Raw genomic sequence first — 288358 nt, 5'->3', positions numbered from 1 at the left:
GAAGATGGTAAGCTTCACTCACCAACTATAACAACAATAAACATGATTAGCACATGAACTTGAAAAATGCCCAACCTCAATCCCAAGAGCTCAAACACCATGAAAGGTGAGGAGAGATGACAGGGAGTGAGGAAGAAGAGATAAGTAGAAATAGCTCTACGAGAAAACAATAACCCCTTGCACATAATCACTCATAGATCTTGTAGCATATCTTAGCATAGTGTGGACATTAGAGAGATTGATAAGCTAAGCAATCATAAGCATTCTCTTGTGTGGATTTACATCCATAGCCAAGAGCTTGTCGTAGTAGGCACTCAACTTCTCAAGCTTGGAGAAGGAGATGGAATCCTTGCTTCACAAGAGTGTGTGAATGGAAAAATGAGAGTGAGAGAGCTCATGGGATGCTCAAATGAGAGAGAGAGAGAGAGAGAGAGAGAGAGAGAGAGAGAGAGAGAGAGAGAGAGAGAGAGAGAGAGAGCTAGCTAGGTCGAACCACTTCCCTAGGCTTTCCTTGAAGCTTATTGGGCCATGTAGCCCTCTAGCCAATGAGATCTTGGCTCCCTTTAAGGCAAGATGTGTAGTCTCTTGACAAATGTCCTTCTTTTCCTCTTGTGAGGTTAAGCTAGCATCCCCCTTGCTTAAGCAAGCTGCCCCCTTGCATGCTTGAGAAATGTGCCTCTCCACTTGACATGTGGCCCCTTTCCTTTCATAAGAGGATGGGTCCTTGGTGAGGTGCATACCTACTACACACAACCCTCCTTTGTAGGGCTCGCCCCCCTCTTTGTAGCAAGATATTTGATCTTGGTAAGCAGGCATGCCCCATGCTTAAGCACAGCCCTAGCTTAAGCAAGCTTCCCCCTTGCCTGCTTGGACCTTAGTGACTAAAGAGTCAAAACTAAAGACTATGTCTTAAGCTTTTAACACTTACCTTTGGAGGCTTTAATTAAGACAACCCTAAGATATTTTGATCCATTGGTTAGCCTTGCTCTTTGATAGAACTCTTCTCATTTGGGCCCCTTTACTATTGGCCCCGTGATGAAATAGATCTATAAGCCCGTCTATATCTTAACCCTTGTTCCCTTTTATTCTCCCACATTAAGTAATCAGTTAAATATGAGAAAACCATTTGGTTTGGTTAGATATTAGATTTTATGACATTACCTCTCTCTTAAAATCATAGTTGTCCTTGACTATGAGGTAGAAGAGATAAAGTTGTAGTCATTAGTCAATTTTGCTTAGCGGGTAGAGGATCCCTTTTTACCCTACGACATCTTTCCAAGATGGATGACTAATCCATTTGGTGCTTGGGAGACATAGATGCCGCAAGCATGTCTACTCTTTAGTCCATTTCATTCTCTCACAGTTGAGTGACAATTTCTACTTGGTGTTTGAGAGACGTCGTTGTCACAAACATGATTCTAAGTATGCATACTATTTAAATTTGTGCACAATAAAAAGAGAATTAGTCTTATACGATAAGAACATGAGTCATTTAAAATAAATTTTTACATTTGCTTACTCTAATGTAGCATTGTAAGCATTGAACTTAATAAGATACCGTCTGCTGATAATCTTACCATGTCTTAGTACCTTGTCTTCATGCAGAAGGATAGCTTCGGATTGTAGTACCTCTTCTTGATCTTCAACTTCGAGAGGGTCTTCCATAATTGGTTCACTTGGTGGCTCTCCTTTGTAGGGCTTAAGTAGGCTTACATGAAAGGCATTGTGTATGAGTCAATGGTTTGGCAACTTGAGTTGATAAGCCATCTCATTTATGGGATTCAAGATTTTGGAAAGGACCATAGTATCTTCTTACTAGTTTAGCATAATACTTTTGAGGGCGCGTAGGACTTTTGTCCATCGTTTGCCTTAATCAAGCCTTAGGAAACTTGAGTAAGACCCAATCATTTTCTTTGAACGTTAAGGCCCTTCTCTGCTTTTTATCAGAATCATCTTTTTGCCTTTGTTGAGAGATGGATATAGCCTCCTTAATCTTTTGAAAAGATTCTTGTAGGTCACGGCTATACTCATTGGCGGTGAAGATCTTCCCATGTACTTTGAGTAGCAAGGGAATTTTAGGTCTTCCCTCAATGATCTTAAAAGGTGCCTTTCCCATAGAAGTATGTACAGTATTATTGTAAGCATACTCTACAAGTGGTAAGTACTCTTCCCATTGTGAGCGTTGATCTACTTTTGTAACATAAGTATTTAGTAGATCGTTTATCGTAAGATTGGCTATCTAACTTGGGCCATCCATTTGTGGGTGATAGGCCGAAGAGAAGTTCAATCTTGTTCCTAGATTTTTAAAGAGACCTTTCCAGAAATTACTGGTCATTCTAGGATCTCTATCTGACACAATGGATGTGGGTAATCCATGCTGTTTGAAAAATCTACGATATAAAGAGAGTTGCCATTTGGTGTGCCTTAATAGTCTTTTTGACAAGAATAAAGTGTGCTTGTTTGCTAAACCTGTCAACTATTGTCCATATTCCCGTATTCCCATGGATAGACTTGGGTAATCCAAAGATGAAATCCATGGATATACTCTCCCATGATGAATTTGGGATAGGCAATGGCTGGGGTAATCCAGTGTTGGGGGATATGTGTTCGAAACGTGAGCCGGGCAGGCGCCGGGCCTCTGGCTATGAGAGGTGTGAAAGAGAGAGAATGAGAACAACAGATGCAACTGAATCTGGAAATCACCGTACCCTTCAATTAATCGATCAAAGCGTTGAGTACAACTTAATTCTTAGCCAAGGCAGCAGGCTGTTAACAGCACCGTCACTTGGATCATCTGCTAACTAGGAGTTTAGCTCCCGTTTACAAGATTAACCGGGCCGTTAACGGCACCGGACTTAACAAAATGCTTAATCAACCTTTGGACCGATGTTGATCATGAAAATTCTCTTCTGCTACTTCAACTGCTTCAATTGCCCCGTGGATTCTGCAAGCTTCGATTCACTCATTGCCTCGATCATCAAGCTTTGATTATTGCCAAATATTGTCCAACTTCTTACTCTATTTTCTTTACACTCACTTAATTGTCGTTCTCCTGCTCTTGACCTCTTGCGTCTTTAGCTTGAGTCACTTGCTTATGCATGAGAGAGAGAATACCTTCTCCTCCTTTCACTTCTCAAGATTATCTGAGAACAAGAGAAAGAACCCCCTTTACCACTTCTTTATGCCTCGGTTGGAGAGCGAGAGAGAGATCTTTCTTCAATGCTTGCCTCTTGTGCCAACTCTCCAAGCCCTTTGCTTTGCCTCCCCTTAGAGAGAGAGAGAGAGAGAGAGAGAGAGAGAGAGAGAGAGAGAAAGAGAGAGAGAGAGAGATAGAGAGAGAGAGAGAAGCTTTGCCTTGTCCAAGCTCCTCGCATGCTTTCCTTTGAATCCCTTTGCCAAGAGAGATATTTGACTCCTTTACCTTGCCGCGCATGAGAGCGAGAGAGAGGGAGCTTTGATCCTTGCTCCGACCTCTTCCTCGCCCTTCGCTTCCCTTCAACTCCCACGTTTCCTCCTTCCTCTTGTTTCCGTCTTCAACAACCCCTTAGCTCTCCTTGGTTTCTCTTCCTTCCCTCGTTTTCCTGCAATGCCTTGGTTTCTCTCCCCTTTTGCTCTCGTTTTCTTGCAATAGCCTCATGCAAAAGGCGTTCTCCCTATTAATAGGTTACCCCTCCCTTAGCAACGATGGCGCCGTCGTTGCTAGGGAGGCATAAAACCTCCTTTGTGACGTGGCAGTTCCGGCATCCGACAGCACCAAACTGCACCGCTCTTGGACCGAGCACGAGCACCTTGCCGAGCTGTGTGCTTCACATTTCTTCACCGCCCTAAACAGAGCGCTACCGCGTGCACTACGAGTCCATCTCCTCCTGCCTGCGGATCTCGTCGATGCTTGCTTTCTCTATGCCATGCTTCTCTTATTTTTCTTTTGTTCACACCTCATTAACACATAGGGTGGCCCCCTTTTAGGGTAAATTTGGGTGGCCAATGGCTTTTGGGCAGGCGGCCTTTGTAAGGCATCACATTTGGGCATATATTATCGACCAAGCAACACCAAGCAGGACAACTTCGTTTATTGGGCGGCCACCTTGCTCCCAAGCACTTTTAGATTAATTGACTTTGGGCGGCCAGCTCCCTTTTGTTGCCTTTGGACGGCCAATTTATTTGAGTTATGGGCTTTGGGCACCACAATTGGGCACCACTCATGTCATACATCTCGGCCAAAGCATCGCCAAGCACGACAATATTATCGAGAATTTTAATGCCCGGATTACTATTTCAACAGTGCCATATGCCTTCAATATGCAAGGATAAGTGATTGCATTCGGATAGTTTTCCTCTCTTTGCATCTGCTCCAAATAGCCAGTTTCCTGGTCCTACCTTGTTGAGTATATCCCGCGACCATTGCATTCCAAGATCTGGTCGAGAGCCAAAAAATCTGAGATAGCACTCCAACCGAGTGGACCGGATTGGTGCGGAACTGGCCCCCGATAAATCTTTAACAGCCAATAACTTGGCAACCGTAAATCCAATCACTGATCTAAAAAGACTGACACGCTCAAGAAATTGAGCACTTCAGCCCGATGCCTTCACTTTAGTTTTGTCTGTCTGCAGTTGCCCAATCCGGTACAGATCTGCAATCGACTTGAACTTCAAACTGCCATAACTTCTTCAACGTAGCTCCAATCGACAAGCCGTAAAGACAGGCCGGTAGAGCACTTCAACCACTTCAGTTCTAGGTCATAATATCCCATCCATGCCCACTTGAAGCATAGAACGTTTTAGCATCATTAAGGCATATTTTGGCCCTTTTAGCCGCATTTGACATACATTCAGCATTAAACTTGGCCTGTTGACAAGCCCTAATCACTACTTACTAAATGTGTAGGCTTCAAAGAAGCTTAACTTGCATTTCTCTACTCTTTTTCTCTTTATGGCAGCGGGGCTGCTTGACATCCACCTCCTCTGAACCTGCACATCCTCTGGTCCGTGCCAATAGCACTTCAATCTGCATCTCCTATAGTTACCTTAAGTTCTTTCCATCATCAGACTCACATAACTAGTAAATATATGAAAAATGAAATAAGGATTATACCCTATCATCAATTTTCTAGCTTAATCATTAGGTAACTGTCCATCAAAAATCTCTAAACCATATCTGTCATATCTTGAAAGCATTCAATTATGGATATCCTGTTTAGTGAACCCTGCCAGACTCAAGTGCTCCAGTTATGATGCACACGGCTTGACCATTAAGCTCTCTTAAGGGAACTCTGTCAAGCTCAAGTATGCCTTACTCTGTCTGCACACGGAATGGCCGTCAAGTCCTTTACTTCATGTTTTGGTAGCAGAACCAACTCAAAAGATAAAAAGATACTTCAGCAATTGTCCAAAGAAGTCAGATGGAAGCCAGCCATGTAAGCTTATTGACCGCATAACAAAAAAACTCTTATGACTTAGCATAAATCTAGGAAACAAAACCTTGTACCATGCAACCTACTACAACAGATAACTGGTACTTTTCAAATCTGGAACTTGCACTTCAGTAGCCCCCGGGATCAAACGGGAACCCAATCATTTGTCCCATTGTGAGCATTCCTTTAAAAATTTTGCACCATCCTCCAGGATCATAGGGGATATACAAGAATTTCCAATCATTACAGCATAAAATAAAATTAGCCCACAAATCTTCATGCAAACCGCTTGGATCATATGGCATATAAGTCAATTGCCCAAAATCATGCATGTATCTGTCACCTCCTGGGTCAAAAGCTAGCTCAAAATCCCCTACATCATAGGGTAACATCAGATTCCATATAGCATCAGGTAGCACTAGATACTGCCATATCCCCTGTGCAATTGGCTCATTCAACAGGTAAAAGCATTGGTAGTGCATCTTCACTCTCACTAGTATTGAAATTCCGATCATGCATATCTAAATACATCAAGTCTCTGGTAAAATCCTCTTCATTAGGCTCAAAAGATGCATCTGAAAACAATTCTCTATCTCGTAGAGGCTCAAAATCAAGTAGTGCATCATCTAACAGTTGCATAAGTTCATCATTTGTTGAATCTGAAAAAACTTGCTCATGCATGATTCTGAATTGATTGGTATCCTTAGCATCTGTGTTTGAGAACCCTTCCAAAGCCTCGTCCAGTAAGAACATAAGGTCTAGGTCCACCGCTTGAGAAGGTCCCTCCATCTTGCACATCTCAGGTTGCTGTAAACTAAGATTTCCACATGTGACATGCATACTAAATGCTTCTGCTGTAATTTGATCTTTAAGTCTTTCACCCTCATCCAGATATCTTTGCACTTCTGTAACACAAAGTTCAACATGCACATTAAAAATTTTATCTACTGCCCTATCTGTATCATCGACACAATGAAACCAATCATATTCAACATCAAGAGATTGCACTTCACTATGCACCCCCTCTGAATCAACATCATCAATTTCATTATCATTCTGCCATAGTGCTAGCCCTGTGTCACAAATTCTCGATAGAGAAGAAGTTTGCTCCCTCTCTAAATTACCATCATCAAATTCAGGATCAGTATGCCAGATCGATAGCTCTAGGTCACAGAAACTTTTCAAAGGAGTCTGCACCCCCTCTGATTCATTATCATCACATTCAAGACAAATTTTCCACTTTTGTAGCTGTACTTCACAAGAACTTGTCAATGAAGGAGTCTGCACCCCCTCTAAATCAACATTATGCGGATCTTCAAGCAGATACTCTTGCTTAGTCAAGTCCTCAAAATCTGGTACATCCAAATTGGATAAATTTGGTATACCAAAATCCATGGTCTTGCTGCTCTCAACAGCAGCCCTGCTTTCACCCATAACATCTGTATCATTAATCAACTCTTTGGCGAAACCTGTACCAGCATCTTCAAGCACCTCTATGGTAGAATCTGTACTAGAAAAATTTTGCTCTAATTCTGGTTCAGTAGCAAAAGTATCAGCTATAACTGAATCTTCCTGCATGTCTACTTGAATTTGGTTGCACTCATTTACCTGCAAAATTTATTCTTGAGCTTTAGCCACTTCACTGTTTTGATCCCGTGATTTCTTTTCTTCATGTACTGCATGCATAGGCTCTTTGAAAAATTCATTTTGTGTATCCTGAAGCTGTAAAGCCTCACCCTGAAAGACTTCTAATTCATGCAGAACATTTGCAAAGCCCAACTTTGCATACACAACTTCAACTATGTCTTCATCATTAGCCTGTAAGAAGGTAGCATCCTGCACAAGAAACTCATCAATCACAGCTTATAACTTTGATCGTACTTGTCCTCGGATATGTGCGTAGTCCGGTAGACTTGCAATCTGTTCTTGATAGCTTTCATATTGCTCATAACGTAGTTGCACAATAGCTTCTTTGAAATACTCCCAATCATCGTTGCAAGCTTTGGTAACTTCTTGTATCTGCTCCCTGCTCAAAATATTTGATCATCAATTCTTCTGGTATCCCTCTTACCTTGGTCTCCAGCTTGTAGCACTCTAGGTAGCCCTCTGGATCGTATCCATCAAAGAGTCGCCTCTCGTTGTATACTGCATCTAATGCTGCATCCAAAGCTTCATTCATTTGAGTTTTCTTCTTTGCGGTCTCTAATTCAAGTAGAGATCCTTGAACCAATTGAAGCATCTTCGAAAAATCTGGAACTGTAGATTTATCATCAAAACCGTTTGCACTTAATTTTGCAATCATCTTCATCATCTGCTCTAAATTCTCCATCTTTACCTCCCACCCCGGCTCGTTTCACATCGGGTTCACCAAAGATGTCGGGGGATATGTGTTCGAAACGTGAGCCGGGCAAGCACCGGGCCTCTGGTTGTGAGAGGTGTGAAAGAGAGAGAATGAGAACCACAGATGCAACTGAATCTGGAAATCACCGTACCCTTCAATTAATCGATCAAAGCGTTGAGTACAACTTAATTCTTAGCCAAGGCGGGCTGTTAACAGCACTGTCACTTGGATCATCTGCTAACTAGGAGTTTAGCTCCTATTTACAGGATTAATCGGGCCGTTAACGACACTAGACTTAACAAAATGCTTAATCAACCTTCAGATTGATGTTGATTATGAAAATTCTCTTCTGGTACTTCAACTGCTTCAATTGCCCTGTGGATTTTGCAAGCTTCGATTCACTCACTACCTTGATCATCAAGCTTTGAATATTGCCAAATATTGTGCAGCTTCTTACTCTATTTGCTTTACACTCACTTAATTGTCGTTCTCCTGCTCTTGACCTCTTGTTTCTTTAGCTTGAGTCACTTGCTTAGCAACGAGAGAGAGACTTCCTTCGACTTCTCAAGCTTATCTGAGCACGAGATAAAGAACTCCCCTTACCACTTATTTATGCCTCGGTTGAAGAGCGAGAGAGAGATCTTTCTTCAATGCTTGCCTCTTGTGCCGACTCTTCGAGCCCTTTGCTTTACCTCCCCTGAGAGAGAGAGAGAGAGAGAGAGAGAGAGAGAGAGAGAGAGAGAGAGAGAGAGAGAGAAGCTTTGCCTTGTCCAAGCTCCTCGCATGCTTTCCTTTGAATCCCTTTGCCAAGAGAGATCTTTGCCTCCTTTACCTTGCCGAGCATGAGAGCGAGAGAGAGGGAGCTTTGCTCCTTGCTCCGACCTCTTCCTCGCCCTTCCACTCCCTTCAACTCCCATGTTTCCTCCTTCCTCTCGTTTCCGTCTTCAACAACCCCTAAGCTCTCCTTCGTTTCTCTTCCTTCCCTCGTTTTCTTGCAATGCCTTGGTTGCTCTCCCCTTTTGCTCTCGTTTTCTTGCAATAGCCTCATGAAAAAGGCGTTCTCCCTATTAATAGGTTACCCCTCCCTTAGCAACGACGGCGCCGTCGTTGCTAGGGAGGCATAAAAACCTCCTTTGTGACATGGCAGTTTTGGCATCCGACAGCACGAAACTGCACCGCTCTTGGACCAAACATGAGCACCTCGCCGAGATGTGTGCTTCACGTTTCTTCACCGCCCTCAACAGAGAGCTACCGCGTGCACTACGAGTCCATCTCCTCCTGCCTGGGGATCTCATCGATGCCTGCTTTCTCTACGCCATGATTTTCTTATTTTTCTTTTGTTCACACCTCATTAACACATAGGGTGGCCCCCTTTTACGGTAAATTTTGGGCGGCCAATGGCTTTTGGGCAGGCGGCCTTTGTAAGGCATCACATTTGGGCACACATTATCGACCAAGCAACACCAAGCACGACAACTTCGTTTATTGGGCGGCCACCTTGCTCCCTAGCGCTTTTAGATTAATTGACTTTGGGCGGCCGGCTCCCTTTAGTTGCCTTTGGACGGCCAATTTATTTGAGTTATGGGCTTTGGGCACCACTCATGTCATACATCTCGGCCAAAGCATCGCCAAGCACGACAATATTATCGATAATTTTAATGCCCGGATTACTATTTCAACAATGCCATATGCCTTCAATATGCAAGTATAAGTGATTGTATTCGGAGAGTTTTCCTCTCTTTGCATCTGCTCCAAATAGCCAGTTTCCTGGTCCTACCTTGTTGCGTATATCGTGTGACCATTGCATTCCAAGATCTGGTCGAGAGCCAAAAACTCCGAGATAGCATTCCAACCGAGTGGACCGGATTGGTGCGGAACTGGCCCCCTATAAATCTTTAACAGCCAATAACTTGGCAACCGTAAATCCAATCACTGATCTAAAATGACCGACACACTCCAAAAATTGAGCACTTTAGTTTTTTCAAGTCGATCTGTACAAAACATACATCATGCACCCACATGGAGCCTCAACGACCAAAAATGCTGAATTTCATGATATTTTGAGTCCTAATACTGCCCATTTCAAGAAATATCTAAAGAACATTTGATTTGGGCTAATTCTTTAGCTTAATCAAGTCATTATGTAAAACATGGCTCCCTCACTTATAAAAAGGGCAACCTTCTCTTCAGTGGGGGAGATTTATGAGTGAGTGAGAATAACTCAATTCCATAGTGACACACTCATCTTAGTGCCATACTTTCCCTTGAAGAAAGGCTGAAGTCTTGCCTCATCTTCTCTCTCCATTAAGGTGGTGACGATTGCTCTCATGTAAGATATATGTTGCTAGTTTTTCTTTCATTTGCATATCTAGTCCAATACTTGTCTCTAACTCTATCTCTATCTCTTATTATCTATCTTTAATACCATCACCACACTTAGATCTATCTCTAATTCTATCTTTACTCCTCCTTTCACCTCTCTTGTTGTGTCCTAATTGTTTCATTGGAAGGTATTCAAGCAACAATCTTGTCAATGTAACGGGCACAACCTTCTTGCGGGAAACGAGTGCCCACTTGAAGCATAGCACTTTTTAGCATCATTAAGGCATATTTTGGCCCTTTCAGTCGCATTTGACATACATTCAGCATTAAACTTGGCCTGTTAACAAGCCCTGATCATCTTTGCTCACAATAATTGATGGAGCTTCGTGCAACTTGTACTGCGCAGTTATCAAAGGTGCGTGTGTGTGTGTGAGAGAGAGAGAGAGAGAGAGAGAGACACACACACACAGAGAGAAGCTTTATGACACATCGTTATTTTCGACCATTTGTACCTCCCAAAAAATCATTGTTATCTTTTGTCATTTCTACCTCTAGAAAAATCATTGTTCCAAAACATACATAATTCTTTTGGCAGAATTCTCCCTTTTTTTTTGGACGTCTCTACTTAGGGAAAAGTCATTGTTCCAAATATACAAAATTCCTTTCATTGAGTTTGCCAAGAGGAGATTTTAAAAAATTACGGTTGGCTATTGGTGCCCTTTGCATGTGTGTGTGTGTGTGTGTGTGTGAGAGAGAGAGAGACAAAAACCTGCTCGCTTCTAAGGACTCCGACTTAATGATGATGAGCGATTGTGTGCGAGACAAAGAGAGACAACACTTGAGTTACAACTATTGAAGTTAGAAGGTGTGTGTGTGTGTGTGCGCGCGTACGTGAGAGAGAGAGAGAGAGAGAGAGAGAGAGAGAGAGAGCAAGTCTTTGATATGGGGTTGCAGGTGTGTGTGTGTGTGTGTGTGTGTGTGTGTGTGTGTGTGAGAGAGAGAGAGAGAGAGAGAGAGACAGAGCTACAATTTGAAACTGTCTTGCATCTGACCGCTCACAGTAATCGAAGGGGTGTGTGTGTGTGTGTGTGTGTGTGTGTGAGAGAGAGAGAGAGAGAGAGAGAGAGAGAGAGGCTTTATGCGACATGTCCTCACTATCTCACACGGACATGAGTTGGAGGGGATCAATAGCCCACGCCCATTTCGGGGACCGGGTGCGATCTAAGCCGTCCAATGCGGTTTGTGTAGATTCGGGAAAATAGGTAAATGCGGGTGGAGCAAAATTTGTAAATTCGGGTGTCTCCCTCCCTCCCTTACTCTCCACCCCTGGAATCGAACCCAGAACATTGCCTTTGCAAGCCTATCACCTTAACCACCTCACCTATGCGTGTTTGTTGAAAGCATTGGGAGAAGGGGTTCCCTTATGATGAACCCGCCACTGTGTAGACTTGGGTCAATTTAGTAAATTCGGGCAAATTGGTACATTCAGGCAGGTTGCAACATCGGACGGCCCACGATGCACACGCTCCCAGAAATAGGCGTGGGCCATTGATCCTCTCCTACCCATGCCCGTGTGAGATAGTGCTGAGGTGGCACTTGGCCCTGCAACTTACTTCTCTCTCCGTGCAACTCGCACTGCGCAGTTATCAAAGGTGTGTGTGTGTGTATGTGTGTGTGTGTGAGAGAGAGAGAGACACACACACACACACACACAAGCTTTATGACACATCGTTATTTTTGGCCATTTCTACCTCCAAAAAAATCATCGTTATTTTTTGTCATTTCTGCCTCTAGAAAAATCATTGTTCCAAAACATACATAATTCTTTTCCTTCAAGTCACTATGTTTTCCTATTCTGGGCAGAATTCTCCCTTTTTTTTTTTGGATGTCTCTACTTAGGGAAAAGTCATTGTTCCGAACATACAAAATTCCTTTAATTGAGTCTGCCAAGAGGAGATTTTAAAAAATTACGGGTGTTTTACAGGTTTTTACACTACTTTTTTCTATTTTGGGACAAATTAATTTCTCCTTTTCCCCTTGCCCTCAACCTGCATTTTTGAAATTTGGGTTTTTGCACTACTTTTTTCTATTTTGGGGCGGAATTTCTCCTTTTCCCCTTGCCCTCAATTGGCCTTTTTGAAATTGGAAATGGCATGTGATTAAGCTAAGACACATTTTTTTGGAACACTGTTTACCTAATCATGTCGACAATTTTGAAATTGAAAACGCCCGCTATTAAGCCGAGGCACATTTCTCCGAAACAATGTTTACCTTTGAATCATGTGTAAATCAACCGTCGATGTGAGAGTATTTTTTCAATTTTTTATACTATTTTTTCTATTTTGGGGTGGAATTTCTCCTTTGCCCCTTGCTCTCAACCGGCATTTTTAACAGATGGGTTTTTGAACTATTTTTTTCTATTTTGGGGTGGAATTTCTCCTTTTCCCCTTGCCCTCAATTGGCATTTTTGAAATTGGAAACGACACGCTATTAAGCTAAGACACATTTTTTTCGAACGCTGTCTACCTTTGAATCATGTGTATATCAACCATGTGTGCCTGTGTGTGTGTGTGCGTGTACGTGCGTGTGCATGTGCATCGTGGGCCATCAAAGGCAAGTGTGTGTGTGTGTGTGCGTGTACGTGCGTGTGCATGTGCATCGTGGGCCATCAAAGGCAAGTGTGTGTGTGTGTGTGTGTGTGTGTGTGTGTGCGCGTGTGCATCGTGGGCCATCAAAGGCAAGTGAAACCAAGACGGATGACGAACGGCCCCAATGCGGTGTAGGCAGATCCGAAGTGGCACAAGCAAATCCGAGGTAGCGAAGGTGAGAGATGGACAAAAACCTTGACGATGTTTGAAGGTTCTTTTGCACTAAATTTCTCTATTATTTGTGCTAAACTTGGGTTTTTTTCTCACCTTAAGTTGCATTGAATAGCTAATTCTCAAAATTTAGCGGTGCGATTACACTAAAAGTAGGTTTAATTCCATCTCACGTTCAAGTTGCAATGAATAACTAAATCTCAAAATTTATTGGTAGGATTACACTAAACCTAAGCTTGCTTCCCGTTTAAAAGCGGACATATGAAAAAAAACCAATAATAGATTGTCAAGGTTCTTTCCCTAACATTTGTAGGTTTTTTCATCTTTGAATCAAAATCAAAATCGGGAAAGAAATTTAACCGTGAATTTTAAAATTGAGAATGTGGAAATACACAAAACCTACGTTTTTTCAAGCAATCAGATACCACTTAGATACATAATGCTTGCTTGCAGTGGAATGACCAAAATCCGAGGTGGCAAAGGCCAGAGATGGACAAAAAATCTTGACACTATTTGAAGGTCTTTACAATAAATTTCTCTAGGATTTGGTCGCCTTAAACTTACAATGAATAGTTGTCGATGAGATTACACTAAACCTAGGTTTACTTCTATCTCACCTTCAAGTAATCACAATGAATAGATAAATGTCAAAATTTATCACTAGGATTGCACTAACCCTAAGTTTACTTCCAGTTTAAAAATCGACATATGAAAAAATTTAAAATTTACGGCAACTTCATTGTGTTTCAATGTTTTTCCCCTAAACTTTGTAGGTTTCTCATCTTTAAATCGATTCGAAATTGAAATTGAACATAGAATTTAGAGGTAGATTTCAAAATTGAATATATGGGAATACACAAAACCTACATTTTTTTCAAGCAATTGGATACCCACTCAGATACACAATGCTTCTTCTTGGACACTTGAAAATGTGCATACGAGAAATTTTAGATGCAACCTACTTTTACTTTACAACAACAGAGACAACACCCAATCAGATCATGTGTGTGTGTGTGTGTGTGTGTGTGTGTGTGTGTGTGTGTGTGTGGTCATCCTCTCCTCAGGAACCTCCTCTCCCTTCACAAGGAGCGCAATAATTTCAAAAAAGAGAGAGAGAGAGAGAGAGAGAGAGACTCTTGGCAGTGGTGTTTGACTCATTATGGGGGAATTTTGAAATATTATCGCTTTCGTATCCATAAACGAGTAGATTTGTGCAGCTCTTTATGCATATTTGAGAGTGATCGAGAGCTAAGATATTGTTACAAATTTAAGAGTTGCAGTGGTATTGATATTGTGCTCTTTTGGTTTGCACCAACATATGGGTCACATACTATAGTTGTTATGTTGATTCAACTTTGATTTTCATGAAAAACTGATGTTATGATGTTTCTTGGATGAGGTTGAAATGTTCTATTTATAGATGCCACATCAAAGAAGGCATTGGACACTATCTACATTTAGCTGGACGCTTCATCATCCACCATTTCGTATCTATGGTAACATCTAAGTATTTCCTTTGTAAAATTTTCAGCTTGGTGTTCAAACTGACAATTTTCTCATGTAGATCCACCTGGTTGGAGAGGCCCACTCTCTACGCACGATGTAGTACACATTATTGAAAGCTTGGAAGTTGTTAGGTAAGGAACATCAATGAAGAACGATGATTTTTTATATTTTTTTTGGTTATTGAACTTATTGTACTTAACCCGTTGGCTTGCAGGAATCACTGTTATTAGTGATAACATTTTAATGGAGGTGCATGAGTTTTTGAAGGACTCCAATGATACTTTCACATCAGTGTGGCTATGAATCGTAATGCAGGTTTAGCTCGCATAAGGGTTCGCGAGCTCGAAGATCGCTTGCCGACCTATGCATAATGCTCTTATAGGGATAGGTATGAGAATTTGAGGATTGTATTGTACACCTTGCATGAGGGGCATCGTCATTTTGGTAGGAGCATTCGTTGTGTGGGTCCATGGGTTTGACGAGTACCAAATGCAACATCCCGAAGGTTATCATTTTGAAATTGCAACAATTTTGTTAGTTAAGATTTAGTGTCTTTCAAAAAACTTTTTCTTTAGAGACGAACATCAGGTTATTCTTACAAAGACTACTTACAATAATGGAAGTGGATTGTTGCTTTTCTTTTAGTCCCCCCCTCCCTGTGTGTGTGTGTGTGTGTTTCTCTCTCTCTCTCTCTCTCTCTCTCTCTCTCTCTCTCTCTCTCTCTCTCTCTCTCCCCAAAACGTGCAGTCTTTTAAATTTATGTTCTAAAGTTGTTATGTTCATTCAATTCTCTATGTACTTTTTGTTGTTGCACAAAGTCGATGTGATTTATGTTGATGTCATAAAGCATCTAAAACTTTATTGCACATAATAAAACATTTAAGATATGGTTGTCACTACCTTGAATTGGATGCATAAAGATTACTGACACATGTTATCCCTTTTAAGAAAGGGGGAGGGGGGGTTACCCAAAATTGAATGATACTTCTTCTTGACCGCAGCAACGCGCGGTTCACGTACTCGTAAAAATGAAACTCACCTCCCAAATAGCCACCCTACAAGACTAGAGGACACTAGACTTTAATGAAGACCCTCTAATGGGATCTATGTCTTGCAAACACATGCATGAATTTTGAGAACAATGAACATCAAACAAAAAAGTGTCAACCAGCATCCCCCATGGATTTGAACACACCACATGGGCTATGGCAACATGATGAGGTAACCATGTGGACATGTACATTTTATTGTCCTTAAAGCCCAAACAAAAACATATAAATTTATCCCATGCAAGGAAAAATAAACCAAGATATAAAAGGATAAACTCAAACATGCCTCTTTAAAAAACGGGGACAATCGAGTTTACTTCACATCCTGCACGTACATTTGTCGACCGTAGATCGTATCATGGGGTCTTCATTAAAGACCCAATGTTCTTTAGTCTTGAGGATAGCTCCTCCTCTACTCACACATGGGCAACCCCATAATTACCTTTGCAACAATGATATGTCTCTACTAATTTATTTAAAAGATCTCAAAGGTTTACTTTGGGAACTATCCTCGCATTTTCATTGATAGAGACTGGGATAGTTTGAACTCACTCTAACAATTTTTTATTTAATTTTGGCCAATTCTCACCACATGTCGGAGATATTATGTATAATAAAACTTGTTATAGAGGATCTTATGCACAACCAAGCCATGAGATGCATTGAGAACTCAACACTTAAGATCCATAAATCATGTCCAAAAGAGCTAGCATGGTTGGTTGAGTCTTCGTCCTCCGTGACCCGGGCCATGGGTTCACGATCTTGGTAGTTGCTCATGGACGTCCTTTGGATCAACACAAGGGAAATGTCCGAACTGTTATAAAAAAAAGATCCATGAAGCCTTTAGGTTATGGATCAACATAAAAGACTAGTGATGAGAATACAATAGAAAGCAACCACCAACCAGCAGAAAACGTAGCCTCTGGCATTCCCAAATCCATGACCTGAGATGGACAAGCAATCCATCATAAGAGTAAATGCAATTGAGGACGAGTATTAGTTGCAGGAAGGTTGTAATGGGAGCCAAGCCTGGACAAGCCCTTGATGTTGCCACTGGGCTCAACCCCCCTTCGAGTAGACTTTACAAAGATTTCTAGGTTGTGATTGGTGGTGGAAGGGGAGGAACAATTAGGAGGCCATCTAAAAATGATTTAACATTTCTCATACTTGTTTTTGAAAAATATCTAGAGATTCTTTAGAAGCATATGAAGCATTTTGTGGTATTGACCCAATGAGGATTGTGGAACACCATATAGAGATTTGTACAATGTCACTATCACCGAAAAGGAAAAAAGGTATCCCATCATTCAACAGCCTTTCTGTGCACCATGGATGATGGCAACAGGGCTCGACCAATGAGGAGAAGCCTTTGATGTGGCCAATCAGGATGAGGAAGCCTTTGCATTCTCACCAATGAATGGGAAGATAAGTAAACCAATGAGAAGGCGCCAGTAAAGCAATAGCCAATCAAGAGGAAAAGTTGGTGAGCAGCCGATGAATGACGAAAAGCGGCGCCAACAAGCTGGCCAATGAGAGCCTGAGCTTATTAGTAGGCGAGAGAAGGTGGACCAATCAAGCTGCGGATGTGTCTGCATACAATGATAGAGAGAGCGAAAGTGCAAAGAAGAAAGAAAGCCGATGATTTGTTGTGACATTTCCTTGCGTGCGTGCCTTTCTCCACACCATGAATGATGAAGCCTCCCTAGCCACACAGCCACGCAGCTATTGGAGAAAAAACAAAAAAGTTCTGCACTTTAGCCTACAGTATCCCCTTTCTTTTTCACAACCCCTGCCCCGCCCTTTCCCTCTCTCCAAACACATACACATCATACACTTTTCATTGAGAGCCCTCTCCTCTGAGTAGGCGCACTACTCCTATATATATCTTTATTGGCCCTGGTACCTTTTTGTAGCACATATGTACCAAAAACAAAGAATGACCCACAAACTATACCAAAAGATTTGAACATTCTCTTTTGTGGACTTGTTACCTGAGCAGTGCCCACATAGCATATAGCTTTAAGAGTTTATATCTACCGTAGGGCGAATAACTATAGAGATCTCGCGCATATAGCCTCAAGAGTTTAAATAGCTATCGAGATCTTGATGAGGTCAAGACAAAGAGCCCTCTCTCAAAGGCAAATGAGGAGAAACTATCCGTCTATGAATTCAAATCCCATTTTTTCTTGTCATCACCATCTTTGTAGATGACGACATGATATCTTTTTTTGGGAAAAGTTGATATTGAGAAACTATCACCCCGATACGGAGCAGTTTATCACGCTTATTCATTGTTTTCATTTCTAATGTTTCTGGCCATGTGTCTCTTATATATTATATGTTCGATGTTGAGTGGGTCCATCTTTTTCCTTGGCCATACTCTCTTACAGAGCCAAGGGACCATGATGGAGTTCTTGAAGTATTACTTGGTTGTCTCTCCTGTTCAAGTGCTTCTACTGTTTTGGCACATTCACGCACCGGCTCACCCATGTTCCCACCTATCTTCACATAAGCTTAGGATGCTGCCAATAGTTTGACATGAGCGCATATCACTTTCCATGGGTCCTCGTGGAAGAAGATGTTTACCTTGCCAAGGATATCCCATGTCAAAATGGCCTAGGCCCGATCTTGCTTCACAATTGACACCAAAAACTTGGCACACAAGGACATCTTAGATGGTTGCTTTCCCCTAGCTAAATTTAATTGATACACAGAAGTTAATCAACTTATTACAAATTTTATTTTTCTTATGTCTATAAGAATATCTTTCTCATGTCTTTGTTGGGCCATGGATATTCTTATGTTTAGGGCTCCACCCCATCTACGTCTTGTAATAGCGGAGACATGGTGCACCTACAAAAACGTCCAATATAGCAATATAGTCACATAGTGAGACAAGAAGAGAGAGGGGGAGACATGATTGGCATGTATGTGTGTGAGCATTTAGCTGAATGTATGAACATGAGAGAAGATGAGGCATGGTCTCACACATAGATGGTCCCAAGAATAAAATGTCAATCTAAGGGAGCTAGTGATTGTACTAGGCAATGGAGGCACGTTAAGAGGTTGACACTCTTGTTTGAACACAATACACTCTGTAGAAACAGTCTATGAACTCTCTAACAACAGAAAACGTGATCTCTCTAACAATAGAAAACCTGATTTCTATCTCTTTGATCCAACCACATCCACATGAAAAACTAGTAGAAAATCAACTCTAATCAACACCAAACTTCGCAAGCACATTCCTTAGTAAGTCTTTTGTACTAGCATACCTTAAATTTGAACACTTGGGAAAATTGCAATTTTTTCCAGTAGCAAAATTGTAGGTCATCGAATTTGATGTTGGAGACACCTATTATGTACTCCTAAGCATTGGGAATCCAATACAGATAACAGAATCTTAGAATGACACTCCGATAGTGAGACATGTCATCTGGAAGGTTGTGGGAGTTGGTCCTTGAATCTTGCGAGACATTTGCAATGTAGATTTCGACGTGAAGAGCTCCTCGTGGCTAGCGTGTTGATGCGGGAAAAACACTAGAAAACCTGTAACATCCAATTTTTTTCCAAAAAGTACTAATTTAACAGATTCATCCATTCATGAGAAGGAAATGGGTGACTACCATTGCTCTTATCAGAGGCAAGAAAGGTGTCCTTTGACGACAAACTTCCACCACTCTTGGGTTTGCTACTACTGGAATGGAAGCTGGTGCATGACACCTCAACCGGTAATTTGTTTGGTAAGATGCACTTTCGCAATATCGTCTTCATTTTTGGTCTCCCAATAAAAAAACCATCAAATCTCATCCAACAAGCACTAGGTACAATCTTTTCCCACGCAAGAGTGAGCATCCTCATGCATGTATTTAATTGACAGGTAAATGCATGAACTCAAAACAGCTACATACCATTTTGGGGTTAAAAGTAGGAATGAATCATGGATTATATTATTTGCAAAAAGAGTAAATGTTCTCAATAATAACCAAGGGGTAATAATCGGTGTCATCCATGTTCAACAATTATAAAAATCACCCATCATGCACTAATTATCCATTGAGTTCATAAATGCCAAACAAAACAAGAGAATCATAACTATATCATCAAAATTTCACTGGATAAATTAAACCCATTTCCAATATTTAGTGATTGTTGATGCCAAGTATCAATGATCTACTTTGATGTGAGTTGAACCACATTTGCAAAGTGCAAGATGTGGTCTTCCTACCTCATAGATTCTGTTGATGCCAAGTATCAATGATCTACTTTGATGTGAGTTGAACCACATTTGCAAAGTGCAAGATGTGGTCTTCCTACCTCATAGATTCTCTCCAGATATCTTTGGTCTCTTGTAAGATGTTTAACTTTAGATATTTCTTTGCTTCCACTATGAGGTTGTCAGGAGGCCTTGGTATGTCTTCTTCATGCTCAATGGGAGCAATCTCTAGGAGTGAGGTTGTCCCCACTATTGCTTCAACACAATGTATAAGTTGCAATGCTTCATTATCTTTTGATCCTTTTCAAAGATGTTCTCTTTTGTGACCATCTACTTTCATTTGACAATTCTTGTGCTTTTTGTAAATCTTTTGATGCTATACTACTTGCTTTTTGTAGTCCTACTCCTCGTGCATGAAGCTCAATAAAAACTCTCTTCTTTGCATCTCCTCGAGTCTAAAATTCATCTCGAGGTCCTTATTTATTTTTCTCTAGAGATTGGTAGGCTAAGTCGGTCGGACGGACCCTTGGAGTAAGATGATATGGTCGGTTTTATCTGTAGCTTATTTAGAACCTCATTTTGATCCTTAAGTGTGGACTCGACTTGTGCTATCTAGATGTTGGCTACATCTATTTGCATTTACAGCCATTGGGCGTGATCACTTGTGTGTAGCACAATGGTGTTTAGCTTTTTAATGTTCTTTTCTTGCTCTTTACTTGCAGGGGAAAGTTGCTCCATAATCATTGACATGTCTATCACTCCAACCGCTTGCCTCTTGTGAGCTTTGTATCTCCTTATGGGATTGGTCGTGCAAGACACTGTACTTTTCCAAAAAAAGCATTGGCCAATTCTAGATGGGTGGTTAGATAATAGTGTGCGCTCTTAATCTCATGAATCCATTGTTGGCGAGAGTATACTTCACTTCATTTTATCTATGATATGATGATCAAAATCAGTGTAGTCTTCTATATTCTTTATGAAAGGCCACCTGTGAGGTATTGGCCTCCTCTTGTTTGATCTAGTCTTCCTCTGTTTTCCCTTCTTGGTCATCTTTAGCCTCTTCTGGAGCTTTATCTTGTGCTTGTTCTTCTTTTCCCTACTTGTCTTTGCTTTGCTCTTCTTTTCTTTGTTCTTTGTTGTTGGTGTTTGTCAAAATTTCCATTTATGTAGCTTTGGGTTCCACAGATGTTGCTTCAAGGAGACTTTTTCCTCTTCAGAATCTTCAAGAATACGAGATAGTGCTTTAGGTAGGGTTATCGAATCTTTCATAACAAATGTTGTTCCCATTATTTCTCTATTGACTTGGGCGTTGTCACTAACAACATCAATTCCTTGGGCTTATCCCTCTCTTTAGGTCCATACAAGAAATCCAATCCCACTGGAGTGTTTTCATCTTGACTAAACTTCCTGTTCATTCTCCTAAGTTTTCTAGGGTTGGGTTTGCCAAAATTCCTCGAAATCACCATGCAGACCTTGTTCCATGTTGAATTCTTCTCTTTCTCTCTCTAGTCTAACGTCTCTTTGTGAGGATGCTTTGAATTTTGGTGGCAATACGGTGCATTTGTGCACTTGCCTACCTTTGATTCCCTTTGGTAGATCCTTTTCTTTCTTCCTCTTCATTAGAAGGTCCTTGTGTGTCTTCAGCTATTCCTTTGGGGCTTTATCCATGAGGTCTTGTACTTCATTTTCTTGTTCCTCATCACTTTCCTCATTTTCATCCTTGGAATGTTCCATGAGATTTCTTTTAGATTGCGTTGCAAGAAAATTAGTGGTCTCCACCTCTTCCTCTTCATTCTGGACACAAGCTATAAGCCATGCATTTTGGTTGGGTGCTGAGGGTATGTTCTCTACCATGCCCACAACATGGTATGTGATCCTTGTCAAAAGTTATGGGGCTTTGAGGTAGGAGTCTCCACTTCTTTTCTTGGTGCTATTTAGGGTATTGAGCACATACAAAGCATGATCAATTGACATATGCATTTTTTCCTTTAGTACATTTTAAAGGCTCATACCATGGCATGATTGGGGGTGGTGTGCCTTGGTGGATATCTAGTTGAAAAGTTAAAGTTCTAACGATAGAGGCGTGTGGGGTCTTCGTCCGGTGTCTGGATCAGGTCAACGAAAATGGAAATTTTAGTGATTTTGGTGAACACCTCTATTCTTTTCTTCTCTTTAGAACTCATTGAAACATGTGGATAGCTTCAAATCTTTTTCCACTATCTTTTTGGTGATATTACATCTCTAGACTGCCCTATAGAGTCTGTGATTTGGGCAATGTCGTCTTCTTGGATAGTACTCAAAAGTTCCTTTGATCTTAATAGATGCACTCCACATGGCTCCATATTGGAGAAATCCCAATCTTTAGTTTACTTTTCTAGTCTTTGGTGCCTTTGCCACATGATATATTTCCTTTGGTAGAAGTTGGAATTCCATTGCTTGATTATTAGCAGTTCTTAGGGATTTCATTAATGTGATCATCACAAATGCGCGAACATGTTAATAACATTGAGTGATCACTTTTTAAAACACGTGATCACGTTAAATATTCGTGTGATCTTCCTATTAACCTACAAAAATCACCCAAATTGATAGTCACACCAAGATTTTCCATATCCTCGTAGACCCGTTGGTGGATTTTTGCCATATCCAAGTGGGATTTCCACAAACAAAATAGCCCAATAGGCTTTTGGTGAGTTATCATGACACGATTCATCCTCTTAAATGTGATCATGTAAAGTGTAACTATGTGAGTATGATAATAACACATTGTAATGACAAAACATTTCACATGATTATAAAATCCTTGGAAATTCTAAATCTTCCATGGAAGATAACTCCACATGGTTCTCTTCTAGTTGTGCTTCCCCCTCATAGGCCTTCTTGTACACTGTAATAGATTCTTCCAGTAGTTGGTAGGGTGGAAGCTCGTGTAACTTCTGCTTCATTTTTCTCCTCTTTTGAGTAGTTTTTGGTGATTATTGCATTTAGCTTGTAGGCATCATTTAGGATTTTACAAGTTAGGACATTTCAAAGTTGATGTTCTTTCCAAGTCATCCTTTGAGCTTGGAATTGCCAAATATAATCTTTACGCTTATAGATTATCACTAACACAAAAGTCACTTTTGAACAAAAAATTTCAAAGCAAAATAATAATCGTAAATATTATATAAAGCTTGATTTTGGAATGAAATTTGGATTTTGGTTATGCACATGGGTTAAGGATAAATGTGGGAGGGAGTGCTTTGGGAGTCCAAATTCTTGTAAAGCTAGTATATGGGCTTCTTCATTAGGAAATTTCAGAGGTCATTTGGAGGGCCATATGAAGAGAGAGAATAATAGAGCGCGTCCAATGAGCACGAAGGCTACGTTACGTAGGAAAGTACGTGGAAAGACTCAAAAAATAAGAAAATAGCATAAAACTTTCACGAATCTAGGATTGTAGCATCGTAATTTCCTTCCTTTTACCGAGCTTTTAGGTGCTTGCATGTGGTCCCACTTCTGATATTCTCTTATGGTCATTAACGTACTGGAGGGTGACCATTAAGCCCGCACAAGATATTGGAATTCTAAAACACTTTCCCTCCATTAGAATGCTTTCAAAGTGAATCTCCCTCCACTAAAGCTTTTCTCTGAGAGCTATGGATTCCACGTCTTCTCGCCCAAGAGGCTCCAGGTGTTTACTGTCTCTCACACCAACAACCAACAACTGCACTTTGCCTAGAAGGCCAAGTAGTAGCATATCCTCAATTACAATATCAACTTCAATAAGTGCAGAGAACCAATGGGTTGGACAAAGGATAAACAAAGGTTCATGGGTCCTCATGCAACCAAGAAGACCCAAGAGGTCTAGTGGTATCAACATTTACCGCTCAGCATGGAAGGCCAGAGTGTTGGATTTCAAAGTTGAAATCGGCAAAAGATCTGTAAAGGAAGTTCTTGTTCAGCATGTGTTTACCCATCCATAGGTGATAGCAAACGGTGGAAATGTATCAGATATACATCAACCACATTGCAATTGTAAGTACTCTTGACATGTGAACTTACTGATACTCTCATTATAACTTTTCTTATATATTTTGCAATGTTTCTCCCGCTTGTTATGAGCAATGTCTCCATTCTTCACAGCTCAATTACATTAGATTTGTCATTTGTACTTATTGATACTCTTAGTTTAACTCTTCTTATATATATTGCAGATGTTTATCCCTCTTCTTATGAGCAATGGGAGCCTGTGGAGTGCATAATAGGCCTCTTCCATGCTGTTCATGCCCACATTGGTTCTCTACAGTATTCAGGAAGGAGCAGCAAAAGACTGGCTGATGAGGGAATATTTTTTTATGACCACTTCTACCAACTCAGCTCAGGGAATAAGAATGGCATGTTGGTGAAAGTGCCTCTACCAACCGATTGGAACACTGTGGACTGGCCAGTTCCCGAGGAAACAATGGTGGAGGCAATGCGAAGTAAGCTCTACAAGGATATACAAAGGTCTCTACGTAGCTCTATTCCCACCAAACTGGTTAGAATTGCAAACTTTTGTCCTGTTGCACTCTTCATAGAGTTGTTTCATAGCTAGCAAATCACTGTTACTCTCGTTTTGGTATATGCAATCACAAATGCGCAATGGTAAGTACATTCCTATGGACCAGGTTTCTGCAGGTTTGGAAGATAATCCTGCTGTGGATGTGGAAGTGATTGATAAAGATCATGGCCTACTGTTGGTGGTTACAATAAGGGAGCTATGCAGTCTTCAGCATTTGTGGCATGACATAATTGAAGAGTCAATGGACAAGGACCTATCATATTTTTCCTTTTTCCTAGCTGGCCGTAAGGTGATGCGGCGAAGGGAAAAAGATATTTTGTGCAAAGAGTTGGATGGTCGGGTTGAAGTAGTGTCAATGTAACAGATATTCTTGTGAACCCAAGTGTATACAAATGACTTTCAATACATGAAGTTTATTGAGCTCATTTTTCAATTGTGCCCTATGAAAAAGTGTGCTTGAAATACATTTCTTTACCATGTCAAATCTCTCTCTCTCTCTCTCTCTCTCTCTCTCTCTCTCTCTCTCTCTCTCTCTCTCTCTCTCTCAATGTTAGACAAGACAAAGACATGATAGAAGAGTCATCTTAATTCATTAGAAAGTACAAACTCGTCCGTGAACAATGGACTGAGATACAATTTCTGTAAGTATGGAATCAGAATGTCTTCAAGGTAAAAATCGAAGGAATGCCCCTCGAAAGAAGGTGGTGAGATAGTTGTTCCCGGCGGATTTAGTTCTCCCTTTTCGGGAGTATCATCAATCAGTAGTGTATTAGTTGCATCAAAGGGTACACCGATTTGGCTAAACGGTTTGTACAAAAGTGGTAAGTGTGGTTTTTTAGGGTGGTAGTGGCCCTCAATCCGTGTTACGAAAACTATGTTCATGTGCAAGTCATTTCAGCAGTCATCCTGTGACAAACTTCTTGACAGCTTTGCATTGAAGACCATATGGAAACTCTGAAGCACGGAAGAAGAAACTGAATAAATTCCTTGGTTCCTGGACGAACCACGACTCGACAAGTTCCCATCCGAAACGTTTGCAAATCCTCAAAGGGTTCTGTGTCACCGAGAGGCACCCGCATCAGCAGCAATCCATTGACGTCCAAGATAATCAACCTCTGTAAAAGTTGACAAGTACATATAAGTAGTTAGAAGCTGAACAGATTTTGCCATACTTGAATAGACATTACCGGAACAACCGTATCTACAGGTAGCAAGGGTCCATACTGGATCTCTTTGTTGCTCTCCTCTGCTTTATCTTCATTATTCACATCTTCATAGTCATCATTCACATCTTCATCAGGGGTCTCCCCCATGGCTCTTTCTGCCTCATTCAAGGTTTCCTCCAAGGTCTTTTCCTCTCCCTCGGTTGACCGGATTGCCTCATACATCCTTGCCTGATCCATATCGGTTTGCTCATCCCTAGGCCTGCTTTCCTCATCCATATCCTTTTGCTCATCTATAGGCCTGCTTTCCTCATCTTGGGTTTCAGCCATAGGCTCTTTTGGCTCCTCCACTGGCTGACTTGGCTCTTTCATTGTCTCCTCTAGTTGTACACTAGCACCTTCCATATGCTCATTTGACCTTTCCTCATCCTCGGCTCTTTCATCTTCTGCTGATATGACCCCCTCGGCCCGTTGTGATTCCACTGTATCGGATGCAGGGGTTTGTCGTGGTGGCACGTCATGTATTGTTAGATCAATAGTGCGGTCATCCAAGCCGCTATCTTCAAGCTCTCTGGGACTAGACATAGTAAGCAGGTGTTGTATTAAACTTACCCGGTATCTTTGCAAATAATCATATGTGTAGTTTTTTAAAGCACTCTGCAAAATTGAAAGACCACATGGTGATAATTCTTTTATAAACTAAACCAAAACTAACTGAATGCATTGCCAAATGGGTACCTTAGTCATGAAAGGTTTTAATGCAAAGTAGCTTTGCAGGACATATTCTGCATGGAGAAGACATCTCCAACCGCAAGAATTTCCATCGGTTTGATTTGGGACAGGTACATCTTTGATTGGGGCCTTGTATAGTTCATACCTTCCACAAAGCTTGCCATAGGCAAGCAACAACCTCTTTATACAACTGCACAAAGCAATGTCACGATGTTAGCATGAGGCTTCAAATTTACATGGATATCTATAAGAAACACTTTCTGATACAAAACACTTACAACCTAATTTCAGGGTGGGTTCCTTTTATTGAATTGAACACCCACACTGCTGGTTGGTCAACATCAAGGCATATGAGACTCCAGTGATGGTTGTTCTCATATGGAAAGATGATGACAGTAACTTCTAGCATAGCACAGTGGAGAAACCAACTCTCAAAGGTCCCAGATGGACTGTTCTTTTGTCTAATAATCACTGACATTTTTGGATCAAGAAGAAACACCTCTTTGTGGGTTTGCAGTGGGAGTTGACTTTTGATCAGGCTGCAGAGACTCTACCTGAGTTAGCAAACCTATTATCTGAGTTTTCAAAGCTAGAAAGATAGTAACACTTACTTAAGACAAGCATAGATAATTGTGTCTGAAATCTGAGCATCTGGATTCTGCAATAAATTAATGTCCACTTTTTCCAGAGCTAGCTTTCTGGCTCCATCTACAAATGGTATCTCTGCAAGCAAACCATCCTTCATTGAAAGTAGAGTTTCTTGATTGCTTGCCTCTATGGACAGGGTCAGAGTGCATTCTGTTTGCCTCTGGGACTCCACTGCTACCTTTGCTTTCTCCTTAAGCTCTGCTTCCCTCATGTCCTCTGTTTGGCAAGCAATAGTCTCTGCCCTTGCCCTTGTATTCACATCATGTGTGATATCTACAACTGTGAGTTGTGGCACTAGCTCCGGGGGGTATAACAAAATTTCCCTCATTTTCTTATCCCTGCAGACATTGGGGACCAGTAGTTTGTCATACCTCCACCTTATTCTTTTCAGTGTCTCACTATCTTTGTCCATTATAGTAACCCTGTGGGCATCGGCTGCAACAATGGTCATGTCACTGAAGTACTCTAGTAGGAAGTCCTCTGCTGCTTCTTGTAGAGCCATTAATGCCACCACCTTCCACCTTTTGGTGCCCCAGGTAGCTTCTTCACATATGGACCTCACCATCCTCTGAAAGGGCAGCTTTGGTATGCATAAATCTACACATTTCTGTGCCTTTCTGATTTCTCTGAAAAGTCCCATGCAGGTTTGTAACTTCTTCAGCCTTGGCCCTTTCAGAATTTTATTGGGTTTTTCAGGTCTTTTCTTTGGGGTTGCAGATCTGCTACTTGCTTTAGATGCTAATCCTGGTCCCTTGCCTGCCTTCCTTGCAGTGGCTTTTGTTCTAGACATTTCACTGTATACAAAAAGAAGAGTCTCTCTCTCTTTCTCTCTCTCTCTCTCTCTCTCTCTCTCTCTCTCTCTCTCTCTCTCTCCTTTCTATAGCTTAGCAAATTTAAATAGAGAGAGAGAGAGAGTGAGATAGCCCATTACTAAAGGCGCGCGTGGAGCACGTTTTGACCTCAACAAACACCTCCGCGCGCCGTTAGTACAAGGTAAAAGAAATACTCACTCTCTCTCTCTCTCTTCTCCCCGCCTTACATCCTCTCTCTATAACACTCAGACATACACTGGTCAATGCACAGTACTAACGGCGCGCATAGAGACATGCACACCGGTTATGCCTCTCTACGCGCGCCTTTGGTATAGAGAGAGAGAGAGAGAGAGAGAGAGAGAGAGAGAGAGAGAGAGAGAGAGAGAGAGAGAGAGAGAGAGAGAGAGAGAGAGAGAGAGAGAGAGGCTATGTGTGTGTGTGTCTGTATTTGTGTGTGTGTGTGTAAGTTATATTTGTGTGTGCGTGTGTGTTTGTGATTTGTGTGTGTGTGTCTCTCTATGTGTGTGTGTGTCTGTGTGTGTGTGTATGTTATATTTGTGTGTGTGTGTGTGTGTATGTTTTATATGTGTGTCTGTGTTTGTGAGTGAGTGTGTGTGTGTGTGTGTGTATGTGTTGTGTTTGTGACTGTTTGTGTGTGTTGTTTGTTAAGACTGAGCTTGGTACTGTGACAGAAACAGAGAGAGAGAGATAGAGGCAAAGGCAAAGGGAGAGAGAGAGAGAGGGCCAAACCTCCTGAGGTTGCAGACCTTCGTTATGTCGATGGGTCGGCTTGCTGTCAGAGACGCAGACGACGGCTCTTGCACTCTCTCGCTCTCTCTCTTTCACTCACTCTCTTTCACGAGGTGTGGTTTTTCTCTCTCTTGACCTCTATATATGACGTACAAAAGTATACGGTCTCAATAATGACCGCACGTGTGACAACATGCAATTATACTCTAATTTATAGTAACACGTGGGGCGCCGCCGTGTGTATCTGTTATAAGTGTGATTTTGAGAGAGAGAAAGAGAGAGAGAGAGTGAGAGAGCGAGCGAGAGAGAGAGAGCCATAGAAAGAGAGAGAGTGATAAAGAGAGAGAGAGAGTGATAGAGAGACAGAGAGAGAGAAAGAGAGAACAGATTGTGAGAGAGATAGAGAGAGGGAGAGACACAGATTGAGAGAGAGATAGAGAGAGGGACTCCTTACTCTTAGAGAGAGAGAGAGGGAGGGAGAGAGACAGAGTCAGTTTGACAGGCAAAAAGCAATGGAGGAGACACCTCCCTTGGAGTTTCTGCAAACCCCACCAACAAAAGGTGATCTCTCACTCTTTCTCTCTGTATTTCCAACAGTTGATACAAATTGTGTGTGTGTGTGTGTGTGTAAACAAAGAAAAACCCAGACTGTTGTTCAACACACACACACACACACACCTCAACACATACTTTCATAGACAGAGACACACACACATACACACATACACACAGACACACACACAAAGATATACACATTCTCTCTCTCCCTCCCCTCTCTGTCCCCGTTACTAACGGCACGCAGAGCCAACCAAACATTGGCTGCAGCTCTCTCCGCGCACCTATAGTATAGTTATGACTCTCTCAAAAAGCACGTTTTCGTCCTTGCGCACCTTTCCCTCAATTGTACTTAAGGCACGCGTAGAGAGTTGCAAAAAGCACGTTTTCGTCCTTGCGCGCCTTTAGTACAAAGAGACACATACAAAGAGAGAGAGACAGAGAGAGAGAGAGAGAGAGAGAGAGAGAGAGAGAGAGAGAGAGAGAGAGAGAGAGAGAGAGAGAGAGAGAGACTATGTGTGTTTTTGTTTGTGCTTTGGTGAGAGACAAAGATATATATATATATATATATATATATATGGAGAGAGAGAGAGAGAGAGAGTGAGACTTGTCATGTTTCCTGATGAATAGGATTAAGGTCCAGTAGGCAGAAGAGGCTGAAACCAGACCCAGAGCTTGTGCCAGGATTTCAACCTTTGCAGGCTCAGTTGCTTAATGTTTCTGCCAAAAGAACTGCTGACTTTTGTCAGGACATATCTGAAGAAAAGTCAATTGGTGAAGATCAATCAGAGAGGTCACCAGGGCAAGAGGATCCCTCACCCTACAAGGCTCCCTCACCCTGTACAGTACTTGTGAAGAAAAATACAAGAAAGAGGAATATAGACTTCTCAGATGATGCAGATGTGCTAGAAAGTAGTCCCTGTACAACTAAATGTAAAGACAAAGAGGATGTGTCTTCTCTGGAAGACCCAGCTGCAACTGATGAGAGGCTGTTTGATTTTGCAGCATCTTGTGGTGCTGGGGACAAGTTTGATCTAGTTCATTCTATGTTTAATCCAAAGTTTGACATTGAAGACCTGTTAGCTCAGCACAGTAATTTCTTGCAGTCCTACAGAGATAAGTTTGAAGTGATGGTGCAGGTAGGGAGGGTTGTTCTGCCTACTATGACTCTTGTGCATTTAAATGACTGTGGTAGAAAGGGACAAGGACTGAAGAAGTATAGGGAATTACCACCTTCTTGCCGACATTCAGCCTGCCCTTTGCATAAAAAAGAATGCAAACTCATTCAGGAAGCCTTTGGCTTTATGATTTACCTGAACAGCCTGTTTGGATTCCTCATGCAGAATCCTGATGAGGTGTTAGAGGAGCAAGATGCAGCACCAGATGAAGAATGCGAGGAGACAACTCATATACAAGAAGTCGAGGAGGTTGAAGACATAGTCGACCTTGAGGTTGAGGCAATTGAAGTACAAAGAAGTAAGATGCTCTCTGTGAAAACCACAAAAATCAAACTTCCATTGGATGTCAGTAACTTCACTGAGAAGCATGCTCAGATGATGTTGCCTGATGTGCCTGACTTCAGGATTGGAGATAGGACCTATATCTTCTTACATGATGTGCAAAGTGTCTTTTATTTAAGGGAGGATTTCTCCCTGGCTATTATTTCCAGAGTCCAAGAGGAGAGGAGTGGATTTGTTTCAGAGGATAGTAGTGATGATGAGGCAATGGAAACATCCAGCAATCCAATGGAATGCCTTCGAAGATGCTTTGAGAAAGCTGAAAAATACAAGGAGACACTACCTGATGAAGCCACCTTCCAAGCAATAAGACAAAGCCTAAGACCATCAACAAGTAACAAAGAAGTGGAGGATTGGTTTAACCATTCAGGTCAGGGGTCAACTACATCTGTAGACCTGTGGCAGGAAAACCTCTTTCTGCAGGATGAGAGCTTCATGGTAACTCTCTCTCTCTCTCTCTCTCTCTCTCTCTCTCTCTCTCTCTCTCTCTCTCTCTCTCTCTCTCTCTCTCTCTCTCTCTCTCTTTGTGTCACTTCTGACATGATATGTGCAGTCTTGGATTGCTGACAAGGATGACTTCCTTCGGTGGCGGACTCGAGAGTATCGAGGAAGGGATGCGGCCCTAGTGCAGTACCTTTCAAAGCTTTGCGAGTCGCCGATAGTAGTTTTTCACAATTCCATGTCACAAGACGGTTCAATAGCAACTTACACATTCAAGACACTATCAAGCTTCTTGGGTGGACCGATACTGTCCAAAAGTGCAGATAAAGTCACTCTTGTGGACAAAGTGTTTGCTAGATATTGTTTTGGTTACTGCCCGGGCTATACAGGTGGTCGGGCAGCGTATTACTACACCTACACAGCAATGGCACTAGCTCTTGGTAGACAAAACCCAGATGAACTTTTAGAGTATGGCAAACATCTCATGATTCGTTACAAGGGTGACGTGCCAAAAAACAAAATTGAACCTTCAAAATCTTGATACACTTCAAGTAGCAATTGTATAAGATCATGTATTACATAAATTTTGTACAATGTCATCCACTCAGAGTATCTTTCTCCACTTGTGATTCACATACACCATTGTCTCTCTCCACCTTCGTTGACTTTCATGAGCTCCGAAGTTGTTGTATGCCATTGATCTTTTAACTTTTTGTTGTTGTAAATGTCTGATGGCTTGTGCTGTTGCTGAATTTGCCAAGACTTCTTTTGCCTGCATTCGATGAATGATTCTACGATAGAACCATTCAAATAGTTCTCTCAAACTGTTGGCCTTGATTCGAGAGCCACCATGTCGTGTGTGCCTGAAATAAGCATTTCTCGCCATGTAATAAGACTTTTCCATCCCTTGGGTATTCCATATTGCCGGGTTTCCATACTTTTGTATAAAATATGGTAAATGATTGAAGATGATGTGGTGGATATGAAAACAGATTAGTTAGAATGTTTTACACTCACATATTTGCACATAAGAGAGAATGAAATACACGATAATACCATGTAGTGAGTAATCTGGGTGTCTGTCCATGCTATCTTGAATGATTTTTTCAGAAGGTTGAGATTTTCCTTGAACTTGTTCATATCACCTTGTGACCAGTCATCTTTGTTGCACATCAAAAATAGGATGTCTATTGATCACCAAACCTCAGCCTTCGCGTTACGAGTAGTTGGTTCTTGGTCTTTGACTGCAATATGTAGCTTTTTCCAGCTCTGATACTCTACCTTGCTAACATAAGATGTGTTATATATTTTTCCATGTTTTATTAGCTTCGGATCTCTTGTACCTTGGGGTTTAGATAAAAACCTCCGTGCCTTCACCCCACCGATGGATGGTTTGCATGGGACATCCTTCTCAACAGTTGATCTCTTTTCATCCCGCTAGATTTTCACATTGCCACCATGAAGCCCCATATCCGACAGTACCATTTCTAAGCACTGCAGGGTTACTTGTCGTTCTGCCGAGTTCTTAATATTCCAAGCAAACCCGATGTATAAGTAGACCAATTTATCCACAATTCTACAAAGGGCATGCATTGTACAAATGTGGACATTCACAAGTGGTATTTTCAAAACCGGTCGAAAAGCAGGATCCTCAATGTGACGTGTTGGAGATTTTCTCCACCACTTTGGGTCCATGACCTTTGCAGGCTCCATGCAGAACAAACACGATGACTTTGCCATTGCACCCATTCCACAATTATACATGCACTTTAATGTTTTGAGGTCACCTGCAAGATGCCACTGAACTTGAAAGTCTCCCCTTCCATCTAGATGTAGTACCTCTCCCTGGTTAGTCTGTCGATCAATCACCTCCGGAATATTAGTTCGATGGAACACCCAATATAGAATCTCATGATCTTCTTTCTTTACCTGCAACACAAAATAAATGAGACTTAAGTAGATGCGAACATTTGAGCTTACCTAAGAATCTCGCTTACCTCAAACGCACCAAGCCACCATATGTTAGATTCTGATTGAACACTAAAATATAAAGGATCATCACTGGGACACTTTGAGAGGGCTCTATTCATTAAAGTAATAGTAACACGCTCTAGCTTTTTCTCTTTAACAAGCTCACACTCATCCAGTTTTAACACAAAATGTAATACCCCTCGTGACTCTTCAAATGTGATGTTGTAAAACTCCACCATTCTCTTCTGTAATATCCGCAGGTCCATAAAAATATTATTGAACTCATCATATGCCATGTTTGCTCCATGGCCACTGTAAGTTTCTTTAATATGAAAGGGTTGTCCAAGATAGTCTCCCTGTGCCTCGTTAAGCTGAAGCCTCTCTTTCCAAACACTTGAGGCTGATGGTAGAAGTTTGGATTTTATACCCTTCTTAACAAAGATGGATGAGACAGACTTTTGGATAGCCGAATATCCTCTTTTTCTTACACCAAGTGAATCAAGTGTGCCTTGTATCTCTTTTGCAGGCACTGAGTTCTCTGAAATAAAGCGGTCCACTACATTTCGTTGTAGGACCTTAAACTTCTTGTCATGTACTATATCTGCTGCCAGGCTTCTACTTATAAGTGGCTTCAATCTCTTTCCTATATTGGCTTTGGGGTCAATGTTTTCCTTGTCAGGATAGATTGAATCTCTACTTGAAGACAATGCATAAGTAAATAGCAGAAAATTTGCTTCACTAACACTATTTAGGCACATGAAAACAATGCATAACAAGAAAAAACAAAAAGATTACTTAACTAAGACAATGTAGCCAACCAAGAAGCATCACCTTAATGCTCGGATTCTTTTCTTGAGACCTCCTGATGCAACCTGCAATGTTTCAAGATTGCGCAATTTCTTCTTTCCGATACGACCACCCAAGATGGTGTCCTTCATTTGACAACTTCGCACCTTTCCTTTCAGTTCTTGTACCTCTGTTTTATGTTGCAAAATGGTAACCTGATCTGTAGAATGTAAATGTGAAAGGCGAACAATCTCACATTGTTGAGCTTGGAGAATGCTCTTGTAAGTTTCAGCTTCTCTTGTAAGAGATTTACAATAACCCAGAAGGCCCTTTTCTCCATCACCAGCAAAGGTCAATAAGCTTGTAGGATTGACAAACGGTGGAGACGCATTAGTCATTGGATTCTTAGGGTAGAGAGAGCCTCTCGTCCAGATATCTATGTGTTTAGCTCCCTGAGCTCTGAGTGTGTCTATGGAAGCAGGAGGTATATGTGTGTTTGTTTTACTGCGTTTAATCAATGGTTGGTACTCATTGTCCAAATCAATGTGAAGGTGATATTTGGCTCGTTTTTGGGTAACATTTGTGCCATTTGAGGAGTGCGCCATTAGCCAAATGTGCAGGTTTAATGGAAAGTGAATAGCGGCTGCGCCTTCGTCCCTCCATGTTAGCCTCATTCCCTCCATATTGACGAGGTTCATTCAATGCAACTGAAAAGAGGATTATCCCTCAATCACTACGAACGAATGTTCTGAAGAGTAAGGAATCTACTTAAAGTACACTTTTTGAACTTTTACTATGAAAGACCCAGCTCTTTTATTTGCCATTTTTTCTAGAGAGAGAGTGCAAAAAATACATTTTCTTAGAAGGCCCTCCAAATGACCTCCGAAATTCCCTAATGTGGAATTAGGGTTGCACGAAAACACACACACCTCGGAGAAGATGAAGGAAGCTCAAGGCACACAATTGAGAGTGTATTACTTAGTGCTCAATGGAAAAGATAGATAGCCCTAGAATGATGGGTGTTTATACAATGCACAGGGGAAAAAACCTCCTAGTGAGGGGGAAAAAGCCCTGACGGTCCTACGTGTGTTCACACACATCACTACCACATGTATATGGTAATAAGGCTTGTGATAGCATGCTAAGGCTGTAGGTGATAAGAAATTTTGAAAACGAGTCCATTCAGGCATAGAAGATAATATGCGCAAATATTATCTCCTTACTCTTTTTGCAACTTTTTTGCAAGTTTGGATTTACATAAGGTTGGACATGGTGTAATTAAGCCTTGACTGTGGTTTTGATGAAATATAAAAATTCCAAATGCCCCTTAGGCCCAATTTTGGAATTTAGAAGATTTAATGCATTTTCTGATACAGAGATAAATTGACAATGGAGTTTTTTATTTTTCAACATATACAGTCTATTCAACATGAGTAAGTAGGTCGTGGTAAGGTTTTGACCAAATGGATCTTTTTGGGCAAAAAGATAATAAGCGTGATTCCTATCTAGGCTTAAAAATCTTTGCAAAAATTGACTTTTCAAGTTACAAACATGTTGACTAGGTATAGTGCCTAAACTTTAGCCCCTTTTGATTTTGGTTTTTTTGACTTGAGGTGGATCTCGCCACTTTGCTCTTTGATCTTGGTGGTCTTGTCATGGACTCTTGATGGTGATGACTTTTCCCACTTGGAGTGCATGGGCTTGTCCATAGGCTGTATGGACCTGCTCTATTCATTTGGATCACTTTAGAGTCAATTTATGGCTGTACATACATAATGACACTTTGCACAGCTCTGACATGTTTTTTAATGCCATATATTGTGATGTATTTTAAATTGAGAAATGATGCAATCCACCCCGAAGACTTTAAGAAGTTTCTTTTTGTGCATTGTGACCCTTGGATTTAAATAAAGCAATTGTGCGGGGTATACAGTTTTGTTGTTTTTGTCCATAGAAGTGTCAAGAATTCAAAGAGTGAATAAGTCCTTTAAATATAAGAAGAGAAACAAAATTTTTATTAAATTGGGTTCACAAGTGAAAGTAGAGTTTTTAGATGTGAAGAAGAAAGCTCGTGTTGTTGTAGTCTGTGGTGAAGGGTGGGGGTTTTGATGTAGGGGTGCCCCTCTTGCTTTGCAAGATCTTGGAGTGGTGAGTGGAGAGTGTGTCTCTTCTCAATGGGCTGATGGGTGATTAGCTCTACATATTGACCACTCTTCAACTTGGTTTGAGGCATGAAATCTATGGTGTGTGTAGCTCCTCGTGGCACGACTAGTCGAGGGTAGACTATGCACTACAATTCCTTCCTTGTACTTACATAAATGGGCAAGGTTTTTTGCAAGTTTTTCATCAATTTTTCAAATTGGGCTTGATTTGGATGGGTTTTGGTCAAGATATGTGTATATAGGAGAGCACCTATGGAGTCTCTACTAGCACATGGAAGGGCGCTTGAAAATAAGTGAAGCCATTGGTTTTATGTGTAAAAGTGCAAATAATTCCATTTTTTGTCCTCACCTTTTTTCTTTGTTTTTATTGATCCTTGTGCTTACTTTAGTGCATCCAAGTATAGTAGGAGTTGTAGTGGTGTAAACTAAAGCTAGTTGGGGCTAGTCAAGGTTGAGTGTGAGTGAGGTTGTCAAAATTTGTGAGCGAGGACCAACCCATATTATCTTGAGAGAGCTATTCTCTTCATCCTCTTTTCTTTGTGGTGGTTTGAGGTGATGTAGAGGCAAGCCCCCAATCCTTCACATAAACCGTTAGGAAGGGAATGGGGTCTAAGGGGACCTCTTTTATTCCTATGGGATTAAAAAGGATATTATGGAAAAGGCAAATGGGTCAATGCCATGTGGATTGAAATGGTGGGTATGGCAGGGCCTAAAAGTAAGTGGTCAAACTTGTACTCTTTTATAAGATATAAAGAGAAAATCTCTTATAAATTCAAAAACTAAACTTTTTTAAATAGTTGAGTAAAAACCAACCCTTTCTCTCTCTAGTGGCTGTTAGTTTCTCCCCCCCTCTCTCCTAAAAGGGGATCCCTCCAAAAACGTGATGATCATTCCTGCCTCTTTCTCTACTGTACTCTCACTTCTTTTCACTTCACCTTGCAAAAGTTGCTTCTCTTTCCTTCCTTTCAGTTTTCTCTCCCAAAAGCTCTACAATAGAAGTTTGAACCTCCTTTCCCTCCTCAAGCTTACTGCATTCTCCTCAAGCTTGTTGCATTCTACTCAAGCTTGTTGCATTCTCCTCAAGATGAAGTTCTCCATTTCTCCATGAGACTCACTAAACACCTCTACCTAAAGCTGAAGATCTGCAAAATATCCTTCTGCTAGATCATCTTTATTTCTTTCATCAATAGGTTTCCCGCTCCTTCTCCATTGTTCTCTCTATAGAGGATCTACTTTTTTCTCAAGCTTTGCAACGTTATCTTTTGCATTAAGTCAACAAGCAGGTGGATTAGTATAGTAGTAAGTGGCATATTCGTCTTTGTGTACCATCAAGAATCATGCTCTATACAGTTGAGAGCATGGATGTGCAATGTCTAATCATAAGTGTTTGTCTATAGGCTGTGCCACTAATCCCCATGGCATCATCAGGTATTCGATGATCTAGGAGTGTCATTGACTCCATTTCATGCAGAAATGTACAAGACAATAGTAAATGCTGGGTGATGATGGAGTTCAAACGATTGATGTGTGGGTGAGAATGTAATCCATCTCAAGAGGTGCACACAAGGTCTCAAGGAGACACATGGCTTCTTGAGCACACCATTGAAGGGGAAGGATCATATTGTTCAAGAAAACCCATGACGACAAGCTACTCACAAAAGTGCAACATGTGTATGTTGCTTCACAATTGAAGCTAGAGACAACAGTGGCTCCATCAAGGTTTCGTGCAAACTATAATTTCACTCCTCTGTCAAGTTTTTAGATTGTATGTTTTGTATTTCTACCGTACATATTTCTTTGATGTCTATAAGGTTTTCATTGATTGTTCATTTTTGCAGATGCATTCCCATCCAATTTTGTAGAGTGGGAGCCAAAAGAGTCCTTCACATGAATGTTTGAGGCCATCCATGTTGACCTTGGCAAGATGCTCTATGCTGGTTGTCCATCCACGGAGCTTGTCTCATGGGACAACTTTTTTACAACCATACTTATGTAACGCCTAGGAAAACTGGGTATGGTAATATTTCTCCTGTTCATCTACCAACCTTGCAGAGTATGGAATGGCCTAAGCTAGATAGTGCCTTGATCATAGCAACCAAAAGGAGAATCGATGCGGGTGTGCATTCATTAATGAAGTGCACCTATGGTTCCCAAAAAGCTTCCCTAACTTGGGTTTATGTCCCTTCATGTGTTTGTGTTGATCTTTTGACTGCAGAAGAGTGTTCACATGACACCAAAAATGTGGACTTGCAAAGGGGGAACTGCAATCAACGACTTCCTTGCAGTTGGATGTGAGACTAAGGTGGTCAACTACCAGGGAGATACAATTGAGTGCTATGTAGTTGCTGAGAATATAGTGTGCAGGTACCATATTGCAAAGCAAATCTTGTCAATGCTCTTTCCCTACAGAAGATGGAAGATGACAAACGGAGAATCGGAGGCACTAGACTCCGATGTTGCTGCTAGAGATCAATTGATCTGCAAATATGCCTCCATGACAATGCAGTGCATGACATCTTGGTGAATAACAATTGGAATCTTATTCACCTTTGTGAGTGTCTTAATTTTAGATATACCTTTCCCAATCACTATGTTTTTGGAATCAGTGAAAAGACTGTTCATTCCAAAAAAGAGAAGAGCTTTCTGTGTGAAAATATTGGTTTTCTACGATGTATTAATGTAAAAGCTTGTAATTGAAGTGATTTCGCTCCTATTAATACATATGGTGTTCATTTTTAAATGTTCAAGATTTTGATTGAAATGTGCAAGTTTTTTTAATTTGGAGCGTGAATACTTTCAATATTGGTGTCTTTCAATGGCTTATAGTGTGATTTTGTTTATAATTATAGTTTTAAGTTAATTTGATGTTAATTTTAATTGCTTTTAAAAAGTAACATTGATTATAAAATTGAGTTTCTAGGTCTTAAACTTCATTTCTCACATTCACAAAACACCAGCTTTCAAATCTCTTCCCATCTTCTTTGCGAATAGACCTATGGCAACATCTACTGATGCACTCCTCACACAACTACAGAAGATAGGACTTGCAGATCGTGCACATGAACTAGTCAGTGTGTTTGAGGGGACAATCGACATGCATGCCACTGCTAACCTTCATATAGAGGGATTCCAAAAGCTTTCTTGACTACATGATGGAGCACATGGAAGTATATGCAATAGTCTACGAGGGATCTAACATGGCGTGGTTGCCAGTGGATTTTCTCAAGCACCTATATGTGGCCGACAAAAACTTTTGTTATTGATTGTTGAGGTTTATAAAATGGATTATTGAGAGGGACTATAGGATAGAGGATAAGGATGACCTCATAGATTTGGGCATGGGGTGCATAGGCACCTAATTCATCTCTTAGTAGGACACGGTTCTAGTCTTGCTTGTGCTTGAGGCATGGAGAAGGAAAAATCATAGGAAAAGGCCAACCAATTACCTCTTGTGACCACTGTGAAGGAGTCAAATGAAGTTATTGAAGAGGTTGATGAGTAGGTTGAAGCATCTATGGCACTTGTCCTCCTGCAAGATCCTAGCTCCACTAAGGAGGAAGATCGGATGATAGAGGGAGACGAGGTGTTGGAGGAAGTTCTTGACCTCAAAATTCTCACTTTGCATGCAATGGTGGTGGATGGTAGTCACTTTTTTTTCCTTGATGACATTGCAAAGACACTAGGAGTCAGAGAAGACGAGTCTCTCTCAGTGCTCGCTATCTATACGGGCATGAAAGATCCCAGTGGAAAGCAAGAGAAGGTCAATTTTCAAATTGACTTTGAAGACCAAGGTCTTCCACCAAGCCTCTCTTTCCTCCCTAGTGAAAATGAATAGAATTTGGTACAAACTATGGCAAATATACTTATAGACTTTAAATAATGTGCCTCATTTAATGAAAGCATCCTAGAAAGCACTTTTCATCCACACAAACCATTGATCATTATGGGTGGACAAGATCTCTCTAGAATCGACCTTACAAGGAAAACTCTTAAAGACATGGATGAAGAAACTTAGGTAGCCACTTTTTAACCTTATCGATAGTCTATTGTGCCCTAAATCAAGTGTTGTTTAGAAAATTTCGCAAACCGTATACCATGTTGATAAGTTTGCAATGCGTACTGGAGGTTCATGCAGCTTTCCTATGGGTAGAAATAGCTCTCTGTGGCACTACCTTGGCTATCTCGGACCATCCATTCTTTGTGTTTCTCACAAAGAGTTTCTCAAGCATGATTCTGTGGAGTTGCTTAAGTGCAAAGCATGAAGTGCCATCCTTGCTGAAGATTCCCTTCCCCTTAATGCTCATAAGTGTATCTTGGTGGACCGGGAGGCACTACAAGAGGCTATTCATATTAGCGTCGCTCACACAACGACGCTCAAAAAAAAAAATCCCGGCGTCGCTATGAGCGTCGCAAATTTACAAGTAAATTTGCGATGCTCATAGCGACGTCGACTGGGCTAAAAAAACAACAGAGAGCGCCCAAAAACTCAGATCTTAGATCTGAGTTTTTCGGCGCCCTCAAGCAAGGAGCAGGTAACGCTCTTCCTCTCTCTCTCTCTCTCTCTCTCTCTCTCTCTCTCTTTCTTCTCCACACACACACACACACACACACACACGAGGAGAGGAAGGAGAGCCAGGTATGCTCCTTCCCTCTCCTCACTCTCATGTTCCCTTCCCCTCTTTCTCTCTCCCTCTCTCTCTCTCTCTCTCTCTCTCTCTCTCACACACACACACACACACACACACACACACACACATAGTGTTTTTGAGAGAGAGAGAGAGAGAGAGAGAGAGAGAGAGAGAGAGAGCACAAAAATAAACAAAAACGCACACACACATACATAAACAAAGAATGCACACACACATTGAGAGAGGAAAAGAGAGAGAGAGAGAGCATGCATAAACAAAAAACGCACACATTGAGAGAGGAAAAGAGAGAGAGAACATGCATAAACAAAAAACGCACACATTGAGAGAGGAAAAGAGAGAGAAAACATGCATAAACAAAAAAACGCACACACATTGAGAGAGAAAGAGAGAGAAACTAATTTAATGTCGTAGGAAACTAATTAAAATTAAAAGACCTAAAGATCTACCGACGAGGAGTTGAACTCAAGACCTATTATTCAAGAGGGAAATGGCATAACCAATCTATCATACTTGGCATGGGTGATAGAAAGGTTATACCATTTATCTCTTTTTATTGGCACACACATCCACACACGCGCACACACACAAGAAGAAGAGAGTTATAACGTCGTAGGAAACTATCCTAAAAGACGTTAAAGATTAGGTTAGATGTAGACTTACGTTAAATTAGATTTAGGTTTATTTAAGTTAAATTAGATTAGATTTAGGTTTATTTTTAATTAGATTTACGTTTATTTACGCTAGATTTAGATTTACGTTATATTAGATTAGATTTAGGTCTCCATACACTGCGATGCCTACATGAAGCGGGTGAAGAAAGCCCTCAATGGAATATAGGGTATTGCTGCCTTCACTCATGGTGGGCTCCGTCGATCCAAAAGTATTGGTGAAATGTCTTCAGAAGATAGGGAAGAAGGTGGATCTTCAGGGCGGCAAGAGTCACTACATCCCCGACACAATGACCATCTAGACAACCTCTAGTCATTCAACAGCAACTTCAAAGTTAGTAACAAGAGCAAGAACGGTCTAAAGGGCCAATTGCTGTCGTCAGATGTGGATGGAGATGAGGCAGCGTCACCGCCGGAAGTTAACTCTCACATCTTTAGTGATGAGAATGCCAAATCTTGCCGAGTTATGTGAAAAATTATGTGTTAAATCAGTTTTAAGGTTCTTATAATCCCTGTTAGTTTAGTTCTTTGTTTTTAATACAACATAATTTACGTTAGATTTAGATTTATGTTATATTAGATTAGACTTAGGTTTATTTAGGTTTATTTAGGTTTACCCACACACACACACAAGAAGAAGAGAGTTTTAACGTCGTAGGAAACTATCCCAAAAGACGTTAAAGATTAGGTTAGATGTAGACTTACGTTAAATTAGATTTAGGTTTATTTTTAGTTAGATTTACGTTTATTTAGATTTACGCTTATTTACGTTAGATCGAGTCCACGCAAGAATTACTTACAGTTTAGGGTTTAGAGTTAGACGAACAGTGAAAAGATCTACTGTGAAAAGATGTTAAGATGTTGTGAAGTGCTACAGCTAGAGAAGAGGCAAAGGGGTTTTGTCCACTACATGCAGTATCATGTAGACGTGGGTCTGTAGATTTCTTGTACCCACAAATATAGGTATTGACCAATAAAGACGAGATTATAACCTGGTGGTTCTGATCTCCGTGCACCTCTAGACCGAGGTGTGCGGGGATTGGACATGACTAGAGAATGCGAGGTAAAGAGAGAGAGAGAGAGAGAGAGAGAGAGAGAGAGAGAGAGAGAGAGAGATAAGACGAAGAATGCCAATAGAATATTAAATTTGTTGTCCAGGTTATAAGATTTTTATCCTCATTATGAGTAGTGACGAGGATGTGGGACCGTCCAACCGAAACACCTATCTCTCAACGAGGGTCTTATGTCCTTGTAATCAATGCAAGCATGCTGTGCGACGGACAAGACGTGTTTCTTTGTAGCACGTTCGCGAATTTGGCGAGTTCGATCCATCTATTATAGATCGAGTTGTTGCCAATTATAACTCGTCGGACTCTGACGTTGGCCAACAAGCAGCAATCTTGCAACCCAATAGACGTGTTCGCAGGCGCTTTGGTCAAGCAGCATATGTGAGGCCACAAGATGTAGCCTCTGACAACTCGGGGGATGATCATGCAGAGCATATTCCCAACGAGGCAATGTTTGAGCCCGAGATTGATGAAATGATCGAGACGATCATGGATTCAGAAAGGCTTATCTATGATGATATGAAAAGTGAAGCCGATACACCATTGTATAATGGAGCACGTATGTCTAGATTGAAAGCACTCCTGGTTCTTTTTAACATGCAGGCAAAGTTTGGATCGAGTGACACTAGCGTCACAGCGCTTTTCAGGTGATCTATTACAATTAGTTTACTTTAATAAAACTCTAAATGTATAATGATCTGATAGATTTTTACACGACTGTATCGTATTTTTATATTGTGTAGATTGCTTAAAGAGCACATACTACCAGCTGACAATGTGATGCCAATTTGCGGACCCCCACTGGCGTAATGCACTCGCTCCGAACGTGTTTTACTAAAGAAGGAAAGCTTACCGGTTTGAAGTCACACGATTGGCATAAAATGTGTCAGGTACGTTCATAGTGGACTTTAATATCATTGCATAAAATGTGGACTTTAATATCATTGCTGCACATACTTTACAGTTTATTTTACCGGTTGCCATTGAGGGATGTTTGTCTCTCGACATCCGTAACACAATCTACAAACTTGCAAAGCTGGTGCAATGGATCTCACAAAAGGAGATCAACGTAGACTCCATACCATTCGCCAAACTAAATGCTGCGGAGCTTGTGTGCATGTTTGAGAAACATTTTCCTACTACCATGGTAACCATTCAGGTGCATCTTCTTGTTCACATAGTTGATGAGGTGGAAATAGCTGGCACAGTTCATTCCAGATGGATGTTCTTCTTAGAACGTTTCATGAAAACGCTTAAGGGATATGTGCGTCAAAAGGCACGTCCGGAGGGTAGCATGGCAGAAGGTTGGTTGGTATCAGAGTCCCTAGTGTACACTGGAGAGTGGCTAGACGGATTTCATAAAGCTCGGGACTCGCTATGGCGAACCATAGATGATGAGCGCATATCTGGGATTGTCATGTGCAATCTCGGTGTTGAGAAGAAGATGACGGAAGATCTAGAGGCTAAAATCAACCTATTTTGCATGCTTCACAATCCAGTGATACAAAAGTGGATTTCACAATATGAGGATGCAAAGCAAGAGCGACAAAGGGCATGAATCGAGTGGAGACGGGGAAGACGACCACCGATGCACTATCCGACGGTTCTGGAGAGCCTACCAAACTTCATGAGCTTAAGATGGTTGCACAACCAATTGAAAAGCGCACAACAATGCGGTGACAAAGTGACTGAGGAAGAGTGGGAGTACTCTCGGGGTTGCGCGACCAAGGTAAGTTTGCAATGTACGACTAGCTAGTGACTTTATTTCTAAACGTTTGAACGGCCACTCATAATCTTTGTTCCTTGTAGTATAAGTCATACACAGCAGCATGGTGTAAAGGTCGACATTTTAGGGTGGAACGAATCGACAAAAAGCGTTTTACTCAAGATTGTGGAATCATGGCAAAATTTGAACAGTCTAGTCGACGACGTTCCTCTGATGCAGATCCTGTGGTGGCGGAACTCACTTACTTCGGCACGCTGCAAGAGATTTTGAGGATCGATTACAGAGGATTTTTTGTCGACTTGTTCGACGTGCAATGGTTCAAGATAATCATGGAGGGTCGTAACGCTACTGTGCGTAGAGGAGAGTCTGGTTTTCTTGAGGTGGATTCTACTAAGAAATGGACTGACCTAAGAGACACTTTCGTACTACCCGAGCATTGTGAACAAGTAAGTATGTAAATAGTTAACATCCCCCTTTTACAAGTTATGTGCTTGAAAGCTCTCATGTAAGTTATGTGGCTCTGGCAGGTAATATTTCATCCTACAAGTCTACACCAAACTGGTGGTACGTCATAGAGGTAGCCCCTCGTAGTGCAAGGACGTATGAAGGCTACCATGTGCCAATCACAACGGCATCAATGGAGGAGATAAGAGAAGATGCTCAATCAGAAGCCGCTGCGGTGGTGCCAGACAAGCATCAAGATGCTACCACTCTATATGGGGTGCATGCAGAGGAGCTACAAAATGAAACAGAGGATATGTGTTTAAATGGAGAGCTCTATATAGATATAGGAAGTTATGCTGAGTTATGCGAGGATGAGAGAGAGATCTCTTAAAGCCACAAATATTGTATTTGAACAATTTTGCTCCGTGTTGTAAAAGCTCTTGCTCTCTAAGTACCTTCCATGGTGTATAACGCTCTTTTCTACTCGCGCTCACATCTTTTGATTGAAAATTCTGAGTTTTCGACTTGCCTCTTCTATCACTCAATTCATTGCGTCATTGTATTTATATGCGTCATTACGTCATTGTATTTAATGGTCTTTGCGTCATTGTCTACTCTATTCATTCAATATTAAGTTTAAATATTCGTGTGTTTAATGCAGGTATGGATGATGAGGAGTTTCTTTCTTCTTTGTCACCGCAGCAGAGACAGTGGTACGTGGAGCGTCATCGCTCTGGCGCATCATCGCGCGTTCCTACTCCATCCGCATCTCCCTCTATTTCGGAGCATTCGGCGCGCTCCGAAGCTTCGGTGTCGACGAGACGAGCTTCACACTCGTCTAGACACCGGCGCTCTAGTGGTGGCGGTGGCGGTTGTTGTGGGGATTCCGCCACCGATGCCTCCACACCGCCTCGTGTTCGACGAAGCTCTTTACCCTCCCCTTCTTTGCCCGCCCCCACACCAGCCACATCATCGCCATCTACGCCAGGTTTTGCACGGCTGACTGTTCCTAGCAGCTACACACCTCTACCTACTCCGCCAGGGGCCACCCCACTCGACACTCCTCGCTTCGGGGCCCAGAGCCGGTGGAGACACCTGACATCTGTACCCCCATCGACACGCCGCTAGAGACCCTTGCCGGGACACCCAGGTTCACGCATCACCGGCCAGAGGGCTTGCCTTACTCCATCGACTACAGCGGCGGCATCATCATGGATGATGATGGCAAGAAGGTGATCTCGCGCATGCGTGGTCTTTGCTCTCAGCTGTTTAGACACTACATACTAAACAAATGGAGTGAAGTACCAAGTGATTTAAAAAACAGAGTCATCCGCATACTTCATGATGAGTTTCCCGTTCCAACACGGGATCAGCGCTTCAATGAAGACCTGATGAAGATTCGAATGCGCGAATACTGCAAACACAAGCGTTCCGAAGTGCAAAAAGCAATCAAGCATGGGTGGAACAGGCCAGATTGGCTGGCCAAAGAAGATTGGAAGAATGCGAAGAAATCAGCGCGCGAGAATCTCGACAAGTGGAAGCAACAAAAGGATGCAGCCAGAGCGCGAGTAGAGGCAGGGAGCTCGCACCACTTAGGGAGCGGTGGATGGACATCATTTGAGGCCGATTTTGTAAGTATTTTCGCATTGCTCTTTATGTTCGATAGTTTAGCGTTTATGAGTTTTTTAATTCTAACATAATGAAATCTTTGTATGTTTTGACAGTGGTCGATGACAGGACGTGATCCCACACCATACGAGCGCGAGTACGCAGGCAGGAAGGGCTTAAACGCCCTGATGGACATTCTCAGTTCTCGCGGCGGCATGGTTAGTATTAGGGTTTACTCTTTTCTATTTTTTGTATTGTTTTATAAATGTCGTTATATGTTTATACTTACTGAAAGCTGTCTTATTGTCTTTTTTGCAGAATCCGACAGATACGTCGCTTGGACGCGATGAGACGTCTGACTAGACGACGTCAGTTTAGCCGTAGCTAGATAGCATTAGTTTAGGGTTTCTCATAGCTTATGTATCATGAGACGGATTTTGTACGTCTTTTTGAACCATGTATATTATTACATTTGTCACCGCAGTTCATTTTGCCAATCAATTCTTTATGCCTATGATGTTGTACAATTGTCATTATTACATTTGCCAATCAATTCATTTTGCCTATGATGTGTACAATTGTCAATTTTGCAAGCAATGCATCTTGTGGGTGACTATTTTGGGTCTATTATCTACCCTTGCACTTTTTTTAAAAAGTGAATCAAGTACAATATGGTTGATGGGTGGCACGGCATTCAATGCCCTGTCACCAAAAAAAAAAATCTCTCGGGCGTCGCTATTTATGGCTCTGTAGCGTCGCTATGAGCGTCGCTATAGACTTCTGTGTAAACGTCGCTATAACCGTCGCTATATAGCGACGCTCATAGCGACTGTCATAGCGACGCCTATAGCGTCGCATATAGTGACGCTATTAGCGACGGTTGTAGCGACGTCGAGGGTTATAAAAACCCAGTGTATTTTCGTCGCTAACAGCGTCACAAGAGCACACAACCTCTTGTAGTGAGGCAGCATTGTATGCCTTTACATGAAAGCACCCTGGGTCAATCCTCTCCCATTGTGACTTAAGCCTAGGTCAAGGGGTGACAAACCCAGAGGATATTGTAAAAACCCTTGGTGTCAAAATGTGCCATTTGCCTTATCCCTACAGATATACTTTACAAGAAAACCAACCAGCCAAGATGTAATATCCAAAGAAATATACAATAATTTTATCCTTTGTAAAATTTTTTCACTTCCTGTACTTTCTTCTTTTTATTGCACATATTGGCCAATTTTAATTTTTTTGCAACGCATTCACACCTCCTCAACCATTTAAGCACCCGTCGGACACATGGGATGCCTACCGTTGAACATTTTGCAAAATGATGCCATTTTGAATGCGTACGGAAGCCGTGGGACAGCCAAAATGCACGACGACGCCCAACGATGCCGCACGAGCCCAAAAAAGGCCCTGTGCACCACGGCGTGCATAGACCAGTTTTGACCAGGTGACGACACCCGATGATGCCGCAGGGGCCAAAAAAGGCCTTGTGCGCCACGACCTGCATGGGCTTGTTTTGACCTAGTCAAAACTGGCCCATGCACGCTGTGGCGCACAGGGCCTTTTTTGGCTTCAGGTCAACATCGGCCAATGCCCGCCGTGGCGCACAGGGCCTTAGTTTGGCCCATGTGGCACCGCCGGCGGGCGTTATCATATATTTTGGCGGTCCCACGGCCTCCGCACGTACCCAAAATGTTCACCAATAGGCGTTCCAGGTCCGACGGATGCTTGGATGGTCGAGGAGGTAAAATTTAACAATTTGATGAATTCAAATATTTCAACAACAAAAAGTACACAAACTATTATAGCTATATCGTATGGTAGAAAGGTAACTCATTCATATTAGATGGAAAGATTACAAATCTCATAAGCAGAGGTTACATGGACAAACTAATTCTCATGGAGGCACCCTTCATTCTGCAGATTGGTCGCTAGAGCTAGAGCTATATTTTTTAGAGTAGCTCGTTAGCATGCACCATACAAGATATGCCATCTCGAAACAACTGCACCAAAATATGCTCGATGGTATTTTGTAAGGAAAATAGAGATGCATGCTGGATATGTGTAAGGGAATCTAAATATTCATCCATAATTTCTCTCACCATCCAAGGCCTTTGGTATTATTGGCTCAGTGCTCTTTTGATATTTATGGATCTCATGTAGAGCAACCATTCTTGGCTTTCATTGTTGTTTCTTTTGTGCTGTTGGTGGTGGAGGAGCCGCTTGTCTAGCCCATTGATGAGGGTCATTTTTGTACTTTTTCCTCCTCTGCTTTTGGGCTTGTTGCTCTTCAGGTATGAGCTTGTCCTTTTTTCTTTTTTGCACATTGTTTTTCTCTCTGAGGAATTTTTGAAGGTCTGGATCTCCTAGCCTTTGCTTGTTGGGTGGCCTGAGCTCTATCCTCTTCTGGTATCCTCTTTGCCTTTGCTCGTGCTTGTAAATTAGCGAAGTGGGCTCTCTCAGCCTCGGCTCTCTACCATTCTCATTTCTCTCTCTATCTTCTTTGTTCTTCATGCAATCTCTATGCTTCTCTATCAGCTGCCTCTTTCTATTCTACATTTCAAACTTCTTTGTTCTCTAGTATTCTTTCTCTTTCTCCCTGCTAAAACTTTGTAGAACCAATTGAACATCCCGTTAAGGGCATTGCTCTTTTTTCTTCCACTTCCATGTTGTATATTTTTAAAATACACTACTTATTTTTTATAGTGTGAGCGCTCCATTCCTTGGCTGCTCCAAATGCATAATGAACCATAAGTATGAAGAAAAAATGCATTATGTACATAAAGTACGTGTTGAAAAAAAAAAACTTTAGTTTCACATACGCATGTACTTCGACTACAAAAATCAAATGTTCAACACACCATGTAATGTGTTATGTGTGTCTCTCCCCAAGCGTCCACCATTTTTGCTGTAGACCTATTGATTACAAACTTTAAAATGGATATCTCATCATTGATTAGCTTTGCCTTTTTGACAAGATGAAAAATATCATCGGTAGAGTGCCAACACAAGCACACTAGTTCCTAGGGCTACTTCATTACCTTCATAGATGGTAATGTCACACATCTTTTTGCACAACTGAAACTCAATGGGACTTTTGGAGTCAAAATAGCTTAAAAGAAAATGCCTAGTTTTACCACCACCCATACATATTTTATTAGGGTGATATTGTGTACGTCCAGAAGCCTTCTTGTCCTTTGATAGTTCAATTGCACCCCCATGTAGAGCACTTGATAGAATAGATTTGAGTTCTTGGATACACTCTTCTCTTCTTTCTGCAGGCAGGCCATATTCCAAGCGTAATTAATATAGAGCATAGGCAACTTGTCAAGCATTCATAGACGGGCATGAAGGGTGCACACATGAACATTTATCTATTGTATTTAAAGAATAGGATTGCAAATTGAATCATCCATGTTTCGATTAGGAGGTACTTGTTGGTCACAATTGAGGATACCTTGAAACCATTGTTGTAGTGCTTTACCCATTTCTTGTGTAGTGGGTACACCTTTCGTAGAGTTGATTGCAACTTTTCCACCCTTACCCTTATCACATTTCAACTTGCTGGCCTTTGCACCCTTGCCCTCAGTTCCCATTGAGACTTTATTGTGGCAGCAATAAATGCATGGAAGAGGGTCATTGCACCTTGCTTGCACCCTAACATACACTTGAGTGTTTTCAAGTCTCCTACCAAATGCCACTCAACTTGGAATGTTCCAAGACCTAAAACATGGAATATGTGTCCTTCTTGTTATTTTTGAATGATCTCAATAATTGGAGTGTGATTGAAATACCATTTTAAAACCTTGTGTGTCTTTTGTGGGAGATGAAAAGTCGCCAGCCACCAAATATTTTTCTTTCACTAAACACCTAAACACATGTTTCCCTTCTCATTGGCATTTAGCTCAACTTCAACACCCACAAAGGCCCTGCTCATCAATGTAACACTTACCCTTTAAAGTCGTTGACCTTTAACAACTTGACACTCATCAAGCTTCATAAAAAGTATCACTTTCCATCACACTCTTTTTGTGTCGACCCATAAAATCTTATCATTGACTCTTGGAGCTTCAACAAGCACTACAAAAGGTTCTTCACACTTATGATGGCCTTAGCAACGAAATTACATGAGAATAAATGTTTCCCCAACGTCACTATATGTCTCGCAAAGAGAATGTTTCTATTTGCATCGCTATATGCGTCTCTATTTGTGTCGCTATATGCATCTCTATATGTGTTTCTATATAGAGACAAATGTAGAGATGCATATAGCGACACAAATAGAGACGCATATAGCGTCATTGCAGGTCCAAAAATAGCCACATATATAGTGATGCCCGAGAATAATTTCTTTGGTGGCAAGGCATACATTATCCTGCCATCCCATCAACCATTTTGAGCATGAAGTTTCCAAAATTAAGATCCAAAACTAAAAAAAAATATAATGACGAAAGTGAATTGACAAAATTAATATAGTGACAAAATTATACACACCGTAGGCAAAATCACTTGATTGTTAAGCCTTGATCAAAATCTACTAGCTACAACACAATTGTCATTATTGGAAAAATACATTGTTGGCCAATAGTTACAAAATTGACGTACACATGTCATCTCCTAATACATGCTGTGAAAAAATAAAACCAGTGTTATCTAGCTACGAATACTTTGACATCGACTAATTTCACATGTCATCACGTTGATAGACCGCTTTTGGCATGTACTAAGTAGCGTTTATATGCATGGTCATATGTAAAAAAATATGTAAATACATGCATTTGGGAGCTTTGCAAAGTGGTTTCAAGTTCAAAAAAAGATGCAACGTGTACACATTGTGAATAGTCAGGTTCGTGCGCTAGCAGTCGAACACATGTACATGCCCGTATAGGGTATCGGGGCCTTAGATATGGTTTTAGGTGGATTATTTTGGTTCTAGATAATGTTTTTGAGCTTTCTAGAATAAAAATAATGCAAGTGACAAGTGTGGGTACTCTCATCCCGCTCGAGAAGTTTGACACATGCGGTAACTGTCTATTTGCGGCGCCTGATCTGCGGTGATACGTGCATCGCCCTAGAAGTGGTCAAAAATGGAATGTGGGGATGTGTAAATGTGATTTGGGTATCGAGGATCAAGCGTGAGAAATTTGGTGAATTTTGGAGTCCGTTTGGGGGTTTTTCTACAAAAAATGCCCGTCGGGGGTCAAAACTGGCCAAAACTGGGCCAAAAAAGGTAAAAAAATGGTCAAAAAAGGTGTGAAATGGCTTCAAATTGCCACATCACTCACGGTGCTGTGATGGTTCCAGTGGAGGGAGTAATTTTGGAGAGCAATATGAACACTTTCAACCCTCTGTGTGTGGGAGGAAGCAGGATTCCTACAGGTGGTCTAGTGCAGTCCCGTTGCGTTCCCGTCCTGTTTTCGAGTGTGTGGAGGAGTGAATGAGAGCTTTCTCTCTTCAATTTTGCACTTGGGAGAGTCTATGGAAGTTCTAAGGTTTCCATGGATGTGTGTGTGCAAGGAATTGAGAGAAGAAGGTGCGGCTTTCTGCAAGACTATGTGACCCTGTATCGGTGCCATTAGGGTTGGCGCTACTCCAAAGAGTCCAAGAGAGTGGAGTTTGGTGAAACTTTTTCAATGGTTTGAGAGTGGCCTTTTGTGGCTGGAGTTTTTGGTTTTTTGATGGTTTTTCTTGTATATTTTGGTCACCATCAAGCGTGATTTCAAGTGTTGATCACCTCGACTCACCTTGTAGTGTCTGCGGGCAGGCAAGGGCTTGTAGGTCGAGGCGTTTGGAGTTTGAATTGAGCTTGTGGGTAGAGTTTTTAGGGAGCTTTTTGAGTGGTAGTGAGTGAGGTGAGGAATTCAAGTAAATTCCTTGTGTTGTGTTGAGTTGTCTGGGTGGGTGAGTGTGTGCACGACATCTTTTGCTCCATCAACGTCCTAGCGGGTGTCTGTCTGATTCTGTAAAACAAAACAATAAGACTTTCTGTAAGTATAAATATATAGTTACAAAACAATCTAATTTTTAGCTTATTATTAAAATATAACAAACATAAGAGTGTGAAGTTAAATACTAACCAAGCCAGAGCAAGAAATCAGAATGTCCATAAGGACATTTAAGACCTTTCTACTTGCATAATCGCACTTGTACGGTGTGGGGTCACGTCCATCCATCAACCACTAGTGGTTCAAAACATACAAAGAAAATGTTATGTTAGAATCTAAGATTATAAATACCCATAACTAACAAAGCTAAAGGGAGATGCAATAACACTTACAAAGTGGGCCTCAAATGACACCCATCCGTCGCTCCCCAAGTGGTGCAAGCTCCCTGCTTCTACTCACACTCTTGCTACCTCCTCCACTTTTTGTCAGGATTCTCACGTGCTGCTTGCTTTGCATTCTTCAAATATTCTTTGGCCAACCCATCTGGCCTGCTCCACCCATGCTTTATTGCTTTCTACACTTCAGAGCACTTGTGCTTGCAATACTCACACATCCGCACCTTCATCAAGTCTTGATTGAAGCACTCATCCCCATTTGACATTGAAACCCATCATGTAGCATGGTGATGATTCTCTCTTTTATTTCATTCGGAACTTCACTCCAGGTGTTCAATATGTAGTGTCGAAACACCTGAGGAGAAAAGGCCGCACATGGGCGAGATCACCTTCTTGCCTTTATCATTCAAGATGAGTGCTACCACTAATGTCGATCGAGTTTACAACAAGCCCTCTCGCCTAAGATGCGTGTGTTTGGGTAAAGGCGCTACACATTTTCCTATGGCTTGACGTCCGGTGTTCGATCGCCCGCCCACTATGTATTCACACTTCCCTTATTCTTTCTATACATAATAATAAGGAGCACCTCACTGAGTTGAATTACTTCCTAAGGTTGCTCCAACCGCACGGTCTCTTATGCTCCTGCCCTTTCCCGTATGCATCCATGCACACACGCACTCACAAGGGGTATTAGAACTACAATGGCGAACCGCATGCACGATGGCTTCTCGACGAGACAGAAGCGACGGAGCTCGGCTATGGCGGCTTGAGCTCGGTGGCCGTGGATACGGCTCGACAACGTCATATCTCAATTTAGGCAGGTATATTCAGCTTGTATAGAGCTTGTGTAGCAAGCCCTTGCTGAATTTTCCAGAGAAAGAGTAGGAACAAGAAGTGTTGCAGCTCGTTTTTGCTGTTTTTGGCTCTTGAAACAACATTATTTCAAATCTCCATCACACGGAGTCAGATCAATATGGCACGAGTCTAGGTCGGAAATTTGGTACATTATAGACGCAATGGTGATGTCCATTTTCTAAAATTCTGATCATAATTACAGCAGGTGAAACAACAGTAAATTTATGCTGCATTTTTTGACCAAAAACGTATGTTTTTGGCATATTTCTCACACTCGAACTCAGATATATGTGATTCAGAAGTCTACCTTGGGGTTTTGATATGTTTTTAATGCGTTGGTCATATTCTAATTTTGAAATTTTGAGCGCTGATTTTTTGCAGTAGCCTGTTAGCAATCTCAACATATCAAACTTTCATAGTTTGACTCCTACATTGTAGAGAGTGATGTGGTTTGCATCTTTGGCTATGTATGCCACAATGTGGTGCTATTTGAGAGAAAATTCATCTTCTTTTAAGTATGAAAGTGATGCTTTGGGATGTGACTATCGGATCTTTACACATCTGGATGCAGTTTTATGCACATTGTTTGATTGTGAGGGGCATTCTAAAGAGGTTTTTTCTAGCACAGTTTTGTGCAGTTTCATGCTATGTATGCATTTTGTGGATACTGCTTAAGCAAGGGGTGTCTCACAGATATCATATTTACAGGTTTGTAATTATTTTGGATAGGTACACGTCCATAGAGCCACTCAATTAGGAGAGCCGGTTTGCCAAGCTTTTTACATTGCATGTAGACCATTTGTGGATCTGTTGAGACACTGAGTGCCTGCTCTTTATGTGATTTGGTGAGACTTTTTTGAGTTTTTGGTCAATTTCCAAGTAAAAATCTATCAAATTTTCTCCAAGATTTCTCGCCATGGTTTATGCGCATCTGTAGTTTGCTCTCTAATGGTTTAGTGGTCAAGCTAGACTCCACTTTGACAGTGATCGAGTGTTTACTCTCACTTTGATAGGTTTTGACAGGTTTTGTCAGTTTGGACACGGTTTAGTGTTCTTGTACCCACTCTTACAGGAGTGAAGATTATGTATGCTTGTGTGGCTGCAACCCCGTGAGTACTCCCACTCCTCCTCACTCACTTGTTTGCCACACTGTTGCGCGCTTTTTAATTCATTGTGTAACCATCTTAAACTCATGAATGTTGGTAGGCTCTCAAGACCCGCAAGATAATGCATTGATGGTTGTCTTCCCCGTCTCCACTTGATTTGTGCAATCAAGAAACCATAGATCATATTGTAAGCTACCTCAAATTCTCTAGCCATGTTCGATCCCCGCATACCTCGGTCTAGAGGTGCACAGAGATCCAAATCATCGGGTTATAATCTTCTTCTTTTTTATCAGTGCCTATATTTGTGGGTACAAGAAATCTACACACCCATGTCTACATGACAATGCATGTAGTGGACAAAATCCCTTTGCCTCTTATTGAACTCTAGCCATTCCCTTGTGCGAACTACCTGAAGAGATATGGCTGTAAGTGAAGCCACTATTTTGTGGTGCGTAGTGCGAGAGTGCTCTTGCTTCTTTAGAGTTCTTTGAAGAAGAGCTTCTTTATTATGATTCTTGCTCGGCATCTCTTCATAGAAGCTCCTTGTTCAAGGATTACTGTGCACATTGACATGCATGCCTCCATTCTGAGATATTGTGCCGTTGAAAGCTTTCCAATCTCATGACACATCTGTGGAGAGAAAGACAAGGGGAGAGAGAGAGAGAGAGAGAGAGAGAGAGAGAGAGAGAGAGAGAGAGAGAAGAGAAGGTAGAGAGAAGAGAGTGGAAAGTCATTTCTCAACTCCATCTTTTTCTTATAAAAAAGTTCTTTTTCAAATCACTCTACAGAACCTGGAGCACTCTTGCATTGCACACCCCACAAAATGGTGGATTCACTTACAACCATTTCTCTTTACTTACTTGTAACCTCATATGCGCAAATGGCTTGTCTGTGTGCCGTTTGCGCACGTGAGCTTGCAAAAAAAAAACATACCTAAACTCGTGTGAGCTACTTGCATGCAAACTACTATGAACATTATTATAAACCTAACTCAAAATTTAAGCCATAATCCTGAAGCTAAACTTAAATATAGAAACTAATCCAAAACCTAATCTTAAATCTAAACCTAAGCTCTAATCACTAACTATCTTTGAATATTCCTAAATATGCTCCAAACCTTAAATACAGAGTTACATCCTAAACCTAAACTCAAAGCTCTTACACTAAATCTAAACCTAAACTCTAATTTACATATAAAAACTAAATCCTATACCTATGACTCTCTCTCTCTCTCTCTCTCTGTGTATATATATATATATATATGTTTCTCTATCTCTCATTCTCTCTCTCAATGTATATGTGTTTATGTCTACGTGTGTATCTCTCTCTCTCTCTCTCTCTCTCTCTCTCTCTCTCTCTCTCTCATACTAAAGATATATTAGTTGAAAGAGCCATTGAGCTTGGGAGAGCTAGACATCCACGTCATTGATCTAGGCTCCGTCAGAGGATCATGACTACTCTAGCGCGATATGGGAGATGCCCATTATGTCTATTTACAAAGGTGGACATTGAGGAAGCTCTTCACCGATCGATACACTACTTTCTTAGAAAATGCCCAATGTTGGAAATTGATGATGATAATGATGATTTTAGTCTTCACTTTACTTCACTTTTATGGTTGTACCCAAACATTAAATTAGATCCACAAGGAGATTATCGGATTGGTCTCATAAGTCATTTTGGCCTTTTGAAGACATCTAATATATCATTTCATTTCATTCCTCTCTCTCTCTCTCTCTCTCTCTCTCTCTCTCTCTTTATGTCTCTATTTCTCTCTCTTTATCTAGCTCTCTATCTCTCTCTCACTCTCTCTCTCTCTCTCTTTACTTTCTTTATCTCTCTTTAACCTCTCTCTCTCTCTCGCACACACACACACACACACACACACACACACAATGTGTGTTCTTTGTTTATGCATGTGTGTGTACATTCTCTCTCTCTCTCTCTCCCCCCCTCTCTCTCTCTCTCTCTCTCTCTCTTTCTCTCTCTCTCGCACGCACACACACACACACACATACACACGTGTGTGTGTGTGTGCGTGCGAGAGAGAGAGAGAGAGAGAGAGAGAGAGAGAGAGAGAGAGAGAGAGAGAGAGAGAGAGAGAGAGAGAGAGAGATAAAGGAAGAGGGGAAAGGAACATGAGAGAGAGGACAGGGAGGGAGCAATTCTGGCTCTCCATCCTCTCCTCGTGTGTGTGTGTGTGTGTGTGTGTGTGACAGAGAGAGGGGGGGGGGGGGGGGGGGGGGGGGGGGGGACATATATACCTATTTTGCAAGAGAGCGTCAAAACTCAGATCTACAGATCTTAGTTTTTGGTGCTCTCAAATTATTTTTATAGACTCGACGGCGATGTGAGCGTCGCTATAGGCATCTCTATGAGCGTCTCTACAGTCTTTGTTACATATCGACGCCGGAATTTTTTCCATATGAGCGCCACACTACGAGCGACGCTACACTAAGGACCTCTTGTAGTGGAGTCAACATATACATTGCTAAACTAGTTGTAGCAGAAGAATTTGCTGTCTTCTAATGGCATGTCATTCTCCACATACTGAAATCCACCCCAACAAGCTTGCAACATCATTATTGGTGCACTTTGCAACGCTGACACTATAAGACATTGGCAAAAAATTAAAACAAACCTTTTGTCCAATGATCGAGTGCGACGATTCTATACAAAGCTTCATCGGCCTTGAAAATTATTCATGCACTGTCACACACCTCCATTATCTCTTGAGGCAACACAATTCTCTTTAGCTCATTGAAATACTTCTCTCGCAAAACATCAGCAATGCCAGCACTGGATGGTTCATCCAATAGCTCAACCAACTCCTTTGGCTTGATGATATGCTGCAACAGAGCACGTCTGATTTTTTTAGCATCAAAATTGATTCCCATCATCATTCGAGCCAAACTTTTGAAAATTGAATTAGTGTTACATGCAGAACATGTAGGAAATCAGAATCTTGCATCTGTATTCTTACCAAGTTTGACGGACACGTTTCTTTCGAGCCCCACTATTTGAGGATAGCAAGGGCATTGCTTGTCTCTTGCTCTTACGAATGTGGCAGCCCAAGGGAACGTGTATGAGATGATCGATTTGCCAACGCATATTTTGTGAAGTGTGTTGTAGTTGAACATAATTGTCTAGTCGGACAATTCTACTCTTGTTTTGGTTTCTGTACTTTTTCATTGAGATTCACCATCTCATCATTCAATTGCTTTGTTTTCTTGTTGGCTTTCTCTCTAACTTACTGTAGATCTCTCACAGACTTCTCTTGCAATGATGAATAGTAAGCAAAGAGATGTCTACTTGCTTCCCTTTCATTGAAAAACGATGAATACAATCTCCAATAAAACACAGAAGCTTAGTGAAAGTACGAAAGGGTAGTGGTGCATTGGTCGTTGGATCACCATGGTAAATGTGGCCATCAACCTATAATTTGATTTCCTTGCACCCAATGCTTTGTATCTGATCTGTAACATTGAGATTCGATGTGCCAAGTCGCACAATAGCGTACCCCTACTCCAAATCAGTGTTTCGATATTGTTTTGGCCTATTAGTAATGTCTTGCAGTGAAGGGCAATTGAATGATATGTTTGTTAGCTAATCAATAAATTAAAGAGAGAACGTGTAATGGTAACTTCTGCAAGTAAGGAAAGCTGGCTATGGAGGGAAAAAGTGGAGAGTTCTCAAAGATAGTAGAAAAGGATTATGTTGTGGAGGGAAGAAAGAGAGGAAGTGTAGCTCAATCTTCTTTGAATTCAAAATGCTGATCATGAGAGCTTTAAAGAGAAAAATGTTCTTGCACACAGAGGTAATGGAGTTTTCTATTGCTCTCACCTAGAGCTAGAGTAGGAGAAGCATGAGAGAGAGAGAGAGAGAGAGAGAGAGAGAGAGAGAGAGAGAGAGAGAGAGAGAGACATTAAAGGAAGAGAGTGGGGGAGAGAGAGTAGATCTACAACCTTGGAGGATCTATACTTCTGTTAGATGTAGGCAGTATAGAATGTCCTCTTAATGATTGGTAGGTGGAAGTGACAAGAGAGAAAAGGGGGGGAAAGAGAAAGAGTTGGCTAATGTATTAAAGAAAGAATGTAGCTAGAGAATATGAAAAATCTACTTTTTTGGCAAAAGGAGAGTTGAAAAGTACTTCTTTTAATGAGAACTAAGTAAGAGAGTGTTTTATATGTTAGAGAGGAAGGAGAGAGATGGGAAAAAGACATTTTGAAATTCAGTTATCCACCTCTTTTTTGGGTTAAAATAGCATATTTTCAAATACAAAATATACAAATGGTATTTTTAAAAATCTCAGTATATGACTTTTTGCCCTCTCTTTTATGCTTGGTCAAACTTGACTTAAGCTTTAAGAATTTCCTTAAACTGCCAAATAAAGAGGTCCTCCTATACCCCATTCGCTTCCGAATGATGGTACCCCCACAGAGGAGAAGACAATCCTTTTGTTGATCTACAGATTGACATCCATTTGAAGATCAATACAAGGCCTATGATGCGAGATGGATATGAAGTATAAAGAAGAATATGTATAAAATTTCATCCAAAGGATTGAATTGATTGCTTTTAAAAGAAATAAGGATGACCGTGCATTCAAAGTACATCTTCTGGTGAGTTTGCTAGTTGAAGGTGAATTACATGAATGGAATAAAGATAGACTTGAAGATGATTTAAAGGGAAATTGGAATCTTCTTTCTCATACCTTGAGATACGAGTTTGAGAAGGATGATGATCCCGCTTATTTGTGGAGAGAACTAAGTAAGCTGCAACAAGGAGAACATGAAGACATCAATGTACACATAAAGGGATTTGAAGCATTTTGGAGAAGGATTATAAAGGGACTTGAAGAAATCAAATGACACCTAATTTCTTGAATAAAAATAGGTTTGTGGTTGTCTTACATCAAAGCATTAGAGACAAGGTGCAGCTCAAGGACCCAGGGACCTACAACAAGGCAGTAAAGGTTTCCAAAGAGCAATGGATAAAGAAAGTGAGAAGACATGATATGGAAAATATGGAAAGAGAATCAAATTTACATCAAAGGGATGGTTACATAAAAATGAATAATTTGGTTGAGCCTTTTCCTTTGGATATGCATGTTGAAAGGGAAATCCATGTGGAAACTCCAAGAGTGGACAATAGAGGTCAGGAATCCCTTCACCACAACATCCAAAAATTTATAGATCAAATAGGAAACCTCAACATAGCTATTCCACCAACAACAATCAAGGTGAACTCAAGGAGAGCGGTCTCAAAGGAATATAGGTGATAATGTAATGATGTGTCACAATTGTGGGGAGAGAGGGCATATATCACGTAATTGCAATACACCAAGGAGAAAGACAGGATGTATATATCCTATCATACGAAGACAATTATGTAATGAAAATAATGCTAATGGAAAGGTGCAAGCACTCTAAGGCCAAGGACGTGGCACAACAACAAGGAAAAACTCAAGCTCATGCACCTCCACAACTCAATGTAGGGACTTTGGAGGCATTTAATGAGCAAGATGAAGATGATGAGGTTGATGTCTTTTCAAATAAGGAAAAAAGGGCACAAAATCAAATAATTCAAGCCTTTTCAAATATAAAATATCAATGGAAAATCCAAGGAGGGAAGTAGTTTAAGGCAAATCACCTATGGAAGAGGTTGAAAGTAGTAAGCATACAAATGTAAGAGCAAGGAAAAGGCTAATAGGCATGGATGATTTGCAGCTTGGGAAGGGTCAATCAACCTAAAAATTGTTAGAACAATTTAAGAATAAGAGGGCAGGCCTACATATAATATGGTAGAAGACACATGCATAACCTAGCTAGTATTAGAAGGGTGAAGGTAAAGATACATGATGCACATGTAGTGCAGCTTCACAAAGTCATTGATGTTTTACCTATTGCTAATTCTTGGATACATGGAAGAAGCCCAAGTGTGTGTTAGGATAGAGGAAACAATGCAATAGTCAAGATTGTAGCTAAGCAAATCTTTGTTTGGTGTGAAGCAGGTAAATAGTAGTAGAGTGAAATTCTTGGGCATCATTCATGAGTTTGAGCTTAATTTTTTTGGGTCAAAGAGTTGTCATGGATACTCATGTGATACCTGCAAAGATTGTCACATATCCAGTTACATTGGGTTGATTGCTATGAGGTCACAACACTATTGGTATAGGGAATGTATTGACCTCTTTGTGGGTAGGCATAAAGAACAAGAGGATTAGATATGATATGGGAACATAGAAGGTGTTGGAAATCAATAATGAACCAGCTATGCATCAAGATTCATCACCATCCACCTATGCCAATGTGTGAAAGTTATTCTAGTGTGTCCTCTATAGGTACTAATGATGAGGTTTATAATCAAACTCTTCTTGACCTTGATGTATATCTTTGTGGTGTACATGTATATGATTAAAGTTGTGATGAAGGGAAGGCTTTAAAATAAAAAAATGACCACGTGGCTGATCGTGACCCGAATGTACCAAAAGCTAAATTAACTAATATGCTTACAGGAGCCTTGAATATTCAAGAGAGAGAAGCATATGATGCATTGTTTGATCAGTATCCCAAGTTGTTTGCCAAATATTGTGATCAAATGAGAGAAACAAAGAGTTTTCTTCATGAAATAAAGCTCAAAAGGTGGAAAGCTTCTTGCTCATGCACGACATGTATTGGAGATGGAGGCAAGTAAGCTTTTGCAAGCTGGTGTATTTACTTTGTTGGGGATGATGTGGAGTGGGTTTTCCCTGTGTTTATAGTTTCAAAAAAGGGTAATAAATGGAGAATATGTGTGGAATATACGCCAAACATTCGATGTGGCAACAAAGAGGTATCATTATCCACTTCCCTTTCAGAATGAGATTTTGGACAATGTTGTAGGTCATGAAGAGATATTTAGTATGTGATGGGGTGTGTTTTGCTATAGGATGATGCCCAAAGGCTTGATGAATGCATAGGTTACCTACCAGAGTTGGATGGAAAAACTTTTGGGGCCTTACCTTTGAAGCCTTTTGAAAGTTTTAATGGATGTTTTTTGTGTTTACAGCAATAAATGCTTCATGTGAAAATTCTTGATATGGAATTTAAAAGGATTGATGATGGCAAGGGTCAGCTCAATCCTTTGAAATGTGATACTTCTTGGCCATAAGGTAAGTGAGAATGGGATAGCTCTAGATCCTACAAAAAGTGGAACGTTTGTTTATGATTAAAAGTCCTAAAAGTATAAAGGATTTGATGAGTTTTGTACAAAATCAAAAGTACTTATCAAGCTCCTTTTGTATTCTTGTTGAGTATGTATACACTTTGTAGAAGGAAGCACAAAAAGACCCTTTTCTTTGGACTAAACATGAGCATAAAACTTTTGAGGATGTTAAGGAAAATCTATCTACATTACCTTTGATGATGTCTCCTTGTTGGGATGAAATGTTTTACTTAAGTTTTAGTATGGATGAGAACTCTATTGGTGCAAAAAGCAAAAAAATAGTTTTATATTACTACATAACTGAAGAATGATGTCCAAAACTCCTGGCATGAAATTGAGCAATTGGGTTGGACTTTGGTATATGCAACAAAAGGGGTAAAATCTTATCGTTTTTGTAATCCTTTTGTGGTGTTGACATCATGTAGCTTATTGCATCATGCGCTAAAGTATCTTGGGGATAGTCCTAAATTGCAAAAGTGGATACTTGGTTTGCAACAATTTGACACGAGCTTTACAAAAGAAGATAGTGTGAGAGAAAATATGGCAAATATGCTCACTTTTAAAGAGTTTCATATAAAAAACAATTTGAAGAAATATTTGGGAAAGAAGATAGTACCAAGCCCAACTATGCATGCAGAGCTTTAAGATGTACAAGACACCTTATATTTTGATGGGGCTATCAAAAGGAGCATTAACAAGGGCTCTATTGGCTATGTATTTGTAGATAAAAATGACATTGAACACTATGCTGATTGTATGACAAGCTCAAGGTACATGGAAGGCGAATCAAGAAGGCATAAAGGTATGGTTTCCAAAGTGAGGAATTTTTTAAAGTCATTTATTTCTTACTAAATATGGCATGCACCCCGAGACATGGCTGGAGCTCATGATTTGGAGAAAAAGTTTCTTACAAACAATGTGCGTGCAGTGAGAATTAAAGAGCCAATATATCTTGGAAGGAAATCCCTTCATTACGTTGATCATGTGTTACAAATGGGTTTTGCAAGAAAGGGATTGGCTTCCAACCAACGCATGCAACTACACAAAGGGCTATGAGAAATGTCTTGATAGGAGAGCACATGTATCACAAGGAGACCAATGGTGTTATGAGAAGAGTGCTCTACCATGACATTATTTGTTTATATCTTAAGAGCATTTCATGAGAGGGATGTGGAGGTCATTTTGTGGTGGAAATTACGAGGAAAGTATACAATGATTAGCTTATGTGGCCAAGTATGAATATAGAATATTTTTTATTGGTATAATAACTGTTATGAGTGCCAAATGTATCAAAAGAGAAAGGGGCCATGCACAAGACAAGTTGACCATAACATGTTGGATATATCAAGTGCAACCACATTATGATGGAGTACACTCTTGAAGCATGAACAATTTAGACCACACAATAAAATGGTATTTAGTTGCATGACACATGCCTACTCTTAAAGCATGCATGAGTTACACAACAGAGTAAAGTGATAGTTAGTTGCATGATGCATGCATATGAGCTTATGCTCTCTATGTAAAAAGAACCTTCTAAAACAGAGAGCTATATTTTGTTACTTTTGTTCCTCATATGTAGCCTCTATCTTTTGCTTGTGAGATGTCCCATACACAACATGGCATCATAGTCTAGCTTTGATTTCTAGCCTCCATAGTTGGTATCTTTGACTCAGGAAGCATGTGCAAGATTGGCTATTAGCAAGGAGAACAAAAGGAAATCCATACACAAAATTTTGCAAAAGTTGCACGAAAGGGGGCACCCAAACTTAGGAAGTATCTTTTGTCATTATCACCATGAATCAAACCAATAGAGCATCATCATTTCAAATGTTGTTTGAGTATGCTTATGCATGGACCAAACATGCGATCAAAATATATGCAGTCTTCAATGAAGAATGTTTCATAGGATTATGAAGATGTGAATCTTTTTTATTTTATAAATTTTAATTAAATTTCCCATTTTGGCTTCTTCAACAAGCTTGTGCAATGTCATTGATTATTTATAGTATAATGAGCACACTAGGTTTTCAACAACTTTACAGTACCAAAAAGCTTGTAAAAGTGATAGACACTAGCAGGAAGAGAGTAAAAACCACCTTCACATAAAATCACGTGCAAACATAGAAACCAACTCTAATTTGTAATCTCCAAATCCTACATAATCCTTCAAAACTAAGAAGGATAGTTAGAGCAAAGGGACATTACATCAAGGGGGGTAAAAGCCACCTAATTCTGATTGTAACTCAAAGAAGGAATCTAGCAATTTCCAAGTTATTACGTTGGATCCCATCACTTGCATTATTCCATAAAAAATATTTTCTTAAAGTCCATTGTGCATTTTGGAAGGTTATAAAATAAATAATCCCAATGACCAACTACTATATGAAGCATGGTCTAGATCAATAATTTCTTAAACCTACACGTTGCTGCAGTCAAAGTTGGTCGACCATAGAAGATGGCATAGACAAATATGTGCAGGCTAGCAGAAGCATGGCAAACGGCTAGAGCAATTTTAAAGATCATGAGTAGGGAGGTAGCAGTAGATATGTATGAGTTACATGGTTTATAGGCCAAGAAACTCTCTAGAAGGGCCTAATTTGGGGAGTAGATGAAGGAGGTTCAATGTGCAATCTTTGGGTCTAGATATGTAGAGCATGAGGTGCTGAAGGAGCAAGTCCAGACGGCTCATCAAACAGAGCTACGGAGCCCAAGATATTGAAGTTTGAAGGTGCAAATTCTTGTAGGATAGGGAAGCTGGGGAGAGGTGGCCCAAGTGGATGTCAATGTATAGACATGTAGTGCTTGATTTATGGGGCATACTCGTCTTTTCAGATTGCACATCAGACCTACGGATTGCAAGATATATCCAGTTGACGTTTTGCCGAGGACCGGGTTGGTGCCCACCTAACCGCATGGGGAGTCGTGCCATCTGGAGTTTTTTGGGCCGCGACAAAGTTTGAGGACCTCCACTTTATTTGGTCGGGAGGGAGGGTCAGACGTGTATTCAAGCTTGGTGTCAGGTACATGGTTTTTGGATGGTGATATGCTTGGTGTTGCTTGGTATGGAGTGGATGCTTGTTTGCCAAGGGATGCATGGAGAGTTGAAGTCAGGCTATGGGCAGCTTATTTACATGATTTTCTATGTGCTGATGAGGTATGGCACTATGGTGAACAATTACACATGGGTGGAAGGCACCAATGGTAGATGTTTGATCCAGGCAGAAGCTATGTGATGCAACGGGTGGGGCAATCCACTTGAAGGTTTGGCAGTAGGATGCAATAAGACTATGTAGATATGGTTTTGGTTTTCTCATAGTGTGCATCAGGTTTTGTAGTTTCTAGTGGAATAAAGCTCTTTTTTGGTTGAGCATAAATTCTCAACTAGGGGGTGGGCAATGATGGTGAGACCAAAGTTGGTCGACCATAGAAGATGGAATGGGCACAATATGTGCAGGCTAGCAGAAGCATGGCAAAGGGCTAGAGCAGCTATAAAGATCATGAGCAGACAAGTGGCAGCGGATATGTATGACTCATACGGTTTATAGGCCAAGAAAGACTCCAGAAGGAAGGGGCTAATTTGGGGAGCAGATGAATGAGGTTCAAGGTGCAATATTTGGGTCTACATTTTTAGAGACTGAGGTGCTAAAGGAGTAGGTCCAGACGGCTCACCAAACAGAGATACAGAGCCCAAGATATAGAAGATTCTTGTCGGACAGGGCAGCTGGGAATAGGTGGCCCAAGTGGATGTCAATGTATAGACATGTAGTGCTTGATTTATGGGGCATATTCATCTTTTCAGATTGCAGATCAATACTACAGATTGCAAGATATGGCCAGTTGAAGTTTTGTTGGGGGCCGAGTTGGTGCCCACCTGACCACATGTGGGGATTCGTGCCATCTGGTGTTTTTTGGGCCGTGATAGAGTTTGAGAAGGTGTTATACCGTGTATGGAGCCATCAAGAATTGACTGCTAGTCAAAAAAAGCCCAGAGCAGAAAGTTAAAGTAGTCAAAAAGATCGGGTGCCTTTGCTCGTGATTGACTGTAGATGAAAGTTCTCACTTTTTGTGGCCTCGGTTCGAGGTTTTCCCAAATTTTGGATGAGGCCGGAGTTATGCGGCTTGGAGCTAGAGATACGGGGTCTCAATTGGCTTTGAGTGCTTGGGAGTTGGAGCATGAGATGATAGTTGGCAGGCAATGCAAGATCGGAAGCAAAAATGGGCTTTTTTTAAGATTTTAAGGGGGTCTCGGAACCTTGGAAAGGTGGATTCACCTGGGACTGCCACGTGGTAGGCAATAATCCCGTATGTGCGGACTTGGGCTCGAATGAAAGAGTATATGTGTTGGGGCATGAAGCCCATTGAGATAATGTGAACGCGTGAGAGGAGCTCCCTTAGTGAGGCTATGGTGGCCCGCTCAGGGCACTGTCTCGGTGGCACAATGGGCAAATCTAGGAGGTTTTGACGGCAATGGAGCCAGGCAGCCAATGGGGCGTGGCACTGCAATGAGCACGCAGTGATGATGCGGTAGCAGTCTGTCGGCTGGGCTGGGTTCTTGCATTGCACCCCTAAGGGCCCTTTTAAGAGAGGAGTCACCCCCCCACTAGCGCTATCGCTAGTGCTGAGGGAGGGGTGTGTCCCATGGCATAGAGAGAGAGAGAGACAATTCAAGAGGGTCCAAGGTGGCCTAAATGGTCAATTCAAAGGGAAAGATTAAAGACAATCCGAGGGGTGTATCCCACCACAAAGGGCACTAAGAGAGAGAGAGAGAGAGAGAGAGAGAGAGAGAGAGAGAGAGAGTTCAAAGGTATGCCAAACGGCAAGTGCAAAAAAGCGAGTGGGCGGTCGAGTTGGGTGGACAAAGTAAAAATTCATGTGTGCACCATGTAGGAGTTTCCAAAATTGAAGTGAACCAAATGTTTGCAATGCAAGGAGGATTCTAAATGGAGCTCAAAGTGGACTGTACGAGCTTGAGAGCTCACAATTTTCCTTTTTTGGGTTTTTGGGCCATTATTCTCAAGCAGACAAATGATCAACAGTGATAAATGCTTCAATTTTGAAAATACCAAAATGGGGTAAAACATTTTATGTGCATATTAATGCAAATGCTTATGCCATACAAAATATTTTGAATCAACCATGACAAGAAAGCATGGATTTACTAATTGAATTGTGATCACCAAAATGGGTATTGTGCAAGCCGAGTTCCTTTGAAGTCACACATGTGGTGTGCACCTATCTCAAATTGAATGAAGATCAAGCACTGCACATAGGAATGATAACATCTATATTTTGTAATTCAAGATGGAAGAATGGAATACATCTCAATCTATCTACTTGACTATGTGGGTAATGACCAAACAAGTATTAGCAAATTTGAATCACCATGAGATTTGATGACTGGTATGAGGGGTCTACCTTGCAACACTTGGCACATTTGGTGGTTTCAAAAGGACTTTTGAAGACTAACACCCACTATCTCTTGGCTATGAAAATTTAGATGGATAAACTTAAAACTTTTACACTTCATCAACAACATTGTTGGGGTGTGTAGCAAACCATAGCACCAACTAATGAAACCCCCTCTATATTAAAAGCCTAAAGATTTGACATCATTGATTATGTCATTAAATCAAGCTAGAATCTCTCTTCTAACTCTATAAAAGAGTCCTAAGCTACACACTTTGTATCCTCTCATCCAACTCATACCCACTCATTATTGATTATGTCATTAAATCAAGCTAGAATCTCTCTTCTAACTCTATAAAAGAGTCCTAAGCTACACACTTTGTATTCTCTGATCCAACTCATACCCACTCATTACCATCGCTCTAGCCCACTTTGTATCCACCATTTTCATATTAGCATGTGATTGGTCTATTCATTAATTTCTACTTCCATTAGTCTCAATCCCTCTCTCTAATCTCTTTTTTATCATCAAAAAACTAATTATTCCATGAATGGATCATTTATATTTATGCCCTTTTATGTTGTATCAGAGCTGATGGTTCATGCCTAGGCCTATTGATCCTTGTTTGTAGTATCGTTCTAAGTTAATCATAATCCCACTATCGAATCACCACTTGGGCGTGAGCATGCTCAACTAGGAGACAATTTCACTTTGCACTTTACATTACAATTAGTGTGTTTGTTTCATTGCTTTGCATTTCTTGATTGCCTTTGCACAATTTTTCTCTCCTGATCACTTGCTACTTGAGACTCAAATCATTCCATTATTTGTGTGTGGGAGAAGGACTCATCCAGAACTTTCCAACAACTTTCTATTTTCTCTAATCGGGCTCAACTCGAGCAATTACTTGATCGATTAGATTGATACATCATCAGCCCTTTTTTTTTGGTTTCTCTGTAGCAACAGCATTTTGTGTGTGTGTAATGAAGAGCAACTAAGTGCTCAACATGTTTTGTGAGAGAAGGAAAAGTGATACCCCTTCCACAAGTCTATGCACAAAGCACACAATTTACATTTTTTTATCATTTTCAATATACATTAGAGTTGAGGAAGCGTTTTCATAGAGGAGGAGTTCTTAGCATGTGACCTAGCATGGATTGTAGGGCATGATCCAGATTGCATCGAGAGGCACTTAGTGACTAGTGCTACCTCTGAATGGGTGATATGAATAAAAGTGTACTCAAGAAAAATAACATTGTGGAGGGTGAATCTATGTGTACATTGCATGACTAAGAGAGAGAGAGAGAGAGAGGGAGAGAGAGAGAGAGAGAGGGAGAGAGAGAGAATATTGGAGGATGAAGTAGAGTGTGCAAAGACACAAAATAATGACAAACAAGAATCTTCAAATGCTTCATCTAAATGAAACAAGCAACCATGTATGAATGCAGTAACAATATCTGGGTATACCATAACATCAAAAATACATAATGAATAGCAGACCACTAGACCTTTGTAGGGATTGATTGGTCCACCCATCCAGTTCCATTATACTACGGACAAAGAGAATTTCACTTCATTGAGAGCGAGCCCAAACACCTCCAACCTACCTAAGCCAGACATAGGCTGAGGCCAATTTGCCTCCCTACAGGAACCTGAGCTTTGAAAGGAACCCAAATACCAGCAAGTGGTAGGGTATCAACACCAACCATACTAGTTTAGGTGCCAAACCTCTTTGATGCCCAACATCAGATATTTCGGCAAAGAAAAGGCAAGATCTCGGACGCATTAGATGTGTAGGTTATTCAAGCCCCGATGCACTAACCGTGTAGATGAGCCTAGCAAAACAAAAGGCCTAGGAAAGACCCTTGATCCAGCTAAGCCCTAGGTCATCGACTAAGGCTAAGCGATGTAGGTCATCCTAGTCTTGTACTGACGTTCCCATGAGAAACATAACACATGAGCCAATCACAATAGCATCTTCCATATGCATAAAAATTATTTTCCCAATAGTCAAAGTATAGAGGGTATCTACCCTTACACAACCACCATAAACCATCAAAACCACTTCATGATCCAATCTAAAACCATAATCCAATCACATCACATGGGTGAGCACTCTACCCAACTCAGGGTAATGCACATCCATCCCTGCAAAAACCACTTTAGCACATAACATGGCTACAAGAATTTGGGCAGCTGGAAGCTAGGTATGATCATACAAAATTTGTTGTCCTTGACACCACGTAAGCTTGGTAGGTTCCTGAGTAGAACAAAACTAAAGTAAAAGAGGGAAAAAGGAAATAAAGGAGAAAAATCAAATGCAAACTTCTCGAAGGTTTATTACTTTAGTATTGTTTTTTGAAATGTCCCATAATAGATTGACATGGGTGCAAGAAGTGGGTGGGATTCAGATTCTGCCTCTATCTCTCTCTCTCTCTCTCTCTCTCTCTCTCTCTCTCTCTCTCTCCATCCGTCCCCCCCCCACCCTCACACCCTCTGTTCTCTGTGGAACACCATATCCTCCCTGAGCATGATCCCTTCAGCAATCTTGAGTCATGAATACCTAAATTTACAGAGGATGTTGTAATGGGAACCATGAGTATTTATGAACCTGTTAGAAACCAAGAATTCATGCAAGGCTATTAGGTGCAAAAGAAGTGTGAGAAACGATGTAAGGAGCACAACCCTGCTAAGATAGGTGAACTTTCTACAACCAGGTCAAGGAACCATATATGCAAAGCCATGGCTAGATGTTGGCGTTGATAAACCCAAGGACTAATAATAGTACAATGATAGGAAATTCTAAACTAGCTCATGCATCATCAGCCATTTCCCAAGTTGAGGAGTTTGGATGTTAAATTGAGTCTGCTTTCTGGCATTCACAACACATTGAATCAACTGAAAGTACGTCAATCTGCAAGTGAGATTTTTGTGAATAGAACCTCTTTGATGATGATACTAAACAATGGTGATCAAAGGACAACATCAGTAAACCTGTCCAAAATTGATGCTATCTTGGGTCTTCAATGACAAAATATAGTGGCATCAGGCAACCAACAAGAAATGAAAGATGAGGATGAAGTGTTGCCACTTACTGCTTGTCACAGACAATTTCCTCTGCATACAAGTATCACAAGTGAAACTAGAGATTTGGTGACCGCTTTTTGGAAATCTGAGATGAGAGTCTCAACTAACAAAAATGATATTGGCAAGCAGAAGATCACGGAAAAATATTTCATCAAACATCCCATACATCTTCTAGATGACTCTCAGGTAATATGTTTTTCCTACAAAGCAATTCTAGTGGCCTTCGTTTTTGTTGGACTAGTGCTCACAAAATTTATAGTCTTTAGGAGACAATCAGGTTTGGCTGTACAGTACCAAATTGTTTTTTTTTTGCCAACAATCCTCCTAGGCCAAATAGTACCAGTTTGGTACTTTTGGGCAACTACGAGGGCTGTGGATATTGAGTGGCTACGACCCTTTTTTTTCAAATCCATGTCATCATGACAGTTGGCAACAAGGCTAAAAAAGGGGGGGTTAATGGGCCCTTAACCTTCTCTCTCCTTTTTTAAAAATTGACGAAATTGGGAGGCCTACCAGAGGGTTTACTTTGCTTTTAGGCCACTCCTTTTAGATAAGGAGGGTGTGAACACCATCAATAGAGTACATCTTGCAGAGGCAACGACAAGAGGGTGAAGGGGGGCTTGTGATGCCTTCTATGCTTCATCCCCTGTAGCAGGACAATATCCGGTTTTGATGCCAACCCTTGGGTGCTCCTTTTGATGCAATAACTGCAAGTATTGGTGGTGGTCGACTGAGACCCTTCTCCTTGGAAGATCCCGATTTCCACGGCTACTCGGACAGAGACCCTTCTCCTCGGTAGATCCCGGTTCCCACGGCTACTCCTTGTTGGCTTTGGTTACTTCTTATTGTTTCCCTTCTAGTTTTCGGAGTTCAATTTTTCCTCTAAACCAATATCCAATTGCATATTAAGTCTTGAGTTCAACTCTCCTTGTCACACGGATCTTTAATTCTCTTATTCTTCTACATCCCCTCTTCTCTTCCTTCTGTAACGATGTCGAATACGGCCCTTCTAAACCCTCTTTAAGACTCTCCGATGTCAAATCAAATTCACCCAATTCTCTCAAAGCTCTGTAGAATCACTTTGTTCTTGGTTGCTCGCATGCAAATGTCTTCACAAATTTGTCAACTTTAGCAATTTATCTCAAATGAATTATTGCACGTACGCGATTATGTTGCCAATAAGAAAAAATTATGGAATAAACTACCGATTAGTTTTCCAATTTGAGGCTTCCTTCAAAAATTTAATATCCATGCCGGTTAACTCAAATCAAAGCTCTGATACCACTGTTGGAATGGGGATGGGGAGAACGGTTGCTTCCAATTCCCAATCTCACTTGCACGCCTGCTTATCAACCTTTCACCATCTCCTCAGATTTTCCAAGTACACACACACACACACCTAGACTATGACAACACATACACGCACAAGAGAATAAATTGACAAGGGAAGAGTGTAAGAGAGTATAAGATGGATTGTAAGAGATGTAGACATAATCATGGAGTACAATGAGTAACACTGCATAGCATAAGAGAGAGGGAAAGGAAAATTAGAGCATCACACAAGAAAGGCCTAAAGATTGCAGCCCCAAACTCCACGACACCTCTTGTGGAGTTTGGTATTTGATATTTGATAATATTGTTGATGCCAAAAATTGGAGATCCCTCTTTTACACTTTAGTCCCACTTTAATTATGAGTGGAACACATTACTTATTGCATGACCCTCTTAGGGTGATTTCTCACTATCCTATTTTCAAAGCAGCCATAGTGGCTTATTGATAAAAGGTCTAAAATACTCTACAAGAATAAAATGATCACGAGGATTATTATTTGTCAGCGCCTCCTCGTCAACTCCCAAAAATCCAATCTACAAATCATCATACACTCATTGTTAGTAGAAATCAGATAGATAACACATAATTAATCATTAAGCCAGCTATCACAATTGCACTTAACCAGATGCAGCAGGAGGGTGCCCACTCTCATAACAAAATAAACATACAATTCATCTATGTATATCTCTAATAACATTTGTATTTTTGTTCCTTAAATGCATGAATCTTTAATCTTTGAAAGGCTGTTACAGCATTGATCAATCCAAAAGGCATGACGTTATAAGCAAAAATGCCCCATTCTATAACAAAGCGAAGTTACTTTTGGGCATATAGACGACATGGGTGATTTACTCATACTTTTGTGGGGATGTCACCTGCATGCAACATACAGAGAAATCCTCCTATATACGATTCCCATAGCACTAACGCATCCCCCTATCTAGAAATTCTAAAGAACCCATATACCCCTCGTCTATGGTGCTTATATATTCAACTTACCCCCTCCATAATATATATATATATATATATATATATATATATATATATATATATATATATATATATATATATATATATATATATATATATAGGAGTTGTAGACATTATTTTTTTAGAAATTTTGAAAGAGCTTACTTTGTACATTGACACTAATTTCATGCCTCACGTTCAATAGGGTTCGCACAAAAGATTTAACGCTTTGAAAAAATTGACTCGCATCCAAATCAATGCTAAAGTGTTGAAAACAAGGTGAAGGGTCACATTAACATTGTAAAACAATAAAAATACTCTTTAATAAAAGGAACCCTTTACAAATCGAAGCACCATAGGAGATTTCACATACCAATTTTGAAATTGACATACCGTACAAGATTTGAATCATTCACTGCTTCACATGAACAAGGTGAAAGATCATGTTGGCATTCTAAAGAAATAGAGTAAAAAGAATTCATGTGGGGCTTCTGAAATAAAGGGATTATAGTACAAATTAAAAGCAAAGAAGATTATATTCATATGCGGCCTTTAAATGAAGAGCATATCTAACAAAAAAACCAAGGTGAAAGTTCTTGTTGGCTTGTTAACAGATTTACATGGCTATTGAGACTTTTGTGTATGCAAGAATGTATTGAGTGCTAATTTAAATAATTTTGTGCTAAATAGCGATTAATGGTAAAGGGAGTGATAGATTATTGCAAAAGGGTCATCCAAAAGGTGAAACAAGTTATGAAGCTACTAGAGCAGAAATGATTTGTGTGAAAATTGTGATCCAAGGTGTTGATCATCATGAAACAAATCTACAAGGGACCCCATTAAATGAGAAGGTGATTAGAATTAAAATAGCATGAAAATGCACCCAAAACTTCATTAAGTTATCTTCCATGTCTCCACATTACATAAAGCACAAAAGCATATACAATGAGCTTTCCTACTCTAGTGGCCATTTGCACTAGAGGAGAAATGATTTGTTGGAAAAATGTGATCCAAGGTGCTGGTCACCATAGAACAGGAAAAGGTGGCTATAATTAAATTAGCATGAAAATGCACTCAAAACTTCATTCAATCATCTTCCATGTCTCCCCAAAACAATAAGCACACAAACAAATACAATAAGCTTTCCTACTCTAATGGCCATCTGCATGCCACTTCTTGAGGTGGAGGCCATGTAAGGCATGCGCAACAGTTGGGATACTGCTATATTCTAATATTCAAAACCCATGATACCTCTCTTTTTAGCCCTACTAATTGAAATACTACTCCAAACCAATTGAGTCAAAGTCATCGCGAAAAGTACTATGATAGATCCAATATCTTTTGTTTTGCTATCCTTCATGTGGTCAAGCTAGCCATATGTTAGGCTATTTAATCTTCAGCCCAACCTCATGTCATTCCCTCTTCCATCAAGCCATTGGATTGCAACCATAAAAGCACCCTTTTGATTGCAACTATTAAAGATCGCCAACAGTTGATGCCAAGATTGGCTCTACTCGGACTATGCTCCCAAGCCAGAGTTTTACAATGGCTAAATTATTGGAATGTAAGAGAGGGAACATTTTGCCGCTATTGGGAACATCTATAGGGGCTTGCAAACAAGTTTGCACATAACTATGGCTAAAACTCTAAGTCTAAAAAGGAGCCTATGACTTGTAGTATACATTCTCCAAAGGGGCTAGCTCATCAAGAAAGCAAATGAACATGTCCAAAAACAAATTTGATTGGATAAAAATCCTAGACTAAACACTCAAGAATAGTAATGCCCAAACGTGACCCATGAGCCCAAAAGTGGCATTAATCAAATTAGAAATTTGCATGGGGACAACACTAAAAAAATCATGTAGTATGACGGTGAGCAACAAAATGAGAGAAGGGAAGAGTGATGTTTTTTCCAAGGAAATTTTGAGTTTGTGAATTGGTCCCCTTGCGACCACATTTTTTTTCTTTTCAATCGGCCCGTGCCTATTTCTCCCAAGGCTTGTAGCAAATGTTCTATGCAGATAACATTGCAATAATGTTTAAGTTGTCATCATTGCAACCAAAATCCACGCTAGCAAGTAGCATTGTTGATAAAGAAGGCTCCAAAGAAAACTCTTATCTTCATTCCCAACTTTGTCAAAAGTCCTTCCTCATGAATGGCTCCTAAACTATAGAGCTATTCCATGTCCTAAGATTAGAGCCTATGGAGATGTTGGATCCATGAAAGCAAAGGGCAATAAATCATTAACGTCCATAGCCTCTATAGCGGTTCCAACCACCACTTTCCTTGTTCTTGGTGGTGCTAGGTCAAAAATTCTTGTTTGCATTTCACTAGCAAGGCCACTATAAACTAGATTAGAATTAGCTCTAGATATTACACAGCTCCTTCATTCATGTCACTTTCACTACGATTAATAAATTCATTGTTTCATCATACATTATATCGACATAATTAAGAGAAAATTAGTGTGAAAACCTTCAAATACAGTCTATTTACCTCTAACATTTACCTTATGTAAGTTTTCCAAGTTTTCAAACTTCTTTTCCCCTAGAATCCATTTTTTGTAGACACTAACTTGCAATAAGGTGATGATTAAAAAATATTTTAATATATGTTAACAATATACGTATATTAAAAAAATTTCAATAAATATTAACAATAAGCTAATTATTTAGTTCACCTCTTCCAAGCTTGAAGTCGAAGCATTGCTTCCTCTCTTCACTCACAAAGGCAGTATAAGTTGTGGCCATGGTAGCACAACCCCAATCTGTAGGTTAGTAGTGCGACCAGAATATGAAGGTCCCCAACACTAGAGACTCAACATCAAGACTAAATCCTAATTGCTGCAAGTTATAGGCAACACAATCAACATTGTAGGGAGTGGGAATAGGATTGCACACTGGTTGGCCCCTGGTCGAGACTTGATGCGCTACTTGCGGTGATGATTGTGTGTGTGTGTGTGTGTGTGAGAGTGAGAGAGTGAGAGAGAGAGAGAGAGAGAGAGAGAGAGAGAGAGAGAGAGAAGTGTAGATCAAACACAAGGAGTGTCAAGGACTTGATCAAAGAAGGAAACTTATCACTATGAAGAATAAACTTCCAAGGGTTGCATAGGGTTCACATTGCCATGGACAATCAATTGGTAAATAAAAATATCATCTAGTTGAGGATAGATCCAAGGCTATAGACTGTCACCAAAGACCTCCTTAACTTTAAACCTAGATTTTGAAGGGTAATTGGATGGTTAGCCGATGAAATCTAGAACTTTGGGACCCATCCTATTTATTATGCTATACAAGACTGGTACTTTGTATTGGTTTCTTCATATTTTATTAAAAAAGAGAAGGATACCAATTGTTGGATTAGTTAAATTCACATAACAATAATAAGTGCAGCATTTAGATAGTCACTCTCTGGTGGTTGCATTGCACACATAATCTTGAAAGGGAATGTTCTTAAATCAAAAGAGTACCCAAAAAACATCTTAGCACCCCGTGTAGCTGCAGTGACTATAATAACCAAATATTTTTTATGCCTTACTAGGTACTTCAATAGCCCACAAAGGACAATAGTGTGTATTTTTCTTTCATGTGCTTCATGAAGCATGATTACAAAATACACTAAGAGTTGGCTATCCAAAAACACTACAAGAGGTTGTGTGCTCTTGTGATGCTGTTAGCGACGAAAATACACTGGATTTTTATAACCCTCGATGTCTCTAAAACCGTCGCTAATAGCGTCGTTACTAGAGCGTCGCTATAACCGTCGCTATATAGCGACGTTCATAGCGACGGTTATAGCGACGTTTACACAGAAGTCTATAGCGACGCTCATAGCGACGCTACAGAGCCATAAATAGCGACGGTTATAGCGACGCCCGAGAGATTTTTTTTTTTGGTGACAGGGCATTGAATGCCCTGCCACCCATCAACCATATTGTATTCGATTCACTTTTTAAAAAAAGTGCAAGGGTAGATAATAGACCCAAAATAGTCACCCACAAGACGCATTGTTTGCAAAATTGACAAGCGTAAAATTGACAATTGTACACATCATAGGCAAAATGAATTGATTGGCAAATGTAATAATGACAATTGTACAACATCATAGGCATAAAGAATTGATTGGCAAAATGAACTGCGGTGACAAATGTAATAATATACATGGTTCAAAAAGACGTATAAAATCCGTCTCATGATACATAAGCTATGAGAAACCCTAAACTAATGCTATCTAGCTACGGCTAAACTGACGTCGTCTAGTCAGACGTCTCATCGCTTCCAAGCGGCGTATCTGTCGGATTCTGCAAAAAAAGACAATAAGATAGCTTTCAGTAAGTATAAACATATAACGACATTTATAAAACAATACAAAAAATAGAAAAGAGTAAACCCTAATACTAACCATGCCGCCGCGAGAACTGAGAATGTCCATCAGGGCGTTTAAGCCCTTCCTGCCTGCGTACTCGCGCTCATACGGTGTGGGATCACGTCCTGTCATCGACCACTGTCAAAACATACAAAGAATTCATTATGTTAGAATTAAAAAACTCATAAACCCTAAACTATCAAACATAAAGAGCAATGCGAAAACACTTACAAAATCGGCCTCAAATGATGCCCATCCACCGCTCCCCAAGTGGTGCGAGCTCCCTGCCTCTACTCGCGCTCTGGCTGCATCCTTTTGTTGCTTCCACTTGTCGAGATTCTCGCGTGCTGCTTTCTTTGCATTCTTCCAATCTTCTTTGGCCAGCCAATCTGGCCTGTTCCATCCATGCTTGATTGCTTTTTGCACTTTGGAACGCTTGTGTTTGCAGTATTCGCACATTCGAATCTTCATCAGGTCTTCATTGAAGCGCTGATCCCGTGTTGGAACGGGAAACTCATCATGAAGTATGCTGATGACTCTGTTTTTTGAATCACTTGGTACTTCACTCCATTTGTTTAGTATGTAGTGTCTAAACAGCTGAGAGCAAAGACCACGCATGCGCGAGATCACCTTCTTGCCATCATCATCCATGATGATGCCGCCGCTGAAGTCGACGGAGTAAGGCAAGCCCTCTGGCCGGTGACGCGTGAACCTGGGTGTCCCGGCAGGGGTCTCTAGCGACGTGTCGATGGGGGGTACAGACGTCAGGTGTCTCCACCGGCGTCTGGGCCCCGAAGCGAGGATTGTCGAGTGGGGTGGCCCCTGGCGGAGTAGGTAGAGGTGTGTAGCTGCTAGGAACAGTCAGCCGTGCAAAACCTGGCGTAGATGGCGATGCTGTGGCTGGTGTGGGGGCGGGCAAAGAAGGGGAGGGTAAAGAGCTTCGTCGAACACGAGGCGGTGTGGAGGCATCGGTGGCGGAATCCCCAGAACAACCGCCACCGCCACCACTAGAGCGCCGGTGTCTAGACGAGTGTGAAGCTCGTCTCGTCAACACCGAACCTTCGGAGCGCGCCGAATGCTCCGAAATAGAGGGCGATGCGGATGGAGTAGGAACGCGCGATGATGCGCCAGAGCGATGACGCTCCACGTACCACTGTCTTTGCTGCGGTGACAAAGAAGAAAGAAACTCCTCATCATCCATACCTGCATTAAACACACGAATATCTAAACTTAATATTGAATGAATAGAGTAGACAATGACGCAAAGACCATTAAATACAATGACGTAATGACGCATATAAATACAATGACGCAATGAATTGAGTGATAGAAGAGGCAAGTCGAAAACTCAGAATTTTCAATCAAAAGATGTGAGCGCGAGTAGAAAAGAGCGTTATACACCATGGAAGGTACTTAGAGAGCCAGAGCTTTTACAACACGGAGCAAAATTGTTCAAATACAATATTTGTGGCTTTAAGAGATCTCTCTCTCATCCTCGCATAACTCAGCATAACTTCCTATATCTATATAAAGCTCTCCGTTTAAACACATATCCTCTGTTTCATTTTGTAGCTCCTCTGCATGCACCCCATATAGAGTGGTAGCATCTTGATGCTTGTCTGGCACCACCGCAGCGGCTTCTGATTGAGCATCTTCTCTGATCTCCTCCATTGATGCCGTTGTGATTGGCACATGGTAGCCTTCATACGTCCTTGCACTACGAGGGGCTACCTCTATGACGTACCACCAGTTTGATGTAGACTTTGTAGGATGAAATATTACCTGCCACATAACTTACATGAGAGCTTTCAAGCACATAACTTGTAAAAGGGGGATGTTAACTATTTACATAATTACTTGTTCACAATGCTCTGGTAGTACGAAAGTGTCTCTTAGGTCAGTCCATTTCTTAGTAGAATCCACCTCAAGAAAACCAGACTCTCCTCTACACACAGTAGCGTTGCGACCCTCCATAATTATTTTGAACCATTGCACGTCGAACAAGTCGACAAAAAATCCTCTGTAATCAATCCTCAAAATCTCTTGCAACGTGCCGAAGTAAGTTAGTTCCGCCACCACAGGATCTGCATCAGAGGAACGTCGTCGACTATACTGTTCAAATTTTGCCATGATTCCACAATCTTGAGTAAAACGCTTTTTGTCGATTCGTTCCACCCTAAAATGTCGACCTTTACACCATGATACTGTGTATGACTTATACTACAAGGAACAAAGATTATGAGTGGCCGTTCAAACGTTTAGAAATAAAGTCACTAGCTAGTCGTACATTGCAAACTTACCTTGGTCGCGCAACCCCGAGAGTACTCCCACTCTTCCTCAGTCACTTCGTCACCGCATTGTTGTGCGCTTTTCAATTGGTTGTGCAACCATCTTAAGCTCATGAAGGTTGGTAGGCTCTCCAGAACCGTCGGATAGTGCATCGGTCCACATTAGAATGCCTCTGATCAAAGCATTCCGTCGTCCTGTGTGTCGGCTCATATCCACCACCTCTATGCCAATCCACAATTGTTGTAGCTCTTCCAATAGTGGACGAAGATACACATCCATATTCCCCACTTTATATCGCCCTGGCACAATCAAGCTTAGCCATAGGTGCCCCTTCTTCGTAGTCAACCACGGGGGAATGTTGTAGTTGACGATGACAACGGGCCATACACTGTAAGATGTTGATCTTTGACCAAATGGTTTTACGCCATCCATAGCCAGGCCTAAGCGCAAATTTCGAGCTTCCCTGGCAAAATCCGACCATGTTCCATCTATATGTTTCCAGGCTGCGCAATCTGCAGGAATTCGTAGCACACCATCCGAAGATTTTTTCTCCTCATGCCATGATGCTAGGGCGGCCATGGACTTACATTCGAAGAAATGCTTGATGCGAGGAAGCAGAGGAAAATGTTGCAAAACCTTTTGTGGAATTTTTGTCCCGTGGAGATCTACTCGATATCTTTCGGAATCACATTTCGGACACTTCTCCATGTCTATGTATTCCCCTCTGAAAAGAATGCAGTCATTAGGACAAGCGTGGATAGAATTGTAATCCATCCCCAAGTTTCGCAAAATCTTTCTTGCTTCATCTCGGGAATCTGGCATCACATTGTCAGCTGGTAGTATGTGCTCTTTAAGCAATCTACACAACATAAAAATACGATACAGTCGTGTAAAAATATATCAGATCATTATACATTTAGAGTTTTATTAAAGTAAACTAATTGTAATAGATCACCTGAAAAGCGCTGTGACGCTAGTGTCACTCGATCCAAACTTTGCCTGCATGTTGAGAAGAACCAGGAGTGCTTTCAATCTAGACATACGTGCTCCATTATACAATGGCGTATCGGCTTCACTTTTCATATCATCATAGATAAGCCTTTCTGAATCCATGATCGTCTCGATCATTTCATCAATCTCGGGCTCAAACATTGCCTCGTTGGGAATGTGCTCTGCATGATCATCCCCCGAGCTATCAGAGGCTACATCTTGTGGCCTCACATATGCTGCTTGACCAAAGCGCCTGCAAACACGTCTATTGGGTTGCAAGATTGCTGCTTGTTGGCCAGCGTCAGAGTCCGACGATTTATAATTGGCAACAACTCGATCTATAATAGATGGATCGAACTCGCCAAATTCGCAAACGTGCTGCAAAGAAACACGTCTTGTCCGTCGCACAACATGCTTGCATTGATTACAAGGACATAAGACCCTCGCTGAGAGATAGGTGTTTCGGTTGGACAGTCCCACATCCTCGTCACTACTCATAATGAGGATAAAAATCTTATAACCTGGACAAAAAATTTAATATTCTATTGGAATTCTTCGTCTTATCTCTCTCTCTCTCTCTCTCTCTCTCTCTCTCTCTCTCTCTCTCTCTCTCTCTCTCTCTCTCTCTCTCTACCTCACATTCTCTAGTCATGTCCAATCCTCGCACACCTCGGTCTAGAGGTGCACGGAGATCAGAACCACCGGGTTATAATCTCGTCTTTATTGGTGAATACCTATATTTGTGGGTACAAGAAATCTACAGACCCTGTACAAAACCCCTTTGCCTCTTCTCTAGCTGTAGCACTTCACAGCATCTTAACATCTTTTCACAGTAGATTTTTTCACTGTTCGTCTAACTCTAAACCCTAAACCGTAAGTAATTCTTGCGTGGACTCGATCTAACGTAAATAAGCGTAAATCTAAATAAACGTAAATCTAACTAAAAATAAACCTAAATCTAATTTAACGTAAGTCTACATCTAACCTAATCTTTAACGTCTTTTGGGATAGTTTCCTACGACGTTAAAACTCTCTTCTTCTGTGTGTGTGTGTGTGTGTGTGTGTGTGTGTGTGTGTGTGTGTGTGTGTGTGTGTGTGTGTGTGTGTGTGTGTGTGTGTGTGTAAACCTAAATAAACCTAAGTCTAATCTAATATAACATAAATCTAAATCTAACGTAAATTATGTTATATTAAAAACAAAGAACTAAACTAACAGGGATTATAAGAACCTTAAAACAGATTTAGCACATAATTTTTCACATAACTCGGCAAGAGTTGGCATTCTCATCACTAAAGATGTGAGAGTTAAATTCCGGCGGTGACGCTGCCTCATCTCCATCCACATCTGACGACAGCAATTGGCCCTTTAGACCGTTCTTGCTCTTGTTACTAACTTAGAAGTTGTTGTTGAATGACTAGAGGTTGTCTAGCTGATGGTCATTGTGTCAGGGATGTAGTGACTCTTGCCGCCCTGAAGATCCACCTTCTTCCCTATCTGCTGAAGACATTTCACCAGTACTTTTGGATCGACGGAGCCCACCATGAGTGAAGGCAGCAATACCCTATATTCCATTGAGGTCTTTCTTCACCCGCTTCATGCAGGCATCGCAGTCTATGGAGACCTAAATCTAATCTAATATAACGTAAATTTAAATCTAGCATAAATAAACGTAAATCTAATTAAAAATAAACCTAAATCTAATCTAATTTAACTTAAATAAACCTAAATCTAATTTAACGTAAGTCTACATCTAACCTAATCTTTAACGTCTTTTAGGATAGTTTCCTACGACGTTATAACTCTCTTCTTCTTGTGTGTGTGCGCGTGTGTGGATGTGTGTGCCAATAAAAAGAGATAAATGGTATAACCTTTCTATCACCCATGCCAAGTATGATAGATTGGTTATGCCATTTCCCTCTTGAATAATAGGTCTTGAGTTCAACTCCTCGTCGGCTAGATCTTTAGGTCTTTTAATTTTAATTAGTTTCCTACGATGTTAAATTAGTTTCTGTCTCTTTCTCTCTCAATGTGTGTGCGTTTTTTTGTTTATGCATGTTTTCTCTCTCTTTTCCTCTCTCAATGTGTGCGTTTTTTGTTTATGCATGTTCTCTCTCTCTTTTCCTCTCTCAATGTGTGCGTTTTTTATTTATGCATGCTCTCTCTCTCTTTTCCTCTCTCAATGTGTGTGTGCATTCTTTGTTTATGTATGTGTGTGTGCGTTTTTGTTTATGTTTGTACTCTCTCTCTCTCTCTCTCTCTCTCTCTCTCTCAAAAACAGTATGTGTGTGTGAGAGAGAGAGAGAGAGAGGGAGAGAGAAAGAGGGGAAGGGAACATGAGAGTGAGGAGAGGGAAGGAGCATACCTGGCTCTCCTTCCTCTCCTCGTGTGTGTGTGTGTGTGTGTGTGTGTGTGTGTGTGTGTGTGTGTGGAGAAGAAAGAGAGACAGAGAGAGAGAGAGAGAGGGAGGGAGAGAGGGAGAGAGCGTTACCTGCTCCTTGCTTGAGGACGCCGAAAAACTCAGATCTGAGATCTGAGTTTTTGGGCGCTCTCTGTTATTTTTTTAGCCCAGTCGGCGTCACTATGAGCGTCGCAAATTTCTTTGTAAATTTGCGACGCTCATAGCGACGCCGGGAATTTTTTTTTTGAGCGTCGCTGTGTGAGCGTCGCTAATATGAATAGCCTCTTGTAGTGAAATAGAACTCTTAGGCGTTGTACAATTATAACCTTATCGTGTAGACAACCTCTTCACTAAGCTCGCAACCAAATTTATTTTCAACTGGCTACATACATTGCAACACTCTTTGAGGTTATGTGCAACCAATATCTTGTTTTGTGTGTATTTTTGCTTCTATTAGATAGTGTAGCATGTGCGGTTTTCTCTTATCCAGCTTCTCCAATCTTCTAGACTACACTAACCAGCGCATTTTTCATCTCCTAAATAGGGAGGATTTGTCTTTACTTCTATATTGATAGCTTGATCGATGGACAAATATGGGTGCCTTACCAAATGCATCCTTCTTCCACTCCAACATGTCCTACACAGAGAGTCCTACACCATGATGTTCCTGAGCAATCAGTTCCACTCTCCTATATGTGGATCGAGATCTTCCTATGGACAATTAATATTTCAATCCCTCATTCTTCCATCTTTGTGTTTATCATCATTGTCATCACTACCAAGATATCCATTCTATCTATCCCTCCAATCATCATGCACTATGTGAGTTGTTCAAGCATCATCCCTGTGGCTATGGTCCCTCTTATATTCATCTTCTCTATCATGGTCTCTTCATCTTTCCTTACTTCTCTCATGTTGATCATGTCTACTGTGGTTTGCATCATTCTGTCGATCATGTCTACTACAATTCCATCATCATCTCTTTTACAATTTTTGCCTTTATTTCAACTATTGCGTTCAATTTTTCTATCACTTCTACCATCATCACTACTTTTGTGATGTTCCTCTTTTCAGCTTAGCGTCATGCTCAAGTTCCTTTTGAAGATCTTTGATTCTCCCTATGTCATCAAGGACAAAAAGCCTAGGGCAAGTTCAATCTAAATTCTTCCTTTTGTGTTTCTTGTTTTTTTTTTCCTAGTCTTGCTAGTAAGGGGAAGAGCGGCATGAAAGTGGTAGTGTGCAATTTGAAAAACATGGCACTACAAAAACATAGCGTGTGATTGTGATCATGCATGATACTTAAAAAGAATGGGAACATTGTCTTGAATGAAAGCAATCTTAATGAACATCAAATGCTCTTTTTTAATCCATGGATGCAATCATTCTATGTGGAGCATTCTATGGCTTACTTTCACAAAGAATGGTTTAGGCCAACGAAGTAGATATTTTTGCTAAAAAAAATGAAAGGCCACAATTGTAGGTTATAATTTAAATCATTTTCTACTATTTTACAATAAAGATGTGTAAGTTTACGAATGATCATTCAAAGAAAGCTCAAAATCTAGCCAAGAATTGCAATTTTGGCTAATGATGAATACTTCATCTTTACTTTGTTTAAGTATAACTTCTAAAAAGGGTGTTTGAGTATAGCAAAGCAGGTCACAAGTATTGCAGGGAATGGAAGAGTAGGGTAGTAGTGGACAAGGGATTTACATGGTTGGGAGAGAGATCAAGAGTGCTATAGACACAATAAGGACAACAACTATGTCAACTCGATAGTTTAAAGATAAACACTATATATAGAAGTGCGACCAAGCTAATATTAATGTTTGAAGGAGGTTAACACTAAAAAATGTTAGTTGTGGGAATCAAGCGGAAAAAGATATTGGTGGGTGTTGTTGAATAAAGGCTAAGTCTCACAAGGAGGCTACACTCTTTCGAGAAAGCCAATAAGGACTAGATTATTAAGAAAATCCATTGAAAAGAGAACTTGTTCTATCAAGGAAAAACCAATGATCCATTTGAAAATATAAAGTTGTAGATATGGTTGCAAGTTTGAATCTTTTAGAAAATTTGAAGGGCATTTTGGGAATTTTGGGGAAACTTTGTCAAATTTGAGAGGCATATGAGGAGTTTTTGATATTTTAGAAACCCCCCCCCCCCCCCCCCCCCCCCCCCCCCCCCCCCCAAAACCCCCGGGCGCCCCTTTCCCACCCACAAAACCCTTCCCTTGTATCCCTTGGCAATTGTGTTGCCAAGTTGAATACTATGGCCAAAACATCATTTCTTTTGATAAAGCATTCATATATCACCTTAGGAGCCATTGTTAACTACAAAACAAGCATTCAAAGATCCTTAATACACTTGTATGAATTTCTAATCAATTTGTTGTAATCCAATACCATGCAAATCTACTCAAGAAGAAAATTCAATTTCGGTCATAAATGCTCATGAATATAGTATTCTTTCTCAAACAACATACATGAATGCTTGCATAATGCTTTACTAACTTTACTAGTATCAGGATTTAGGTTATCCCCATAACCTTAGTTTATGATACTAGGTGAGAGATACCCTCCTCAGGATTATGCAAAAATTATACAATTTATACTTTTATACGATTTAAATATACATTAGAGTTGCATAAGCGTTTGGATAGGGAAGGAGTTCTTAGCACCTGACCTAGCATGAAGTTTAATCCATGAGCCAGACTACATCTAGAGGTACCTAGCGACTAGTGCTACCCTTGAATGTATGATATGGACTTGGGAGGGTCACTTAATAATTATGTGAGTATCATGTGAGAGTAGCAGAAGGAGTTATTAAATTTTTTTCTTACATTTTACATCCACAAAAGGGTTACCGTACTATAAAATGGAGTTGGCAAAAAAATTTACAGGGTGAATAAGAGAAGGATGTTTTTTTTTTTCAAAATTCACAGATAAGGAGTTTTGAAAATAGTCTTTGAACGCCCATGATATAGACAGTTTATACATAGTGACCCTCCCCCCCCCCCCCCCCCCCCCCCCCCCCCCCCCCCCTCTCCTTGCCTCAGGGTATAGATGAAATCATACTCAAGAAAAATAACCAGGTTGAGGGTGATTATATGTGTACACCGCATTGTGGAGAGAGAGAGAGAGAGAGAGAGAGAGAGAGAGAGAGAGAGAGAGAGAGAGAGAGAGTGAAGGGTGAAATAGAAGAGACACAAGAGAAAGACAAAAGAGAATCTTTAAATTCCATGGATCTAAATGAAACAGACAACCATGAATTAATGCAAATACAAAATCTGGGTATACCATAACTTCAAAATATAAATGACTAGTAGAAGCATCGGATGTTGTATAGGGATTGACTGGTCCACCCATCTACTCCCACTCCTACTTCAAACAAAGAGGATTTTACTTTGCATGGGGCGAGCCAAAACACCTCAAACTTACCTGACCCAGACATAAGCTGAGGCTACTTCACCTCCCTCCACGAACTTGAGCTTTGAGAGGATGTGAAATACTAGTAGGTGGTGGGAAATCAACACCAACCATACCAGATTAGGCACCATGCCTCTTTGATGCCTAGAATTGGGTGTTTAGGCAAGGCCAAGGTAAGATCCCCAACGTGTTATTCGTGTAGGTTTTTCAACCGCCAATGCACTAATCATATAGATGATCCTAGAAAAACAACAAGATCTAGGCAACAATCCCAATCCAGCAAAGCCCAAGGTCGTCGACCCCTTCATCTAAGGCTAAGCAATGTAGGTGATCCTAATCTTGTAGGGAATTTTCCATGAGAAACATAACACATGAGTCTTAATCAAATTAGTAACTTACAGATGTACAAACAATCCTTTTCAAGCAATCAAACTGTATAGGGACTCTACCCTTACATATCAACCATAAAACCATCTTAGCACATAAAATGGCCGAAAAACATTTGGCAGCATTTTGATAGCACAACCATAACCAAAAAATTATCCAAGAGTCGCATCATCTTTCACCATCAAAATCAAAACCATAATCCATGAGGATCTCAAGCCCCAAAACCATATTCCTTATTGAAATAACTCCCACACTTTGAGTTTTGACCATAGACACTGCAACCAACCAATCCATCATATATGGCCCCACTAAGAAATGAATTTATTTTTTATGCACAAAAGATGTCCGAATAATAACTAAAATTGACTAAAAAATACAATTTTGGTAATGTTAACCGTGCATAAGTGAACCACTATCACCACACCTCACCCTCCTAGCACATAGAGCTAGTTTTAAGGGGTCGATGGTTGTGCACCATGCCGATGGTGGTGATTTTGGCGGTGATAGTGGGTGGAAAATGGCGGCGCCAACAACGGGTATTGAGCAGCCGTTGACGTGGCAGGTCTTGTAGGAACTTGGTCACACGCTCATGAGGGCAAAAGATTTTGAAGGGAGTGGTGGGAGCACCAATGGTGTCATCGGTGCCATGATTAAGAGAGGACTCATGTGGTGGTGTTTGGATCAAGAAAAGGGCCGATTATAGCGGGCCTTCATGTGCAAGGAAAAATCCACGAATATATGAGTTTGACCAAGTACAGAAGGAGGGTGCACATGCCCTATAAGGGCCAATCTTTTTTCATTGGAGGTGCTCTTTGAGAAAAGACAAAGGAGAGCTCAACGAGGAGTTCTCGGGGCTATTTTGAAAAACTCAAGATAGGATTTTTCCCTTGACCGCTCTTAGCAAGGAGAGCCGCACGGAAATGGAGCCGCATGGAGGAAAAGTTATGATTGCTAAAGTTTTTTGTGCTTGTTGAATCAATGTAGTAGCAGGTTTCATGGTTGATTGTAGAAGGTGTTTTGATCATAATTGAAGCAAACCACAATAGATTTTGGTGTCATTTACTTCCCTTCTCCCCCTTCTTGTCTTTTCTTTGTTCCAACCATCTGGTGTTGGTGTATGAGATGTGTGTGCCTCCTCGGGTCTCTGTGTGTGTGAGAGAGGAAGAGAGATTGGGGAGTGCTGTATGGTTGATGCAAACGGGAAAAATCGATGTGGTGTGCTGTCAATTGATTGTGCAAAGAGTGCATGCATTGGTATGCATGTAAATGGTGATCTCTATGCGGATTGTTTGTGTGAGTTCTGAAGGTGAACTCTAGTTGATTGGGGTGCAATGATTATCCTGTGCTATAGAGAGGCATATGTGTTGTGTTCTAGGTGTGTTCCCCTTCACCCTATCCAACGTCGTGAATTGATCAAGCTATTTATATATGATTTATGGTTTTTTTTGGTGAGTTGATTTCAAGTGTTAGATATCCATACACTTATATGAGGGTATATGCTTATTCACTTTGAACTTTATAGGTGGATATGAATAAATTAGCCTTCTTTTCGTGTTACCGTTTGTTGCATGAGTATCATATGGGCAAAGTTATTTGATAAAGTGTTAGTATATATTATGGAGCTGAGATTGATGCATTGGTTTGAGGTCAAGCACTTCCATTTGCGTGTTATGCATACACCCAAGAATGGTAAAAAGTTTTCTTTTGCATATATGTGAAGTTATGGTTTATAGTTGATCAAAGTGTCATAGCTATTTTGCATCATGTTTATGTTGATGAAATGATGGCATACAATGTATGTAACCTTGTGGATGAAAGTGGATGCCTCATGTGCAATTGTGTATGTTGCTTTCCACCCTTCTAGGTCAAAAACTAGCTCTATGTGTTAGGGGGGGTGATATGTAGTCATAGTGCATCACTTATGCATAGTTGGATATTGTCAAAATTGGATTTTGATATCATGTTTAGTTTTTTGGTTGGACTTATTTTTATGCATAAAAACTCCATGTCTTAAGGACCATGTATGAGGGCTCAATTTGATTGTAGTGGATATGTCAAACTACAAGTGTTGGAGTCAGTTCTTGTCATGGATTATGGTTGTGATTTTCTATTGTGGAAGCTGGTGTGGCTCTTAGAACTTTTTTTTTTAATATGGTTATGTTGTGGACAAGGTGAAAGCAAGGTTTCGCGGTACTAAAAAAGGGCTAATTTTTATCCCACCTATTTGGTACTATGAAGGGAAAATTTGGCAGAAAATGTCATTCTTATTTCTAATTTTCTAGGCATAAAAATTCCATGTCTTAAGGCCCATGTGTGAGGGCTCAATTTGATTGTAGTGGATATGTCAAATTGCAGTGTTAGAGTTCGTTCTCGTCATAATTTATGGTTGTAATTTTTGATTGTGGAAGCTGGTGTGGCTCTTGCAACTTTTTTTGATATGGTTATGCTGCCAAAATGCTACCAAGGTGAAAGCAAAGTTTGGCGGTACAAAAAAAAGGCTAAGTTTTCCCCCACCTATTTGGTCTATGAAGGGAAATTTTGGCGGAAAATGACATTTTTGTTTCTAATTTTTTAGATATGATGGTATTTCTAAGAACTCTTTGTACAATTTCATATAAATGGGCCACCCCATGTGAGAGTAGTGGTGTCATGAGTAGATGTAGTGGCTCCAAATTTTTTGCCTTGCATTTGCACTCGAGCCCTATAACATGCTCTCTCACTCGTCACCTTGTGCTAACTCTCTCTCTCTCTCTCTCTCTCTCTCTCTCTCTCTCTCTCTCTCTCTCTCTCTCTCTCTCAGCATTGCCTGTGCTTGTAGCAACTCTACTCTCTTTTGCCAACTCTCCAATGATGAGAACCCTAATGGCCAAGGGAGCTTCTACCAACATAGTGTCACCTTCAACATGCAAACTAAAATCGAAGGCCAATGAGAGAATTTCCTCCCATAGGAGAAGCAAAAAAAAAGGTGTTTCCACCCATTCCCATAAGAAATAGAGCCGGAGCACAAAACCAATCTCAACATAAGGGCTAGTGCAAAACAGGGCAAGGTTTCTAATATCGATTCCAAACGGACCTTGCTTCTCTTAAATGAAGATAAATCAAAACATGCCAACAAGTCAAGATGTGGTACTCTATTCATTAGCATCAGGCTTGTGTTAATTAATGTTGCATGTTCACTACCCGTGCTTGATGTGACATTTGAAGTTAGATGTACAATATCATTTTTGGTACTGTAGGAAATCACAACACATTTAATCTTTATCTCAACAATATATCTGTTGTTTTCTATATTTTAGGTAAGAATAAAACGGAGGAGTACCTTCAACAACCCAAATTTGGTTACACAATACAAGGCCTGCATGAGGAGTATGACCTCAGTCTAGAAGGCAAACTCTCTAAGGACCCAACTAATGACGACTTGCCACCTGAGTAGTGATTACCTATTTTCAAGTACAAGTCCCAAAAGAACAACAAGATCTATTTAAACCATTTTCAACCACATCTGGTGGAAGACTGGCATAGAGTAGCATGGGTCTGGTTTGAGGAAGGAGTGTCGTAGATGATAACATCTAGGAATGGCGGGTTTGACCATAAAATTGATGCATGGAAAAGGTAAAATTGTTCCTTCCCCGGAAGTGTCCTACATTAGATTTGTAGAATATTTCATTTGCAACAGGATGTAGGCCCCAAGGTGTGCAAATCTCCCAAGACAAATATTTTGTGTGTGTGTTATGACCTGATGCGGATGACTTCATCATCAACTTGAGGAAGCAATGCTACATGATGATCTGGTCATGAGTCAAATGAAGAATTTTCATAATGAGTGCTTGATTCCCTAAATTGATAAAGATGAAAGACCTTCTTTAAGGTATTTATCCCTTAAATTTCAAACTAGCTTTAATAGTTTTGGTACTATTCCACACTTTGCTAGTGATTTGTACACATTCTAGTAATATATGGTACTTTGGTATTGTTTACTATTGTGTATAAAATTTGGTATTGTTTCTGTCTTTGGTACGAGTCTTGTTTGATGGTACTTTGGTACTATTGTGTACACAATTTCTTATTGTTTTGTACTTTGGTATTGTGTGTTTGTTTCTTTGACACTCTTATTTGTATAGATGTTCTAACTGCTTAGTTTCTCTATCACTTATATTTTTCACCAGTTTCAATGTGAGATATGGGCTCCCATACTTAGAGATGTGTCAGCAATTTTGGAGGATTCTGGTGACAAGCCTATTTTTCTAAAGCTCTTAAGAAGAGTGTGGTGCAAGCATCTGCAGTTCAATGAAGTGAGAACCCTCCTTGAGGAAGACACGAGATACAAGTCCTTGAAAAATGATACAACTCGTGCTCCTGCATTCGGTCATATGAGCCAAAATATTATGACTCGAAAAAGCCAAAGTATATTATGGAGGTTGTTTTTCCATGGATCTGTGGGTGGCTAGATGAGATGTTCTTGTTGGGTTCAAGCCCTCGTTCAGTTGTTGGTATACCCATGGGAAATGCCTCCTAAAGGCATGCAGATCACTTCTAGTTTTCATGGCTAAGTTTGCCTAAAAGGCCATATATGTAAAGCTTTTATCGATAAAACAATAGCATGTTTTTGGGCTTGCTGTGTCGACTATCTCTCTCTCCCTTTCTCGTTCTCTACAAGCTTGCTCGCCATGGTGCTTCTCCTTAGACGCCACCCTCCATAGCCTCCCCTACACCTAACAATTCTCCACTACTTAGAAATGCCACACACCCTTGTTTGATGTCGAGGATGACATTCCTTTGTATGTTTCCAACTACTTTGTATCTTTGGAGGGGTATTGTACCACTTTGATTCCCCTGATGTGTAAAGGATTTGGTAAGATTGAACATTGCCTCTGGAGTTTTCATGAAAATTATCATTGCGCGTGTATCTTGGTTTCGTGAAAAAGTTTACTAGTGAACTTTATATTTTTGTACACGTACTTCTTCTTGCTACTTCTTTGGTACTTTTTTGCTACTACTTGGGGACAAGTGTGACTTTGAAGTTAGTGACAAGTGGGATTTTACACGTTGGTTATTTCTCTTCAAGGCTGGATGAGAGGAGGAAATAGAAAAACATGATGCTAGGGGAGAGAGATGATGAGAGCAAGGGAGGGGAGGATGAGATAGAAAGAGACATGGAATGTTTTTGCAGAGTACCAGAAAGGGTTCTTATTAAATGTACACAACAATCAACTAAAACCATTTAGCATGGTACCAAGATTTGATACTATAATACCAAAATTGGTGGCATATTACCACCAAAGATTGGTACGTTATAACACAATAGTAACTAAATGATTGTAAAGGTAGTAGATAGTACCAAATGTGGGTAGTATAGAGTATCAAATTTGGTAGGGTAACATAGAGTATCAAATTTGGTACTACAACAATCAGTTGAACACAAAAAAACACAGTACCAAAATTTAGTACTACAGTAATACAACATTCAACTAAAAAATATAAAGCACAGCATCAAAGGTTTGTATTGTAGAGTACTAGCCTTGGTACTATTGAGTATCAAAGTTTTGTACTGTAGAGTTTCACCTTTGGTACTATTGAGTACCAAAGTTTGGTAATGTAGTGTACCAGATTGATAACATAGTAATGGCATTAGACAATTTTGATCTCAAGTAAAAATCTATTCAAGAGAATTAAAATTGTTGGTTGTCGTTAGAATTGTAGTTGGGGTAAACATTGTATGGCTCCCCTCCTGCCCACTTCCTTCTTTATATGGCATACTATTGCAGATATTTTCATATATGTTTGAGGATAGGTTGAAATGGTTATGCAACCGAGGGATATTCTCCATGGGGAATTGTATGGCTCTAACTAGATGGAAGTAGATCATCACCCGTGGTTTTTGAGTCAACAAGATATAGGTATCAACTTTGTTCTCAACCTGGGCATAGTACGAGCTCTCAACTAGAATTCCACCTTTTACAATCTTGTTATGCCAAAGGTCCTCTAGTACTCTTGGTGCCCGGTACATGGTTTTGGTGCACTTTAGAAGGTAGAAGTCCTCTTTATCCTCGGCTTCCTTCACTGGAAAGTTTTCTCCAATGGACAATAATTGGCTCAACACCTCAGGGTCTCCTTCATACATAGGCATGCTTAAATCCTGACTCATTTGTGAGGAAAATGGATAATGTATTTTTGATCATCATCCTCCTCCTCATCCTCATCACTATCTGCTTGTACCGACTCTATCAATGGCTTGATGTATACATATTTCCATTCTTTAATGTGCTTCTTATTACTACGTCTCCTCCACTGCACATTCACACATGGATCACAAAAGCATGATAGCATCCAAAAATGCACATCAAATGAATTATGTGTTAGAGTAACCATCAACACAATGGAATGAGAAGGATCTTGCCATTGGTTTACAACCCCATAGTGGAGAACGCATCACCTCATTCAATGAAACCAACCAAAACACCCTCTTTGTGCTAACACTCTTTGTGCTAACACTCCCACCCTCCCTTGTTGGCTGAAACCTCACGTTCAAAAAATTGACCACATCAGCTACACACTTCATTGAGTTTTCACTCTTGATACATAAGAATTCTCTTGATAACAATACCTCCACCATCATGCTCTCTTTTTCCATGCCCTAAAGTGGAGAAACTATGCATCATATGATGCCATAAAATCTAATGGCTAACCAACCCAAATGATTTTCTCATATTAAACTGATCACTTAATGTGGGAGAATAAAAGGGAACAAGGGTTAAGATATAGATGTGCTTGTAGATCTATTTCAGCATGGGGCCAATGGTAAAGGGGCCCAAATGAGAAAAGGTCTATCAAACAGCAAGGTTAACTAATGGAGAAAAAGACCTTAGGATTGTCTTCATTAAAGCCTCCAAAGGTGAGTGTTAAAAGCCTTAAGACATAGTCTTTAATTTTTACTCTTTAGTCACTAAGGTCCAAGCAGGCAAGGGGGCAGCTTGCTTAAGCTAGGGCCGTGCTTAAGTAGGGGGCCTGCCTGCTTACCAAGGGCGAGCCCTACTAAGGAGGATTTGTGTAATAAGTATGCACCTCACCAAGGACCCATTCTCTTATGAAAGGAAAGGGGCCACATGTCAAGTGGAGAGGCACATTGCTCAAGCAGGCAAGGGGGCAGCTTGCTTAAGCAAGGGGGGCGCAAGCTTAACCTCACAAGAGGGAAACTTAGGAGACTTGTCAAGAGACTACATATCTTGCCCCAAAGGGAGCCAAGTTCTCATTGGCTAGAGGGCTACATGGCCCAATAAGCTTCAAGGAAAGCCTAGGGAAGGGGGTCGACTCTCTCTCTCTCTCTCTCTCTCTCTCTCTCTCTCTCTCTCTCTCTCTCTCTCTCTCTCTCTCTCTCTCTCTCTCTCTCTCTCTCGCATCCCACGAGCTCTCTCACTCTCATTCTTCCCTTTGCACACTCTTGTGAATCAAGGATTCCATTTCCTTCTCCAAGATTGAGAAGTTGAGTGCCTACTACGACAAGCTCTTGGCTATGGATGCAAATCCACACAAGAGAATGCTTATGCTTGCCTTATCAATCTCTATTATCTCCATTAACACTATGCTAAGCTATGCTGCAATAGCTATGAGTGATTATGTGCAAGGGGTTATTGTTTTCTCGTAGAGCTATTTCTACTTCTCTCTTCTTCCTCACTCCCTGCCATCTCTCCTCACCTTTCATGGTGTTTAAGGTCTTGAAATTGAGGCTGGGCATTTTTCAAGTTCATGCTAATCATGTTTATTGTTGTTATACTTGGTGAGTCAAGCTTACCATCTTCATCTCATCAAGAAGGTCTCAAGGAACACAAACAGTTGTATTGTAAACAAGTCTTCGGTCATGGAAGAATCTGTAATACAAATGCCTATTGGAGGGGGGGACCAGCTCCAACTAATCTAGCCCTCTATTGGTGTCAATTTCTCTAAACTCTCACTCTCTTTTACAAGTATTGCTCATGCCATGTTAATGAAGTAATGTGTTAGTGTTGCTCTCTCCATCCAAGCACTTACTTTCTCAAACCACATCTACACACAAAGGAATGCTCAAGGAAATGCTCAATATGTTATTCACTTTCCACTCCAACTCAAGTTAAAAGGCTAATTCCATTACATTGGTATCAAAGAATTTGGTTTCTCATTTCTTTCTTAAGAAGAGAGGTCCTTAAGTAGCCTATAAATGGTTGATGTTGTTAATTATATTAGGGTAAGTGGAACTGGAATCTATTATCGATTTTATTGATCCCACTATGTGGGGTATGGTGCAGACCTTGGGAGATCTGGACTTAATAATGGACTCTTTTTAGAGTTGCCTACGGCTTTACCATTATTGAGCCATAAGAAGTCCAAAAGGAGCTAGCCCTCGGAAACTCTGCTATGTTAGACCTACTCCTCTACTTCTCTATAATTAACCACTTCGAGCCGTGGCTGCAGATACTTAAGAGCTGATTTTCAAAGGCTAAGAGGAGTGGCAACTAAGGTTTTGAATTTCCAAAGCATACACTAAGTACAGACATAAATTTTGTTAACATGGCTGACAATAATCAAGAGAGTAGAATGAACATTGATAGCTTTGATTTCGCACATGAAGGTGCTAGTGATGATGCTTCCATATTTGTGAATTATCTTGTCACTAGGTTGCAGCAAGCTATGGGCAACCCTTCTTTGCAAGGAAAAGTTACTCAACAACTTCGTGCTTATGTAATCTCCCTTCGTCTCCAAGAGGAGAGAGAGCTTAGGAGGCCTCTTGAAGAGACCCCTAAAAGAAGACTCTTTCCCATACAAGAGGAGGAATCCAAAGAACAAGAAAGCAATGAAAATTTAAGTTCCTTTGAAGATGTGGCTCCACAAAGATAGTGGTCTCGACGATCGCCTACTCCTCCCAAGAGGAAAAGATCAACACACAATCCTTCTCCTCGTCATTCCGAAAGAGAAGAGACGAAACAAAGGAAGAAAAGGGCTAGGAAGAGGTCACCCTCTTCTCCTTCATCTTCACCTTCCTCCTCTTCCAATGAAAGCTATGGATATTCTCCTAGAGAATACAAGAGGGGAGGACATTGCAAATCATTCCATGCATGGAGAAGGTCCCAAAAGTTAAAGAAGTTCAAGGGGGGAGGAAAGAGTATCTCTTTTCTCACTTATAATGGCATCTTTGGTGCTACCGACAAAGTGTTGGCCTTCATCCATCAATTTGATGTGGCCTTTGGAGACAAGGGGTTTACAGAGTCCTCCAAGCTATGCCATGTAGCTATGCACTTTCAAAAATCAGATTGTCAATGGTGGCCTAGCCTTCGTGGAAACGGCAAAGCCCCAAATACATGGAAAACTCTACGAGTTTCCATCATGAAGCAATTCCTTGCAAGTGATGCAAAGGACAAAGTGCTTATCGAATGGTGCAGCTTGAAGCTTCTCTCTCATGAGTCTTTCCACAAGTATGTAGACAAGTTTGGGGATTTACATCTCAAGGCTACTGTGTTTCAAAAGATAGACTTTGTCGAGCAAAGATAGCAGTTCTGTGTGGGATTACTTGAAGAGATGGGCCGAATACATCAATTGTCAATGGCCTAGTACTATTAGTGAAGTAATCCATCACACCATGGTTGCTTCACGTATCAATTTCTATAAAGAGGTTGGATGTAATGTCAAACCCATGGACAACAAAGGCAAAAATGATGCAAAGGGGAAGACCAATGCTCAAAATTATTCCCAAGGCACTTCCAACAGCAATAAAAACAATAATCAGTCCAAGGAGAAGGGAGTTTACAAAGGTAAAAACAAACTCTCTCTTGAAGAGCTTGAAGCTTTTCGTGGCTATCGGTCCTACCCCAAGAAGAATACTTGCAATGAGACTCCTAGGGCTTCCACCATCAAAGCTCTAAAAGAGGATGCTCATTGCAAAGGCTCATCACTCTCCTATGCTTGGGGAAAGGTAAGAGAGAATGATGCATTCATCTTGTTTCACCCTGGCTCTACTCACAACTTCACATCAATGGAGTTGGCCACCAAATTGGTCATTCAAGCTTTTGAGATGGGAGATATGGTAACGGTTGATGCAAATTTCAAGGGACAACAAGCCTCTGTTACTCCCTTGATTGGGAAGTTGAGGCTTCATGTCCAAAGCTATGTCGACAATGAAGACTTCTTTATCTCTCCTCTCCAACATGAGGATGTTATCCTAGGGGCACCCTGGTTTGATCGCATGGCTGCCAATATGAAGTTCCATGAAAGGATAATTTACTTCACTTACAAGGGAAAGAATATGTATATAGATGCTAGTGAGCGTGGTCGCACTATTCCACTTGTAAATTCTCCTGCTTTTGATAAATCAATGAAGAGCTCAGTTTCTGCGTATATGATTTTTGTCAAAGAGTCTCCAAAAGATCCTAATGTTTCATCAAATGTAAATGGTAGGAATCAAGAAGAGTTAGACTTGTCTAATTTTCTAAAAGGATTCCAAGATGTGTTCATCGATGATATTCCTATGGACTTACCTCCAAACAAGGGTATGATGACCATCGCATTGAGCTCTTTTCTGGAAGCTCACCACCTAACAAGCCTCCTTATCGAGTTTCATAAGCTCAACAAGAGGAGATCATGAGGCAAGTACAGGAACTAGTAGACAAAGGGATGGTGAGGCCTAGTTCCTCTCCCTTTTGTCTCCAGTCCTTTTAGTACAAAAAGAAGGATGGTACATACCGCATGTGTGTGGACTATGGAGCATTAAACCATATCAAATCAAAAACAGATTTCCTGTGCCTCAGGTAGAAGATCTGTTTGATAAGCTACAAGGATCTACCTACTTCAGTAGGATTGACCTTAAGAGTGTCTATCATCAAATAAGGATAGTGGATGAAGATATCTTGAAGACCACGTTTCGCATAACGTTTGGTCTTTATGAATATCTAGTTATGCCTTTTGGTTTGACTAATGCACCGGCTACATTCAATTTTCTAATGGAGAAAATTTTTAGACCATACCGCAAATTCATTGGAGTGTTCTTTGATGATATCATCATCTACTCCAAGTCTTTGGAGGAACATAAGAAACATCTCCAAGTGATTTTTCAAGCATTGAGGGAGGATAAACTTTTTCTCAACCAAAAGAAAAGTGAATTTTTCCTTCAAGAGATTCAATACTTAGGTCATATTATCTCTCAGGATGGTATCCGTACGGATTCATCAAAGTTAGAGGTAATAAAAGCATGGCCTAACCCAAGGAATCTACATGAGCTAAGAAGTTTTATTGGTATGTGTGCATACTATAGACGCTTCATAGCAAAATTCTCCCAAGTAGCAGGACCACTACATGACTTAACTAAAAAGAACGTTAAGTATGTATGGATTGCTAAGGAGAAAAATTATTTTGACAAAATCAAGGAGAAGCTTGCCTCTCAACCAATCCTCATGCTTCCCGATGTCTCAAAGCCATTTGGGGTCCAATGTGATGCTTGTGGTGATTGCCTTGGAGCAGTTTTTCTTCAAGAAGGGCATGCCAGAGCATATGAGAGCCGACGACTCAATACTGATGAACGAGTCTTGGGCATTTATGAGAAAGAGCTTTTAGCTGTTCTACATGCCCTAGACACATGGAAGCACTACGACTCCATTTACTTCTGCGAACCAACCACCAAAATCTCAAGTATTTCATGATGCAAACCAAGATCTCCGACAAACAAATGAGGTGGGCAAATTTTCTTTCGCAATTTAATTTTCATATTGTTCACATTGCTCACAAGCACAATCAAGTGGCTGATGCACTTTCGTGACAACCAAAAGTTAATGCAGTGTCTATAGCTACTCACAATGACCTATCTTGTATGATAGGTGAGTATGCTAATGACCCTGACTTTAGAGACATAATGTCAGCCCTTGATTTGGGGAAGAAAGAGGAACCATTCACCTTGCAGGATGGTTATCTTGTCCACAACAATAGGCTATGTGTTACCCATTCCCTTCGTGAGAAAGTTATGTATGAATCCCATGCTCGATCCTCCCTATATCCGGGACATAGAGGTATTCAACCTACTCTTTGAGGAGTAGAGACGTATTTCTATTTGTCTACCATGAAAGTGGACATACAAGAGTATGTTTCAAAATGCGTAGTATGCCAAAACACCAAATATGATAGAGAGAAGCAACCTGGTGTCGTGCAGCTCCGCTGCCATAAAGAGAAAAAGACAAGAGAAATGCAAGTTAAGCTTCTTTGAAGCCTACACATTTAGTATAAGTTGCAGGGCCAAGTGTCACCTCAGCACTATCTCACACGGATATGGGCAAGAGAGGATCAATGGCCCACACCTATTTCTGGGAGCGTGTGCATTGTGGGCCGTCCGATGTTGCAACGTGCCCGAGTGTACCAATTTGCCCGAATTTACTAAATTGACCGAAGTCTACACAGTGGCGGGTTCATCATAAGGGAACCCCTTCTCCCAATGCTTTCAACAAACACGCACAGGTGAGGTGGTTAAGGTGATAGGCTTGAAAGGCAATTTTTTGGGTTCGATTCCGGGGGCGGAGAGTAAGGGAGGGAGGGGGGCACCCGAATTTATAAATTTTGCTCCACCTGAATTTACCTATTTTCCCGAATCTACACAAACCGCATCGGACGGCTCAAATCGCACCCGGTCCCCGATCTCTCTCTCTCACACACACACACACACACACACACACACACACACACACACACAGACACACACACACACCTTCTAACTTCAATAGTTGCAACTCAAGTGTTGTCTCTCTTTGTCTCGCACACAATCGCTCATCATCATTGAGTCGGAGTCCTTAGAAGCGAGCAGGTTTTTGTCTCTCTCTATCTCTCTCACACACACATGCAAATGGCACTAGTAGCCAACCGTGCTATCGAGTCTCTCTCTCACTCGCATAGCCTCGCCAAATCCCATGCAATGCTATTCAATTTCCTCTAAGAATCCTCCCCAATGCAAGTCAGTGGGATTGACGAGGCCTTCCTTTTTTGTTATCCAAGATTCCAAGTCTAAGTTGAAGTGAAAGGAAAGCTCCAACAAGTGGTAGAGTGCATTGAAGAGGTTTTTCCTTTCTTAAAAAAGTGAAGTGAAGTGATGATTTTTTTATATACTCTAATGTAAGTCTCCCAATGAGAGACACATGGATACCTTCTCCTTGCTCAAGATTTTTAAGCTGCATCATATAAGTATAGATGCTATTCAATTTCCTCTAAGAATCCTCCCCAATGCAAGTCAGTGGGATTGAGGCCTTCCTTTTTTGTTATCCAAGATTCCAAGTCTAATTTGAAGTGGAAGGAAAGCTCCAATAAGTGGCAGAGTGCATTGAAGAGGTTTTTCCTTTCCTAAAAAAGTGAAGTGAAGTGATGATTTTTTTATATACTCTAATGCAAGTCTCCCAATGAGAGACACGTGGATACCTTCTCCTTGCTCAAAATTTTTAAGCTACATCATATAAGTACTAGTATATGACCCGTGCGTTGCTGCGGCCAAGAAGGAGTATCATTGAATTTTGTGTAACCCCCCCTCCCCCCTTCTTTAGAAGGATAACATATGTAAGTATTTTTTATGCATCCAATTGAAGGTAGTGACAACTATATCCTAAGTGCTTTATTATGTGCAATAGTGCATTATGGTATCAACATAAATCACACTAGATTTGTGCCAACAATAGAAAGTGCATAGAGAATTGAATGAACATAACAACTACATAACATAAACTTAAAAGACTACACATGAGGTTGGGGGGGGGGGGGGGGATGAAGAGAGAGAGAGAGAGAGAGAGAGAGAGAGAGAGAGAGAGTAGAATAAGTACATGGTTTTTTTTTTTTACTTTAGAGAGAGAGAGAGACGGGAAAAGGAAAACTAAAAGAAAAACAACAATCCACTTCCATTACTATAAGTAGTCTTTGTAAGCCCTAATATTCGTCTTTAAAGAAAGTTCTTTGCAAGCCACTAAATCTTAACTAACAAACAGCTGCAACTTCCAAACAATAGCTTCGGGATGTTGCATTTGGTACTCGTAGAACCCATGGACCCACACAATGAACGCTCCTACCAAAATGACGATGCCCCTCACACAGGGTGTATAATACAATCCTCCAATTCTCATATATATACCTATAAGAGTATTCTGCATTGGCCGGCAAGCGATCTCCGAGATCGCAAACCCGTATGCGAGCTGAACGTGCATTACGATTCGAAGCCAAACTGATATGAAAGTACCCTTGGAGTTCTCGGGAAAACTCATGCACTTCCATTAAAATGTTATCACGATAATAGTGATTCCTGCAAGCCAATTGGTTAATTACAATAAGTTCAATAACCAAAAAATATTTAAAAAAGCATTTTGCCTCATTGGTGTTCCTTACCTAACAACTTCAAAGCTTTCAATAATGTGTACTACATCATGCGTACTAAGTGGGCCTCTCCAACCAGGTGGATCTAAATGAGAAAATTGTTAGTTTGAACACCAAGCTGGAAAATTTTCAAAGGATATACTTAGATCCTACCATAGATAAGAAATGGTGGATGATGAAGCATCCAGCTAAACGTTGGTGTAGCCAAAGTGTGTCGACGCTAGAAGATGGCATGGACAGGTGTATGCAGGTAAGCAAAAGCATGGCAAAGGGATGGTGCAGCTAGGGAGTTCATGGGATGACAGGTAGCAGCGGAAGTGTATGCATGATGCGGCTTATAGGCCAAGAAAGGCTCCATAATGGGCTAATTGGGGTAGCAGGTGAAGGAGATGCAAAGTGCACCCTTGGGGTCCTGGGATGAAGAGCTTGAAGTGTTGGAGGAGCAGGTCCAGACGGCTCATCAAACCGAGCTACGGAGCCCAAGTTATTAAAGGTTAAAACTTTAGTGGTTTGCAGATTCTTGCCGGGCAGGGTGGCTGGGGACAGGTGGTCCAAGTGGAGCTTAAGGTACAGGTGTGTAGAGCTCGATTTATGGAGCCTACCCATCTTTTCGGATTGTGGATTGGAGCAACAGTTTGCAAGATATGGTCATTTGAAGTTTTTCCGGGGGCCGGGTCTGAGCTCATTTGGCCGCATTGGGGAATGTGTCATCTGGCATCTTCTGAGACTCGATGAAGTTCTAGAGCAGGGTGTACATCATGCGGAGATAATAGGAAGAGACTACATGCCAAACGGAGTCCGGAGCAAGATGTTATGGCAATCGGAAAACTGGGAGTCTTTGCCCAAAATTGTTTGCAGATGATTTTTTCCATTTTTGAAGGCCGTGATTCGAGAATGCTGAGAAGTCAAAGTGCAGATACAGAGAGGGTGGTTGTAGCCGGCAAGATGGAGTTTTGGTCGGTGTTTGCGGCTTGGCAGAAGGAGGTGAGAGCAGAGAATGGGAGCTGAGGAAAGAGGATCAATGAAAAAAAAAAAATCTTCTAAATATTTGTCAAGGGTTTTTTTTGTCTTGAGGTGCTAATCACTGAGGAATTGCCACGTGGCAGTGTGGATAGATCCACATGCGGGCGCGGGGCTGCTAAGCTTGAGGTATTTAGGCTGGGGCGTGGCCCTCCCATAGGCATCCAAGAGGAGTGAGGGGAGCTCCCCTCCCTAGTGGCTATGGCGCGTGAGGCGCGGCGCTCCAGGGGCGGAATGTTGGTGGTTTTGGCGGCGGCCGCCGGCGAAGCGGGGCGACGCAGGGCGCCCGCGGTGGTTGATTCGATGATGACATGGCAGACAGTAGGGGCGGTGCCCGCGCTCGCCAATGGCCAATTCTTTTGAGGGTAAAGGTAACCCCCCCCCCCCCCCCATAGCGACATCGCTATTGCCTTGGTAGGGGAGGGGTCCCGCTGCTACAGGAAGAGGAGCCCGCCAGTGGAGGTTAAAGGCTAAAGTTAAGGGCGCTCAAAGGCCAAGAGAAAGGAGATCCGGCCAGCCAAAAATGGAAGGACCAAGGACCAAAGGGTGGCATGCAAAGCTTTCCAAAGTGAGCTAGGCCAAGTGCTGGCAATGGAAGTTAATGCTAAAAGGAACTTCAAATGGAGTCCACGACATGGAATGACACCACATTTTTCTTTTTTGAGATTTCTAGACACACTCCTATAAAAGGAGGTTTTGTTTCATTTGTTAGGGTCTTTTGGCCAAAGGGGGGTCTTTTGACGAAGGAGGGTTTTTTGCCAGGGCTTTTGGAGCTCTTGTTTTGGTGGCCAAGGTTCATGCCGGTGGTGTGTTGGTTGTACATGATATTGCCTATGCTAGAAGACTATTCCCTACTATTTCAAGGCATCATTCCCCCTTCTCTTCTCTGCTTGTGTGCATGTGTTTCCGGGCGTGTGTAGGCGTGTGTGCCCCCCCGAGGTTTGTCGTGCAAAGAGGGATAGAGAGAGGTTGTGTGAGTGTGGAAGGCTGTGAATTGAGCGGAGCGGAGCGATTGAGTCTGTCTGATGCATTGCAAGGCGTATGTGCGTATGATTGTGTGAAAGCAATGGTTTGCTTGCGGATAGTTTTGAGTTTTGAAGGTGAACTCTAGTGGATTGGGGCGCTTTGTATACCCTGGGCTATAGTGAGGCATTGTGTTGTGTGCTGGGTGTGTTCCCCTTTCCCCCTCTCCAACGTAGATACTGTCCAATGCCTTCTTTGACATGGCATCTATAAATACAATATTTCAACCCCGTCCAAGAAACATCATAACATCAGCTTTTCATGACAATCAAAGTGTATAGAGAATTGAATCAACATAGCACCTATAGTATGCGATCCACAGGTTGGTGTAATCGAAAAGAGCACACTATTGATACCATTGAAACTTTGAAATTTGCAACAAAATCTTAGTTCTCGATGACTCATAGACATGCATAAAGAGCTACACAAATCTACTCGTTTATGTGTACATAAACCTTAAATTTTTTAACATTTTCACATAATGAGATGGAAAAACATGAAAATATCATGCATATGCAATACATAGTTTTGAGATTTTAAGAAAAGAAAATAACTTCAAATGCAATACCAATAAACCTTCAAACACCGACAGATCTTATTTACGATTTACATTTCCACTCCATGCAAAATGTCAAAACTCTTAGGAAAAAATCAACAAAATAGTTAGTGGCAAAGGATGCTTTGGTGGAGTTTCAATTGGTAATATATAATAACTATAATAACATTCAAATTTCCTACACTATCATACGTCGATGACCCTTTTGTAAAAATAATCGCACAAACTCTATCGTCTTGTTTGAACCTTCCACAATTAGGATACATCATATTATACATACTTTGTGGATACACATCATAACAGGGTCTCAATGGTCCCTAATTTCCAAAAAGAAAGGGTTTTATAGAATGAAGTTTGTTGTTTGCAAAGAGAAAACAAAATTTAGTCATGTGCATATGCATCAATACAATAAAATATCCCATTGAAGTGGTTTGATGTGCATGACCCCAATCTGAAGTTGTCTACAATGGTCATTACGAACTAATAATGGGGTCTGGAAAGTGCTACCCAATTATTTAAGAGTGCATAAAGTGAACCAAATCTAAAGGAGTAAGACAATTTCTACTTGTAAACCTAAAGATAACTTTCAGAATGAAATGTAGATAGTGGTAAAATATCATGGAATCTATCAAGCTTCCAAGTATTTCATTGCAACGTCCTTGAAGCTCATACAGCTAAGCATAGTTGTAATGATGGAAGCCTCTTTTCTAAAAACATGATACTTTATGTCCCCAAGCCACAAAGGTAGTACCTCATATTGTTTTGACCAAAAATATCATCTCAACCAAAGTCTCAAAACTTAATTTAAGTATACTCTATGGCTTTATGCCATGTAGATCAAACAACACAAGTATAAAACCAAAAAAAAAACAACATGTCCACTAATTTATCCTACCAACGCAGTTCAAAGCAAGGTATGCTTTAGTACATCAACATAGTGAATCAAATTAACACACAAAAGTACGTGCTTCAACTATTTCTAGTAGCCAAGGTTGAATGTTTCTATATGGCACGGCCATCAGAAGCTCGAGCCATCTTTGTCATCAATGCATTCAATCGATTCAAATGGACCTTGAGCTGGGTTACCTCTCCTTCTAAAGCAAGGACCTGGTCCTTAAGTGCATCAATTTGGACGTGGATTTCCCTATTGGGCATGTGTGAGCTTTGCATTGATTCAAATTTTTGCTCCATGCGCACCAGCATGTTGAATTGGTTCTCCTCAACTTGGGCCATTCCTCCATTAAAGCGTTGTGCACATAACCGCACCTCATTGCAGAGGTCTACAATTTGTTGGCCATTCGCTTGCTGAGCCATGTCCAAAAGTACTTCCAAGTGTCGTTCAAAGTCCAATTGCCTAGACTCACTACGGACAAAGAAGTCCCATAATGCAGCCATGAGTTCATGATTCCCATCATTTACCACAGGATTAATAGAAGAGGATCCCACGCATCAAGCACTTATCTTTGCCGCTCGAACATTGGCAAATTTTGGAGGAGTGGACTCAATACCATCTGACTCGGTCTCAACGATGGCATTGTTATTCATGTTTTCCATAGCTGTACCATTAAAAAGTACATCACAATGCATATAAAGTTGAACTATGTGTCAACTATCACAAAGGAAGCAATCCCTTGCACAATATTACGAACATAACATCTTATCATCCAAAAAAAACATAATCTACACAAAGCATAAGAGGTGCAAGCTCAAGAAAAGACACAGAGAGACTTTAATGTTTTCCTCAAGCAACATGCATGATTTTCTCTCTTCCTTATTGCACATCTCTCTCTCTCTCTCTCTCTCTCTCTCTCTCTCTCAACATAGCAACCTATCCTCTCACAAACGTGAGGATCAATGCATAGAACTTTTGTGCTTAAACAAAGATCTCTAAGATATGAACCTAATATCTTGGATCCCTCAAACTCAAATCGCAAGTGGAAAACTCTATTGCATAGAATTACAAAGTCATAATAAACACCAAGACATTTATAAATGTATCCATATTTTCAAAGAACATTGCCTAAAATGGATTACAAGCATGGAAAAGCTATTGATATGTTTTTCATAGAAGCAAACACAATCAAGGACATTATCGTGCCACAACTGATCTAAGAGGCAATATCAACGTAGCTCGCTTCATCATGCAATTGGCAATTGTCTTGGAGTTTCTCCATTCCTAAATTAAGGACCGTTTTTCCATCCCAAGGTTGATTATCTCCTAGATTAACAAACAATAGTAGTAAAAAAGGGAGACTTTTTTTAAAATAATACAATTGAAGCACCAAACACAAAAATTTACACATACCAGTTATTGCAGCTATGTATGGTACTGCCAAACATGCAAGTTGTTTAGGCAAGTAGATTTGGTAGATCAACTCAGTGAACCTAGAACTCTGGAGGTACTACCAATCATTGGGAACGGAGTATCCTTCATATCTAGCAAACCATTGAGCATCATCTTCATCTTCGGAAGACACACACTCCTTCCTTACCAAGTAGACACAGTACTCAACGTCGGAGGAGTATGCCAAAATACGCAATGTAAAGATATCGATAGATGGCAACTTCCTAAGGTCCGTAACACATAAGGAAACAAAAAAACCAAGAATCTTACTTTATGTCAAGTGAATTTCTGATTTCATTCACACTCACCAAAAACAATTTTCTTGCTTGCGGATGGTCCTAACAATTTTTTTGCGCGGCAAAGGTGCACACCAAAAAAGTGGCTCTGCTTAAAATAATGGAAAAAAAAATCAAGGTCCCAAAGATAACACAATAAGTCTCCATGTCATGTCTTAATGGTGGACAAAAACATACCAGGATGTGGATGATCTTCTATATTTAATAGAAAGGACACCTCGAAGATGTAAGTCATTTGATCCATGATCTATATACCCAAATAAAAACCACAAAAACGACAATGTAAGGAAGGAACAAAACCTTCACATGACATAGTTTAGTATATGTTATGGAGAGAGGCAAAAAAGTAATTCACAAAATATTTTATGATTTGAAACATATATAAAGAAGAACACAATGATGAGAAGGATTGGAGCTTTCATATGGCATTGATTGATATCTCATGGTACATAATGTTTATTGTTAGTGCAATTGTTTTGTAATTACATCAACGTCACGTAGGAGAATTTTCACTCCAGTAGTTGAGCGTGCGCATGACAATGCAACATACAGTTGTCCATGAGTGAAGACCGGTGTCACTAGGTATAGGCCCAACATGGTAATGCTTTGGCCATGTGACTTATTTATCGTCATACACAAAGAAGGATTGGAACCTTCATATGGCATTGTTTAATATCTCATGGTAAACAATGTTTGTTGCTAGTGCAGTTGTTTCGTTTACATCAATGTCACGTAGGAGAATCTTCACTCCAGTGGCTGAACGTGCATGTGACAATGCAACATACAGTTGTCCATGAGTGAAGACCGGTGTCACCAGGTATAGGCCCAACATGGCAATGCTTTGTCCTTGTGACTTATTTATCATCATACAAAAAGCCAATCTAACTGGGAACTGCCTCTGTCTAAGAACGAATGGCAACTTTGCACCAGAATGCACAAAACATATTGGAGGGATGAAAACCCGAGTGCCTACCCGTGTACCTGTAATAACTTCTGCCTCCAGAACTCTTGCATGAAATGCCTTGCACACCAAGCGTGTCCCATTACATAGACCTCGACTTGGATCAATGTTCCGTAGTAGAATTATTGGGGCATTCATTTTCAACTCCAAGCAATGTGTTGTAAATCCACCACCCAAGGTGAGACTATTTAAAAACTCCACAGAGTATAAGAAAGGATCTTGCATCGAGTTTTCCGCCACAAAGTCAGCACTAAAGTATTGCACAACATCACCTTTCATTGTGTATAGGGCCTTAGCATTGACAATATCAACTTCAGAGGTTTTTGGAGCAAGGATGGCCCGCTCTTTGAAGTATTCTGCATGGACCACATCTTTATCAATTTCTGAATAGATGCAACCTATCAATACATCCAATGAGGATGAAGAAAGCACCATGTGACGGGGGATTTCTATCATTTGTTCATCACCTATTGTCAAAGTCCCATTTCCTATATCCATAAGCCATTCTCTATAGGCAGAATTTGCAACATCACCACCTCCCACACGCATGTTATGTGCCAATCTAAGAATCTTCACACGATTCCATAAGCGCGATCGACAAAGTGTAGCATCAACAATGTCAGCACGCGCTCCCTGGAACACCACTGTAAGATCTGTCTGAAATCTCCCCCAAGAAGCAACACTTTTCCACCAAATGGATTTGTTGAGCACATGATATCTTGCAAAGACCTATCCAAAGCTTCGAAGGCATATCGATGCATCATAGGATCCTCATCCCACACAATCAACTTGCACATTCTAAGAAATTCAGCAAGTTGACCTTGAACAGGGATATTGCATGTGCTACAACTATCAAGGTTCAAGGGTATCTTGAATCTAGAATGTGCAGTGCATCCATTTCGCAATAGCAATGTTGAAATACCAGAAGATGCTGTGGCCAATGAAACTTCTCCTTCTCCACGCACACGTGACAACAAACAATTATACAAATAAGTTTTCCCAGTCCCTCCAAGACCATCTAGGAAAAAAATAGCCCCACCATCAATAGTCAATCCATGCAACACTGCCTCAAAAGCAATCCTTTGATCTTCATTTAGACTCTGCTCCATTTCACGTGACACGGACAGCTCTTGCATTGTGTAAGGCATTGCTCTTGGAAAAGCAAGCTATTTTCATCACGTGTCACAAAGCGTTCATCAGGCATTGGAATTCCAGGAAATTCAGTTAAACTTCGTCCAAAAGTACCAAGAATGTTATGCAAATCTCTCAACGCATACCCTTCAGCAACCTGTGTACAACCATCTAATGACTCATATCTCATCTCCAACATGTGTTGATAGTCCTCATACAAAAAGCGTCGAAATATTTCCCATAAGAGATGAGGGGAGGAGGGTTCACAAAACAATAGAATGGTCACAAACAAATGTCTCAATTGCAAGCCTGTATGTGTACTGCAAGCTTCCTCCATGCATCCGAACCATTCCCCATCATCTTCCAAGATACCCCTTGCAATGCATGGTGCCTTGAATGTTGGAAACAATACACCATTTGCGGAGCATAGATCCTCAAATGATTTACATCCTTTACAAATAGTCAAAAGCAAACGGACATAATATCGTTCACATGTAGAGGGCTGCACAAAATACATCCGCCCAATAGTGTCCCCACAACGTCTCTTTGTCCACTTCTTGGAACCCGAATTCCACACCCACTTTTGAGGAAAATCGATGTACAAACTATCATTTGCTTCAGGATTCTCCAAGTTGCATGTGAACCACTTTGTCAAAGTGGTCTTCTCTGAATCATCTCTTTGCAAGAAATCATTAAGTCTATCATTATCTCAAAAAGTCACCATTTGACCAGCCGGAACATGCACGCTCAATCTCTGAACAATTGGTGCGTCATTGTGCAAAGGATATTCAAAAATTCTCCAGCAAGACTCAGATGCAGATACATAGCTGCCATCTATGTACATGTATATCTCATCAACGTTCACCCTTTCTGCATCACGTACCGATGTATGGAATCTTACAGTTGCCCTATCATGCCCCTCGTAGATGTACTTATAGACATACTTGACGGCTGAAATTGTCGAGCATACCTCAACATTGATATACGCATTAAATAGTGTTGACAAAACAGGATTATATGGCACAACCCATCGGTTATCAATAGTAGAACCCCTAACGTTGGCGGTGAAGCCATTGTTTCGTCGCACATAAATGGGGTAGCCATTATTATCCATGCTTGTTTGCTCACAAAATGAACGTGGATATTTTCTAATACATCGGCCATCAACCATGCAAGGAGATGACCTATTGAACTCACCGCATGGACCATGAATGTTACAACTAACAATGATATCATGCAGCACTGGAAATCGATTTTTATCTCGCAGCTCTGCACAAACCATCTTGTCATAGTCAAATGTTGATTGAGGCTTACATCGAGGATCTAGAATCAATAATGTATGAGAATGTGGCAAGCCTCTGTTTTGGAAATCCACGACGGACATGTAAGCCACCACTTTCCCAAAAATATCTTTCTTTAAGATATACTTCATCATGCTCGAGTGTTTCAAGAAGAAAACCCTGGTGGTTATGTCTGGTCGATCAGAGGAAACTTGTCCTGAAAGTAATGCCTCATTTATTTCTTGCCATTTGGGGTTACATGTGAATGTGATAACTAGGTCTGGATTTCCCTTTGCACGCACAATTGCCATTGCATCTTGATACAATTGGTACATGTGCCGAGGGTCACCTATAAAAGATGAGGGTAAGACAATTCTTCGACTTGCAGACCGTCCAACTACAACATCACTCCCAGACAAATGCACCATGTCAACCAAGCCTACATACAATTCTTCCCTCAACATTTTCTGATTTGTACGGACCCATGCAACATGACATTCCTCAATGGCACAATATGCATCTCGCAGCTCTGCACAATATGCATCGATTTTTATCTCGTAGCTCTTGGGGGTCCATGCACATTATCATAAGGAAGCTTGATATGCCATCCATCTTCTCCCCGTGGAAAGAGAAGAACATACAATAGTGGCATGTATGACCTGTGTAGATTTGAAATCCTTTGCAGCCTTCCATTTTGACAATGTATCACAATGTCTCGATGGACAACTGTTTGTACATCCCCTTGGCCTGGCATAATCGCAGCAACCTCATTGCCAACAGGTATCAAGTACTGCCTGGAAGTATTTCTATTCTCACAAATTGTCATTTTGATCTCCACACCAGGACTGTCACGTAACATTCTACCAGCATTGTAGAAGGCATTCGCATACGGATTACATGATCGCATCATCATTGATAATGCTTCAAGAGTGGACAAATTCAAACCATCCAAGGCACTCATACAATTCCGAACCTCATGCTCAGTATCATATACATATATCTGTGCAAATTTTGGAGCCCCTACTTCATGTGGTAGCAAAGAACCAATTCAATGGTAAACACCACCATGTACACGAAAGCAATCTGCACCAGACCTACCCATCAATGTCTCATCAATGGTAGCTCCAAGAGATGCAAATGCCATAGCACTATTGTAACTCCTGATGTTTCTTCTGAAAGACTTACTCAAAACATCACTATTAGTGAGTAGCCTCTCCAATACATCTGGCGGTCTTGCAAGAGGAAAGAGGGATACTTTTCCACCTTTGCAACAATATTTTCCCATTGATGGTGTATCTTCCTTCTTCATTTCACACGGCCAAAGACGTGCACCACAAAACTCACAGAAGGAGGACATGGTTCTTCTATGATCTGTAGGCAATGAGACATGTATCAATGGTAGCATGGAAGGGTGGACACCTCGTAGACATGGATAGGCATGTAGATAGCAAGCAATTCCTCCAAGTGATGTGTCATGAACATACGGGACCTGTTCCTCATTTTGAGCATCTATGAGAGGGTAAAAGTGTCCGTCATATTGATGGCGCTGCTATCTTATTTTGGAGGTGCGTTGCCTTGCCCGTTGTCGACGATATCTTCTTGTCGCATCCAAACATGAAAGAGTGTGTTGTCTTCGTCCTTGTCCTTGCATGACAGTTTGCAAAGGAACTTGTGGAATAGTAACATCACCATGGAAAGAACCCTCCACCAATGTGGAGGGACTCCTACCATGACCATGGCCATTTGTTGAGCATGGCAAGGCATCCTCTAGCAAGTATATCGTACATTGTATAGCGAGTTGACGTCGATAATTTCGTGCAACCTTTCGGCGTGCACGCACATGAGAGGAATGACTTGTAGATTCAGGAAGACAAAGGCATGTGTCCCTTGTCCTCATAAATGCTTCTGTCAAGCAACAGAGAAAACACTAAATTCATAATGAGTGCATAAGTTTTATCATTTTAGTTACTCCCAAATGCAAGCATAAAATATCCTCAATACATCATAGTATTAATTAAAGTAGTGTACTTAAGGTAGGGAAGTTCCTTATCTATACTAACTTCCAAATGCAAGCATATAATATCCTCAACACATCATATTAATTGGAGTATTATACCCAAGGAAGGAATAAAGAGTGTGCATGAGTTCAAGGCTTGTTTGATAGATCCTTTCTATTGCTTTTCGTTTCATGCATCCTCCCACTTCTTCTATCAGTAAGATATATTAAATTTAATAGACATCCTAGGATAAATTGAATATTAAATGACACCATTGGAGTTGAAGACTCAGTTGTGAGACTTCTTGAAGGTTATTTAGCATCTCCTATCATTGTTTCTCTGTATGACATCAAGAACAAATTTTTCATGGGTTCTTGCATGAAGAAGGAGAGAAAGGTTGAACCACCCAAGTGTGGTAAGAGTGGTTTTGTTGGTTTTCTCACCCAATGTGGTAGACTGGCTTTTCCAATTCCTTCTCCAAATATTGTAGGTTGGTTCTCCCAATTCACATTGAAATAGTATGCTTAGGTATCAAGACTCATCGGCAAGTCTATTAGCATTGCCCGTATGACATCCAAAACCTGCCCCATAATGGGGTCTTCCTATTGTGCTACCAAACGTGCCTATCATGGCTACCTGCATGAAGAAGAAGAGGAATCTTAAAGTTTGGTAGATTGGTTATCAGAGTTTCTTGCCCCATTGCAATAGACTGGCTCTCCCAGCTCCCTCTCCATTGTTGACTGCTATGCTAAGAGCAAGAGTTTCAATAGGTCTTGCTTGTCTCATGCAATATTTCTCAGAATAACGTAAATGAGATAAGGAGCTCTACGTCTTCCACTGTAATATGAGGAATCACTTGGGTTTCCTTCGAAATAGAAAATTTTGGGGTTAGTTTTTGTCACAAATTTTCTTGACCACTCTACCTCTCTCTCTCTCTCTCTCTCTCTCTCTCTCTCTCTCTCTCTCTAGCTATCTATACCTCACAATGCTAGGAATTGCATGTGCCATGTGTGTTTTTTTTTTAAATGCAGAATGCCTTCTTTTATAGTAGGGAATGTTGAGATGAGGTTACATTTGGACTCTTTTATCTCTCTCTATGATGCTAGAAAATGTGTTTATCATGGATACATACATTCAGAAGGAGAGGAAGCTTGAAGTTTGGTAGATTGGTTATCAGAGTTTCCTGCCCCGTTGCAATAGATTGGCTCTCCCATTTCCTTCTCCATTTTGGACAGCTATGTTGCCCGTGATTAAGAGGAAAAGTCTAATTCATTGACACATGGATATGTCAAGGGGCCTTACTTATCTCATGCAATATTTCTTTCTTAGAATAACAAAAATGAGGTAATGAGCTCTACGTTTATGACTGTAGTATGAGGAGTTACTTGGGTTTTCTCTAAAATAGAAAATATTCGGGCTAGTTTTTGGCACAAACTTTCTTGATTTCTCTCTCTCTCTAACTATATATATATATATATATATATATATATATATATATATATATATATATATATATATATATATATATATATATATATATATATATATATATATATATATAGTTTTTTAGGAATTCCACGTGCCATGTAGTTTTTTAGAAATATAGAGTGTCTTTTGTCATGAGTGTGAATCATGCACTTGCCTAATGTTAAGATATGTTGAAATGATGTTGTATTCTCCTCTCTTTTGTGTGTGTGTGTGTGTGTGTGTGTGTGTGTGTGTGTGTGTGCACGCTTCACAAGGCTAGGAATTGCATGTTTCATGTGTAAAAAAATAGGAAATAGAGAGTCTTTTCTCATGAGCGTGAATCATACACTTTCCTGATGCTTGGAGATGTTGAGACGAGGTTCCATTGGGCCTCTTTTAGCAGTTCAATATGTATAATCAATTTAGACATCATGGCAGCGTAATAGAACATAGGTGTAGTAGTCCCAATGGTCCCGAAGGCTATGGTGCAAAGGTGTAGAGAGGTAGAGTGGTCAAAAGTGATTGAGAGAGAGAGAGAGAGAGAGAGAGAGAGAGAGAGAGAGAGAGATGTTTTAGCAGGGTGATAGACTAAATCACTCGAAAAGAAATCTTAAAGCTCTCAAGTATTGTAGCATTGATATTTTTTATCCAAGTGCTAAAAAAAGAGCTATGTTTAGTGTAATCCCACATAAATTTTACTTTTGAATTTACTTTTGAAATCATTATTTGAAGCTGAGAAAACCTACAAAGACTTAGAGGATAGCTCGTGGCCAAAAGTGGCTATGATAGAAAGAGGGAGGGGGGAGGGAGACAATTGTCTCAAAAGCTATAATTTTCCTTTAAACATTGTTCAAACCTAGGTTTAGTGTATTCTCACTTGCAAATTTGGAATTCACCTATAAATTCCAAATGGAAAGCAAAAACACCTAGAAAGCTCAAAGGAATTTAGGGTGTAAAAAAATTCAAATATAGGCAAGGGTTTCCCTTTGCCACCACCCATCTTCACCACTCACATTTTGGAAAAAATCATTGTGTATTGGAGTGCTCGAAGATTGATTTAGTGTACTTCCATCCATGGATATCTTATTTTAAAAAAGAGGGCCAAATAATCTCAATCATGACAAAGTCAACCACACAACATTGACTGTAGGTGAGACCATTTGAACCATCCCCAAATTAAAGGCTTTTGCTTCTCTTTCTGGTCCCAAGGGAAAACACACCACGTCAAAAGACCACCACTCATTGACACACATGAAAAATCCAAGTTTAGTGTAATCCCACCTATGAATTTTGAGATCCACCTCTAAACTTTCACCTCAAGGTGATAGCACCTACGAAAGGTGATAGCACCCATGAAACTAAAAGCACCCGTGTTTTGGAGAAAAGCATGCTTACTTAAGTGCAATCCCACCTACGAATTTTGAGATTTATCTCTAAATTTCAGCCCAAGGTGATAGCACGCATGAAACTTGGAGGAATTTAATTTAGAAATCTCCAAATATAGTGGAGGGCTAGCCTAATTCGTCGTGCCCTTCATCATCAGTGTTTTGAAAAAAAAACATTTGGCTATGAGAGTGCTCTAAAAGATCAGCTTAGTGTAGTCCCACCTAACAAATTTTAATATTTACCTTGAGATTTTCATTTTAACCTTGAGAACACCATAAGGTGATTGCACCCACGAAACGCAAAGAAAATGCAATGTCAAGAGGACCGGTTTAGTGTAATCCCACCTAACAAATTAGGATATTTACGCCTATAAATTGTAATTTTCAAATTTTCATTTAGACCTTGAAATCCCAAGTCAAAGGTGAGAATGGCATACAGCTTAGAGAAAACCTTCAAGTTTAATCAAGATTTTCCTCCGCCTTTGTCGCCTCGAATTCACTCGTGCTGCCTTGGATTTGCTCACTTTTTGCCTCGGATTTGCTTACCTTCAACCTTGGACTTGGCTTCTTGCTTTGGGCCTTGTCAATGCCAAAAACCAATATGTGGAACTAGCATCTTATTCTCTCTCTCTCTCTCTCTCTCTCTCTCTCTCTCTCTCTCACACACACACACACACACACACACAATGTGTTCGGAAAAATTGTGTCTCAGCTTAACATCGTACCATTTTCTACCATTATAATAATAGACTTAGTTGTGGTGCAACTATGTCCAACATCACACGAATTTTTAAGCTTATACACCAATTCCGCCCCAAGATGGAGGAAAACAATGCAAAAACACCCTAGTTTCCAAACTTTCTCCTTGTTAATAAAAAGTCCCAGTTGAGGGCAAGGCGAGAAGGCAAAATTCCACCCCAAAATAGAGAAAAATTAGCGCAAAACTCTGGAAAACAACCAATTTTTTTAAAAAAATTCGATCTAGCAATCGGAAAGCGCCAATTGGGGGCAAGGGGAAAAAGTGAAACTCCACCCCAAAAAATTGAGAAAATTAGTGCAAGATTCGCAATAACTTGAGGGAAAAAGCACGGGTGCGGGTGCAAGACAATCATCAAAGTACATGGGTTCGCCTCGCAACAATGTTTGGAAAAAATGTGTCCCAGCACAATATTGTGTGGTTCTCAATGTCAAAAATGCTAGTCGAGGGCATTTACAGTTAGTGATCTCTTTCTAGAGTGCCTGGCACACCAATAAGGCATCATATGTAATTTTATTAAAAAAATTCCCCTTGGTAAATTAAAGGAAAGGAATTTTGTTTGAATGAAAAATGGTTTTCTATACTCCAAAAGCAAGGTGAGGGCAAGGGGAAAAGGCCAAATTCTGCCCCAAAAGCATGGGTGCGAGATAGCCATCAAAGTACATGGGTCCACCTCGCATGGCCTACAATGTTCAGGAAAAATGAGTTTCAGCACAATATTGTGTCGTTCTCAATTTCAAAAATGCCGATTGAGGGCAAGGGGAAAAGGAGAATTTCTACCCCGAAATAGAGAAAAATAGTGTAAAAATAGAAAAAATAAACTTATTTTTTTAAAATTTTCCCTTGGTAAATTAAAGGAAAGGAATTTTGTATGTTTAAAAGGTTTTTACACCTTGATGTCCAAACTTTCAAAACAACTATTTCCCAAAGTTTCATTTTAGGGCAAGGAAGGAAAAGGCGAAATTCAGCCGCAAAACTCTGGATAACAACCTTTTTTTTAATAAACTTTCGGTCTAGCAATTGAAAAGAGCCAGTTGAAGGCAAGGGGAAAAGTGAAACTTTGCTCCAAAAAATCAAGAAAATGTGTGCAAAGCTTGGCAATAAGGTGAGGGGCAAGGGGAAAAAGGCCAAATTCTGCCCCAAAAGCATCAGTGCGAGATAACCATCAAAGGACATGAGTTCGTCTCGCATGGCCCACAATGTGATGGGAATGTGTTTCAACTTAATATTGTTCCGTTCTCAATTTCAAAACTGCCGGTTGAGGGGAAGGCAAAAAGGTGAAATTCCGCTCCGAAATAGACAAAAATAGTGTAAAAAGTTTAAAAAATAAAGTTATTTTTTCAAAATCTCCCCTTGGCAAATGAAAGGAAAGGAATTTTGTATGTCTGAAAAACATTTTTTACACCCTAAATATTTTTGGTGCTACTTCATGAAGAAGATGCTTGTCAAAGACATCATCTCTCCTGACTATGATATCCTCCTACACCAGACCATAAAAGCACTAACTTTTGGAAAAAGTGTTATAGCTAGCGTATATAATTTTATTGGACTTTCAAGACAAACTTCCCAAGTTCCCCCTCTACTTGTTTGGAAATGGATGGAGGCATCGAAAGTACTGCTTCATGAGCATCTATACCATGAATTTGAGTCATCAAAGAGCACCATGAATTAGTTATATTGTGCCTACTCTCTCCTCTACTATTTTATTCAATTTGCACTCAGATTCTTCTACCAGATTCTCTCCCAAGGATCTCCTACCTTTACTTTTGTAACCCGCACCCGTCAATTGCACTCAACCACTCCAGCAAGCCCGCCGCATCATGAGGAGAAATATGAACCTTGCATGGGCCTTATAAGGAATCCTAATTTTTAGGGATTAAGGCTAATGTTGTGTGGGGTTTAGGGGACAAGGGCATTGAAGAAGGTAGTTTTGAGTAGGCTTTTCTAGCCTTTTTTTTAGACAAATGTAGGATGTGGACCTAAAAGGTTGCTTTCTCTCTCTAGCTTTTTTTAAAGTGAAGGAAGCATAGGGGTGTATCCACATCAGCAATTCCGTGGGTCAAAAAGAGTCAAAATTTGACTTTTTTAAAAAAAAATTATTTTTATTTGTTTTTTACTTAAAACTCCCTCCCAACATATATACATATCCAAAAATCATTTTTTGACCCATTTTTTAACCCACAAGCTTAGAAAGTCCATTTTTTCAAAAATCTTTTCCCCCAAAAAGTAATAAATATTTAGTTCTCTCATCCTCCTCCCTCCTCCCTCCTCTCTCCCTCTCCCTCTCCTCTCCCTCTCTGCCCCTACCTTCCTCCTCCTCCCCAATCTCTCCCTCCCCTCCCTCCCTCCTTCTCTCCTCCCATCCTGCTCGGCCTCTCTACCCTTCCCCCTCTATCTTTTCATCATTTGCTTCCTCACGCAACAGCTTCCATGGTGCTCACGGACATCACAAATGGTTTGCTTCCACCACCACGTACTCCGCACACCAAAATCATACATATTCGCTTACCCACGGCATTTGCACCGAAGACCACTAGTGAAGGTGATCAAAGGTCATCACAGGAACGTCGCACCGCTTGTGAGACCAATGTTGACATTTGGGTGGATGGCCATTTGTACCCTTACAATCCTATAAGCCGCTTCCATCCACTGTTTAATAGCCTTTCCACATTTCTTCAATTTCTTGGGAGGGGAGAAGCAGGCTTGTTAGGCTATTGCAAGCGGCTGTGTATGGGTGCAGGTGCTTCTTTTCATATCTGGATGCACGAATGTCAAGCTCTTCACCTCAAGACGACGGCATTACAAGAGAGTGTTGCCTCTTCGGAGAGGGTAGTTAAAAGTCTTGAACAACAAATGCAAGAAAAGGAGTCCCACATCCAAAAGCTTACCAACACCATCACATACTTGAAAGAAACACCCCTTGGTGCAAGGGAACGCAAACGCCCATATTCATCCATTGAAACTCTTGCACATTCCGGAGGAGCACGCAAACGACGAGTTACAGCCACAAGGTGATTTGGTCTTTACTTGCATGCTGCATTCTTACTTCACACTATTTTCTAACATTTATGTTTATTTGTTGCTAGAAACTTCATCCAGGAGGCATGCGGTGGAACAAGCCAAGATAATCGAGTCAACCTTCTCACTAGTTGTCTCAATACCGAGGACGTTATTTCTATCTTACAATCACCCGGAGGTAAGCACATTAAGGATGCAGTCACCAAGGACCTTATGCGTAAATTAAGAAATGTGGTTAATGATGATGACGTTCAACAAGCTTGTGATGAGGCTCGAATCAGCACCAAAGCCTATCAGGCTATTTTTCAACTCCTAAAGGATGCCCTCAAAGAACATGGCATTGTGGAAAACCTATTTCCCATTCCTCACAAGGTCAAGCTCGCAAAGAAGGCCACAAACGAAGATGTGTTCTCCTACATTGGGACATACCTACACATTGAGGACACAATGCCAACTTCCCTTTATGCTTCGTGCGCAACAAAGACAAGGGGAAAAGGTAAGAAACAATCCATAAGACCTTCGAATAAGGGCTTTCCTTACACAATGTGGAACAATATTTTCGTGGATCTTAGAAGGCTTCAAGAAGCCATGCTTAGATTTTACGAGTTACCTGAAGAAGGTGACACACTTTACTTTTTTCTTTGGTATTATTCTTTTCATAGAAGCTGAAGTTTAAGGTCTTAGCACTATTTATTTTGTAGTGCTTGGCACAAAAGTCGCTTTTGTGCTGAAACTCGATGAGTGTCAAATAGTGAAAGGCCGAAGGTTAGAGAGGCTAAGTGTCACTCTAATGAACGAGGCCCTTCTGCAAACCAAGAGAAGGAATTCAGTCGAGCCATATCCCACCCTATCTTTTAGCGTGCAATCAGAGAAAGACATTTGGTGGTTGGGTGCTATTGAGGTGCCCAAAGAGACCAATGGAGTTCTTTCGTGGATTTTTGAGAGAACTCCATGGATCACAGAAGTAATACACTCCCAAATTGCAGGTCAGAAGTTGGAGATTGAGGGCTTTGGTAGTTATGATGTGGAGTGGCACTTAGGTGGGGATTTGAAGACCATAAAGTGTTTGCTTGGCTGCAAACAAGGGGCTTCTTCTCTCATGCCTTGTCCATTTTGCACTCGAGGGTACAAACCTAATGGACAAAAACCACATAAGAGCACTCCAAAGGCCAGTTACATGCTGCCATGGCAAGGGCATGGAGAACAAGGGTTAGATTGTCATGATGTCAGAGATGAAGGTAGAGAATGGGAAGCATCTATTCTGAGATATCCCATGCTCAATGCCCCAGACCATGATCAAAAGGACCATACTTGGAATCCAATCTTTCAATTTCCTTTATCGAATGTACATTTTTGTACATTACACGCATTCATGCGTATTTTTGATAGGCTATTGAAGCTCCACATTGACTATGCTTTCACAATGAAACCGTTGGAAAAGTCCCAGGAAGCGATCGAAAGAGTGGAGGTACTCTTGAATTCCATTGGCTGTCATGGTGGAAATGTATCTATAGTTGCTGCAAAGAACACAAGGGAGGCCCATGAAATTGCTCAACAAGTATCAATGAGTGGACAAAAAGCTAGACACTTTTTGAAGAAAGTTTCCCAAGGAAAGCCAAGTCGATATGATGCTCAAAGCAGCTCCAACTAGCAGGCAGGTAACCTTTGGGAGCTTTGGAAGGAGTTATGCAAAGCTACTACTGACAATGATTCAAATGGCGAGCTTGCAAACAAGCGCAAGCAAGTTTGGGCCCATTTTGATAAAATGGTCAAGCTTATGAGCCTTAATAGCACAACAGAAGAACAATGGCAATCATTTCAAGAAGCTTTGGCGGATTTTACCAAGGTCTTCACCCTTTCTTGGGGTGAAAATAACATCACACATTACATGGTAAGCCATTCATGGTGTATTCATTACAAGGGATTGTTTTTATTTACTAATGTGGATCGTTTGCTCATGTGAACAACATATCTTGTTTGCGCATGGTGCATTTTTTATGCACAAGTATGGATCGCTTGAAATTTATAGCACTCAAGGCATGGAGAAGTCCCATTATCGAGCAAGGGGAGTGTACTTCAAAAATACTCGACATGGTGGTGGAATGGTGCAATCCAATTATTTGGAGGAGATGTTCAACTGGTTTTTTCGCACAACATTTGCTCGTAAACTCACAATGGAGCGTGCGCGACAATCCAAGATTGCTATTGAAGTGCGCAAATGGAGTCGTCAAGAGCATAGCAACAAGTGGCAAATGTCGCAAGGTCCCACCAAGCATGCTGCATGGCGGCGATGCAGAGTGCGACAAGGATCAAAGTGGATACTGCGCGAGTCACTAAACGTGAATGTAGGGTCCAACTCTTAGCGACATGTTTATTTAAAAAATAATACTTCTTTTAAAAAAATTAGTGTGAACAGGGCCCTTTTTAAATGGGCCCTTATAAATATTGCATGCTCTCATAAATCACTCATTTCTTAAGAACAGGTGAGCTCTTACCAACGAAATGGCGCACACCAAACAAACCGCGAAAGAGCATCCGCCTGCCAACAAAAACACCCTCCAAGGATGTGAGAAGCCGTCATGGCTTAAAGGCACAAGAAAACGGCCACGAACACCTGGCCGTTCCAGGAACTCTTCTGGTAGTGGGCATGGTGGTAGGGCACGAGAGTCATCAAGGACTGTTGAATCTCCACCTCCTCAAGATATAATACCTAGAAAGAGAATGAAGCAACGTGCCCAGCACTGGAGAGAAGCAGAGGGCCAGCAAACATCAGAGTCCGATAGGGAGCAGCCGTCGCGCTCCCAATCACAAGCAGGACCATCCAAGACTCGGGTGGTCATTACAGACACCGAATCAGAGAGTGAGCCACCATGGCTGCGAGAAAACATACCGCGCACACACCGGGTGGCCGTTGGGGGGAAGACATTGCCTCAAGGCAAGGGAGCTCTCCCCACATGACAAGATCGGCAACCAAGGGAAGAGGAAGAATCAGAACAGGCTGCAGAACCAGCCCCTAAGCATGTAAACAGACGCAAGTCTAAGTTTTTCAAGAAGCCTTCACGCCGCCCGCCAGCAAATGTGCAAGTGCCCCCAAGACAACCGCAGCGGCGCCGAAAAATAGCAAGGGCATTTGCACAAATCCGCCACTACCAGAAGACGATGGAGCTCTTGATTCGACGCGCCCCCTTTGCTCGCACTGTGAAGGAAGTGCTTCAAAGATATGGAAATCAGTATAGAATGCAAGCAATAGCGCTAGAGGCTATTCAAGAAGCTGCAGAGGCCCACATCATTTCAGTGTTGGAAGATACCAACCTATGTGCCATTCATGCAAAGCGAGTGACAATACAGCCAAAAGATATGCAGCTTGCACGACGATTGCGACGAGACTTCGAGCATTAACCGAAGCTACCCCTCTTTTTGTATTGCACACCCTTATCTTTGTAATGATTTGACTTTCCAATGACAATATGATCAACAGTTGTGTCTACTTTGTCTATTATCTTTGTAATTTCAAGTTCTGTATGTAATTGTAGTCAATTTCAATAAATTTGTGCATTTTAAGTAACCTTAGGGGTAGATAAGCCTATAAGGGGCAGAAAAAGGCCTGGCCACAAGGGCGCGCAAATGGCCCATCCAAAACTGATGGATGGGCCATTTGCGCGCCCTTGTGGCCAGGCCTTTTTTTGCCCCTTGTAGGCTTATCTACCCCCAAGGGTACTTAAAATAACCAAATTTACTAAAACCTATTGGTTTTGCATCAATATTTTATATGGATCCTTATGGACACCTTTTCTTGGTCATTTCAAGCTTTGAATTCCTTATAGGATATCAAAACTAATAGCATATTGTGAAACCAAGTGTCCAATGCAATTTGACTTTCTGGTGCAAGGGTGTAGTAGGTAGAGCTAAAGCAAGTGATAGTTTGCTGGAAACTTCATTTCATAATTGATTTGAGATTTTCAAGTGTCCTTGAGTGTGAACATATACTGGAATTGCCATAAAAAGGTTGCATTTAAATGAATGATGCAAAACCAATCCATTGCAATAAATTTGTGCTTTTTAAGTACCCTAGGGGGTAGATTGGCCTATAAGGGGAAAAAAAATGCCTGGCCACAAGGGCGCGCAAATGGCCCATCCAAAACAGATGGATGGGCCATTTGCGCGCCCTTGTGGCCAGGCCTTTTTTTGCCCCTTATAGGCCAATTACCCCCTAGGGTACTTAAAAAGCACAAATTTATTGCAATGGATTGGTTTTGCATCAATATTTTATATGGATCCTTATGGACACCTTTTTTTTTGTCATTTCAAGCTTTGAATTCCTTATAGGATATCAAAACAAATAACATATTGGGAATCCAAGTGTCCAATGTAATTTGACTTTTTGGTGCAAGGGTGTAGTAGGTAGAACTAAAGCAAGTGATAGTTTGCTGGGAACTTCATTTCATAACTGATTTGAGCTTTTCTAGTGTCCTTGAGTGTGAACATATACTGGAATTGCCATAAAAAGGTTGCATTTAAATGAATGCTGCAAAACCAATCCATTGCAATAAATTTGTGCTTTTTAAGTACCCTAGGGGGTAGATTGGCCTATAAGGGGCAAAAACATGCCTGGCCACAAGGGTGCGCAAATGGCCCATCCAAAACTGATGGATGGGCCATTTGCGCGCCCTTGTGGCCAGGCATTTTTTGCAGCTTATAGGCTAATCTAACCCCCTAGGGTACTTAAAAATCACAATTATACTCAAATTGACTGCAATTACATACCTTGAAATAACAAAGTCAAAAAACAATTCATATCACCAATTGAAACAATTTTCAAGATTGACAAATCAGATTGAAAAGAATTTGCAATATAGAGAGACAATTTCAAATATTTTTTATTCCTTCTAGCACGGTGATTTTACATCATGTATCTGAGGAGCTCATAATTTTTTTGACCATTTCCTTGCGCCTATTTTGCGCGTAAGGCAACTCCCCAGTTAAGAGGGACTGCGCTATGGCATTTGGGTCAGTTGAGCCAGTGGAAGCATGCAGTATCCCTATCTGGGCAAGCACTTTACCATGAAAGCCAGTGCCAAACGCTGTGCATACAAGGGATCTACGCACTAGGAACACTTGATGCGCAGTTTGAGCAATGGTACTCAAACACAAAAACTTGCTCAAAGCTTTTAACGACCAAGTCATAAAATGGGCTTGGGGAGTAAATTCATTATGGATAATGGCCACATTGCCAGGGGGGAGTTGTCCGAGGTAATGCGCAAGGGAAGCTTGAGGTCCAAAGCCCGTCCGCTTGCCACCCGTCCTTGCAGCAAAATCATCAACCTCCACAACATCCTGTCATAAACCGATGAAGGTTGAGAAAAAAGACAACGAAGGATAAAATAGTAACATGAAAATTAGGATACAGTTTACCTCCTGCTCCTTGTCATCCTCCTCCCTGTTGCCCTTTGCATCCAAGTCAATGGTCCCATGCACCACAGATACAAGCTTTGGATCATCAGATGGGAGGTTGCATAATGACATAGGCATCCTAGCAGCCTCAACCTTGGCTTGCGTGGCTTGGAAATCTTCATCAGCCACGTGCAACTGCTCTGCTGCCAGGACCTTCGCACATACAACTGCAATAGTGTCAGCAACAGAGTCCCCATCTGGCAAGAGCTTGCTTTCTAGGGCATCTGGCGTATTGTCTAAGGGACATTTGCTGCTGTTGCATAGCATGCTCAAGCATTCATCCATGCGCAGGCCAAATGATTTTTCCAAATCATGCAGGAACACAAACTCCTCCCCATCCACTAACACTGAGGAGAAGCAGCTAATTTCTACCTCTGGGATAGCCACATCCATCAGTGGTAGTGGCACTGGAGTGTCACTAGGGCCAGCCGCAACTATGGATTTCTCAACCACTTCCTCAAGACCCCTAGGGTACTCCAGCTGGTGTGCTTTTCCTTTCGCTGCAGGGTTCATGGGGATAACCTGCTGCTCCTTGGTGTCCTTGATAAAGGACCCAACTTGAAGGTGTGGTAAGCGGAGCTCCTCCAAATCAGGTTCCTCGCTCACCAAGAAGATAAATGTTGTGAGCCGAGAAAGGTACTCCACCCCCAACTTGCGCTTCTTGAGCGCTGACACCCCAGGGGCTTGCTCGTCCAAGTAATGGCCTGCATTGGTTGCAATTTCTTGGAATCGTTGCAACCGCTTGGAGAATGGGCGATCACCTTTGTGTATATAGCCCAAAAGATCGCACGGCACCCAGATCCCTGCATGTGGGGGGATAGATATAGAATATTTTATGATGTGCTCCTCCATGAACGCAGAAATCTCCTCACATGCATCCATGTGAAGGGCAACTGTGGCGTCAAGGTCAGGGAGACGAGTAAAAAAGGTGTGGAGGTCCAACTTCCCTTTGTATTTGGTGTCCTCGAGGAAGAGGATGAAGCGTGACAAAGGGGTGGATGTGGCTACAGATGCAGAGGCTGTGGCAGCATCTATGTTTAGCCTGGGGTGTGGATAGAGAGTGGAGGAGCTCAGGAGTTGCAAAAGTGAAAATAGTGAATGAGTTAGGTGGCCCCCCTTTTATAATGTACCCTTTTTTTAAGACATAAAAAAAAAGGCACTTTCACCAAAAAATGATTTCTCATCCCAATGCAAAAAATTATATTCAAAGGCATGATTTGCCGAAGCAAATCATGTTGATTACAGCGGGGATCAATATGAAAATTGCAAGAGTTACAAAGCTATAAGATTGATAGCATAGTTCCATCTATCCCCCAGTCCTCCTCGACCTTCAATTTGTCTTCCATTCTCTTCCCAATCTACGGACATTCATTACAATAAGCATCTAATGATCGACAAACCATGATATATTGAAAATGTGGTGGAAGGATTCTCACCTTGTTACCTTGTAAACGAAATTGTGCTTGTTGAAGGGCCTCAAAACCCATAATAACCAAATGTTCTCGAACATTACTGAGAGTCCAATGCTTGTTCACTTGGACTGCCTCCAAAGCATCGTTGGGCATCTTCACTGCAATGTCAAAGCTTGCAATAGCGCCGTCTACACTCTGTAAGGGAGTCCACACTCCAAGCTTGCACATCCAACGATCATAGTGAAATGGTATGTACAAGGAGGTGCGAGATTTCAAATAGCGCATTCCAATACCTGAAGCGCCAACCTTACAACGGTACCGGTCCCCGTTGTGCATGCCCTCCACAAAACCCCAGTCCTCTTCTAAAAGCCTTCCTAATTCCTCGTAATGCGCATCTTTACATACAAGCATTGTGGTAGTCTCCACAAATCCAAACTCTTTAAAAATGTGCACAAAACAATGAATAGGCAAACACCAGCTCAAGCCCACAGACCTAGAAGCTTTAGAGTATTTCAAAGAGTTTTGGACATCCATTATCATCTTTTGCTTGAAAGATGCTACCGACCACAAATCTGGGACCGGCCACTCCATACTTAATAAGAAAGTTACTTTGATGGGTTCAAGCGTTCCAAATGCTTGTGTAGAAGTAGGGACAATATAGGAGTGAGAATAGAAGAAAATACTTCTTTGAACCAGTTTGGTTGGGCAAAGATGCGGGAACATTATTGCTCCAATATCCGCATGTATAGCATTGAATGTGCCGGAGAGACTATGTAGTGGCTGCTCCTCCACCAACGTGGATGGAAATATGACTATAAATGCATGACAAATGTTAAGTATGAATCCATAATAACATTACACTGTGATTTCACACCTAGCTTTGTATTCTCAAAACATGTACTTACAATGTGTTGGAAATCGAGGTGGTTGTTGCAAGTACATGGTTGACATTGAGAAAACATGTTGCACAATGGCTATGGTCCCCTTGTCTTTGCGGTTCTTGAAGCCAAGGAGCTTTCCTTTCCAATGAAGATCCAAGTTTGCACGATTCCGCACACGATGAGGGCCAACAGCAGATGGTTGCATGTATACCCAAGCACCTTTGGTGAACTCTTGTGGCACCCACTCATCATCTACACCTCTAGTGTTGTGGCATGCAAGTGTTGTGACCTCATCCTTTGGTCGCCTTTGCGAAGTAGAGTTGGCCATGGTTGAGCAAAGCAAACTAAGAGGAGGAGAATAACCTTGCTTGTTGCTACAATGTAGGTGTGATAAAGTGATATGAGAAAATGGTCAACCCTTGTGGCAATGGGAGGAGAAGGTGGACAACCCTTGCTTGGTGTGGCACTGGGAGGAGAAGGTGGATAAGCCTTGCTTGGTGTGGCAATGGAAGGTGGTAGGGGAGAAGAGAGGAGCTTCCTTGCTGCAGCAATGGAGATGGTGTAAAGAGCGAGAGTGTTGGAGTAGAGGATGAGTGTGATGGTTGCAACCAAGGAGGGGTTGGAAAAGGGGTTCTAGAGAGAGAAAATCCCTTTTTGCCTAATAACTAATTTTGGGGGAGCTCTGGATAGAAAAAAAAGATTTTTTAAAAGTTTTTTAAAAATTTTGAATTTTAGGGTTTTTGGATGCACGTTTTGACTTTTTGAGATCAAAAAATGCTGTTTTGACCATAAAATAGTTTTAGGGGGGTTTTCAGAAGATGAAATTTGAGTTTTGAAATTTTTGAAAAATTTCAAATTTTTGGGATTTTTTCAAAACCGGATCAAAAAGGAGGGAAGTTGGAGGTTCCATATGGCCCACCCCCCACCCCACCTTCTCATTAGGTAAGAGCCCATTTAAAAAGTGTAAGACTACTTTGTCCCCCTACATTTTTGAGGGCATAGAGTGTGTCCACCACCCTCTTCTCATTGGCTGGCCTCTAATTAACCTTAATCCCAAAGGGCCCCTAGAGGGTTCATATTTTTCCTAATGTGGTAATCTATGCAAAAAAAAGATATAATGATTTGCCTCCACCCCAAACTCCGAGTGTCCCCTGCCCCCGTCCCCATCCTTGCGCGCATCTAACCACTCCAGCAAGCCCGTCGCCTTGCTCACTCTCACCTTTTATGGCATATAATGATTTGCCTCCACCCCAAAGCCTTTTTATTGTCTCACGCACGACACAAATGATTCGCTTTGGAGGGTAGACTCAATCACAATAAGTTTTGGACAGATTCTCACAATAAATTCCCACATTATGACTTAACGCAACATCATGAGCTTCTGTGAGGGAGGCACGGCATACCTATCTAGGTACGATTGGGGGCAGGGGACAGCCGGCCCGAAGGGGGACCAGTGGTCTCGTGCCCTAACCATACCTAGCTATGTACGCGGTACCACCCGAGCATAAGCTCATGATGTTATGCATTGTATGAAAAACACTGAAAAAGTCTCCTTTTCCCTACATGAGAAAATTTCTAAATCTTCTTGTGAATGGACCCTTTTCAATAGCCATACAATAGATTGGCACCAGTGTTAGAAAAAAACCGGGGTCTAGTGTATTTTAAACGACTGAAATTATAAAATTCCGGTTAAGTTTTGAGGTTGCCTTTAAGAAAACTGGCAAATTTACACAAATTTTAGTGTAATTACCTTCAAAAGCTTCAAAATTTGACCTAAACATCGGGACCTTATTTTGATCGGTTAAGAAAAATGTATTTTTCTAGCCCTGGTTGGGACGCATGTTTTATTACATGGAATTTCTAAAGATGCTTTGGAGGTGGCCACTTGGAGGAGAGATGATATAAGTTGTATGCTCCCTACTACTATCACTTTATAATGACATTCAAATGCACCTCACTTCCATGACAAGATGCACGCACCTTCACCGTCCCTCAAATATTCTACAAAAGCTGTAGTAAACCGAGCTACGCATGAATGCGTAGCATCTTCAACTTCTATCTATTTGAAGAATTACAAACAGCTAGGGACCCTACTAAAAAAAAGTTCAATATTCTATCCTTCTTTCGAAGGGTAAAAAATGCCTCGAAAGGACGTCGGCCTGCAGACTCTGTCCCCCTGGCTCTCGCCATCTCCTCCAAGACTGCGCCGTCTCCGGCTCTCGCTCTAAGACTACGCCATCTCCTTTGTCCCCCTGGCTCTGCTGCGAGAGCCCTGCTTCTCTCCCGTCGCTCTCCTCGATGGCTTTACTCTCCTCGATGACAGCCTGCTGAGCAAAGGACCTTGGCTTCACCCCTACGCAGCAAGAAACTTTATCAGCCAATGGGTATGGATAATGGATGTAAGCAGGCCATGGTGATTTGCAGATCATGCGAGCCTGTGTCGAGGGGGACAGTCCTACAGGGGACGATGGAGTAGATTGCAGGTCGAGGGGGGCAGTCTTGCAGGAGACGATGGAGTAGACTGCAGGGCACGATGGAGGGGACAGAGACGACACACGAGGCAGCAGGATTTGGTTGAGAGAGAGAGAGAGAGAGACCTATTGACCTTGAGACGCACACAGCCGCAACCTTGACGTTATCTCCCTCTCTCCCTCTCCCTCTCTCCTCTCACGCACAACAGTCTCTTCTTCTTCGCTCTCTCTGTGTTACTCTCACACGCCGCAGCAGCAGTTCTCCCTCAACTTATGATTTTCACTCGCTTGCCTTGAGGGTAGCTCTCCAACATCGTAGCCTTGAGGGCAGCGCATGCACGGCGGGCACGATGAGCAGTCTTACCAAGACCTTGGACACAAGAGTGCTTTGCTTGGGACAGCGCCTTCAACCTCCGATCAGTTCGAGCCTCGAGGTTCAATTTGGCTTTGAAATCCGGAGTTTCCCGAGAGGCTGATGCTATCAGGTGTTGGCTGCTTTAAATCCGGAGTTTCCCGAGAAGCTGATGCCATCAGGTGCTGGCTACTTTAAATTCGGAGTTTTTCGAGAGGCTGATGCCTCGTAATAAATGTCCTTGGAGAGGAAGCAGAGGCTTCCAAGGAAGCTAGTTGGGAGAAATGGATTAGGCCGAGTAGTTGGAGCTAGGAGCAAAGCTAACTAAGCTTCTGCAACCTGCAAATCAAGACCTCGATTTTCATGAGGGGAGTATGTTCGACTCTGCAAGATCAAGGTCTTTACTTTTTTTTGAATTGACAGCCTTAATTAGGCTTGAAAGGCCTTGGAGAAGTAAGGAGGTTATTGGACTTTAAAGGCCTTTGGAGAAGTAAGGAGGAAGCGGCACGTGGAGGGGTTGAAAGAGCTATCTCAAGCTGCATAATAGAAGTATATAGATATAAATAGATTTTTTTACCTCCCTTGCTTTTCATTTGTATGCTAAAGAGAAGTCCCATCAATTGTGAAATCTGTCTTTTCTAACAAATTATCCCCTCCCCTATGGAGAGTACCTAAGAAGGACTTTTTCTTCCAAGCATCGTCGTCTACATAACTTGATTTTTCAGGAAAAAATCCAAATCCATGATAACCCTATATCACTTAAAGTCATGATTGCCTTATCTCCAAAGCTAAAAAGAAAAATTAAACATTGTGTTTTGTTTGTTTCTTTTTTTGAAGGGGGGTTTTTTTTTTGTGTTTTTTTTTTCACTACAATAAACAAAAATCTATCGTGTGGGTTAAATAGTAGGAATTATTGTATTCTATATTTTCTCAGATTTTCACATAAGAAGGATGTAGAGAAATGAATTTTGAAAAAAAAAACATGTTGAATAAAAAAAAGGTCTTTGTTTTAGGTGAAAATTTTATAATTAAAGAGTCTTATCACTACAACAGATCAATGCATACAGACGTGAGGTTACCAATGTCGACGGACGTCAAGATATGCATTGCTAAAACTAGAGGGAGTTTGAAATTGGGAAAAATTCAAAATTTAAAATATCAATGCTAATACCCACGTTCATACCAAAGCGCATATAGATGGATATATTGACGTCTATTCCGATGCCCTGTTGTAAAATAGAATCCGTGGATTTATTTTCATGTTTTCCATTCATTTTTTTTGTTCTCGTCCTCTATGCTTCTCCTCCATACTTACAAATCTGTTGTATTGGGTTTCACCCAATCTTATATTTTCACTCACACACCCTCTTGGAGAAAAATGACTTTTTTGGGTTTATATTAGACCAAGCGTATATTTGGGTGTGTGCTTAACAAAGCGTATGTTTATAGGTTTTGCTTCAATCATAAAGGCTCTTTTTTCTCACATTGTTCAAATGTTAGTGCCTTTTCTTTCTTTTTTTCTTGCACACGTGCCCGCGCACACACACATATACATAAACACACAAATAACTACATACACACACACACACACACACACACTGACACACAAACACACATACACATATTTGCACATAAATATACACACTACATGCACACACACATATTTTCAAATAAAATGTTATAATCAATAACAAAATTTTAAATTATCTCTTTGTTTTAAAATTTTGACATAAATATTACCCAAAACAACATAATTGAAATTTGTTTAACATGAATATTTAGTTATAAAAAAATAATTTGTTGATTTGTTTTTGTTTAGATTCATTTGTACTTTATTATTTTATATTTAGATAATTTTATTTTAAGTTTAAGTGGTACTTTTTTTTGTGCAAAACTCACAATTTGTGAGTGTATTCAAACGAATGTCTCAATGTAAGTGGTACTTTTAAGTTATGTTAGGTGTAGATTAAACTTTCATATTGAAGATTTATTGTCACCAAATACAAAGTGATTGTAAATGTTAGTGTTAAGATGCTTTAGGTTAGAGATATAATTTTACGTTATAGTGTTAGGGTTTGGCCATCTTAGTACGTTTCTAACTTGCCGCTTAGGTTAGAGTGTCAGGTTTTGGCCATCTTATTCCATTTAGAAATTATGGCTTAGGATTGGCCAATTGTTTAAGTCGTCTTAGAGATAGCCGCTTGGGGTTAGTGGCTTATAGTTTGAGTTCTTCTTGGTTTGGCTGTTTCAATCGGCTTAGTGTAGCTACTTAGGGTTCGTGGCTTATAGTTTGGCTATTAAGAGTTGTCCGTATAAATCCGGTTAAGGTTGGCCGCTCTAAATTCTCTTATGGCCGCATTGGTTTGGTTGTTTCAGTCCGTTAAGGGCTAGTGGCTTTTGGTTTAGCTGCTGATAGTTGACCATGTTCACCACTTCGGGTTTGCCGTGTAAAATTGATTAAGTTTGGCCACTCTAAATCATATTCGAGTGGTATTTCACGATCTCAAGCAGCTCAGAGTTAGCGGCTTTTGGTTTGGCCGTTAGGAGTTGGCCTTGTAAAGGCGTTTAGGGTTGGCCGTGTAAAGGCGCTTTGGGTTGGCCGCTCTAAATTGGCTTAGGATTGCATTAGTTTGGGCATTTCAGTCCGCTCAGGGCTAACCACTTGGAGTTAGCAGTTTATGGTTTGACCATTTCAATTTTCTTAGGGTTGTCCATGTAAAGGTGCGTAGGGTTGGCCGATCTAAACCGGCTTAGGGTTGTGTTGATTTGGCCATTTCAATCCGCTTATGGCTAGCCACTTAGGGTTAGTAGCTTATGGTTTGGTTGCTAGAGCTAGCTATGTAAAGCTGCTTACAGTTGTCCAACAAAGCCGCTTAAGATTTACTAGCTTAGGGCGATGTAGAGCCATCTAAGGTTGGCCATGTAAAGCCGCTTAAGGGTGGCCAATCTAAATTGGCTTATGGACACATGGATTTGGCCATTTTAGTCTGTTATTGGTCGGCCATTTCAATCTGCTTAGAGCTAGCTAGCCACTTAGTGGTGATGGCTTTTTGGCAGCTACAAGTTTTAGGTTAGAGTGTTAGAGCGTAGGAGTTTTCCCACTACATGCATTGTCATGTAGACATAGGGGTGTACGTATGTGGCACCCACAAATATAAGAATCGACAATAAATACAAGATTATAACTCGGTGGTCCTGATCTCCGTACACCTCTAGACCAAGGTGTGAGGGGATAAAGCATGGCTAGAGAATGTGAGGCAGTTTACAATGTGCCAATGTAGAAGCTGTAAAGGGATAGCGGCGTTTGGTTCGTCTTAGGGCTATCCAAAAAGGACTAGCTGCTTAGAGTTAACAACTTTTGGTTTGGTCACTTAGGGCTAGAAACTTTTGGTTTGGCCGCTAGGAGTTTTAGGCTAGAGTGATCCAAATTGTGTAATAATGTTCTCAAAGAGAAACATAGTTATTATCCTTGCATCAACCTTGCTTGTAGCTTTAGCGTTAGTCCACTTTGTCACATAATAAGTGGGAATGATGATATACCAAGATTGAGTGTTACATGCCACAAGACTAATTGGACCTACAAAATCTAAGCCCCAATTTTCAAATGGTTGGGTTACCTTAATAAAATATAAGGGCATTTTATTCTTTCGCTTTTATGTTTTATTACATTGGCATAGGTGGGCCACCAATAGTTGTATTGTAACACTTTCTAGTGGTCAGATATTGTGAAAAGTGAGCTCCATCTACACCCATATGTACTTCTTTCAAAATGTAAAAATAGTCAACTTCATGAGATGTGAGGTCCCCACCCGATTAAGATGAAGTATGGAGTACCTTTTATAAGTCTCCAACCATATTCCCATAAAGTGAGAGAGAACCAGAACCATTCAAAATTACCCTTGCTACAACTATAATTTTAGGCATGAGCCTCTAGTGAAGGGTTGGTCTCATCTCCAACGTGGAAGCTAAGGGAAAGCATAATCCAATAGTAGTGTTCTACTTCCTAATACCATTAATTTTCTACTTCTTAATACCATAGAGACACCATAGGTTTTTGAGTCGCAACATTGTAGATCCTCAAAAAAAGTCAGTAACTATCGAACTTCACTATAGCCTATAGTGTTACACATCTAAATAGAAGTCAACCTAGAAAGTGCATACTCCAGGGAAGCTAACCTTGATGCTCTTTACCACATAGATTTTAGAGGCACAATCGTAAAGTTTCACAAATCCCTGAGACACAGCATCGTCTAGGATAATAAAAGAAAAAACAATATTAAGAAAGCTACCCAACTAATTGAGTCCACCTATCCATAGAATGTTCTCGTCGTTGTCGTGCAGCTACGCTACCATGAAGAGAAAAAGAGCAGAGCGATGTAAGATAAGCTTCTTTAAAGCCTACACCTTAGTGAGCAGTGATCAGGGCTTGTTAATAGGCCAAGCTTAATGATTAATGTATGCCAGATGCGGCTTAAAAGGGCCAACAGATGCCTCAATGATGCCAAAAATGAGTCTGCTTATAGTGGGAACAGATGAGAGATTATGATCTAGAACTGTAGTGCTTGGAGTGATCAACCAGCCTGTCTTTACGGCTCGACGATTGGAGCTACGGTGAGGAAGTTATGACAGTTCGAAGTTTGAGTCGATTGTAGATCTATATCGGATCGAGACACTGCAGTTGAGGGGACATAAATGAAATGAATGCATGGGCCTGAAGCTCTCACTTTGTGGAACACATCGGTCTTTTCAGATCAGTGATTGGAGTTACGGTTGCCAAGTTATTGACCGTTAAAGATTCATCGGGGACCGATTCTGTGCCAGTCTAGTCGGCTCGACCGAAGTGCCATCTGGGAGTTTTTGAGCTTCGATCAGGGAATACCGCAAACCGATATGATTTGGAAATTAAATACGCTAAATGTGGTGCCGTTATGAAAGCACAAAAGGTTCATAATGAGCTGTTTGTCTGAATGTCGTCACCTACAGCATTTTGATTGCGGGATTTGCTCAAGTACTGCTGAGAAAATCTTGTGCTTGGAAATGCTTTGCCGACATGCATACCAAGTGTGGCCACCCAAGGGCTAAGGCTGCCCAAAGGCAACCAAAGGGAGGCAAGCCGCCCAAAGCCAATAAGTATGGCCACCCGGGGGGGGTAATTGAGTGTGAAATAAGAAGAAAAGCATGGAGAAAAGCGTGCAAGCAGCGTGGAAGGGCGCAAGGGGATAGAAACGCGTTGAGCACGCACACCAGAGACCTCTAATGGGCATCGTGCAGAAGAAAAAAGTTCCCAAAACGCCAAGGCGCACGTGTGTGGAGCTTGTCCCGACAGATTCCGTGATGGTCGCCCCTTTGCCTGCCACGTCATCAAGCTGCGTCCCGCGCCACGTCAATCACGGCGCCGTGACTGATGGGCCGAGGAAAAAATTGGGGGGGGGGGGGGGCGCTATTTTAGGGCAGCACGAGAGATATAGGAGGAGATTTTGGAGGGCATTTGGGGAGTTGAACGAAGTTGAAAACGAGGAGGAGGAGGAGGGGGAGCTTTTCTCACTCAAAGCAAGAAGGAATTTTTCTCTCCCTCTTGAGCTTGGTGGAAGCAACAAAGGCTCTCGAGGTGAGATTGGTCAAGCCAAGGCTCGGAGCTTGGTCAAGGAAATTGCATGCAAGGAAGAATCTCAACAACATCAAGCTATATGTTCATAGAATTTCTCAGTCGAGGGACAACTGGAGTTTAAGGCTGTGTTATATGTGCCGAAGAGGGCTCCTTTTGACCTCTTTGATACAAGGGAGAAGCTCGAAGGCAGGAAGAGGTGAGGGTAAGCAAGAGAGGGTTCTCTATCTCTCTCTCTCTCTCTCTCTCTCTCTCTCTCTCTCTCTCTCTCTCTCTCTCTCTCTCTCTCTCTCTCTCTCTCTCTCTCTCTCTCTCTCGACTGTGGAGAGAAAGCTCGAGGCTTGAAGCCGGTGAAGCAGATCTCAACAAGGGAAAGATAAGGCGAGAGAAGTTTGGCAAAAGCAGATAAGGAAAGGGAAAGATAAGGCGAGAGAAGTTTGGCAAGAGTAGATAAGCAGATTTCGTCAAGGGAAAGTTAAGGCGAAGGAAATTCGACAAGAGCAGATGTCGTAGCTCGGCAAGCATTCAGGGAGTCTAGGGTTAAGTAGCAAGATAAGGGAGTGGTAAGGCAAGAAGGAGAGAGGGTAACCTTGCTCTACCATAATTGGGAATTACAAGGGAATCAAGCAGGGAATTTCACCACATACGTACGTCCTAATCAGCTTCAAATGGCTCTAATGGCAGGCATAAGTGAGAAATTTACAGTTGCGATCTAATTTAAGAGCATTTAACTCTCCTAACACCATCAGTGCCTTTAACGAAAAACATTTGTAATCGAATTTCACTTCGGCTAATCATTAGCAGCTTAAAACATTCCGGTTGTCAAATTTTAAGCATTTAACGTGTTTTCAGAGTCTTTTGCTTTGTGTTTGGCATCTAGTCTCTCGCACCTCCCACAGCCAGAGGCCCGACGCCTGCCCGGCTCACATTTCGAACACATATCCCCCGACATCGTTACTTCATTCTCCCACTTTTCACACCGTACTCACACCACTTTGCTTTTTTGTTTTTCTAATTACTACCATGATGCAAAAAATATTCAAGTTCTTTATTAGTTTATCTCAAATGTTTGTTCCACAAGCCTTTCAAATAGTGTTGAAGATTTTTTTTTCAAAACTCACAATTGTGAGTGATTGTATTATAAAGGTGCTAATAGAAATACAAAACAACCTCAAGCTTAGACTGAGCCTTGAGGGACAAAGTGATACATCTGAGCCTAGTTGTTAGGGCCTGATCTATCAGTGTACTTATCTTTTTGGACTTTTAACTAAGGTCTTAGCTTTAAAAGCTTAGGGGCATGTTTACACAAGTATCTTTGTATAGGTAGTTTTGAAATACCTGAATTGTCTTATGGCATGTAGCAATTTTTTGATGTAACCAAACGAGCAGTTTGCAGATTTCCTATAGTCGTACTACTGTTTTTCTGTGTAGTTTGATGATGACGATGAATACACACTGAAGCAGTACTTTCTTTATCTCAATCATGGTGTTTCTTATTCATATACTTTTCAGTTTTGTGATTTAATGAGCAGTCTCCTGTAGTTGTTTTTCTTTATACTGCATGTTTCTTGTACTAAATACTTGTTAGGGATGTGAGCCCCTAACACTTTGGAGATCTTGAAACAGGTTCAAATTCAGCGTGAATCAGATGGCACTCAGGAATGCAACAAGGAACTAATATGTTGGTTGACATAGACCACCTACATGAATTTCCAAATTGGGTAACCCCGCAGGAAGAGTATGAAGAATATGAAACAAAGTTCTTGAAGGAGTTCTCCCGAATCTGACAGGGGAAATCAAAGTTGCAATTACTAAGAAGGTAGTTACATCATTTTTACCTTTCGGGGCATGCAATTTACCTTCATGTTACAGTCTGTATGAAAGGAAGGTGTTGGTACAACATTTAAGACAAAAGAGAAGAAGTAATGCATGAGTGGGTAAGGGAAAGGGTCCAATTTACCACAACAGTCATATGGCACAAGGTTTAGATTGAGGAGAGAGTTCTCTACAAGGGGAAGACAAGAAGAAGAGTTGAGTAGTGATGACCAAGAAGAACCTATAAAGGGACTTGCTGCAAAAGTAGAAACTGTTGGGACGGGGACTGAACTGCAAGAGCCTGAACATAGGCTATAGGAGACCCCACCTGCAAACCAAGGAGGACAACAAACAGTTCCTCCCACAGCAGATCCGCTTTTGGAAGAATTGGTTAATGTACTTCTAACTCAAACAATCTTAAGGGCAAGAAGACAATTGCAGTTTGTACCATCAGGGATAGGTACTTTATCTTTCAATCCACTCCCGACAAGAGTACTCAAAACACTTTTGATACCTTCAATGGTTGCACCAAAGGCCAAAGTGGGAGCGGCAAAGTTCAACAAGAAAAAGTCACAAGATGCTGAGAGCCACGTTGGTCAGTTTCAAACAAGGTGGTCTGCAAGTGGATATGAGGCGTTACATCCAGATGTAGTGAAGAAAGAGCATTTTTCAGCAACATTGCAAGGTAAGGCCATGGATTGCTTCTTGCTTTATGGCATGGCAGCTTTTGCTGATTATAATGATTTGAAGCAGAAATTTTTATTCAGATTCAGGGAGGATAAAACACCTAAAGACATTTTGAAGAAGTTAAGGAAATTGAAGCAAAAAGATTTGTTAGTTGAAGATTATGCACAAAAATTTAGGAATTTGAATAATAGATTGGAGATAGCACAACATCCTTCTATGGAGAAATTGGGAGACTACTTTTGTAAGGGACTCAAAAAGGAGTTTCAGAAGTGCAGTACCAGGAAGACCCCCATTAGAAAATGTACATGATTTTATTGATTTGGTGGAAGCAACTGCAAGAGCTGAAAGAAGATATGGAGGTAAGGCAGAACTAAAGGAAAAGAAGAAGAATAAGATTGAGGATTCATACATAGAGTCAGAGTCAGAAGATGAAGATTTAGATCAGGATATCGAGGAGAAAACTGATACTAATAGTGAAGATTGGTCTGAAAAGAAGAAGCAGGAAAAGAAAAAGCAAAAGAAAGATAAGGGTAAGAAAAACAATGAAAAGAAGCAAGAAAAGGAAGTAGTAACTACAGATTCAATTAATAAAATTATTCAAGAAAAATTGCAGACAATTGGAATGAGCCAGTTAGGAATATCAGGAGAACCTTATTGTCAGGTTTCTCAAAGATTTGGTCATGAATATGAAAATTGTTATTATAATTGAGATTTCAGGGGAAGAAGACATGAGTATATTACTCAGAAAATGAGGGAGGGAGCTGCAAATGTGGTAGCTCATCAAGGTGCTAATAGGAGATATCAGGGACTTGCACCTCAAAGAAGGTTTCATAACCAAAATAATTGGGGATACCAGAACAGAGGTCAAAATAATATGCAGCAGCTGCAATGTAATTACTGTGGAGCAGTAGGACATAGACAAGGTCCTGATTGTGAATTGTGGTGTAGACACAGAAATGATAGAGGAATTCCTATCATCGGGTACAATAATAACAATAACAACAATATTAACAGGCCTCAGGAACAGAATCAACAACCTCCACCCCAATAGCTAGAGACCTCCAAGTGAGTCTAATTTAGTGGTGCTAGAGGAATGGATTTAAGAAGAATGGATTGAGGAAGAATGGATTCAAGACAGGGTATAGTTCCATTAGGAGGAACATAAATGATTGTCAGTATACTTAGTGTTGACCGCTGGGTCAACAACACAACATAACTCAAGTTTCATACCAAAGTCTTATCTTTTGCGAGTTATGAAATGCTGCAGATTATGGCTATAAACGTCATTTGTAATGAGTAGTTATTCTAGTTTCAGAAGCCGGGGTGCAATGGCACTTCCAGATTGTAAATACAAAGCCATTTGACCCTTTCAACCCCATTTTTGGTTAAAACTAAGGTAGCCTTAGTATATAAGGTACTTAGGTCATTTTGTAAAAGGATTTTTAATCATAATCAAACTTGAGCGCTGCCATCTACTGTGTGTGAGAGACAAAGTGAGTGAGCGTGAGCTTCATCCTCTCGCTACTCCCGGCTTGCTCAACACATTGGAGATCCGACTGCACCATTTTTGTAGGCTCGAGGAGAGCTACGCGACAACATCAAGCATTCCACGTGAGACGAAGCGCACACGCCGACGCATCTACGAGCTATTTGTGGCCGTAAGTGTATCAAACGATGTCTGTTTCCTGCGTGCTAGTAGTCTATAGAATCGTGGCAACATAAGATACGCATAGGTACTCATAAATTTCAGTTTCAGGCACTTTCAAAATTCGGCTCTGTCATCCTACGCGTTTTCCGCAGATGGGTTTAAAGTGAGGGTTTTGAGTGTAAAAGCTTAGGGACAGGTGTATCCTAGTGAGGGGATGGTATTCCTTAAGTTTCCTACGAATCTGGCATGATTAGGTGAGTTACCTTCCGTATGTGTGTATGTGGCTAGGTGGTGTAGTTGAGAGTAGTGAGGTTCTTGATTGTGGTTTAGTTGGCCTTCCAGAGTGTTGTATGTGTAGGATGGTCTCAGCCTGACAAGCTTAAGAGATTTCCTCCGTGTGCCTATTGTGTCATCTGTGTCCTCGATTGAGATTATGTTGATCTAGGTAGTGTTTGCATGCACTTCATGGGTGTGTGAGTCGCTTCCCGTCCAACATTGGCACCGCTGCTGGGGACACAAGGACCTAAGTAGGTTTCCTTCTAACACTCGTGTGATGGTTGCTTGATTTAGTTTCGGCTAAAGAAAGCGTTTTTCTTAAGTGGATCCGGAAGAGGATATTCCGTGATCAAGTGGATAGCCAGGAAGCGTGTGTCTTGCCGAGGGTCTGCGACTAGATAGGTTTAGTTAGGATCTGTGGATTAGAGTAGTTGTTGGTGGTCGAGTGATTTGTGATGTGATAAAAGTGTTTACTAGTCCGTGTGTGGCAGTGAAGCGTTTTTCTACTCATAGATGCAAAATCCCATATGATTTGTAGGAGTAGCTGTAGGTAAGTGATCCGATTCTGATCTAGAGCTACTCATCACTAAATTATTTGCTAAAGTGCTTGATTGCATTTGAAATCAAGGAAAAGTGTGCTTTTTAGGATAAAAATGCATTAAACAAGCTTTTGTGGATATTTTTGTATGTCTGACTGATGTTGTGCATATAAAAGAGCATTTGCAAGGGTTCTGTGAAGAAAACCTACAATTCTGTAAACATAGACATCCTACACGTAGGATGTCTCAAGGGGGTTCTGGAGACCAAATTTGAAAATTCTGACTGCACCAGTGGGTTCAGAGGGTAGGTTTTACCCTAGTAACATATTGACTTGGGTGTTTTTCCCTATTTTTGTTGACCAAAAGTCAAAAGGCGGAGTCAGAGAACGTAAAATTTCAAAAAAGGCTTAAATTGAGTGATTTTTTGCATGTTTTTGCAATTGTGAAGTATACTTGCACTTGCTGAGAGCATAAGGAAGCATCAGGGACACTTCAGTCTCAAAAAAATCAGCAGTAGACATCCTATGCGTAGGATGTCTACAGGGTGACCTGGGCACTTTTTTGAAATTCTGAGGTTACTAGTGTGTTTAGAAGGTAAGTTTTACCCTATTTTTATTTGGAAAGTGGAAATTTGACCAAATTCTGACAAATCAAAGCCAAAAGACAAGAATTGCCAGACATCCTACCCAAATTGTGCCAAGGCATAATTTTTGAGACCAAACCATAGGATGACTCCATAGGCATGTTCTAAATGTTGTATTGAGTGCATGTGGGAGTTTTCAGCTCATTTGGGTGAGAAAATTGGGTTCAAAGCGGACTTTCGCACTTTTGACTGAAAAAGGCAAGAACAGCTAAAAATTGGGACTTTTGAAATCCAAACCAAAATCTAAGCATACCACTGGGTTATTGACATCAAGGGGAAGCTGTGGGACAAGTCTGGGGTCAAAAAGGCCAAAAAGACATCCTACGCGTAGGATGTCTTCCGTGTGATTTTGAACTCTAAACAAAATTTTGAGCATACCACTGTGATCAACACCTTAAGTAGAGTCTGTGGTTCAAATTTGGGACAATTCTGAGCAATCAGACATCCTACGTGTAGGATGTCTAAGGCATAATTCTGAAACCAAAATTCTACTGTGACCATACCATGCTGTCATATAGCCTTAAATAAGCCTCCTAGGCAAATTTGGTCCAATTTGGAGTCAATTTGACTTGGGAATTCATCAGAACAGACATCAGGCTTTTGGAACAGATTCTTGATCATTTGACCAACCTATAGGTGTCAGAATCAAAAAGTAAAAATAGCTGTGAGTTTAGATCATCAAGGGGAAGCTAGAGTGCAAGTTTGGACAAAATCTGAGCAGTTAGACATCCTACGCGTAGGATGTCTACAGCTTGATTTAGGACTCCAAACCAACTTATGAGCACACCACTGTGATCAGCACATCAAGGAGAAGCTGGGGTGAAAATTTCAAGTCATTATGAGCAAAAAGACATCCTACGCGTAGGATGTCTCAAGGCCATTTTTAGGTCCAAATGAAATTCTGATCATACCATTGGGTTGCTGGACTTAAGGGGAGGCTCTGGACCAAATTTTGTTAAATTCTGAGCATATAGACATCCTATGCGTAGGATGTCTCTAGGCCAGTTTTAGGGTCCAACTGTACTTTTGACCATACAAAAGTGTTCACAGTGTCATAGAGATCCCAAATCTTCTTTTAAAATTGAATTTGGACTCATTTTGACCAATCTAAACTGCATTTCACCATTTTGGCCATAACTTTCACAAACGGTATCGGATTGGAAAAGTTTTTATATCAAAACGTAGCTTGAGAGCGGCTCTACAGATCTTAGAGAAAAACTTGAACTAAATGTATTTTAACGGTAACCATTTAGTTCAACTTTGAAAAAAACATCGTTTGAGGCCTCAAAATTCATCTGGAAGTCAAGGGTGTCTAAAAGCGACAATTTGCAAGAATTGTGACGAAACGGTTGCGGTTTTGGACATAGTTTCGACTTTTCCCTAACCAAAGAACTTGAACGCAGTGGACTAAGTCTACTTGAACCAAGCAAAAGCTCTTAAGCCCAGGAATCATGTCTACCCTATATTCAAACGCAGCTTACAAAAGCTTGGAGATCCCGACGATAGAGGAATATCCTCCCACAATGGATCTTCCAAACTTGCAATTGATAAAGACCCATCTTGTTGAGAGAGTTTGGATGATTGGTCATGAGAGTGAAGGACTATATAGATACATTGACGACAATGAGGTCAATCTTTATAGGTGCTCAGATCCATACCTAGAAGAGATAACAGATTACAAGCTCTTATATGTCTACACATACGGAGTTGACTTTCAATGGAGATCTATAGTTGTCGACAAGTATGGACGAGAATACAGAGTTGTAGAAAGCACAAATCCACAGACTATACTAGAAAGAGGTGGATATTTGGTCAATGAAGGACCACAAATGCCTCCACCAAACACGAGAATTCCTATAGGAATTCCAAGAAGAGAGCCACCAGGATTCCCTTCAAGAGCGATAATGAGAGAAGGATTGGGAGAGTCTCTAGTTAGACTAGTAGACAATCGACGAGTTAGACCATCCCAAGTCCAGAAATGGGTAAACAGAAAATACTCCAAAGATAAAGATCCGAAAGATCACGTAACGGCTTTTAGAAGAGTGATTAGAGCAGAGGAAGTTTCAGATTTTGCGACACAGTTTGCGGGATTTGGATTGACTCTAGAAGATGATGCAGCTACATGGTTCGACTCGGTGGAAAGATGGGATTTTGAGACCCTAGATGAGCTGTTTGAAGAGTTTATTATCGCCAAAAGGCATTGCTCACAACACGGTCTCGCAAATCCATAGATTCAAACAGAAAGAGAATGAATCAATACGCAAAGCATCATTACGGCTCAAGAGATATGTTAAGCTCTGTCCGAGAGCGGAATTACCTACGCAAGCAGATGCTGATCTTTATACAGGGAATGAGAGATGAGGGCCTTCAGAAGGATCTGCATATGATAAGGAGGATGACGCTAAACGATTTGATCAAACAAGCTCTTTATCTAGTGGATAACTGTGAGGCATACAAAGAAAAGGACTTAAAGAGTCAAGGAGATGACACATCCTCTCAGCACAGTGTTTCACAGATAAGTGAGTCCATTGCCAAGCCAACGGCACCTATTGATCAATAAAAGCTTATCGATGACTTGGTCAAGAGGTTGATTCCTCTTGTAAGGTTTGATTCGGGAGAGCCGAAGTGGTGTGAAATTGAGAGAAAATGGACGAACCATACGGGGGAAGAGTGCTATTATAGCATGGAAAATGCTAGGGAGAGGTATGTACAACTTGTTCCAGAAGCACCTACTCCACCTAGATACATTACGGGGAATGCGCCACGACCAGTAGGAGTTTTAAGGCCACAACTTGTCTTAGGACAACAACCTCCGCTGCCAGGTGCTAGAATGCAGGTAGACATGAGATACATGCCAATGATGGAAGCATCAAATAAACCAATGCCAGTACCAACTACAATGTGGTATAGCCACCAAAGTGGGTACTACCCTTCGGAGCAACAAAATGTGAGAGAAACACATGGAGTGGTGAGGCTGGTACAACCTCCACCTCCTGGGTTTCAGTCAAAAGAAAGAAGGTATGAAATGGACGAAAGGACATTGCGATTCATTGCAAATAGCGGCTTATCTAGGTCAAAGCTTGCTTATAGCCAAGAGGAAATGCTAAAAGAATCTCCTCAACCAGAGACAGATTGTCACAAAAGTCGTGACAACTACTTGGTCAAACAATGTCCTCATACGGAGATCACTGAAGTAAATGCCTATTGTCTTAAGTGTGGCATCACTCACTTGATCCCCGATTGCCCGAAAAACCCAAACCAAATCAGGAAAATCACGACAAATGTATCAGGGATTGTTCAGCTACCTAGTAGCTCAGAAAATGAAAATGTCATACCAGTTCAAGTGGTTACGAGAGCACAAGGTCAAAAGAAGTTTGATGAGAATCTAGAGACAAAGAACACGGAAAGTGACATGAGTCCAAAGACAGATGATGGACCAAAGACAGAGGCACCTAGTCAAAAAACCAAGAGCAAACGAAATAGTTGGAAAGCTAGAAAGACTAGGATGAAAGCACGCAGGGAACGAGAGCAAAAATCCCTAGTTGAGAAGCTTACCGAAGCTGAGGAGAAGATAAAACAACAACGCAGATGGTTAAACCTCTAGAAGAACCATCCACGGATGAGAAACCGAGAAGTGCTAGTTCAGGAGGATCTGTGTTGGCAAAGAAGGTTAATGAGACATTAGATGCCCTCTTGAAAGCCTATGATGCGAAAACAACCAAACCCAAGAACACAGGTGGAGGACATATCCCTATACGGAACTAGAAAAGCAAAGGTTTGGAATGTGCAAGAAAATGATTCAAACAGCCCAAGCTTTACTAGAACCACTAGTTACAAAACCTGAGGATGTGATCCGTGTCATGCCTACACAAGTAATCCCACCAAACTAGGAACTAAAAGAGCCAAATTCTAATCATGAGCACATAACAAACCTCAAAGACCTAGCATTAGAACCAAGGATAGTACTGAATACCACGGATAACTCTTCCGAGGGATTTCACCAAGCTATACCTAAGGATTGTAAAGAGTTAGATGGTCTTGATGAATTGTGGAAACAAGTCAGAGAGGCCAATGAAGCCGATGACCTAAGAAGACGAGTAGACAAGACTGGTGATGAACGAGGAGTGTTTCTACCACCAATAGAGGAATTTGAGACTAGATCTCAAATGAATCTAGATGTGAAATCGTGTTGGGGCGACAAAGGATCTGTACAATCTATGGATAGTCAACCCCATTCACTAAGAACACTACCGTCCTACATGGGAGACTACGAGACTAAGTCAGATGTGGTTGCAGTCCCATCACAGAGACTGTCTCCCAACAAGTCCATCGATTTAAAGGGGCTAGTAGATATTCTATCTACCCCAGTCACCTGTACAATAATGTTAGCCGAGTTGCTCAGAATAAGACCAAACATGTGGGCTAATGTGGGTAAATGTCTAGAGAAATTTGGTGTAAAAACCCCAATGACTCAAATCGAGGAAGGAATCAAAGAGCTTGAAATGCCTCAACTAAATACTAAGCCAGTGCCATTAAACAAGGTAGGCGAGTATTACGAGGGAGAAGATGGAAACACCACCCTTCCTATGGAATTCAATAATGTAAAAACCATGGCAATCCTTGACAGTGGAGCTGGTGTGGCCATTGCAACCAAAGAGGTTTGGAAAAAGTGGGAAAAACCTGCGTTGAGATCCACACGAATGACCCTGCAGCTTGCAGACGGACACAAGGAAAAGCCCCTAGGACTGCTAGAAAAAGTACTTGTTACTTCTTGTGGCATTGAATATGAACACACTTTTGTTGTTGTTGACTTTGGCAAGAAGAACAACTATGACATCACTCTGGGAAGACCATTCATGCGACAATTGAAAATGGTCCAAGATTGGGGTTATGACCATATATACCTGAGACATATGGAAACCATAACAAAGGTAAACTTGAGGGACCATAGCTATAGGGATGTGACGAGAACACCGGTTGAGGAGTTTGATTCCGTCACAGTAGCAGGATCAGAACTTCCAGCTTGGTTATGTAAGCCTAAAGAACTGTGGATGTGTGGAGCTTCACAATGTGGTAGCTTGAAACATGAGGAATGTATCCTAGTGCGGGTTATAGAGGATATGGCCTATATCCCCGAACCATTTCCTGAAGAAGAGTTAGAGCCTTTTGGATGGGAAAACATCTAGGCTACTCTGGACGTGTGCGCCCTGGAGGATGCTCCCACAAAAAAGTTTTGTGATGAAAATGGCTATGATGTCGTTCCTTATTTTGCAGTGAGTGTAATCCAGGAAAACGAAGAGAACCAGACATCAACAAGCTCTCAAAATAAGGAGCACACAAAGAAATGTGGAGAATCAAAAGATGAAGAAGACGACGAGTTCTATGACTCTGTAGAACACTTCGAGCTTCAAGAAGATCAAAGACCCAGGAATCAATGTCATCGCTACACGAATAAAGTGCATCAAAAGTGGATTCCAAAGTCCTCGGTGAAGACACAGCCACCACAAGCATCCTCATACATGGCTCCTAATAAGGATGCAAAGACTCAGCTAGGAGGAATACGACCAGAGCAACGAGCTAACAATGCTCTAATCAATGGGCTAGAAAAGTCCTCCAAGAAACCACCACCCATGAGCAAAAAGACAGTAACTTTCCACTACCAGCCAAAAAGTCAAGGGAAAGTACAAGAAGTCAACCTTGCTGAGGATAGTAGCGATAGTGATGAATCTTATGACATCCCCTATCATCAACTCAACCCATCACTATCACCAACCCTTTCAGTGACAACCATGGCAGGTCAAAAGAACCGGACAACAAGTCAAAGCCAACAAGCTCGACAAATCTGGATACCAAAAAGTGAGATTGACCAAAAACAGATATGGATCAAGAAGAGAAAGATCTCTAATGACAAATCACAAGATCCAACGCCAAAACAAAACAAGGAAAGCGTGCACGAATGGGTAAGAATATCACAAAGTCGCAAGCTTTCACAACTCAAGTTTGGGCTCCAAAGAAGTTGATTCAAGCACAAAAAAGTAAGGAATTCATTTGGGTTCCAAAACAACCACAATATCAACTTTCAAAGCCTGAATCCCGTCCCCTACCAAGCGTACAAGGGCTGAAGCAAAGACCACTGTCGACTCACACAACAAAAAGGTGGATCCCAAAGAAGTCTCTTCAAACACAAACGAAGCACGGGCAAGTATGGGTTCCCAAACGAGCGTCAGCAACAAAACAGCCAATAATCACAAAGAAATGGGTCCCAAAGAAGAACAACAAAACTGCTGTCAGTGCATCGCCGCTTGAATTCTTACAATTCTTCCTATGATTACAGTACAGTTAGAAGAGGGCAAGTCGCTTCAATCAAGCAACGATACAGGAGCTTCAAAGACCATTACATTGCTTAGAATAGGAAGCCTCGCCAACAAATGCCAATAAGAAAATTGCTTATACCCACATCTTGCACAACATAAATCTTTTCCATGCATTGACTGTGTATGCATAATAGGGCTACATTAGAAGGCCTGCATAGGCACAACTTTTAATTGCCCAACCACAACACATACCCTTTGCGATACCTTGTCATAAAGGATGACTCCAAATAGGAAGGGGGGAGGCATTCTGAATGCGGACCTAACATTATGACTATTAGAGGGCAATGTTTTGTGAGATGCATTGAATTTTTTGCGTTTTATTGTGATAAATTTTTTTGACGAAATTTAGAGTATATGCCCTCATAGTAGTGTTACAGAGGAGTATGGAGACAAAATCCATAAATGAGCCCCTAGGGACATGTGTATAGTGTACATAGCATTTAGATTTCTATTTGAATGATTTTTCTTTTGTTAAGTTTTTTTAAAGATTTTCTTTGTTTATTATTAAGAAAAAATTAAAAAATCCATAATCCACATGAAGAAAAGACTGACGAGAGGCCTGAGCACTACAAAGAGAAGAAGGTACAGGGAAACGATGAAACTTCACGAAGTATGTCTCAGCAGCCACTACAACAGCCGAAGAACTTGTCACAAAGCAGTGTCAACATGCAACCGACAAGTCATACAAGTCATAGTCGAGTAGCTAAGCCACAAAATGAGTGAGGTATTAGTCCCAAAGCTTCAAGTAATATTCTCTGTGGTCTAAGCGTCTTAGCTATTCTAGGTACTACTCAAGCTGGAAGAGTTGAGCATATTTACGTTGTGTCGCTCATGCTGGTATAGGTGAGCAAAAGAGTCAAAGTCCAAGTACTTAAGTCTGGTGAAGTGAAGGAGAAGGTCCAAAAGACACTCACGTACTGAGCACAGTGAGATACGAGTGGAGAAACTTCTACATCGAAAACCCTTCTTGGAAAGGTGGAAGCTATTGAGACATCTTTTGATGTCACATGTGCTACATTTATTCCTCGAAACACCCATCATCTCCTTCTTTCACATTGCATGCTTTTGGTGACAAATTTCTAATATGCATATAGAGTGTCCCATAATTGGAACTTGCATCAGGCACTCTTTTCGTGTTTCACCCAAGCACTCACCTTTCATGAACATGTACTTCACGTTCAACTGCTCAACTCCAATAAGAGCGTATACCAAAGGCATTTTTTTTCCACCGTGTTTTTTCCCTTTGGTCATCCAGGTTTTAGACCCTAATCTAAAGACACCTATCACCATCCTCTTGTATGTATTCCTTCTACATCAACAATAAGGAAATGCTACTCAAATCAATTGACAAATGAATTGAAGCACCAATTTTAGATCATAGCATACTTCTCCTCAATGGTGAGTCGAAGAATGGCCTACAATGACAAAGCTGCAGACAACACTAACAACATGATTGCACAGGAACAAAGAAGTCTCCAATGACAAAGAGCAGACATAAGGGTAATTAGAGGATCTCAAAAAAAGCTTGTCCTTGATAATGCGCATCGAACGCTCGACAGGGTTTTGAACCTCAAATTAGAATAATTAAGTCCTGGATTCGGCCTGACAGACATACTTTGCATTGGAGTGCAACTTGGCCTAAAGAAGTTAAGGGTTTAGCCATACAATTTCTACAAAATCCTTACAAAGTTGTCATTGGCTCACAAGATCAGAAAGCCAATCACTCAATTCTACAGATTGTAGAAGTTGTTTCTGAGAACACAAATACTCCGAATTCATAGATTTGCTGGAGCAAATGATGGATGGAGCTTTCTCTATCCATGATGATAAGAGTCAAGTTAAACGACATTGGGTTCTTTTTGAATTTAGATCTGGCAGTAGACCTATAATGACAGAAACAGATGCTGCAGCTCAGAGAGTGGATGCGAAAGACATAAAGTTCATCATCAATTATGATTTTTCTGAATCATGTGAAGACTATGTACATCGGATTGGACGAACAAGACAAGCTACTGCAAAGGCTATAGTCTATACTTTCTTTCCAACAACAAAACGACAGCAAAGACCACCTCTCCATCAACAATCAGGTCATGTCGGGGACAACATGAACGCGGAAGGGGGGAATGTTGACCGCTGGGTCAACAACACAACATAACTCAAGTTTCATACCAAAGTCTTATCTTTTGCGAGTTATGAAATGCTGCAGATTATGGCTATAAACGTCATTTGAATGAGTAGTTATTCTAGTTTCAGAAGCCGGGGTGCAATGGCACTTCCAGATTGTAAATAAAAAGCCATTTTACCCTTTCAACCCCATTTTTGGTTAAACCTAAGGTAGCCTTAGTATATAGGGTACCTAGGTCATTTTGTAAAAGGATTTTTAATCATAATCAAACTTGAGCACTGTCGTCTATTGTGTGTGAGAGAGAAAGAGAGTGAGCGTGAGCTTCATCCTCTTGCTACACTCAGCTCTCTCAACACATCGGAGATCCGACTGCACCATTGTTGTAGGCTCGAGGAGAGCTACGCGACAACGCCAAGCATTCCACGCGAGACAAAGCGCACACGCCGACGCATCTACGAGCTATTTGTGGCCGTAAATGTATCAAACGATGTCTGTTTCCTGCGTGCTAGTAGTCTATAGAATCGTGGCGACATAAGCTACGCATTTGTACTCATAAATTTCAGTTTCTGACACTTTCAAAATTTGGCTCTGTCATCCTACGCGTTTTCCGCAGATGGGTTTAGAGTGAGGGTTTTGAGTGTCGAAGCTTAGGGACATGTGTATCCTAGTGAGGGGATGGTGTTCCTTAAGTTTCCTACGAATCTGGCATGATTAGGTGAGTTACCTTCCGTATGTGTGTATGTGGCTAGGTGGTGTAGTTGAGAGTAGTGAGGTTCTTGATTGTGGTTTAGTTGGCCTTCCAGAGTGTTGTATGTGTAGGATGGTCTCAGCCTGACAAGCTTAAGAGATTTCCTCCGTGTGCCTATTGTGTCATATGTGTCCTCGATTGACATGATGTTGATCTAGGTAGTGTTTGCATGCACTTCATGGGTGTGTGAGTTGCTTCCCGTCCAACACTCAGGGAATGGGTAAGCATTACAATTGTGATTGTGGAGCATGTATCAAAATTGAGGATATTTTTGTAAGCAGTGGGTGCACTAATGTCATGGTTGTAACAAGATCAAAATCAAAGTTAGGAAAGGAAATTGTGTAGGAAAAAGAGGATCAGGGCACTGTAAGTTGGACGGAGCAAAAAGAAGTGAGAATAGAAGCACTCAAGGAAGTATGAGAGTCCTAAGGAGGGAATATGTTATCTGAAGAATGGATGTTTGCTACAAGATCCTTGGTTGACCAGGGGAAAAGTACATTAGCCAAAAGCAAGACTATACTGAAAGAGCAGGGCAGTGGTGATGAATTTTATGAAGCTTTGTTATCATCTCCAATAGCATTTACTGTAAAGAAAATGTTGAGGTTGGTACCTGCCTTTTGCCAACAATTGTTGAAAAGATTAACTAATGAAGTGGAAGATAAAAATCAGACAATAGGCACGAAAATTGAAGAATTTTTTTGTGGAGAATCATGTGAAGTCCTACCAATGGGTGTGGATTACAAGGTACCAGTGGTGGGGATTGTGTGTGAACACACTAGGACCGTCGGGGCATTCTTCCCCTTTTCAGGAGGTTTTTTCTCCCATTCATTGTATATATGTCCATCACTCTAGGGCTATCTATCTTTCCATTGCACACTAAGTAACATACTCTCAGTTGTGTGCCTTGAGATTTCTTCATCTTCTCCAAGCCGTGTGCATTTCTCTGCAACCCTAATTCCAAGAATTGGTAACAGAGTAGGTTGCGTCCTCCCGATCTTAGTGGCCAGTAGCTCCAGCACACACCCGCTCACTTTCTCCGATTTTTGTGAGCTTTGGTGAGCGTTCGTAGGTCGACAAAAATTTTGGGAGAGCTTGTAGAGCTTAGTCTGCTCAGACTTCTGATTCGGGCTCATTTTGACCTCCGTTTCCACTACAACGAGGTCTGCACAGGCAATTTCATCATTTTGTGCAAAATTTCTGTCAGCGTCAATTACTGCATAACAAGTCCCATACAGTCTGTTGCGGATTGTTCTATATAGCATGTGCTGGTCTCACTCAGTTTCTCCTCATTTCGAACAGTTTTCACATCAAGTGCACGCATTTTCCATAGTTGACAACAACACAAATGTGTTCAAGATTTTTCTTGCTGAGGACAGATTGGATGGAGACAATTACCCTATGTGGGCTTACATGATGCAACATGTTCTTGTGTCAAAGGGTGTCTAGAATATTACGCAGGGTATTGATTTACATCCTAGTTCTGACGATGTAGACGATGTTGAGGATGTTGCAGGTCTTGCTACAAGGATTGCTGCTATTAGAGTTGTTTTGCCTACGGTAGAACAAGCTCGTTATTGGGATGTAAAGGATGTGCAAGCTCATGTGTTGATTGCGTTGTTTGTGAAGCGCACCATTACTCCTCACATTCGTTCAACAAAATCTACAAAACAGGATTGTGATATTCTAGTAGGTCTATATGCAAGCCGCAATGAGGCTAAAATTGCTTTGCTGCGTAAAGAGCTAGAATCGAAGATTATGCATGAGGAAGATGATATGGACACTTTCCTTTAGCTGGTGTCAAGGATATCAATGAGCAACTTATTTCTGCAGGTGAAGTCATTTCAAACAGTTTCCTTGTGCAGACTATTCTTGATGCCTTACCAGATTCTTACCAGACTTTTTCTACTCTTTGGAGACTTATGACCCAAGGAAATCCTAAAGTTGTCAAGTTTGATGCATTATGCACATTGCGTGCAATGATGGGGTCTGCAAGCGGCAAGTGGCAAGCAGCGGCGGTATAGCTTGCACTAACAATTGTGGTAGCCAGCTTACTTACGACACCTGTGACGTGAAGTTACAAACTAGCAATGGCAACCAGGAAGCCACGACATCCTACCATAGGTAGCAACAACCTTCTTTTTCTACAACAAAGCTTTGGACGTTGTCTATAGCTGCAACTTCTCACCTCTCCACAGTGGCCTCATACTGTTCGTAAAGCCATTATGGTGTTTCTACAACATTGCACACGAGAGGTCAGGGAGGTTCTTGAAGAAGGTAATGGCGCCCGTTAGGATTCACCATGTATTCTTCCGTTGCTTCATGGTCCCAGCTTTGGGTAGTCATGGGTAATTCATCCATGCCGGTCTCTTTTTTTTCAGTGCATCATACGCTGGCCATGTCCTAACTCTTGGTACAAGACAAAATGTAGGGTCTTTTTGTAGGGCTGCAGGTGCTCTTATGAACAAAATTAGATATCTCAAATTCTTGTTCAACCAGTTCTTTCTCCACTTTGGGGTGGATATCCTCTGAGCCTTTTGATTGCATATCCTTGTATAGTCTTTCCTTTACCTATAGTAGCTCCACTTTGATCAATGGGTATGGCAGTGATTGATGATGCCACTGAGCATTGATTTGTTTGGTGAGTTGAGTTACATTTACTGAGTGAAGAACTCTCAAATCCCAATCCATTGCTGCTTTCCATTCAACATCTATTTCTTGGACAATTTGCTCTTTTAGTGCATCTCCCTCAACTTTAGAAAGGTGGACCATGGGCACTTGCTCGGCTTTAGTGAGTGGTACTTGAAAATTCGACTCTCCTACTAGCCCTTTTGATGGCTGTGTTTTCATCTTAGTAAATGAGATTGAGGGTATGTCGATGGTTGGTTGTTTAGAGGGTCCTGCTTGATCCCGAGTTTCTGGTTGTCCCTCTCGCAACAGTTGATTGACTCTCTTTAATTCTGCTATCTCTTTGAGCAATTTCTCTTCTCTTTGGACCCGCATCAATGCAAGGTCTCGTCTTTGCAATTGTTCCAGCTTCAGCTCTAGCTCAAGGTCATTGTTCCTCTGTTGTAAGGCCTTGTAGACTTCATTTGTTTCCTTGATTGAGGGGATAGCAAGGTTTTCTCTTATCTGTCTCAAAAATGCTGCTTGATCATCCGTTGCTCGGAGTATTGCAAAGAAGCATTAGCTACATTGAGCTACACATGGATCTTTTGTACTGACAGAGTAGTAATTAGAAGTTCAATGGTTACTTCTATCAACTATTGATCTTTGCTTTTGCAGGCATCGGATTATTTAGTCACAAGCTCTCGCAGCTCTTCCATCTCTTTCTGCTTCTTCTCCTTTGCAATCTGGTGTTGTTCTGCCTCATTTTTCAACTCTTTGATCTATCTTTGAAGATCTGCAATGATGTTTATCCTGTCATCTAGCTCTCATTGTATAGCATCAATGACAAGTTCAAGCTCCTTAGCCTTAACACTACGGCTAAGTGATGCTATTCGTATCTTATCCGTCATCAGCTGCATTTGCTTGGGGTATTCATTCACTTTCATGATGACTTCATCATCTGTTTCCCATTCTTCACGCTCTACCTCGGGTTGGTGTTGTGGTTTTTGCTTGCGATTGTGGAGGGGGTTCTACTTCTCCTTTTTGAGGCGTTGCGGATGTCTCGGTTACTTCTGCTTCTTGAGCCTTCGTGGATGCCTCAGATGATTCTGGTTGGGTTGTTGTAGAAGGTCCTGCTGCAATTGTTTCTATTCCCTTTGGCTGTTCAAATCTGGCCTCTTCTTGTTGTTCAGGCTCTTTTCCATTTGCTTCCTCGCCTTCATTGGGTTTAGCAGTTGGTGAAGGGCTTGGGCTTGCCATTGGATGGTCTTCTTGCTGTGTAGTGGGTGAGGTGGGTTTTGGAGACATATCTTCGTGGTCACGATGTGACTCACTTTGTTCAACAACTTCCACTTGTCTCTGTTGCTCGGCCGCTTCTTCCTTTGCTTTCCCCTGAGCTTCTTGAGCTTCCTTCAGCTCTAAGGCTTTTGCTTCTGCATACATGTGCTCAAGAATATCCTTGGGAGCCTCTGTTCCTTTCCTTGCAGGGTTCTTGGTTTTTGGTCCCCTTATATCTCTTGGACTCCATCTTTTAGGGTCCTCACCTACAGCTTGGCGGCTCCTTTCATATGTCTGATTTTCTCTTTCAAATCTCGCCTTCTTTTATTGAGGTTCCTCTTGGTGTGCTGCTACTGCTTTCTTTTTCATTTTTTCAATTCTTGCTCGTCTTTCTTCGTTGTCTGAGCTTTCACTGCTATGAGCTTCATGGGAACGTTCTGCAGATTCCTCATCTGACTTATACACTCTCTTTGTTGATTGAGCGGTTCTTGGAGAAGGTTGAGAAGGTTTTGATCTGGGGTGGGCGGCAAATTATCGGCCATTCCAATAGCATGATATGCTATTCTTGTCAGCACTTCTGGAGTGCCCAGATATGTGATCTTGCTCTCTTTCTTTGTGCCTTTCAGTGTTGTAAGCATATATTGTGCATGGTCAATTGCCTACCGGGTTGTCGACATCAAAACTTGAGTGAAGGTGGTCACAACCACATGGTTTGGAGTTGTGTACCGTGGAGGTCTCTTTGATAAGAAGTGGAAGTGTTGATGGTAGAGGCGAGTTGGTTCTTCCACTTTCCTTTGGATGAGATTGGAAAACGTGGCAGCAATTGTATCTTTGGTAAAAGTGTCTGTTGTTTTTCTATCTCTGACCCGCATCATCATACCTTCTGTTGTGGCAGCTTCTGTCCCTCGACCACTATCTCTTTAGTGATTACTACTTCAACCTTTTGCCCTTGTTGATCAGTGATTTGGGCCAGCCCATCTTCTTTGATCGTGGATAGTATCTCATATGCCTTCTAGAAATCCACACCGCATGGTTCCTGGTCGTAGAAATCTCTTAGGATTAGCCTTATGTTGGCTTCTTTGGTGTCTGGCTTTGCAGCTACATCATAAATCTCTTTTGGTAGCATTTTCAATTCTACCTAGTGTCCTTCTTCGCTCTTGAGTTGCCAGTGAAAACAATTGTGTTGTATTCTTTGAGCTGTTCTTTTGACAAGTAGGCTGCCTTTTCTGTCTTCACTGAACTCGGATCTAATTGGTAGGGTGGTTTCTAGGACACCCTTTTCTTTGCCTTCTCCGTAGCTTGCATTGCTCTTGTTAAGTGAATACAGTGCCAAAGTTAGAAAATTCTGCGAATTCTGCTCTGAAATGCCCTGAGTTTGAATTGCTGACAAATGATGTCCTTTGCAACAAAAGTAAATAATCGTGATTATTTACAGCTGGGGATATTTTCCAACTTTTTGCATTTTTGACATCATAGGCTTGAAACATATGGCATTTAGGTACTCTGAGTGAAGTGTGGGCTCATTTGAGTGCACTGGGTGGAGATGGTTTCAGATTTAGCTCTGAAACAGTAGATATATGAAGAGATTTTGAGTTTTAGAGATCCAAACTTGCTCAAACTTGATGAGTTGACTTAAAACATTACGTTCTTTGGTCCCATTAGGTCAAAGTTGCAATTTGCACTCATTTTGGTAAAAAAGTAAATAATCGCGATTATTAACTTTCTCATCAAATTGTGCATTTTTTGTTGAAAATTGATTCAAGGCATGATGTAGACTCTATGTATGAGATATGGGGTGATTTGTATTAGAAAATGTGACAGTTAACTCAAAAATTGGATTGGAAAGACTTTGGTGCGTTTTTTGACAAATTCAGAGTTTTTCTTGATCATTTTGTCTCATACTTGAAATGTGGCATGTAATAGATGTGTACAAGTGATAGGTGAAGTGAAGAGATCAATTTCAAGCCAATCAAGCACAAAAGTAAATAATTGTGATTATTTACAGCAGTCTTTTTTTTTGCAAGACTTGACAATTTGATGACCTAAACATATTCAATGTATCTAAAACAAGTCCTAAAATGAATTTGGTAAAGTTCGGTCGTGTCGGCATCACTTCGTGCTCTTGTCGACTCTGAAATCACCAATTTTTGTGACTAGATGGCTTGTAGAGTTGGTTAGACACTTTTGAAGCTATGGACTTGTCCGCTACATAGTCCTGATGCTACCCATCTAGTTTTGGCCCATTTGGAGTCAGATTGACTTCATATGTCAAATTTGACGCTTTGTAGCCTTTGAACTGTTTTTTGTTGTTTGAGAGCTTGCCTTGACTGTTTTCATGAAACCATCCAGGTACATTGTGTATAGACCCAATCTATAAGCTGCCTATGGAGTCAGAATCCAATTCTGGCATATGGCAAAAACCTAAATTATCTACTTGGGACCCCCGACCCTTGCCAAATAGTCATTTGGTGATATAGTGAAATGCCATGGGAACTGCCATGTTTGAATCCTCCGCCCAACCTCCCTTTTATAGCCTCCTGGCCCTAGGATCCCTTCTCCATTGGGCAGTTGACCCTTGGCCAGGTCCTTGACCTCCAGGGTGGCCCTTGGCCTGACATTTCTCCCCCCTTGGAGAAGCACTTTTGTCCTCAAAAACACAAGTGGTAGTATCTTCGTAAGAACACATATGTTTTCCTTATTGGCATCCCATACGCGAGCCAATTGTCCATATGATACTTGGTGCAGTGAGGAGGTTCAATGAAACCAAGAGCAACATCTTGATTTTCAACATTGTTGTCCTTTTGCAACCACCTGTATCTAAATGGTAACTCAATTTATAACTCACTTGAGTAATTTAAAGGAGTAACCACAACTAAGAGGTGTCTAAAGACATAACTAGTTTTCATACTTACTGAAGATAGTGGAAAAATACAAGAAAACAGTGGCGCAACTTTCCATGAAGTTCTGAGCAGATTTCCAACTTGCATGAGTATCTTGAAAAGCTCATAGCTACTAAGGAATAGAAGAGGGAGTGTCCTCATGTCACACTTCTGAACATTTTTGGAACACACAGAACTACATGTTCACCCCTAATGAAGGTAACATGCCAACATACTTTGTCAGCACACCTACTAAGTCCTTGACTTATGAAACTATGGAATCGGTATCCAACCTTACCACAACAGGTGTTCAAAGTTGAAAATCTAACCTAAGAAAATTTGAGAATAGGGAGAGAATCGCCCATTCAGAATGCGTTGTTCTAACGTATGCTCTTAGCATATCCTTTAGCAAAAAATACTTGTATGCTGCCCATCCAACACGAGATGAATAGCAGCAGAAAGAGTGAGGTGCTTGCCCCCAACCACTTACAGACAGTCTTCCACGACTGATGAGAAACTAGGACTCAAGCATTGAGTATCAAGCCAAATATTTGATATGGAGTGGAACCAACGAGGTTGAAATTGGGGTGGACTGGAGTAAGCTCATAGAGTTTAGACCATCCAACCACAGACACCCATCCTGATCCAGTGCCTTGTATGGCAGGGTGTAAACTCATAATAAATCTGTAGTAGAGATTACACTTGCAGTTCAAAAAGGTGCAAAAAAAGTAAAGTCCATGAATTTGCACGTCGCTCCAAATAAATCATTGTTAAACACTAGGGCCCATAACACCTAGTGTGCATGCATTTAACACAAACTTATCCAAACCGCAATTCCATGACGAGACTTTCCACGGTACATACGGGAAAGCTTGGCAACAATAGTTGAACCGTAACAGAATGTGACACCCCCCCCAGTCACACCTAGGTACCAACCATGAGACATTCTCATGAACGTAGCATACTTGGCTATATGTAGAAACGACCCTCCGTTAAGGTGGTTTCACAACACTTGTAATCTAAACAAGTCTGTACTTAGTATCCGACAATTTCTGGCCATTGAAATTGTTCCTTATACGGTGTGCTCCAAATGGTCTAATAAACGGATGTGACCAGCACGTAGGGACGTTGTCGTGACACATCATTAGGAATTTGGCGGTAGTGTCAATCCAAGAGACTCATATTCTTCACATGTGGAATATGTCTCAAATAAGGATGGCCGAAAAAGCAACATCCACCCAACAAGTACAATATGTACTTGTGTGTGGAGGTAACTGCAAAATACTCCGCGACAAGAGTGAGAGGGACCCTCATTATCATTGCTCCACACTGGCTAAACCGAACTGCGTGAGTTCCTAGACCATGTTGTATCCCATGTGACAACATGTGCCAAAGTGAGCCCTACAAGTGGGATCATAATAGCATAATGCAGAAATGTATATTGGACACTACGACCCAAAATACTTTGTTCCGACATGCCCTTGGCATGTCATTGAAACATTAAATCATATTTATACGAGTTAAAAAAAAATCAAACAAAGCATACTAAAAAATGGAATAACACCAAATCAATAGATGTGTACCTCGGGATTGAACTATATGTTCACTTACCCACATTCAAATGCATAGGAACACGTCTCCCACCTGTGAAAAAAAACAAGCAACATTGCAATGGGTACCCTGAGTGTTGCCATCGCAATCCAAACCCTTTGGTTATAATCTATGTAGTCAAACCCCTTGGTAAGACCCATTATAGAATCTGCGCAACTAGCAGGTAACGGTAACCATTATAGTCGACCGTGTATAAAAATGATTGGAATCAACTTGAAAAGTGTAATTTGTCCACTACCCCCTAGTAGATTGTGGACTTCTTTCCTTGAAATTAAAACTGGGGTAGATTAAACTGTGATCCTCAATGCTTATGGGGTCATTTAGTAAACACCTGTTGGGTCTTATCCCAAAATTGTGATGCCATAGACACTCGTAGTGCAATAGAGAGAGCAAGAGATCCACACAAGTGAGATGCCGAGCTCGTCTGAACAGTCATGTTGTCTCAACTGTTTGCTACCTCTAGACTCCGTGGTATAGATCACATCCGTAATGACAAGACTCTTGCTTGTCCATTAATGTCGATGTGTTCGTGTAGTCCATTGGGCAGATCGGTTCGATCTTAAGAACAATCACCCAAGGAATGCCAACAGTTGGGTCTTACCCGAGATCTAACAATGACTCTTAGCCAGCGTGTGTGGCTTATAGCCCTTATGGCAATTAGTGTTCAATCAATGAATCAATGAAGACTAATTTAGATGACGTCTTGCCCTATTTCTAGCAGAGAGTGAGAGCACCTTGGCTCAGGCTGACTCCCAAACAAACATGTTCAAAAGATTCTTAGAAAGTTTTCATTATTCTTTGAGAGAAATAAGAAAGAGAGAGAGAGCATGCGGGGCTGAGGAACTTTCCTTAAGCATTTATGGTGTGTATAGTTGGTGCCATGCCTAGCGTGCAACTTATCCTATAAACATGCAACAATCTTCCTGTGTGATGCTCTGGTTGAGAGAGGTAACAGAAATCACATCGAGACTGACCTACCATGTAGGGGGCGTGGCTGTATAGCGAAAGCGTATTTCATGAGTCGGTGGAATTGGATCCACCTAGCTAGCATGCCGTGCATGAAAAATTGTAAGCCCTTTGCAAAAATGATGGCTTCAAACGTAAGAGTCAAAACCACAAGTGCCTTTCACAGTCTAGACTGGTAGGGGTTCTGTGATCTTATATTCCCTATTTTTCTAGTTTTCCAAACTTGTGTGCCGATGCCCTTGATGCCAGATCAATGGGCATTATCTTGGCACGAGTTAGAAACCATGCTTCATGTGAAAATGGCAAAGCACTTTGACTTGCACAACATACAATATTTTTCAAAGTAAATGTGAAAACATGGAAAAACAAGCAAAAATTAAAAGCGTCTAACCTAAACATTCTGCTGTAATTAGTTGGCCTGAACTTTTGATGGAAGAACTTGTTCCCATCCGGCTCATAGCCTAGTTTGTTGCGCAAGAGAGAGTTGTAGTGTGTATCATATACACCTTCTTGGCATGTAATGAATTAACATGCAATCAAATTGATAAATCCCTCCAAATTTTTATGCTCATACCATAATCAAAACGGGGATAATCTCAATGCAAGATGCCAAAATGGAAGCCTTGCTTCATATAAGTACGTTAGTTTTGGTCGCCTACAGATGCTGGTACCGACGTACAAAAAAGGTAATGGAAAATGAGAATTGACCTTGTCAAGCAATTTCAAATGAAATTGGCTAGTGTTGTGTGACAAGAAGTCGGCCATGCTGAGCTTTGTGCACCCATCATGAAGTCGAGCCAAGAGTGTGCCGATCTCCTTGAGATTCCATGGGCATCAAAATTGAACTGTTGATGATCCGTGCAGCAGATCAGGGCTGCAGGTACTCAAGCCATGCTTGAGGCAAGTTGGCAGGTTAAGCATTAATTCGATGCCAAGAAAATTGTAATGCTTAAAATAGCTATCACAAGCCGTGCCTGTGGTTGGAGTGGAGAAAGTGCACAACCTTTGATGCATGTTAGAGATATACAATAGAGGTGATACATGCTCCACCTAGAGAAGATGCTTTAGAAGCAATTGATAGCCTTGCTGTTATTACATCAATTCGTGGTCAACATTAATGAGAAAAAACATAGCAAACCGATCAAAAGATGTATGCTAAGTGCCACATGCCAGTCTCATACATTACCTTATGTAGAGATACGACAAGAATTGTGTAACAAGTTATACAGATTACAATAAAGTACAAGCATCCTAATGCGCAGACAAAGCATACCTGAAAGTATTTGCTGCTAGATGGATTATCTATTGAAAATCCCTAATGGAGAAACACATCCAATCGTGCCTTGCTATGCTTATGCTAACTATAGAAACACCTTGTGTGTAGTACAAGCCTTGATTGTGGATGCACTTACACATCTAGTTCATGCTAATCACAAAGGCACCTTGTGCGTGGTACAAGCCTTGCTTGTGGATGCACTTACACGTTGAGTGCATGCGAGAGTTGCATAGCATGGCTCAAAATTTTTGGCAAACAAAAAACCAAGCTATGCATACCTTACCTTTGAAGGTCAGAAACGAATTGTAGTCATGTCATCCAAAAGCTACATCAATCCTCGTTGTCTTGCCCTTATTCATTGCCTTGAAAGCTGCTTACTCGCTTTGGTCCTCTGGATATGAGCTGCCGGCTAGTCTTGATTAGGTGTTGGCGTGGGCTACCTCCCTTATTTGGGGAGGGTGCCCAATTTAGGGCACCCCTTGCTTAAAATAGAAAATCAAATGCATGCAGCGATGGCGGTTCTGGTTGCGACAGCGCAAAGATGAAGAATACACTTGCAACGGGCGCTCCTTTGCATGGATGGCCATGGTGAAGAGACGAAATTTTGTGAGCCGGCCATGGCGCTCCTCTTTGGAGAAATCCCGAAGCCAAACTGTGCAGACCAATCTCTCCTCATTGTGTGAGCAAGGGAAGGCTCCCACTGCCGATTTTTCAGCCCTCCTTAGGGGACAATTCCTGCGTGACCCTCGAATCTTCCTCCTCAACTTGCTCTCCATGATGAGAGAGAGAGAGAGAGAGAGAGAGAGAGAGAGAGAGAGAGAGAGAGAGAGAGAGAGAGAGAGAGAGAGAGAGAGAGAGAGAGAGAGAGAGAGAGAGCACAAGAAACACCATGCAGACATGTTTCCAAGCCTTCCTCCCTTCTCCATAGCTCCCTCCTCCACCAAGCTCTTATACCAGTGAAATGCCCTGGGAACTGCCATGTCTGAATCCCCCACCCAACCTCCCTTTTATAGTCTCCTGGCCCTAGGATCCCTTCTCCACTGGGCAGCCGGCCCTTGGCCAGATCCTTGACCTCTAGGGTGGCCCTTGGCGTGACATATAGAAGTTTTCTATTCTATAGGGGCATGCTATAGTTCAAGTCTTGTCCAATTTGGTTGAGCTGACAAGCCGATGTGGTCAATTTTGTGTTGTAGGACTTCGTGTATTGCTAGGTTTCTAGGGTTTTTCCCCTAGCCTAGAGCCATATAGAATTGTTCATTGATAAGCTTGGAACTTACCCCTCATGTCTCGTATGAGACGTTGCAATAAATGGACGACTATGGACTCTAGAAATCGCGCGTGAAGAAGGCAGAGAGCTCTCTCCTCCAAGAGTGACTAGTGGAAATGAGGTAATTTTGAGCTACCTTGGGTATCTATACTCGGACCTCCCAAACTATTTTCCCCCAAATTCCTCTGTTAGTCCTACTAGGCCACGAAATCTATGTTAGACTCAAAACTTTCTTCAATCAAATTCCGTTAGCTCATTCTGTAAGAATTTGCGAAAGTAGGCCTTGATAGCCTAATTTAGGCTTCCCGCTTCCATCGGTCGATTCGATTGAAATTTTTTGTTCCTGTCTGCCTTGTCCTTATGATCATCAGCATATCTTTAGTTTCTCCAACTGAGCTCATTTGCTATTTATTATTAATCTTTGACCTGTTTATTGAAAAAATCAAAGAAAATAATAAAATGTGCTATAAAAGGAAAGTGAAAAATCAATAATTAGGAAAATCCATTGAGAAACACTGCTTTATTGTTTTTTGGTGGATTTCTCCATTTTTAAGTCCCAATATCAAGAAAAAATGATGAAAATAACCAAAACAGACCATTTTTTGATGATTTTTCGATAATATAGAAAGTTTTATACTCATTGGGGAGATTTTATCAGTTAAATTTCCTCTGTTGATGATTTTTTAAGGGCCTCATTAGGCAAAAAATCACACATTAACATCCAACTTTTTCCTCCCTCTTCAAACATTGCCCTTAATTACTTAGTTCCATTCCACTCCTCCTAGATAGCATCATTAGGTAATTTTCCAAAAAAATCACATGTTAACATTCAACTTTTTCCTCCCTCTTCAAACCTTTCCCTTAATTACTTAGTTCCCTTCCATCCCTCCTAGATAACATACTCCGGGACGACTGTGTGCATGGGTTGAACAATCGTGTCTATGCATAGCCTTGGTTGGCTCTACCATGCTCTGAAGATCAATGCAATTCAAACCATTATGTTGTGCCAGAGTTGGGTCTTGAGTAATAAACTCAAGGGTTTTTAAGGTCGAGGTATTCTGTTTCTGTTTCCCAAAGAGCAAGTTTTGTAGCTTGTGTGGTCTTTGCTTTATTGTACCGTCAGGATGCTTTGGCACGCTGATTTCCTGAGCTATCGGTATCAATAATGATGGTTGTTGTTGAGCTTTAACTCACCATTGGTATTTTGGTTTTTCTTCAATAAAATGTTGTGGTTGAGTGTTTTGAGACTTAACTCTCCACTACTTCATCGGTTTTACAGTTTGCCGAGAAGATAAGTGCTCCTTTTTCTTCCAAATCCATCTTCTTTGTGTTTTGAACGTCGAAACCGTCTTAGTACAATTGTTGACCGCTGGGTCAACAACACAATATAACTCAAGTTTCGTACCAAAGTCTTATCTTTTGCGAGTTATGAAATGCTGCAGATTATGGCTATAAACGTTATTTGTAATGAGTAGTTATTATAGTTTCAGAAGCCGGGGTGCAATGGCACTTCCAGATTGTAAATACAAAGCCATTTGACACTTTCAACCCCATTTTTGGTTAAACCTAAAATAGCCTTAGTATATAAGGTACCTAGGTCATTTTGTAAAAAGACTTTTATCATAATCAAAACTTAGCGCTGTCGTCTACTGTGTGTGAGAGAGAAAGAGAGTGAGCATGAGCTTCATGCTCTCGCTACGCCCATCTCGCTCAACACATTGGAGATCCGACTGCACCATTGCTGTAGGCTCGAGGAGAGCTACGTGACAACAACAAGCATTCCACGCGAGATGAAGCGCACACGCCGACGCATCTACGAGCTATTTGTGGCCGTAAGTGTATCAAACGATGTCTGTTTTTTGCGTGCTAGTAGTCTATAGAATCGTGGCGACATAAGCTACGCATAGGTACTCATAAATTTGAGTTTCAAGCACTTTCAAAATTGTGTTCTGTCATCCTACGCGTTTTCCGCAGATGGGTTTAGAGTGAGGGTTTTGAGTGTAGAAGCTTAGGGACAGGTGTATTCTAGTGAGGGGATGGTGTTCCTTAAGTTTTGTATGATTCTAGCATGATTAGGTGAGTTACCTTCCGTATGTGTATATGCATCTATGTGATGTAGTTGAGAGAAGTGAGGTTCTTGATTATGGTTTAGTTGGCCTTCCAGAGTGTTGTATGTGTAGGTGGTCTCAGCCTGACAAGCTTAAGAGATTTCCTCCGTGTGCCTATCGTGTCATCTGTGTCCTCGATTGACATTATGTTGATCTAGGTAGTGTTTGCATGCACTTCATGGGTGTGTGAGTCGCCCCCATCCAACAACAGTAGATGATATTTTGGGCACCCAAATTTGAAACGTCTTGTCCTTAAGTTGTGCCTTTGGTACGGAAATATGCCTGACTCCTTGCATGCTACTTGTAGCATTTGCTTGTCTATAGGATGGAGAAGATTGATTGCTTTGTGGTTTGTTCTCTTGATAATCTCTTTTCCATTCTTCTTTGCTTGGTGCAATTGGAACAATGAGTTGTCCACCTTTGGTTGATAGCTTTAACTGATTGATATCCCAATCTGGTACTGCCTTGTACGCTCACATCCATGAGATTCCAAGAATCATTGTTTCATTCATGTGTTCATCTGATAAGCATACAAATTTATGAGGGTATGAACATCCATGTACTATCACATTTAAGTTGACTACTCCCACTATCGGTGTTGGGTTATTATTGCATCCTTTGATAGCCGATATTACTGATGTCAAAGACTGATTCATTGCTTTCTTATACGTGGAATAACTGACTGCATTTACTCGAGCTCTTGTATCGACCAATGCATTTGTGATATGATTATTCAGTTGTACTTTGATGCGAAGGTCCCTTCCATCTAACCATCATCATTTGTTGACACTGCATCCTTCTGTAATACCCATAGTCGTTCATCTAGTTCCATAGTGTTGATGGGAATAGGTATTTGTTGATTTTTGAGAGCAGCTTTCCTTTTGAGTACTTGAAGCCGAGCTTTCTTTTTTAGCTTCATCAATAACCTGCTGTTGTTTTATCTTTCTTTGCTTTGCTGCATGCATCTTTTCTAGTAATTCATTGGTTAGTGAAAAACTGTACTACTTTAAATGGCATCCACTAATCCAATTAGCCATTGGTTCACCATCTAGGGTGGACAACTTAACTGCTCCACTTGGAGATACGTCTTCAATGATAAACGGTCAGTTTCCCTTTTTCTTAAACTTGGAAACGTGTTTCTTAAGGGAATATACTAAAACTAAGTCCCCTTTTTTGAAGATTTTTGTAACTAGATGGGAATCAAAAAATTGTTTTTGTTTTCGCTTTTGTGCATAAATGTGAGCTACAACAGTTAGCCTTTGCTCATCAAGATTTTCTAAATCTTCAAGCCTCTCTGACAATTCATGTCCAGTCCACTCAAGATTCTTAGCTACCCTTAGTATCGGCAATAGAAATTATATGGACAGTATGGCATCAAGACCATAAACAAGGTTAAAGGGTGTAGCGTTAAAAGCTATCTTGAATGAAACTCTATAAGCCCATAGAGCGGCATGATGATTCATTTCCCAATCAGTTCGTCCTGAACTAACCACTTTATTCAATACCGAGCTAAGAATTTTATTCGTATTCTCAGCTTGTCCATTTTCTTGTGGGTGATAAGGAGCCGATTTGTTATGGATGACCATAAATTCATTAAGCAGATACTCAATTACCTCATTGAGGAAATGAGTTTCCCTATCACTAACAATTTCTATTGGCATTCCATATCTTGTGAATACATTCTCATACAAGAATGCAACTATGGGTCTGGCATCATTCTTTTGGGTTTCTTTAGCCTCTGCCCACTTGGTCAAATAGTCCGTAGCTACAATGATATATTGAGCTTGGATTCTATAAGCAAGTGGCTGTATTGGCCCAACAAAGTCTATACCCCATTTTGCAAAATCTCTAGCCCCCGATCGTTGGTCTTGAAGGCATGCTATCTACACGGGTTGTCATTGAGCTCGTCGATATGTATCACACCTTTGAACATATTCTTTGGTATGTGCAAAATGTTTTGGCCACCATATGCCTGCCATTAAGATTGCTCTTGCGGTGGTTTCATTAGAAAAGTGACCTCCAGCTAATCCAACATGTGCTTGTCCTATTATGGAATTATATTCCTCTTCATTTGCACAAAGATGCATATGTTGATCCTTTTCTCTCCGATACAATTGGTTTCCAATAAGAGCATAGTCTCTTGCTTCAGTTTCAATTGCTCTTTGGTGGCGTTTACTCATATCCTCAAGAAATGTTCAACTTGATAAGTAAGCAACTAGATAGTTACTCCAATTAGGAACGAGTGATATTTGGAACAATGTCACATGAGGTATGCGTACTTGTTTCTGGCATTGAGGACATTTTTTTACAAATGAGTGAACATCACTCCTCATAGTTGGCCAAAATACTCCAAGTCTCAAGATTCATTGCATAGTTTGGTCTTCCGCAAAGTGAATTCCCACTATAATAATATGTGCTTGACTTAGGTATTGGGTTTTCTCCTCAGGATTAATACACAGAAGCAATATTCCATCTCAATTTCTTTTGTATAGCCTTCTAGCTAGTAATTGATACATAGCCGATTGCTCAATTAATCCGATTGTAATAGGAAGTGGTATTTGTGAATCCACTTGAGCTATGGTCATTTACAATACCATATTTTCTGACCATCGAGGTATCATTTCCACGGAGAACAAATATGAATCTGATAGATCATCGTCTACTCCCTTTGGTGGTTCTCCTAAAACAATCATTGATAAATTATCTGCTCTTTGATGAGCGGTGCCCTTTTTCACAACTACAATTAATGAAATCAAATTCCAAAAGAATGATGAACCATCTCACTATTCTTCCTGTATTGAAGTACAATAGGGCTTGGTGGTCCACAAAGAACACAAATTTGTTTGCTAATAGGTAATGTCTATATACTTTTACGGCATAGATCATTCCTAATCCTTTCCTTTTGGTGGTTGTATAGATTTTCTCTGCCATCTTCAAATGTATACTAGCATAAGAAATAGGAAAATCAATTTTTTTGTCTCCTGGTTGAGCTAGTATACACCCAATGGCAAAATTGGAATCATCTACATGTATGTGGAATATCTTATTCCAATTTGGTGCTTTCAATATTGGAGCTCAAGTGAGAGCTTGCTTAAGCTTCATGAAGGATTCTTCACACTCATCAGTCCATTCAAAGAGTGTAATCAAGATATATGGGTTTTTCAATTATAGAATTGTCAGGGATAATGGGTTCGCAAGGTGAACCGAGTCAGCAAGAGGTTGCTCGCTATGGGAAACAACAGAGATAAGATGCATGGGACTTCTCGCTATGGGAAATAAGATAAGATGCACGCCACAAAGAAAAATATTGTGACTACACCTTAAATGCTAAAAAATTAACAATCGGAATGTTTGAAGATGCTAATGATTAGTCGAAGTGGAATTCAATTACAAATGTTTGCCGTTAACGGCACTGATGGTGTTAGGAGAGTTTAATGCTCTCAAATTAGACCAAGATTGTGAATTTCGCACTTATGCCTGCCATTAGAGTCATTTGAAGATGATTAGGATGTACAAATTTGGTAAAACTCCCTGCCTGATGCCCTTGTATCTCCCAAATACAGTAGAGAGAGGTTATCCTCTCTCCTTCGTACCTTACTACTCCTTTGCGTACTTCCAGATTACAATTCCTGTTGTTAGCAACACTACCAAAGCAAATTCCAAGCTTGTGGAGCTTAATTCTCATAAATTTGACCAAGAGTATGATCTCCCGCTTATGCTTGCAATCAAAACTTAAAACTGGCCATAAGGATGTCTGCTGCCATGATCGACTCTCATTAGAAAAATTTTGGACTCTCAAATGGGCCCTTTGAGGACTTTGACTTTCTTCCTCTTGTCCAAAATGTAAATTTTTTACAAATGAAATCAAACCTTGTTGCACATTTTGGATTTAGAATGTACTCATCAAGATCTATCCATTAATATATAGCATGCTAGCAAATTTCTTATATTCTAGAAGATTCCATTTTTGATGTGAGAACTCGTCTTATGAATGGAATCTCTCCCCACATTTCAGCTTCAACGGGGAGGTCATAATGTCTATAAATCAACTCCAAATTTGTCGAAGTTTGGGGATTTAGAACCTACTTTCTAAGATATTTCCAGTGATATGTTGGTTGATAGGGTTTTGACAAAGCGTTTATGTACTTCACGAAGTTGCCCACTTTGGACAAGAGAGGAAAAGTCAAACCTCCTTATAGGGACACTTTGAGAGTCCAAATTTTCTCTAATGCTTAATCTCTTTCCCTTGCCAAGATTTGCTTACTCTACAGACACACACACACACACACACACACACACACACACACACACACACACACACACACAGAGAGAGAGAGAGAGAGAGAGAGAGAGAGAGAGAGAGAGAGAGAGAGAGAGAGTTTCCTCTTCCTTATGCTTGACTTATGCTCGACGAGAGAGAGACACTTCCTGCTTGCTCATCTACGAAAGACAGAGCTTGAGACCCGCTTTTACTCTTATGTGTGTTTCCTCGAGTTGATCGCAAGAGAGAGAGCGCTTCAGACCGAGCTCCTTCAGTTCCTTCCTTGAGCTTCTTTCCCTTTCCTTGCTTCAATAGGTCGAGAGAGAGGTAGCCTCAAAGCCCTCACTATTGAGAGATTGAGCTCCCCAAATGCTAAGGGAGAGAGCCCATACTTGAGAGAGATTGAGCTCCTTCAGTTACTTCCTTGAGCTTCTTGCCCTTTCCTTGCTTCAATAGGTCGAGAGAGAGGTAGCCTTAAAGCCCTCACTATTGAGAGATCGAGCTTCCCCAATGCTAAGGGAGAGATCCCATACTTGAGAGGGATCGAGCTCCTCCAGTTCCTTCCTTGAGCTTCTTGCCCTTTCCTTGCTTCAAAAGGTCGAGAGAGAGGTAGCCTTAAAGCCCTCAGTATTGAGATATCGAGCTCCCCCAATGCCAAGGGAGCGAGCCCATACTTGAGAGAGATCGGGCTCCTCCATGCCAAGGGAGAGAGCTAGAGAGAGAAAGAGAGAGAGATTTCCCTCCAACTTCGAGAGCTAGAGAGAAAAAGCCTGCTCTGTTTTCTTCTTCCCCTCCTCCCTCTTTCTTCGAATACCCTTGTTATCCCTTTTCCTCAATCTTTCTCACGCTATTTTTTCCTTGCCCATCAGTACGGCGCAGTGACTGACATGGCGCGACAATCAAAGTAATGACATGGCAAGGCGGATCTTAAGCTTCACCAAATGTGTCGTGACTGGGGCTAAATGTGTGCGCCATGGAAAGCTAGGAACTTTTTCCTTCTTCATGATGCCCATCGGAGGTCTCTACTGCATGTGCTGAGCGTGTTTCTCTTCCTTGCACCCTTCTACATTTATTGCACACCATTTTCCATTATCATCTTCCCCCATTCACACTTACCCCTTTCCTATTTGCTATGGGCAGCCATACTTCTCTTGGCTATTGGGCGGCCATACTAATCTTGGCTATTGGGCGGCCCTTTGGGCCCTTGGGCACCATAGTGGGTGGCCGGTTCCCCTCAAGGTCACCCCATTTGGCATACATATCGATTCAAGCAAAGCCAAGCACATCGGCCAATCAATTTGGGTGGCCATTAGTGGGTGGCCAGCTCCCCTCAAGGTCACCCCATTTGGCATACATATCGACCTAGGCTTTACATAGTGAGGCGGTCCGGGGAGGGCAACAAGAGAGGCGACCTCTAAACACCCCTCAAGGCTCCCGTGCTGCTCAATTGGGGCTGGGGCAACCACAAACACAACACAACAACAAACCCACAGCCAAACCCAAACAACATAGGGGCACCACCTAGTTATGGTATGCAAACTAGGACGCAAGAGAGATTTTGGCACAACCAAGAAGATGCACCACACAGCACACACAAGAAACCTCACACCAAGACACACATGAAATGGACCAGAGAGAGCTAGAGCAAAGGGAAGAGACAGAGGAAAGGATCTTGCGTAATACCTTATTTGTGACTTGCAAATGGAGATGGTTTGTTATGATGCTATTGTAGAACTTGTACAAAACTCACTCAATGCTTAGTGATTGCTAAACATTGCCAAAACACACACACACTGTCTTAGGGTGTGGGAGACCTCTCACCACAATACCCTCTTATAATGGACAAAAAATTGGCAATGAAAAACACACTAAAACACTTTCTAAAATCAAGATCAACCGATAAAAACTCAAAATACACAAGTCACCTTGAATTCACCAAACCGTATTGCACAAATGGAAGGACGAAGATTTGAACGTCAAATCACGCCTTTGATGCACCAAACCTCAATTTATTGATGATGAAGGAGCATATACAATAGTGGTTTTGAGATTTGTGGAACTCACGCTCTCTCACTTACAATGTGTAGCTTGAAGGCTTCTCTCACACCAAGAGTGAAGCTCACAAGTGGTTGCTACACCTAAGTCTCTCCTCACGCATAGAGTGTTGGGGTGCTATGTGAGATATTGGAGTTTGTTTTACAAGAAGGAGAGGGGTCTATTTATAGGTTGAAGACCCCTCATAAAGATTATTGGAAATCCTAATTTACAAGCTAACAAATCAGGATTATGATTTTTTTGAATATCAAAACATTGTGGGCCTTCTTTGTCTGCTTGAGTCATGGGTGTGGGCTCAAAAGAGAGCATTATTGATGGTAGATAAGGTGAAAGTAAGTAAGGAGAGAGAAAGAGAGATAGAGAGAGAGTGTTATTATACGCATGTCTTGAGGTGAGGTCTCTTTTATGGTTAGGTCAATGCTATTTTGTGTTAGTTATATGTTAGTCGTTAGTAATCACTAGAAAGTTAATGTTACATTTACAATGGGTAGAGTGAGTTGATTTGATGAAGGTCGAAGAAGGGTAAATTAAAAGAGAATCATTGAGAGGGTGAAGCTTTGAAGAATCTTGAACTCACCCTTGTGTAGATTGTGGAAAAAATGACCGGTGTTCTTCTTCTTCTTCTTCGCTTCTTTACGCCGCCGCCACGGTTGACCACCACGATGAAAAGAGGATTTGTTGATGAAAAATCCTCAATTTTCAGAAGTTATCATGGTTAAGATGCTGAATTTTAGATATTTTTAGGAGAGGTAAATGAAATTGTAACATAGAAGCAATAGAGAGAGACATGGAGAGGGTGTATGTATGTAGAGGTTCATAAAAGAACTATAGGGATGAGAGAGAAGGGTAATTGGTGAAGAGGGTGGGAGAAGCCATGGAAATTGCAGGTTTGAGTGAGGGAAGGAGAGGGAGGGATGTGTAAGAGTGAGTAGGTGTGTGGAAGGGTGAGAGAAGACTAAGGGCTACTTGTGAGAAAAGTGGGCAGACTGGGGTCCACTCAAAAAATCATAGCTCACCGCTGGTAGCTCCAAAAATTATGAAAACATTTGAGGTAATTATTCAGAGTGTGGGCTACATTTTCTTTTTTGACCACGGCTCCAAATTCGGAGTGGAGATAGGTGCCAAAATTCTCACCAAAAAGCCTGTTTTTTATGCCTGCAAAAGTCTTTTAGTGGCCCCCTCCTTTGTTGAATTTGTACAATGCATCCAAGAGTGAGCCCCTCCTTTGTCATATTATAATACAAAGCATCCAAGTTGCCCTTGACCCATGCATGGAGGAGGATTATTGGTGAATAAAGAAATATATACATGGTGGGACTAGTGTATGGACTATTCATGGACTTTAGCTCAATGAGCACATGGTGTTAGAATAATGAGTAAAAATAATAATAAAAATATGGAGGAGTTATGGATATGGAAAGATATTGGAATCATATGATATGGTCCCTCCTTGAATTATTTTGGGTGAAAGAGGAAAAGGTATACAAGTAAATAATATAATAAAAGTAACCAATGAGTAGAAATCAATTTTTTGTTTTCACGAGGGTGAGGGTGAAAATGTGGGAGTGATTTGTATAAAGGAAACATATGAGGTTAGAGTATGTACATATTGGCAAAAAATATCATTATGGTGTAAGAGGATGAAAGAAGGTGTACATAGGTTTAATAAAACACACACCTAAGTAGAAATATTTAAATAAAATACCAAAATAATTATAAAAAATCCCTATATTTATGCCATATATACAATGAAATATTTACACACAAAGAGGCCATAATATACTTTTATTTTTTTTATTTTTTTGGCTCAACTAGCCCAGTGACTAGCTAGCTGAGGGTTTTTTAAGAAGATATCTGAAAAGCCCCCTAACTCACACACGCCTATGTACAGTGAAATGGTAGGGATAGCCATAGCGTTTGGGTGAATTTGGTAGGGTGGAGTAACTTACTATGGCAATTATGGAGAGCAGAAAAATGGATATCAATAGCCCTCCCCCAGGATGATGGTATACTCATGTACCATCATAGAGCATCTTTTCCAAAGAGAGTGCTTCAGAGTCCTTGACGAGATCTTCATTGTTTGGCCCCTCAGAATTTTGGCTGGAGTTACACTCATGCTTCATGTAACAATACTTACATGAGACAATGGCCTTTGGACAGATCTTTGGTAGATCCTTTGGTAGAAGGCGACTCAAATAGGGCTTCAAGCGATACCCGTTTACCTTCCTGGAGTGCTCTTTACCATTCAAGTCCATAAGCTGATAGTAACTAGAATTGAAAGCCTTCTTGACTATGTATGGCCCTTGCCATCTAGTTTCAAACTTGGCATCAAAACGATTTTCAAGTCGATTGTCATACCTTAGCACAAGCTCTCCTTCCTTGATGCCTTTGTCCTTCAGTTTCTTGTCGTGCGTTTCTTTCGCTTATGTGGCTTTCCTCTTGTAGCACTCATATGCTGCTTCTCTTTTCCACTCAAGCTCCACTAACGTAAGAAGTCGATCCATCCATACCTCTTGATCATCTTGTGCTCCTTTGCCATGAAGTCGCATTGTTGGAATGTTGAGCTCGATAGGCTGCAAAGCCTCTTGACCATAGACCAAGTGAAATGGTGTGAACTCCGTGGATTCCCTATATGTGGTTCGATATGCCCACAAGGCACCATCCAAGAAGTCATCCCACAACTTTGTCTAGTTTTTTACCATCTTTCTAATGATGCCTGCAATGACACCATTAGCTTTTTCTACCAAACCATTTGATTGGGGATAGTAAGGTGTATTGTGACGATGTAGAATGTGAAGTTCTTCACAGACTTCTGTGAGAAATCCCTTTCTAAACCCTGGACCATTATCAGAAACAATCTCCAAAGGTGTGCCAAATCTACAACTAATGTGAGTGTAGACAAATTTGCTCACTGTCCTCTCATTTACCTTTGCCACACTTTGTGCTTCCACCCACCTAGTCATATAGTCTACAGCCACTAGAATGTAGAGTATACCATTTTTTGTCCTAGGCAGAGGACCCATAGCATCAATGCCCCACTTTTCAAAGGATCCATTTGCAAGAACTATTTGCCTCGGGCCATGCACCAACCTTCTATTTCCATTTATCTGACAATTGTGACAGCTTTTACACCAATGTTGAACATCCACATGCAAGCTTGGCCAAACATACCCCGCAAGCAAAATCTTCTTCACAGTTGATTCTTGGGCAAAATGACCACCACATGCCTCTTCATGCAAACCTTTTAGAATGGCTGGAATTTCCTCGATAGTTGGTACTCTTCTGCACACTTGATCCTTCCCTTTTTGATAGAGGGAGCCTTCAAGGAAGAGATAGAAACTTGCCTTCTTCATGAGTCTCCTCTTCTGAGCCTTCGTGAAGTCTTGTGGAAACTCACCCTCCAAAATGTAGCCAATAATGGGAGCCAATGACTCCAATCCCTGGTATCTCGGTTGCTTGACAGCTGCTGCCACCATGATGACCTGCACTTCTCTCTCAACACATGTAACTGCTTGTTGTGTAAGTAAATCGGCATCTTCATTTTGTTTCCTCGGAATATGATATAGTTGCACTTCTTCAAACTGATTAAACATCTTACGAATGGCATGAACTTTTGTCCTTAAGCTTTCATTCTTGCATGCCCAAATGCCTAAAATCTGTTCAACAATGAGAAGTGCATCTCCCTTTACCATGAGACGTTTTATCCCTTGGCCAATGCACATCTTCAAACCATGAAGTAGTGTGTCGTATTCTGCTTCATTGTTGCTAGTTGAACCTAGTAGATTGACCTTCTCTTTCATGACCACCTCTCCACTTGGGTTGAGCAATACTAGCCCTCCCCCTGCTTTCCCTGTGGCTCGTCAAAAAGCTCCATCAAAGAACAAGGTAAAAGCATTGGGAATACTTTTTGGTGGTGGCAATGGTAGGGTCTTTACTTGAGGCACCTTAATTTCCTTCTCATGTATCCTATAAGTGAGAATCCCTGCCAATTGTGCACGCACACTATCTTCTACCTTGAAAGAGTATTGGAACTCTTGCAACTCCATAATCCACTTTGAGATCCTAGTACTAAGATTCATTTGAGATGACACCCAAGGGAACAAATTTTCTGCAGTGAGAATTACAAAAGGTTTTGGTAGCAGGTAGGATCTAAACTTTCTCACCGCAAACATGAGAGAAATCATCATGAGTTCTGCTTCTGTGTAGTCTCTCTCCAAAGCATTCATGACCCTACTAGCAAAGTAGATGGGTCGCATCCTTGTACTGTGGGGATCTTGTTGTAGCAACACAGCACCAATTGTTTCCCTTCCAACACTAGAGCTAACAAAGAATGTGTACTCCCAACAAGGAGGCATGAGTGTTGGTAGCTCTGACAAAATGACTCTAATGTTACAAAAATACTCTTCAAGCTCACGAGACCATGCAAATTCTACTTGTTGTGTCAACTTTTGCAAAGGATGAAGCAACTCCGAGGCTAAGTGAATGAAGCGTGACATATACTTCACCTTCTCAATGAAAGAGATGACCTCCTTAAGACTCTTCGGTGATGGGAGCTCAATAAGAGCCTTTTCTTTTGAAGGATCCACCTCAATGCCTTTATAGGAAACCTTGTGACCAAGCAAGATCACTTCATCCTCACCTATGTGGCACTTGTCGGGGTTGAGTTGACCTCCCATGTTGTAGAGCTTCTTTAAACCTTCTTCTACCCTTTGTAGATGCAATGATTTTGAGCTATAAATGCAGAAATCATCAATGAACACCCTAATTGACTTTCCAAAGAATGCTTGAAACACCATGTTCATGAAACGTTGGAATGTTGCAGGAGCATTTGTCAGACCAAATGGCATGACTCTAAAAGCATAACAACCCCAAGGAGTGATAAAGGTTGTTTTCAATTGATCTTCCAATGCGATACCTATTTGAAAGTAGCCTGAGTAGCCATCACACACAGTGTACTTCTCATTTAGTATCTCATCCTGAAATGGGAGGGGAAAGTGATCTCTTTTTGTTGCCTCATTGAGTGGACGGTAATCCACACACACCCTCCACTTTACGTTTTTCTTAGGAGTGACAGAAACGGAAGAGACCCACTCTGAATTCTCCACTAGATAAATGAAACCTGCTGCTAGAAGCTTTCTTACCTCCTTGAGTAAAGCCTGCTCCTTGATGACTCCTAGCCTTCGTAGCTTCTGAGCCTTAGGTGTGGCCTCTGGCTTCAACTCAATTTTGTGTTGAACAACATCTACTCCACACACATCGGTGTAGTCTTTAGCAAAAAACCTAAGAAATTTCCTTAGCACACATTTGAACTCCTCTCTTTCGTCCTTTGTAAGTGTTGTAGACAACATACCTTCTAACATTTCTTCATCTTGCACATTTTGGTTCTCTTGAGTACCTACCTCTTCCAAACCTCGAGAAGAGGTTTCCTGGTTGTTTGGCTTAAACCTTACCCCCATGACTTCGATGGAAGACTCCTCTTCAGTAATGCTGCCGCTACTTTCTTCTTCTGAAGTGTTATCGGTCCAACCTTCTTCCGTCTCACTTTGAGATGATTCTTCATGGAGCTCCTCTTGGCGTTGCTCCTTCATGTCAAAGACAACCTTCTTATGATTGTCGTTCCTGCAAATTAGCTTTCCACTCTCCCAATCCTGCAAAGCTCGCATTTTCATTAGCCATGGTCTCCCTAGGATAAATGGGTAACCATTTCCTTTGGTAGACATGACATAGAAATCCACTGCCTTCTTAATGCCAAAGGCCTCCACAAAAACATTTTTACAAATGCCTACGCACCTAGCCTTGCTATTGTTTGCCATCTTGACCTTAATTTCAGGTGTCTCATGGATGTGCATGCCTAGTTTTTGCATGAGTCCCTCTGTCATGATGCAAATTTGTGCACCCCCATCCACTAGACCTTTCCTAACCAATCTCCCTTTTATGTAACAATCTAGCACAGGTGTAATGTCCTCATTCATTTCAGCTTGTGCAATTTTTACAACAGGCACACACTCTTTTACCTTTCTCCTAGTGCTAAGTGCCCTTGTTAAATCCCTCCTAACTTGTGGACATAATGCAAGAAATTGAGGCCATGAGATATCAGGACCCTTACCTCTCATGTCTTCCAACAAGTTGTATGGAGCCATTCCATGTCCAAGAGGAAAGTCTTGGAGGTTGATATGACGTCGAGTCCTCTTAGCTTCCTTGGTCTCCTTTGCCTTGTTTTCTCGTCCATGGTCACTTTGTGATGTAACTCCTTCTTTCTCCTTACCTTTCCCTCGGCCACGCTTAATGCCATTTGCTTCCATGTCAATCTCTCTTGAATTTGTCACCTCTACCACATGCACGTTTGGATCTGGCAAAGGTGGAACTCCTTCCACTCCTTGTGGAGGTGGTCTTGCTCCATTTGGCCTTTGTATAAGCCGTGGTTGCTGACTAGGTCCTTCACCTGAATTCATCACTGGGTAATTCAAGTTAGGTCTCCCTGGCTCCCCACGGGGCCAAGGACAATTATACATCCCATGTCCAGACTCACCGCAATTCCAACATTGCAAGACTCTCCTAGGTCGTGGGTCTCGCTCTTCAGACTTCTTTGCTTGTCCCTTTGGACCTACGGCTTGTGCAAGGTGAATTGACAAGCTGCTTAAAGATTCATTTAACTTCTCAATCACTTCCGCCGTTACCTCAGGAAGCTCCTTAGATGTTGATGCTTGTGACTTACCTTTGGGTCTAAGACCTTCTATTGGAACCTCCCCCCTTAAGCACTTGAGTTTCCTATATTTCTCAGCAGCCCTAGTTTCAGTTGCATCAAAGGTAGCCGGTGCACCCGCCTCAACTTTTACCTTAAGGTCAGGAAAGAGTCTGGCTATGAACCTCTCCTTCTTTAGAAATTCTGCACCATCACCAGGGTTAGCAACATTTCGTATCCATAGAGCCCAAAGACGTAGGAACTCTTGCTTGTACCAGTAGTAGTCATCTAAGTCTTTTTTCTTATGAGAAACAATGTCTTGCCATAATTTCTGAGTGTTTTGGGGATCAAAGAAGTATTTCTTGAAACGATTCAAAACTTCCGTGTAATTCCCTTTAACTTCCTCAGGCAAAGAGTCAAAACAAGTGCTAGCATCTTTCCTAAGGACCACCTCAAACATTTCTACACGTTCTTGATCAGTTACTATCCTCTTGATACGGCAAGACATCTTGAAATTCGCTAGAAATAATTCTGCATCCTCTCCAGGCTCTCCAAAGAAAAGAGGATATCCAGACATTTGGCGTTCGCTCTCCATTGAATTGATTTCAAAGTGACACATTTTTGTTTTTTCTTTATTTAAAAGATTTACACAATAATATTTTCTAAATTGCAATCTACTCTACAACAAAATAAAAATATTCACATCAAATGACCTATGATAATCAATAAGAGGTAGAATGACAGGGTTTGGTGACGCGAGAATTTCTCCTACTCTTTGGGCACCAAACATGAATACCATACGTTGTTGAAAATGGATTTTTCTACTAATTGCAATGTTTACTCTAATGTGTGGAGTGAAATGAAAGGGAAATACCTGTATTCCTGGGCCATTATCCATGGTCTATGCATGACCTAATTCTTAAAACCAAACAAAAATATAGACGTCCAAACTAAGGTCGTACCTAATGAGAGACAAAATAAAAGGATTTACTGATGCGTTTATCTCTACCAACCTAAGAGGACCTAAAATTCTACGAATTACTCGCTGCAATTGCAACTTAGTACTAACAATTATGTGTACCTTTTGCCTTGCAATGGGAATGAAGGGATCATACAAATTCTTGTGATTCATGCAAGCTACTTGATTATGCTAAAGGTTGAGCCTTCACAAAACATACACAAGCCTGTTTCTCCATGGGGGCATCAAAATTGAGGCGGTCCGGGGAGGGCAACAAGAGAGGCGACCTCTAAACACCCCTCAAGGCTCCCGTGCTGCTCAATTGGGGCTGGGGCAACCACAAACACAACACAACAACAAACCCACAGCCAAACCCAAACAACATAGGGGCACCACCTAGTTATGGTATGCAAACTAGGACGCAAGAGAGATTTTGGCACAACCAAGAAGATGCACCACACAGCACACACAAGAAACCTCACACCAAGACACACATGAAATGGACCAGAGAGAGCTAGAGCAAAGGGAAGAGACAGAGGAAAGGATCTTGCGTAATACCTTATTTGTGACTTGCAAATGGAGATGGTTTGTTATGATGCTATTGTAGAACTTGTACAAAACTCACTCAATGCTTAGTGATTGCTAAACATTGCCAAAACACACACACACTGTCTTAGGGTGTGGGAGACCTCTCACCACAATACCCTCTTATAATGGACAAAAAATTGGCAATGAAAAACACACTAAAACACTTTCTAAAATCAAGATCAACCGATAAAAACTCAAAATACACAAGTCACCTTGAATTCACCAAACCGTATTGCACAAATGGAAGGACGAAGATTTGAACGTCAAATCACGCCTTTGATGCACCAAACCTCAATTTATTGATGATGAAGGAGCATATACAATAGTGGTTTTGAGATTTGTGGAACTCACGCTCTCTCACTTACAATGTGTAGCTTGAAGGCTTCTCTCACACCAAGAGTGAAGCTCACAAGTGGTTGCTACACCTAAGTCTCTCCTCACGCATAGAGTGTTGGGGTGCTATGTGAGATATTGGAGTTTGTTTTACAAGAAGGAGAGGGGTCTATTTATAGGTTGAAGACCCCTCATAAAGATTATTGGAAATCCTAATTTACAAGCTAACAAATCAGGATTATGATTTTTTTGAATATCAAAACATTGTGGGCCTTCTTTGTCTGCTTGAGTCATGGGTGTGGGCTCAAAAGAGAGCATTATTGATGGTAGATAAGGTGAAAGTAAGTAAGGAGAGAGAAAGAGAGATAGAGAGAGAGTGTTATTATACGCATGTCTTGAGGTGAGGTCTCTTTTATGGTTAGGTCAATGCTATTTTGTGTTAGTTATATGTTAGTCGTTAGTAATCACTAGAAAGTTAATGTTACATTTACAATGGGTAGAGTGAGTTGATTTGATGAAGGTCGAAGAAGGGTAAATTAAAAGAGAATCATTGAGAGGGTGAAGCTTTGAAGAATCTTGAACTCACCCTTGTGTAGATTGTGGAAAAAATGACCGGTGTTCTTCTTCTTCTTCTTCGCTTCTTTACGCCGCTGCCACGGTTGACCACCACGATGAAAAGAGGATTTGTTGATGAAAAATCCTCAATTTTCAGAAGTTATCATGGTTAAGATGCTGAATTTTAGATATTTTTAGGAGAGGTAAATGAAATTGTAACATAGAAGCAATAGAGAGAGACATGGAGAGGGTGTATGTATGTAGAGGTTCATAAAAGAACTATAGGGATGAGAGAGAAGGGTAATTGGTGAAGAGGGTGGGAGAAGCCATGGAAATTGCAGGTTTGAGTGAGGGAAGGAGAGGGAGGGATGTGTAAGAGTGAGTAGGTGTGTGGAAGGGTGAGAGAAGACTAAGGGCTACTTGTGAGAAAAGTGGGCAGACTGGGGTCCACTCAAAAAATCATAGCTCACCGCTGGTAGCTCCAAAAATTATGAAAACATTTGAGGTAATTATTCAGAGTGTGGGCTACATTTTCTTTTTTGACCACGGCTCCAAATTCGGAGTGGAGATAGGTGCCAAAATTCTCACCAAAAAGCCTGTTTTTTATGCCTGCAAAAGTCTTTTAGTGGCCCCCTCCTTTGTTGAATTTGTACAATGCATCCAAGAGTGAGCCCCTCCTTTGTCATATTATAATACAAAGCATCCAAGTTGCCCTTGACCCATGCATGGAGGAGGATTATTGGTGAATAAAGAAATATATACATGGTGGGACTAGTGTATGGACTATTCATGGACTTTAGCTCAATGAGCACATGGTGTTAGAATAATGAGTAAAAATAATAATAAAAATATGGAGGAGTTATGGATATGGAAAGATATTGGAATCATATGATATGGTCCCTCCTTGAATTATTTTGGGTGAAAGAGGAAAAGGTATACAAGTAAATAATATAATAAAAGTAACCAATGAGTAGAAATCAATTTTTTGTTTTCACGAGGGTGAGGGTGAAAATGTGGGAGTGATTTGTATAAAGGAAACATATGAGGTTAGAGTATGTACATATTGGCAAAAAATATCATTATGGTGTAAGAGGATGAAAGAAGGTGTACATAGGTTTAATAAAACACACACCTAAGTAGAAATATTTAAATAAAATACCAAAATAATTATAAAAAATCCCTATATTTATGCCATATATACAATGAAATATTTACACACAAAGAGGCCATAATATACTTTTATTTTTTTTATTTTTTTGGCTCAACTAGCCCAGTGACTAGCTAGCTGAGGGTTTTTTAAGAAGATATCTGAAAAGCCCCCTAACTCACACACGCCTATGTACAGTGAAATGGTAGGGATAGCCATAGCGTTTGGGTGAATTTGGTAGGGTGGAGTAACTTACTATGGCAATTATGGAGAGCAGAAAAATGGATATCAATAGCACCACTTTCTCTGATAGCCTCGAGCCGGCAAGGTGCAAGCACAGGTAAATGCATTGGAGAAAGGGCTTCCCTTTGCATTATGTTAAAGCAACTCAAAAGTTTTGCACCGTAGTTATGTAAAATGTACCACAAGAGACAACATTTAAAAAAAAACTCCACTCAGACACTTATTGTGCTCTCTGAGGTGCATCACATTTGGCTTACATCTCAACCAAAGCACTGCTACCTCAAGCACTTATTCTACTACATTTGAAACCCTGGCTGCATCTTAAAATTCCTAGATGGCACACTGTCCGAGCGGACCAGACTGGTACAGAATTGGCCACCTATGAAATTTAACCTGGCAATATCTTGGTAACCGTAACTCTGATCACTGATCTAAAAAGATTGATGCGCTCCACAAAGTGAGCACTTCAGGCCCATGCATTCACTTCATTTTTGTCCCCTCAGCTGCACTTGCTCAATCCGGGTGGATCTGCAATTGACTCAACCTTCAAACTACCATAACTTCTTCACGGTAGCTCCAATCGATGAGAGCACAAAGACAGGCCGGTAGAGCACTTCAAGCACTGTAGTTCTAGATCACAGTCTCCCATCTATGCTCACTTCAAGCATACTCCTTTTTAGCATCATTAAGACCTCTGTTGGCTCGTTTAAGCCGCATTTGGCATACATTAATCATTAAACTTGGCCTGTTAACATGCCCTGATCACTGATCAATAAATGAATAGGCTCCAAAGAAGCTTAACTTCCATTTCTGTGCTCTTTTTCCCATGATGAAAGTGGAGATGCATGAAATCCACCACCCCCTTTGAACCTGCACATCCTCCAACATGTGCCAACCGTCTTCCATTTTAATTTGTATTATCAAAAGCTTCATCATACACATTGTCTGATGCATACATATCATCATCATCCCTTGGTTGGTGATCTAAGATTTGATCCTCAAAACTAAATTGACCTTCCCATTTCTTGATCAATTTGATTCTTTTCCATGCATTAGGAACTCTAAGATCAGTGTCATCGAGCTCACATAATTTATATGTTACATTGTCATAAACATGAAGTACAACATACGGTCCAAACCACTGCTTGACCATCTTCCGCATAGCAAAGTATTGTTTTTCCAAGCTACTATCATAAACAAGTACCCAATCTCCATCTTTGATAGCATATGGCCGTAGTCTATGCTTCTCATCAAATGTTGCTTTATTCTTCAACCTTGCCTCCTTGAACTTTTCTTTGGCCTGCTCAATATCTTCTTGATGCCTCTCAAGTTGGCGAATACTTAAAGAAACTAAATCTTTTGTACACATATTCACTTCCCATGGCATTACAGTGCAAGACATAAGTGCCTTCTCTGTAGGCATAATGGATTTTTGTCCATGCATCAATTCAAATGACATATAACCTATAACTGAACTATGTGTAGTGTGATCAGCCCATAAAGCAAAAGGAAGTAGCTTAGGCCAATCACCAATATGTCCTTTTCATGCTTTTGCTAAAGCCTTAACAATAAGCGGGTGCCCTCTTTCGGTTTTCCCATTACCTTCTAGATTGTATACTGTAGTAAGAGCCAATTTGATGCCCAAACGAGAAAATAACTCATGAGCTTCATTTGCATCCAACTCTCCTTTTTCAACAGTGATTTTTCCAACACAGCCATACCTAGAAATTACATCTTCTAGCAAAAATTTACATACAACATTTGTAGCCTTTGAACGCAAAGCTCTTCCTTCAACCTGATTAGTGAGATCTTCTCTAGCAAGAACAATATACCTAATCTGCCAAACACCCACTCGCATTGTAATCAAATGTACTTCCCAGTTGTAATGCATAGCTAATGGATAAGTAGGATGTAATCCTTCTCGATGCCAGAATGTTGCTCGCATACTAAGCATGTCTCCACAAATTGAGCAACATCTTTGTACATTCCCTTCCACCAGTATCGGTCCTTGATTTTGACAAAAGTTGCCCATACCCCTTTGTGTCCGGCCCATAAGATTTCATGAAACTCTTTAATCACTTGTTGTTGAGTTGCTTTATCACAAACAACCCTTTGCGGTACCCCTCTTGAACGCTTTGGCTGCTTCCATAGATACCCATCCTTTAAAAAGTAGTTGTAAGCTTTCTTTGTTATCCTCTTGTACTCTTGCTCACTCCAAGCCTCTTGCTTGGTAAGAGTACTAAGGTAACGGCCTATCAAAAGCCAGTCTCCATCATATGTAACTTCAGAAAATACTTCAAAAACATGAGCATGAGTGCCACAGCTTGATGTAAATGAGAAGAGGTGTAGAACTTTAAGTCCACATCATCACTAGTGGTAAGCATATCCTCTTCATCTTCATATCTGGCCCTTGACAACATATCTGCTATAGGTTATCTCTGCCTGCAATGTGATAAAACTTTGGGTTAACACTAGAATGGTAACATGACACTTTTATGTCCTTGGACACTTTTGTGTCCTGTTAAGTGACCATTTTGCTTGAATTATTTGAAGAGTATGAAAATGAATTTCTAGGTGCTATATATCCAAAAAGTTGCCTTATGAGCTGAAAAAAACTTAGCATTTTGTTTGGAGTATCAATCTCACCATTAACCTTACTCTTGTGCAACATTTTTGAACCTAAACTGTGTGAAAAAACGGTCCTGTTTTTGGCTTTTTTCCAATTTTCGGCAACTATATCACTCTAAACTTCATGTTTGTGAGGTTTGGATGGCTAGAGGTTAGGCCTTCATAGTTCTCAACATGTTTTGATGTTTGTAGGGAGAGCTAAGTGTTAAAATTGAAAGTTATGACCAATTTACAAGAATTGCATAATCTTGTTTTTTGGCCAAAATTAGCACTTTTATGATTTTTTTGGTGGCTTTCTTGATATCCAAATTCAAGTTTGATTGTATAAGTGTAATGTATAACATAAAGCTAATCTTCCTTGACTTTTGGGGGACCTAATATGCTATATAGCATAGTATATGATGATGGTTGAGTTTTTTTATTGCTGAAGAATACGATACATTTTAGAGTAGAAAGTATAACTTTCTCAATATTGCTAGTTTCTTAGGCCAATTGTGTGTATTTTGTAGGTAGTAACCATATCTAATCATAGACTACAAACTTGGATAGATAGTAAGTAGTTTCTATGAGTTTCTAGGGGTCATAATGCTAAACCCAGTTTTTTCATGTTTGCTGTATTTAGCACTTTATCATTGCCCCCAAGGTTTCAATTGTAAGAGATCCATTATCCTTTTGACATGCTCCATGGCTCCTTTTGAATCCAAAGGCCCAAAGGGAACTAAGAAAACATGTATATAGTATCTGTATTGAGCGTGAATATAGAAACATTGATGATAGGTCCGCAGAATGGCAAAAATGCAACTTTTTTGTACCTATTTTTTTGCACAAAAAAAAATTAGTGAGGTAAAAGCAACCATATGTTTTGGTCACCAACCCATTGAAAGTTAACGGGGCATTTTATCTCATGTCCTACAAAAATCCCCACTCTTACTTATATGCAATCAACCGTAAGAAATTGCTGTTTTGGGCAAAATGCCCTGGTCCATCAACTTTGGAGGCTTGTAGTGACCAAGGGATGAGAAAAATTACAAGTTTCTCATTTTTTCCATATGTAGTAGTTATTGAACTATAAGCTCATGAAAGGATTTTTCAAAATGAGTGGATCTACTATGGTTTTGGAATTTTTTCCCAAAACCCTGAAAGGACACTTTTATGTCCTGTTAGGTTACCATTCTAGTGTTAAGAGACTTAATAAAGGCTATCCATCGCAACATCGCAATGTCTGGAGTAATACAGTTTGCAATCATCCCTATCAATGGTAAAATATATGTCTCTACGACAACTGAATCACCAATGAAATATTCTTTGTCAGACCTCAGGGCAATAGCAACACCCCAAAGTTCTCTCTTAACTTGTGGGTAAACTCTTTGACAAGCATTAAGCACTTTTTCTCCAAACGGGACTGCATACCTATGACCATCCTCATCATTTTGACCCATAGCCCACAGCCAATACCTGTCGGGCTAGTGTCAACGGTTAAGATCATTGGCCTTCCACACTTATAGTCTACCTTTCTCAAGGTAGGAGCCTCCAGAAGCATCATTTTTAGTTTTTTGATGGCCATTGTATGAGCGTCTTCCCATACAAACCTTTTACCCTTCCTGGGCAATTGGTAAAGCGCCTCTGGAACATGAGCAAAGTGCGGCAACCAAATACGATAAAATACACATGCACCCAAAAATCTTTGAGCCTCTGTGGCCAATGAGCATTTTTCTTTCATCTTCTGCATAACTTCAACTTTAGCCGGACTTGTTCGTCTTCCATCTGGGCCACACATACGCATTGATCTTGGTCCTGAAAGTTTCAAGTTAACTTCTTCAAGCCTAGAGAAAATGGCATCACAATCAACAATATGTTGGGCAACATACTGTCGGCACCCCCTCTGGTATTTTACCTCATCTTTGAATCCTTCTTCACATCCCTTGATCGGAAAATCATCAAGGAAAGGCATAGTAAGATGAGGAATAAAATCCCTTAGCACCTTATTCATACCATTCATCGTATGAGCTACAAAGTTAGTAGCACCCTATGGTAGAGTGCACATCCTTACTAAACCGAGAGGTGTACGCATTGTAGTAAGATCCCTGCTCTCCAAAGAAAGATGAAAGTGATCATATCCTGAGTAACGATCACCCATAGAGTATATAGATCTTCATGCAAAGGCTTCAGCAAACTTGTCCACTATTGGACCTACACCCACATTTTGGATTGTTATTGGTTGCATATCTTGAATGAACCTTAGGGTACCTACTACTACCATTATTCTTTGGAATAGTAAACCACCGATTAGAGTATGGTGGGCATGATGGTTCCAAAATAACCATCCTTATCTTCTCATTTAACAAATCAATGAGCTTTGACAAGCGATCTTTGGGTACCGGAATAGGGCGTAAACTCCATGGCATATGAGGGACAATAAATATAACCATAGGAGAAACAACATTTGGATCTACACATCCAATCTCACCTGGATCAAAAGCAAAGGATTTACCATGATTCCCAAGCATCAACTCAGATTTAACATTCAGGAACAGTAACATGACATAGAATATATGGAATGAGAGAAGAAGTAACTCAGAATAGATACTAAGAATGCTTCATTCATCAAGAAAGAGCTACAAAGATTATCTCAGTACAATCAGCTCCTTCACAGCATACAGAACCGACTTATATCAACTTTACCAAAAAGTTATAACAACCTTAGTCTTGATACAGTATAACTGTAAAATATCCGATTGATCAACATCCGACTGACTACAATCCGACTTACTACATATTCGATGAAGCATATCTGACTGACTAAGAAAACAAATCTGACTAGCTACTAAACTGACATACTAATATGCCTGTCAACACATGGCACGCCCCGGTGGTGGATTTCCTAGAAATCCGACTCGAATCCACATATCTCTTGATTAGAAAGAGATAGACAAAAATACTGAGTCTTTACCACCCTAAATTGCAGATCCTTCTTTGGCAACACCTTCAATGAACACTTCATGAAAAACTTGATCTTCAGTAAACACTTGATCTCCAGCATCTGCAACAACTGCAATGTCCTGCTGAGGTGCATTCTCCATTAAAATATCTCCCACATTTGATTTCTGCACTTGATCATCATCTTGCAAAGTCTGAACAAATACATCGACTAACTTCTTCAATGCAGAACCTGTAATTGATCTTCCATCTGCTGCTCCTGATTAGTGACAAAGCCATGTAAAGCCTCAAGCATTTTAAGAGATGTTGGTACATTAGAAAAATTAATTTCAGACTTTGATGCAGAACTTGGACCAACTACAGAGAAGTCCAAGGATTTGGCTACTTCATGCATAGAAGCATCCGATTTCCTCTTTTTAGGCATTGTGAAAGTCTTTCCTATAATCCTGTCTGCTTGGTGTTTGGGCATCAACATCCGGAATTTTCAATAGATCACCCACGAGTGAGTTATGCTCAAGACTAGCCAATACCATTTTTGCCTCTTGCTCAGTATAACCTACAACAATCAAATCTTGTAAAGTTTGCAATTTGTCTCCACCACCATCTGATTTCTCAATTATTTTAATCTGATCATATACTGGAGTTGACTCAAGACTAGGAGTCATAACAAAAATTGAAATTTACCCTGTATCTACTCTTTGAGAAAAAATAAATAGAGCTGAAAGAAATGCTGATAGCCTGCTCTGTTGCAATGTGTCTTCCTCTTATCCGGGATGAAAATCTCTACATGGAGTCTCTCATAAACCCAGTGAGCCCAGCTAACTTTACCCCCATTCTCAGCAAAACATAATGGTGCTCAGTTGTCTTTAGACATGTAGTCATACTTGGCTAGAAAATAAACCCTTTCTAAGAACCACTTAAGTTGTTCTCTTCGACAATGGTCCACATTTTTTAACATGAAATACTGTCTACCCCCTTCCCTTGGACCAAACTCTTTATTCAAGTCTTCATCAGAACATTTGGGTGTTGTAGTTATAGAGGTGAAAGGAAGTTGAAATACGTGTGCAACCACACCCGGACTGAGATTTACCTTTTTCGATATAGCTCCTTTGGTCTTCCTCAATAGTTCCATTTGTGTCTTGGCATAGATGTTTACCTTACATTGACTCCAAGGAAGTGTAGAAAACTCATACAATCCAACTGCCTTCAACCATCTCTCATTGGGTTTTGCCTAACAGTCAATCTCCACTTTAAAATCTGTGAATGGCTCCATGAGGCTCTGCAACATCTTGCTAGAGGATAAAGGAGTTGTTTCCTCTTCTAGAACCACTTCAACATCATCCTCTGGATCAGACACATCCACTTTGAGTGTGACACCTTTCCTGCGAGGGTGCAACTTACATGCATCACCCTGCTCATCATCTGGCAAAGGTCTCATCCTCACTGAACTTGCTTTTGCTTTAGGCATGATGGGCATAGAAGGAGAAGAAAGCTTAAAGGACTGCTGCGAATACATGCAGGATCGGCTTACGTGATTCACACAAGCGCGACAACGTCTAAAAGTGTGTGAGGTGATTACTCCCTCCCTAACTCTTATGATAGCGCTTAGTGGAGAGCACTTTGCACGCTCTTCCATGCCAAATTTGGATCCTAAACATTTTTTTAATAATTCGATAAGATGCAATCCAATCCAGTATATTCCGAGCAAGCAGACTCCGAGCCAGTGAAATCCGACCCAATATCTAACTGAAATCCCTGTATTATCTGATGAAGGTTCATTAGTAACCTCCTGAACAATATTGGGAAAAAATCCAATAGCTTCACAGAAGGAAACATCTGGCACAGTAGGTTTAAGCCATTCCAAATGAGGTGGCTTTCCGTGAAACTTCTTTAACCTGAACCCATTGACAGGTTTATCCACTCTAGTGCCAAATACATCTGCCACAATGAATGTTCCCTGACCTAAATCCTTCATAATCTAATATGTTCCTTTGTATCTCAAGTTCAGCTTTTTAGGATGAGGACCCAACCTGGAGTTGTATAGAATAACCCAATCTCCCACCTGGAAAAATCTGAATTTGGCATTCATGCTTACCCAAGCTTTCCTTCTTCTCTGAATCACCTCTGAAAAATGTATGAGCTGACCAACCTGTCTTCCTCCAGTTGCATTAAATACTTGCTTCTGTGCTGAACTGATAACTTGGAGTCATTTTCTCAACACTAATTCGGAGGCTAGGTACCACAAACTCCATAGGGACCATAGCTTCAAGGCCATACACTAATCTGAAAGGAGTCATACATGTTGTCACCTTGAAGGCTATTCTGGAAGACCACAAAGCAGAATCTAGCTTTTGATCCCAGTCTTTCTTATTTTCTTGAACAATCTTCTTCAAAATTTTAATGAGTGTTTTATTGGTACTTTCAGCCTGTCCATTGGCCTGGGGATGATAAGCTGTATATTTTTTGTGCATAATCATGTGGGTTTTAGTTAACTCAGAAATCGCTTCATTCAGAAAATATGTCCCTCTATCACTGACCAATTCAACAGGACAACCAAACCTAGTCATAATGTTGTGATACAGGAACTTTGCTACACTCTAAGCCTTGTTATCTTTTAAAGCCACAGCTTCCAGCCACTTAGTGCAATAATCAGTAGTAGCAACTAAAATGTATTTTCACCCCTTACTAGTTGTAGGCTTTATTGGTCCCACAAAATCCATACCCCATTTCTGAAATGGTTCCAATGGTAATATAGGATGATGTGTCATCCTATCCCTAGAATCAACTTGACCAGACTGTTGACATACCACACAACGTTTTGCATAGGAATAAGCATCCTTCAATATAGTAGGCCACCATAAACCAGCTTGTAATATCTTTTTTCCTGTGATATCCCTTGAGAAATGACCTCTTGCTGCTCCAAAATGAGCTTCTTGCAGCACAACTAATTGCTCAAAATCTAGTACACATCTCCTAATTACCTGATCAATCCCTTTTCTATATAAATCTCTAGAAATAACCAGAAAAGGTCTGCTAGTGAGAGAAAATTTCCTTCTTTGATCTATTGTAAACTCAATTGGCATGATACCATCAGTTAAGAAAACAAGAATTTGATCATACCATGAATCAGTAATGGAACTCTGAATTTCAAATAATTCTGCATTTGGTAACTGATCTTGAACTCCTGTCAGTTGTTCTCCTGTCTCAATCCAACTCAGATAATCAACTATTGTATGCTCTTTTCCAGGTGTATGAACAATGATGAAGTCAAACTCCTGTAACAGCAACATTGACGTTGCTAACCTACCTGTAAGTAAGGGCTTTTTGATAAGGTAAAGCAAAGCTTGGTGATCAACATGGAATATGATCCTATTGCATAGGAGGTAATGCTTGAATTTATTCAAAGCACAAACCATTCCTAAGGCTTCTCTCTCAGTTATTGCATAATTCTTTTCAGTAGAGGTAAGTACCCTACTGGCATAGTACACAGGTTGGAACCACCCCCTGGTCTTCTCCTGCATTAACACAGCTCCAATAGCCACATCCGAGGCATCAACAAATACATGGAATGGTAGTACCCAATCTGGAGCTTGTAATATAGGAGCAACTGACAACATTTTCTTTAAAATCTGAAATGATTTCTCTTGAGGTTCAAACCATACAAAGTCTACATGATTTTTTGTTAAGTGGGTAAGAGGCATGCACACATTGGCCAAATATCTGATGTACCTGCTATGCCATTTGACTTGTCCCATAAATCTGCTCAATTCCTTGACATTGGTAGGTGCTTGTGCTGATTGAATTACTTCAATCTTCTTCACATCTATACACATTCCTTCTTGAGATACCAAATGACCCAATAGCACACCACTTCTGATAGCCATTACACTTTTGTAAGAATTTAAGGATAATCTGAACATCCGACACCTTTCAAAACATAACTTCAGATGATGAAGGTGTAAATCTATTAGACCAGAAATTGAGAATTCATCCACCAAAACCCTCATGAAATCCTGCAAATAAGGCTCAAATTTTTTATAAGCTATAAAATTGAATGATGGTGGTCCATTCTTGAGACCAAAATTCATGACTGTAGATGCAAAAGCTCCCCAATCTGTTATGAAGGCTGTTTTGTGTTGATCCTCCTCAACAATTTTAATTTGATTATACCCTGAAAAACCATCAAGGAACTATACATTTCTTTCCTTGCTACTGCATCTAGTATAGCATCACAAAAAGGCATTGGGAACGGATCTGTAATTGTGGCTGCATTTAACTTCCTGTAATCAACACATACTCTAATCTTCCCATTTTTCTTTGGTACCACAATGATTGGTGATAACCAAGTAACCTATCAATAGGTTTGATAAATCCAACTGCCAATAACTTGTCAATTTCCTGCTTGACCTGCTGTGCAAAATTAGGGTTCATCCGATATCTTTGCTGCACAATCGGAATTGCATCTTCTCTCATATTAATGTGATGCTGATGCAGTAGTGGATCAATACCTTTAACATTTGAGTAATCCCAAGCAAATACATCCTTATACTCCAGCAACAACTGCAACAAATCCTATAAAAATTCTCCATCCACATAAATGCTGACTTTGACCATCTTTGGGTCATCCTCGGTCCCTAAGTTCAACTCTCTAAGCTCATCCGGTTGTACTCTTTTAGAGCCACCAAACCTTTTAGTATAGATCTTTTCTACCATGTCTCTGGCATCTCTTTCCTCTTGCTAAACTTCCTCTTTGGTACTGGAAGATACACTCTGATCCATCAACTTTAGTATGTCGGATCCCTGAATTTCCTGACCCATAGCAGTTTTAGCAACCATTTCTTCAGGTTCCTGTTCTTTCTACAAGATACCTTCAATGTCAACGTCAAACACTGGAACAACAGTCAGCCTGTAAAAAGGCTTCCTCCTCCTCATCCTCTACTTCTTCAGCAAGACTGATTGATTGAGCAAACAATGGCCTTTCTTTGCCAGGAATGTGCTTTCTACCCAGCATAGGAATAGTGGTTACCTATTTACCCTTGGTAAGAACCACCTGATTCTCACCCCAATCCTATTTCACCTTGGCCAATCTGAACCAAGGTCTACCCAACAACATCTCATAGGAAGCATCTCATTCCTTCATTCTGAGTACAACAAAATTTACTTGAAAGTGCATACCTACAATCTGAATGGAAGAGTTCCTTAAAATCCCTATAGGTTGTACCCTTCTCTGATCAGCCATTTTAACCTGGAAAAGTGTTGGTTCCAACTTTCCTAAGCCCATTGTGAGATAAACTGACTCAGGTAGAATATTGACTCTAGATCCTCCATCCAGCAATACCTCTGAAAATATCCTGTCTTGCAAAGTCACCTTAATAACTGGGACCATGAAATCCACATCAGAAGGATGAATGGTATTCACACCTGGTTTCCCTTTCTGCTGAGTCGGAATTCCATAGTGCTTTCCCAACAACTTGTGCAATAACCTTTCCTTAAATGCTGGTACTATGGAAAACATTTGATCCAAAGATAAGTTCAAGGTAGAGTTAATAAGTACCTCAAACTAATCAGGTTCAGATACCTCCACCTTCTTTTGTTGTTGCAGTGGTTCATCGGAATCAGAATTCTCCTCCAAAACTTGATGTTGCTGCTCCTTCTGAACTTGTTTATGCACCTGATCTCTTACTCCTCTTTTCTGCTCCCAGTCAATAGGACCTTTGGCATTAGACCTTGTGACAGCCAATACATCAATCCCTGGCTCCAGATGCTCTAGATGGTTGCAATCAATCTCCACATTATCATATTCCTCAAGCTGGTTTGTTGTTGTTGATCCAGTATTTGGCCCTTGATAGATTGGAATATCTATAATGATCACATTAGCATGTGCCTGTGGTTGATTCTGAGGAGGTTGTGGAGGACATGCTTGCTGGTTCTCCTAATTAAAAGGCACGACTGGAATACCCCTTTCCTCCCTATGCTTTACCCACAATCCACATCTGAGACCTCCCCAATGATTAGGGTCACCACAATAGACACAAGGCATTACCCCTTGGGGTCTTCTCTGATTATTATCCTGATTTCTACCAGGCCCTCTCTGATTCCCTTGTCCTGGTGGTCTTCCTCGGAATGGAGCCACCTAATTTGCCTCTGCTAAAGCATTACCCCGACCAGTACTACCTGAAGATTGTTTATTCCTCTGTTTAGAATTGTACCAGCACTGAGCAGTGGTATGCCCATCCTTCTCACAGATTTCACAAAACCTCTTGTCCTTAGGAGCTATAACTGAATATCCAATACTCTTTAATTGTTGCTAAATCTGATCAACCCCATCACCTGCCTTGTCCTTCTTTTTCTTAGCAGGACTCTTTTTCTTCTTTTTGTCCTCTTCATCAGAGGAACTTTCTGAACCCGATTCAGCAGAACAAGATGTTTCTGACTTAGAACCTGATTCAGAATTCTTGTCTCCTCTTTTGTTAGATTTGGTCATGCCAAGTCTCTTCTCAACTCTAGATGCAGCTTGTACAAGGTTATTAAATCCTCCTGCAATGTCAATGCTAGCTACTGCATTTTTAATTCCACTTCTTAAACCTTTCAAGAAATAACCCGCCAACATTTCATCAGTCGGTCTCTCATTTCCCTGTAGTCTTTCAACAAAGATTCTGAATTTTTGAGCAAATCTTCTACTAGCATTGTACCCTGTTTACGACATAGCTTTCTTAAAATATAAGTAGGAGTTTTCTCCTTTCTGAATATTTGTAAAAAAGATAGACTAAGCGCATTGTAAGTAGGAAAGTGAGCCATACCATATTGGCCGAACCAACTCATGGCCTTTCCTTCCAATGTGGCTGCAAATTGCTGAAGTTTAATAGGATCAGGGTACATAACCTGATATCCACTTGCTTGCCACCTTGTTTCAAATTGGGCTACATGACAATCCGCATCCTCTTTTGACTTCCCTCTAAACTTGACTAATTTAATTTGTGGGTTAGGAGGTTGTTGGGCCATGGGGATAGGAGTCGGGAGTCTTGTAGGTCTTTGCATGTTAGAAACCCTCAGTGGGTCAAAGTGGAGTCGCCTTCTACTTCTTGTAGGGCCTCCTGTCAAGAGTAACGCTCTAACCAATTGCCTCACTGCCCTTCCCTCTGCTGCTCCAGAACCCTCCCCACCAGAATTTACCAATGGTTCTTCAAGTGATTGATCTCACGTATATTATCATAATGGAAAGGATCTATATTGCCTGCCCTGGCCTGAGCCCTTGTGTAATATACTCGAGAATGTCTCCTACCCCTCTAGGACATGCATTATTCCAGAAAATACCTTCATAAACAGAAATGGAATACCTAATAACTGCATACGTCCTCAGCAAAGAGAACATAACCCGCATGATCGCCAAATGTGTTGTGGTTCATCAACATAGAGAAAAAATTGGTTCATCATAATTCTCTCAACCTCTCATAACCCAGATTTAACATTCAAGAACAGTAACATGACACAGAAATATATGGAATGAGAGAAGAAGTAACTCAAAATAGATAGTAAGAATGCTTCATTCATCAAGAAAGAGCTACAGAGATTATCTCAGTACAATCAGCTCCTTCACAGTGTACAAAACCGACTTATATCAACTTTACCAAGAAGTTATAACAACATTAGTCTTGATACAGTATAACTGTAAAATATCCGATTGATCAACATCCGACTGACTACAATCCGACTTACTACATATCTGATGAAGCATATCCGACTGACTAACAAAACAGATCTGACTAGCTACTAAATTGACATACTAATATGTCTGTCAACATCCTCTCCAATTTTCAACTACTTCAATGTCTCTTTAGTGAACTTATGCCCAATGTTATTTGGATCTCTCAGTATAGGTTGGCGAGAAGCTTTTTCCATTATTCCATCACTTCCTTCTGGCAAAGGTGTAGCCACTGGCCTCACCTTCTTTGCAACAGATTTATATTTCATCTCTACCTAGACTTCAACTGGTTCACCCAAATCCTCCTTTATATGTGTAAGTGCTTCATATAAATCCAGTTCTTCATGCATGTCCATTGAATTAACTTTAACTATGTCAGTTCTACTCTGTAACCTGTATTGCATGATCTCTTCTAGCTCTGACATAGTATCCACATAAGAAACCTCTTCAAAGATTCCTGAAATCACATCCTCTGGTTCAAGCACATCACATCTTTGCAATTCACTTTGAATATGTGACTTCCCATTTAGGTAGCTCATTAAACTTCTTGTATGACACCAAACCCTCATATGTTAATCCCAAAAACCCCAAAGAGAAAGTATCTCTTTGCAAGAGCTTCCCCACCTCCATTCCACCATAGTCCCGCTTTATAGTGGCACCCCGAGAAAATCCTGTGAAAACCTGTGTTCTTTGAACTCTTTGCATATCTTCAGCAATGGATGATCACATAGGCTATATTTATTTCTTGCATGATATACACATACAGTCAAAAATTGAACATCCATTTTACTACCCCTACTCTGGATCCTTGCATAGGCTGAGCCATCATCTACCACCTTTGTGTCCATGCACACAACCATAATGTAGGGTTGTCCCAGTATGAGTGGATAGTACAAATCATCTTGTCTAAAAAACGTTTTGTGCATCACAAACATCCCCAATAGTTACCTTTACATTTGCACAAGCACCATAAAGAGCCTCTGGAAGCATATTTGCAGCTCGAATCCGCCAACCGAGATCAACATCAATAGGCCATTTCCCTTTCTTGTGCAAGCTCTTTGCCATAAGATTGATTTATTACCCACGGTCCACAAGTGCTAAAATTGGCTCTTCAATGTCCCCAATCTTCACAATGGTTTTTGTTGTTGCTCTGGCCCAATGAGTCCTAGAAAAGTGACTCCTAGGCAAAACATCCTCATCTCCATCATCATTAAAATGAACATGTCTTACCTCAGATATAACTGGATTTGAAACCACCACATCCTTTGAATTTTCATCTTCAAATGCCTCTTCATGAGCATCCAAAATTGACTCAATGTGATGAATCATTTGACTTTTAACTGCATTAGGTTCCTGCTCACTTGGTATCTGACATTTCCTCTTGATAGTGTCTATAATCTCCTCATGAAACTCACACTTGGCAATTCCCAACATGTCACCCAACGTGAGCTCCACTTTGCTATTAAGAATGTGCTCGTCAAAAACCTTCTTTAGATCTGTAGCCAACTCAATATCTGATTTCAACTTATAAGAAGGTCCCTTGGGCTTAGCCTGCTTCTTATGTTTTGATGCCTCTTCCATTACCACTTCTGGAGTAGGTTTGGGAGCTTTCCCTTCATCTTGCTTACTACTAGATCTTGTTGCTCTTTTTGACATTCCTGGAATATCTTCATCCCTTTTCAGCTTCTCTTTTAGTATGGCTTCATTAGCTTGAGACCTTACAAAATAAATGCATATACTAAAAGTGAATCTACCGGATTCCATCATGTAGTTTTCCTAATGTAATTCCCAACCTGACACAATTTTCCATGAGTCACCTTGCCTGCTTCTACAGTCTTCAAAGCATAGGGCCACAAATCAGCTTTAGTTCTTGTACCTTCATCATCTGCATTATTATATACTTGCAACCCATATGTAGCTGCTTCTACCATAGAAACATTATGTTGTATCTCCTCCGCTAACTTCTTCATACCACCCCTCCCAAAATTCAAGTGGAGCGGCTCACCTATTGTTTTGAGATGAATCTTCTTGTCTTTCGGAAAGACCACATTTTTCTTGTGAGCTTCATCAAAATTCTCACAGTCTTTGTGGTCATGATCTTTACTATCACACCACATGCAGTGGTCATCTCAATCCTTGCGTGGAGGTTGTTGCCTGGGCTCTTAAGTGGAACCCTTGGTACCTACCCCTTCAAATTTAATTGCTTTCAAATTTAGATTTAACTCTTGTATACCTTTGATCAGCTCATCAAGAATAGGCTCCTCTAATTTTTGTTTCCCAGAGGCTGACTTTTCCTTAATTTCTTCATCCGTTGTCTCCATGGGATCAACCACAATCAGCTTATCTACTCTCATATGCCGCTTAGCAATCATGTTAACTGCTTCAAAAACCAGCTTCCAATCAGATGTTAAACCCAATTCACCCATTGAATCCTCAAGTAGCTACACCAAGCTCTTTTGAAGCCGTGGATCAATAGCTTGGACAAATAACTCTACACAATCTGTTTTCAATGACCGCTCCTCTCCTGTAGATAGCTGCTCAAATTTCTTTTCAAATTCTCATAGCAGCTCTCTTGCAGATATATCCTTGTTTTTCTACTAGATCCACTTCATAAAACTTTGCTTAGTCACAGGGGGCGATTTCGTACCAGTTTGGTCCGCTCGGACAATGTGCCATCTAGGAATTTTGAGATGCAGCCATGGTTTCGAATGCAGTAGAATAAGTTCTTAAGGTAGCAGTGCTTTGGTTGGGATGTATGCCGAATGTGATGAACTTCAGAGATCACAATAAGTGACTGAGTGGATTTTAAAAAAAAATGTCGTCTCTTGTGGTACATTTTACATAGCTTTAATGCGGAACTTTTGAGCTGCTTTTAAAGAATGCAAAGGGAAACCCTTTCTCCAATGCATTTTCCTGTGCTTACACCTTTCCGGCTCATGGCTATCGAAGAAAGTGGTGATATGTAAAGCCTAGGTCGATATGTATGCCAAATGGGGTGACCTTGAGGGGAACCAGCCGCCCACTAATGGCTGCCGAAATGACATGCTTGGCATTGCTTGGATTGATGTGTATACCAAATGGGGTGACCTTGAGGGGAACAACCCACCCACTATGGTGCCCAAGGGCCCAAAGGGCCACCCGATAGCCAAGATTAGTATGACCGCCCAATAGCCAAAGAGAAGTATGGTTGTCCATAGCAAATAGGAAAGGGGTAAGTAATAATGGGGGAGGATGATAATGGAAAATGCCATGCAGGCAACATAGAAGGGTGGAGGGGAGAGAAATGCGCTCAACACGTGCAGTAGAGACCTCCGATGGGCATCACGAAGAAGGAAAAAGTTCCTAGCTTTCCATGGCGTACACATTTGGCCCCAACCCCAGCGCAGTTGGTGAATCTCAAGATCCACCTTGCCACGTCATTACCTTGATTGCCGCGCCACATCAGTCACGGCACCGTGACTGACAGGCAAGCCAAAAATAGCATGAGAAAGATTGAGGAAAAGGGATACCAAGGGTATTCAAAGCAAGAGGGAGGAGGGGAAGAAGAAAATGTAGCAGTATTTTTCTCTCTAGCTCTCGAATTGGAGGGAAATCTCTCTCTCTCTCTCTCTCTCTCTCTCTCTCTCTCTCTCTCTCTCTCTCTCTCTCTCTCTATCTCTCTGTTTATGGCTCTCTCCCTTGGCATGGAGGAGCTCCGATCTCTCTCAAGTATGGTCTCTCTCCCTTGGCATTGGGGGAGTGCGATCTCTAGTGAGGGATTTAAGGATACCTCTCTCTCGACCTATTGAAGCAAGGAAAGGGCAAGAAGGTCAAGGAAGGAACTGGAGGAGCTCCATCTCTCTCAAGTATGGGCTCTCTCCCTTGGCATTGGTGGAGCTCGATCTCTCGATAGTGAGGGCTTTAAGGCTACCTCTCTCTCAACTTATTGAAGCAAGGAAAGGGAAAGAAGCTCAAGGAAGGAATTGAAGGAGCTCGGTCTCAAGCACGCTCTCTCTCACGATCAACTCAAGGAAACACGCATAAGAGTAAAAGCGGGACTCAAGCTATGTCTTTCGTAGATGAGCAAGCAAGAAGTGTCTCTCTCACGTCGAGCATAATTCAAGCATAAGGAACAGGAAACTCTCTCTCTCTCTCTCTCTCTCTCTCTCTCTCTCTCTCTCTCTCTCTCTCTCTCTCAAGCAAAGCTTGGCAAGGGAAAGAGATTAGGGGAGTCGATGGCATGGCTGCAGACATCCTTATGGCCAATTTTAAGTTCTGATTGCAGGCATAAGTGGGAGATCATACTCTTGGTCAAATTTGTGAGAATTAAGCTCCACAAGCTTGGAATTTTCTTTGGTAGTGCTGCTAACGGCAGGAATTTTAATCTGGAATTACAAAAAGGAGTAGTAAGGTACGAAGGAGATAGAAGGGTATCAAGCAGAGAATTTTACCAAATATGTACGTCCTAATGAGCTTCAAATGGCTCTAATGGCAGGCATAAGTGGGAAATTCACAGTCTTGGTCTAATTTGAGAGCATTAAACTCTCCTAACACCATAAGTGTCGTTAACGACAAACATTTGTAATCGAATTCCACTTCGGCTGCAGTTGAAAACTTTGCGGTGTCAATTTTTAAGCATTTAAGGTGTAGTCAGAATATTTGGCTTGTGCTGTGCATCTTATTTCTCTCATTTCCCACAGCAAGCAACCCCGTACTGACCCAGTTCAACTTGCAAACCCATTATCCCCTACATCTTTGGTGAACCCGATGCGGAACTGAGCCGAGGTGGGAAAATTTAGGAGAGAAAGATCACTACACCGCAAGAGGCGGTGATGCAGTAGATAATGCAGCAATTTGATACCTTTGCGCAACAACAGCAGATTGCACAATGACAATTTAATTTGCGTGAGCGGATACGGAAAGCTTGACGGGCTAGAGGTTTCAAAATATTGCAAAGTTTATGAGCAATCCATGGTGGATAATGGGATTGATGATCATGAAGCAATTGAAGGTTTTCACTTGATTGTTGTGCCAGAGGTTAGGGCTCGAATTGGGGAGATGCAGGCTGCACAAGGAACAATCTGGAAAAATTTTAAAAAGGCATTATAGGAGAAGTGCTTTAAAGTGCTTTTCACTCTATTTTTAGCAAAGTTTTATAAGAAAGCGGACCCACTTTTCACTAAAAATCATGAAAAGCTAAAAATAGAGTGAAAACCACTTGAACCATAGTTTCCCGGAGCACGTAGAGTAAGGATCTAACCTTGATTTTTGTTTTAAAAAAGACCTAAAAGCATGAAAAAACTTTTCCAAAACTGAACCAAACGTCTGTTTAACCTACTGGAACATGGAAATGGCCTTGCTTTTCTCTTTAGAACCTTACAACACTGTCAATCAAGCATCTTAAATCAAAATTTGACAACATAGATAGTGAAAAATATTTTTCTTATTTTTAAATGGACCCAAAAAATTCGGGATATTACATTCTCCCACACTTGAAAAAATTGAGGTGTCCTCACCTCATCATGAAATCTGGATAAATTAGTTTCATTACATCATCACGTTCCCAAGTGGCATCTTCCTGAGGATACATTGACCATTTAACAAGGTGTTCAATAATGGTTCGATTATGTAGAGGCTTAGTTCTACTCTGAAGTATCACTTTGGGATATACTTCAAAAGTTCCATCGATAGAGGTAGATAATAGAGAATCATCCAGAACGTGTTGCAGATCATGTACATACTTCTTGAGTAAGCATGAGGTGAAAAACATCATGTCCTTTTATGTGTGGTGGTAACAAGAGTGTGTAAGCTTGATCATTAATGTGCTATGTGATTATAAAAGGTCCACAATATTTGGCACTTATCTTCTTACACTTACCCATTGATAAAGAACTACGTTTGGGTTTTACTCTCAGAAATATCATATCGCCCTCTTCAAAAAGTCTAACAGATCATTTTGGGTCAGTATAACTCTTCTGTCTATCTTGAGAAGTCTTAATATCCTGTCGTATAATATTGGTTTGTAGTTGCATTTCATCCAAAATTTCTTTGGATGCTTGAACTCGTATGAGAGGGTCTGTCCATTTGCGTGGAGTAAAACACTCTTTTCCATGCAATGTTTGAAAAGGAGACATCCCAATTGAGCATTGGAATGAGGAATTATACACAAATTCAACCAAATACAAATATATGGCCCATTACTATGCTCATGGATACAATAAGCTCTTAGCATGTCTTCAATGATTTGATTTGTTCTTTTTGTCTTCCCATCAGTTTAAGGGTGATAAGCATTACTAAAGGCCAAATGGGTTCCTGTAGCTAAGAATAATGCTTTCCAAAAATTTGAGGTGAACCTCGCATCACGATTAAAAATTATCCGACAAGGTAAACCATGATACATGAAAACACCTTTCATCAAGAATTAAGTTCTATTCTTAGCCGTAAAAGTTGTCTTAACTGAAAACAAATGGGTTATTTTTGTAATCATATCAACAACCACAAAAATAGTCATATCCAAGAGATGTAGAAAGTCTTGTAATAATATCCATGGATATACACGTGGATATACATTCCTATTTCATTTGCGGAGTGTCAATAGGTTGAAGATTATTGGGGTATCAATAGGACTAAGGCTTTAATACGTTGACATGTTAAACATCTTGTAACATAGTTCAACACATCACGCTTTAGTCTTGGCCAAAAGAAACTCTTTCTTATAGTAGAGTAAGTCTCAATGTATCTTGGGTGTCCTACTATAGGTATATCATGAGCTTCCTGTAATATTTGAAGTTTGACTCCACCTTGATTTGGAATACAAAGACGGTTATTGAAGTAAAGGTCATCGCCTTCAATGTGGAAGCATTTGATTTAATGTATAGGTATATCATGAGCTTCCTGTAATATTTGAAGTTTGACTCCACCTTGATTTGGAATACAAAGACAGTTTTATTGAAGTAAAGGTCATCTCCTTCAACGTGGAAGCCTTTGATTTGCCTCTTTTGTTTCTCCGTGTGATCACTTAAGTTCCTAAAATACTGGATTTTAATGTAATATGGGCCCTGATTCATTCCTTCTCGAATAAGGTCAATTAATGAGGTAGTAGAGGTTGTGATAGCCATTAAAGTACTCTTCCTGCTTAAGGTAACGACCACAAGATTTTCCTTCCCAAGTCTATATTCAATTCCAAATTCATATTCACATAACAACTCCATCCATCTTTGTTTCCGTATATTAAGGTCAGGTTGGTTGTAGATCCACCTCAGGATTTTATGATCGGTATGTAGTTCAAATCTCCTTCCAAGAAGATAATGTCGCCATACTTTAAGAGCGTGCACAATGGCCAATAATTTCAAGTCATGTGTAGGATGATTCAACTCGTGTATATGTAACTTACCAGATTCATAAGCTATTGGTTTTCCTTCTTGAGACAAAACACCACCGATTGCTTGTCCACTTGCATCAATGAGCACATTGAATGTCTTTGAGAAGTCTCGAAGCTGCAGTATTAGAGCATTCATCAAAGATTCTTTGAGTTTCTCAAAACTATATTGAGCACGTTCCTTCCAAGTAAACACTTTAGCCTTCTTAAGTGTATTAGTCAATGGAGATGCAATCTTAGCGTAGCCTTGAATAAATGTACGATACCATCCTATTAAACGAAGAAAGCCACATTCTTCTCGTACTAATTTTGGTGTAGGCCAAGCTATAACAGCTTCGATCTTACTTCAATCAGTAGAAACACCATCCTTGGATACAATAGATCCCAAATATTCCACCTTATCAGTGAAGAAGGTGTATTCGCTACGTTTGGCATAAAGTTGATTTTGACAGAGAAGTTCAAGTACTTCTCTGTCAAAGTTCCTTCCAAGTAGACACTTTAGCCTTCTTAAGTGTATTAGTCAATGGAGATGCAATCTTAGCGTAGCCTTGAATAAATGTACGATACCATCCTATTAAACGAAGAAAGCCACATTCTTCTCGTACTAATTTTGGTGTAGGCCAAGCTATAACAGCTTCGATCTTACTTCAATCAGTAGAAACACCATCCTTGGATACAATAGATCCCAAATATTCCACCTTATCAGTGAAGAAGGTATATTCGCTACGTTTGGCATAAAGTTGATTTTGACAGAGAAGTTCAAGTACTTGCCACACATGTTGTTCGTGTTCTTCTCTGTTTCTTGAGTAAACCAGGATATCATCAAAGAAGACAAGAACAAAATCATCAAGATACTCTTGAAACACATCGATTATGAGAAGATTAAAAGTTTCAGGAGCATTTGTAAGTCCAAAATGCATAACTGTAAATTCATATGTAAAAAACGAGTATAAAATCTTATCTTTGGTATATCCTCCTCCTTGATTTGGATTTCGTAATACCATGACTTAAGATCAATTTTTGTGAGGATAGAAGCTCCATGTAATCAGTCAAGCAATTCATCAATTCTTGGTATCGCATACTTATTTTTGACTGTTACCTGGTTCAATCCATGATAATCAATACAAAGACGTAGAGTACCATCCTTCTTACGACTAAAGAGAATAGAAGTACTCTATAGAGAAAGGATGGGTCGAATGAAGCCTTGTTCAAGAATTTGATCTAGTTTCTCCTTGAGTTTCGTAGATTCAGGTACCGACATTTTGTTTGGTCTACGAGAAACTGGTTGAGATCCTGGAGTAAGCTCTATTGCATGATTGTTGACTGGGATATTGCGGAGTCTGATTATTTTTTGACTCTGATTAATTGTGAGTCTCATATTTGGTCAGTCAGACTATTGGTGAGTCAAATGTTGCTTAGACGGATGTTGGTTAGCCACATGTTGGTCAATTAGATCTTGCTAGGTCGGATTTGTGTTGATTCTGATTTCTCCTGAGTCAGATATTTTTCCAAGAACTTCTTTTGGGTATTTACTATACTGTTTTGTGTTGGATACTTTAGGGGTTGAGGCTACGCCTTGTAGAGGGGACTCATGGTCATGTCATTATGTGTATTCTCTTGATGAATGTATTAATCAATGCTATGTTTGTTTCCCTGTCTGATCTACTTCTGTGTTGTATTCTGCTCAATCTGAAGTCGTCTATGTGAGTTGTGATATGCTTGAAGTGTTTCTTGAGTTTTTTCTATGTAAGAAATGGTGAGTGGGAGTCGTGTGTGATGTAAGGTGTTCTTCTTCATGAATACATTAGGGTTTCGCACTCTATTGGAACTTTCTTGTGTGTAGTCTTGCTCTGATAGAATCCATTTTGATGTATGTGAGTGTGTGAATTTCCTACCATTACATGTTTTATTCATGTGTTGATGAACCCCAACACATTTGGAGATCCTGATGCATCTCTTTGTCTACTGTACCTGTTTTAGTGCTACACCTATTTGGCCGTTGTGCCTGATGTGTTTTTGTACCAACATTACCTGAGTTGAGTTGTGTGTTGCATGGGAGATGATGCATTTCAGAGAGACCATTTGATGTTGATTAGGGGGGAAGCATGAGAGACTGTGATTGTAGAGTGGATGGTGGACAATTTGGTTTCTTGGAAGCAAATATAGATGAAGCAACGTACCACGTGATAGAAGCAATAGGGACAATGTGAAGGGCTACCAGACAAAGGATCCTATTTGCTAAATCTGAATCTGCAAGTTCAGCTTGACATTTTTGAATCAAAAGTTGAAGTTGATGAATTCTATTTGAGTTGTTGAATCAAATCCTACAGATGAAGCTGAATCTGAGATTTATTTAAGACCACTCGAGCAGCACACAAAACCTTGAGGAGTTTGGAGTATTTCAAGTAAGAGTTATTTCAAATTTTCACAAATAAAGAAACTATATGTTAAGATGGGAGTGGATCTAGGTACTGTATCCTATGCTCTCCACTTCCGGATTACATGTAGTCTCAATTCAGTGTGGTGCACTGAATATGAGGGCGAACTTGTTATGTGATTTATGAATTTTGGAAATGGGTACGAAGAAGAAGAAAAAGAGTTGTGAAATTTGTGGGAAGCATGAATTTATCATGGGTGATTGTCCTTATTTGAGTGTAGATTGTACTAAGGGAGATGCTTGCAAGTATTTTTGTATGGCTGATTTGTGCACAAAGGTCTTGCAAGTCATTAGGAAAAATATGAACCCTCTAGGGACCCTTTGGGATTAAGGTTAATTAGAGGTCAGCCAATAGGAAGAGGGTGGTGGACACACTCTATACCCTCAAAAAAGTAGGGGGATAAGGTAGCCTTACACCTCTTAATTGTCTGTTACCTAGTGAGAAGGTAAGGGAGGTGGCTAGGGGAAAGGGGGGGGGGGGGGGGGGGGGGGGGGGGGGGGGACCACGTTGACCTCTTTTCCCCCACTTTTTGGCCCGGATTTAAAAATACACTAAAAATTTTAAATTTTCAAAAAATTTCAAATTTCAAGTTTTCCCTCCTTAAAAGGTCCCCAAACCTATTTCATGGTCAAAAAAGAATTTTTGACCTTCAAAAGTTAAAAACGTGCACTAAAAAATCCAAAAAAATGATTTTTTTAAAAAACAAATCAAAACATCATTTTCACCCTCTAAAGTCTTTCTAAACCTATTCTATAGCTAAAAAGTGTTTTTCTCTCTCTACAAACCCTTTTCCAAGCTCTCCATTGTTGCAACAACCACATGCACCCCCTATAGTCCATCATTATCTCTCTGCTAGCTTTCTCCCATCTCCATTGTAGCACCAAGCAAGCTCCTCCTCCATCTCTTCCCCCTGCCCACCACATAGTTTCACACCAAGCTAGCTCCTCTCCCTTCTCTCATCTCCATTACAACATGAAACAAGATTCTACTCCTTCTACTTTCATTCACTCACACTACATGGAAACCTCTACTCCCGAAGGTGGCAAAAGTATGATCTCACATGAGTTGCATACCACCACAATAGGAGGTGTGAATATCGCGTGGGCATTGCAAGAGTTCATCTCCAACATAAAGATAGAATGGTAAGAAAACTACCCTTGTAGCTTACATTCAGATCTTAACATCATCTCCATCTTTAAGTTTATCATGCTGGAGAGAATTAACCTCTTTATGGATTTCAGTGTTTAGGCTTCACACCTCATAACACTGGGTGGTGCTATTTTGTTGATGACTTTGGTGTGCCATCTATAGTTGTGTAGCATGTGATTTGAGTCTCACAATGTAAGTAAGTTGTGTTATCTATGGAGAGTCGCCAAAGATTTTTCTTGTAATTTATTCTTCGTATAATTGTCATTAGATAATTGGAATGATATCATTTTGTACTTTATAACTTTTGCTCTCATAATCTTTTGTTTACTTACAGATTCAACTTGTTTTAAGAGGACATGAGCAAGCAACCATGTGTGGAAATGGAAATCACTCTATTTTTGTTCCTTGAGGAACCTTTCACTACCATGTTAAAAGATTTTGATAAGAATAGTAGGTGTTTTTTAGAATCTTGAACCAATAGGGGCTCTCTAGGAGCTCTCACAGAAGCCATCCATATGGTACTACTATCTTTCCTAGTGTCATAGACACACAAATACTCAAGTGTATATGAATCTCTAGATGAGGAAGACAAATACTTGTAAGATAAGCCTAACAGCAACAACATTGTCTCCATTTGTAATTATTTTTCATGAGGCTGGATTCCTCTATAAATGCAATATAAATATGCTTTTTTATTAAATGGTGTCGCATTGAGTGAGAGTATTTAATTTAGATTACTGAAGTTTCATACAGATCTGAGAAATATTGTTTATTTTTATGGATATTTTGATTTGCATGTACGATGATTCAAGTCGCAAGTCTTAATCACTCCACCTTGAAGAAATTAAAGCAATATTTTGATTTCAGTTTAATCATTAATGGTTATTCTTATTAAAGTGGATCATAAACTTTGTCAAGATGTCCTCATTTGGGGATGTTGAATATATATCATTAGCAATGTTTCACAAGAACACTAGGTGGACACAAGGAAGTAAAAATTGGCTCCTTGTTTGGTTGATTTCTAGTGTTTAATGTTTAGTGCACAGGATTTGTGAGGCCGTTGACATGGGGAGTTCACTAAAGTATATGTAACATAGCACATATGTTCAACAGAAGGGATTTTATATTCTTGTAAAGTTGCAGAAACATGTGTAGATAAGGCCTATAAGGGGTACTTTTAATCCATTCTAGTGAACGCACGTGATATAGGAAAATTTTACATAGTGAATGCTCCGGACCTTTGAACACAAAGAAGGGGGGGGGGGGGGCTGGCTCTAATTACATCTGAGTGAAAAGAAGTGGAATTTGTACTGTCATGTTGCATAAAGATTTTCTTTCACTTAATCTAAAAAAAATTTGGTATCCTGGGGTGCAGACAAGGCTATATAATGCAAAAAAAAGGGTGGCCACAAGGGCGCGTAGTAAGCCATCCAAAACTGCAGGATGGGCCATATGTGGGCCCTTGTGGCCACCCTTTTTTTGCATAATTAGGCTATTGCTGCACTCCAGAACCCTGGAAAAGATGAGATGAACCTAAAATTGAACTTTTCAAGCACATTATGCCTTCCTTCAACTCAACTTACTAGTTCCTTGCACCAAAAGGGCAAATCACATTGGACAGTATAAAAATCTAGTCTCATGCTGCATAAACATCTGGTTTCATCAAATATTAACATTCTTGCTATTATAAGGGGCAGACAAGGCCATATAATGCAAAAAAAAGGGTGGCCACAAGGGCGCGCAGGTGAGCCATCCAAAACTGTTGGATGGGCCATCTGCGCGCCCTTGTGGCCACCCTTTTGTTTTCATAATTAGGCTATTGTTGCACTCCAGGACCTTGGAAAAGGTGAGATGAATGTAAAATTTAACTTTTCAAGCACATTATGCCTTCCTTCAACTCAACTTACTAGTTCCCTGCACCAAAAGGCCAAATCACATTGGACAATATACAAATCTAGTCTCATGCTACATAAACAACTGGTTTCATCAGCTATTAACATTTTTGCTATCCTAAGGGGCAAACAAAGCTAGAAAATGCAAAAAAAAAGGGCGGCCACAAGGGCGCGCAGATGAGCCATCCAAAACTGCTGGATGGGCCATCTGCACGCCCTTGTGGCCACCCTTTTTTTTGCACTTTCTAGCTTTGTTTGCCCCTTAGGATGGCAAAAATGTTAATATTTGATTTAAATTTAACTCTTCATGGCCAAAACCACTTAACTTAAAACACATGGATAAACCTAAAAGCCAAATCACTATGGAGACAGTAGACACAACTCTTAATCATTTTGTCATTGCAAAGTCATCTGAAATGATGTGAGCCTCTACAACTTCTTGAATAGCCTCCAACGCTATGGCTTGCATTTTTTATGTGGCCATGATTCAAGTGTTAAGTTTTTTTTTTTTTTTTTTTTTGAAGTGTTGAACTTTTCGGTTGTTTTCAACAGCTTTTAGATTTCAATCGGCTCCGAATCTATCTGGGCTTGTCTCACATGAATTTGTTCATCTCATCGCCTTCTTCGACCATCATGTGATGAGAAAAAATCATATCTTGCTCGCATTCTCCAAAAATCAACGTGCAAGTTGACAATTTATTTAAAAATGATGTAAAACATACATTTTTTACTTTTTTCTTAATCTACGGGCTCCAACGAGCATTAAAACCATGGAATCTGAAAATACTCAAAGAACCATTGTTTTTTATTGTGTTAAGGACTGTATTTCCTATGTCATAATAATCAATATCTAATTCTCCTAAATGATTTTCTCATATTAAACTGATCATTTAATGTGGGGAAGTGCCAAGGGAGAAAAAGCTAGAATATTGGTTAAGTTAGCAGACCGGCCACAGTAGGGATCCAAAGGAGGGAAAATAGGGATCAAAAGGGGGGGCCATCTGCAAAAGAGCCAGGTGAAACAACGGGCTAAAAAGACCCTAAGGTTCAGCCCATTAAGACTTCCAAAATGCTAAGGTTCCAAAATTCAAAGGTTGTGTCCAAAGGTCAACCTTAGGGAAAATTGGATGCTTAGTGTGTGCCCAAAAAGTCTTTCTACATCCCTACATGGGAGGGGGCGAGCCCCAAAGCTAGGGGATGAGAGAGAAAGCCACACACACACACACAGGCTCCCTTTACACAAAGGGAATGAGGGACACATGTCAGCTCCCTAGGCCAGATGCCCACAAGGTATGCCCAATTCCTATTGGAAGACCCTTGAAGTGGACCAATGAGAATTAGGCTAGAGTAAATCTAGTTTAATTAATTTAAAAACATTTAATAAAAGAAACCAATAAGAATTAAGTGTCCTAGAAGACTATTGGGCAGTCTCCCAAGGGGTCCAATGAGCATTCAGGAGCCCCATGGCTTGCCTGATTCCTATTGGCCAGGAGGCAAAGGGGTCCAATGAGAGTTTAGTTTAATTATTTAATTATCTAAAGCTCTCACAAAAGGGGAAAGGGGGACACATGTCAGAAGGCTATCACTTATGCTGCTTAATCCCTATTGGCTTGACCTGGGGAGGTCCAATGAGGCAAAAGCCAGACCAACTTAGCAGCTAGGGCTCGCCCAAGAGAGAGAGGGGGCTGATTTTTGCTTGGCATTGACACACACACTCTCACACTTGACCATGTGTGAAGGGAAAATACTCTATCTCCTCCCAAGCTTTAATGGAGAGCTCATCACCTACTCCAAGCTTGTGAGATAGAAGCCTACATCAACACTCTCTTGGCATGTGGATGCAAATCCAACCAAGAGCCAAGCTTCAATGCATGCTCATCTTCTCTACCAAGCTAATTACTAAGCTAAGCTATGCTAATATGAGTGATTATGTGAGGAGATGTACTTCTTTCTCGTAAGATACTTCTTTTTCCTCTCAATCTACTCTCATACCCTGCTAGCTCTCACCATCTTCGAAGGTGTGTGAGGTCTTGGGTCTGAGAACGGGGATAATTCAAGTTGTGTTTGATTAAGTGTTTTGCTTGGTGTATGAAGCTTCCATCTTCATTGCACTAGCTCGTCTTGAAGGAACACAAAGAATTGTATTGTACAATGTCTCTCTTGATGGGAGAAACCATAATACAAAGCCTTTTGGAGGGGGGACCGGCTCCATGCAAATCCGGTCCTCAACTGTTGTCAATAGCTTAATTGCTCTCTCTTTTGAAAGTATTGTCGATGCTATCTAACTAGGTGTTATGCTTTTTGTTGCTCTCTCCACCCAAGCACTCTTGTAATTCTCATTAGGAATCAACTCTAATGAACTGCTCACTATGTTCATGCTAATTTCCGCTACACATAAGATTTTAGGCCATTAAATGTTACATTGGTATCAGAGCTCAAGGTTTCTCTTTTCTTGCTCAAGAAGGGAGGTCCTCAAGCTAGCTACAAATGGTTGGTATTATTAATTGCCTGTGAGTAAGTAGAATAGGGATTTTTCAGCCTTACAGTGCGCTTGCCTTTGTGCAGTTAACGGGGCATCACCGTCGAGAGCTATGGTCTTAATAGTGGAGTCCTACGGGGCTTGCCTACGGCTTAACCACTATTGAGCTATTAGAAGCTTGATAGGAGCCGGTGCTGTTTTGGTGTCGAAAGACCCTCTCTTCTATTCCTTGCAATTAATGGTATTCGAGCCGCGGGTACAGTACCTTGAGTGCTTTTTCTAAAGGGGTAAAGAGGAGTAGCAACTAGGGCTTGAAGTGCCAAAGTACACCTAAAAAGTTTACACCTAAAAGTTGTTAGAATGGCTGACAATATTAAAGAGAGTGAAATTAATGTTGATAACTTTGATTTTGCTCATGAGCAAGCTACTAATGATGCTTCAATGCTTGTTAATTATCTTGTTTCTAGGCTTCAACAAGCCATGGGCAATCCATCTCTCCAAAGTGAAGTGCAACGGCAGCTCCGTGCTCACGGGATTCTCCAAGCTCATCACCATGACGAGAGAACACCTAGGAAGCCTCCTTGTGAGACTACCAAAAGAGGTCTCTCTCCGATTCGGGAAGAAGAAGAGAATCCATATGAAGGGCTCAAGAACTTACTTCTTGATGATGCATCTCCTTCCCAAAGGAGAACTCAAGAGCCTCCACCAAAGGAACGAGAAAGAAGCGAGTCTCCCGCCACCTTGGCGGAGATGGCTCCACGAAGACGGCGGGCTAAACGCTCTCCATCACCACCAAAGCGGAGAAGACCATCACACTCTTCTCCATGCCATAATTCAAAGAGGGATGATAAAAAGCAAGAGAAGAAAAAGGCGAGAAAGAGGACACCCTCTTCTCCATCTTCTTTATCCTCTTCCTCTTATGAAAGCTATGGTGAAGACGACAAAGATCAAGACAAGAAAAAGGCGAGAAAGAGGTCACCCTCTTCTCCACCTTCTTCAAATTCTTCATCTTCTGAAGAAAGTGATGGTGCAACTTTTGAACCATCAAAAAGAAGAGGCCATAGGAAATCCTATGCCGCATGGAAGAGGTCGTCCAAGCTGAAGAAATTCAAAGAGGGAGGGAAGAGCATCTCTTTCCTTACCTATGATGGCACCTTCGGTGCTACAGACAAAGTTTTGGCCTTTATCCAGCAATTCGATGCGGCGTTTGGAGATGAGGGCTTCACGGAGTCCTCTAAGCTACGCCATGTAGCTATGCACTTTCAAAAGTCCGCCAGACAATGGTGGTCTAGCCTACGAGCCAACGGTGAAGCTCCACGAACATGGAAGGCTTTAAGAGCTTCCATTATGAAGCAGTTTTTGGCCACCGATGCCAAAGACAAAGTACTCACCGAATGGCGAAGCTTAAAGCTCTCTCCCAATGAATCCATCCACAAATATGTAGACAAGTTGGATTTTGGAGAGCAAAAGAAACAATTTTGTGCGGGCTTAACCGAAGAAATGGCGGAGTATGTCAACTCCCAAAGGCCACGTACCATATCGGCGGTAATACACCATACTATGGTGGCCTCGCGAATCAATTTCCAAACGGGGGGTAAAAGAAATAATAAGCCCCCGGAAAATAAAGGTTCCAATGAGCCTAAGGGGAAGGACAATGTCCAAAAGTCTCCTAAGGGCAATTCCAACAAAGCTAAAGAGAAGGGAGTTTACAAAGGAAAGAATAAACTCTCTCTTGAAGAGCTTGAGCGTTATCATAAAGATAACCGGTGTTTCAAGTGCGGCGAACAAGGGCATGCGTACCGCGCTTGTCCCCAAAAGAACAACCGCCAAGATCCTCCTAGAGCTTCTTTGGTTGAAATCCAAGAGGAGGAGATTCACCAAACTCACCACAAAGGATCTCCTCTATGCCATGCTTGGGGAAAGGTAAGAGAACATGATGCTTTTATTCTCTTTGACCCTGGTTCTACTCACAATTTCATATCTATGGAGTTAGCCACCAAGCTAGGCATACAATCCTACGAGATGGGAGATATCCTACCCGCAGACAGTGCCTTCAAGGGGCAAGAAGCTTCAGTCACTCCCTTAATCGGGAAATTGAGGCTTCATGTCCAAGGCTATGTGGACAAAGAGGATTTCTTTATCTCTCCTCTCAAGCATGAGGATGTAATCCTAGGGGCACCATGGTTTGACCGTCTGGCTGCCCATGTTAAATTTCCTGAAAGGAGAATCTCCTTTAAGTTCAGGGAAAAGGACATGTATATAGATGCTAGGGAGATGGGTAACACCATCCCCATTGTACATACACCAGCTTTCAACAAGTCAATAAAGAGCTCTATTTCCGTGTACATGATTTTTGTTAAAGATTCTCAAAATGAACCTAATGCTTTAGCAAAAGAAAATAAAAGCAACCAAAAGGAATTAGAGTTATCCAATTTTCTCAAGGGGTTTCAAGATGTCTTTATTGACGACATCCCTTCTGAGCTACCTCCTAAACGAGGTAATGACGACCATGCAATTGAACTTCTTCCAGGAAGTTCACCGCCTAACAAACCTCCTTATAGAGTTTCTCAAGCTCAACAAGAGGAGATTATGCGGCAAGTGCATGAGTTAATTGAGAAGGGCATGGTTAGGCCTAGCTCATCTCCATTTTGCTCACCTGTGCTATTAGTGCAAAAGAAAGACGGCACATATCGTATGTGTGTCGACTATAGAGCACTAAATAGGATCACTATCAAGAATAGGTTTCCCGTTCCACGGGTAGAAGACCTATTTGATAAGCTACAAGGATCGACCTACTTCAGTAGGATTGACCTAAAAAGTGGCTATCATCAAATAAGGATAGTTGATCAAGACATTGTAAAGACCGCATTTCGTACTACATTTGGTCTTTACGAATACATTGTCATGCCTTTTGGCTTGACTAATGCACCAGCCACATTTAACCGCTTGATGGAGAAGCTGTTCAGACCTCATCGAACCTTCACTGGAGTGTTCTTTGATGATATTATCATCTACTCTAATTCATTAGAGGAACATAAGCAACACCTCCAGGTAATATTTCAAGTTTTAAGAGAGAATAAACTTTATGTTAATCGAAAGAAAAGTGAATTTTTCTTGCAAGAGATTCAATATTTAGGTCACATTATCTCTCAAGATGGAATCCAAATGGATCCATCCAAGTTAGAGGTAATAAAAGGATGGCCTAAACCCAGGAATCTTCATGAACTAAGAAGCTTTATAGGTATGTGTGCATACTATAGACGCTTCATAGAAAAGTTCTCACAAATTGCGGGACCATTACATGACCTAACAAAGAAAAATGTTAGGTATACGTGGTCTGCTAAGGAGAACAATGCTTTCGAAAAGCTTAAAGAAAAGCTTATCTCTCAACCTGTGCTTACACTACCGGATCTCTCAAAACCATTTGAGGTCCAATGTGATGCTTGTGGTGATTGCCTTGGGGCTGTTTTGCTCCAAGAAGGGCACGCCATAGGCTATGAGAGTCGAAGGCTCGACCCTGTTGAGCAAGCTCTAGGCATATACGAAAAGAACTCCTTGCAGTTCTACATGCCTTAGACTCATGGAAGCACTATTTATTGGGGACTCCTTTCATTCTGCGAACGGATCACCAAAGTCTTAAGTACTTCATGACGCAGACCAAGCTCTCCGACAAACAAATGAGGTGGGCAAATTTCCTTTCGCAATTTCATTTTCATATTGCTCACATTGCTGGCAAGCATAATCAAGTAGCCGATGCACTCTCAAGACGACCGAGAGTGAATGCGGTTTCCATAGCAACTCACAATGATCTATCTTTAATGATAGATGAGTATGCTATTGATCCCGATTTTAGAGATGTGATTTCAGCCCTTGCCTTAGGGAAGAAAGAAGAACCATTTACTTTACAAGATGGTTATCTTCTCTATGGCAATAGACTATGCGTTACTAACTCACTACGTGAGAAAGTAATGTATGAATCTCATGCTCCCCCATATGCGGGGCATAGAGGGATTCAGTCTACCCTAAAGGGAATTGAAACATATTTCTATTGGCCTACCATGAAAGTGAACATACATGAGTATGTTTCCAAATGTGTGGTATGTCAAAAGACAAAATTGATAGAGGGAAGCAACTTGGATTGCTTCAACCCTTGCCAATCCCTAATTCACCATGGGAGAGCATATCCATGGATTTTATCTTTGGATTGCCTAAGTCTATCCATGGGAATACGGGAATATGGACGATAGTAGACAGGTTCAGTAAACAAGCTCATTTTATACCTGTCAAAAAGACTATCAAAGCCCATCAAATGGCAACCCTCTTCATTTCACAAATTTTCAAGTACCATGGCTTGCCAATGTCCATAGTGTCGGATAGAGATCCTAGAATGACCAGTAATTTCTGGAAGGGTCTCTTTGAGAATTTAGGAACAAGGCTAAACTTCTCTTCGGCCTATCATCCACAAACTGATGGCCAAAGTGAAATAGCTAACCTAACTATTCTCGATCTACTAAAAGCCTATGTAACGGAAGTAGATCAAAGATCCCAATGGGAGAAGTACTTACCCTTAGTAGAGTATGCTTACAATAACACTGTACATACTTCTACAGGAAAAGCACCTTTCGAGGTAATTGAGGGAAGATCAAAAAGTCCCTTGCTACTTAAGGTACATGGGAAGATCTTCGCTGCAGATGAGTATAGCCGAGACCTACAAGAATCTTTCCAAAAGATTAAGGATGCTATCTCTATCTCACAGCAAAGGCAAAAGGCTGCTGCTGACAAGCACAGAAGAGCCCAAGCCTTTAAAGAAAACGATTGGGTCTTGTTAAAGTTTCCCAAGGCTCGATTAAGGCACACGACGGGCAAGAATCCTACGGGCCACCAAAAGTACTATGCTAAACTAGCAAAAAGGTACTATGGTCCCTTCCAGATTCTTAGGCCAATCAATGAGATGGCCTATCAACTTAAGTTGCCCAATCATTGGCTCATACACAATGCTTTTCATGTGAGCCTCTTAAAGCCTTACAAAGGAGAGCCACCTCAAGAACCAACTATTGAAGACCCACCGGAGATCGAGGACCACGAGGAGGTGCTGCAGCCCGAGTCCATTCTTCGACATGAAGACAAGGTATTAAGAGGCGGTAAGACTATCCGACGATATCTTATTAAGTTTAAGAATTATCCTTTTGAAGATGCTAGATGGATGCAAGGCATACAATTAAAGGATAACCTAAACCTTGTCAATGCTTACAATGCTTCCCAAGAGTAAGCAAATGTACAAAATGTTAAAAATGAACAAAAAATTTTGTCTTATAAGACTCTTTTTCTTTATTTGTGCACAAAAATGAAGTAGTATGCATGCTTAGATCAAGTTTGCGGAGACGACGTCTCCCGAACACCAAGTAGAGCTTGTCACTCTACTATGGAAGACTGATAGGACTAATGTGCAGACATGCTTGCGGCAGCCTCAGGCTCTCAAGCGCCAAATGGACTAGTCATCCATTATGGAATGATGTCGTAGGGTAACATAGGGATCCTCTACCCGCTAAGAAAAGGACTCATGCATATGCTTTATCTTCTCTACACCATAGTCGAGGACGACTATGATTTCAAGAGAGAGGTAATGTCATAATAATCAATATCTAATTCTCCTAAATGATTTTCTCATATTAAACTGATCATTTAATGTGGGGAAGTGCCAAGGGAGAAAAAGCTAGAATATTGGTTAAGTTAGCAAACCGGCCACAGTAGGGATCCAAAGGAGGGAAAATAGGGATCAAAAGGGGGGGCCATCTGCAAAAGAGCCAGGTGAAACAACGGGCTAAAAAGACCCTAAGGTTCAGCCCATTAAGACTTCCAAAATGCTAAGGTTCCAAAATTCAAAGGTTGTGTCCAAAGGTCAACCTTAGGGAAAATTGGATGCTTAGTGTGTGCCCAAAAAGTCTTTCTACATCCCTACATGGGAGGGGGCGAGCCCCAAAGCTAGGGGATGAGAGAGAAAGCCACACACACACACACAGGCTCCCTTTACACAAAGGGAATGAGGGACACATGTCAGCTCCCTAGGCCAGATGCCCACAAGGTATGCCCAATTCCTATTGGAAGACCCTTGAAGTGGACCAATGAGAATTAGGCTAGAGTAAATCTAGTTTAATTAATTTAAAAACATTTAATAAAAGAAACCAATAAGAATTAAGTGTCCTAGAAGACTATTGGGTAGTCTCCCAAGGGGTCCAATGAGCATTCAGGAGCCCCATGGCTTGCCTGATTCCTATTGGCCAGGAGGCAAAGGGGTCCAATGAGAGTTTAGTTTAATTATTTAATTATCTAAAGCTCTCACAAAAGGGGAAAGGGGGACACATGTCAGAAGGCTATCACTTATGCTGCTTAATCCCTATTGGCTTGACCTGGGGAGGTCCAATGAGGCAAAAGCCAGACCAACTTAGCAGCTAGGGCTCGCCCAAGAGAGAGAGGGGGCTGATTTTTGCTTGGCATTGACACACACACTCTCACACTTGACCATGTGTGAAGGGAAAATACTCTATCTCCTCCCAAGCTTTAATGGAGAGCTCATCACCTACTCCAAGCTTGTGAGATAGAAGCCTACATCAACACTCTCTTGGCATGTGGATGCAAATCCAACCAAGAGCCAAGCTTCAATGCATGCTCATCTTCTCTACCAAGCTAATTACTAAGCTAAGCTATGCTAATATGAGTGATTATGTGAGGAGATGTACTTATTTCTCGTAAGATACTTCTTTTTCCTCTCAATCTACTCTCATACCCTGCTAGCTCTCACCATCTTCGAAGGTGTGTGAGGTCTTGGGTCTGAGAACGGGGATAATTCAAGTTGTGTTTGATTAAGTGTTTTGCTTGGTGTATGAAGCTTCCATCTTCATTGCACTAGCTCGTCTTGAAGGAACACAAAGAATTGTATTGTACAATGTCTCTCTTGATGGGAGAAACCATAATACAAAGCCTTTTGGAGGGGGGACCGGCTCCATGCAAATCCGGTCCTCAACTGTTGTCAATAGCTTAATTGCTCTCTCTTTTGAAAGTATTGTCGATGCTATCTAACTAGGTGTTATGCTTTTTGTTGCTCTCTCCACCCAAGCACTCTTGTAATTCTCATTAGGAATCAACTCTAATGAACTGCTCACTATGTTCATGCTAATTTCCGCTACACATAAGATTTTAGGCCATTAAATGTTACATCCTACACACAAAACTTTCCCAAAATCTCACCCTAACACCTTCAAAAGTGGCTTCCAAGGAGTGTACTCGGTCAAAATTTGAATTTGAAGAAAAACAATCAGAATGAACTCCTAGACTGTGTATAAACTTTAGAATAACCAAAATTTCCTTCAAAAAAAGTTATGCTAAAAATTTGAAAATAGCCCCCCATTGGACTCTCCACAACGAAAGAAGTCAAAGGGTTCAAGGAGAGGTATGGTGTCATAAGTGCATGGTGGGAATCTCATCGAGGTTTATTCCGTCAAGATCTCTTGTACTTTATCATGTCTTCTCATGTACAATCTTACCAAAAAAAAAAATGACACTTTAAATGACTACAAATCTTATTTAACTTATCAAACAATCTAAAATATGGTAGACCAAGAGTGCTCTTACACATCAACAAACAAAAAAGTCCAAACTTCTTCTCATTAACTTTGATAAACATACATTCGTGAACAACTTCCAAGGGGTAGTGCAGTCATAGTTCTTACATCCATTCCATGACATGGTATGCTCATGGGGTGACCTATCATATAAAAATATCTCTGGTGGGGGTGCCCTCATGTTAGGAAAGGGTGTGCTGCTGATGAAAAGTTGTTGTATTCTCTTACTAGGGATCTCTCCATGTTAGCATAGTGATTTTTGGTGTAGTGGGAGCCACATTGCTTGAGGAGAGCTTTGTGCCACCGTAAAAGCTTCATGTTATGCTAGTTCCTTGAGCCATTCTTGCATTAGGATGAGATTACCCACCTCTAATAAGGATAGATTTGAAGCACCTACCTGCAAGATGTAACAAAGAATGCTGTTTTAGAGGAAAAGTGGTGACACTTGACCTCTCTAACCTGCACCCACTGTTTCTTGTAATGCCACTGTTTTGAGCTGAAGAGCTTGACATTCGTGCATCCACGAATGCAAAGAAGCACTTGCACCCATACACAACCAATTGCAATAGCCTAACAAGCCTACTTCTCCCCTCCCAAGATATTGAAGAACCATACACATTCGTCTCACCGACAGTATGACAATCTTGGGATGACCTCTACTCACCCTCACGTGCGGCCTTCGGTGCAAACACCGCGGACAAGCAATATGTACACTTTTGTTGTGCGGAGTACATGGTGGTGGAGGCATACGATTTGTGATGTCCGTGAGCACCATGGCAGCTATTGCGTGAGGAAGCAAAGAATGAAAAGAAAGAGGGGGGAGGGAGAGGGAGGAACATGGGAGGAGAGAAGGGGGCAGAGGGGGAGAGGGAGAGAGAGGGGAGGAGGAGGAGAGAAGGGGGTAGGGAGGGAGAGGAGAGGGAGAGAGGAGGAAGGAGGAGGAGAGAACAAAGGTTTTTTTTTGGGGGGGGGATTTTTTTTTTTGAAAAAGTGAACTTTTAGTGTTTGTATGTTTAAAAAAATGTCAAAAAATGATTTTTTGATGTGTATATATGTTGGGAGGGAGTTTTAAGTCAAAAATAAGAAAAAATAACTTTTTTGAAAAAAAAGTCAAATTTTGGCTCTTAGTAACCCACGTTTTTGCTGATGTGGCCACACCCCTTTACTCCCTTCACTTTCCAAAAGCTAGAGAGAGAAAGTGCCTCTTAGGTCCACATCCTACATGTGTCTAAAAAAAAGGCTAGAAAAGTCTACTCAAAACTAGCTTCTTGAATGCCCTTGTCCCCTTAACCCTACACAACATTAGCCTTAATCCCTAAAAATTAGGATTCCTTACAAGGCCCATGCAAAGTCCATATTTCTCCTAATGGTTGTCGAGCATTGTCATAAAGCATCATCAAGGGGGGAGTTTCGGGTAGCGGAGGAGAAGTTAGATGATTTGGAATGTCCACTTGAAGATGCATTGGAGTATATTTATGAATACAAGGGTAGAAGACTGAAATCTTGTTCTACCAAGAAGGGAATCAAATGTTTGCAAAAGAAATATTTGCATTTGAAAAATAAATTTGAAGAGTATTTTGAGGTTGATGAGAGTAGTGATGATGAGGAAGAGGAGTGGAATTAGCCCAATGGAAGTGTCACCAAGTTAGGGAAAGGGAGTACTAGTAGGAGGAGTGAGCCAAAGGAGCCACCAAGGACCCATAGATACCCCTAAGCCGGCATCAGATATTCCACCAAATGGGAAAATTATTCACCATACACATTCAAACAACCAACATGATGATGAAAACATGTGTGAAAGCACTGTTTTTGCATCAGACGGTCTCAACTTTGAAAATTCAGCCTGTAAATCAAATCAAATTTTAGTTCAAAGCACTCCTAGAGAGCACTCTAATGTTGCAAAAGCCATTATTTTTGTAAGTTTTTTTGACCTATGGAGGCAAGATGAAATTACAACCTCAATGCATGCTTCAACTCACCAAGATAGGGATTAAACTTAGAAAAAATCAGATGAAGGATGTCACCCTGAATATCCAGAACTTCATATTTCAAGCAAAGGAAATGAAATCATTGCTAATATGTTTTTCATTGCTCCTGACCAAGTTTTTACTCCAATTTTGAAGATTGAGAATTACTGTGGAAGTAATCCCATAGATCAAAATGGGAAATTTTTGATAGGTGAAATGGATCAAAATCAGATGTCTACACTTTGTGATCCAAATTTGAGCATTCAACAAGACTTTTGTAGAGGAAAAGCTTCAATATCAGACAAAGAGGCTTTGCAAAACTCTGACTTTGTTTCAAAACATCTTTCAACTATTCAGGGGAACAATTTCAAAGTGGGAGATGATCCAAAAACAATGTCGCAAGGACTTGATTCAAATTCTGATATGATGCAGCACACTCCAGGGTTTCTTCATTTTGCAACGCAAGGTCCAACTTGTAAGCCATATGAAGTTATGCTCGCTGATTTTGAAGCTTATTGCTCTCAAATGGAAGATCAAACATATTTTCTTGAATGCCACGAATGCATGCTAAAATGCAAGGCGTTGATTCAGAATTTTATGAGGCAAACTTAGATTTTTTTTATGCTTTTAAAGAAAAACTTGAGCAAACTAATGTAGGTCCGCAAAATCTATGTGAAGATGATGCTAATACTTTGTTTTATAGCTATGAATCAATTCAAATTTAACAAAAGGAATATCAGATAGATTGTTTCTTGAATTTGCAAAATCAAGACAGTGGGTTTTTTGAGCCTAACTCAGATTTTGAAGCAAAGTATCAGTGTTTTGAGATGTTGCAAATGTTGAAGAAGCTTTGCTTGATGGTTGCAAAGAGGTTTTTTCATCTTGAACCAATTCTAGGTCATTATGAAGTGAAATTTGATTTGTTGGAAGTATTATTTGCTGTAAATTAGTGGTTAAAGTTGATTATGGACATGTATCTTAACAGTTTGAGCTTGTTCTCAAAGTCAGAAGTTGCAGATATTCAAAATTTTGGAGCTTTTCAAGATCACATTTCTATGTTTGAAGTGAATATTGCTGATTTTCTCAATGCAGAAGCTGAAAATCAAATTTTACAGATCCCAGATGTTGAGGCTGATGACCTAATGATCCATATTTCATATTGTTTAACTCAGATTTTGCAGATTGATAATCAGGCAAAGAGGGTTTTTTCTCTGATTTTCCAAAACTGAACCAAGCATCTGTCTAACCTACTAGAACATGGAAATGGCCTTGCTTTTTCCTTTAGAACCTTACAATATTGTCAATCAAGCATCTTAAATCAAAATCTGACAAAATAAATAGTGAAAGCTACTTTTCTTATTTTTAAAAGAGACCCAAAAACTTGGGGATCTTACATCTTCCCAAACTTGGAAAACTTGAGGTGCCCTCACCTCGACATGAAATCTGGATAATTTAGTCTCATTACATCATCACATTCCCAAGTGGCATCTTCCTGGAGGATACGTTGACCATTTAACAAGGTGTTAATAATGGTCCGATTACGTAGAGGCTTATTTATACTCTGAAGTATCACTTCGAGATATACTTCAAAAGTTTTATCGGTAGAGGAGATAATAGAGAATCATCCAGAATGTGTTGCGGATTAGGTACATACTTCTTGAGTAAGCTTACGTGAAAAACATCATGTACTTTTATGTGTGGTGGTAACAAGAGTCTATAACCTTGATCATTTTAAATCTGCTATGTGATTACAAAAGGTCCACAATATCTGGCACTTAGCTTCTTACACTTACCCATTGATAAAGAACTACGTTTGGGTTTTACTCTCAAAAATATCATATCGCCCTCTTCAAAAAGTCTGACAGATCGTTTTGGGTCATCATAACTCTTCTGTCTATCTTGAGCAGTCTTAATATCCTACCGTATAAGACGAGTTTGTAGTTGCATTTCATCCAACATTTCTTTGGATGCTTGAACTCGTATGAGAGGGTCTATCCATTTGAGTGGAGTAAGACACTCTTTTCCATACAATGCTGGAAAAGGAGACATCCCAATTGAGCATTGGAATGAGGAATTATACAAAAATTCAACCAAATACAAATATATGGTCCATTTACTCTGCTCATGCATACAATAATCTCTTAGCATGTCTTCAATGATTTGATTTTTTCTTTCTGTCCACCCATCAGCTTGAGGGTGATAAGCAGTACTAAAGGCCAATTGCATTCCTGTAGCTAAGAATAAGGCTTTCCAAAACTTTGAGGTGAACTTTGCATTACGATCAGAAATTATCCAACAAGGTAAACCATGATACATGAAAACACCTTTCATGAAGACTTGAGCTATATTCTTAGTTGTAAATGTTGTCTTGTCTGGAAACAAATGGGTCATTTTAGTAATCATATCAACAACCACAAAAATAGACTCATATCCCTAAGACATAGAAAGTCCTATAATAAAATTCATGGATATACATTCCCATTTCATTCATGGAGCATCAATAGGTTAACATGTTAAACATCTTGTAACATAGTTCAACACATCACCCTTTAGTCCTAGCCAAAAGAAACTCTTTCTTACAGTAGAGTAAGTTTTAATGTATCCTGAGTGTCCTGCTATAGGTATATTGTGAGCTTCCTGTAATATCCAAAGTTTGACTCTATCTTGATTTGGAATACAAAGACGGTTATTGAAGTAAAGTTCATTGCATTCAACGTGGAAGCCTTTGATTTGCCTCTCTTGTTTCTCCGTGCCATTGTTTAAGTTCTTTAAGTACTGGATTTTTATGTACTACGGGTCCTGAGTCATACCTTCTCGAATAAGGTCAATTAATAAGGTATTAAAAGTTGTCACAATCGCTAAAATACTCTTCCTGCTTAAGACATCGGCCATAAGATTTTCCTTCCGAGGTCTATATTCGATTCAGAAATTATATTTACATAACAACTCCATTCATCTTTATTGCCGCATATTAAGGTTATCTTTGGTGTAGATCCACTTCAGGCTTTTAAGATCAATATGTAGTTCAAATCTCCTTCCAAGAAGATAATGTCGCCATACTCTAAGCGCATGCACAACGGCCAATAATTGCAAGTCATGTGTAGGATAATTTAACTCATGTATACGTAACTTACAAGATCCATAAGGTACCGGTTTTCCTTCTTGAGACAGAACGCCACCGATTGCTTCTCCACTTGCATTAGTGAGCACACTGAATGTCTTTAAGAAGTTTGGAAGCTGTAGTATTGGAGCATTCACCAAATCTTCTTTGAGTTTCTCAAAACTAGCTTGAGCATATTCATTCCAAGTAAACACTTTAGCCTTCTTAAGTGTATTAGTCAATGGAGATGCAATTTTAGCGTAGCCTTGAATAAATGTATGATACCATCCTGTTAAACCAAGAAATCCACGTACTTCTCGTACTAATTTTGGTGTAGGCCAAGCTATAACAGCTTCAATCTTACTTGAATCAGTAGAAACACCATCCTTGGATATAATAAATCCCAAATATTCCACCTTGTCATTGAAGAAGCTTCATTTTCTACGTTTGGCATAAAGTTGATTTTGACGGAGAAGTTCAAGTACTCGCCACACATGTTGTTTGTGTTCTTCTCTGTTTCTTGATTAAACCAGTGTATCATCAAAGAAGACAAGAACAAAATCATGAAGATGCTCTTGAAACACATCGGTCATGAGACGATTAAAAGTTACAGGAGCATTTGTAAGTCCAAAAGACATAACTGTAAATTCATAATGTCCAAAACAAGTATAAAATAATGCCTTTGGTATATCCTCCTTCTTGATTTGGATTTAGTAATACCTTGACTTAAGATCTAATTTTGTGAAGATAGAAGCTCCATGTAATCGGTCAAGCAATTCATCAATCCTTGGTATCACATACCTATTTTTGAATGTTACCTGGCTCAATCCATGATAATCAATACAAAGACGTAGAGTACCATCCTTCTTTCGATTAAAGAGAATAGGAGGACTCCATGGAGAAATGTTGGGTCAAATGAAGCCTTGTTCAAGATGTTGAGTTAGTTGCTCCTTGAGTTCCGCAATTTCAGGTACCAACATTTTGTATGGTCTATGGGAAACTAGTTGAGCTTCTGGAGTAAGCTCTATAGCATGATCAACATCACGCTTAGGTGGTAACTATGAAATTTCTTCAGGAAATACATTATCAAATTCTGTTATCCATTTGGGTTCAAGTGAATCTATCTTCTTCTCCTTAGGGCTAAGCTTTACTGTGTAAATTCTTTTCATATTTCCTATGACTCTTGATAAGTTTGGTAAAGTTCACTAGTCTGAGTTTTGGCTTTTCTCGTTTCCTAGTATATGTAACCCTAGAGTTTTGGTCATTTTTGAAAGTCAATGAAGCATCTTTATAATGTATGTGAGTATCATTGGCCTTAAGACAATCCATTCCTAGGATTCTATCGTAGATTCCTATGGGTAAGACTCTAAAGTTTGCAAAAGTATTGTGACCATACAAAACAAAATTCAAGTCACCCACTAAAGTAGAAGATTTAATCTTCCTATCAGTAAGTAATTCCACTGTAAGGTCTATATCAGGGTGTTTAGGCAAAATGAGATTTTTGATGCACTTAAGAGATATGAAAGAATGTGTACTCCCTGAATCAATCAATAAGGCTAAATGGTTACCTTGATATTTTGTTGGGGTTTGAATTACTCAAAATTGTTCATTCACTCCCTGATGTTTAATTGCAGCATGAACATACATGTTTGCTTGATTTCCTTCACCTCTAGCCCCTTGAGCAAGGGGCTATTCACTTGCAGATGGAACGTGAAAGTGTTCGAGTTGGCAGGAACATGCATTATATGCTAAATGAGGGTGGCCAAATGGTGGGCCATGCATAAAATGTCTAAGAGGGTCTTCAGTGGCATGAACGATCCCCAAAAAATCAAAATGTTTGTTTTTGGAAAGTTTTTGTAAGGTCCCTAGAAAGGGAAGTTCACACGCCATTTTGAGGGCTTTTTGGCCAGTTGTTGGTTTGGAGAGATCGGAGTGTATGTATTTTGAAGAAGAAGCCGGAGTTCACCATTGAAGCTTGGTTGTCATTTCTCCCTTTCCCCCCTCTCCTCCACTTGTCTTTACTTCCCTTTCTAGATTAGTGTGTGTGCGTGTGTCACCTTTGGGCTGGTTTTTTTTGTGGTGTGGTGCAAAGAGAGAAGAAAAAGGTGGTTTTTGGGTGGGTGTGATCACGATAAGTTTACGGTGTCCATTCGTGCTCCATAATTAGTGTATGTGTTGGCATTGCAGGGATTTTGCTGGTGTTTGTGTGTGCAAATGTGGAATTTTGAAGGTGATTATTAGGGGATAGGAGTGTTGTGAAAGCCCTGAGCTATAGAGAGACATTTAGATGAGTTATGGGTGTTTTTTCACGTCCCCCTTTCCAACGTTTGTAGCATAGCTATTTGGCACTAACATAATGTCAATAGTCAAGGAAGTGACTCGGATGGGGTACGCAGACTCTTTGAGGCTGTCAATCTCAAGAAGTGAACCTTAACAAGGAAACACACCAACTCAACAAGAAAACCCCCAATCAATGATCGAAAAATCTGTCTATGTCCTTCTCTCACAGCTCTAGGTCATCACGCCAAGGTACATAGGCCAAAGTGGTACTTCTTTGTGAACATCAAGGCGTGCAGAGAGCTCGAGGACTCAGGCTATGGCAGCGCATCCACATGTGCTGTGTTGGTGTCCCTTTGGGTGCACTGGCATGGTTTTTGGTGGCGGTTATGGAGGTGCTTGGTGCCTAGGGGCAGCCATGTCCCGGTTTTGGGCGTCGATGTCATTCTTAGGTAGGTGATGATGTGGCACCTCGTGGGGTCATTTCACACGCCCATGTTTTTTTAAGGGAACGTGCGTGGTGAGAAAAACAGTGCCGTCGTTGTCCCCCTCAAGGGTGGTTTCATAAGGTAATTAGAAGGGAAATTTCCCATGGCTTGCAAGGGGTTGTTCACTTGCATTTGGAATGCGAAAGTGTCCGAGTTGGAAGGAACATGCAAGATATGCTAAATGAGGGTTGCCAAATGGTGGACCATGCACGAAATTCTAAGAGGGTCTCTAGTGGCATGCACGAGCCCAAAAAAATCAATTTTTTTTTTTCTGGAAAGTTTGTAAGGACCCTATAAAGGGAAGTTCACACTCCATTTTGAGGGCTTTTTGGCCAGATGTTGGTTTGGAGAGAGCAGAGTGTAAGTTTTTTGAAGAAGAAGCAAGAGTTTATCATTGAATCTTGGTTGTGGATTCTCCCTTCTTTCTCCCCTCTCCTCTACTTGTCTTTGCTTCCCCTGGTGGATTAGCTTGTGTGAGTGTGTCACCCTTGGGACGATTTTTTTTGTGGTGTGGTGCAAAGAGAGAGGAAAAATGCAGCGTTTGGGTGGGTGTGATCAAGGAAAGTTTGCAGTGTGTGTTTGTGCTCCCTAATTAGTGTATGTGTTGGCGTTGTCGTGATGTTCTCAGTGTTTGTGAGTGCAAATGTGGAATTTTGAGGGTGATTATTAGTGGATAGGGGTTTTGTGAAAGTCTTGAGCTATAAAGAGGCATTTTTGTGAGTGCTGGGTGTTTTTCCAGTTCTCCCTTTCCATTTTCTAGTACCCCATTTTTGTGAGTGCTGGTTGATGCTCCTAATTAAAGTTGAAGCGGTGGTTTGGCCAATGTTGACGGTATGAGATTTGAAGAGCAGGGGTTGCTAGCATGGCGTGGTCAAAATTTCCAGCCTTTATAGGTGTTGAAGACGTGGAAGTATGGCTACAAGACTACGGAGTGTTTCTGCTGGAAAGCGGTGTGTCGAGATAAGATAGTGGGGTGTGAATTTTCCCGCTCCTGGTTCGTGGAAAAACAAGATGGTGGTTCGATGAGCTACCTGATGGAGTAAATACTGATCGTGAAGCACTGGAAGAGGTTTTTCACAGCAAGTTCATAGCAGATGTGTGGTTGGACAAGGTAAAGAGAAAGCTGGATGGCTTGAAGGAGAGTATGAAAGAAAATTTCTAGGCATTTACATGGAAGTTCAAAGCCCTTTGGGCAAAACTAATCAAGGTAACTGTTGCTAAAAATGTAGATTCTCTAAAGATGAGCAAGTTTTTGGAATGATTGCATGAATAGGTGCGAGACAAGGTGGAGTTGGATGACCTAAGGTTGTATGACGAAGCGATAGCTCTAGCAAAAGGGCGGACCAAGAAGATATTGAAGAAATAGTAGGCAAGGCAGGGTTTTCAGATGTGTTGATGGAAAGGTGGGTTGAAGCGGTGAGAATTGAGCCAAAAGTGGTGCAAAGGGAGGTGCTTGTACACGAAGAACCAATGGTGTTGTGGCCACAAAGAGATGGGATTGTCGGACACATGTTGAGGATGCCACAGAGAGTGGCTCCTGCTGTGCAAGAGGTGAAGATGGTTTCAGATCAGACAAGGGAAGTGTTGTCAAGCCAAGGTATGCATGGTCAAGTTCCTTTAAAGTGTGTGAGCCTTCAAAGAGTACGATTTGCAGATGATGTCAAACCTATGAAGCTGGAGGAAATTATCGAGCTTCAGATCGAGACGAGGATGTGCCAAGTGGTTGTAGATATATACAACAAAAGTAATTAGGAATCTACAAAATTTAATTTCCTTATTGCTTCTTTGAAGGTTTTTTTAGCATATACATTCGGTGAATCTCTTCCTACTAATTTAATTTCCCTTGTTGGTCACCCTTCTCTTTTGTAAATATTTCATTGTGTGCCCTACCAATCTACACCTTTTGGAGGGCAAGGTCTATTGAAGGACATACTATTTTAGTAAATTTTGCATTGTGTGCCCTACTAGTCTTCTTTTTTTGGGAGGGAACGACCCATTGAAAGGCATACAATTTTACTAAATTTCTCATTGCACTTTTTCCATATGGCGAACTTGGAGGACAAGTGTATAAGAGTGGTTATCCTAGAAGTTCGGACATATGTGAGACCAAGGGGCTTATATTTGTACATAGGTCAGGCTCTAGGTGTATCACAATCCATGGCTATGAGCGAATTTATAGGTAAGATCCTATGGTGAACATGATTCACAAAACATAGTCACTTATTGGATATTCAAACCAATGTTGTTAGCCAATTTATAGGTAAGATCTCATGGTGAATATGATTCACAAAACATAGTCGCTTGTTGACTATTCAAACCAATCTTGTTATCTTCGATGAATGGTCAAAAGTAAATAGGGATTCAGAGAGAAGGATTCTTATCTACAAGTTAGTATAAGTGGTATGTTATATTTACTAACTTATAAGTTCGTATTTAGTTTATAGGTCATGGAAATGTGTGGATCAATAGAAGCAAGTATTTTGGGTGATGGAACTTTTCCTTATTTGGTCCCAAGAGCCCTTCCATCGTGGTAAGTATATGGTACTTTCCCTAAGTATATAGTTCAATTTCTAATGCTTCAAGTGATCTTTCCAAGTGGGATGCATATTCTTCAGTGCTTTCATCCCTTGATGTCCATGACCACGTCATGTTTTCTAGTCCGCCAACACAATTTTGAGTATCCTTAATTCTATTGATTTTGATACATCTTTGTCACTCTAAAGCACCCTAGGTGTACCAATCCTAGTTTTTTCCAAAGGCTTGTCCAAGGTTGCATGGTAATTCATTGGCACATATGGTGTACAACATGGGAATTTTTGACCAAGGGGTTCAAGTTTCCAAGGGTTTCTGACCAAAGAAAACCAAGGGTCTTTTCCAATTGTGCAATACTATTGCCCAAATGGTTTTGATGCAAGTGACATGGTCAGGCATTGCTACATGGTAGTAGTTATGAGAAATGTTGGAGGTTGATATACGTGTTACTTTTCCTTATCATGGAATTGTGGGGTCCACTTTGGGTATTTTGTACTCTTTCGTGGTCACCTCTCTTATGCCAATCATAGACCTCTATAGTGGCAATTATTTTGGCACGTTACTACAACCAAAGTCATAGCTAGAAAGTGTACTATACAAGGCTATGGGTGCCTACAAATGTGGGACTATTAACACTAGAATGGTAACCTAACAGGACATAAAAGTGTCCTTTCAGGGTTTTGGGAAAAATTTCCAAAACCATAGTAGATCCACTCATTTTGAAAAATCCTTTCATGAGATTATAGTTCAATAACTACTACATATGGACAAAATGAGAAACTTGTAATTTTTCTCATCCCTTGGTCACTACAAGCCTCCAAAGTTGATGGACCAGTGCATTTTGCCCAAAACAGCAATTTCTTACGGTTGATTGCATATAAATAAGAGTGGAGATTTTTGTAGGACATGAGATAAAATGCCCCGTTAACTTCAATGGGTTGGTGACCAAAACATATGGTTGCTTTTACCTCACTAAATGTTTTTTGGGCAAAAAACATAGGTACAAAAAAGTTGTATTTTTTCCATTCTGCTGACCTATCATCAAAGTTTCTATAGTCACGCTCAATACAGATACTATATACATGTTTTCTTAGTTCCCTTTGGGCCTCTGGATTCAAAAGGAGCCATGGAGCATGTCAAAATGATAATGGATGTCTTACAATTGGAACCTTGGGGGCAATGATAAAGTGCTAAATACAGCAAACATGAAAAAACTGGGTTTAGCATTATGACCTCTAGAAACCCATAGAAACTACTCAATATCTAGCCAAGTTTGTAGTCTATGATTAGATATGGTCACTACCTACAAAATACACAAAATTGTCCTAAGAAACTAGCAATATTGAGAAAGTTATACTTGCTACTCTAAAATGTATCGTGTTCTTCAGCAATCAAAAAACTCAACCACCATCATATACTATGCTATATAGCATATTAGGTCCCCCAAAACTCAAGGAAGATTAGCTTTATGCTATACATTACACTTACACAATCAAAATTTAATTTGGATATCAAGAAAGCCACCAAAAAAATCATAAAAGTGCTAATTTTGGCCAAAAAACAGGATTATGCAATTCTTGTAAATTGGTCATAACTTTCAATTTTAACACTTAGCTCTCCCTACAAGCATCAAAACATGTTGAGAACTATGAAGGCCTAACCTCTAGCCATCTAAACCTCACAAACATGAAGTTTAGAGTGGTATAGTTGCCAAAAATTTAAAAAAAGCCAAAAACAAGACCCGTTTTTTCACACAGTTTAGGTTCAAAAATGTTGTGCAAGAGTAAGGTTAATGGTGAGATCGATACTCAAAAAAAAAATGCTAAGTTTTTTTCAGCTCATGAGGCAACTTTGTGGATATATAGCACCTAGAAATTCATTTTCATACTCCTCAAATAATTCAAGCAAAATGGTCACATAATAGGACACAAAAGTGTCCAAGGACATAAAAGTGTCCTGTTACCATTCTAGTGTTAACAACTGAACATGGGAAAGCTACACCATTTTTTGTATTGTCTAATTTGATGGACTCAATTGTAATTATTTGTTGGGACTCAATCAAGTTTCCAGATTGTAACTTATTACATATGCAGATCAGTGGAACCCATGGTAGAAAGTAGGAGGTAGTTTTGATGAGCTAGTACCTCCAAGGCTGAGGTATATAAGCCAATTTATGTAACCCTAAGAAAAACTTTTGAATTAATCATCTTTTTTAGCTCAACTAAGCATTCCGTGATTATGTATTTTGTGTGAGAGAGTGAATGAGCCTCTTCTTCTACTCTCTACGTGCACTACGAAGCTACATTGTGAAGGCGACTACACCATCGTGTTAACAACGACAAAATCTACACTGCAATATCAAGCTTACACAATTCCAGTCTCTTTGCAAAGATCTCTCTCATGAGCTTCGAAGTGAGTTTTCTCTCTAACTCTACATCCATTTTGTGACTTCTTTATGACATTGCATTCACGACAAGTTCAAGTACGTTTTAGACCTAAGTGCGTTGAGAATTGGTGACTTGTAATTTTTGGCTTGTCTTTATATGCATTTTTTGCACCAAGTTTTTGCAGGTAATAAATTGGATTAGAGACTTTAGGGTAGTTTCCTCTAGGTGTGTAGAGGTTACTCCTTGTGGGACGGGTGTCTAACCTTACTCCTATCTTATTGCAGACATAGCGAGAACCACGAATATAATTTTCAATCCATGGAACGAAGCTGATTCGACTAGTGCATAGAGGCTATAAGAGGTTGTCAATCTCTTGGAAAACAACAAACAACTCGCATCTAACTCAAGCTGCACTCAAATGACTGAAATCACCAAAAGCCAATCGCTCATCATCAAACAAATCACATCCATTTTACAGCATCAAATGACATCCAAACGTAACGAAACTTCTAGGACATGTTTATAAGACCTAAACACACATGCTTATGGTCTCAAATCCACTTTAGGACAAGTGCAAAAAACACGATTATTAACATTAGTGGATTTTTGACCTAGTCGTTTTCGACCCAGAATGCATCTTAATGCTTAGCAATGATGCCCCAATACCCCGCTTATGCTTAGTTTTTTATTTTGAAGTGTAAATCCCTACTTATGATGAAATTAGGCCACGGGGTCGGCGACACCAAAAGCTACGAAATACCGTGAGATGCTTATGTCAATGGGTAGAGCTCCTACCTGCAGTTGCAACACAACAAACGCGAATGCAATGTGATAACCGGGGAGGGAGTAGGAAGTGAGCTCACGTTGTGTATTTAATTATCCAAAAACTTAATTATAACTTACAAAAATTGGCTTTTATACCAAAAATTGGTTTTTGGTGATCAAAACTAATAATCTGGAAGCTCTAACTAAAGACGGGTTGATACAATCTGGAAGCTTGTAGCCCTAGCTCATCGATTATAAAGTTTATCTGGACAATAGGAGTTACAATATTCTCAATTCATCAAAATAATAATTGTTTTTACAATGAGAGCTCCAAAAAATGGTGTCCAAGTTAGCTTGCTGCTAACATTCCCCCCTCCTCGCCTATGTTGTCCCTTGACAGAGCTTTATGGGCTGAAATAATCTTCGGGCTGACGGCTCGCGAGGCGGTCTTTAAGTGCATGTAAAGCTTTCTCATATCTGATCTTTCTTTCTTTGTCTAGAACCTACAAAAAGTTCATGGTGACTCTGTTCTTGAGTTCGATGGCTGAGTAGCCTACGAATTTGGAAGTTAGGTTGCTGATAACTAGGCCAAAAATCTTTGTTTGCTAAGTGAAGAACCTTGTATAGAGCGCTTCATTAAACGCCAACATATTGTGAGATGGAAAGAACATCGAGCGGGCGTAAAATCCATAAAGGACTTCTTCGAAAGGCTGGCCGCTGAGGTCGTAGCATAGGCCCTTATTGGCCTCAAGGAAGGACATCCACGGTGCTCCTGCTTGCTCTGGCTCGTGAAAAACTTCAATGCATGTGAGAAGCATCTGGAAAATTTTGTAGAGCATAGCACATGAAAGAACAAGGATACTTTTGAAGAATTCCATGGCGCCCGTTAGGATTTTCACCATGTATTCCTCTGTCAGCGTTCCCTTTTCTCGAGCTGGCAATCTCGGATAATTTAGCCATGTAGGCTGCTTCTTTGTCATTGCCTCATGTGCTTGCCACATCCATACTCTTGGTACATAACAAAAATTCGGGTCTTTTTGAAGTGCCGCAGGTGCTCTTGTGAACATAATCAAGTATCTAGGATTCTTGTTCAGCTAGCTCTTTCTCCACTTGGGGTGGACTTCATTTGCGACTTCTGTTTGCATGTCTTTATATAGTCGTTCCTTAACCTACAGCAGCTCTACCTTGATCAAGGGATATGACGGCGATTGTTGATGTCATTGTGCATTGATTTGGTTGGGAGTGAGTTGAGTAACATTGACAGAATTAAGAACTCTCAACTCCCAATCCATCGCTTCTTTTCATTGCTCATTCGTCTCCTGGTAAACCTTCTCCTTAAGTGCTTCTTCTTCAGATTTTGACAGTTGGACCATTGACACTTCATCAGCTTCTGTTAATGGTACTTGAAAGTCATCTTCTCCACCTAGCCCTTCTACCGGTTGTGTTTCCATCTCATCAAAAGAGACTGAGGGAATATCAATGTGGGGTTGTTTTGATGTACCTGCTTCTTCCTATGTCTCTTGTTGTCCATCTCATAGTAGCTGATTAACTCTCTTGAGCTCTGCTATCTCCTTGAGCAGCTCTTTTTCTCTTTGTACCCACATTAATGCAAGGTCTTTGCATTGTGACAGCTCTAGCTTTAGCTCTAGCTCGAGATCTTTATTCTTTTTCTCCAGTGCTTTATACACTTTGTCTATACCTTTGATCGAGGCAACTATTGGATTTTCTCTTATCTGTCAGAAGAAGGTTTCCTGATCGTTGATCCTCTGCTCTAAATATTTCAATGAAGCGTTTGCTACATCTAGCTACACTAGGATCTTTTGAACTGAAAGAGTTGTATTCAAAAGCTCATTGGTAACCTCTGTGAGTTGGTCGTCTTTTGTTTTACAGGCATCTGTTAACTTCGTGAGAAGTTCACCTGGCTCTTCCATTTCCTTTTGTTGCTTTTCTTTGGGTAGCTGGTGATTTTTAGCTTCAACTTTCAACTCTTGGACTTGTCTCTACACATCCTTGATGACATTCATCTTGTCCTCCAGTTCTGTTTGTAGGGCATCTATCACCATTTCCAACTCTCTAGCCTTAGCACTGCGGCTAAGTGCTGTTGATCGCATTTTTCTCTATCATCTCTTGTATCTGCTTTGCATATTCATTTGCTTGGAGAATTACTTCATCATTTGTTTGCCATTCTTCAGTTCCTGTGAGCTGCCTAGACGTTTTAGCAGTCTCTTGTGGCTCCTTTGGTGGGGCTGTGGCGACTGTTTGTGGTGGTAATGGCAGGGGTTCTACCTCTCTTTGTGGTTGTGTGGTTGCGTCAGCCGTTTCCTGTTGGGTGGTGGTAGACGGTGTGAGAGGGTTGGAAACACACACAATGCCTCTATGATAATCCGACACACACTCTTGGAATAACACACACACACACACACACACACACACATTATTGGGCACCACTCGGCTTACACAACCCGCCTAGCCGAGATAGGAAATATACAGATGGAGTGAGAAGAGAGAGATTTCCCACTTTCCCACTCAACACTCTCACACACACACACACACACACACACACACTATCAATTCATCTCAAAGGAGACAAATTGTTGTTGTTTAGACTCAACGAAGCTCAGCCCAACACCAATGAGGCATATGAGCAAAAATTGAGCTGCGGGTATTTCTCTTCTTCTCCACGTTTTTTGTGGTCTTTCTCTCTGGTTTTTAAGTTCCCACACTTAGCTTTATTACTTGGGCACCTTTGGCCTTTTAGTTGACCTCAAACAAACCCCGAACAGGCCAAAAAGTGGCCTCGTTGTGCATAGTTGTCACCTTGCTGCATCCATCCGCACACCTGGCCCCCAACTTTTCTCAATAAGGCCATAGATTTGGTCCTGCAACCATGTGAAGTAGCCCCAAAATATGGTCCTCATGATGACCTTTTGTATAATTCATCACAAAAAAACGGCCCTACTGTGTCTTCACTTACCCATGTGCAAGACTTGATCCCATTTGACCTCGTGATGCCACTCAATGCCATCTAACGCACCAGCTTACCTCCTGGCATGGGCCCGCCGATAGCTTCCTTGAGAAGTTTTACGCGCCGCAAACTCCTTTTATTGTAGAAAAACACATTGATACTCGTGATAATGAAAATCGATACACTATGTACATCCTGCCCTACTTGTACACATGTGGGTCCCACGTAACCACTTGGATCTGAAGAATGGGCAATTCTTTATTTTATGTACCATGCATGTGTATATACATATGCGCAATCTCTTTCTCCAAAAAACTCCTAACATAGTTTTCACATCCCCTAGTCTGCTAGATCATTCGTGATCAGCAACAACAGCAAAAAGAGATATGAGACTCGCCGCATCACAAGTCTCCTCATCCCTCACCAACATTACTAGCTCCACAGACAACTCATCTTGCTCCACCATCATTAACCTAGCATGATATAATTTAAGACACAATCCATTTACCCTTGACTTATGTAAGATTCCATGCAGGTTAGCCAGCTGATATGTACCATTTGGGAAACACTCGACCACCTTAAAAGGGCTTCCCACTTAACTTGAAACTTCTTTTGGAAGGTGTTGTCCAGCTTAATGTTGTAGTGCAAAACCAAGTCATGCTTCTTGATACCCTTACTTTTGACCTTTTCATTTATCTTTGCCAAAGACTTATCCTGCATCTGCCCATAATGTCCCAATTGACTCACCCTATCCAGCTGAACCTCTTGTAACTGTAAGAGCCTCTCTTTGAATGCATCACCGGAATGCGCAAGAAACTTTTCTAACATCTTTACTGCAAGTAACTCTACCTCTACATGCAATAGTGCTTCCTTTCCATATACCATATGAAATGGATTAAACCATGTACCTGTCTTCACCAAAGTACGGTAAGCCCATAATGCACTAGGCAATTCCAAGTCCCAATTCTTTCCTTGCTGCTTTGTCACTTTCGAAAGAATTTGTACCAACTCACCATTGAATCTTTCATTTAAGCCATTACATTGTGGATAATAAGGAGTGGTATACCGGTGCCTAATATTCATCTTCTCGCATAATAAGTATAATAGTTTAGCTCTAGATCATGGCCCCTTATCCGAAAGTAGCTCCAATGGCACCCCAAACTTGCAACATATTTCATCATACACAAATTTTGCCACATCCTTTGCAGTGATTTGTTTTACTGTTGTAGCCTCCTCCCATCTAGAGAGATAGTCCACTGCAGTCAAAATATAGCTTTTGCCCCTGCTTGTAACAAGTAACGGGCCTATTGCATCAATCCCCTACTTTTCAAACATATTAAACGCCATAATGGTTTTTTGTAGCTCTGGCTTCAACACTCTCTTCCCAAATGCTTGACACCTATTTTGCAAGACCTACACCAATGGTGAACATCCTTGTGAAAACTAGGCCATACATACCCCTCTTGCAAGATCTTATGCAAGGTGATCTTTAGAGAAAAATGGCTGCCACATGCGCCTTCATGATTCTGTTCCAACACTCTATGAAGCTCCTCCTTCCAAGGTACACATCTCAACACAAGATCAACCCCTTTCATGTACAAGACATCACCAATCAATTTGTACTTGGATGCTCTACGCACAAAACCATACTTCTTCAGCTTATGAATGTCCTTCGGAATGATTCCTGTTAGCAAAAACTCCTCTTCTTGAGCCAAACTTTCCCAACCATGATAAAGAGGTAAGTTAGTCCTTAACACAAATAGCTCCCCAGTCATGCTTTGAGCCGCTTCATGTGCCTCTCCATTTAGAGCATGTTCAATGTGTATGATGCTCCATGCTTAGAACTTTTTTAATAGCCCTTTAATTCTAAAACACATTTCCTTCAATGAGGTGTTCTTGCTCTTCCACACACCCAACACTTGCTTCACCACTAACAAGGAATCTCCTTTTATGCTCAACCTTCTAATCCCATGCTTCAAAAAAATGTGTAATCCAGCTTCCAAAGTTGAATATTCAGCCTCATTGTTACTATGAGCATCCAATTTGAACCCTCTCTTGCATACTAACTCCCCCTCTGGATCATAGAGTGCTATACCCCCTGAAGCCGCGTCATGGCTCTTCCTGTATGAGCCATCAAAGAACAAAACATGTGCATTGTTTATCTGTGGGACTTATTCAACTACCTTTCTCACCAGCTCTTCCTTAACAATAAGGGGATTCTCCTTGTAGGTCAACAAATCAGCTAGGGTAGCTCTTGTACTGTCTTCCACTAGAAAAGAGAACTCAAACTCTTGTAGCTCAATTATCCATTTCTTGACCACATTTGACATGTTAATGCCATTAATTAATTGTGGAAAAAAAGCATAGCTCATTAAGAAAACAAAAGGTTGTGGTAGCAAGTTATGACGAAATCGTCGGATAAGCAAATATTACATTGGCCATCACTGGCTGTACTTCCGACAATTTTCTTTCTGCTACCAACTTCACTCGACTTGCACAATACACTAGCCGCCCTTCCCCTTTTGCAATAGCATGGATCCAATGGCATCATCCCATACTGATGGATTTACATAAAACACTTTCTCCCAATCAGGAGCCTGCATGGCTGACAACCCCCCTAACACCTCTTCACCTCTTGAAACACTTCTTCACACTTTTCATCCCATTGCAATGGGTCATGCCTTGTCACTTGTTGTAATGGATAAAGGATTTGTGAAGAGAATTGGAATAAACCGCGCCATGTACTTTACTTTGTGTATAATGGTTGCCAATTGCTTTGTACTTGTAGGTGATGGAAGAAGAATAATAGACTTAACCTTATCTGGATCATCCTCAATGCCATTTTCTGACACCATGTGGCCCAATAACTTCACCTTGGTTGTGCTAGATGACATTTCTTTGGATTTAGTTGTCCTCCACATTCATCATATCGAGCCAATACCATCTGCAGCTTCTCATGGTGTTCAACCCTACTGCTGTAGACACAGAAGTCATCCATAAAAGCTTTAACACAACTACCAATAAATGCTGCCAATACCCAATTTTCTCTCTCTTGATAGAAAGATGGTCCATTTGACAACCCAAATGGCAATACCGTGTAGCAATAATAGCCATGGTGTAATGAAAGTTGTCTTTGTTTGGTCCTTAAGAGAAATCTTCAATTGAAAATAGCCTGAAAAATCATCACACACACTATACCTCTCATAACCTACCACTGAATCAAAGATCTGATTGATGAATGGAAGAGGATATGGGTTCTTCTAAGGGTTTAAAATCTACACAAATCCTCCACTTTCCATCCTTCTTTGGACTGACTACTACTGGACTCACCCATTATGTGGTCTCCATAGGGACTATGAACCCTGCCTTCAATAACTTGTCCACCTCTTCCCTCAAGGCCCCTTCCATCTTCTCTTGACCCATCCTTCTTAGCCTTTGCCACACTAGCTTAGCACCTTCTTTCAGCTCTATATGCATCTCTTCTCCTTTGAACCCTCTAATCTCTTCATATGAAGTAATGAACAAATCAAGAAAACTAGCCAGCATGTGCAGATATATCTCCTTCTCCATAGCTGAGAGGTCTCCACTGATCATTTGTGTCATCAATTCCTACTTCTTTGACAATTCAACCTTGTTTTGCATCATCCCTTCAATCACTTCATAAGGCCCTTCACTTTCATCTTCAACCTCATTTGCAAGTGCGACTAAACCGGACTCATGGATTTCTTTGTCCATCAAAAGAAATGCAACATCAACATCCTCATCACTGATGGTAGTACTATCACTATCCTCATGAGTCACTGTGGAATAGTCTTCATCACTAGAATAATACTCATCTTCATAAGCTCTTCCAATACTTTCATTGTGTCCATATTATATAGCTTCTTGGCACCTGTCTTTCCATAGAGGCTAATTATACCACGTCTCCAATCTTGAACAACTCCCACTATATGTAACCATGGTCTGCCCAGTATAATAGGATATGCTCCCAACCCCATTGGCATCACATGAAAATCAACCACTGCCTTTGCATCATACGCCTCCACTTATAAGCTCTTTACAACACCCAAACATTTTACTTTTTGATTGTTTGCCAATCTGATCCGAAAGCCTGACACCCCAGTCACTGTAAGACCCATCTTCTCAACGCATGAGTGTGTTATGACACATATTTGGGCTCCACCATCCACATAACCTTGTCCCAAATTTTTTCTTTTGTACCACACATCTACTATTGGGTAAATTTTTGGTAGCTTGTCCACATCGCCAACACCTTTACTGAACCTCTCTTTGGCTCTTTCTTCATTGGGTTAACCATCCTCTTTCACTGTCGCTTTAGCTTAAGAAGCATCTCTATAAGCTACCCAAAAGTAACATCTACCTTCCTGCTTGTCAGATCCTCCTTCAAGTCATAGCTTAATTGCCCATCCCCTAGTGGAAAATCTGAAACATGAAACTTGCGACGAGCCCTTCTTTTTCTCTTGGCCTTGACATCTTTTCCTTCATAGATCTTTCCCTTCTTCTTGGTAGGACCTGGGGCACTTCTTTCTTCCTTATCCTGTGTGGTCCTCTTCCCAATAGGCATCACTAATGTATCCTCCAGCTTTGTTGCCTTCTCCAAGATGACCACACTTATCACTTTTGTCTTTCCCTTTTCCTCCTGGGTTAATCCACTAGTTTCTTCTTCTCCCTTAATTTCGATGCCATAGTCATTTGACCTAGTTAGCACCCATCTTGGCAATGGATACATGTCTCCCCCCATCCTTGGTAGCTTATCACATTGCGGGCTAATGTGGCCCGACTCTCCGCAATTATAATACGTGGGCGTCTGCCTCCAGAACCTACCACTTCTTTGAACAACATTCCTGGGTTTTTCTTCACCTCCTGGCTGATTTGCAAACCTTCCCGGACCTCGATTATTTCCCACATTACCTAACATGTTTAGGCTGAGATTCTTCATTAAATCTACCACTTGCCTCATGTCTTGCCTTAGCCCATCATCTTGCATTGTTGTAGTGACCACTGTTGGCATAACATGAGGAGTAACAAAAACCACTGGTTCATGATGAACCCCTACCATGAAACCTTGTAAAGAGTCCATAGGCTGAACTTCAGGCCTCCTGGGCAAAGACTCTACTCCTAGCTGACTCATTCTTCTCACCTTCCACTCTTTGTTCCTCGCTACATCTAGCGCGTCTTCATATGTCCTGGGATTCTTTAGCTCCACTCTCCAACGTATATTCTCCCAAAGACCAGCCAAGAATCTTTCCTTCATCATCATGTGAGGTAGGGGTACTTGTGGTACTAAGGCCTTGCACATCCACTCCCATGCCAATGAAAAATTACGTATGTACACATCTCATGGCTCACCTTCCCTTTGCACCAAACCCTGTACTTCTTGCCACACTTTGACAAGATCTTCTATCTTCACAAAATCCACTTCCAATCCATGCCTTAGATTGTCGCAACTTAATCTCACAGGTGGATCAGCCGCATGGAACTCCTCTTCAAATGCTTTGGACCAAACTCGTGCATCACTCTTCAAACAAATTTGGAGAAGGCGTAACATTTGTACAGGATCGTGAATTTGATTGCTAATGCAGGCAACCTCCATCTTTTCCAAAAAGTCTTCCACATCTTCATCACTTCTTCCATGAAATTCCGGATAAGAGAAAGCCATGGCTACCCAAGTTTTGATGCTTTGAGAACCCCTTCTAACACATGTGCAAGAACCCAAAACTTTTGACTGACTCAATTCCCAGACACTTCAATGGAACTTGTCTTTAGATAAGGACAAACACTTGCACATCAAATGAGTTTTCATAGTTAATCATTGGAATTGCAACAGGCAAAGGGCATTACAGTATCTCTCTTAATCTTCTTGGCCCGAACATAAAGACTATGCGCTGCTGGAAAAAAAGCTTCTTGGACACATGAATATTTATCTAGATTCTTTGTGTTAAATGAAAAGGAGTGAATTGAGGTCCATTTTGATCATCCATTAAAGCCAACCATGCAGCTCCCAAGAAGACACGCCTGACTTATCCTCTGATTTTTCCAGAATTTCAGCAGCATAAGAGCATAAATGGCTCAAAAGACAAAAAAACCAGCCATCACAACTTGGGAAAATTTTAGCAGAGTTTTCCTAGAAGTAGAGCAGTAAGAACCCAAAATATAGATTGTATGTGTAAGCATAACCTACCAACAATAGAACTCGAGCATCAAGTAGGAATCACTAGTACATAGCCTATGGCGAGGTCACGAAAAGGGTGCTCCAACCACTTGTATCACCGAAAGGATCTCACATTTGAGAATCCCCCAACTCAATACAACCTCACGCTATCAACCCCGTCACAAAAGCTTATGAAAATCTCGTATAGTCAAGTCTAAAAAATGACTATCTTTTAGACCAAGCCTTAGAAATGGTTGGGACTGCCAAATAAAACCAAGTATGGCTCCACAAAGGCGTACAGTGGTAGTATCCACAAGTAACGTACAATACAAGACAATGCGCTCAAACATGCACCTGATGATGCATACCCACGACAACTGCAAGTGACTTCCACTTTCTAGTATATCATTGTACTCCAGCTACATGTACCTGTGTGAATCACCTATACCTATACCTGTCCCTGTAACCTGTAACCTATAATCCTGAAGCTAAAGGTACTCGAAGAAGATCCTCCGTGGGGGCACCAAAAGAATGTGAGCGGGTTGGAAACACACACAACGCCTCTAAGATAATCTGACACACACTCTTGGAATAACACACACACACACATTATGGGGCATCACTCGGCTTACACAACCTACCTGGCCGAGACAGGAAATATACAGATGGAGTGAGAAGAGAGAGATTTTCCACTTGCCCGCTCAACACTCACACACACACACACTCACACACACACTATCAATTCAGCTCAAAGGAGGCAAATTGTTGTTGTTTAGACTCAATGAATCTCAGCCCAACACCAATGGGGCAAATAGTTTACATAGTATTGAGGAAATACACCAGATACAACCACAAACTTAAGCAGAGGCTTCACTCACCGAAGAAGATTACACAGAAAAACAACAAAAAATCTGTGAGTAGTTTGGAAAAATGTACAGTGCCATTGCGTTTGGAACGGCCAAAAACCCCACCCTGCAATGTCACAGTGCTCAAATCGGACCTTGGATGAGCTATTTAGGGCCAAAAAATGCTCCAAAATGAGCAAAAACTGAGCTACGGATATTGTTGTTCTTCTCCACATCTTTTCTGGTCTTTCTCTCTGGTTTTTCAGTTCCCACAGTTATATTTATTACTTGGGCACCTTTGGCCTTTTAGTTGACCTCAAACGGACCCCGAACACGTCAAAAAGTGGCCTCGCAGTGCATAGTTGTCACCCTGCTACATCCATCCGCACACCTGGCCCCCAACTTTTCACAAAAAGTCCATAGCTTTGGTCCCAAAAACACGTGAAGTAGCCCCAAAAGATGGTCCTCATGATGACCTTTTGCATAATTCATCACAAAAAACAGCCCCGCTATGTCTTCACTTACCCACGTGCTAGACTTGATCCCATTTGACCTCCTGATGCCACTCGATGCCATCTAATGCACCTGCTTACCTCATGGCGTGGGCCCATTGATGCATTACTTGAGAAGTTTTACGTGCCAAAAACTCCTCTTATTATAGAAAAACACATTGATACTCATGATAATGAAAATTGATGCACTATGTACACCCTGCCCTACTTGTACACATGTGGGCCCCACGTAACCACCTGGATCTGAAGAATGGGTAGTTCTTTATTTTATGCACCATGCATGTGTATATACATATGTGAAATCCCTTGCTCCAAAAAACTCCTAACAACGGTGTGGCCTCTGTTTCTTGTGCCTTTGGTTGCGCAAAACTTGTTGCCTCATTTGGTTTAGGACTCGATGCTCTTTCTGGTTCTGGCTCTTTTCCTTTGCCTTGCTTGGAAGTAGTTGCTTCCTGTTGTTCATATCCTGCTGCCTCTTGTGGTTCAAGCTCCTTTTCCTTGGTTTGCTCACCCTCAATGGGTCTAACTGTTGGTGATGTGGAAGGGCTTGGCATGGGGTGGTCTTTTTGTTCTGTAAATGGTGATGATGGTCGGGGAGACATCTCACCTTGTTCGTGTTGGGCTTCACTTTGAAGATAGAAGAGACCTTGTCAAACATTTCAGCAACTCTTGTAGATAGTGCAAAATCAAAGAGTCTTTCATCCACAGGTTCAATGTGTGCTATTTATTTGCTAAAATTAGGTGTGTAAATCAATCGACCTACACTTTGCACCTAATTTGATTCACTTGGAATGGAATTGATGGTCAAATTTTGACTAATGAACTTTGTTTGTGTCAAGATAATGCTTAATTCTCATCAAGAATTCATGTGTGTGCATAAGAATCATTGTGTGTGTAATGCACCAAAGAGGGAAAAAATTGTCAAAAAATTCAAGTATGTTTGCACCTAATCTTGAGTGTGTGCATGCATAGAAATTGATGGAATTGATGATATGTGAGTATGAAATCATGTAATTGATGTGTATACTAGGCTAATTCAATCATTGGATAAGCCTAAATGCCAACAAATTGGACCAAATTGGAGTGTGCCCATCCAAAACCACTTGATTTTCAATGATTGATGGTCAATTGGGACACCCAAATTATTTTTTATTGTGAAAAGTGTGTGCAATCATTAGGTGTAAGCCTAAAGGTATTGCCAATTGAGCCAAATTTCAATTTTGGTGCTTAATTTTTGAGTGTGTGCTTGATGGGGTAAAAATAGTGCTAATTTTTAAGAAATTAAGCATGCATGCATTCACTTATGCTTGATTGAGTTTGCAATTTGAGCATTAAAATGTGAAATTGATGGAACAGTTGCATAAAATTTTGGCCTAAAATTGGGTGTGTGTGCCTACTCAATGGCATGTGAAATCCAATGGGTGAATGAATAATTGGTATTTTTCACCAATTATGATGATTAATTTGGTCAAATAACTGATGTATGTATCACAAAATTGGCTCAAAGATTGAGAAAATTAACTCAATTGGTGCTCACTTGTGAAAATTTTAGTGTATTGCCATGCTAATGATTGATCAATGTAATGAACATGGCAAAGATTGATGTGTGTGTAATTGTAACCAAAATTCACTCATGTGTGAAGCAATGCAAGCCAAAATGACAAATCCTATTGGGTTTGAATGATTAAGATATTCGAAATGAGGTACTCAAGTTGCTATGCTTGATGGATTGATTTTCCAACCTAGAAATTATGTGTAAATACACATGTATTTGCATTGTCCAATTGAGTATAAAGTGCATCTTTGATAAGTGAGTTTTTGTGCATGCTGGATATCCAATTGCACACTTATGTTTCCAAAGAAACACAAAGTGATGACAAATTTTCAGTGACATTGTACACAATTCCTTGATCAAATATGTCTCATTTTAAATTGGGAATGTACAATCAAGTGGATCATGATAGTATAGACCAATGATCATCATAAAATCTTTGCTATTGGATGTCTTGTTGATCAAATACGACACTCTTCATGAGGAAAATGTGGCCATAATGGCAATCAATTGCTAAAGGGACATAAAAATGAGCATAATTGTTGTGCAAACTTGAACACCAAGATTGTATGTTTGATCCATCAATGACAACATGAGTTCGCAATTATTCTTAAAATTGTGGGCGTGTGCAAAGGATTGCGATTTTCGATTGCAAAATTTATGTTATAGTAATCAATTGCTCTTAAAGAATATTCTTGCATTTACTCATTAGTCTTATCTTCTCTACATTTCATTATGTCATGAAGTAGTTTTACACTCTCATTATTCTAGATTTGAGAGAGGTAAGTACTTCTTGCTTTGATCTTAACTCAATTCTTCCATAAGTATTTCAATTAGTTGATGACTTCTCTAATTCTCTTGATTAGTGTAATGTGTGTGCACTCTTGGTCATGTCATTAGAGTTTGTGCCTAATTGTGTGATTAAGTGGGTGAAGGTTTAGGAGCCTTGAGCTCAATGCCACTTGTGCTCAATTAGGCACAAACTCTAATGACATGACCAAGAGGCACTCTTGGTCATGTCATTAGAGTTTATGCCTAATTGTGTGCTTAAGTGGGTGAAGGTTTAGGAGCCTTGATCTCAATGCCTCTTGGTCATGTCATTAGAGTTTGTGCCTAATTGTGTGCTTAAGTGGGTGAAGGTTTAGGAGCCTTGAGCTCAATGCCTCTTGGTCATGTCATTAGAGTTTGTGCCTAATTGTGTGCTTAAGTGGGTGAAGGTTTAGGAGCCTTGAGCCTTGAGCTCAATGACACTTGTGTGTGATGTGATTAGAGTACCTTGGTTGGCATGTGATGATTGGGAAAGCCAACTTCAATGCAATTAGTGTGTGCTTTGATCATGGATGCTTGTGTTGACTGTGTTCTTGTGACTCCATAAGATTGGCAATTCAGGGACTTCCGTGGCCTTGATGTGTGTAGGAGTTGATTGATTATTGATTAGAATATGATTAGAGTTATTCTTGCCATGGCTAATATCTACTTGCATTGGTGAGGTATTCTTTTGAACCCTCTATTTTGATGCATCCTATGACGCTCGTGCCTCCAAGCCCTAGCCCGGTTGCCGATCCACAGATTGATAATTTTGTGTGGGTTGCGATTAGGTTATTGCTATAACATCTCCAAACAGCAGAGTTGGAGACTTGTGGATGCTTCTGGATTAAATATGGCCAAAATTTCATTAGCAAACATATGGAATTCAAATTGAAATTTTGACTTGATATCCATAGTCTTCATATTGGGTAGAGCACATACACCAAGTTTCATCTCATTTGGGCATATAAAATGAGTATTGAGAGAGTTTTACTCTTTTCGAGAAGTTCCTTGGTAAAAAGTGGTGATAAGATGCAGTTTTGATATCCAAATTTTTTGTGAGCACATGTGCATGTTGTACACATCAAGGGGCACCTCGAGTAGAAACAAAACTTCATTCCGAACACTTAGACATTATACATGTAATATATCTGAGAGGCCTGATTTCGAGTCAAGAGGGACATTTTGGTGAGCCATTGTAATTAAGAGCAGTTAAGAAGTAAATAGGCCAAATTCCATTGAATTTTGCAATTTAAGGTTTGTAAGGACCAAGAGATGGATCTGGGTAAAGTGAATGCTTCATTTGATCATATCTAGCACAAAAGTATTCAAATTGTTTTTTGAAAGTTGCAGTGAGTTGCTTGTGTGGCGAAGGACCTCTCGAGTGACTTTCACTTCATTTTGACCACATAGACATCATACGCATATGATATCTTAAGGGTTTTTTGTTGACAAAAGTTGACATCAAAGCTTACGAGGATTCTTAACACCCCAAAGCAAGCTTAAGGACCAGTTTCACCCAATTTGGATGTTAGAAGTTGGACACACCCCACGGCATCTAACTACTCGGAGGACTATTATTTTTGTAATTATTCATTCATTGAGGAAAACCCGATTTTTCACCTTGTAATTATTGGGACTTACAGAAGTTTCCAGATTGTATCCCAGTTTTGATAGTTAGATTGAGTAGATAGTTGATTTTGTAACTTTAGGGTTTGAGAAGTTGTAAGGTATATATACCACTTTTTGACCTTAATGAAAAACCTTTTTTCATTTTAAAAACAAGTTGGAAGTCTGTGAGTGAGCGTACTGTGTACGAGAGAGAGAGAGTGTGAGCTTCGTCTTGACACTACGTGTGCTCCGGTGGGAGTGCGGAGAAGTGCAGCGTGTTGTCCCCGACTAGAGCTACGCGCCAATACCAACATTGCGCGCGTACGGTCCGGCTTTGCGAGCTCCTTCTACGAGCTTCATCGGTTGTTTGGGTGAGCATACGTTGTCTGATTTTGCATTGCAGCATATCCACACATTCACATTGAGTAGAACTACACATTAGGCACTTTAGATTTCGAAAACGAAGACCTGCAGATTTCGGCCAGACATCCTACGTGTTTCTGCACCGGGTGTTTTGGGTCGGGATTTTGGTTCATAGACCTTAGGGAGAGTGACCTATTGGTATTAGTAGGGTCTCCTTCAAGTTCTATGGTGTTTGGAGATTGTTTGATGGGTGTTCGGCTCTAGAAATCATTGTAGGAAGTTTCCTCTCTTGCACTCATGAAGGCTGTGACTTAGACAATTGGTAGAGACCTCTGTAGGAATTAGTTAGGAGTCGGTCGAGTGTAGGTTGACACCTTATACTTGCTTCCACGTGCCTGCGGGTCGAGCTTCGTCCTTAGTTGACATTACATGTTAGGTGAGTTCTCGCTGTGCTGACGTCCGTCGCGGCATATCCGTCCAACATTGGTGCCGCTGCCGGGGACGAAAACCTTAGGTAGGTGACCGAGACTAATCCTTGAGGATTGGGATTTTTGGCTTAACAAGAGTCTCGCTTTACATTTAGATAGGATCAGAGGGTGGAGGACTCTCTAGGTCTTAGAGGGAGTCTAGGAAGCGTGTGTGTGGCCTAGATCCTTCGACTTAGGTAGACGAGGTTGACTTAGGTAGTTTTAGGTAGTAGTCGATTCCTAGAGTAGGAGTTGGAGTGGTAGAAGCGATGAGAGGAGAGCTTGAGAGTCCGGAGAGGCCAAAAAGCAACCAAAAACACGATTATCACCATTTCACAAGATAGGTAGGAGTAGAGTAAGTAGGACATCAGGATTCAGGATCTAGAGCATTTCATGCATGTACACTTACTTGGTAAAATCATTACAACTTTGTCAAAGACGCAAAAAGAAGTAAAAGTGTGTTTGAAAGCCTAATTGAAGTCCAAAAGTTACTGTGAGTGTTTCTGATAGATCTACAGAGCATAAGGAGCATTCCTATCAAAAAAAAAACTTTAATTTTAAGCAGGAGACATCCTACGCGTAGGATGTCTATAGGCTAATCTAGGAGGAATTTTTGGGATTTTGAGTGACCAGTGTGTTCAAAAGGTAGGGTTTACCCTAATTTCAACTAGAAAGTGGAAATTTGGCCATATCTTGACAGAATAAGGCCAGGTAGACTGAAATTTCCAGACATCCTACCCAAATAGTGCCAAAATAGTATTTTGAGACCAAAACCATAAGATGGCTGCATGAGCATGTCTTGCATGATATATTGAGTGACTGAAAGGGGTTTCACCTCATTTGGGTTAAAAAATTGGATTCAAAGCGGACTTTAGCACTTTTGACTCAAAAAGCAAAAACAACTGAAATTTGGGACTTTTGACATCCAAAACAAAATCTAAGCATACCACTGGGTTACTGACATCAAAGGGAAGCTATGGGAAAAATCTGGGATCAAGCAGGCCAAAAAGACATCCTACGCGTAGGATGTCTTCTGAGTGATTTGGGACTCCAAACTAAATTCTGAGTATACCAAAGTGATCAGCAACTCAAGGGGAGCCTGGGCTTTGAGTTTGAAGCCATTTTGAAGAAATAGACATCCTACGCGTAGGATGTCTAATGCAAGAAATTGAAGCCAGACTTTGACTTTGAGCATAGTAAGGTGTTATATAGCCTAAGGCAAGCCTCCTAGTCAATTTTGGTCCAATTTGGAGTTGATTAGACTGATCAATACCATCAACAGGCCGTCGAAATAGATTTCTAACTCATTGACCAGCTGATAGGTGTCCAAATCAAAAAGTAAAAGCAGTTGTAAGCTTAGCACAACAAGAGGGAACAACAATGCAAAAATCTAGGCAAAACACAGCAGGAGACATCCTACGCGTAGTATGTCTATTGGGACATACTGCAAAGAAAATTTGACCTGGCATAGACAACGAGGTCCCATTTGGCTTAAGGGTTCCAGAACTTCTTTCAGACGTGAATTTGGACCTTGTTTGCCCATTTGACGAAGCAAAAGACTGAATTCAAACTTTTTCGCGTAAATTGACCAACAACAGAGGGTAGTACAGTTTCAGATTAGCAAACCTAATCCAGAACATCAGCAGTGTATAAAATACAGTAGTGGTTGATATTAACTCTCTAGTTATACCAATCATTACTAAGATAACCTCTAGCAGATAAATGCTTTGATTCGATTGCCGAAATTAAAACGCTTGTGAACAGGTATATTCAGCAACAGAGCAAGAAGTTGTGCAGAAACTGACCCATTGCCAGGTGAGTGGTTGAATTTGTGATAAATTGCATTGATAAGTTTGATGAATTTAAGATCAGGAAGATACATTGTTAGAGACCAGAAAGTGGCAGGTGACCAAGGTAGCTTAGTGTCCACAGAAGAGAGTGTAACTCAGGCAAGGCTAGATCCGCTCGCATCAATTATTGAGGAAGGTAGTGATACTGACACTTCGTCAGACAAATCTTTCTTCATGATGGGTAGTCAACAGCCAGGAGGTTTCACCTATGATGGACCTATGCGAGGAGGAAGCACCTCCCAAAATCCTTTGAATGATTCCAGGCTCACGGAGATCTTCTTGGAGGGAACAAACTCGAGAGGAGCCCTAGTCTATTCAGACTATCGAGGCCGCAAGTGCATTTGTATCGAAGAGAGGCCAACTCAAAGATTGGAGATAATCCGAGTGTATGATGATGGAGATAGGTTCCGAGACGAAAAGGGGAACCACTATTTAATAGTTAGGAACCCTGAAGATTACAGCAGATATGGAGATAACGTGACGAAAGGGAAAATGGTTTCAGAAACTCAAGAACAGCCACCAAACATTGATCGGACCGGAGCTATATTTATGTATGATAAGAAAACAACCAGGGTTCCAACTTATAATGAGAATGTGGGAATCTACAAACATGAGACCGAGGGTATAGTCTCTTACTTTCGCAGCAAAGAACCATACGTAAACGAACTAAGCAAAGACAAGGTTCTTTACTTATTTTCTTATGAAACTACTACGGGGAAGGGCATAGTTTTTGTTGATAGATACGGGCGAGAATACCAATGTATTCTCCCAGAGGAAGTAGAGAGATCAATAGGCCCAGGAGCATTGGCATATGCCCTTGAGGAAGTGCCAAGAGCCGCCCACACCCCAAGCAAGTCAACGAATCCTTTTTCAGATGAGTATGACACTACTTCACATTCCACCCGACCACAAGCATTCAACAACCAAGACCAACCAGCAAACCATCCATCATTGCACGCATGGCTTCGACAGAGTGCAACAATGGAACCAGACCGATACCGAGATGGTTATCAAGCCGCACGAGGGCTCAGGGATTTTCAAGAACCACCACTCTATTCAAGGTATCAGGCAGAGAGTAAGCCAAAGACTCAAGGATGTTGCGTTGTGAAGTTGAGAGGAGAGAGAGTGAGAGTGCGCTTACTTTAGGAACTTTTTTTTTCTTTCTTACAAAACTGGAGTTGTTTCAAGCTTTAGGATGCTCTCATATAGCATTGTAGGCTTACGAGTTTGTGTGTTGACGTTTTTGCAAAATCTAAGTGTCAATTTTTTGGTGGGCTATTTTTGAGAGGAGGTATGCCACATGAAAATGAATTATATGTGTTTCAAGTATGAAGAGATTGTGTGTCTCTCAAGTATTCAATTTTCATAATGGTTCTAAAATATCTTTTTTTATCAATTAAGTGTCAGGTTCGTGGTAGTGAAAGTAATGTGCATGGAATAATTTTTTTCTTTCACCATTGTTGCTCTTGTATCAATCTGCTCGGATTTATCTTTGCTCGATTTTTTTCGCTCGGCGATTAGAAACCCCCCTCTCTTGGAATCAGTGGCACGTCCATTGTATTTCCATGTGGGTCTCTAAATGTTCCCTAATATAGCCGTAGACCTTCTGTTTCTAATGTGGCTTCATTCATCCAAGATTTAGTTGGATTTAGTGTTTCATTTGGGATGGTGAAAGGCTCTTTTGTTGCCATTATAACCTTTTGGGTAGTCCTTTTTCTTTTTATACGTGACTTGCCTGATTCCATTGATCTTGCATGCACTCCAAGTGCAAAAGTTAGCATCTTCTACAAAAATCTGGCAATTAATCAGGTTCTAGCTATCCAAATGACTTCAAAATTGAAACATATGCTAATTAGGGCCTAAGGATTCTATGCAAATTGACAAAAAGTGCATTTTGATGCTTGAGTCATGCTATGAAACATCATACATTGGAAAGGGGGAAAGGGGAACACACCCAACACACAAAACAATGCCTCACTATAGCCCAGGATATACACAGCGCCCCAATCCACTAGAGTTCACCTTCAAAACTCGACACTATCCGTAGGCAAACCACCACCTGTACACAACCATACGCACACATGCTCTACAACGCATCAAATAGACCCGATCATTCCAATATGCCCAAATCATAGCCTTCCACATGCACACAGCCTCTCTCTATCTCTCTTTGCATGACAAACTTTGGGGGGGCACACACGCTGACACACACGCCCAAAAACACACTCTCACAAGCAGAGAAGAGAAGGGGGAAGGGGGAGTTGACGCCAAGAGACAACAACAATGAAGGCTTCCTTATCTTTTCGGGCTCATTGCCACATCATCAACCACCGTCGCCAGCTACTTCCAGCATGCCACTAGCGCAGCCAACAAACTGAACCCAGTGCGGCCGCCTTTGTAGAGCCACGCACACCACCAACAGAGCCAGCACATAGACCGCCATATCCCACGCCAAGGGGGAGCTCCCCTATCCCTTCTGCTATTTCTTATGGCCCTCATGGCGCCTTTATACTTTCTCCATCTAGAGGATCGCCTTGCATGCGGGACTATTAATTCCACGTGGCATGTTGCAGACGCCCCACCCTTGGGATAACCTCCAATGCCCAAAAAAATCTCCTCAAACTCATTCCCCCCCCCTTTCACCAGCTTGCAACATCCCGCTCCGGGGTCGCCCGAACTTCCAAGCCACAAGGCTGCGCCCAAAGCTTCACCATACCGACTTTAAGCCACAAGTACCTAGCCGCATTTTGAGATTCTTGGGGTTGCAAACCAAGGCCGTCAAAACAAAAAACAATCATCTGTAAGCTCACTACCGCCAAACGCCGGGCCAACTTCACCAGGTCATAGCTCAGTGCTCGAGGCTCAAAATCACGAGCCGTAAATCTGTGTTGACTTCACATTGTAGCTCTATCTACTCAAACCCTCTCAAAGCCCAAAAAATGACAGATGGCATGAATCCCCATGTGGTCAAGTGGGCTCAACCCGGCCCCCAACAAAACTTCAAATGATCATAACCAGCAATCTATAAGTTCGATTTGCAATCTAAAAAGATGGTCATGCTCCATAATTCAAGCACTATGCGCCTATACTCTGACATCCACTTGGGCCACCTATCCCCAGCTATCGTGTCCAAGGATTTGCAATGCATTGCGCCTTCAAACTCCAATATGTTGGGCTCCATAGCTTTGTTTGATGAGCCGTTTAGACCTGCTCCTTGAGCACTTCAAGATCTACACTTCTAGGCCCAAAGATTGCACCTTGAACCTCCTTTATCTGCTCCTCAAATTAGCCCCTTTTGGAGCCTTTCTTGGTCTATAAACCGCATCATCCATATATATCCGCTGCTATCTATCTACCCATGATCTTTATACTTGCTCTAGCCCTTTGCCGTGCATCTCCTAGCCTGCACATACCTGCCCATGCCATCTTCTACGGTCAACCATTTTTGGATGCACCATCATTGCCCACCCCCTAGTTGAGCATTTATGCTCAACTAAAAAAGAGCTTTATTCCACTTCTAATTGCAAAACCTGGCACACACTATGAGAAAACCAAAACCATATTTACATACTCATTGCAGCCTACTGCCAAACCTTCAAGTGGGTTGTCCCACCCCCTACATCACATAGCTTCCACCTGGATCAAAAACCTGCCATTAGTACGTTCCACCCATCTGTAAGATCACCCCATAGTGTCATACCCCAGCACATAGACCATCATGTGTGTAGACCGTCCATGGCCTTCTTTCAACTCTCCATGCATCCCTCCACAAAGTGCCCACTATATACCGAGCAGCACCAAGTATACCAGCATCCAAAAAACATGTACCTAACAACGAGCTCGAACACATGTCTCACCGTCCCTCCCAACCACAAGTAAAGTGGAGGCTTCCACCATAGACCCATGGACCTTTTGAACCATCCACCACATAGTTGTATCTATCATCATATTCATCAACCATAGCTCACATACCGTCAATGGAAGCAAAGTCACTGCCTGGGATTCTCCTTGCTCCACCACTACACATGTCTGCTGCATTGAAATATCCACCATCTTTGGCATCACAAGCTCCTCTTTGGCAATGCACTCAATTTGAGCATCATCGAGCCCGGAGTCTCCCATTGCAACCACCTGCTCTTCAAGATCAATCAGCTCCACTTGCCTGTGAGCTTCAACCGCTTGTGTCTCAAGAAATTGTTCTACCGCTGCATCATGTTCTGCCAAGGTAGAGAGAAATTATCCCCACACTGCAACCTCTTGGCCATCACCCTTGGGTAGGGCCACTTCATCCCTAGCAGCAAGAATATACACCATCTCCATCTCCATAACTCCATTGGTAGGCATAGACTCAGCCACTTGGTCTCTATCAAACACATCGTCTTGCTCTGTTTCCTGATCTTCTTAGACATTGGCTATCACCATATCATCAAACACATAATAAGGCACATTTACATTTACCAACTCAGGTTCGTCAGACACCGTCTCCTTGCCATAGGATGTGAACTCATCTTCTCTATCCTCATCGCTTGTCTCGCAGCAACTCGAGCTTGTATCTTCATCACCACTGGTATCATATACCATCTCTGCATTTGCATCTTCATCCACCTGCTACTCCACAAATGCTTGATCATCTTCTTGACTTTGCTCACTTTATCCACCTACTTCTGGACCCTCAATATTCGCAACCTGATTGCATTCTGCTACCTTTTCATGCAAACTTTCCACAAAAACAGGATTTACCTTTTTAACCCGCTTTGGAACCTCAACATCTGCTAGCGATTTTGTGCCTTGGTTTACCTCAACATGGGGCTTCTCCTCGTTGACAAGCTCATCCACCCTCGGCACATGCACCCCACAAACTAGAAATCTCCAAGGAACATAACCAACCATAGGCCTTACCTCCATAGGCTCTACACTTCAAACAACTAGAACCACCTTTGGTCCGGACCAAAGAACACTTTGCCACCACCGCAAGAAGCACATAATCTATAGACTTCAACACGCCCAATTCTAGCTTCCGCTTTACCATTCTACTCTTCCCCTTGGCTAGATAGACCATGTCTTCATATTCTTCATATGTATCTGCACCATCTTCCACCTTTTCTCTAATCCTCGAATGCAAGCACTCTAGCAACTTCGACATCTTCAAATATTGATTTCCCTTTACCCTAGTAGCAACCTCTAAACCCTTCCAGTAGGCTTCAAACTTCTCAAGAAAACGTCCTTACTCACATCCTAGCGTACCGCCTTCAACTTTACACCAGCTTCTTTTGGCGTAATCACCTCTCAAAACCGCTCCAAAAACTCACTTTGCAACTCCGGTCATGATCCTTGATCCCTTCTCTTTAAACCATCAAACCAAATATTGGTCCATCCTCGCATCAACAACGGCACCGTCTATAGCTTCTCCACATCCGTCAACATATGCATCGATAGAAACCATAGCTCAAAATCATCCTCGAGATCTTCAACGCCCGTAAATATGGGGCCAAAACTTGGCTCCACCATCTCTACCAGCTTCAAATTCGGCCACCGAACACTTTGACCATTAGTCAACCGCTTTTTCAGCTACCAAACATTGCTTTAAACCTCAAATCAAAGCATCAGCCAGCTCCTCAGTGGTGGCACCAGATGATGGAGAGGGGGGAAGGGGAACACAGCCACCACACAACACAATGCCTCACTAAGCGGAGGATATACACAGGGCCCCAATCCACTAGAGTTTTCCTTCAAAACTTGACACTATTCGTAGGCAAACCACTGCCTGCAGAGGACCATATACACACACTCTCTACAATGCATCAAATAGACCCAATCATTCAGCTCTGCCCAATTCACAATCTTTCACACGCACACAACCTCTCTCTATCTCTCTTTGCACGACAAACTTCGGGGGGGCACATACACAGACACACACCCCGAAACACATGCAGACAAGCAGAGAAGAGAAGGGGGAAGGGGGAGTTGATTCCAAGAGACAGCAATAACAACTTCCTTGCATACACACAACCATTTACAACCACTTCCCTGCTGGCACAACCCTCAACCAAAAAAAAAAATACTATGGCAAAAAAGCCCCAATGGCCAAAAGCCTTAGCCGAAAACAAATCTCGATGGCTAAAAGAACCCCTAAAAATTCATGTATATCTCCTTTTATAGGGATGGTTTAAGCCAAAAAAAGGAAAAAATGTGTTCCTCAGTTGCTTGTGCATTCAACTTTGAGCTCGTTTTAGTATGTTTTGTGCATATCATATAGTTGGTCTATTCCCTTTTTGTCATGATTGCACGGTGGACACCTTGGTTTGTTCTTGTTCGTCGGGTTTGTTTGCCCACCTGCCCTTTGAACTTGCCCTTTGGGCCCTCTTTGCACATGGCGACCCCACATTGGGAAAGCTTTGAACTCTCTCTCTCTCTCTCTCTCTCTCTCTCTCTCTCTCTCTCTCTCTCTCTCTCTCTCTCTCTCTCTCTCTCTCTCTCTCTCTCTCTCTCTCTCTCTCTCTCTCTCTCTTTGTGTGTGTGTGTGTGCGCGCGCCTTGGAACTGCCCTCTTTCTCCCTCTAAGCCAATTGTCGTGGGACACCCCCCCATTGCACTAGCGATATTGCTAGGGGGGGGGGGGGGATCCCTTCCCCTCTAAAAATTTGGCCCCTTATCGGGTGTAAGAACTATCTCTTGTCGAGCTCACTATTATGGCATCAACCACCGCCACCATCTCCTTCCAGCATGCCACCGGTAGAGGCGCCGTTGCAAACAACCAAAAGCCAGCGCTGCCGCCCCTACAGGGCCGCGTGCACCACCAACAGAGCCAACACACGGACCGCCATAGCCCACACCAAGGGGGAGCTTCGCCACTCCCTTCTACTATTTCTTATGGCCCTCATGGCCTGGCCTTTATACTTTGTCCATCCGGATGATCGCCTTGCATGTGGGACTATTAATTCCACTTGGCATGCTGTTGGCGCCCCATGCTTGGGATAACCTCCAATGCCCAAAAAAATCTCATCATACTCATTCCCCCCTCCCCTTCACCAGCTTGCAACATCCCGCTCTAGGGTCGGACTTCCAAGTTGTTAGGCCAGGTCGAAGCTTCACCATACCGACTTTAAGCCACAAGTACCTTGCCGCATTTCGAGATTCTTGGGGTTGCAAACTGAGGCCATCAAAACCAAAAAAAATTCATATGTAAGCTCACTACCGCCAAACGCTCCCAGCTTCACCAGGTCAAAGCTTGAGGCTTGAGGCTCGAGGCTTAGAATCACGAGCCGTCAATCCTTGTTGACTCCACACTATATGATCTATCTGCTCGAACCCTGTCAAGGCCCAAAAAATGCCAGATGGCATGAATCCCCATGTGGTCAAGTGGGCTCAACCCGGCCTGGGCAAAACTTCAAATGACCATAGCCAACGATCTATAGCTCTGAACTGCAATCTAAAAATCCGAACATGCTTCATAATTCAAGCACTACGCGTCTATACTCTGACATCCACTTGGGCCACGTGTCCCCAGCTACCCTGTCCATCAAGGATTTGCAATGCACTACACCTTCAAACTCCAATATCTTGGGCTCCATAGCTCTGTTTGACGAGCCGTCTAGACCTGTTGCTTTAGCACTTCAAGGTCTACACTTCAAGGCCCAAATATTTCACCTTGAACCTCCTTCATCTGCTCCTCAAATTAGCCCCTTTTGGAGCCTTTTTTGGTCTATAAACCGCATCATCCATACATATCCACTGCTACCTGTCTTCCCATGATCTTTATAGCTACTCTAGCCATTCACCCTACATCTGTTAGCTTGCACATACTTGCTTGTGTCATCTTCTACGATCAACCAACTTTGGCTGCACCAACATGTATGATGTCTATGTGCTTTGAATGACATGAGATTTGACATATGCATAGCTTATAGCATGTATATCACCCACATATGCCTGGAATTGGATTTTAACATGTTATTAGAAATATTTTGGCTCGAAAACGCTTTTCAGACTCTGAAATGGTAATATGGCTATATTTTGGGTATCTGAGGTTCAAATGGCTTGAAGCTTGTTATAAGAACTCATGAGTACATGATAAGATCATTGGATAGGTCAAACACTTATTAAATTTCCAATTTGACACTTTGATACATCATATACGTATGATGTATTTTGCCTGTCTCATCATGTGCTTGATCTTTGATTGCTTGAACTATCTTTGGCCGCTCCTTAGCTAAGTGTATGTTTTTTAGCATGTTAGCGGTGAGAGGTTGTCAATACTTTTCAATCTACATCCATTTATCTAGCTAAACATCACCTCTCCCTCTAATGTTGCAAGTTGGATGGCTTCACTTGGTGATATCTCATTCATCACCCAAATGGACTGTTACCTTGCTTTTCAAGTTTCTTGGAATGTTGCATTGGGGCGTAGACTAATACGTAGTCGCCCTTTTAAAATTCCTTGTTTTTCACATGGTGGTCATGGAATTGTGCATACATAGCTATAACCGACTTAAGTCTTGTCTAGTCCAACTACATTAGTTGGTCTAGTCTTTCAAATAACTCATGCCCCATTCATCCCAAGTTTTGAGCTACACGTAGTGTAGGAATCAATAATTCTACCAACAGTATTACATTTCTTCCAAACACTAAGTTGAAAGGATTTGTATTTTTTGGCATTTTATACACTACATGATATGCCCATACCACTGAATGTAGCTTCAGTTCCTAATAACATATAGATTCACTAACAATCTTTGTGAGCACGATGCACAATACTTTGTTGGTGCTCTTGGCATATCCATTGTCTTGAGGGTGGTATGGAGATGATTTAGAATGAAGTAACATAAATTCATGCAGCAAAAAATCAACCATTTCATTGAGGAAATAAGTGCCTCAATCACTCACAATCTCAATAGGAAGCCCACATCGCATAAAATGTTCTTGTACAAGACTTGTGTTGTAGTTCTAGCATCATTATTCTGTGTTTCCTTGACCCATTCGGTCAAATAATCCCTTGTCATTATGATGTATTGAGCATGCGTTCTATATACCAATGGTGAGATAGTCCCTATAAAATCCATTTTCTATTTGGCAAAAGCGCGTGTTCCCATTATTGGTCTCAGCGGCATCTCAACGTGTCATGCTGGTACTTTAGTACATTGGTATGTGTCGCATCGCTTCACGTAATATTTGGACCAACATGAGCTTGCTCAAGAATGGGCAGGTACTCATGTTCTCCAACACAAATTCTTAAGTTGTCATCCACTCCTTTTTTATAAAGTTGGTTTTCAATAATTGTATAGTTTTTGGCTTCGTGTTGAGTTGATTGTATTCTGGATCTTCTCAAGTTCTCTAGTAGTATATCATCATGTCCTTTTTTGTATAATCATCCTGCAATGAGAACCAAGTTGCAAGATTGCTCAATAATTGATGGCTGTCTCTCGATTTGTAGCGAACCAATGGTGAGAAATGGTATAATCTTTTCTCTCCACCTTGGTACCATCTGGATGTTGAGGAGATATGAGTCTGGAAAATCATCTTCAATCCCTAAAGGAGATTTCCCATGTAGCGTTCACAACAAATGATCTTCTCTCTGGTATGTAGTCTCCTTTTCTACCACCACTGTGAAATCAAACTCAAGCAATATTAGGAACCATTGAACAATGCGACCCATATTGCATGGTTTGTTCACCAAGTATAACAATGCCTGATGATCCACAAAGAACACAAAATTATTTTCAAGAAAGTAATGTCTAAACTTTTTGACAGAGTAGATCATTCTCAAGCCCTCTCTTTCTGTGGTAGTGTAATTCCTTTCTTCGCTCTTGATCTATCTACTAGAGTAACTGATGTGGGGGTGATTTGTATAAAATAATACAATATTTATGAGATGCGAGAATATACACATTGGCAACAAAAATATACTTATGGTGCAAGAGGATGAAAGAAGGCATGCATAGGTCTAATAAAACACACACCTAGGTATAAATATTTAGATAAAAATACCAAAATAATTATAATTAAAAAACCCTATATTTAAGCTCTATATGCAATTAAGTATTTACACACAAAAAGACCATAATATAATTCTCCTTTTATTTTACTTATTTTTTTGGCTCAACTAGCCTAGTGACTAGCTAATTGAGGGTTTTTAAGGAGATATGGGGAAAATTCCCTAACTCGCACACGCCTATGTACATTGAAAGTGTTAGGATAGCCACAATGTTTGAGTGATTTTGATAGGGTGAGGTAGCTCACTATGGAAATTTTGGATAGCCAAAAAACGGCTATCAGTAGTGTTACATGCACTTTATAGCTGGTGTGATTCGCTCTCGCAACATTGGCGCCATTGTTGGGACACAAGGACTTGAGTAGGTAATACTACTAGCACTCGTGTGATGTTGTTTACTTTAGTTTTGACTAAAGAGAGCGGTTTTCTTAAGTGGATCCAAAAGAGGATATTCCGAGATCAAGTCGACAGCTAGGAAGCATATTTCTTGTCGGGGGTCTGTGAGACTAGATAGATTAAGTTAGGATTTGTAGTATTAGTTGTATATTAGAGTAGTTTTTTTGTGGAGTGATTTGTGAGGTGATAATAGCATTTGCTAGTTTGTGTATGGTAGTGAAGCGTTTTTCTTCTCATAAATGCAAAACCTTTCAGCCACTAAATAATAGAAATTTCCTAAACACTGATCAACTCTTACGAGAGTTTGCAGAGGAATTCTCTAAGAGGGGAGTCAAGCACAATACTATTTGTCAAATTTATGTCTTCAGGCAGGAAGAAAATGAAACGATGAAGGAAGATTCACTTTGTTTCAAGCAATACATCGAAAGATGTCCAATGCGAGAGTTACCATAGGATGATTGCTTATTAGTTCTCTTTATTGAGGGCTTGAGAAACAAAAATCTAAAAGATACTTACACTTAAAAGCATGCACAACATTCAAACAAGTCACTAGGGAAGCATTGTACCTAGTTGACAATTACAAAACATACAACGAGGTAACTGAGGACGTAGAAATCAATACTAGTAGTGCCTCTTCTACCACTAGTCATTCTACTGCAAAGCGTAGTACTTCTGCTTCAATCACACAAAATATGGATGAGTTAGTAAAAAAGGTAGTCTAGAATGAATCAGACCTACATGCCAAATCCTAATATGAGACCGCGGAAACCACAAGTAGTTAATGCTCCATGAATGTTGAAGCTGTGTATCATAGAGCAAAAATACACGAATTATGACACTAGTGAGTGCTTCTATCACCAAAACTACATGAGGGAAATGAAGTATGGACCATCGGTAGTACAACCATTCCACCAACTCCAGGGTACTGATTGGACCTAGCAATGTGATACATGGAGGGGATAAACCACAATCAGTGTGGGAAAACAACCACCTTTACTTCATGATAATTGTGCCATTGTGCATTATGGGAAATCTGTAGAGTCTCTCATAACTCACCTGACAATGCCACCAACTATGTATTATGAGGAGCCAATTGAGAGTCATGCAAGGGAGACAGAGTGTGTAGCATATACTCCTGATGAGATTCCATTTTTTCTAGTGTTGATGAAACTACCAAACCTTTATATGTGGATCAAACATCTAGAATTCAGTTCACGATGAACGAAAATACACTCATGTCCATAGCAAACCAAAACTACAAACCTAGAGGTTACCCACCAAGGGTAGGCCAACCAACGGGGGCATCACCCCAATAGCCCAACTTAAGGGTCCATGTTATGAATGTGGAGGTGACCATTGGGCAAGGGAATGTCCCCATAAAGGTCAACAATTTTGTTTTGGGATTTTGTGATGGGTGTGGGAGAGACCACTTGATTCAAAACTATGCGAAGTACCCTGACAATTCAGGGAAGCAATTGTTAATGTCATCAAAATTCTACCATGCACGAGTGGATCAAAGTCTAAATACCAATCAGAGTGGTGACTAGAGCTCAAGCTCAAGAAGCGGCAAAAAATCATCCTATAACGGATGATTTGAAACTTCCTGAATAAATCAAATTTGGAAGTGGAACAATCAAAACTCAAAGAAAATCTTGTAAAGCCAAACATGACAAAATGAAAGCAAGAGGCTAAAGGAGAAAACGACTTTAGAAACAGAATTGCACCAAACAAAAGAACTGCTTAGACATGAGCAAGAGAGCAAGAAAAACAAAAAGAGACCAAAAGAGTCAAAGACTGACTCAAGCGGCTCAATCTTGGTAGAAACGGTGAATGAGCAACTAGACACTATGTTGGAAGCCTATGCGGCAAGGCTCAATAACAACCAAACTCTAGAACAAAGACTACTGACCTATCCCCATCCAAAAGATGAAACCAAAAGGAAAAAATTAATACAAAAATTAGCAAAAAATATCAAAAATTTGTAAAAATTATCCAAAAAATACGTGAAAATTTTTAAAAAATTATCCGCGCATAGGGGATTAGTACAGACAAATCAAATCACAACAATCACATTGATTCAATTGCCAAATAATTTTGCCAATAAAATCCAAACTAGGTAATTAAAATCGGCAAAATTAGGTCAAAATTTGGCGCATTTGGAGTGTGTAAATCCCTGTTTTGAGCTGAAAACGCAGCAATTAACCATCACACACATTAAATATGCAATCAAACATTGAATTAATCATGCACATTATGCACTTTTTAGGCACACACACACTAATAATTGGTAGTTTTTACCAATTTTTAGGTGCGCACACAAAAGGGTTAATCTTGTTGAAATTGCAATTTGAATTCACAAATCTCTAGTTGGGCATGACCACAACACAAATCAATCATCACAATTGAAAAATCATTAAGCATACATGGACTTTTAGGTGCACAATCAAGGGCTAAATAGTGCACACACACCTAAAATTAGGCATACACACACTCAATTAGAATACACACACACTTGCAATTGACCATTCAACATTGCAATTAGATCAATTAGAGACACAATTAGCAATGTACATTTGTGCCAATTAGCAATTGAACTTGTCAATTCCATACGCCTCCAAATCTGAAAATTTTTGGCATTACGATGGCATGAAAATGAACATTTCAAAAAAAATCATAGCATAACATAGCATCAATATGTTATAATTAACATAGCATAGCATAGAATTGACATGGTGTTAATTAGCATAGGATATCATAGCATAGACATGGTTTTAATTAGCATAGCATAACATAGCATCATCATGGCATCTCTACTCATTTCTAGACATGTTTAGATTCTAAGGAGGTTGAGAATACCACTTTGTTTACCTTTCCAATGAAGATCGGTTGAACGATTGAAAGCTCCAATTTTTAGTAGAAAATTAGTGTGTAAGTTAGAAAAAAAATAGTGAAATTAGAAAGGCGTCAGTGTGAAATTAGAGTGTGTAGGCACACAATTGGCAAGATATGATGAAAAATTAGGGGAAAATGAACACATTGCTTCATGCACACACATCCAAAATCCACAAAATCATAAACCCACAAGTGAAATTAGACACATCCAATTATGCCATAATTACACTAGCGTAGGCCATTGTCCCCGACAGTGGCGCCAAATGTTGGGAGTACCATCGTAGCATAGCTCCAATGACCACCAAAATTATCAATCCGGAGAGATGAGCTACCCGGATAGGGCATGGAAACACTCACACCATTAGTGACCTAATCATGACAACATGAATGGTGACTCTATGAGGTGAGCTTCTTGGCCTATGGAGGAGCTAAGCCACAATGATTGGCAATCTCCACATCCACGTGATCCCTTCACCTCCAATCAACCCAATCACACACACTAACGATTGCAAGACGCACACAAGACTAATCCTATCATGCAACACACTAATTACAAGCACACACACATAAATCTATCAGCACCACAATCCAATCAAACCTATATGCACACACAAACCACACCATTATCAATAGCTGTATGCAAAAATCTCAAACAGGTGAATGCTACTACAATCAGAGACATCTATCCCTTACCCATCACTGATCATGTGATTGAATGAGTTTCTGGAAAGGAAGTCTACATCTTTCAAGATGGCTTTTTAGGCTATAACCAACTCACAATCAAGCTGGAGAATTGACACAAAATTGCCTTTGCTATAGAATAGGACATATTGCATATCGGGTAATGCCATTTGATCTAACCAATGTGCATGCCACATTCGAAAGTGCTATATTATGTGTGCAATGGATTTGTTTTACAAAGAAGAGACGAGCACTATTTATAGGTTTATGGAAGCCATGATTAGGATTAAACCCAATTAATTTTATTAAGAGAAATAGGGATTATGATTTCTTTTGAATTTCAAATGAGAGTAGGTCTCTCTTATCCTTTAAGTCACATGAATGTGGGCTCAAGGAGAGAGAGTTATCGAGGTTGAAAGAAGAGAGGTTTGAATTTATAACTTGGGAGTCTCTGCTTTAGTGGATAGTAGAAGTGCATTTTCACAGCAAGGTTAGTGGTTAGTGTTAGTAATCACTAAAAAGTTAGTGGTACAATTTGCAATGGGTAGATTGAGTTTGATGGTAGAAGGAGATGATGAATAAAGTGGGGAATCCTTGAGAAGGTAAAGCCTTAAAGAAGCTTGGTCTTACCTTGTGTAGATTGTCAAGAATGAAAATCCTTTTCTTCTTCTTCTTCTTCTTCTTCTTCTTCTTCTTCTTCTTCTTTACTCCTTCCTTTCTGATGTCGATCACCAATTATGAAAATGACAATTTGGTGACAAGATTTTCTAATTTTGCAGAGGTTAGGCATGGCCTACATGCTGAATTTTATGTACATAGAGAAGAGGTAAGATGAAATTATGATTTAGAGGTAATAGAGAGAGACATAGATATGGTGTATATACATGTAGAGGTCATATGAGACTAATGGAGAGAGCCTGGGGGATTAGTGATGAAGAGGGTGAAAGAAACCATGAAAGGTTCAAGTTTGAGTGATGGATGAAGAGGAATGAGTATGTGTGTGGAAGTAGTAAGACTTCCAGCAGCGCTGACAGTAGCTCGAAAGATAAGAGCAAAGACAAGACTAAGAATAGGTCTTGGTCTAGGAAGATTGATGAGATGGCCAGGCAGATTGCTGAAATCAGCCAGACCAGGCAACCAGTACGGAGAATGGAAACTTGGTGCTCAAAGTGCAAGTCCAGAGATCACGTTTCCAATGAATGTCCACAGTGTACATATTGTAGCGCCTATGGTCATCTTTGGAACAACTGTGGTATTCATATTCATCATTTTAAGAGGGGCAAAGATATGTTTGTAGTGGCATTTACGAAAGCAGAACTAGTAAGAGTGGAGACTACTAGTGTACCCCAAACAGAGAAGTCAGGTACCAGTGGTACTGGTACTGGGCGCGGTGGGTACCAAGGGGGTACCGGCCGAGGCCAGGGTCATGGTAATTTCCAAGGAAGAAGTATCAATTGCTATAATTGTGGCAAGTATATGCATTTCACAGCTCAGTGCCCAGACATGCCTGTTCTTGCGACAGTTGAGGCGAAGGTCTCGGAACCAGTTCCAGTAAGAGCAGTCACACGAAGTCAAGGGGTGGTGATTGAGGAAATTCCAGAGGAACTGGTAGCACCAGTCAGTCATGGAAGCAGCAAATGGACTCAGCAGCAGAGAGAGGTGTGGAAGGCAAAGGGTAAAGAAAAGGTGATTGATGAATGGCAAGAATAGAGAGAATTGGCGGCCAAAATCATAGAAGACCTAGCCAAGAAATTACCGGAGCAGCCAGAAAGCTCTGAGGCCCGGGGCATTCAAAGAATACTAGCCTAGTCTTCTAAGGAAGCACCACTAGATCAGTCGGGATCTGGGAATTCTGAGACTATGTTAACTGCAATTCAGACACAAAAGGATGAATCAGGTGAAAGCAAATCAGAAGAATGGCGCTGCGAAGATGCTGCTGATACTTCCAATTTTGATAGTGATTCTGAACAATAGAAGGAGGAAATTCATGTCAAGATATGTGACAGAATTCAGAAACTCACGGTTGAGCTGGAAGATATCAGAAAAACTGTGCTCGAGGCAGCAAAATTCATCAGACAGCGGAGAAAAGCTGAAGCAAAAGCCACAATAGTTGATTTGGCTACGCTTAGAGATGATGAAGTACCAGTCATCCAGGTAGATTATAAGGTAAGGAAACAGTGGGAGACACTGTCTGGTGTTATATTGGATGGAGGGGCAGGAGTAAACATTTTGGGAGCCCATCTGTAACAAAGAATGGGAATTAAGAATCTTAAACCGGCACCTTTCAAAGTCAAAATGGCAGACCATCGAGTAGAGCTAGCAGCTAGGATGATAGAGAGTATGCAGATAAGGGTGGGCAAAGAAAAGTTTAAAACCAATTTTCTAGTGTTAGATGTGTAGGGTGCATATGAAATGCTACTGGGGCACCCATGGTTGCGAGCAGCACATGTTATTCACAACTATGCTAATCAAATGCTGACGATACAGGGTGCCAACAGAGCAGAATCCAAATTCAGACGAAAAATACGAGAAGCTGGAGAAAGGAGCTGCGACCTCAAGAACTTTGCTAGAATATAAAGTGAAGAAAATCGAAAGGATGCTAGCCGGAATAGGTATTTTTCCTTTAACTGAGATAAATCTTAATGCAATGCTACTAGACAAAGATCAAGTTGAAAGGCAGAAGAAGCAATTTCTATAGGAGTTCACTGAGCAGAACGCTGGAAAATGGCCAGTTCAGCTGACCGTAAGACTAGTAGAACCAGTAGATTCTAGTACACAGTCTGAGGAAGTAGCTAGGAATCAAGGTAGGAGTTTAGATCTTAAGGGATAGTCTTGGGATTATGGTGAGGAGTCAACCAAAAGGAAAGGTGGTTGGCCTAACTGGTTACTCTCGGATGATCAAGAAATAGAGGAGTGGAACTTGGGATCTCAGGAAAATCCCAGATTGATTAAGGTCAATAAGCATCTAAGTCCTTAGATGAAAGAGAAGGCAAGGTATATGTTTCAGCAGTATAAAGATGTGTTCGCATGGGAACATATTGATCTTAAAGGAGTAGATCCAAAAGTATGTCAACATCAAATACCATTGAAACCAGATGCCAGACCAGTACGGTTGCAGCGGTATCGGATGAATCCAAATTATGCCAAGAAGGTTAAGGAGGAGATTGATAATCTTCTGAAGGCTGGGTTCATTACTGAAGTATCCAATAGTGACTGGTTGTTCCCAATTGTTGTAGTTTCCAAAAAGAATGGAAAGCTGAGAGTGTGTGTGGATTATAGGAAGTTGAATGCTCAAACCATTAAGGATCCTTTTCCATTACCATTCACAGATATGTTGCTTGATGAAATTGCACGCTATGAAATGTACAACTTTATGGATGGCTATAGTGGATACAACCAATTACAAATTGCTCCTGAGGATCACATTAAAACCACTTTCATCACTGAGTGGGAAGCATTTATGTATTTGGTAATTCCATTTGGTCTTTGTAATGCACCAGCCACTTTCCAGAGATGTATGATGGAAATATTCATTGAATTTCTTCATCGATTTTTGGCCATATTCATGGATGATTTCACTATCTATTCAAAGGAAGACCAGCATTTGCTTTCTTTGGAGATGGTTTTCCAGCACTGCCAGGAAAAGAGGATCTGTTTAAATCCATTTAAATCAGTCTTCCTAGTCTGAAAAGGCCAGACTACTGGGACATGTATTTTCCAGAAACAACATAGAAATGGCCAATGACAAGGTTCAATGTATCCAACAAGCCAAGGTGCCTCAAAATGCATCAGAGTTGAGCTCTTTCTTGGGATATATCAACTTTTATCGGAGATTGGTGCATAATTTTGCTTCCCATGCATTACCCTTGTATGAACTTACCAAGAAAACGAGCAAGTTCATTTGGACCACTGAATGTGAGGAGAGCTTCCAGAGTTTAAAGAATGCGATAATCAGTAAACCAGTTCTCAGACAACCAAAATGGGATATCATCTTCCATGTACATGTGGATGCTTCAAGATTGGCGATGGGAGCCATCCTAGCTCAACCAGAGGGGAGAACTGATTATCCAGTCTACTTTGCTAGTAGAAGGTTCAATCAAGCTGAACAAGGCTATACAACCACTGAAAGAGAAGCCCTCGGAATGGTTTTCAATGCCACTAAGTTCAGACACTATTTGTTGGGAAGCTATTCCATTTTTATGTGGATCATCAGGCCTTATTGTTTCTCATCAACAAAGTTATTATTCAAGGCAGACTAATAAGGTGGATGATGTTCCTCATGGAATTTGAATTCAAGATTTTTCATAAGCCTGGCAAGAACCACTGTGGTGCTGATTTTCTATCCAGAAGCACCGATGGTTATTCTAAAGAGTCTTTAAGAGATGAACCAATAGATGCTGAGTTATTTCAATTAACGGCTGAAGAGCCTATTGATCTAGAATTAGATGAAGTATATTAGTTTCTCTTCAAAGGAGAATTCCCAGCTAACTGGACTCAGAATCACAAGAAGGCTCTGATTATTAAGAGTCTGAAGTTCACCATCATTGGCGGCTCACTTTATCAATTAGGAGTGGATGGGGTTCTTCGTAGATGTGTGCCTATGCAAGGCAGAATGCAAGTGATTTCAAAGGCACACAATGGGGATTCAGGTGGACATTTTTCAACTGATATTACTTCTAAGAAAATTTTGCAGGCTGGTTTGTGGTGGCAAACTTTGATCTCTGATGTTAGAAGTTTTTGTAAAACCTGTGACATATGCCAAAGAATGGGTAGACCCACAGCAACAGACATGACTCCTTTGACACCAGTTCAGCCTTTGGGTGTTTTTATGAAATGGGGTCTAGATTTTATGGGTCCATTCAAGAAAATCACTCCCATAAAGAACATGTATATCTTGATGGCCACTTGTTATGTGACCAAGTGGGTGGAAGCTAAGGCTCTTCCTGACAACACGACAAGATCCACTGCCTTGTTTTTATTCAAAAATATTATCTGGTATGGATGTCCTATGGAAATTGTATCTGACCAAGGTACACATTTTATTAATGATACTATGGACATTCTCATGGATATTCTTTCTGTTATAAGCATCAAAAATCAACACCATATTATCCCAGATGCAATGGGCAAGCGGAAAGTAGCAACAAGACTGTCAAGACCATTCTCACCAAGATTGTGCAGAAAGAGCCACATCAATGGGACCTGAAGCTTCAGACTGCTCTATGGCCATATAGAACAGCTTATAAGGTTACTAGAGGACTAACACCATTTAGAATGGTCTATGGTATTGAAGTTGTTGTTCCCATGGAATTTGTTACTCCCAGTCTCAGGATGGTAGTCGAGTACGGCATGGATTTTAATCACAATCTGAAACAAAGATTGAAAGAGCTAATGTAGTTGGACGAGCTAAGGCAGATAGCTATGCTGGAACAAGAAATTGTTCAGCAAGGAAACACTAGCATGACAGAAGGATCAAAGTCAGGGAATTTTAGAAGGGGGATCTGGTTCAACTGTATCAATCTAAAATGGGGCCTAAGAAACCCAACTTGAAGATAGCTTGGGCAGGTCCCTATGAAGTTGGCTGGGTATTTTCCAATGGCACAGTACGACTGAAGGAATTATCTAGATTGAGCCAAAATCAAGCTTTATTACTCAGAAGATAAAGAGACTTCCAGAAATGAGGACATTGGTCCTCTAGGAACTGATGATCAAGAAATTTCTAAATCAGCTATTTTAAATCTCTTTCATGTACAACCAGTTCCAGAGCCAGTTCAAGGGTCCAGCAGTTGTCAAAACGGCAAAGCCATTCCAGTTCTAGAATCAGTCCAACGGCCAAACCATTATCAGTTAATATTGGGAAAAGGGCTAGTCACAGGCTATCAATAATAATCATTTCTAAGACAGCCAACAGAAGTAGCCAATGCATGTTTTCCACGTGAAATGTGGTGCACAGACCTCTAGGAACGGTAAGTAGTGGAGCGTTTATGGTGAGAACACGTATAACAGTAAGGCGAGTGAGTGTTTTTTTACACAAATCCCCTGCGCGATGTGTAGCATCTGCTGTTCATTCGCCATCGCCAAGCTCCGAGGTTTCTTCTCTACAACCGCAAACTTCTTCGTCCGAGGAATCTATGGATTACTGCACTTCTCTACCAGCCACACCAGGTTGCGGGATTGCAGAGACAAGTAAGTCTTCTACCAACTCTCACACTACTACATCATCTTCACAGTGCATGGGTAGAAAGAAAATGTCGGAAAGAATTCAAGAAACTATTGAGGAAACCCAAGCTTTGATTGCTGTGGAAAAATATTCCTTTCCGCCCATCCCCCACAGCAAGATACAGAGGTATGTGTTTACTAAACGTGCCAAGGAATTAATTCGGCTATGAGACCTGCACGTGGTGGTACAAGCCACCAGGATTGAGTTTGACACAGCCATCATGAGACAGGTTATTGATTCCTTCAATAGTGAATATGGCAGTGCTATGGTTTATGGCATGAAGGTGTTTGTCACACCAGAGAGCATTGCCTTTGCATTTAAAATTCCAAATGAGCCAAAGCCGTCTGTGGCCACTATAGAATAGATTAGTGCAGCCTTGAAAGAGGATGATGCTGCCAAAAGGAAACGCAAGGCTAGTGGACAAGGAGTTTTAGTAGCAGGACTGGATAATCCTACTGCTTACCGTTTTGTGGCTGAGGCAGTCAGTCTCAAGAACAACCCAACTTATGTCTTAGGGAAGTTGTTTGCTATGTTACTGGCGAAAAAAGGGGATGCTACACCACCAATCAATTTATGCCAGATTTTGTCACATAATGTGCTTCAACAGACTGCTAAAATGAAATCTTAGACTGTTTTCAAAGCATGGTATGTATGGCAGTTTCTTTACTGGAAACTTCTCTAGACGCCCATCATCAGGTCAAGATGGCTTGGAGCCAGAAACCCTTTCCCGTCACTAACAATCTGGAAGTGTCATCAGATGAAGAAATTCCGAACACTCAGATAGTTCTTACTAGGCAAAAGAGGAAGAGCACACAAGAGGATGAAGGCAGTTCCAAAAGACTCCAAACTACACTTGCAAAGAGTAATGCATTTCTTAACCTACTTGAAAAACATACCAGACCAGTGGTTACTACACAGACTCCAGTGGACCAGACTCCAATTGACCAGTCAATCGAGTTTAGTAAAGGACCTAACCAGCCAGCAGGGCAAGAATTAGCAAACACCAGTACAGTATATCACCAGTCATGCCAGACTAGTGCAGAGCAGCTAACAGTTCAGGTGGACAAAGGGAAAATACCAGCAATTTCCAGTCCTACTGGGAAGATTTCTATCTCTTATACTGAGCCAGCTTTGAATCTGACTAATAAAGATCACCTGCAACAGCTTCATACTCAACCTTTGAGGGGAAGGCTATTTTTGAATAAAGCTGAGGACACAACAGTACCTTACATGGCTCCTGTCACAATGCATGATCCTGAAGACAGTGACCCAACAACTGTGCATTGTGGGTGTTCAGTTCTTATTCAGTCGTCTTGGAACACTATTGTGAATGCTATCGGTCAAATGCTGGATGGTACAGTGCCTAGTAGTGAAAGTGAACCAGTTAAAGGCTAAAGTGTTGGGGAATGAAAAGAAAATTGCAAAGCTGGAAAAGAAAAAACGGGAACAGTTGATGAGGCACCGTATTTTTGAAAATCAGTCAGCTAGAACTATTCAGGAAATGGAAAATAAACTATCAAAGATGGAGGCTGATCTATGGAGGGTAAAAGAGGAAAAGGCTGAAGCCGTCAGAGTTGCTGATAGGTTTGAAACCATGTTGAGAATGAAGAGAGCTGAGTTCAATTCACTAATGACCAAGCACACGGCATTGAAAGCTACTTTAACTGAAATATATCTTTACAATAATTTGGCTGATATCTTGGATCCAGAGGGGACTCGGGGGGTTCACTGTGTAAAACTACCATATCATCTGCGTTCAAGCCATGTGTGTAAAACCCCTTATTTGTGAATTTTTTTAGGAATATAATGTACCCTTTTCTTTTAAAATCCATAAGTTTTTTTCAAATTTGAAAAAATAATGTCCTTATGTATATATATTTCTGTAAGTTTCAAGAGATTTAAATACCCTTTTGTTGAACTCACGTGATAGGTTACATTTTTCTTAGGTGACCTCCTCGGGAGAGGGGACGTTTATCTTCAATTTAGATCATCTAAGGGCATTAATGGAGACAATGCAGAGTGACTTGCAAGATAAGCTCTCAGAGTACAATAATGCTTTGGACAATCAAGCCATTCTTGACTATATTGAGCAGCAGAATAATCTCCAGGAGGATGAGGAGGAAGCAGCAGATGAGGGAGAGAAAGAGGATGAACTGGTGGTGGTAGAGAGAGATCATGATGATGATTTTCCTCCACCTCCACCTCCAAGATCTGGTGCTAGGGGAGCAGGAGCCACAGGAGGAGATCAGCCTAGCCCAGAACAGACAGATCAGCAACAAGGCCAGTCGTCAGGTGATCAACAGGGTGAGGGATCGTCAAACCAACACTGGAAGTCCACCAGCACACCAGTCATAGCATAGTATGGATGTGAAAGGGAAGGGAAAGAAAACATTTTGATCAAGGAGCTGAAAGAAGACGAGCGATACTCATTGCAGCTCATCACACTGAATAAGAGATTACGACATCAGAAAGCTTCTATAACAAGGCAGTATCTGGAGAATGGGGATCTTCTTTCTGATTTGGCAAGATTTCAACGGCTCTATGTGGGTGCCATGGAAATGGTCCAACGATGGAAATTGGCTGCTTTCCATGATCACAGTGTGTGTCAACTTCCTGAACGTCCTAGAAAAATTTAAGTGCTAGAAAGGGTACCAGAATGGGTGCTAACATCTGATGATAAGCTGGTTAATCCACATTGGCAACTACAGTCTACTGCAAACTATCATTCTTTGTCTATTGAATTAGCGCTTTTGTTGGGAAATATGCCAACATATCAATGTATGCAGGACGCCAAAAGACAGATGAAAGAAGTGTTACTGCAAATGCAACTTGCCCGAGGAGTTCTGGATCAAAGGGCCATCATTGAAGATCAGGTTGCCAGCAGTAAAGGGCCTCAAACTCAAATGACGGTAGGAGAACAAGCCACCGCTCTCAAAAAGTTGTTTTAGCTGGTTAAGGTCACAAGGAAGATGATGCAGCAGGAAAACTAGGCTGTCTTAATCTTTATGGAATTAGTGTCAGATTCCCCGGTCCTTTTGTATGTTGTCCCAGCTAGAGAGGATGAGTTACCTAGGTTTTTACCGGCATTGTATCCTCAACATCAAGAGCCAGTGGATCGACTCACCTATTACAATATCATTGATGCTCTTCAGGATTGGTATGAGCGTTCCACTGTCGAATGGAAAACCTGGCAAACATTGCTCAATGATGCTCTCCAGCTAAATGATCTTGGGGTATTAAAGGGAGAGCTAGAAAGGATTAAGCTATGTATAGCACAATGGAAGATTCAGCTTAGAGGTCTGACCAAGATCACAAACCAGCTGCTACAACTTACTGTGGAGTCTTCCAAAGTCCCTGAAAAGGATATTACGGCTAAACCAGGCCTAGGACCACAGTATAGGGAATTCTCTTTGAAGCTAGGATAATAACCAATCAGCCTCTTCTTGAAGGATGGATCCACACAGCATCGTATTGTCACAAACTGGCCAGAACCCAGTTGACAAAAGGCAAATGCACGCTCTATGATCCCGACACCAAAACCTATCATCCTCTCACACCTTATGAATTGGAGATGACTACAGAGAGGCGGGATCATCTTGAGCAGGAGGCCATTTACAGACTCATCCAGAAGGACAATGCTGGCACTGAGACTTCTGACGCACCAACATGATCAAAGGGCCAGACGAAGCGGGTTCAGTGGAAGGATACTGGGTAGTTTATTTCAGAAAGGGAGGGAGGTTGGGAAATCCATTTCAGAATCAAACGGTGGATTTTCCCAATACCTTTCAGAATCAGACAGTGGATTTTCTAGATACTTTTCAGAATCAGATGGTGGATTTTTCCAGCAGAGTTCAGAATCAGACGGTGGATTTTTCCAGTGGAGTGCAGACATCTCTAGGCTGGACACCCTTGGAATTACAATTATAAGGGTGTTAAGCACTCTATAAGCATGAAATCCAACCCTACGAAAAGGAACATAGGCGCACTCAGGAAGCAGGCCAGGGAGTTTCTCAACACTTAGGATGAATCACACAGTGGATTTTTTCAGAAATTTTGAAGACATACCAAAATTCAAGAAAGGAGGGAAGGATGTGGAAGGCAAAGATAGTCTCAATTGGCGGCAGGAGCAGTCTCAATAGGTGGAAGCCGTCTCCTGAAGATTGAAGGGTAGCAGCCAGGAATTACCATAGCAATTACCACAGTAACTGCGGAGGGCTAAATAGGGCCCATTACTTCATAATCGGGTTGCTTGTCGGGAGTGTAATCACATGCTTGTCTATATTGTAATCGACTGCTATCTCTCTCTAGTCTTGAGTCACAATCACTCACTTGTAATTCCATTCTGGAATCATTACTACAGCAGTCAATTGTGCTTCAATCAGTACACCATGTACTCGTTCATCATAAACATTGAATCTGAATATGAATCTGAATTACTTTTCCAATTGTTTACTATGTTCTTATCCCAGTAGATATTTCAGTTCAGTCAATTATTCCAATTCAGTTCCTATCCTTTCGAGATAAACTGACAACTCACCAGTAGCTGTAAATTCTAACACTGGAATCAGCTATCTCAATAGATCAGCTCCAATTCCAGTCATCGTGTGATCTTGAACAAGAAGCTCAACCCCTTAAACTATTGTGTCACATACTTCGTTATCATTGCCAGACATTTTTTCGACCACATACTTGTGAGAGCAGGGAGTCTGTGTAAGCTTCAATTTCTTGACTAGCTTATAGTTCAGGAAGTTATGAGTTGCACCATCATCTACTAAAATATGAACACGTTGTCTATTAATAGTGCCATGCATGTGAATCAAATCATGGGGGCCAAAGGTGGGCTGCCACATAGAAGCAGACACACAACACTTGTGGTTTTCTTCCATATGAAGAACCTCTACAACACAATATATAGGAGATGAATCTAATGTGAGGTGTTACACCGTGTGCATAGCCTTTTCTTTGCCTTGCAAAAGAGGACAATCCTTCTTGTTATGTTGGTCCGAAAGACATCTGAAACACAAATTGTGTTTTTTTGCATGCTCAAAATCGGTAGTGCTGAGAGATCCACGTGGAGTATCTCGTGATTGCTTAGGCTTCTTAGCCTCTTGTGGGCATGGAGAGGTAGATTGTCTCTTATTCCTCTTGGAATGTGTGAGAGATCTACGTGCAACCTTTCCCTCCCATACCCTCTCCTAAAGTATGAAGTGCTGGTGATTAAGAAAATAATCGAAGTGGAAGCAACAGAGTTAGGGTATGAGTGAGATGTCAAAGATTCAAATACTGCAAAGAAGATAGTGGAATCACCACCAAAGTGGAGAAAAGTGTGGCTCCTCAAGTATCCCAGATTTCTAAAGTACTTGGTGGAAGCCCCCAAAAACATCAGGGATGAAACTCTGTTTTTCCCAGTCCCTTGTGTACGCACATGGAAAAACCACACCAGAATCTTGAAGAAACATCCCACCTGGCTCAATTACCCATCTATGCCACCGGCCAAAGAAGGAGAGAGAATAAGTGTATCTTATATGGTGAAAACCCTAAAGGGCACCATTAAAATTTTGATTGGATCCCCCGACTTGGCGTGTGTGATGATCAGGATGATATGCAAAACCCTCCTGGCGTGCATTGAAGTGTTCACACCGTCCAAAGCTACAGACTCGACCCTACTATGAATGGGCGACACTATCACCACAATGATATTTGATTTGTCAAAGCAGCCATCCCCGGAGGTGTTACATCTATTATACCAAAGGATAATGTTCTTACCAAGCTACCACATGCAAGCTTTTGAGGAAACCTTCTACACTGGATCTTTACTTATGACAGCAAAATATTCGGCCCCACAGTCACCTTGGGTAACATAAGGTATGAGTCATACTTGAAGTTGCTAAAGCCCCAAGGATTCCAATGACTCAAAGGATGAGAATTATTACCAAATCAGGAGATCAATACCCATCATGTCAGGGACAACATGGACGCGGAAGGGGGGAGTGTTGGACGACTGAACACAAAAGAAGCTTTTCCCAACTTTTTGTATCACTATTTTCTAGAAACGGAATGACATTTTGTAATGGTTTAAGTGGCGAATATTCTTTGTGGGAACGAGCCTCTAAGGAGGAGTTGTATATAAGCCAATTTTTGTAACCCTAAGCCAACTTTTGAATTAATCTAATCTCACATTTATTGTGCGTTGTGTCAGAGAGAGAGAGAGAGAGAGAGAGAGAGAGAGAGAGAGAGAGAGAGAGAGAGAGAGAGAGAGAGAGATTTTCTCTTTCCTACACACCCTATGGAGCCTCTATTGAAAAATCAATGCCACCAATGCGTTAGCAACATCTAGGGCTTCAATCCAATGCCAAGCTTGCACAATTCCAGTGTCATGCAAAGTGAGCTTCTACAAGCTTTTTGGTGAGTTTTCTTGCAAACCGTGTGTTTGTTTGGTGATTTCTTTATACTTGAGGAATCACAGCGAGTAAAGTTACATATTAGGACCATACAAATTGAGTGTTATTGAGGCATTAGGGGTTGAGAAATTGCATAGAATTACCAAAAAAAGCATTTCAGTACTTCAATACAGAATTGACAAATGATACAATACCCTTTTAGTATGTAGTAATGAATTAGGGAACAGAACAGGAACTGAACGCAGAAAAGAGATAGAAACAGATTTCTCCATGGCCAAAGCTCTTCATTCCTTCCATTTCCTCTCCCCTATCTCGTTACAAGGGGAGCGAGATAACCTACTTCTAGAATTGAAGAGGTACAAGCCATTTAATTTACAAAAGACTGAAAACTAAAAGCTAAGGTTCTATCAACACTTAACTGAAAATATATCTAAGGTTAACACCTGGCATAGCCCGGTGGCAAAAAAAAATTTAGCTCAAAACAAAATTTGACTTGACACCCATTAATCCCTTGTTCCAAAAAAAAATCTAAGTGCTTACTAGATAACACTATGCAAAGTATAGTGCTGCCTAAAACTGAATCCAAGTTGTACAAATACATAATAGTATACCAATAAGACACCCCCCATCCCATTAGTGTTAAAAAACACTATTCTAATAACTAAATATCAGAATCCTCTGGTAAATCCTTCACAGGCTCCCCCAAGGAAACTGATGATTGTGCCAATGTTGCTAGTCTGGTTTCATCCTCAGTGGTTATTGCAACCCCCTCCTCAGTGCTTTTCAAGGTTTCCTCTTGTTGAAAGTCTGGAAACTTCCCAATTACATCTTCTTGGCCCAAAATATCTTGAACAACCTCTGCTACAGTACATGTACTTGCCTCGAACTTCTTCATGTTTTGATCAGTAACCTTCTCAGTAATAGGTGTTAGTACTTCCACATTCATAGCCTCATGTGTCTCTACTGCATCTATAAGAGTGTGGAAATCCTTTGTTCCCTTAGGGCCATGCTTCCTTAGTTACCTGATGAGATTTTCTCCTGTTCAATTTTCTATTCCTGAAAGACATCTACAGGCTTCTGCACTTTGAAATCATCAAACTCTTTTTTGAGGTCCTCATATTTCTTTTCAAGAAGCTTATATTCACCAGTTTGCTCCTCCCTGGAAAAACTTTGGTATGAAATATTAACTAGAGAAATCATTCTCCTTGTTAATTCCAACCACACCTGCTCTCCCTATTTTTTGACCTCAGTCTTCAGTACTTCAACATCATGTGGCAATAAATACTACACATCCAAATCTAAATCTTCATCAGAGATTTCCCTTAGTTTTTCCTCTAGTTCCTGGCAAGCATGTACCCTGCTCAAAAGCACACTATTCTCAGATTGCAACTGAGAATGATCATTTTTCAATACCTCCAATTGGGTATCTAGAGTTGATAGCCAGTCTTTCTAGAGAAATCATTCTCCTTGTTAATTCCAACCACACCTGCTCTCCCTATTTTTTGACCTCAGTCTTCAGTACTTCAACATCATGTGGCAGTAAATACTACACATCCAAATCTAAATCTTCATCAGACATTTCCCTTAGTTTTTCCTCTAGTTCCTGGCAAGCATGTACCCTGCTCAAAAGCACACTATTCTCAGATTGCATCTGAGAATGATCATTTTTCAATACCTCCAATTGGGTATCTAGAGTTGATAGCCAACGTTCCCTCCATGACTGAATGATTTCTGATGTTCTTTCCCTTCTATGTAACTGAGACCTATAAAACTCAACAATATTATTAGTAGTGAGTAACTCCTCCTTCGGTTTAGGAATTATGCCCTCGTGATCTGAAATCAACTTGGCATCTCCCTCAGATCTCATGGAAACAATCTGAATTTGGAAAATCTGATTTTCCAGCTGATATTTTTCTCTTTGCAAGACTGAATTATTCACTTGGCTCTGTGAGGCAATGTTTCTGACAAGGTCAAGAGCCTTATAAGCTTCTAAAATAGTAACTTGATCTCCAAGTTTACTAAGCAGTACTCCTTCCCCCAAATCTTGTTTGGCTTCTATGGTGGCAGGACTCTCCATTTTCCTCCTCTTCAATTTCAAGGATGGCTTAGGAGAGAAAATATTACCTGCTTCAACATTTGGAATGGGTTTTGGGGTCCCCATTAAAGTGTCTAGATCAGTATTAAACTGATTCCCCAAGCTTTTCCATATGTCATCTTCATCCTTGTTAGTTTTTTATGGCTCCCGATTTTGGCTATGAGGATCCCTCAGCTTTTTCCTTCTGCTCTCATCCTGAATACTATCCATGTCTGTATCCTTGCTGCTCGCAGTCTGAGCTTCATAACCAAAAGAATCTTTGTTGAGAAAACCCCCAGATTCTATAGCAGTTAAGGTTGTTCCCCCCAAAGTTGTCATGCTTATTGCATGAACGTGTAGTGCAATGAGAAAAGCTCCAATCTTTGTGGATCTGTCCTTTCTCTTTTTCTTCTAAAACACTTTTGAACTAATCCTTTGGAAGAGTAGGCTGGCCCAACCTATCTTTCTTCCACCTTTAGCAACATGAAGAAGAGCATAATTTTCCTTAGAAATATACTCAAGTTTGACCAAAACACATACCTTTTCCAAATACCACTTGATTTGCTAAAATCTGAAAGGATTCTGTAGTTTGCTCACTGGGTAGTAGTAGCCTTTGTCACCTTGAGCCTGGCCAAACTCTGATTCCATCATAGCATTTGAAGCCCTCCCAATAGATTTATCTTCCTCCAAATGTAACTGAAATACTTTAGAGATTAACTGTGGGCTTAACCAAAAACTTCCAAATATATTACCCTTAGTGTCTTGAACATGGCTTAACAAGGTCATCAGAGAATCATTATTCCTCCAATGCTTCCAGGGCAACATAGAATACTGAAGGATACCAATCCTCTTGAGCCATTCCTTGTGTGCTACTACCTTAAAATCCAACTCTTGACGCATGTCAAGGAATGTGTAATCAAGAGGACCAACTTTCATGGCAAGTGGTGACTCTTCAAGAGGTGTACACAGCTCTTTATCAATCATGATATCTGAAGCAGCAATGGCCTGAGTAGTATGCAAAACTTTCCTTGCTGACCTCTTGTCCCCATAGTACCATGATCATCATTCTTTTGAGAGGGTGAAGCAGAAGAAACATCAATGGTGAGAGGTTTTTTTGACATGGCCACACAGAGAAGTAACACACAGAAGGGAAAACGCGCACAGGGTAAGTGTAAAGAAGCTTGGGGTAAAATGAGTTTGAGGTAACTCTTAAATTCAAATTTTGAAATTGCCCAACGTGACTCTTCACCACTAACCATGTAAATCTCCATAAAATTTTCCAGATGCTTTAACTCATCATTAATCTTACTTTTGAAATGAGGGTTCCCACCCACAAAAGGTTTCAATCGAAAACCATTCACTCCTTTAGGGAATATTCTTCCTTCAGAGTCTTCCAGTAAAAATGTTGAATCCTCTATCTCTTCTACAATTTGAAAAGGACCCAAATACCTCAGTTTGAGTTTTCCTGGCCTCTTGCCAAGTCTGCTATTATACATTAGGACCCAATCTCCTTCTGACAATGATTTGTATTTGATATTCTTGTCTACCCAAGCATCTCTTCTCCTTTTGATAGATACAATTACATAAGTAGCCTGAATCCTGCTTTCTTTCAATTCCAGTAGTTTCTCCTGTCTAGACACTGATGATTCATCTACTGACAATTTATATTGAATTGCAATTCTCAAACTAGGAACAATAAATTCCATTGGAACAATTGCTTCCAAGCCATACACCATCTTGAATTTTAAATGCTTTCCTAAATGCCCATAGTGTTGAATCTAATTTTGTATCCCAGTCTTTCCTATTCTCTGAAACAATTCTTCTCAAAATTCTTACCAGAGTTTTGTTAGTGGATTTTGCATGACCATTAGCTTGTGGATTGTAAAATGTGGACTTCTTATGGATAATCAGGTGATATTTAGTAAGCTTCCAGATTACTTTATTGATAAAGTGTCCTCCTTGATCTGAAACCAATTCCATTGGACATCCAAACCTAGTCATTATATTTGTGTAAAGAAATTTAGCCACACTCTCTTCTCTATTGTCTTTGATGACCTGTGCTTCTACCCACTTGGTACAATAGTCTGTTGCCACAAGAATATATTTGTTTCCTGTAAAATTTGTTTTTGGCTTCACAGGGCCCACAAAATCTAACCCCCATTTTTGAAAAGGTTCAAGTGGCAAAACAGGTTGTAAAGGCATCCTATTAGCATTCAAGGGCATGTCATCCCTTTGACATGTCAAGCATGTCTTTACAAACTGATGGGAATCTTTAAAAGCTGATCGCCACCACAAACCTGCTTGTAAAATTTTCTTCGTTGTGATATGCCCTGAAAAATGTCCTCCTACCTTACCTGAATGAGCTTCAGATAATATTGTATTTTGTTCAAAATGTTCCACACATCTCCTGAGAATCTGATCAATTCCCTTTTTATACAAAACTCCCATTATTATTGTAAAAGACCTGCTTTGCCATGCAAGTTTCTTTCTTCATGTACCATTTGTCTTGGTAAAACACCTTCAAGAAGAAAGTACAACATAAATACATGGAGTTGTTGGTTTTGTTCTCGCTATGCTAGTGTCTACTCGTGGCGTATCCGCCAATAATCATAGGGAAAAGACTGTGGACATGGACTACCTACTCCAAAACACAGTGGAAGAGTGTAAACCGCATTCATGTGAGGATGATCTTCAAGAAGTGTGTGAGGACGTCAAAAACCTTTCGTATGAGCCATGTGTGATAACCATGAAAGACCCTACCATACAAGAAGCTAAGGATTTCACAAGTTTAGAAAGTAATCCATCAACTTTTAAGTCAGTATAATGTGAGAAGTTTCATCCTTGCCAAGTGGGGGGCTTAGAAGTGGATGGAAAATATGGGAGAGTACCAAAAATAGGATCATAAAAGGAAACTATCAAAAGGGTATAATTCTCTCCAATGGTGTATTAGTGGGCAGATTTTCATTCATGAAAAAATCTCCTAGAAATAAAATGCAATCTTTTGAAGCTCCAACCAGCTTAACATTGTGTTTCATCTCTTCATAATCAATCTCTCCTCTCTTTAAATATGCCTTTCATCCTAGACAGCATACCCTTCTAATTTTTGAATAACATAAACACTTGGTGATTGACAGATGTTTCCAAACTATCTACATTTGGCTCTTTGGTGTATGGAGGTCTCACATTGTGATACTTTTGTTCTTCTTCATAGATGAAAAATGTGTAGATTTCTACATGCGGATCTTGTGTAGGTCCTTACCAAAATCTATTCTCTTCCAAGGTGTTGGAAGCAATAGAAACCTTGGTCTATTGTCTACTTATGTGGTAAACTTTTGGTGACACCTTCGGATAGCATCTGGAGGCATAGGGAAAACCTTCCTAAATTATGAAGGTCGTGCAGTTTTTGACTTGATGAGCCTACCCAGGTTAAATGAATTTTATGAGCTAGAGTTCAGAGACATGGTCATACAAGCTCTTGAATATCGTAGCACATACATCAACTTTACCCAGGAGTAGGAGCAACCTATTGTTTATATCACATTCATAGTCATGGAAGCAATGATGGACAATAATACGAGCTACAAGGTTCTTCAACCAAATTCAATAGGTGATTCCATACCATACATATCTCTCTCTCGGAAAATTACTTCAAGATATTTGATCCTGGGGGATGCTTATGGAAACTTTTTAATGGAGGTGGTTTACTTAGACACTTCATTACATCATGCTATTGATACTGGAGAGAAGCTTTCACAGCACACAAGGATTTCTAATCATACAAAAAAGGTCCTTCAAGAAAGATGAAAACAAACAAAGATAGACATTACAAGATCGACATGTTGTGTGATTGGATAAATGGTACATGAATGTACCATTATATAGGGGGGGGGTAATGATAGCCGTTTTTTGGCTATCCAAAATTTCCATAGTGAGCTACCTCACCCTATCAAAATCACTCAAACACTATGGCTATCCTCACACTTTCATTGTACATAGGTATGTGTGAGTTAGGGGACTTTCCCCATATCTCCTTAAAAACCCTCAATTAGCTAGTCATTGGGCTAGTTGAGCCAAAAAAATAAGTTAAATTTTAAAAATATATATATTATGGCCTTTTTGTGTGTAAATATTTCATTGTATATATGGTGTAAATATAGGGAGTTTTTATTATAATTATTTGGGTATTTTATCTAAATATTTATACTTACGTGTGTTTTATTAGACCTATGTATGCCTTCTTTCATACTCTTGCACCATAAGTATATTTTTGTTTACAATCTATATATTCTTTTCTTTCATAAATATTTTATTCTTTTATACAAATCACCCCAATATTTTGATCCTCACCATTGTGAAAACAAAAAAACCGGCTTCTACTCCCTTAGTCACTTTTATTATATAATCTCCATTTACTTGCATACTTTTTCCTTTCACCCAAAATAATACAAAAGAGGGACCATATCATATGATTCTAGTATCTTTTTTCATATCCATAATTGTTCCATATTAAGTTGGGTCTTTATCTTATAATTAGTGTGTGTGCCCTATTGTTTGCTTGTGTGTAGATAGGTTTTATGAAACTCTAGTACCATTCACCTCGTGTGTGTAGCTATTGATAAAGTGCCATGATTGACATGTGGTAATTAGTGTGTGCTTATCATTAGTGTGCTTGGGGTTTTTAGTCTATGGTAAGTCAGACTTCGGTGGACTTGATGTGTGTAGGAGTTGTTAGAGTAGTGATTAGAGAATGATTAGAGTTAGTCTTGCCATAGCTAATCTCTACTTCCATTGGAGAATTGATCTCTTAAATCCTCTATTTCTATTCATCCGATGCTCATGCTTCCATGCCCTAGCCGGGTTGCCGATCCATGGATTTGATAATTTTGTGTGGGTTGCAATTAGGTCGTGCTACAACGCCACCCAACATTTGGAATGTTAGCAGCAGGCTAACCTGGATACCATTTTTCAGAACACTTATTATTTTGATAAATCGGGAATATTGTAACTCCTATTTTTCGGATAAATCTTGTAATTGATGAGCCAGGGCTACAAGCTTCCAGATTGTATCAACCTGTCATTACCCATCTTTGGTAGAACTCCCAGATTTTAGTTTTGACCACCAAAAACCTTGGCTAAGGTATAAAAGCCAATTTTTGTAAGTTATTATTAAGTTTTTGGATAATGAAATACACAATCGTGAGCTAACGGCGCTCACTTCTCTCCTTCTCGTGCTTTCTACTCCCTCCCCAGTTGTCACATTGCAACCGCATGTAAGATCTCTATGCATTGACGTAAACACATCACAGTATTTTGTAGCTTTTGGCGTCACCAACCCGCGGCCTAATTTCATCATAAGTAGGAATTTCCACTTCAAAATCAAAAACTAAGCATAGACGGGGTATTGGGGCATCATTGCTAGGCATTTAGGTGCATTCTGGGTCGAAAACGACTAGGTCAAAAATCCACTGCTATTAATAATCGCGATTTTGGCACTTGACATAAAGTGGGGTTTGAGACCATAAGCATGTGTGTTTAGGTCTTATAAACTTGTTCTAGAAGTTTCATAACGTTTGGATGTCATTTGATGTTGTAAAGGATGTGATTTGTTTGCCGATGAGCAATTGGCTTTTGGTGATTTCAGTCACTTGAGTGTAGCTTGAGTTAGATGCGAGTTGTTAGTTGTTTTCCAAGAGATTGACACCCTGTTGTAGCCTCTATGCACTAGTCGAATCAGCTTCATCGCATGGATTGATAATTTAATCGTGGTTCTCGTGAATACTGCAATAAGATAGGATAGTGAGGTTAGACACGTGTCCCATATTTGGCACCATTTACGGGGCTTGATAACTTAAGCTAGTGAGTCTAAGATGTGTCGAATAGAGTAATTTCACTACTAATTTCGTTGGTTTTTGTGTGTGTAACTCAATTTTTTGTTGTGATTTGATGATGTGCAAGAAATTGATGGTAATTTAGTTATAAAAACCCCAAATCTCCAATTCCACCCAAATTTCACTAATTTCATGCTAACATTTACTAATTTTGCTTCATTTCCATGCTAATTGTACTAATTTCATGCTAATTTTGATTAACTTTGCTAACCTAAACACTAACAATTGAAGTTTAATGTATGTTCAATCCCCTTGCAAGAGGTGGAATCAACACTTTTATCAAGTTAATTGCGCTAATCCATGCCTAATTTGATTATTTGAGTGTTTGATTTTTGGCCTACAATGGTCAATTTCTAAGCTAATTTGGAAGAGCCACACATGTGTGTGCATGATGGAATCATCGCGTGGAGCAAGGATTAGCTTGGATGCAATCTATTGTAGGTGCATTGACCTACTCCATTCAATTTTTGGGTGGTTAATTTGATTCCAATATGTTGCTAATTTATTGCTAAATTAGGTGTGTAAATCAATTGACATACTTTGAATGTCTAATTTGATTGTTTTGGGACTAAATTTATTGTCAATTTTGACTAATGAATGATGTTTGTGTCAAAATAATGTTTAATTCTCAAGAAAAAATCATGTGTGTGCATAAAAATCATTGTGTCTGTGCATGCACCAAAGAGAGAAAAAAACTATCAAAAATTCCAAGTGTGTGTGCACCTAATCTTGAATGTGTGCATACATAAAAATTGATGGAACTGATGATTTATGAGTATACAATCATGTAATTGATGTGTATGCTAGGTTAATTCAATCATCAGATAAGCCTAATTGCCAAAAATTTGGGCAAAAATTGTGTGTGTGTACCTATCCAAGACCACTTGATTTTCTATGATTAATGGTCAATTAGGGCACCTAGATAATTTTTGATTGTGAAATGTTCATAAAAAGTGTGTGAAATCATTAGGTGTAAACCTAAATGCATTGCCAATTGAGTCAAATTTGAATTTTTGTGCTTAATTTTTGAGTGTGTGCATTGCTTGATTGGGTCAAAATAGTGTTTTTTTTTTAGAAATCCCGGGGGGTTCACCTTACATAGTATGTAACCTATCAACTTACAGAAATAAATTTACATAAGGATATGTTTTTTACAAATCTAAAAAAAAATTACAGAATTTAAAAGAAAAGGGTTCATTATATTTCCTTGAAAATTCACAGAATAGGGATTTTAGAAAAAGAGCCTGAACACACGTGATATAGTGGTCTTAAATATAGTGAACCCCCCGGGTTCGAAATTAAGCATACATGCATTCATTTATGGTTGATTGAGTTTTCAATTTGAGCATTCCAATGTGGAATTGATGTAATTTTGCATAAAATTTTGGCCAAAATTAGGGTGTGAGTGCCTACTCAAATGGCATGTGCAATCCGGTGCTTGAATGAATAATTGGTATTTTTCATTAATTATGATGATTAATTTGGCCGAAGAGTTAATGTGTGTGCCTACTCAATGGCATTTGGTATTCAAATTGGGATGAGTAATTGGTAGCAATTACCAATTATGATGATTATTAGACCTAAAAGATCGGTGTATGTGAGATTGATTGACTTTGGATATTGGTTCAATTGGTACTCAATTGAAGATGATTTATGTGCATTAACGTTGTGATCCTGTGCCAATTTGATTGAATATGGTAAAATTTTTGTTGATTGGTGCATTTGTAAGTGCCGTAATCAAGCGTTCGTAGCCATACAAACCGTAAATGACAAATCCAAATGGGGTTTGAATGATTTTTATGTTAGATATGAGAAATTTTGCAATGATTAATGAATATCAAATTGGATTGGGGTAAAGGTGAGGAGTGTGCATCCATTAAGTGTGTGCATCTCCCAACATTGTGAATTGATTCAATTTTATTTCAAATTTGAGAAGTTTTTTGTGCATAAATTGATTGACTTGAACCTTCATGTGTGAAATTCCATTACCATTCAAAGGAAGATATGATTTTATGATTATTCGATCATGCTCGAAAATTGGGATCAATTCCCTTAGAGAAATTTTTGATATAACGTTTCTTGTGTTGCTCAATCATGGCATTGAAACCTGTTGTCTACAGCCTACCGATCAAGGGTGCCTTCTTTGCCATGCTTTTCTATTGTTTTTGATGCACCCCGCACCCTTGGACTCAATCGGTATCTCACCCGCACACTCAAAATAGAACACATGCATTTAGTGTGGGAACATCCCCTTAAGAAGATTTTAAATCAATCTCTAATAAATCTAAATGCTCAAGGATCTCAGATACCTTTTGGCCACTTGTTTGGCACGATACATGAGAGACCCTTGGACGCATGCTATGGGACCCTCCTACCTTCAAGATGCAACAACTTAGTGGTTTGGCTTTATTCATAAACACATACATACACACACACCCATTTTCGGACTGACCCTCCATTCTTGGCGCGTGCACCATACACACAGACCCGCCTCTTGGAATCGCTCTCTCTCATCTAGCCCATTTTGCCAAGAGATGCCTCATTAAACGCACTCGCCCCTTACGCGGTGTCGAGGGATAATTGTGTGAATAGTGAGTCGAGAAGGCACCGGGCCCCTAGCTGTGAGAGGTGCGGGGAAAAAAGATGTACCAGAGACAATTAACAACAACATAGTTTAAAAACAAGTAGTTCACCTAATTCCACTTAATCGACAAAATCCATAGTCAAACAATCACTATGGAGGCTTAAATGCTCTTTACAAGAAGAAATCCTGGCTTAATCCAGGTGCTAAGAAGAAAATTATTAACGTTTTGGTTACTCTGCCTTCTGCTTCCCGATTTGAATGGCTAATGGTGGATTAGAATCTTTGGCTTGGTTTAGGGAATTGGCTTAGAAAATTCCGATTAATAGATTGGTTAAGCTTGGCTTGCTTTAAAGAGATTTTGGTAACCCGGGTTAAAGTTTTGATGGCTTATGAGTGTCGAGGATTATGGCTTAGAAAGCGAGGTTAGAGTCCAAGCTCGGCTTGAGGATTATGGCTTAGAAAGTGAGGTTAGAGTCAGCACGGCTTATGAATTCGAGAGAGATTAGGCTTTAAGGATAATAGAGAGGTTTAGGATTGTGAAGGCTTGAGGTTCGAGAAGCTTGGCTTAGCTAATGAGCTTACAATTAGGATTGCTCAATGAAATCAAGAGCAAAGTTGGCTTGGAGAGCTTAAGGTTAAGATATCTTACGAGTTTGCGAAGCTTGGCGTAAGGCTTAAGAAGATTAGCTTAAGCTTATGGACTCTGGCTTCCTTCCTAGGAGAGAGGGTGATCCAAAATGAGAAGAGGCAAGACTCAAATTAACCACACGTTGACTTTTATAGGTTGCATGGCCCTTTTTCTATATTTGGCTTACCCATTAGCGACGTCGCTAATGGGTAGCCACCCTTATGACGTGGCAGGGGTGAAACTCAACCAACGCGGATTTTGTCGGGGGTGGTTCCAAACTTGCTTGCGTCGGCATTCTGAGTCTTTTTCGCTTCTATGGCGAGCTAATCCGAGCATCAGCCTGGCCTGCGCGTTCTTCTTCTCTTGTTGCGTTGTCGCCCACTGCTCATGCTCGCCATGCTTTCCTTTTTGTTCACACTTCCCTTTTATTTAATAGGGTGGCCACCCCTCTTAGGTAATGGTCGGGCGGCCTTTTAGCGTATGGCGCTTGGGACTTTAGGCGGCCGGTTTAATGGCTTATGGGCAGCCGCGTAAATCATAAGGGCACCACATTACGCATCCATATTGGCCAAACAATGCCAAGCACTGCAACTCTATCCAGCAGCCCCGTCCGACTAACAATACTATCGAAATTGTAATGCCCTTATGAGCTTCTTAGGGAAATTATGCCTTCAAGATGCAAGCATAGGTGATTACTTTGGCCTGACTGCACTCCCTTCACACTCGCTGAAAATAGCTCGAAGCTTCTTACCGCATCCGTGTTGGGCACTTCCCACAATCATTGCATTCCAAAACTTGGATAAAGCTCAAAAATTCCCAAATAGTACTCCGACCGAGCTGACTGGGGATTGGCACGAAACCGGCCCCTGGTGCATCTTCAACGGCCAAGAAATTGGCAACCGTAAATCCGATCACCGATCTGAAAAGACCGATGCGCTCCACAAAGTGAGCACTTCAGCTCGACGTATTCATTTCATTTTTATCCCCTCAGTGCTGTTGCCCAATCCGACACGGATCTGCAATCATCTTGAACTTTAAACTGCCATAACTTCTTCACCGTAGCTCCAATCGACGAGCCGTAAAGACAGGTCGGTAGAGCACATCAAGCACTGCAATTCTAGGGCACAATACCCCATCCGTGTTCACTTCAAGCATAACACTTTTTAGCATCATTAAGGCATGTTTTGGTTCTTAGAGCCCCTTATGGTACACTTTTATCTTATAAATTGACTTGTTAGCAAGCCCTTGCAAGTGTTGAATAATCATGCAGGATTCAAATACACCTGATTAGCTTTCCTTTTTTCATTTTCTTGTCATGGGAGCAGAGCACCCTTGGCTGTGAGAGGTGCGGGGAAAAAAGATGTAGCAGAAACAATTAACGACAACAAAGTTTAAAAACAACCAATTCCCCTAATTCCAATTAACCGACAAAATCCATGGTTAAAAAATCACTACGGAGGCTTAAATGCTCTTTACAAGAAGAAATCATGGCTTAATCTAGGTGCTAACAAGAAAATTAATAACGTTCTGCTTGCTCTGCCTTTTGCTTCGCGATTCGAATGGCTAATGGTGGATTAGAAGCTTTGGCCTGGTTTAAGGAATTGACTTAGAAAATTCCGATTAATAGATTGGTTAAGCTTGGCTTGCTTTAGAGAGCTTTTGGTAACCTGGGTTAAAGTTTTAGCACCCACCATAGTCGAAACCTAACATAAAGTCTCTTTGGAATCTTTTACATTGACACATAGACCATTATCTAGCCCTAAGGATATAGGTTTCCATTTATTCTAATGAGAGATCATATGGCCTTGGGGCCATAGAGTGCCAATGTATAAGGTCAAGCGGCATAGGTTACCCTCTATTCCAATTAGAGATCCTATGGTTCTAGGTCCATAGGGCCCGAGGCATCCATCACTAGGAAATATGTAAGATAGCACGTGCAGACACAATAAGGGATTTTTACTTAGGTACATTTATAGAGAAATGTACTTACATAAAGGGTGTTTTAATTGAGGAAGTAAAAATTTTCATACATAAGGGCTAGGTTGTTTACAAAAATGCATACATAAGGGGTACATATAATACTTGAAAATATATAGGTAAGAGATTATTTAGATACCTCTTGTTTGCAACACGCGATATTTTCAATTTTTACATAGTGGACTCCCAAAGCCATAGGGCTACCATGGTGCCCATGTAGGTGCCCTTCAATGGCTTAAAATCTCTTTGAGAGCTTTTACATTGACACATAGGCCATCATCTAGCCCTAGGGCCATAGGTTGCCCTCTATCTCGATAAGAGATTCTATGGCCCTAGGGACATAGGGTGACAATATAAAATTTCAAGGTCAATAAGTTGTTGCTAATGCATAAGCTCAAGGGCCATAGGTCTCCAGTCTATTGAGAGAAACCTATCATCGCAAGGTCGTAGGACTATTTGGTGTCATGGTGCCCCTATAGATCTTTTTCATTGGCACCCTATAGCCATAGGGCACCTTGTATGTATGTTGGTGTCTATGTAGACTATGCTTGAATGCTGCTCTGGAGCTTTTACATTGGCATTGTGTCTCTTGTGGTCGTGTAGATGCCCTGAGGGGCTTTTATTTAGGTGTATTTTGAGAACTTTTTTCTCAACACCCTATGGCCATAGTGCATCCAATGTGACTCTTTTGGTCATGTAGGTGCCCTAGGGGGATTCTTATTTAGGTGTCCTGCTAGAGATTCTTTCTCGGCATCCTATGGCCCTAAGGCCATAGTGCAGCCAATGTGACTCTTTTGGTCATTCATGTGTCCTTGGGGGTTTAGATGCCCTTGTGGAGCTTTTATTTAGGTGCCCTACTAGAGATTCTTTCTCGGCACCCTATGGCCCTAACACCATAGTGCAACCAATGTGTCTCTTTTGGTCATTTAGGTGTCCTTGCGGGCTGTGTGAGAGAAAGAGAGTGAGAGACAAGGAAATACATTAAAAAAAGTTGTGGCTGGAGAGAGAGAGAGAGAGAGAGAGAGAGAGAGAGAGAGAGAGAGAGAGATAAGGTTAGGTTAAGTTAAGATTCAAAATTCAAATTTTGAATGTAGGGGTTGTTCACATGCCTCGACCCCTTGTAAGTGAAATTGTGTGAGTTCTAGGCACTATTTGACCAGGGGACCTAGCTCGTCGGCTCCAAAATTTTGAGAGCTTTTTGAGGAAAAAAAAAAGAGGATAGTTTTTCAAAAATATTGGCGTAAGATTTTTTTACTATCATATCGCGATGCTATGAGTGGGAGGATATCCATGAAGCAAACCCCGGACCAAAATCCGCATAGTAAAAAATACACTAAAACTAGCCAAAATTGATGAATTTTGGCTCAAAAAATGTGCACTATTATTTTGCCCGATATCGATCAACGGGCTTGAAAACCCATTATAGTAAAGTTTGGGACAATGCTTACAATTTTGAAATTTTTCAAAAAAAAATACATTTTTTTAAAAAAGTGAATATTTTATTTTTTCTTGAAAATTACAAACTATTTGGGTTTTCATTTTCATTTGAATGTGTGGCGTGGAAATGCACTCAAACGTGTATTATAAATGTATACTTTTTAAGAAGTTATACATCTCTTCAAAAAAATCATGGGTAAACATGCATGTGCGATTATACTAGTGCACACCTATTCGTTAAATGTGTGTACTCTTTTTTTATGTCACTTACAACACAGTCGCACTTGCGTATTGGTGTTTGCGACTATTACGCACCTCCATACGTGTTGGTGGGATCTCAAAACACCTTAACACCTTTATGGATTCGAGCATGAAAGCATTTTCTAAACCCTTCTTGGCACCCTATGGAACTTGGGTCATGGTTATGTGACACTCTTTCTCACCTATATAGCACAACTATACCCCTAAGCTCATAAGATTTATATATACACATCATGAAGCACCTATATTTACCACCCTATGGCTCAAAGGCCATAGGATGTACATATATTGATCATGAAACACCTATATATACCACCCTACGGCCAAAAGGTCATAGGACATATACATAATCCTCATGAAACACCTATATATACCACCCTATGGCCAAAAGGCCATAGGACATATATATAATCCTCATGAAACGCCTATATATACCACCCTATGGACCATAGTCCATAGGACGTATATATACTCCTCATGAATCACCTATATATACAACCATGTGGCCCAAAGGCCATAGGACATACATATACGTCTCAAGAAACACCTATATGTAGCACCCTGTGGGCCAAAGGCCATACAACGTATATATACTCATCATGAAACACCTATATATAGCACCCTATGTCCACAATGTA

General features: G+C 40.8%; 2 protein-coding genes across 2 annotated transcripts; both read right to left on the bottom strand.

Annotated features, from left to right (window-relative positions):
• Positions 1–104408: 104408 nt before the first annotated feature.
• LOC147459051 (uncharacterized) lies at positions 104409–107109 on the bottom strand. Its single transcript, XM_086511533.1, has 2 exons — positions 106581–107109; positions 104409–104515 (listed from the first exon to the last, which is right to left on the bottom strand). Exons 1-2 carry the CDS (start codon positions 107107–107109, stop codon positions 104409–104411), a joined length of 636 nt encoding a protein of 211 aa, XP_086367659.1.
• Positions 107110–108400: 1291 nt separating this feature from the next.
• Positions 108401–110280, bottom strand: LOC147459050 (uncharacterized). The gene is made up of 3 exons (XM_086511532.1): positions 110044–110280; positions 109631–109971; positions 108401–109532 (listed from the first exon to the last, which is right to left on the bottom strand). The coding sequence occupies exons 1-3, from the start codon at positions 110278–110280 to the stop codon at positions 108401–108403; spliced, it is 1710 nt and encodes a 569-aa protein (XP_086367658.1).
• Positions 110281–288358: the final 178078 nt, after the last annotated feature.

Source organism: Adiantum capillus-veneris, chromosome 4 (genome assembly GCF_014529385.1).
Source record: "Adiantum capillus-veneris isolate H3 chromosome 4, ASM1452938v2, whole genome shotgun sequence".
Lineage (NCBI taxonomy): Eukaryota > Viridiplantae > Streptophyta > Polypodiopsida > Polypodiales > Pteridaceae > Adiantum > Adiantum capillus-veneris.
This window is presented reverse-complemented; position numbering and strand designations above follow the sequence as displayed.

Bases quoted from the DNA above. Each gene is read 5' to 3' on its own strand.
- LOC147459051 (XM_086511533.1), bottom strand. From the start codon at position 107,109: ATGCGTGTGGGAGGTGGTGATGTTGCAAATTCTGCCTATAGAGAATGG. The intron at 104,516-106,580 runs GTACACGGGTAG...TTAATGGTACAG, and splicing joins GGAGGCAGAAGTTATTACAG to CTATGGAAAACATGAATAAC.
- LOC147459050 (XM_086511532.1), bottom strand. From the start codon at position 110,280: ATGAAGAAGGAAGATACACCATCAATGGGAAAATATTGTTGCAAAGGT. The intron at 109,972-110,043 runs GTACATGGTGGT...AAATTTGCACAG, and splicing joins CTGGTGCAGATTGCTTTCGT to ATATATGTATATGATACTGA. The intron at 109,533-109,630 runs GTCATACATGCC...GACCCCCAAGAG, and splicing joins AGGATTTCAAATCTACACAG to CTACGAGATAAAAATCGATG.